Source organism: Strix uralensis, chromosome 4 (assembly GCF_047716275.1).
Source record: "Strix uralensis isolate ZFMK-TIS-50842 chromosome 4, bStrUra1, whole genome shotgun sequence".
In the NCBI taxonomy this organism is placed as follows: Eukaryota; Metazoa; Chordata; class Aves; order Strigiformes; family Strigidae; genus Strix; species Strix uralensis.
This window is the reverse complement of record NC_133975.1, coordinates 102,727,414-102,949,677: the sequence shown is the minus strand read 5'-3', so window position 1 is coordinate 102,949,677 and position 222,264 is coordinate 102,727,414. Positions and strand designations below refer to the sequence as shown.

Below are 222,264 nucleotides of genomic sequence, written 5' to 3'. Positions count from 1 at the left end.
ACAACTTTCTGTTGACTGCAACAAACTGGAATTAGTCAAAACCATGCAAAAGCATCACACAGTTGGGATGTGGTTGTTTTTAATTGGATACAAGTCTGCAGCACTTCAGCTGAATAATCAGCATTTCTAATACTATTTCTTAGCCTAGAATAAGTCTGAGACTGATCTGGTATGTTCCAAGGTCCAGGAGTCACCTTCAGGCTGAAAAGAAGCATCAGTCATATTCAATGGACTTTCAATATGGTTTTAATTTGAATGAAGTTGGATGTATCTGTGGCAATAACAATGTACAAGGGGTCACTGTGACAGTCTCCTCCAAAGCTTCATCCCTAATCTCACTGCTAGGTATAGATTTTGTCTTTTCAGCTTCCTGAAATGTAACTCTATTTTATCAGTAGGCAGCAAGTCAGAAGCTGGTTCCTAGAGGACCATATTGTTTCCTAACCAATAGTGGTCTACTAATAAACTGCTCATATTTTCTTCCAGTGAAAAACTTGGCCAATGATACTTCGAGCAAGGCAAGAAAGCAAGGGGAAAAATCCTTAGAAAATTAACACTCTTTCTTCAGTTTTTAAATAAAAGAACACACAGCAAGGTAGATAATTCTTCTACTTTTCTGCACTGTGGTGTCAAAAACCACAGGAAGAGTCACTCCCTTGTGTCTTTGAAGTAGCGCCTCTTGGTCAGCCCTGATCCTGTGGGTATTACTAGATCTGCTTTTTGCATGTGAGAAACCTATGTGACCTGATTACACAATGACAAGTAAAGTTACTCTTATAATACAGACGTAATGAAATAGTTGTTGAGTTGCAACCTCTGATGCTTAAAAATAGCCATTAAAGTTAAACTGTACTTTCGTGTAGCCAAATGTTAAACATTCAGATTTGTCCATAGCACTCTTGTCTGAGCAACATAGGAGCTGTTGCTGTAAATGACATTTCACACAGGACTCCAACTCAATTAGTTTAAGTATGTAGCAAGCAGTTCATTTTCACATATACTGCTCAAGCTATTTAATGACAGTGGTCTATAGCTTCAAAGATATAAAAATTTAACAGCGTATTTGGCCAGACATGACATGTTTTACCTGCCTCTAATGTATTTTTAAATAATGATTACTGAAAGTTGGTTATGTAGAATAAAATAAACCAGATGGATTTGATACATTATGTTGTCTGCACAAGGAAACACTGAAGATGTCAGTGCTTATGTCACCAACCTCTCCAAAATGTTCTGTGGTTCTTATTTTTGATTTTGATGTACAGTTGTAGATCTTTTTTTTTTTTTCTCCTAAAAAATCCTTCTCTGGATTCTCTGGAGAATAAATAGTTTATTACATATAACAATGAAAGGGGAAGTGACATCTAAATATAGCGAAAGTAGGGCTGAAGATTTTGTCTGAGAAACGGGTCAAAGCAAAAGCAGGCTTCTGATACCCTCTGAAGTAATCTGTGGTAGATTAACCCAAATTCACTCACTCTGTAGCCAAATAATCAATTTTGCTCTATGGTCCTAGCCCCACTTCCATAGTCCCAGTCATCTGAAGTGCAGAATCAGATTCTAGAAGGCAGAATATGGCATCAAATCCCCTTCCTCTGTGCTTGCACTCCAGCTGCTAATGGCAGTACTCTCGGGAGAAAACAAATGGGGAGGATGAGTACCAGCCACACAGCGCAGCCTGCGCTCAGCAAGCATGTTAGCCTATGTGCCAGTTTGTCTAGTTACTGTACAGAAAAATGTAGTGTTTATATGTAAAGAAGGCTGCAGTTGAGGAAAGTCTGTTTCTAAAAGTTTCTGGTAAGAAGTTAAATTTAGTAATGGCAAAGATTGATGAAATCCTATTCTAAGCTACAGCCTTATGACTTGCAATTGTCTAGCCTAAAATTGGACTTTTTAAACCAATGCTAATATTCATGTATTAAAAATCATATGAATTATCCCACTGCCAGTGACATGCAATATAGAATTGCTGAGATTCTCTGTTGCTACTAGTGGGGAATTTTTTTTTTTTATTATAACCTCTGGGGAATATTTTAATTACGGTATTTTTGTAAGCATTTTTTTTTTTTTCTGCCTAGTGCCTCAGTTCTCAGCATCCTTTTCTGCAAGAAAAGGAGGTTTTATATGAGACACATTTTCAGTGGAAGCACAGGCCTCAGGGATTCTGGAAACAATTTTGATTTATATCTAAAAATAGAAATATTATGCAATTTGAAAATACAACCTATCATTATGAAGGCAAATGCTCTTAACCTCATCTTCTGTCATGTAAGGTTCATGGCAATCACCAAGAAAAAATTGTCACAGATGTATGCATGTTTTACAGGAAACACAGGTCCAAGGATAACTGGTTCAAGCTGTTGCCACCAAATTTACCTGAAATTCAGTTAGAGGAATAAAAGAATTTGCCCAGAGGAAAAAATCGGGTTTTCTTTTATGATACTCATCAGCTATATTTATTAAATGAACAAGGATGGGATGAAGAGGGGTAATAGAGGAGACAATGCAAGGAAATGTTTTTTTACCTCCCATCTGAGGCACAACACAATCTTGTGTTTAGCTGTCAGGGAGTCAGGTGACACAGTAATGTGGTCAGGAGGAGGGCAGGAGGGTAGGTGTGGTTTTTTAGTCCATATTCCTCCTAGTTCCCTTTTGAAGCCAACAAATCTGAGAATAATTTACTTTTATAAAATGAAAATTCTCAGGCTGGTTGGAGAGAGGTACTCAAGAACAAATGGTCTTGGGTTGGAGCTGCAACCCATCTGTAGTTCTGGGCACCCTCTAAACAAGTACTTTCCTCTGTCTGAGGGTAGCTGAACCTGAGGAAGCTATGAGTGAATACCTTCTTTTCGAAGTAGGCAATTTCCTACCTTTCCTGTAGATTTCTTTAAGTACATGCCTGTTCTGGGATTCCACCAGACCATGCAGCTCAGGAACACCAAGTTGTGTGTGTGTGTGTTGTTCAGTAACTGTCAGTGGCCTGGCTGCCTGCTGAGACTGTTGGGAGTCAAATGCAACTAGACTTTGTGGATAAATCCCACTGATACATTGAAGTAACCCAAAGAGTTGTGGTGAATGGAGTTAAATCCAGTTGGCGGCCAGTCACGAGTGGTGTCCCCCAGGGCACAGTTTTGGGGCCACTCCAGTTTAACATCTTCATTGATGATCTAGACGAGGGGATCGAGTGCACCCTCAGTAAGTTTGCAGACGACACCAAGTTGGGTGGGAGTGTTGATCTGCTCGAGGGTAGGGAGGCTCTGCAGAGAGATCTGGACAGGCTGGAGCGATGGGCTAAGGCCACCTGTAGGAGTTTCAATAAGGCCAAATGCCAGGTGCTGCACTTGGGCCACAACAACCCCCAGCAGCGCTACAGGCTTGGGGAGGAGTGGCTGGAGAGCTGCCAGTCAGAGAGGGACCTGGGGGTGTTGATGGACAGGCGGCTGAACATGAGCCAGCAGTGTGCCCAGGTGGTCAAGAAGGCCAATGGTATCCTGTCTTGTATCAGAAATAGCGTGGCCAGCAGGGACAGGGAAGTGATCTTACCCCTGTACTCGGCACTGATGAGGCCGCACCTCGATTACTGTGTTCAGTTTTGGGCCCCTCACTACAAAAAGGACATTGAATTACTCGAGCGTGTCCAGAGAAGAGCAACAAAGCTGGTGAAGGGTCTGGAGCACATGTTGTACAAGGAGCGGCTGAGGGAACTGGGGTTGTTTAGTCTGGAAAAGAGGAGGCTGAGGGGAGACCTCATCGCCCTCTACAGCTACCTGAAAGGAGGTTGCAGAGAGCTGGGGATGAGTCTCTTTAACCAAGTAACAAGCGATAGGACAAGAGGGAATGGCCTCAAGTTGCACCAGGGAAGGTTTGGACTGGATATTAGGAAGTATTTCTTTACAGAACGGGTTGTTAGATGTTGGAATGGGCTGCCCAGAGCAGTGGTGGAGTCCCCATCCCTGGAGGTGTTTAAGAGTCGGGTTGACAGAGCACTGAGGGATATGGTGTAGTTGAGAATGGTCAGTGTTAGGTTAATGGTTGGATTGGATGATCTTCAAGGTCTTTTCCAACCTAGATGATTCTGTGATTCTGTGAAGTGAGCTGTTCTTCACATTGATTTGTGCCATAATGAAAACATGTTTCTCCTTGACGTCCTTCAGAGCAGCGGTTGCCGAAGCCTGTCATCACATGCATATTTATCCACGCAGTGTCCTGCTCAGCTCTGTGCGCTTGTAGCAACTTTCAGAACCATGAACTGCCGTGAGTTAGGAGAAACAGCAGACTCCTGGAGCTTTTCCGGCCAAGACAGAAGAGGAAAGGCTGTTGGATGTACTGGCTATAGAGCAGAGAGACTACAGAAGCAGATTTGGAAGATGAGACAACTACCGCAAAGCTTCTGTGAGCAGGAAAAAAGGGAAGAGGGAGCAGGGACCTACCTGGTTTGTCAAGCTTGAAGTGACCACCCTGGCTGCAACACCTCTGCATATGACAGACCACTTTTGTGTAGTTATGAGAGAATTTTTTCCATTCTGTGAAGTTTGACAAAAACTTCCAGTGGCTTTGATACATTAATGAGAGGAGACATAGCAGCTCATGAAGTACCTGCTACTGCCTGTGGAAACTGACTGTTCCAGGCTGCAACACATCTTGACTGGATCAACTAGGATTTGAAACTATATTCTTCACTGGCTTGTTCTGGACTTTAATTAAAGGAATTGATTGCAGTGCCATACTTTTCTCCTTCAGGAGGTAATGAATATATTAACCATCAGAGATTCTCTCCTGATTCTCAAGGTTTGTGAAGCTGTACCTAGACTACACAGGATGACCCCAAAACAACTGAATCTTACTTTTTTTGTATCTGTGTATTTCTAGTAAGTGTAAGAACTGAGGCAGACAAGCCAGTCTTTAAAATCCAGTTCCTGTTCATGCTAATATCCCAGAACTACATGCAACTCACTGTTAGAGATCTTTTCTGGTTGTCTTCTTTACGTTCGGGTAGCCAACACCCAGCCATGACTTGCTGAGTGACTTCTGCTGGGTTCAAGTGCCAGAGGGCAATATGCCCCAGACAGTGAACCAAGAGAGGTTGCTGTGAAGATGGGGCAGGCCAGAGGGAAAAGCAGCAGGAAAGGAGCCAATACAAAGGCTGCAGAGGAAGCAACAACATTCTTGAGGGATTGTTTTTCAAATCAAACAAGTGCTGAAGGATTAGGACAGGACAGAGCAGAAGGAAGGGGGAAGCAGGACAAGAGGCATGCGCATGGGTAGTAAGAGAAGGAAGAGAAAATAATAATTAGATCGGTTACCTAGTTGACTCATTGCTTCAAAAGGGCCTGTGTGAGATATCATAGCTTAATACTTTACTGGAATCCTATAAAATATTTTACAAATGAAACTAATTTGTAAAGTTCACACAATTTTATGATACATTAGCTTTGCTTGTTCTGTTTTGTACTGCCCATTATTTATCAGGAAAAAAAAAGAAAGACTGCCATCCATCCATGTAAATCAAAGCAAAACACTTTGTACTAGCAGCACAGGATGAGACTAGTTAATGACGTTACTATAAGAAGTAATGCAAAGTAACTTGCATGCAATACTGGAAATCTATACCTGTTAACAAAATATGCAAAGCAGCCACACCTGGATCACATTCTATACAGTCTCTAAGTAAACCATGAAACCAGTCACCACAATGACAGAAACTTCATCAGAAAGCACTGTTTGTTTTACACAAAAAGGGAAAATGATTAAATAGTATGCAAAGTAAGAAAACAAGTTTGAAATGATGTAACTCATCAACTGCAACAGCAGACACGCTGCAGTTTCCATTGCCTTGTCAGTATTGGTTAGAATACCCATGTATACACACTTTGTAGCTTTTCACTAAAAGATTTTGAAATTACTTAAAAGGAGTTACTTGAATTGCAAAATCTTCATCACTGTTCTCAGATTAGTATTTTGACCTAAACCAGGGGTTAGTCTTTGAAAATTAAGACCATTCCTCGGAGGGCAGTCAGAGGCCAGGAAGAAGGCAGAGAGAGCTGGGAAGTGTTTGTCACTGTTGAGTGTCAGCTGAGTTTTTCTAGGGCAGGTAGATGGGACCAGAGTGCGGTGGTTATTGTGATCCCAGGGAACCGCCAACTGCCTGTAATTGCTGGCAACAGCTCACTTCCTTCAGGGCAGGGAAGAGAGGGTAAATACCTTCAGCTTTAATTATAGCTTCTTCTTACTCCCCAGTTCTGAAAAAATGGAAGCTGCTGATAACACAGACTGCACAAAGTAGGGACTAAGAGGGGAACTGATTTTCAAAAGCACAAATAAATGTCCTTGTCCCCCTTTTGGGGAAGGAGGGGAAATGGAAACAAATCATGGACATGCCAGAGAAAACATTCCGTGAAGACTGAATACTGCTGTGCCCTTATACCTGTGTTCCCCCAACCCACCTGACCCTAGAGGGTCTAATTGTTCACAAAGTGACAGCTTTAGTGACCTTGACCAAAATATATTGAGGCCACGTGGACTATTGTCATGCAAATAAGATACTTGTTGCACAGGTTATCTAAAAGTTCCAGTAGTTGCTGGGTAGCAAATGCTCTCTAGAAGTCAAAGCCTCTGAATTAATTCACAGCTCCACCAATGCGGATGAACTGACCTTGATAATGGAGGTGTCCCACAGCAGAATGATGTTTACAAAGTGGTTGAGCTTTTAAACTTTTTCCCATTTATAAATCCAAGCTTATCCCATTTCCTAGCTGGAAGGTCACTGTTGACTTCTCAACAGTCACTGTTGACTTCTGTTCTACTAACTAGATCACTAGAACTAGTGAATAAATTCTCAGTAAATAACATTGTAAGAAGGAAAACAGTATTCTGAAAACAAAATCATCACTGGAAATCTCCAAAAATGTAATAACAATTTGACAACATTACTTGTCATTTTGAGAAATTTGACTGTTTATCACTATCTGGTAAAATGTTTACATAAGCTAACTGTAGGGAAGCTTTTTTTCCTGAGTTGTTTGTGGTCTAAAATCACACCACTCCGCTTCTTGTTCAAAATAGATTAGAATCAAAAAGACAGATGGGTTACTTTCATGACAGGATGGTAATGAGATTAACTTCATCTTTTTACATTTTCTCAAGTATTTGTCATATCTGATCAGTGACTGATACTCTTCAGTTTTCAAGCTGAAATTTGTGGAACTGGTTTAACTCTTGAAACAGGCAAAAATGTGTTATCCTTTTTTTTTTTCCTGTAGGTCCATGGTTTACTGCTCTCTTCAGACATCTGGTCTGATCTGAACTTTTCCATGAGACTGAACATAAGGTTATCCTACAAAGAGCATTCTGATCCAATAGCTCTGAAAGATGAAAGTGACAGCCTGAGCAACACTTAAGCATGATTTAAATAAAATACAGATATTTTGGTAGCCAAACCTTGATTTAAAATGCTGGCATTTCCTGGAATTTCAGGTTACTTTGCATGTAAACCTTAGCCTGGAGTGAAAATGGGCGAAGGGGAGGAAAAAGGATTGGACAGACTGCAAAGGAGAATTTTGAACTTACTGCAAATTGGATTTAGACATGACATCGTACCTGGTAAGAAAAAAAAAAAGTAGTAGAGGGGCTAATTTTCAGAAATGTTATATCATTGGTATTTAAGTAGTTTAGTTTTTGTGGAGAAGTGTTTGCAATGGCCTGTCAGCCAGCATACAGCCTGCATTGCTACCCCCAGGCCTGAAGATACTGTATTGAACAATTCTCCTGCTGGGAGAGGAGACAACTGAAGCTTGTGGGTCTGGTGGCAGAGGGAACCTTGTCCTTAAGTGTGTCTGTGAGATGGAGGGGGTACTGTGGTACTCCTGGCTTCTTCCTATCAGTTCTGCTATATCTTAATAAAAGAAGTTTACATGTAGGATGTGTCTGTCATTTGAAGGATGATGTGGGAGAGGTTTGTTTGAATGATGGAAAACCCAAGGAACTATTTTTTCCATGTAAGTTTTAATTTTGGAGAACTATTTAAGGCATTGGAGAGACCAAGATGTATTTCCTTAAAAATCTTTTAAACTCCTGTGAAGACTCTGTTTCAAAAAGAAAGCTGGAGTTAGTGGTACTGGGTATGTGCAGAGGCCAGGAAGCTCTTTCAAGGGGGCGGTGGGATATGTGTTGCTATAGTCCCAGAAATGGTCCATATCTGACATGAAAGGATCTGAAGAAAAAAGACACTTTATAATTCAGGACTGGTCTTAAGAGTGACTGTGCCAAATAGCTCTAGAATAGAGGCTGCCTGAAAGGAAACCCAGCAGCACTACTGTGAAGTGATACTGAAAGTATAATTTTTATTTACACAATCTCTACTAATAAAATTTATTCAAATACTAAATTTCACTTGCCAGTCTTATCTATAACTATGTCTAAGGCTATCAGACAAGAGAATCCTCAATGCCTTTCTCTAATGTAACAACATATTTCAAGATCAGTAGTCCAAGATATATTAGTTTTACATGATTTTATAGTCTGTTATTCTATGTTTTTATAAATCACAACTCGTACTGACAGGACCACTTTTAATATTAATTATAAGGTGATTTTTTTTTTAGTGATTTGTGCTTACTCTAACCACGTAAAGCATCCAGGAAGTGTCAGCGTGCACCAGCACTGTGTCAGCTTCTGCCAGTCGCAAAAAGCGGCTTAAATTTGCTACAGAAATGGGACAGGGAATGAAACAAACCTGGAGTTTGTGAACACAGAGTCAGCACCACCTTATATAGAATTCATCCATATTAACAATGTTCTAACCAAGGGTGTAATTTTTTTTTTTTTTAAAGATAAATACGTAATGTACCTCATGGTACAATTCTAATGAGCAACCTTTACATTAAAAATAATGAATGCACATGTGGGGTAATGGTGATGGTGTTTTCAGTTTCTCTTTTTGTGGAATGTCCCTACAAATAGTCAACTATGATTTACAGACTAGAGTTGATAACTACACATCTCTCTATATTCCAGATTCTGCTGCAAAACTAAAGCAGCCATGCAGGGTGTCTAAAACTGCTGTGTCAGAGCAAATCATCCTACAATAGGTATGGGTTAATACTGGAAGACAGTAACAAGTCATACATTTAGCTTATAGAACAAAGTTGTGTATCACTTTACAGCTAAGAATGTTTTGATGCTTTCATCTTCTAACCGTTTTAGGAGACATCAGCGTATCAGTCCCAGAATTCTGTTTCCTACCATAATTGTTAAGGTGAAAAAGAAAAGCAGATGGGGCTACAATCTTGAAGTCTTTCATTATCTTTATTATTCAAAACAGGATATCCTGTTGCTACAGCATAGTTCTTGCTGAAGTATACATGAGGTGCCCGACCCTTGAACACAGAAGTCTCATCTTTCTTGCCTAACACCATGGGAGGAAGTCTTTGACTTTCAAATGTGTTTTTGAGCTAATTTCCACCCACAGTTACATGCACAAACACCTACTGATTTAATCCTGAATTTCATACATCAGTGGGGTACAACACTGTGATGGAGGGCACAATTTACCTCTAAATGTCTGTCTTAAACCTGCTTCCTGAGATTACCTGCTTGAGATAGCTTGCAAGTATATTTGCATATGAGTTCTGGGGCCAGTAATCAGTTGTTTTTCTCAAAACATTGCTTATTACTTTCCCATTGAATTACTAGTAATGCTAAACATTGGGCAATCTTACTAGGCAGAGGTACCAGCCCTGCCTGTGAGACAGGACTGGATTCTGGCATTGATTTGTTATCTAAGTTTCCCAGTAGGGAAAGAATCTCTGAGTTGGTGTGGTGCTAGGAGGGCCAGCTCCCTTCTAGCTGTGCTCCCTTTCTTTCCAGCACTGGGAAAGAATCCTTTCCTCTGGGTGCATCTTCCTTGACTCGGTGGGTCACCCTTGGGCCAGGAGATACAGGCTAGCTTGCAGCCATGATCCATATGGAGCGCGGATGCAGAGCAGCTTCTGGTTTCCTCTTGGCTTTCTTTGCACATGGAAAAGAGTTACCTCAATATAGTTGGGAGGCCAATATCATGTAGAAGTGGGTTATGGGACTTCAGAGTTAAACCGCTAAGCTGCTTATCAGTATGAACTATGTACCTCTCTGATTTGCTTTGGAGCATTTGTTCGAATTTTCTGTTTACTGTAAACTCTGGGGTGGAGATGTCTTTTATCACATATCTACAGTGAGTCCTGAATCTCAGTTGGGGCCTTTCAATATTTCAATATTAAAAATTCCTACCAATGACAATGATCCTCCACTATGAAATACTTGGGAATCACGAGCATAAGGTTCAGCAGCCCCAGGCTATTCCTTCTCTCATCAGGGTCAGAGCAGGGACTGGGACATAGACTAATTGTTGTAGTCAAGGCACCGCAATTACATACAAACATAATTGTGCATGAAATGTTACTGCAAAAATGACATAGATAAATATTTCTACCAGTAATTGCTGACATCATCACACCACTTACTATGACAACACATTGTAAGCAGGTAACATTTCTCTATCAGAATAGCTCTGTCACTCCCTAAAACCTAGCAAGAGGCAATCTCAATGCTTCTTCTCATTGAAATACACGCAGAAGGTCTATAAATGCACTATCACCTCTTCGTACTCTTTAAATCTGCAACTTGCTGCTCCTTAAATGAACAGATGAGATCTGCCACTGGATCTGTTGAACTTAATTCTACAGAAGGGAAACTGTATTCTTGATTTGAGTTATCGTGTGAATGCTCTAGTGGATTAATCTTTTGTTGGAGATAGACTAGAAACAAAATGTCTAGTTCAAGTCCTTCAGTGTCTGGGTTTCACCTTAAAACGTCAAGACAGCAAAGAATCTTGTACAAAACTTTATATTTCTGGAGACTCAGTTTAGTTAAACTCTTATAATAGGTGCTAGTATTTGAGCCAAATTGCCTGCTGGCCCAAACTGGTGAGGCCTTATTGACTTCAGTAGAACGGCATTTCTTTACAAAGATAATTTGGCCTGCTGATTTTAAGGCTGGCACTGTATGAAAAAACTGGGCAGAGTACATTCTTGCTTTGATGCAGGCTCAGACACACAATACTTAGCCATTTTAATAAGTTACCTGTGTCCATTGAGATCAGTGTTTACACAGAAATGTAACAGATAGCAAAGCCCTAACGAGCTAATGTTTTACAGTATAAAAATACAACCCTGTAACACAGAACCGATAGTAAAAGCATGTACAATATGCTTGCATAAAAAAATAATGCTGCTGTCTTGCCATATATAACTAAGAGTCAACGCAAACAGGACAGCAATATTAAAAAGCTTAGCCGCAGAAACCTGAGCTGGAATTAGATTGTATCTACTTTACAGATAGCCTAATTTTTTAAGGTATTGATACCAAGTACACAAGAACTGAAATACAAAATCCTGTGCAGTAGTTGGAGTAATTTGTGACCTGTTCATGGAAATCCTGTTTTACTGGCATAAGTCAATGGGTGTCCAAAAGGTAAAATGTAGGGTCCAACAAGAAAAATGGACATGAATCATTTATCCTGTGCTACTCACTCACTCACTCACCATGTGGATCTCTGAACTCCTTTGGAGTTAAAATACAGGTGATGAAACTTCTCAAAAATGGGCCAATAACCATGCATTAGATGCCTTAAGAAGTATACTTTATCATTTTCCTTATGTTTGTGTCAGGTAGTTAACTGAAAGCTCTTAGGCAAATAATTTCATATTTATACCAATTTTCTGCCGTGGCCACTTATTCTCTTGCAAACACACAGCTCTGCCACAAAGCTTTCTACCATCAGATCAAAAAGATTTTCGTTAGTTGGTCTGGGTCACAGTTTGAAGTGTAGTGAGCAAGGGTGATGTTTTGAGCCTTCATCACTGTATATCCACTTTTTTTTCTTCTGCCAGAGGTGCTGTTTAATCCAATACAGCCTAGTATAATATTTCCAATAAAACTCTTAAGTAGCTGGGGGTTTTTAATCACAGAATATAGAAGAATCATTTGGTGATTAAGACACTTTCTTCTTATTATAAGTCTTTTCATCAGCACAGATCATTGAAATTCATTTATAATAATACACTGAAATTTTGGGAGCCACATCAGATGCTTGGTAGAATTACATGTGTTTTACTCCCTAGGAGGAACAAATCCCAAATTTTGATTAATTCTTCTGATTCAGAAAGTTATAACCTAGTCTGTGCCATAAAACCAGTAAGAAATATTGTGATCTGACTCAGTGATCTTTCCTTGCACTTGTCTTGAATTGAGATTTATTGCTGTTGCCTATGTTACCAGTGGAGGGGGTACAGCTAACAGCCTGAAATAGATAACCGTTGCCTAATTTCTGCCTCACTTACCCTTTGGCAATCAGAGGTGTAAGGGACACAAGTGAGGGCAGGCTGTGATGATGGGTTACTTTCTATTTTGTGTCTAAATAAGTGATATAGCTGAAGGTAAACTGAAGTAAACAAAGTTAAGTGACATAAATTTTACCCTTTTCTCACTCCCCAGCCTGGAACACCAGAAAAGTAACCTTACACTTTAAAAAAACAAACCAAAACAAAACACATAGGTGAGTTTGTTTAGGAAAGAGCACTACAATGTATATGATTTTGAACAATTCAGAAAGAAGAAAAGGTAATTTCGGAGTATTTTCAGTTTTCTGAAAACCATGCTCTTCTGTGCATTTTTGTGTTCATCCACTCAGCTCTGAGGATAAGAACCTGCCAGGAAGTTGACACTCTCCTGAGGAGTCTAACCAGAAGAGCAATGACTCAGCCCTGTACCTCCATAAACACCAGCCACCAGCATGTCACTCACACATTCATCACGTCAACGTTAGTCATGCACTCACCACATCAACACGTGTAATTGCGACACTTGGACTCCCAAAGAGGCGACCTCTCACACAGCGCCTGGGCCAGTACCTTGCGTAAGACTGCACATCGCAAACACGTTGTGCTATGCAGGGGGCACAGAATCCTGCGGTGATTGCCAGGGCTCCAAAACTGGCACGTACTTTTGGAAAGTCAAGACGCTGACACTGTGTTTGTGTTCCCCAGGCTTGTGCAAGAGTAAAGTGGCTAAGAAGAGACCATGATTAACGTAGGAGGATTTAAATAAAAAAAGCTTTTACCAATGGCATTTTATTTATGAAGAAAGAAGTTTTCTAGAAGAAAGAAGTAAATAAGTTTAAATAGCCAAATTCTGTAAAACTAAACCTTGCCTGATACAGCAAGGAAGTTTCTGTAATACCTGACCTCCCTGCTTTGAAATGTGTAGTCAACATTTGTTAACTTTTTCTTTAAAAGTATAACATTCATCAAGAAAATGAAACATGTATGGAATTATTCATATTTTGTTTCTGGAGGAGTAGGAACTTTCAGTGTTTTCCACTATATTATTATGTGGGTGGGAGAGAAAAAAGTGTTAAAGCAAAAGGATAAATAATCCATAAACATCCTAACCATTTTATTTGGCTGGGCACAGCACTGGCCTTTTGCATAAACTACTCAATTAAATTTGTGGAGGTGTTCAGGGTCTGTTTATGTCACCCTCTGATCTATTTATTCTAGAGTAGCGATATTTTTGGAAACATCAATTTGGCATGTGTACAGAGGTGGGCAGTACAGCTAACAAAACCATCAGTTATACTAGGTTCTGGCTTCTGCATCAATTAAAAATATACAGAGGAATCTGAGATTTCTTGTTTTGTTTGAATTGTAGGTGTATTTCAGTTTGATTTCTGGCCAGTTTTGTATTTTCTGTAACAAAAGCCCAATCATTCCTATCTGAAGCTTACAATGCTTACTATGATGCTGTGACATCAACAGTACCCATGACAGATTTCTCCTTCTGCTATCAGCTAAAAAATGTATAGAAAACACCAGCCTGAATATAATATAAAAGCAGTAATAAATGTTATTTTTCTTTGAGCTATAAGTGAAAAAACCTTGGGGTTTTGTTTTCTGTTCCAAGAGGATTTTGCAAAATTCTAGCCAAACACGATTTCTTTTCAAACAGAATCAAATCTTTCCAAGAGCACCTGCAATGTCTTCTTATCAAGTAGCTCTCTCAAGCGGGGTGTCCTCCATAACACGTCTCAGAAGCTCTCTGCATCTGCAACCCTCCAATCCCTGACCTTTGCTACCCTCCGTGGCATATTTCTCTGTGGTTCATGCGTCCCTGACATAATATTATGCCAGTAATTGTACCGATGTTTTCTCTTTTAAAGCCAAGTTTTGATTTTCAGGCAAATACACAGCAACAATGCTGGTCATTGGTTAATATCACACTCTACAAAGGTCAATCTGCGTTGACCCTGTGTGACCCAGTTTCCAAAATCATCCTCAGTCACTTACACGTGTGGTCTGCTCAAGTGTAGTCATAAAGAGGAATTCTGTTTTGTAGCATTATTTAAGACTTAATATAGTAACACGCCTCAGCAACTCACAGTTCCATAAGTGCCAAGACATTTCTGACTCCAGCATTACTATCTTGTTTTTTTTATAAAGGAGGAAACAGAGACGTGCAGTGATTAAGGGATTAGGCCAAGGTCATACATGAAGTGTGTGTCAGCTGGTGTTAGAATTTAGGTAATTTTCTAACTGAATGAATAATATGTACATCGTACAAGTGTGGAGAACTTGAGTTGTTTTTGCAAGTTTCACACCATGCTCGGTGTGATTTTCTTCAAAACAACTATGACAGTCAAGCTCCATTACTTGTCACTTCGGTATATGGCATTACTTGCCTTCCCCGTCTGGCTGCACTAATCCATGTAAAGTCCTTCCTCAGGGTGCTTAGGCCTAGCACTAGCCAAATGATAGCCACAGGCTGGAAATTTGGGGGTCTGAACAAAACTTTGTTCATGCGAAAATTCAAAGGAAAGCAAGTAATTCCGTAAAAAAAGATGGATGCAATTCTTATGTCTTTCTTATCCACTAACTGTACTCTCATTTGCTATGCTAGTGATTTGCTTCTTATTAAATATTAGAGAGCAGTCACTTTTGAAGAGGCAGTCCTAGTCTATATCAGTGCTGTACACAGAGGGAGTCTGAAACCGTAACCTCAGGGGTATCGCCTGCTACGATATATTTCAATGGAGTACTGACAACTGCTGAAAACAATTTGAATGCCCAGTAAGCATATGAAGTGGAAAAAGCATTTGTCAGACCACGAACATATATATTCTAAGAAGTATATAATAATAAAGCAGAGATTATCTAGTCAGCAGATCATTTCTTCTTTTTCAGATTCATTCTGGGGAGAAGAAATCTTGTAATGAAGAACAAAAATCACTAGAAAACTCTTAAATATTACAAACGTATCACAATGAAAAAAAATCCTGATTCATGACTAAAGCTATAATACATTACTTGATACACATCCTTTAACATAAAAAAATTTAAGAAATTATAGCATATATCAAATTGGGCAATTAATGCAACAGGACATGGAAGTATTTATGTTTATCTATTTAGAAATAAATGTGTACAGCACTGAAAGCTATTTCCAGTGTTTTTAAGTGCTGTACTCCTGCTCAGTAGTATATAAAATCCACGATTTGTATTCTTCGCATGTAAAATATTTAAACTTTTGATTTTGTTCCTAAATTGATCTGTATTTTGATAACCTCATCTTCTCCATGGATAGCCATGTATCTGTCGAAAGATACTCACCTGAACAGGAAAGTGCAGCCTATGCAAAAAGAGCGAAACATTTGTTTGATTTCAAAGTTTTTGGTCTTTACAATTGAAAATTAGCATTTGTTTTTGGTCTGCAGAAGAAATTCATAACATTGCTTTAATTGAAACTTCTCTTCACAGTAAAAAGCAAAGGAAGCTGTTCTACCATCATGCAACAGGAGTGAGGTCACTTGGCAGATGTGGTTCTCCTAAATTTGGCCTAATTCTGTTGCTGCTTCTGCACCAGTGAAAGTGAAAGAAGACCAAGCTTCTAAATATAAAGACTGCAGACTCAGTGACTACTGCCTCGTGTCCTGAACTTTAAGCATATAAGAAGTCTTGCTGACCTCTGAAGGACAAGCACAGGCAAAGGACCTACATGTAAATCTCAGCAGGGCTGAAACAAGGGGCAGTTAAGAGAGATGTAATACAGTAAGACAGAAAGGCTAAGCTGCCTTAGAAATCAGAAATAGAGACAAAGGAAGAGTATACTGTTCTTGTATTCTGAAACAAACTACAGCAATAAAGATAACACTTTCTAGAGGCATCATTACAACATCAAACAATAAAAATTTCTGCATTTGGCAAGTTTTAACCAAGCGTGACTGCTATTGCCTTTTTGCTCAGTGTGTACTTTTAGCCTCCTAAGTACAGGAAATGTCTATGAGGTAGGTAGGAGTGACATTCAAATGTACAATAATCTTATTTACTGTACTTATATTAATAGGCTTAAATTCCTTAGAAAAACGCATGTCATCCTACAGAGAAGGAAATTATTTTGAAGATCCTTCGTTTTAGTCATTCGCTTTAAATTTGTGGCCGTTTTCTTCGTTTTTTAATCATATGCAAGGTAACTGCACAGCATTCTGCAGCATGTGTGCCAGGGGACTACTCTACTGCAAAATCTGTCTCAAGCTACACCGTGCAGTTGCAGTATCTCAAATCCGCTGCAGGTTAAAGGCAAGTTAAAACTTCTGCTCTGAAAAACCCATTACTGCGAGGTTTAAAGCAGTTCACCATCGCTCCTTTAATGGGTGTGCGGGAGGTGGGTCACAGTGTTTTCAAGCGTGGGCCCAGCGAGGTGTAAGTCCCCTCTCTGTAAATATAAAGAATGCTATATTGAAGTAAATAATTAGACTATGGCTTGAAATAAAAAGACCTGTAATCATAAAAAAAAAATTCCCCATGCAGCCAGGGAAAGGCCACCCAAGCCTGGGGGAGCCGGCGGACGCGCTGGGCAGGCCTCAGCCTCCCGCTCCTGCCCTCTCCACGGCGGGCGGGCGCGCGGGGCGCTGCGGGACCCGCTCCCAAGGCCGGCGCCTGGCCCAGGAGGCCCTTGCGGGGCCCGGGCGGGGCGGCCGGGCCCGAGGCTTCCCTCAGGCAGAGGGAGGCGAGCCGGGGCCGGGCCCGGCGCGCCCGAGGGGAGTGCGGTTCCGCGGCGCTGGGGCCGGTGGTCCCGGTCCTCCGCGCCGGGGCAGGGGCGGGTGCGGCAGCGCGGGCTCCATCTCGCCCCGGGAGGCCGCGGGCCCGGGGCGGCGCCGCAGGCGCAGGCCGGGGTGCGGCGGCCCCGTCAGCGCGGCCGCGGGGGGAGGAGCAGGCCTGGCGGCTGCGCCGCGGCGGCAGCGCTTGGCCGGCGGTGCGAGGCGGGACCTCGCCGTCAGAGGGAGGCGGCCGGGCCGCTGCCGCAGCGCCCCCGGCGGCCGCTCGGCCGACGCCAGCTCCTCCCCCCGCGGCCGCGGCGCGGCTCCCTTCCCCCTCCTCCCACCCAATCCCGTGCCGGGTGAGCGCCATGGATGCCGCTGGCCGCCGCCTGCCGCGGGGTTCGGGCCGCTGCAGCCTCCTCGCCTCTGCCCCTGTCTCCCCGTGGCGCTGAGGAGGGGTCGGCTCCGGCGAAGACGCTCCGGGAGGCTGAGGTGAGCGGCGGGGGCGGTGCGGGGCCGCGTCTGCTGGCGCTGGGGAGACGGCGCCTTTCCTGAGCCGCCAGGCCGGGTCACCCTGCGAGGCCTGCGGCTCGCCAGGAACTCGAGCGTCGCTGCCCGGGCCTGGCGGGTCTGTGTCGGCAGGCCCGGCGGAGCGGGCTGGGAGGCCCGGCTGCGGCCCGGGGCCCTGGGCAGGGGGGAGGTGGCGGGTACCGGGAAATCTCCGTGTGGGGGCTGAGGGGGCAAAGCGGGGCGGCGGTGCCGGGAGCTCCTCACGCCGCCGGCCCGGCTGTGCGCGGGGGCGGCGGGGAGGCGGTGCGAGGGCTCCCCTTCCCCGGGGGGGCTGTGGGGAGGGGGCCGGTCCCCGCGCGCTGGCCTGGGCCTGGCTGATGTGCGTGTGTAGGCCTGGCGGGGGGGATGAGTCGAGGTGCGGCCTGGCCCCGTTCTGGTGCGGCTCTCCTGGGAGCCCCGGCCTCTCGCCCAGCTCTGTTTTCTGCTCGGTAGTTCGTTTCCGTCTGGTTAGAGCCCGCCTGGGGTGGAAGAGCAGCAGGTGCCTGTATTGAGTTTACCCCACTTTCACTGTCTCTCTTAATTTTCTTGTGTCGCCCCCGTCCCCCCCCCAATTGAAGTTAATGATTTAGTCGCGTTAAGGAGAGGTACTATATTTACAATACGATCCCACTTGTACTGGCTGAAAGTAGTTTTATTTAGTCTTGGAACAGGAAATAGAGTCTGTAAACAGCTCGGACGATCATAGGCATTGTTTAAAGCACAGAACATAAATGTAGTAACATTTAAATTACTTCTTACAGCAAGACTGCAGCAATAACAAAAATATCTAACTGGCAGGCAGTAATTGAGTGATCTGTGATGTCGTTATGGTCCTAAATTATAAAAAAGAATCATACGTGTCTTACTTTTGTCTCATCTTTGAGTTCAAAGCTATTGTGAAACAGCACTGCTGATTCAGTGTATGTTTCTCCATATAATACCAATTTCTGAGTCCCTTTTGTAGATGTGCCCTTGATGGAGTTATTTTTTAACTATTAATTCATTAGCAGCAAGTAAACAAGTAGGCAGACTTTGACCAGATCGAGCTTCTCCCCTCCTCGGCAACACCCCCGCCCCCTCCCTCCCCCAGTTTGTGGGGACATGTCTAGCATTTCATACTTACCTATGAGTTTGGTAAACTAATTCTTTTTTTGTAAGCTATATTTAAAAAATAGTCATTTTGTCCTCTTGTATGTTTAATTTGGAGAGATTGGTTTGTAACCTTTTAGTTTTTCTATGAAAATAGCTGTTTGCTGTGTTCTTAGGCATGGGAGGTGAACTTGACTATTTGTTAGTAAAACACAAAGTAAAAAGCAAGCACACAGGTCAAAAATATCTCTTAATGTTTTAAAGGGACTTTTTTGGTCTTCAGCTTGCATGTACAACTATGGCATTGGACCAACAAATAATGTTGTTTTCCTTATATGTACATGAATTATTTGGATTATTCACTGCATTTTTTTAAAAGCTATGAATTAGATACTTTTTTTTCTAAAATATCCCACCGAATCCCAAACTCTTGAAAATGGAAGTGACTTGTAAATTGGCTTTTTTATACTTTGACTTAAAAGCTTATTTTCTTTATGTTTGAATGCTTTTTTAAAAGGTGGAGGATTAATAAAACTTTTGCGAAGATTCTCCAAGTCTTTAGTTGTACCTCTTTTTTTCTTGTTTTGTGGATTTGTATTTAAAATGTGACATGTGATGTTTTTCTATATTTGAATACTTTAGTGAGGTGGTAATACATCTGTCAGAAAGTTGGATGCTTTATAATGAAGTGATATTAAAGGAAAGGGGATAGGCAAGACTAATAATATTGTCTTTAGCTTTGAGAATATACAAAAGAATTAAGCACTGGCCTTCTACTTAAGTTTTAATTTTGAGTTATCCTATATATAAGCGTAGGCTCTAAGTTTTGCTTGGTTGTCAGCTGGAACTAGAGATTTTTTTGCAGTGGAACAGAACAAACTCATTACTGCTTACTCATGTATAAAGCTTGGGGAAAAAAATGCTGATCAAATATGTGGAAATTTTCTTAATGTCAGCCCAAAACTGTGCTATACATTTTAGAGAGGAGCAAATCAAAGAAGTTTAAAGACAAGATTGTGATGGTAATTGTTTCTTTTTTTTTTTTTTTTTTACTTTCCAGGTGAAAACTGCAAAAGCCTGCATCTGGCTAGAGCTCAAGTTAGTCTGGCTTGAACGATTAAAGGATATTTTTGGTACTTTTTAATTTAAGTGGAGGTCGTGCTTTTTTTTTTTTAAAAAAAAAAAAATACCCAACAAACATGGCAGATGTGGACCCAGACACATTGCTGGAATGGCTGCAAATGGGGCAGGGAGATGAAAGGGATATGCAGCTAATAGCACTGGAACAGCTATGCATGCTACTTCTGATGTCAGACAACGTGGATCGCTGTTTTGAAACGTAAGTAGTTTTGGCTTTTGTTAATGGAATGTTATTTTCCTCTCTCGGTAGCTGTGTATACCATTTAACATTCCTAGAAACTTTCAGCCTCAGAAATGTTCTTACAGGCTGAACTTGAGTGTAGATCACTGAAATGAAGAGTTTCTGTTAATGTTGTGTGAAGTACTGTTGTCTGATTAAAAATGTAGCGTCCTGTGAGTGATCCACAGTGCTCATTCTGACACATGATCTGATTGTTTAATTTAAAGAAATGTATTCAGAGTAGTAATGTGGATGTGTTGGGTTCTTTGGTCTTGTTTTTAATGGTAGAAGAAAAACTTTTTTGAATTAAAACTGTAATGATCACCTAGATTTATATAAGCATCCATGCTCTTGCAACACTTTTCTCAAGAGATAAAGTAGCTTTTCCAGAGCTCTGCGAATCCAAACAAAAATCACAAATATTAACCGCTGTTTACACAAATATTTTGCCCCTTCTTTGAAGAATGTTGCTGTTCATGCCATCCTCTTTCTCAACTGCATATGCTTCATATAGGACAGTCCCTGCTCTCACTCCTTTTTATACTTCTCACAGCACAAAGTGCTGATGTAACCACTTCTGTTACTTAATAGTGTTGCTGTGCATGTATAACACTACTTCCTGTGAGGGTCCACCAGTAGTATGGAGAGGAGGCAGCAAAAGTCTAAACAATCACAACTTTAAAATCGGACATCTCTTTTTTTTTTTTTTTTTTTTGTTTGTTTCCCCAGTTCTTATTTAAACACTATTGCAATCTCTCCTCTTTTCCATTTTTTTTCATTACCCTCATTTTCCTTTCTTTTGCATCTCATGAGTACTGCCAGGGTCTGTCTGATAAATCTTGCTTCTGCAGAGTGTGGGTTCAGAAGCATTTAAGAACGTAGCTGTTTGTTACAGTGTTTAGTTTTGTAGCCCTGGAGAACAGTTTACGAGGTTATCTCTTAAAAGCTGTTCATCTTTCACAACTGCTTTTATTACAGGAAGTGTAAAATTCATACCTCTCTAAAAGTTGGGTATGTTGTAGTTAGGTAACAGTGGACACAGTTTCTTGTACACTGCTTTAAAATTTGAAATTGCCTGATCTTGGCCTTGATGAGTTTACAGGGAAAGTTTTGGCTTGGAAGAGACTTACTGTAGGGAGATGCATTTGACTTCCCTATCGGTCCCTCATAGTACTAATACTGGTGGAGCACTATCTTTTCAGCCTTAGTAAACCTGATTTACTGACTTAATTTGGTGCTGTAGAAAAGAATTTGGTAGTTAAGAGTGATTTTTTTTTTTTTTTTTTTTTTCTCCTGACAAATCTAGGTGAACTTCTTCCTTCAGTATGTTCAGTATAGAACAGAAGTTTGGGCATAAGCATTTGTAAGAATGTCTTCTGGGTATTTGAGAATTGGGAATGAAATGTCAACTTTTAAAATATAAACCCGTTACAGGTTTTATGCATTTTATTTAGAACAGACTTTCATCTCAGTATAAATTAATTACATAGTTGAAGTGCTTTTTTTTTCCTTGAAGTATAGATAATGAATGCTCTATTATTGCAGTGTTGTGGTTTTAAAATTAGTTTTTTATGCCTGAAAGAAGAAACGTTTAAAATACCATTTGGCATTTTCATTTTTGTTTTGAGCCTTGGTATAATTTAATTTTACTGGTCTTCTAAGTTGTTGATCTCTTTTGCTGTTGTAAGCTTCCCTCAAACAGAAGACAATAAAGTGTAAATTGGGAAAGAGTTGTCAAGGTTCCCTGTCTGTTGAAGTGATGTTACAGTAAAGTTAAAACTACTTTTGATTGGCACCATGAATATACTGAAGATACGGTTCTACGGTATTTGGTGATTTGACATGGTAGCTCATTACCTTCAAAAGGGAGAGCTACTTCTTCCCTTTTATCACTCACCATTTTTATTCCTCCCAACATATTCTTGCTTCATACCAGCATCGAGGCTTACTGGATTCCTCTGTCTAATTCACTAAAAGAGCAGGCTGCTCTTTAAAACACATGAAGATGGCTGCTAGTTTCTGCTGTTACAGTGAATTACAGCAGATCATAGAGGTGTCTGATGAGCACTGGGGGTAGAACTGTGTAACTGGAAGTACGGGAGAAGCAGAGAAAGGTATATATTCTTCAGTGGAGAGCTGCTCAGTGGATTGTCTTGGGAGGCTGTGGTAGCACAACCTGCATTTCAAGGTGACTTTATTTATTTTGAAACTCTCTGTAAGGAATAGATGATGTCTTGAAAAGTATTTTTAAAAACTTTCCAGGTGACAGTTCAAGTAGCCAAAACTGTCATGTGCTGAGAGACTGTAACTAAAATAATCCTTGGTAATGCTTTTCAACTGTGTTTTTAAAGGAATTACTGCTTGTCTAAATAGGAGATTTACTATGTGACAGAAGGATTGCCAAACACATTTTTCAGGAACTTATTTTGAAAATGGTTTCAGTGTATGCCTGATTTATAATGTGGACATTTTTCTGTTGGTAAGAAAACCAACCTCTAGACTTTACAACGTTTTTTTTCTTCTGTTAAGAAGAGCATTCCCAAATTTTTGTATGCTGTGCAGATGTTATTTCAAGATCTTGGAATTGTTTATTGCTGTTAATTATGTTGACTAAGAAAACTTTAAGAAAATTTTTCATCTGTGGAATTCAACAACTGTAGGGTGGAATCTTAAAACAGTCAATTTTTTGGAGAATAAAATGTGATATTTTTCAGGAATCAGTTAGGGTGACTTTAAATACTTTTACATAAGAAATTATTTGCTCTTATGACGTAAGCTAAGAAAAAGCTCATCATTTTAGTGAAGTACTCTGGTGATTAAAAGCTACATATGGTGAGGACAGGCAAAGCTATGAAACACAGACACATTAAAAATATTGAGATGAATGCTATGCATTTTCCCTAAAAGCACAACACTGTTTCTAGACTGATTTCTTAAGGGTGATACACAGTCTCACTTAGCAAAGAAAGATCATAAACTTTGGGTGGGGGGGTGGGGAAGTATTGATATGATGGATTCAAGATCTTGTACTTCATTACTGCAGTAAAGTTATAGGGTTACTTTACCATTTCATTGAAAATATGTTTGCATATTTTAAAGTTAGTAATTTGTTTCTATACAAGATTAATGGATATTAACGTAAGCATTTCAGATCAAATCAGAAAAATGGAAGTAGGCCCAAATATATGGTGGTGTGTTTCTTAGTGTTCCAGTAAAGTTCTAGCAGTATCGCAACAGATTGCAGGGTATGCAGCCAGTAATAGGTAGTGATGCCAAATAGTTGACGTTTCTTTACTTCTCCCCAGATTTACATATTACATCTGATTAAATTATTTTTAGTGTTACTCATATGTTAGCATTACAAAAATCAGCGGCATATTCATCTTCTGGTGATAATGAGTCACAGACACTGTTAGTCACTTAGCACGAAGAATGGCTAACATTTTAGCAGCAGCAAAAGCCAGTAGCTTGAACTACAGAAACTTAATGAGTGAATAGAAATGGTTCTGTTAAGTAGTTGAATTGGAGTAAAATAGCTAAACTCATTGCGATTATAAGTTAGTCTCAAATTGTAGTTAAACTGTCTGCTATTAAGTCAACTTTACCAGGAGTTTTAAGTATGCATTTTATATAAGCATAATTGAAATGATATTTTTAGTGTTTAAATTGTTACGGGTAATTTCAAAGACAACGTAGAGGCTGTTAGTTACAATGTCACATTATTAATATAGTCCTTTTCCACATAGGTGTTTCAGTTTATCTTTTTTTGCTCTGATTGTTTCAGTTTATTTTTGGTGAAATAAAATGAGAATTCCTTAGATCTGGGCTTTGTGTTGCTATTTTCTTTCCCTGTTTGCCAGAGGAAAAGTGTTTAACAAGGAAGATATTATTTAATTTCCTTAATTACAAAGAAAACTTGTAGAACAAAGTAGTAGTATAACAAGTAAGTAAAACCTGAGTAAATTTTTTCCTACACTGAACAGATGAAATGGGCCTTATTAATGCTCAGAAAGAGAAATCATATCTTCCCCTTTAGTTGTGCCCCAAGTCACCTTTGTGTATTTAGCATTAACAAGGTTGGTCGGCGAAGAATTATCAAGAGTTATCAGCTTATTTGACAAATAAAAGCAAAAATTTTACAAAGGATTGAAATTTAGGGTTTTAGTGTATAAAATAGAAATCCTTTCAGCTTATTTTTTAGATCAAGAATGTTTGTTTTAATTTACATTAAACCTTGTTCTTTCCTAAGTATGTATTCCCTAAGCAAAAGGTATAACCTTTCCCTTGTATTTGCTAACATATAATAACAAGTGTAAGAAGAAATTCCAGTGAACCAAAGACTGTGTTGATGTGAGCTAGTGAGACTGTAGTAGAATAATGTGGAACAGTTTAGCTTTACCTTCACCTGATTGCTTGAAACTACAGGCTCCTGTGTTTATCAGGATTGTATAACTCCAGTAAATCAAAATTAGATATAGAGAGAAAAACAATTTTTCTTGTAGGCATAGGGATCTGAAGTGGTGGTTTTCAGGCCCATTTTTAAAGTTTGGGCTGGCTTTAAAACCATCTTTGTAATTCAGACAGTGGTAAAGTGGCCTTTAACAGATCTAACAGTTGTGGTAAAACTAACAGGTTGAGAGGGCAGCTTTATCCATATCAAGGTGTTTTCATGTTGTGTGTCCTACAGATTTGCTCATTCTGTTATTTTAAGATGGGGGTGAAGACCATTATTACAGTCCTGTGCTGGAGTGCAGCCATGAGTAAGTTAGGATAAGTATTGCTTACAGTTTTCATTATTTTAAACCATGCAAAGCATACGTTATTTGTGAATGATCAGTTTGGACTAATACAGACATCTCGATAAATGAAATTTTGTAAGCTTTACAATAGCAAGACTTGTGTGATTCCTACTGACTTTTTTTTGCCTTTTAATGAAGTCAGAGGTGTGGCTACAGTGAAATGCCAGCACTGAAATTATTCACTCTGTGGACTCCAATATAGTGGGATCTTCAACATCTTGTAGAGTGCTTTTCTTAGATGGAAGTACGGGTGTGTGCTGTATTTTTCAAGGAGCTATCTTGTTACAGCATAATGTTTAGAACTATTTCTGATTTTTTTAAGGCTGTTCTTTGTTGTTGGGTATTTTTTTTTATTTTCTTTTTTTTTCAGTGGTGAGTGTTAACACTAACGTCTTTCTGGTTGCTCTTTGTAAAATGGGAATTATGGCTTCATTGTCACAGGTTTTATGGAGATTAATTAGCCTGTCTAGTCATTTTGGGAATCTTAATGGTTACAAAGGCCGGAAGGGAAGATTAGGTCATCTAAATTGACATCCTCTCTTTTGTCATAGGCCCCTATATTTTACCTGGCTATTACTGAATTGAGCATCTTGTTTGATACAAGCATAATGTATAGCTAATGCTTCCAGTAGGACATTCTACCTAATTTTACACCCTGTTTTGCTATTTAATCCGCTCCCTAGTTTTCTTTGTTGTTGAAATTTGCTTTTCCTTTTCCATATGAGTTGGCCAGACTGCCTCATACTGTGGCGGGCAGTCAGTCCACCTTTTCCTATTGGATTAAAAGCCAGTACTGTTCTTACTGTGAATGTACTTGCACACAAGGATCTCATCAGCTCTTGATCTTCCTTCCCTCTCCAATTCTTCAGTTTCAAAATTTTTCAGAAGTGTTTTCCAGTGTTGCCTTCATCCATGCTGTTTATAGTAGTACATTTAGTTTACTGTTACCGGTTACACATCCCAAATTTAGTTAGATGTTTCCAAAACATTGTACAGGAAGTGTGGTTTTAGTTATTTATCTTCAGAGTTGCTTTTCAGGATATGATAGCTTGCTTTTTAGTTATGGCTTGATGTATTACCCAAGACTAAGATCTGTAACTTGGCATTAGTGTGTGTTAAAACTTATTCTATTTAAATGAGCCCATGCCTCTGAGTAGTCCAGACAATTTTGTATAACTCATCCCACTGTCTTTGTCACTATTTACTAGTCTGCCATTTTTTTCATTTTTTCCAGTAGTATCATCAAGTACTCTTTGTTTTGTTCAGGGTTTTGAGTGTTGAGATGAAATTGAAGTGATTCTTGCAACTACTATGCAAAAGATGGGTGCAGGATTTTAAGGCAGCGACTTAATGACCTTTTAAAAGATTCTATCTCCTAATAGATTGGATGAGACCAATCAAACAAATTTCAAATAGTGGGCTTCCTTTCTTGAATGGCTGTACTAGTCAAATTAATTTAAATGTCGGCCTCTTACAAAGAGTCTATGTAAGAAGCATAGACAGCATAGAAGTTCAGTAGATTGGTAATGGTGAAATGGAAGTTTTCTTGTTTAAGTTGGTTCTCTTTTTGAACGCCTGGAAATCTGGCAGATGCAAGTGGGGGCATGTGCACATTTAGGCGCACTTACAAAATCATACTTAACATATACGTAGGTGGATGTTTTCTGGCCTTTATTTGTTCTGTAACAGTGTTGTAAGAAAACGGTGTACAAAATGTTTTGGAAATGGGTCCAGAAGAATACATATAGGCAGTGCAGGTGTGCGGACAGTTCTTGTGGATGATTGTGATTACTCTGCTGATGTTTTCGGTTCATATGTGGAAACAAAATGGTATTTCAGCAAAAGAAACAATGAGGAAAAGTCTGAGATCTCCTCCCATAGAAAGAACTGCAGAAAGGGAAAACTATGATTAACCAAAAATAAGTTGGAATTACTATTGCTTTAAGAGCAAATCCGTTGTGCAGGATGTATGTTCTTTGAAACTTTAAAGTTTTGTGACACATCGTTGTAAATATTTAACTGGTATGTTTTTCCTCAGAAATGGTTACTAATGAGATTTAAATTCAGTTTTTAATTTTTTGGTTATTTAAAGTTGTTATATATTAAATAATTATTAAATAGTCCAGGCACATATAATTCCTTATTTTCCCATTTTTAACTGGTCTCAGCAGATGGTATGCATTAGAGATCCAGCACAAGTGCTGGCAGGCAGCTGAGCTTGGTTTTCTGCCACATGTCACATGTCCTGGACCAGGCAGCTGTCTGAAGCCAAAGGCTTTGTCACATGGCAGGGGCTCTGGATCAACTGAATCCAGCGGTTACTCAGGAATTGAGTAACACACCCTAATGCTGGTAGTAGTTATGTTAACCATTTTGAGGATGAAGTGAGGTTCTCTTCTTTCCTTCTTTTGGGTTTCGTTTAAACACAACAGTAGTCTTTAAACTGCCATTATTGTTGCTGTTTGAGCTAAGGCTTTTAAGTGCATTAAAAATATGAAATGTAATTACAGAAATGAGTTTACACTGCTTATTTTTACTTGCTTGGTATCTTTGTACACTGGCAAGCTGTAAAATCAGCTGAGTCACTTCATTTGAGTTTAAGGGCTTAGCACTGGCAGAAGCTTCCTGCTGTAGCTGTTTAAGAATATTGCATCTCTATGGATATTCCTGTTCCTAAAGAGCGGCAGTGGGGGGAAGGAAAGATTCAGAAGTATGTCAGCATATGGAGTTATGCTGATTATAATCCTGTAGTAATATAATTACACTGATAAATTTCCCTAGCCTTTCTTGACATTTTATCAATACGATTGTGATACTTAGAAAATGTTTTTAAATCAAGTAGATTTTCAGCAGAGGAAGAAGGTATATTACAGAATTCGTGTATCGTGGTCTTTACAATGTAATAAACTCATTTGAACACTGAAAGCATGAATATGCTTTTTAATAGAAATTATATAGAATCAGCACTTTTTTATGTGGTTTAGTTCTTGATGTCGGTACAGGGAACAGTGAATGCTCTACTACCCTAATCTGAATAGATAAACATTGGTTCTGAATAGTACTTATTTCAGACTTTTTGAAAACTGTTATTTACAAACCTGTCTTCCAGCAAGATCTTTAAAACATGGTGGGTGGAAGACTTGCAAGATACTAAGTGGCAGAAGCTCTTAGCCTGGGAGTACCAGAATGAAGTTGTGTGAACATCCAGAACTGAGAGACCTAAAGTAATTAGCAAGAGTTGTAGCATTGGTCACAGAGTAACCTCATTAACTCAGTGAAATCAGTCTTTCACTAAGGAGTAACAGAGTAACCTCATTAATTCACTAAGTCCCTAATCAGTCTCCTGAAGTACTCTTTTAAAGTGCTTGAGGAAGTGCCTGATTTGATGTTAATATAGCTTCTTAGAAATGAAAATCTAAAAAGATTTTTCTTTAATTTTCATATTCATTAGAAGTGCCTAAATAGAAATCTGAACTTTGAAGTTTCCTATTAGCTCCTATTAGCCATTATTTTCTAATTTGAAAGAATAAAAAAAAATAAAAAGTAGATTTTTTTGTTGTATTAAAAGAAACTCACCACTATCTTTTTGTTTGTTCCATTGCATAGGTCATTGTGAACAGAGTGATTCCTCCCCCCCAAATATGAGGATAAAGCAACTTTTTTTTCCTGTCATAATTTCTTTTGTCTGAGATGTATTAGTACTTTTAGTTAATAGATGATCAACGTAAAAGCAACATTGTGAAAACAGTTTTGATATTGGGATGTTTTAAGTTTAGAAATTATACACTCTGCTTTTTCCCTTGGCAGAAGTTGAGGCCTGCAGTGATGAAAGGTTTTGTGTTTTTTTCTCTTGGAAATCAAAAGCATCATCTGTCAGTAGATGGAAGTGTACTAAAAGCCGAACATCGGTTTCTGTCCCGTCACATCAGTTTGTTCAGTGCTGCAGTTCTGCCCTCAGCCTCCTTGCTGTCCTGGGAAGGTTTGGCAGCCATGTTTTTCCCATGTAGATGGTTTCCTAAAGGCGAGTCCAACGTGCAGCCACTGTGGTATAGACACTCCTGAAATGCTTTGCTTCACTACCTGCCAAAGTAACATTTTAGTTCTGAGCATAGTCTTAGTTGGAACAGCATTAGGGTCTATATTACTGATGGGACCTAATCTTCTACAGTAAATATTTGAGACTATTTTAGGTCCCTTTGATCTATTTTTGCCCACCTAAGGAAGCCGGTAGGGATTTACCGTGGAGTTAAGGTGTAATAGTGACACATACACAACATGGCTTGTCTGACTTGCCGTTTGGTTCCTGCTGGTGTTGATTGTATTTGCTTACCTGGTGGTTGGTTAAAAAGAGAGGCTGGTCCTCAGAAAGTGCTGTTCTCAGGACCTGCTTGCTAGATTGGTTTCCAGGTGAGCAGTGAATTTCTTTTCCCTGTGCCGCCTTTGCTTACGTTTTAGTAACAAGGTGCCTTTACTCAAGATTGAAACAAGTGAAAGCTCAAGAACTACGTGAGAGCCCCTTTGCACAATTTTGAGGTATAACGACCATCCACTGAGTAAGGGCAAAACTTCCCCTTTTTCTTAGGAGTCAAGTGCCAGCATGCAGGAATCCCCAGTGGGGCTGTGAGACAGAAGGGAGGGGTGTGCTTTGGACACCTGCTGTATGGCTGTGACAGTGTTGCATCCATCTCCCATGGTGTGCTGGTCCCCTTCCAGTCCTTCCTCCGGCACTACTCACAGATAGATGCACGTTCTTGTCCCCGAGACGTGTGGAGCAGATGCTCATAGTTTCAACCACAGGAGACCCATGCAATAGGTTAGTGCAGATTTGGGGATTAGAGGGTGATCTCTATAAAGCTGCCCTCTGTACTTCTGTTTGTTACACAGTTATTGATAGGAAAGTTACCTACAGCATAATGACTGAAACTCTTCAAAATGACAGCTGTACAATGTAATGCTATTACTATTCTAGCCACTTGCTTGAGAAGCCTGTGACTGGAGTGCTGGGGATGTGTCAGTTCACCCTTCTTCTCTGCTATTACAGGCTCAACCACTGATCTAGACTGGGTGTGAATGACTGAACTGGTACTTTCTGTTTCCTCACTAGCAGGAGCTTTAGGGACTGCTAAGTCCTGAGTGAACTTCAGCAGGCAAAAAGAATCTGAATTTATCTGTATGGCATGTGCATGCTCATGAACATGATCTGTGTGCATCTTTTAAGGGGTCCTGTGTAACTAACCATTCTTTGTCTACTGGAACACTAGTTTGTAGTTTTCACCATGAAATAAATACAGGGATGTTTTACTAGGGAATATTGAAGTTTGTTTGGGGTTTTTTTGCTTTGTATTGAGGACGTTTCATAAGTGTGTTAATCTCTGCATAAAACTCTTAGCGGTCCACGTGGTTTATCTAGTTGTGTAGTAAATTTGCTCTCCCTTTATTCAGCTGCTGCTCTTGATTCTACCAAATTTTCCAACGCCTAGACCAAATATTTTTGCAAATAATGTATCTTTAGTTATTACAGAACCAAGGTCAAAGTTCTTTTGTGACCTTCATTAGATGTAGCACTTTGTGTGTATGCCTTGTTCCTGTTCTGAGTATTACTGCTCCCAGCAGAGCACAGTAGAGGGTCATTCTTACCTGGTCCTTTTGCATGCATGTTCAGTGGCAATTTAGACAGCAAACATGAGCATAATGACAGCAGTGCAGTTAATTCTTTTGATAGTTTTTGGAGAAGCTGGAATAAAAAATTGTCTTCCCTGGAACGTCTCTATTAAAATAGCAGAAAATGCTGGTAATGAGTTAACTGACAGTAAACTGGTGTAAGTAAGTGCTTTAAAAAGCTGTGAGGAAGTGGAATAAGGAAATCCAGTGTAATGATGTGATAGGCTAAACAATAAATTGCAGTTGTGAAAACTGCTGAGATATCAAGATAAGATGTAGTAATGTTGGGTGATTAGTTTGCATTCCCTTGTCTTTATCTGTCCTATTGTACAATTATACTTTAGGCTTTCTAGGATGGAATCTGTTGATTTGCTCTGGTAGTGCAGGGAGATCCTCATCTCTGACAAGTGCCCTCAGGTGCTACAGTATGACAAATACTAATGATGTCTATGTTGCAGGCAATAGATTAGGAGAAGAAGGTGCTAAACATTATTAGGAACTTTTTTGGATAGGAGAAGAAGATGCAGTGAGAAGTTCAGAGCTAGTAATGAGTGAAGGCTCAGTCTTAATCTAATGTGTCTAATGATCACAAGACTGCAGTAAGTTAAGGTGGGAAGAAGGCAATGTTTTAATCTTGCAGGGTGTGCATGTGTGTGTATGCATTCTTGCTTGTTTGCTTATGTGATATTAATGAAGCCCATTGCCCACCAGAAGCTCCTGCTACTGGATTGTTTCACTTAGTTCTGTACAGAAATTTACCATCTTATTCATAACAATCTGCATAATTGGAATACTGTTTAAATTCTAGGAAATAATTTCCATCTACTAATAGTTTTTTTTGTCTTGTCTCAAACTCTTGACACCCACAGAGTGAAGGACTACCTGAAGAGGTTTGGGCATAGCTTCTTGGAGATGTGTTTCATACAAATACAACTCGATAATGGCGTTTTCATAAAATTATAAAAAGTCTGTAGCTGACCAGAAGGCCTGTTACATATGAGTAGTGAAAAACCCTGTATACTTGGCTGGCATAATAAACATACTTTTTTCTGCTGATATAATTATAAGTTCAAAATGTTAAAGAGCTGTGCTGCTTATAACAAAGCATAGCAATGTATTGGCCTGAAATCATATTACCAAGCAGTGGACAAGATAGAGTAGAGGTCCTGTCTAGGCAAATTGCTGTATTGTGGACTGCACTAGCCAAATGTGTCTTTTGTGTCTGAGAATGCAACTGATGACTGGACTTTATTTTGAAAGTCAGAGTCAGTGTTGCTCTCATCCTTTGGGGCTTGAAAGAGCAAGTTTGATCTCTTGCTAGCTGTGACGTCTTCGAAAAATTAATAGCCACATATAGTAGATTGTTAAGGCAGGCCTTATAAAACAACAATAAAAATACTTTTTGACAGTCTCACTGACAAATACTCAGAGCTGATAGAGTCCAGGTCTGTCTGCTTTACTTCATAAATACTTCAGACTTCTGCATGCATTTTATTGCCTGGTATGATGCGTTACTGTACTGTGTAGAACTTGAACCAAACTGTTTGAGTTGAGAGAGACACGAGGGGGAAGAAGATAACACAGCTGTACATATTGTGTGCTAAAATAATAAGCAGCTCTCATTTGCTGTTTTGGAGACTAAGACAAAAATTCTAGTGTGTTGTTTTTTTCTTTTTTTTTTGCCATCTTCCTGATAACAATGTCTGAGAAAAATGAAGTTTACACTTCTATTACTTCTAAATTTGTATGAGCTGTAATAATGATCAAGCTTTATATTATCTTTATATGCATCATTGTATGACTAATGCTTCTTCATAAATTGTCCCAGTTTTCACCTTCTTTACTATGCATTTTTCTGTTACACATTGATTATATGATTTGCTAGATTAGTTTATAGTTGGTCCAGAGCATACAATTAGAAGGCTAGACTTTTTTCATTGTTAGGTAATGGGCAACTGTTTAAAAATATTTAATGAGTTCTGTGTTGAAATGCCATGAGTTAACTCTTAAAAAGAAAAAAATGTTAAAGCTAATATGCATCACAAATGTTTAGTTTGCAGTAAATTAGCATGTACTAAAGTGGATAGTGCATAAAACTTCATGCCGCAAGGCTGATGTGTTTTGTTCTGGTTTACTTTCAAGCCTGTGATTTTTGTGTGTGTTGCTTCTTGATTTGCTGCAGGAAAAAGGAGGGTAAAAAGAACTTAGCATTTAAATTAATGCTTCAGTATTGCTTTTTCTGCTCCTTTTCTTCTGTTCAGTCTTCATTATTATCCTTAATAAATCTTTATAAAGTGTTTCTGCTACCTCTTCTACATGGTGTAGTCTAGCTCTCAACTTCCTGGTTACTAGCAATATCCAACAAAACTAAAAAAAACCCAAAACCCACAAGCAAATGAACAAAAAATACCAAACAAAAAAACCCACCACACCATGGAAGACCCAAACCTGAACTGTTAAAAGAAACAAGCATCAAGTACATAGAGCTCAGAGTGGAAGTAGCCTGAGAGAATGTTTTGTGACAGCTCTTGTTAAAATTAGATTAGTTATTTTCAGATAAATAATTTATTTTTTCAGAATAAGTGAAATTCTTATTATTGCTGCTGTTAGAGGAATTCAGCGTGCGTTACCATAGTCTACAAAACCAGTTGAAGTCTGGGTAGCTTTTTATTTTGAGAATCAAGTAATTCCCACAGGTTAAGTATATGACAAATCTATAGTTTCTTCCTGAAACCTTGTGATACAACTTTGTTGCCTTATTGGAGGACTGGAATAGTTTCTTGAAGTCAGAAAACAAATGTCCTGACAGCAAGTGGAAGTTGTTTTTTGCCTCCTAGTTGAAAAAGTATAGTCTATGACTAATGTAGCTAGAGGTTTTGGCAAAAAGACATTTTTAAAAAACCTAAACCCTTAAGTTTTTGACAATGAGCTGTGTTCTTAGAAGAAGAGTGTTGCTAATAGAGTGCACTGGCATTTGTGTGCTGTCAAAGATTTCGGTATAAATGATAGGCTCTTAGTAACTGTATTTTTGCTGTATCTGCTGGGTAATTGGCTCTTGTGCACAAGTGTTTTAAGGACAGGAACAGATGTCTTCCAAATTTTTAAATTTCCATTTTCAAAAAATACAGCCAAGTTCCATTTGTGCTGTGTCTTTTTATAAACTGTTAAATCATAGAAAAAATGTAAATGTTAGATTTGCTAAGTACTGCATTTAACTCCCTGCAAAAATCTAGAGGTTTTTTTCTGCTGCTGTCTTTGGAAATCCAAGAAACATGGTTTACTACTGTTTGCTAGTATTACAATGGAGACAGTGGAGCTCTCCTTACTTTCCAATTGGTTATACGTGTCTGGTTTTGTTTTGCTTTGTTTTTTTTAAGATTTGTGTTTATTGGTAAATTTTTTTCTTGCAATACAATGTTTGAAGAACACTGTTCATAGCAGTGTTTTACTGGTCTGTCTGGTGGTGCATAAAAAGAAGCCCTTTTGAACACCAAAACACTTGAACAGGTAGTACTGTCTGCTTTAAATTTTTTGTACTGAAATGCTTCTTGTGTCATTGTATGGTAGTCACCTAATAATGAGTACAAATTTCAGACTGTTTTTCCAGTGGATAATGTCTTTAAAATGGAAATTTACTGTGTAACCTCTTCTTAAGAAAGATGTGGAGTTAAATAGCAAATTTCTTAAATATTTATTATCATGAACCTTGAAGCTCTGTTAAGAAAAAAAGCATTCCATTTGGTGATTCCTAAAATAATTTCCCAAGAGGACAAATTTTTCCCTATATGGTTGTAGAATTTCAAGAATACTTTTTTCTGCTGGCTTCCTCCCTAATACAGCATCTTTTCAGGTTACTGATTTGAATTTTGGGGTGTGTATCAGATGCCTGCATCTTAGTGTTGTAAATGGTCTGATCCAACTATAAAGTAATTGAGCAAATCATGCCAGCATGAAAACCATTAATCTGTTAATCTGAAAGTGTATGGAATTACTCAATGTGGAGAAATTTGCCCAATTTATTAATGTGCTGTTGTATTTTTTTTCCACGCAGATGCCCTCCTCGAACTTTTTTACCAGCGCTGTGCAAAATTTTCCTTGATGAAAGTGCTCCAGACAATGTATTAGAAGTTACAGCTCGTGCCATAACGTATTATCTGGATGTATCAGCCGAATGCACCCGTAGGATTGTGGGAGTGGATGGAGCTATTAAGGCACTTTGTAATCGTTTAGTAGTTGTTGAACTTAACAACAGAACGAGCAGAGATTTGGCTGAGCAGTGTGTGAAGGTACGTGTACTGAAGAACCTTCTGTTTTTAAGAAGGAGCTGGAAAATTTGCTGTTTCTGAAGACCTTCCTCATATTCTAATCCTATTTTTTATATTAAAATGTGAAGCAAAAACATAGAGTAGGATAAAAGTGTACATGCCAGAAATACTTCTTATCTTTACTATCAGTCTGGTACTCTTCAAAGCTGACATTTCTTTTAAAAAAAGTCTAGAAAAAGAAACAAAAAATACTAGAAGAAAGTTTTCCTGTTTATCTTGACTAGAATGCTAAGGGCTAATTTTATGCTCAAAAGGGAATGAAGAATTGATCCAGATATAGATCAATTACCTGCTGTAAAAACATTGTCTGCTGTCTCTTCGATAGCACTAGACACAGCTCCTCTGCACAACTTGGAAAGTTTTCAGAAAAATTTACAAGACCCTTAAAATCGCTTATTTAAAGCATAACTCATGGCCCTGTGATAGCATATAGTTTGAGTCCTTGATTACCATGGCATCAGACTTTATGCATGTATTTCCTATTTACTGGTTCTAGTCTACGCAAAAGTATATCACTGAAGTTCTGGAGTAACAGTACTCTTGAAAATTTCAGAGCTTTCAGTTGTGTGTTATCCAAAGACTTAATTCTCCCAGGAAAAGATACTGTTGTATAACTGTCTTTCATGAACACCTGTTATGACCATGCTATTGGGGGATGTTCTTGTACTCGCTCCTCTATTTTTGAAGAAAAGTGTAACTACTAGAGTACTGAAGGCTTTAGACCCTTCTGGGTGTTGAGGAAAGAGAGGTTTGGGTTGGGTTTTTTCCCTGTTGTTTCATTTTCTTAACCAGTGTGGAGATAGATATAAACAAATAACTGACTTTTTATGTGTACTTCATTCTAATTAAATTTAATTTTGTCACAGGTGTTAGAATTAATCTGTACCCGTGAGTCAGGAGCTGTGTTTGAAGCTGGAGGGTTGAATTGTGTTCTGACGTTTATTCGTGACAGTGGACACCTTGTTCATAAAGATACTTTGCATTCAGCTATGGCTGTGGTATCCAGACTCTGTGGCAAAATGGAGCCTCAGGATTCTTCATTAGAGATCTGTGTGGAATCACTGTCTAGTTTATTAAAACATGAAGACCATCAGGTAATGTAATAGTTGGCTCAATATGCTATGAATTTAACTTCCGTAATATTTAATAAATGAATGGCTAGGTATTTTTGCATAGCCTCCACAACTATGTTTACATAGTAGTTGTTATATTTGGATATTATTTTTTTTTTTTATGCCTGTGGTGACAAGAGGATTTTTATACTCCTTAGGGTTTGACTGCAAGCACTGTTGTGTGAATACAATCTTATTTAACCTCTGAGAACTTTATTGAAAAATATCCTGTAACTTTTTTCAATCTATTTTGAAATACTTTCTGAAGTAATGATTGTTCTATGTCTGCACCTCAGTCACTATTAAATTGAATATAAATAAGGAACAAAAATCAGTTTGGTTTGTTTTTCTTTTGCCAAACTAAGAGAAGCAATAAGAACATCCACAATCAATGCTAAAATATTACATTGGAAAGCAGTTTAAATGATACTACTATAGATGCAGCTACTACTTTATTGCAGTTTTATTAACTTGAGATAAAGCGGTCCTTGTAAAATCTAGAAAATGAATCTTAGAGGAATTATCTTCCCATTAGTAGAATCCTTTTGTGTATGACATGCCAATGCTTTGCAATAACTATTTAGCCAAATTCTTGCTGTACCCTGGTCAGGCTTCTTGTCCATACCATTCACAGTCCCCATTTCACCCACCCCCATGTCTGTCCTCATTCCTTTCTCTACATGCCCCTCACATCCCAGTCTAGTTTATTAAGCACATTATATTTGGGAGACTGAATCTTTTTGCCTGGGAGCTAACTTTTTTTAATATGTTTTTAGATCTCTTTGAAAGACCCAGTTGGCAGGGGACTGTCACACTACCCATTTTGGAACAAGCTACCATGTTTTTTAGACATTATATAACTTTATTAATGCACTGATCATCTCGGGCAAGCTAATCCTGAAATTTAGACCATAAATCTGTAGTATTTTAACTGTTTTCCAATTTATGATGTGTTTGAAAAAAGCAATTGCAGTGACTGTTGGAGATCTGAATGAGAGTTCAAATTAACTTAATCTTTTAGCAGTTAAACTTTAGGGTAGGTGTGCTTAAGCTTGGAGTAACCCAGATGATGATGATAAATCTGTACTGGTATTCTTGAGAAACGTGTTTTGTGTGAACAAGCTTCAGGATTTACAATGAATGTTGATGTGTATCACGGATTTGCCCAGTGACTTCCTTTGTAAAGTTTTGTTGTTCCGCCCCCTCATCCTTTAACATGGTTGGATTGGGTCACTTTTTGGGTAGGCTGACAGTAACATTACTTGAGGGAAGAGTTCAGACCAGATGAATGTGAGCCCAAGAACAGTTTATCTATAAATTGCTTTTTTTAACCTATCTACTAGACTTGCAATTTGTGAGAAGAAATGTAAATACCTTCCACAGTACTCTTTTGCTTTGTAAACTGATGCCACTAATGCAGTATGTTAAATAAGCTGAACGTTGCTTGTGTGTTTCTGACAGAGCTGTTCTGGTATAAATCCATAAAGTATATACAGATTATTTAAATTGGCAGATTTTTTATCCATTGTGCTATCAAAGAACTGGAGCAAAATGCCAAAATGAAAAGTGACCATTACAAGTTAAAGAACAAAATGCCTTGCAAAAGAGTACTGATAAATCAGAATGCTTGGCATGCAGGCACCATGCTGGAAGTTTATCAGGCTTTGAATTTATTTAGGAGAAACTTCGTTTTTCAAGTCCTCAAAAACTTTATGGACATTTAAGATTTTAACTTCAGGAAGTCTGGTGAACAGTTTAATCTTGTTCTGTGTGTTAATGAGCAAGCCCTTGGTATGTAATAACTGACAATAATTTTGAAAATGGGCTGCACCAGAAGTTGATAATGTTTTAGGGAGTAAGAACTGTTGTAATTTAGAGTTTGGTAAAGAGTAGCTATCACTGTTGTTTTGATTGTGGGTTTTTTGTTTTTACTATTTCTTGACACCTGTCTGGTTTGCTACTGCACATCTATGAAGGTAAATGTGCCTGAGGCAGCTCATCTTGATGTGCCTATGCAAACCTCCTGATCTGACAGATGGAGACACTTGTAGTGTATAGATGAGAGAGATGTTATAAAGGCAAAACCTCCCTTTTTTTTTTTTCAACACCAAAATGAAAAGGAGCTGGATTCTTTCCTGGGCAGTAGGCCAGCAGTAATTTTTGCCAGATTGTTAAGAGGATCATCAGAGAGCCTTGTTTCCACAGTGTCGCTGTTTTGTTGGTGTTTGGGGGGTTTTTTTGTTGTTGGTTTTTTTTTTGTGTGTGTTTTTTTTTTTTTTTTTCCCCCTGTAGTGACAAACCTAAATGTTGAAGTTTGTATTTTATTATCACAAAAATGTTTGCATATCCCTGGGTCAGGTGCTCAGTGGGCAATCTGGGTTATCTAAAGGTAAAATCTGCTTTTCCCAGTTGGTCCTATTTTTAGGCTTGGTGCAATTGAAAAATTTTGTTTCCTTAAGAGAAAGAAGTATGTAAACCTTTAAATACAACTTTAACTATCAGAATTCACTGTCGATTTAATACTTTGGGAGTTCTGAGTTGGTGGCTCAGCTGATGGCTTGTCTGATAGCATTCCTTTTAATAGAAAGCTCCAAATTAATATAATATTGTAATATTAGCATAATGTGTTATAATTTGACATTTATAATTAATATTTGTATTATATTAACAGAGAAGATAAAACTGCAAAGAAATTTGTCTCCATTGTTCTTTGAGGAACAAAGTTGAAGTTCAGTAAATGTGTGAAAGTTAAGAAATAAAACCCCATAGTGCATTTTTCTTTTTACGTTTTTTAAGTTTTATTATTAGAAGGCCTCTTTAACAGTTTCTAACATCAGAACAACCAGAAGATTAAGCACTCCATATTTCACTACCAAGACATGGGTTGTTTTCATTTTTTTCAAACTGTATTGTCAGGATGGACAATTGCTAGTGGGGATTATAAATAGTGTTTCCTGGAAGAACAACATCTATAACTAAAAACTTTTAAAATGTGCTTCCAACATCTATTAATTTGGCAATTTGATTATTAAACATGTTTTTCTGGATTGATTTGGGGTTTTGCTCATATAGTTAAGGAGATGCTTACAATGCTGAACTTTAGACAAAGAAAAATTGTTTCCTTGATTTCTATATATCATCAACAGAGAGAAAGGGGGGAAAAACCCCCCAACAATGCAGTCCTTCAGTGAGCAGTTCAGAGCACTGTTGGGTTCCAACTCTGAGTTTCTGGCTTAAAAAGCCTGTCTCATCTGTTCATTGACTTTGAAGGGAATCTGGAGAAATCAGCTTCTGTGTCCTGTATTCTTGTGAATATCCCCTTAGCATCTTCTCATCATAAGTAACAGATTTTTCATTGTTTCTCTTGCACTTCTTTCTTAGGTTTCAGATGGAGCTCTGAGATGCTTTGCTTCATTAGCTGACAGATTCACACGGCGTGGAGTTGACCCAGCCCCATTAGCTAAGCATGGATTAACTGAGGAGTTGTTATCTCGCATGGCAGCTGCTGGTGGGACAGCATCAGGACCATCTTCAGCTTGCAAACCTGGACGGAGTAGCACTGGAGCACCATCTACAGCTGCAGACTCTAAATTAAGTAATCAGGTGTCAACTATTGTAAGCCTGTTGTCAACCCTGTGTAGAGGCTCTCCAGTAGTAACACATGTAAGAAATCCTTTTATGCTACAGCTTTTTGTTCTCATAGGATTTTTCCCTTCATGTACTTTAACCTATGCAAGATCTGTGTTGCTGTTTTGTATATAGATATACAGATTTCTAGATTTTATTTGTGTATATATATGTATACACACATGCACATAGGTTATTTATAAAGAGGGGACAAAAGGAAACATTTCATATGGAAATGAAACCCAATTCTGATAGTATTTTCTAAAGCCCTGTATATTTTTTATTGTTCAGACTTTTAATTATTTCCAGGATCTCCTAAGATCTGAACTTCCAGATTCTATAGAAAGTGCGTTGCAGGGTGATGAGAGATGTGTACTGGATACCATGCGGTTAGTAGATCTTCTTTTGGTGCTACTGTTCGAAGGGAGAAAAGCCCTGCCAAAATCCAGTGCTGGATCTACAGGCAGAATCCCAGGGTTGCGGAGACTGGATAGTTCTGGGGAACGTTCTCATCGGCAGCTGATAGATTGCATCCGCAGTAAGGATACTGATGCACTAATAGATGCTATTGACACAGGAGGTAAGCAAAAATACTCTGAAAAAGAAAATGAGACAGCTAAAGTATCTTTTTATTTTTGTAATGTATGGTGTCATAACAAATGCTTAGGTAGTACCTTGAAAATCTTTATATATAAGTTCACTTATTTTGTTAAATACACAACAGATGTTGTTAGTAATAATTCCTGTGCTACTTTATTGCAATTATGGGCAGAAGTGCTTCCCCAGGATTATTGAGGATGCTTAATTTTTTTAAGATCTGCTGTTCATTTAAAGAACACTGATAAAATTTAATTTATAGTTTTGGGAGCTTTAACTATTTTATTTAATTGTATCTTTCAGCTTTTGAAGTAAACTTTATGGATGATGTAGGACAAACTCTTTTAAACTGGGCCTCAGCTTTTGGAACTCAGGAAATGGTAAATCAGTTTTATAGAATCTTAAAAACTTAGGTTATTTATGTAAAGAAAGATGAAAAAAAAACTGGTTTACTTTTTCTTGCTTAACAGGTAGAATTTCTTTGTGAAAGGGGTGCTGATGTTAACAGAGGTCAGAGGTCATCCTCATTACATTATGCAGCATGTTTTGGAAGACCTCAGGTAGCAAAGGTATGATTTAAATTGACACTCAGAAATCCTTATATACTGACTTTTTGCCTTGTTCTATACAAAATGTCTTCGATGCAGTATGTTTTAACGTGCACTGTCAAATGTTTACGTGTTCTTTACAGTGTTTATCAAAATACAAATTTTTCATTATGATAGAGCAGTAAAATAGTTTTATATTAGCTCTACAGATACAAAAAGAGCGTAACGTTCTTACTTAAAGCATGAGAAAAGTGGAAGAAGAATGTATGAAAAAAATGTTTACTACTTTGGAAGAAGGAATCTTAATGTTTTTTCCATATTTAAAAATATTTGTTCTCAGACTCTCTTACGACACGGTGCAAACCCTGATTTGAGAGATGAAGATGGGAAAACTCCTTTAGACAAAGCTCGCGAAAGGGGGCACAGTGAAGTAGTAGCTATTCTTCAGTCTCCAGGTGAGTGCAGTTTTTAATTTCATACCCTTGCTAGTAGAAATGCTTCTATATGATATGTAATTCAATTATTAGAATTTCATCCTATTAAGATTCATCTAAGAAAAAAGTTTGTGACCAACCTTCCTTAATCTGCAAAGTACATATAAAACCCTTGATATTTTAGATGTTCTTAAAGGATGAGGATTACCAAAGAAACTGCTGACTGGGCACAAGCAGTGCCAGTGGTGGTCCTGCTTGTCAGCTGTGGTATGGTGCTGGACTGGGGTTTTGCTGTGGGTTCAGAGGGTGTCAGCCCTCTGGGAGCTTCTCTGTCATCCTTTCTTTCTACATGGGAATTGCACTTTACCTGTTTGTGAGACTTTTGTAGGGCTGGAGCCACAGGTGGTTATATGTTCATATTTAGTTCGCTTTAAGGACTTTGAGCTTCTCCTATGAGCGGTCTTTGGAGGTACTTGTTATCAAACAGTTTTCCTCAAGAAGTCTTGCACATGCAAATTTTATATTTTTAGGAATGCATATTCCTGTTCAGGTACTTAAATGTTAGTAAAGAAAACTCTTAAACGTACTTGAAGTGGTTTTTTGTTTGGTTGTGCCATTGAACATTTTTGGGGAAAAAATATTTTCCAGGGGACTGGATGTGTCCTGTTAACAAAGGAGATGAGAAGAAAAAGAAAGATGCAAACAAGGATGAGGAAGAATGTAATGAACCCAAAGGAGATCCAGAAATGGCACCCATATACTTGAAAAGATTATTGCCTGTGTTTGCGCAAACATTTCAACAAACTATGTTGCCTTCAATAAGGTAATATCATCATGATAGACAATTTTCCTGCATATTTTGAATTTCTTAATTCACTGTGTTAAAACAGCCAAGGTGGATTTTTTTTTCATTAAAAATTATGACATCTAAAAGTTTAAGTAATGCAAGTGACACTTCAACATATTTGTTTGAATAGAAGTGGTGGTTTGAAGTGTTGCAAGTCTAATTTTTACTTAGTATTTTAGCTAGCATTTTTTCCTTTCTGGGGAAGTGATGTCTTGGAAAAAAACATGATTAGTGAATCAGAAGTAGGAAAGCGAAGCATACTCTTGACTATAGTAGCATGATGAAAGTATACTATGCTCATATAGTACCTTGCATAGACGGTATATACTGTGTATTAGGTTACAGCTCTCTGGAGAAGATGCCTCTTACTGAGAGAATTAAAAGAATGTAATCTAATACTTAAACAGGAATACTGTGGGTGGCATAATGGTTGTGTTAAATTGCACATAACCGCTGAGCCTTTTACACTACAAATATAGCACTTGCCTGATCTCTCATTTGTGGTCCCAGTGCTTATAGGTACTTTGAGGGGTGAAAATGCAAGATAAAAAGGAACTCTAGTGGAGAGAGACTCTACGTGAGCTCATGACAGGAAGCCTAAACTAGGTCATTTTAAATGAAGGAAATAAGAAACCATGTTAACAATCTGTGCGTGATTTGATTGTTGTTGCAGATTGTTGGAAGGAAGTAGTTGGCTCTCTGTATTTTAAAGTTTTCTTTATGAATCAGGTAAATCATGTTTTTAAAAGTTAGTCAAAAAAATTCAGCTTTAATGATACAGGATTGAATGGCTTTCAAATTAATTGTAGTTCTTAATATGGAAAGCTGCATGATCTAATATTAATTTTAGGCTTTAAAACTCTAGGGATTTTGCCAAAACATGGGATGTATGTGACAGAAATGGAGGGTTGGATACCTGGGAGGAAGATGAAGTGTCCAGAATTGCCATCTCTAAGAGTGCATAAAGACAGAATGTAGAATAGGTTTACCTAGAGAAATGTTGAGGGGAGAAAGATGTTAGACTTATGTTGTAGAATCAAAAAAGATCGGTAAATGAATTATTCTTAGAAATAATCTAGGACTTATTAACAAAAACGAATTTTTGCTCCAATAATGAGAACTGAAACTCATTTAAAAATTTTTGTTTTGAAAGCCTGTTTAAATGTAGTGAAAAAGCAGTTTTCTCTTGAACCTTTTGCTGCATTGATTACCGCTTGCGTTATCTTTGTAAGAATCTTTTTTTTTTTTCCCTATGATCTCTTTTAAAGGAAAGCAAGTCTTGCCCTCATTAGAAAAATGATACACTTTTGTTCTGAGGCGCTGCTGAAAGAGGTTTGTGACTCTGATGCTGGCCACAATCTGCCTACAATACTGGTTGAGATAACAGCTACTGTTCTTGATCAAGAGGTAGGAAGAAAGAAAATGTCCTTTTATGAAACCAGTGCAGAAAAGGGGGTTATGCTCATTGATTCCACATACTTGTTAATAATTAACCCTGAAGGGTTTATGGCATCCATCTGTGACCCTGTTTGTGAAGTTCAGCATGTAAAGGTATTTTTAAGTAAAGAGATCTCCTTTATTATCACCTTTCCATCCCAATGTATTACAGGATGATGATGATGGCCATTTGCTAGCCTTGCAAATCATAAGGGATTTGGTGGATAAAGGTGGTGATCTTTTTCTAGACCAACTGGCTAGACTTGGTGTAATTAGTAAAGTGTCAACTTTGGCGGGGCCGTCATCTGATGATGAAAATGAAGAGGAGTCTAAACCTGAGAAGGTAAGTACAGAATTGATAACAATTATTTGTTCCTGTAGAACCAACACTTTTAGTACAATTTTCACTGTTATGAAAATGTCCAGTGCAAGGTAGTTAGGTAATTAAATTAATGCCTGTTGTACACCATTTGTTTTAATTGTTTTTGTTATTGTTTTCTGTAAGTTCATTTTCTGTTAGCACGTTATTATCTGCTGAGATTTCCTAGTCATACTTAGTTGTGGTCAAGTTGATTGACACTTGTTTTTGTGTAGTGTTTGAAAATGACTGCTAAATGAAATGAATCCTTTCTGAACAAAGTGCATCTCTTCCAATGTATATGCATCAGATGATTGCAGATTTTTTAAACATTGTTATGAAATACACTAAAAATATAAAAAAGAAAATAATTTTCTACATAATGAAAACCTTAAGTGCATACTGAAGTTATTTACCAATTTCCAACAGTGGTTACTGACTACTCAAATGAACCAAATGGATAACGGACCACTTCTGTTATCCATTCAGTTAAGATTTATAGCTAAACCTTAAGTGTATAGTTAAGCTTTTTACTGTGGGTTTTGGGTGGTTTGGGGTTTTTTGAGCTTGGTTTTTTTGTGGATTGGGGGTTCGGGGTTTTTTTAGTGTTTAGGTATTAAAAAGCTGTCTGGACATGGTCCTGGGCAACTGGCTCTAGATGGCCCTGCCTGAGCAGAGGTTTTGACTAGATGGTTTCCAGAGGTCCCTTCCAACCTCAACCGTTTTGTGATTCTTTTCTCACAAGTTTTGAACAGAGGTCGATGTCCCAGTCAGTAGGCTGCTGTTATTATTGTTGAGTAGATAAATCTGTATCTGAAAGGAAACAACTTCTTAGAAGTATCTTATGCTATTAAAGAATACTTTTAAAGATACATTTTACAGACAGAGGTATAGTTCCTATACTTTGGTTTGAGTAATTCTTTTTCTCCTCAAGCCTTTTTAAAAATGTATGTGTTTTGTGTGTTGGTTTTCTATTCGTTTTGGGGATTTCAATGGGTTGGGGGTTTGAGGTTTCTTGGTGGTGATGGTTTGGTGGTAGGGGTTTTTTTTTGTTTGTGGGTTTTTTTGTTTGTTCAATACGATTTTATTACAGGAGGATGAACCACAGGAGGATGCTAAAGAACTGCAACAGGGTAAACCGTATCACTGGAGAGACTGGTCAATCATTAGGGGAAGGGACTGCCTCTATATCTGGAGTGATGCTGCAGCCCTGGAGCTATCTAATGGTAGTAATGGATGGTTCAGGTTTATCTTGGATGGAAAACTGGCCACAATGTATTCCAGTGGCAGCCCTGAAGGAGGATCTGATAGTTCAGGTAGTTTCTTTACAATTCAAGTCCAAGTTAAGTTTTGAGACTGTTATATTTGTTTATATAATTTGATTGGAGCTGTTTTGTTTTGCAGGAATTGGCTTACTAAATAGTAAAGGATGTAAACAGGTGGAAGGTGGTCAGTTAATTGTGATGCTTTTTATCAGATAGCATGTGACCATAACTTGACTTCCTTGGTGAACTGTGTTAAGTAAACATCTTGCCAGTAAAAGTGTATTAACTTCGTTTTGTTTTGATTCTTCTCCATGCATACTTAATTTTTTCACCCCAGTCATTAAAAGCACTTTGTAGTGGCCGTCCCAGGAAAAGCAGGTTGAAATGGTGATTTGTTGTTTGCTTCTAGCTAGCAGAATGAAATTGCATGTGTTTGAAGACAAAGTAATGGAAAGTTTCTCATCAGGATTGGGAAACAAATTACAGTGTCTTAATTGTTTGTCGGAGAGAGGATAAGGGAACAGACCTTATGCACTGGCAATGCATAGGTGGTTTTAATTTTATGTACAGAGTACACAACTTGTTCTGGATGCAGAAACAACCCTCCTTTATTATTTCATCTTTTTTGCAACAAAGTTCATGCATTTATGAACCTGCAGACATAAAATGCTTTGCAATACTACTATGTTTTCACAAGCCATTGAGTGAAATAACAGAACATATTATGATTCAGGATAGAAATTGAGTGCTAAAGACTTTATCTGTAGATTTTGGGCTGTGAAGACAAAATGTGATATAGTGTATATCTAGATTATAACACAGCTGGAAACCATGTCTAGATTTTTTGGTTTAGATTTATTTTTTTTTTGGTCAGAAAATGTATCATGCAATTGTAGAATACCAGGTTGGAAGGGACCTCAAGGATCAGCTGGTCCAACCTTTCTTGGCAAAAGCACAGTCTAGACAAGATGGTCCAGCACCCTGTCCAGCTGAATCTTAAGTGTCCAATGTTGGGGAATCCACCACTTCCCTGGAAGTGGCTGATTGTTCTCATTGTGAAAAATTGTCCTTCTGTGTCCAATCAGAATCTCCCCAGGAGTAACTTGCACCCGTTACCTCTCGACTTTCCCATGTGACTCCTTGTAAAAAGGGAGTCTCCATCTTCTTTGTAGCCAGCCTTCAAATACTAGAACGTGGTGATAAGGTCTCCCCTAAGCCTTCTCTTCTCAAGGCTGAACAAACCCAGTTCTCTCAGCCTTTCCTCATATGACAGGCTTCCCAGTCCCTTGATCATCTCTGTGGCCCTCCTCTGGACCCTCTCCAGCCTGTCCACATCTTTTTTGTATAGCGGGGGCCAAAACTGAGCACAGTATTCCAGGTGTGGCCTGACAAGTGATGATTAGAGTGGGATGATGACTTCTTTATCTCTGCTTGTGATGTCCTTGTTGATGCAACCCAGCATCCTGTCGGCTTTCTTTGCCGCAGCAGCATAATGTTCACTCATATTGAGCTTGGTTGTCCACCAGGACTTCCAGGTCCCTTTCCACAGAGTTGGTTTCCAGCCAGGTCGATCCCAGCCTGTGCTGCACTCCTGGATTATGTTTTCCCAGGTGCAAGACCTTACACTTGTGGTTGTTGCACTTCATAAGGTTCTTGTTAGCCCACTCTTCCAGCCTATCCAGGTCTTCCTGCAGGGTGGCTTTCCCTTCTGAAGGGTCCACTTCCCTGCTCAGTTTGGTGTCATTGGCAAACGTGATCAGGGTGCGCTTGATCCCATCATCCAAATCACTTATGAAGATATTAAACGACATTGGGCCCAATGTCAATCCCTGGGCTCCTCGCTTGTGACAGGTTGTCGGTTTGAAAAGGAGCTGTTTCCCACGACCCTCTGGGTGGGCCCTGTCAGCCAGTTCCCCCCCGCCATTGCACAGACCACTTGTCTAGACCATAACATATCAGTTTCTCTAGGAGGAGGCTGTGGGGAACTGTAACAAAAGCCTTGTAGAAATCCAGGTAGATGATGTCCACTCTCACCCCACATCAACCGAGCAGGTTACTTTGTCATAGAAGGCGATCAGGTTTGTGAAGCACGATTTGCCCTTGGTGAGTCTGTGCTGGTTTTTCCCAGTCATGTGCTTCATTTGACTTCTGACAGTCCCCAGGAGGATTTGTTCCATAACTTTCCCAGGGATTGAAGTAAGACTGATGGGCCTATAATCTCCTGGATCTTCCTTTAAGGACTTCTTGTACATGGGGGTGACATTAGCCTTCTTCCAGCCTTCTGGGACATCACCATCTCCACGCCTTCTGAGAGATCATGGAGAACAGCCTCACAACGACATGAGCAAGCTCTCTTAACGCCTTTGGGTGGATATTGTCAGGGCCCATCAATTTGTGGGGGTCAAGCTCCTGTAATATTTCACATACTAACTCCTACACTGACAGTGGGTCTGTGTTTGCATCAACCTGGATTTTTGTTCCCAAAGCCTGGAGGCCCACAGTGCTGGTAAAGACAGAGGTGAAGAAAGTGCAGAGAACCTCTGCCTTTTCAGCATTGTTGGTGACTAATTCACCTCTTCTGTTTAACAGTGGGCCAGTATTTTCCCTCTGTTTGTGCTTGTTGCTTACATAACTGAAGAACCCTTTCTTGTAGTTTTTGACATCTCTGGCCAATTTCAGTTTGAGCTGAGCTTTTGCTTTTCTAACTGCATCTCAGCACTGGCAATGCCCTTGTAGTTCTCAGTGGGTATTGGTCCGCTTTTCCATCTCTGGTACACTTCTCTTTTGTTTTTGAGAAGTCTCAGAAGCTCGAAGTCAAGCCAAGGGAGGCTTTTGCTCCACCTACTTCCTACTTCCCTTACCTTTAAAGGGAATGAACTGGTTTTGTGCTTCCAGGAGAGCATTCTTGAAAACTCCCAGCACTTGCTAGCTCCTTTATCCTCCATGGAAGCTTTCCACATAGTATCTTGCATTCTTTTTAAGAAGGCTAGTACTTAAAAGGTAAACAATCTCTGTGTTGAGATATTTGTTTATCATACAATACAATTTTAAGATGACCCATGAGGTTAATTTCTTAAATCCTCATAGCCCCTGGATGCAATTCTGCTTTCTTCCTTCCAAATGATGTGCGTGGGGATACTTTACTATTTCTGCACAAGGTGACTGGAATGGAGATGGCTCAGATGAATTTGGAGTGAAGAGAACTTAAAACAGAAGTCAGATTGAGAAATTAAGATGATGTGTCTCTTCACATCAGTCTTTTAAAAAAGATAGAAAAATTTCCAAGGATTAAATGAGGCTTCTTGCAACTTTTATCAAATAGACATCTGCTAAGAGTGCTGACATTGCAGTGTGATTTAACCGTTAGCTCTAAGAGTGCGCAGCAGCCTCTTTTACTTAAGAGATAATTAACCTAGTATTTGTTAACTAAAATTACTACAGTACAGTATTGACTCAGAATAGTATCTTTAAGTCCTGAACTATACTATATGTTCTGCTGTCCTAAATCATTACCGATTAATCTCATCGTATACTTTTTAGTAACTTCAGAGCTGGCAAGAATATAGAGGGTTGGGTAATGGAATTTGTTAGTGTTTATCGCATGATGAAAGTTGGGGTGGGAGGGGGAAATACATATATACTATGAACACTTCTGGAAGGTCTGTACTCACCCCTCTCCACATTAGCTTAATACTTGCTTTGTTTGAATTTTTAGAAAAAATAAAAATTCAATGCAAAAATTGAAATTTAATGGTAATTCTGAAGCTTTAAGTGTGTCTCAAAATTCTGTATAAGGGAACCCAAAATTATGCCCAACCATGTATAATCATTACTGTTTCAGTGCGACATTCTGTATAATAAATTTGTTAAAATGTAATTATGGAAATTTGGAGAATTTTAATTTTGCATATGAAATTTCAAAATTATTTTTTGAAACCTCTCTAGATGCTTTGAATTGTAAGCAACAAAGATTGTTATGCCTCGAGTGCATATTTATTTTTGCATAGGGATTATGTTTGTATCATACAACAATAAAAATGGTAAATTAAAAAAACCTATTGCATAAATCATTGCAGCAAAAGGAAAACAGCAATTTTACAAGTGCATGGACTACAAAAGTATTTATCAAATCAGTGTGCTGAAAGATGAGGATACTTGTTAATTTTGAAGTTGAGATGTAATCTTTACATTAATGAGGTTATTGTATTTTTATTTTATATGGAATTCTTATTTTTTAAATTATGAACTCATCAGATTTTCTGGAATCATTTTCTGGAATAATTTCAAATGTAGTGTGCAGCCTTTTAATTACTACAGTTTCAAAATATAATTTAATTATTCCAAACAACTATCTCAGTTTTAATTTCAGGTTAGATTACATATCCTAAAAGTAGGATATGTTCCTCTTGGTCACCTATTAAATATCTCCATATAAATATTAGCTTTTAATCAAGTTTCATGTGGTGCCATTAGATTTTTTTTTTTTATTTTGTGTTTTTCTCAGAGATATAGAGGTCTTCAAAATTTTTGTCATTACTAAAAAAGAAATAGGACCATCTGCATTATAACTTGAATTAACATAATGTCACTGTATGAAGTAGCATAATTGTGACTACCTTCTCTGAGGTGAATGTAGAAGTTCTACAAAAGAGATGAATAAAAGTTTTAGTATAGCTTAAAATGTTTTGGGTGCCTTTATGACACTGAATGAGCAAATAGCTATTAGCTCAAATTTGCTTGTAGCATATGTTGATTGTCAGACTCAAAGTTTTGTGGATTTTTTTTCTGATTTTTATATGGCTTCAACATCTTTTCTCCACTTGCTTTAAGCTATGAAGTTGATTGCTGTTTTCCTGTTGGAGGATTCATTTAATTTCCTACTTCTAAAAACTCACTTTTGAGAATAGTTTGTGCTGGCCATAATGAGATAAATTATTTTTGCCAGACTAAAAGTTTATCATGAATTTCTTTGATCTTCCTATTATAATTATAAAGATGAATAATACATTTTTTTCAGTAGCACCATTCAGAAAGAGTTGCATTGTCCACTTTGATGCAATCATGAAATAAATTACTGTTGAAGTACAGAAATATACTGGGAAGAAATTTAGAATGCTTTAAGACCCTTAATTTCAAACTGAATTTTGCATTGAATGTACTCAGTTGTTTTGCTCTTACAAAAAAAAAAAAATTGTTTGAGATGATTGTGGAATCAATTGTTGAAAGAAAAAAAAATAATGTTTGTTTCTTTTAAAATAGAAAGTAGGAGTGAGTTCCTTGAGAAGTTGCAAAGAGCTCGAAGCCAAGTAAAACCATCTACCACAAGCCAGCCAATTTTGTCGGCACCAGGGCCAACTAAACTTACTGTAGGAAACTGGTCACTCACCTGTTTGAAAGAAGGAGAAATTGCTATTCACAATTCCGATGGTCAGCAAGCCACAATACTGAAAGAAGATCTGCCAGGCTTTGTGTTTGAATCTAACAGAGGAACAAAGCATTCATTTACAGCTGAAACCTCTTTGGGTAAGTACGTAGGTATGTGTTATGTGCAGGTAGGAGCAAGTGTATATGAGGTAGTTTTTCTGTTTTTTGCTTTTCATACTTGTGAGAAATTGTGACTCTTCTAAAAATATGTTGCAGGGTCAGAATTTGTGACTGGCTGGACAGGCAAAAGAGGAAGAAAGCTGAAATCTAAACTGGAAAAGACAAAGCAAAAGGTTGGTGAACATCTGTGAATATTATACTTAAAATTTAGCTGAGTTTGGTTTATTTTATAACATGCTTATGGAGTTATAATTTTCTCTTAGAGGATTAAAATGTGTGATTTCAACTAGACACAATTATATGCTAAGCTTGAAGGGGAAAACTTCACTCAGAACAAAGCACTGTTGCAGGTGCTTTTATCCAACATTCTTAGTAAACTCTGTGCTCTTCTAGAGGAAGACAAATTTTCTTTTAAAAATGTAAAGAAATCCAATCCTCCTGACCTATATTTGTATGATTCCATAGGTTTTTCCTTTTCTTGTGCAAAAAGAAAAGATGTTATCATCAGTACTACAGTTCTATCAGCAGCATATGTTACTTCTATTCACTGCATTTGGATACTAATTTTAGAGGGGATATTGTGACAGATGGGGGATGGAAGTGAACAGTCTGTATTGTAAGAGTTGTGGTAGTGAAGCAAAGTGTGTAAAAGCCCTCATTTTAGACTCCTCTAAAATTTTTCTTAAACTGAGTGGAAGAAAAGAGGAGCTAAGAAATCAAGTATTAGGCTTTTTATAAAAACACAAAATAACAGTATGTTCTCTGGCCAGCTGATGCCAAGGGCTCAAGCTAATCTTCAGTCTTGACCTCTCTCGCAGTTTCTGACAGTGCAGCTGATATGTTGTGTACAAAAATCTGCAGCATGTAAGGACCCTTATATCTGAGGAAATGTGACACTAAATTGAAAATTAAAATACTGTGTGAATGAGGATAGGTGAAATGATAAAAGGAAGGCGGTATTCTTTCATACCCGAGATTGTACTGTGTAGCTCTGAAGCTTGTGAAACATGTATTATTGTAGGACACGTGTTGATAATGAGAAGGAAACATTTATGAGGAAATTTTTTGTGAGAAAAATGTTGTTTAATAAGAATTTATTTTATCAAATCTGTATCTCATGTGATCCATACTTTGTAGAAAAAGTAATTCTTAGTATAAGGTCACAAAAGGACTTTTTGTGTGTATTTGTTTAAGGAATGTGAATAGACTATTCTGAACACAGATACTGTATAAAACCCCCTTAATCTTACCTCTAAAAAGATTACCAGATCCATGATACAGTTCTAAAGAAACAGATTTACAGATTGAGAGTCCTGTCATTTCTCCTGACTTTGTACTCTAATTTTTAATATATGATGGTAACCTTAGCTTCTGTAAGTTTCAGTAAGATTCTGTGTATTTCTATTTATTTCTCCTGTACTTTTATCCTTTCACAACCTTTGCGTTTCATGATCTGTGATAGCTTTTGGTTCTTCCCTATTTGTTTGTGTCTGTCATGGACTTCTTTATTAAAGATGACCAAGTTTCTAGTATCTTGGAGAATAGTAATAGTCTCATTACACTAAGGTATAACTTCTGATTGTCAAAATCAATTTGTAGGTACGCACTATGGCAAGAGATTTATATGACGATCATTTTAAAGCTGTTGAAAGCATGCCTCGAGGAGTAGTTGTAACACTGAGGAACATAGCAACGCAGTTAGAGTCTTCATGGGAACTTCATACAAACAGACAGGTACTGTCGGTGGAAAGTGCATAATAATTTTGAGACTAGTCTGTCGTGATGGAAAGTTGCAATATGTCTGTCTAAAATGTGGTGTTTTTTAATGCATGGAATGCCTAGTTACGTACTTCACTGGGACGTTATTTTTCAAATGAAGCAAGTGGAAAAACAGTTACCTTGTGTCACCATAATTGTCTTTTTGTCTTCCAGTGTATTGAAGGAGAAAATACTTGGAGAGATTTAATGAAGACTGCTCTGGAAAACTTAATTGTACTATTGAAGGATGAGAACACTATTTCTCCATATGAAATGTGCAGTAGTGGCTTAGTTCAATCGTTGCTTACAGTTTTAAATAATGTGAGTCTATAGAACATAATTCTCTGAAGAAAAACTTACTAAAAAAATATTGTAGGCATGTGCCTTAATTTAAAAAAATCTATTATAAATGTGGTATTTTCCCATCTTGCTGAAAATCAGGCAGACTTGCTCCAGGTAGTGGTCTACCTGTTGAATATATGCAGTCACAATAGATGACTTCAGTTCAAATAAGCCATTAAAAATCTTTAAATCAACACTGGTCAGTTCTAATGGCAGATACCATTTAGCTTTTCACATACAGATTTTAAATGAGGAATTCAGTGAGACTGGACAGATATTCTTGCTAGTATAAAGAATGAATATATTTCTTTGTCTTAGAAATAACATGTTTTGTGGTTTGGTTTTTTTTTCCTTTTAGAATGTCGATTTAGATGTGAAACAAGACTGTAGTCAACTAGTAGAGAGAATAAATGTTTTCAAAACAGCATTCAGTGAAAATGAAGATGATGAAAGGTAAAACCAAAACCAAACCAAAAAAACCTTTGCATCTGTTCAAAATAAAGACCAAGGAACTGTGCTTTCCATTTCAATTTGTCTTTCTCTAAATTGGTCTTAAAAGACAGTCTGCTATACTGAAAATTTTACTGAATTACTTCTTTCTGTAAGAGTCAACTAATGTACTGAATGTACATCTGCTGATAGATATGAAGGTGACTTCTATTCATCACTGTGCAGATCAATATTTTTCTTACTGTGCTATAACCATGTGCCTAGAACTGATGATCTCAGTAGAAATAGCATGCAGAGATATTTGCTGCAGCTGGTTACTATTCTCTGAGATACTGTAGAATTTCTTTTCTCTTTGCTGTGTGTAACATAGTAACTGTTCGCTTTCACAGTCGTCCAGCAGTTGCATTAATTCGGAAATTGATAGCAGTGTTAGAATCTATTGAACGTCTACCTCTCCACTTATATGATACACCAGGATCTACGTATAATCTTCAGGTAAATGTACAGTGATAACAATATGTCACACTGACTGATGCATATCTGAATCTTATATGTGAAATTTAGGAAAAGTTAAAACATTAAGTTTGTATGAAGTGTATTCTTGTAAAAGTGGATAGAACTAGGTAAAGGACAACAAATTTTTTGGCATCTGTTTCCTCTAACACTTAACATAAATGTTTGGGTGTTCCTCTGGTGTCGTTTTTACACTATGCAGTGAAAGTAAATTTTGATTGAAGAGATAATGTGTTTGTTGTTTCTTTTCTCTTCAAGTATTGTTCTCTTTATATGGAAATATGCCCCCTAGTAAGTGTCCTTACTACTTGAATGAGCATTTTGTTGAAGGCAATTATAAGACCTGTTTATTTGTGATGACTAGGGATGGGCTATAATTGTTAAGAAGGGTCCCTTCTAGGGCTGTGTGTTCATTTGGTAATACAAGGCACCTGCAGGATCAGCAGCTTCTTATAAAGGAAAGCTGCAGTTTGGCTAGGTTTGCAGGTTTTGTCCAGTTTGTGTGGAGTCTTAATTTTTTTCTGTTTGAAAGCACACCAGGATTTTGCAGGATGTCAGTGAAGTGTGAATATTTCTGTTTTGATGGTAAATTATTAGAAAATAGTTGTAGAAAGTTGCAAAACTACTGTTGTTATTGAATATTTTGAAAAAAACATTTTCAGTTTTTATATTATAGTAGTTGCCAGTCTACAGGATTTGGAAATAAAAGCTATAAAACACATAGAAAGTGAGAAAATACTAGCTTGAATGTGTCATTGGCTTATACGTTGACTGTCATCTTAAAGAATTGTTTGGTTAATTGAAAAAATGGAGTACTAGGGGATTACTTTTTAAAGCATTAAATGAGAATGTAGTTTGCTTAAGTTGTGCAAGAAAAATACTTGATACACCACTAAAACTGTTGTAGCGAAATATATTGCTTTTCTTAAAATTACAAAACCTAAACAGAAAAGCCTATATTAATGTTTAGCTACTCTTTCAGATTTTGACAAGGCGCTTGAGGTTTCGTTTGGAACGTGCCTCAGGGGAGACATCTTTAATAGATCGAACTGGTAGGATGCTAAAGATGGAGCCGTTGGCAACTGTTGAATCTCTAGAACAGTATCTCCTGAAAATGGTGAGCAGCGTACCATACACATAGTTCACAAGGAATGGTTGCATTCTGCATCTCTAATACTTGATTTCTTTTCATTCATCTGTAGGTAGCAAAGCAATGGTACGACTTTGATAGGGCTTCATTTGTTTTTGTACGAAAACTGCGTGAAGGCCAAACATTTGTGTTCAGGCATCAACATGATTTTGATGAAAATGGAATTATTTACTGGATTGGGACAAATGCAAAGTGAGTTTCTTCAAAGCTGAATATTTTGAAGTCAGATAGAATAAACTGTGACCCATGGCCGGGGTGGGTAGAGAATTCATAATGAAATGAAATCTGTTGTAATTTCTTTAGGAGTGGGAGATACCCTTGCTTTTACTGTTGATCAATACAATTACATTTCTTTTTGCTCTATTCAAATAATAGAACAATATGAATCTCTGAACTTGTGTGGAGAAGTTGTTCGTATGCTTACCTAAGAAATGAAGAAGTGGGGAAGTTTGGATCTTTGTTTTTGTTTGCCGTGGTTTGGTTTGCTTTTGTTGTTGTTGGTTTGCTTTGGTTTTTAAACCGCTGTAGTAAAGAGATGTTTGGAACATCTCTAAAGTTATCTAATTATCTAAAATTATGTTAATAATTTTGATTTGTAATAAACTTAGCTGTAATAGACAATTTACAGTAAATGTCAAATGTTAACTGATACCTGTTTGTTTTTTTTAATATAAGCAATAATTGAACAGTACATTTTTTTCTTTTTAATATAGAACCGCGTATGAATGGGTAAATCCAGCAGCCTATGGGTTAGTAGTGGTTACCTCCTCAGAAGGAAGAAATCTGCCTTACGGCCGTTTAGAAGACATCCTAAGCCGTGACAGTTCAGCTCTCAATTGTCATACTAACGATGATAAGAATGCTTGGTTTGCCATAGATCTTGGCCTTTGGGTTATACCATCAGCTTATACATTACGCCATGCTCGAGGTTATGGACGATCTGCTCTCAGAAATTGGGTTTTCCAGGTATCTAAGGATGGACAGAACTGGACTACTTTGTATACTCATGTTGATGACTGTAGTCTCAACGAACCAGGGTATGTCAGTGTATTTGATCACTTTTTATAAAACTGAGTTTAGTTAAAAATGTACTTGACTGTAGACTGATTTAATGTGTACTGTAGGTATAATAACTCTATAAAGAAATGCTAGGTGATCTAAATTATCAAGGATGGGCTGCAATATAAGTGATTCATAAGCTCTCTGTGTGGTTCACATAACGGCATTTGTGCTCTTCCATCATTGTAAATTTTGGACTTGATATTTTTTTGAGAAAATAGTAACACCAGCACTCATTCAGAGTTTGTGCCTAGTGTTAATAGATTTTATGTATCTCGTATTCTTGGCAATTTTCTGATTTTATCCGTACATGATCACCATTATGGTTTTGTTTGCTTTGGTACTAAGGTTTTTTGGTTTTGCGTGATTTTGTTTGTGTTTTTTTTTTTTTTTTATCCCCCACCCACACCCCCTTTGAAATAACTTTAAAGGTCTACAGCAACATGGCCTTTAGATCCTCCAAAAGATGAGAAACAAGGTTGGAGACATGTTAGAATAAAACAGATGGGAAAGAATGCCAGTGGGCAAACACACTACCTCTCCCTGTCTGGATTTGAACTTTATGGCACTGTGAATGGAGTATGTGAAGATCAGCTGGGTAAGAAGAAGAATGTGTACATCCTATTTGTTCTCTTGAAATGCTAATGAACAAACAATATAAAAATCAGTGTGAAAAAGCAAGATAACTTTTGGAGTAGAACTTGCTTAGAAACAAACACAAAATTATTCTCCATTCAATGAAGAAATGGAGTCAAAAGACTTCCAAGTCTTTTCATTTCAATTTACATTTCTTGTAGGAAAAGCTGCTAAAGAAGCTGAAGCAAATCTGCGAAGGCAGCGACGTCTGGTCCGTTCTCAGGTGTTGAAATACATGGTTCCAGGAGCTCGTGTAATCAGAGGAATTGATTGGAAATGGAGAGATCAGGATGGAAGCCCACAGGGTGAAGGCACTGTTACAGGAGAATTGCATAACGGTGAGCGTGAATTGCCTGAATTTGTAAATGTTTGTAGCGTGATCAGTTCGTGTGGAATGGGTAGCATTAAAGTATTGCCATTGTAGTGTCTCGATGAAATTTTAAATATTTTGGGAAGAAGGAATTTAAGTACTACAACTGTTATGGAGTTTCACAAATGGACCACTTTAATGCATGAAAAAAATTCTTGCTGTAAATGAAACTTTTGTAGAGCTTTGCTTATTTAAAATACCTAACTGTTATTTGGGCATCTGCTGCAAAGAAGAAAAAGTATGTGAAGGTGATTGATGCAAACTGATTAACCTTTGGGCCTGCAAGATCTATAATTACCTTCTTCATTTCTTCTAGCTTAGCATTTGCAATATTTTTCTTGACTTTTTTTGTATCCTGTACCTTTCCTCCCTTGCTAGCTTCATTGGGATCAAGTTGTTATTTTAATTGAAAGCATGAAAAGTAATTAACTTATGGAGCAAAATAAAAACCTGCAACACCAGGGAAGTCAGTGCTTAGGAAGCTAATATATTGAAGAGGCTCCAGAAGAGGTGATTATCTTGTCAGCTGAACATGCTTTCCAATTTTTTCCGTCCTCTCCCCCTATTTAGGGGTATATAAAACTTGCCTTGTTTCTGAAGCATCTTCAGCCACTCTTAGGCTCATCTTAGTCAGATTTTAAATTTTCTTCTAGTTTGCTGAGTTGTCAGCTCTCAAACATGGAGAAATGTCCAAAGTACAATGTCTTAAAATGTTTTGAAACTTTGAATCTTATTTAAGTCATTCAGTATAGCTTGTAGGGAATTCTTCCGTCATCTGTATATTGTTCTTATCAGATGCAACAGTATCCATAGCCACATTCTCACTTTGAAGACTTTAGGTATTATTGGTGAGTAGTATTCTACTAAATCAGTTTTTTTATTCCTATGTTCCAGTAAAACTTGCCCATTTAAGCACAGGTTTGAGGTTCATTTATCAAATGGTGATGCCAATGTGAAATGTGTATCAGCAGACTCTTATTCCTGCCATGGTTGTCTTTCAAATAGAATTTTGGAAATAGTATCGTACTGACTTTTTTGTCATTATTGACAAGTTTAGACAAATCTTGAGTTGTCTTAGATCTGTAATGAGGGAGCAGTAAGACTCCAAGTACATAATATGTATTAAGAAGTGCAGAATTAAAACTCTTTGTTAAGGAAAAGAAACTATACAAAACAAGAACAGTTATTTAGTTACGCTTTTACAAGATACCCTGTTCAGATATTCATAAAGGGGAAAAATTACACTGTTTAGCTACAGTATGGAACTTTTTTTTTGTATTTGGTAAGAAATGAAAATAAACTGTAGAAAGAGAAAAATTCAGAATTGCTTCACAACTTTACCCTTCAAAGGTTTAGCGACATGAAGCTACTCAAATATATCTCATGAAGATGAATAAAATCATACCAGAAAAACATGATCTAAACATCCTCATGTGGGGATGAGATGTCTTCTTATTGTATCGGAAAACTTTATCATTTTTAAATACTCTTCCTCCAGAGTGATATTTCTAAATAGAAAATTGCCTGTGATCTTCTGTTTTGGTCTAGAAGTGATGACTTTTGGATAGTTATAAGGTAAAAGTGCACCTGACAGTCCTAGAAATAGTATTTTACTTCAAATTAGCTCTCTTCTATTTTTCTTTAGTAAAATAGGTGTGTATACCTAGACCTGACATCTTGTTTTGAATTTCTGTCTGAGGTTACAGAAGATGACTGAGCTTTAGAGATTTTATTTTTAAAGAAAACATGTATCAATTAAAATAGTGACAATAAGTTTTGTTACAGTTAACACACAATAAGAAATACTAGAAAGAATTTTTTTTACATGACTGAGATTGTGGTACATACTCAGACAAGCAAAATTAAATTGTTTTGCCCCTTTTTCTGTCCTAGTTAGCTAAATTTTGAATGTTATCCTCATTATTGAAGAGCTATTCTATAACTGTTAAAAAAATACTGGTACTTGAAATAATCACTTAATAAAGGAATTGAAGAGTAGCATCTCTTTTCAGTGTTGTTTTGGTCCCAGTATAAAGTTTCATTCTGTGAAATGTATTCTTCTTGCCAACCCTGAAATCTTACTTGTAGTCCTTACTGACTGCTGTGAGACTTTTCCTGTGAGTAAGAAATGTTTGAGTCTGTGTAAATTATTGAACTAAAAAGCTGAGTATCAGTAAAGTAAATCTTTCACTTTATAGGGCAGGAATACGAAATCCCAAAGTAATCAGTTTCATAAAATGTCTTCTGTCGCATACATATGCTTATCCACAAACATTTAACAAAGAAAAACACTATAGAATGTCCTTGCCAGAATTGTAACTTCTTGACAGATATTAATAAAGTTAAGATGATACATTTTAATATATGTTTCTGTTATTAGAGAATCTAATAATAAAATTTTGGGAGATCCTAGTAGGTTAGGTTCCTTCCTGAAGGAAACTGCTTTTGGCTGGATTCTGGGACCCTGGGCTGATCATGCTCGCTGCCTCAATGTTAACAACATTTTAAAATACCAAATTTTTTAGATTCAACCACTTCCTTTTTAATTGGCATTGAGTTATTTAACAATTCTATTAATTCAGACATGCAGCCCTTATGAGAAGCTGATCCCACATTGTGGAGCTACTGTCTGACACGCTCCTGTCTGCTTTCTGCTGGATCTCACAAACTCCTGTCCCTTTCCAGGCTGGATTGATGTCACCTGGGATGCTGGTGGCTCTAACTCTTACCGTATGGGCGCAGAAGGAAAGTTTGACCTCAAGCTTGCACCAGGGTACGACCCTGATTCAGCGGCATCACCCAAACCTGTTTCATCCACTGTTTCAGGCACAACGCAGTCATGGAGCAGCTTGGTGAAAAACAACTGTCCAGACAAGACGACTGCTGCTGCAGGCTCCTCAAGTAGAAAAGGAAGCAGCAGTTCTGTGTGTAGCGTGGCCAGTAGCAGCGACATCAGCTTGGGTTCGACCAAAATGGAGCGGAGATCAGAAAGTGTAATGGAGCAAAATATAGTTTCAGGCACTGACGTCCATGAACCAATTGTTGTTCTGTCTTCCGCTGATAGTGTGCCTCAGGCTGAAGTAGGGTCATCTTCCAGTGCAAGCACCAGCACCTTAACAGCGGACATGGGAAATGAAAATGCAGAGAGGAAGTTAGGTCCTGATAACTCAATACGTACTCCTGGGGAGTCCAGTGCTATATCCATGGGAATTGTTAGCGTAAGCTCTCCCGATGTGAGTTCAGTCTCCGAACTGACTAATAAAGAAGCAGCTTCCCAACGACCTCTAAGCTCTTCAGCAAGTAACAGACTCTCAGTCAGTTCTTTGTTGGCTGCTGGGGCACCAATGAGCTCCAGTGCAAGTGTTCCCAACTTATCATCTCGAGAAACTTCCAGCCTGGAGTCCTTTGTACGAAGAGTGGCAAACATAGCACGTACCAATGCCACAAACAACATGAATTTAAGTCGAAGTAGCAGTGATAACAATACTAATACTTTGGGAAGAAATGTCATGAGCAGTGCAAGTAAGTAAGCTATGTTTATTTTTAGTTGAAGCTGTTGTTGTTTCTTTGGCTTTCATTAGCCTTAAAAGTTTGGATTCTGTTGGCCTGAGAGAGAAATGAACTTAGAGCAGCCTTGACTTTGTGTGTACCTGTAGAACTCATGAAGAGGTCACAGAGTTCTTGTCAGCTGGGAAGTGTTACGTTGCCCTGTGTTCTCAGATTACACTGTGGTACCCATCAAATAGAAAATAATTTGAATTTGATGTCTATTACATGTTTAGTAAGAGAGAGTGTATGGTTTAGATTAAGAGGCTGGAAGACTAGCAACAGTAGCTCATGTGGGATATTCTTGCTTTCTGATCTGTGTAGATTTTGCGTACTCACCTGTATCTGCCTGTTTCTGTTAATTTTTTCCATTTTCCTCAGGAAAGGCAGTTTTTGCGTATTGTTAAGTCTCTGAGCTTAGGAGCTAAGAACACAGTAGAAAGAAAAAGTACACTGCAGTATGATGGAATCTACTAAAATTTCTGCATTCTATCAGGCCAAATAATTTAACGTACTCTAATATTGTGTATGTTTTCTAAAGATGGTGTGGTCATTAACGCTTAGATTTGGGGAACTGTTCAGCCATATTAAGCATAAGGAATTTTGTGGTTAACAATTATTTAAATGGCATTATATACATGCTTTAACACTTGCATGTTCTCAGATTATATGTAGAATCAAGATATTAGCAGGTAAGTTGTAAACCTGCTTCTTGTGAATTCTCTCTTCTGAGTTTTCAGCATGTTCCCATCAGAGTTGTTACTCAACCAGCCTTGTTAGGTATTTTGTTCAGTGATGGTGATAGTATTTTAACCAGAGAGCTGCATTTCATGAGGTACACAAGTTAGAAAAACTAAAATTACCCAAGCCGGAAAGAAGCACTCTGTTTCTTGTTAAGCTTTCATGCTTTTCTAGGACTTCTATGCTTCCATGTTTAAAAATGTGGTGTTTGCCTTTAGCATTTCTAAATTTTTTCTAATAGTGTTTTCTTTTTTGTTGGGGAGATTTTTTTTTTAAATTTATTCTTACATTCATATTATGATACTGGGGACACACACACACACACACACACACATATATTTGCAGCCTGCATTAAAAATGTAAATAAGAAACTCAAGGGAAGATTTCCAGTAATTGATCCCCTTTTAGGCAGATGGTGCCTCTTGGTTCTGCTGTAGTTTTGTGCTGGGGGAAAGGATCACCTTCGCAAAACATAGTAAGATGCTTCAACAACATGTTTAACAGATTTCATGAATATTTGATATTATACAGTGCTAAAATTGGAAATAAGAATGTGGCAAATTAAAAATTGGATTTAATATTAAGATATGTTCATGTTTTAAAATTATCCCTCATGTAGGAATTCTTTTGTTTTATGCATTTTATACAAATAGAAATTGTAAATGGGAACTTGTACCCCAAAAAGAGATCAGAAACTAAATTTGAGCAATCTTACCAAAATTCTATTAGACCATTGTAAAAAGCTTGTGTTTTGGGGTTTTTTAATGTTTCTTTGGGCCTGTCCAGGTTTAGAAACTCAAAAGACCCAACATGATTAGTGATGTCTTTCTGGACTTGTTGTAGTGCTTGCATTTATAAACATAAGTATTTATCAGGAGATAAGTGGTGTCTAGGGTGGCCAGTTTCAATTTGTTCTTGAAATCAGAGCAAATGAAATGCTGACGCTTAATGGCTTTTTCTGTTTATTATAACAGCAAAGAATTTACTGTTATTAATTAGAAGTAAGTGGAAGATACAAATTCTGAACAGCTTATCTTCAAGTTCTTAAACAGCAAAAGAAAAACTCTTTGGAAAATTTCCATGCTTTCATGGAGATGAGCATAGGTCTGTTAATAACCCTGAATTTAAATTTCATTCTCTCCCTCCCCATGCATAGAAATAATTTCAAGCACTATACCTGCTTGGGTAACCTTTGCTGATATTTTGCATTTTTATATTTTTATTTACGAACTGTTACTTATGTTCCTAAGAAGGGAAAAAAAAAAGTATCTGACAAACAACAAAAATAGAAACAGTAACATTTATTTTTCTCAAAAAGCTACCAAATGCGCTTAGGGGAAGAATCTTTGTTGTATTCTATCCTCCTTCAAGGGTAGTAACCTTTGCAATAATAGTCTGAAATTCAGAATTTAGATTTTATTTTTTAAGAAAGCAGTGCCTCAATTTACATAAGCTGCAATAATGAAAATGTTTACTTTAAAACTACAAAACTTGCATTTTATAAATTTTAGAAAAGATAGATCGAAAAACATAAGGTTTAAATTTAAGTATTAGGTGACCCCTCAAATTTGCATTTGCAAGCATGGGATTAATCTCCTGTTTGAAGATAAGCATTCAAGAAAATGTTTTGAAGATCAGGATGTAAATGTGTAGTTACACACAGGGATAACTTATACTCAGTTATATATACTGCTGGAAATTCTTTCAATTGAGTTTACAGTGAAATTCAGTCTTGTTTCAGTTGTTAACTAAAATGCATTTACTTTTATTTGAATGTGCAGTAGGGTAACTTCCTAGTTGTTGCTTGCTTATTCTGAAAATTACTTATATAAATCATCCAACATAAGTAAGATATGAAGTCACATGTTTTGCAGTACTGCCAACTCAGGTCTGTTGTCCATCATGAACATATGTGCTAATAGTTATGTGAAAGATAACAAGTCATAAAAATGCACAAAAATCACAAGTTTCACATTTGTCTTATTATGTTCTGTTCTCAATTCATTTATGTACAGTTAAACTGTTTTCCCTGTATAATTTTAATGGTATTGTCGTTTAGACTTTAAATTACATTTTAAGCTTAAAGACAGATGGAGTGTTGGAGTAACAGATTTCAGAAATACTTTTCGTATGTTGAAAATGAAATTAAGTAATTTCAGATTTACGTTGGAATTTGGGGATTTATTTAATAAAATTACTTGTTTTAATTGTATGCAAGGGAATACGCTCAGAAGTGGGCATCTGCATTGTACGGTGCACTTTTGCACTGGGAAACCCTTCCCCTTTAGTCTGTTATTCTTTGTTGTAAAATAACACATCTGATAATTTTTCAACCCCAATATATTTTTCAACACAGGAGTCATGCATGTAAATTGTACTCTAAGTCATCAAATCATTTATTTTATCTTACCATATCTTTATCTATAGCTTCTCCTCTTATGGGTGCCCAAAGTTTTCCTAATCTGACTACAACTGGTACCACATCAACAGTGACCATGTCTACATCCAGTGTTACTAGCAGCAGCAATGTAGCTACAGCAACTACAGTTTTATCTGTTGGTCAGTCGCTTAGTAATACTCTAACTACTAGCCTAACATCAACATCTAGTGAGAGCGATACAGGTCAGGAGGCAGAATATTCTTTATATGGTAAGTTTCATTTTTAAATGAACATAAGCAGACTTCCCATTAATGATTTTTCCTTTTCTCCATTGTTATGATTTTCTCATATAGTAGTTTATTTACTGAAACGTATTTGAAAGTTGAGCTGTTCATATGTTACTAGTTCTATAAGGCAGTAAGTAAAATAATGTTATCAGAGTAGTATTTCCTTATGTTTTCACATCTTTATTTTCAGCAATTTCTATCCCATGTTATTATTTACGGTATAGTTTATTCAGGCACTTAATCTTTTCCTTAATCAAATAAGTTTAGTATCTAATGTAGTTTGCATATGAACTGCTAAGTAAAACCAAAATGTTATTCTCATTGTGTTGTGTAGGCATGCTGCATGCTCAGTCTGAGGTCCCTTGTATTACTCAGTGACTGAAAAGCGTCTGCCGTTAGGCACACACTTAAAATAGTATGTGAGGTTCCAGGTATCTCAATACCATAATAGTAATTGCAAAAAATTGGGAAGAACACAGAAATGAAAATGACACGGAGAATGGAATTATATGATTTGAGGAACAAAATCCAGAGTTACGTGGGCACTCTATGTTAGAAACAGAAGTTATTGGGATAGAAGTTATTTGGAGGGTATGAGTACTGTGAAAGAAGATTTAGTTAACCAGGTTGATAATATCTAAGAATCAAGTTGATGAAATGATGTCAAGAAAAACCTGGGCTAGATATGGGAAAATACTTCCTAATGTAAAGTTTATTGGATTCGGAGATGTTCTCGGAAGAAAAGATACCTGATTTGTTAAAAATTTGATTGGATTAAGATTGTGTTCTATTTTGTTGCCTATTGAAATTGCTTGAAAAATATCTGGTAATTTCAGTGGATATTGGAATTGAGCTGCTTGGAGGTGGTCAATTAAGATATCGGCATATGCCATCTCCCTTTATTCTTTCAATTAAGTATCATTTGATATTTCGATTGGGTGACAAGCCTTAAAGTATATCATAAACAACTGGGCAAATAGAATTATCTTAAAATTTCTGTTGAGCCATTGGCAACAATTGAAAGGGTATTTGGTTCATATAGATAGTTTATATGTGTCTAGAAAGATGTAAAAGTTCAAAGATTCATCCCAATCCACCTTGAATTGTTGTGAACTTCCTTTCTTGTTTTGGGGGGTTGGTTTTTAAGTCTTAGTACTAGGTGAGTGAAATTGATCTTTACATCTGCCTTCAGCTTCTTGTTACAGAAATTAATTAGCAGTTGAATCTTTAAAAAATGTTGCTCTTAAATGTTTATTTTATATGTCCTTTACATGGTAGTTTGAGGTCTAAGCCACACATTCTTAGTGGACATTACATCACTAACTTGTTTTTAAAGTTAATTAGACACAGAATCAGGCAATACACATTTGTGTACCCTTGGTTTTTTGATCTTTTGTAATTTAAAATAAGTGTTTGATAAAAGCAAATGAGAAACTGATCACTTGGTGATCACTCTTAATTATACAAATGTTAAGTGCTTCTTTTGTTAACTATTGACTAGACCCCTGGACTCTTTGTCAGGTGTATGCTTTTATCACAGCTTTTACTTCTATTATGCCATAAACAATGTTCTAGTTTTCTCTTTTTTTTGTTTAAGTAAGATTTGTTTTTTCACTATTCCCAATGCTCCTGTTCTTTAATTTTCAGAATTTTGCTTTGAAAGTTATTCTTGGTTTTTGTTCTGTATGTAAATATATATATGTATTATAGATTTTCTTGATAGCTGCCGAGCTAGTACTCTGTTGGCGGAGTTGGATGATGATGAGGACCTACCTGAACCAGATGAAGAAGATGATGAAAATGAAGATGATAACCAAGAAGATCAAGAATATGAGGAAGTTATGGTACAGTATAGTTCGCATGGATATCTTAATTGACTAACAGATGCATTAAAAATCCACAGATTTTTTTGGCAATATCTATAATATTTCCATTCACTAAAACAAATGTATTTAGATTTCGGACTATTAGTTTGGAGTACTGATCCATTAAGACTCTAAATGAAATGCCAGAGTTAAAATCACATTCTACTTCTTGGGGGATGCAAATGGAATACTGCTTTACAAAGGCAGTTCATTGTCCCTTTTCCCCATACTTTATATATATTTTGAGTATTAAGAAAGCTGTTTTCATGCCTTCAAATGGATGTGATAAAATTGCAAGGCCTCAGTAGACAGGGCACCCAACAGGGCAGTCCGCTTTCTGTACAAATTTGATTGTTCCACCTTCAACATTTATTCCAGAGAAATGGAATTCAGGTGCTTTTTTTTGAACACCAGCACACCCTGGGACCTTATAGGTCAGAATTAACATCTTAAAACCAGCCTGGGAACAAGTTGACAGATAGTGGAAATGGTGGATCACTAGTTTACTGGCTGATGAAATGGTCTAACTTTGTGGGTAGACTGTTGAGTTTTGTGATGATAGAGTTGTGGGATGTGTGAAGCAAACTGTAATAATTTAAGTATGCCAGAGGAGATATCTTTTCTGAAAAAAAAGGCAAGACAAACCCCAGCTGGTTAGTCCACATGGGTCTTGTCTATATTACCGTTTTTTCATTTTGTGGTTCTTCAGCAGTATGAATAATGCTTGGTCTTCTACCACCATTGAAGTGATCAAAATGGATATTGTAAGGTCTAAGAGGAAAAATTAAGACTTCACTAATGATAATTTAATGTTTATTACATAAATTTAAATATTATTTTATGGAATTGTAGAAACTTCCTCTTATAATTAATGTGCAAACTTTTAGGCATTTGAACCAAAATACTTACCATTTTAACCTGCTGTGATTATGCTTTTAATAGAAACTCAAGCACATTACTAAATATTTCATTATTTCACCTTCTGCACAAAGATGGAATGGACAAGCCAGTACTAGTAAAGTGGATCTACAACGCAGACAATAACTTTTATTTGTAGATTGTTGATCACCTTTTCAGAAATGATTAAATGGAGTTACTATTGTTCTTCATGGAACAAAGCAGAAATAGCTAAATTAGTCTTTGCTGAAGATTGCACAGCAAGAATCAGATCTGGAAAAGAAAATTCTCCTTTCTTGGGTTCCAGTCCTGTTCCTTCTGACATACTATGTAATTCTTAATGAGGAGTTGAGCAGATAAAAGGCTTGTTGTAGAAAAGTCACTTGCTTGCTAAAGCTTATTGAAAATCAGATTTCTTCCTACCATAATAGTTCCAGTATTTTGGTATTTGATTTAATCTCTGTATAAAATATGTATACATTGTATATCAATATATGTATACACTTTCAAAAAAATACTTCTTGTTTTCAGAAAAATTAATGTGTTTATTTTGACACCTTTGATTTATTTAAATCTTTGATATTCCAAAGTTTGTGGAATACACAAAATATCTACAGCAAGTTTGCTGGCCTGCAATACTCTGTAGTTTCCTACATTCTGGTTCTTCATGGAAAGTTTCATTCTTTCCAGAAATTGTAAATACACCTGTTGTAAGGTTAGCCCTTTTACATTGAGTTCTGTATGTCTGTGGTTTTGATAATTCTCAGGATTTCTGCTTGACTAGTTAAATGGAACTAATACTGTTATGTGCCAGGTTTGATATCTTTTGTGTCAATTTTAGTGTATGTGACTGCTGTATTTCCTAAGTTGTAAATTTTTGATCAAATGATTCTTTGTAGCAGAATTTAAAAAACAATTACTTTTTTTTTTTTTTTAGGAAGAAGAGGAGTATGAAACCAAAGGAGGCCGTAGAAGAACATGGGATGACGATTATGTATTGAAACGGCAGTTTTCTGCTTTGGTTCCTGCTTTTGACCCAAGACCTGGTCGTACTAATGTTCAACAGACAACTGACCTAGAAATCCCTCCACCGGGTATGCTGATAAGACATCTGTGATACTTGATCTGGCTTTAGGGTGGAGACTCACTGTTAAGGGCCCATGGGGGATCCTCTGGCTATTAACCAGTGAAACATGCTTTTGTGGCCGTGTGGCTTTTCTCTGTTTGAATGACAGTTTCACCTATCTCTGCAGGTCCAAGCATTATTGAAGGAAAAGTAAATTAAGTACTGTGTAAAATAAGCATACTCATGAATTTAACTCGAATTAGTGATAAATTTCTTACTATGTCTAGTTCCACCTGCAGGGAATAATCTGTGTGTTGAGCTACCCAGAACAGCTTTGATTGGAGAGGGCTTGTTGAAACAGTCCAAAGCAGAGGCGAGGAGAAAGCTAATACAGTACTTGAGCAGTTTGTACGACCAGCAGCATAGCACCTGATCTTGCTCCTTAGTTCATTCTTGCTTAGCAGCATGGGTGTAGTCGGTGTTCATAACAGAAATGAATATGTAGGTTTACCTTATGTGGAAATGAGCCACTGTTGATTTTTATGAGGTGAAAGAGTCAATACAACAGAAAGATACTGTGTATGAAAGGAAGAATGCATGTGCTGTGATAACATTAAAGGGGATGTTATCAAGACGTAGGGATCAACAGAGATTTCGGAAATTCCTGTGAGCTTTACTCACATAAGGAAGTGCTGCAGTTATAGCCCTTAGATACAGTTCATAGTTACATCTCAGGATCATCTCTTTGGCATCTGTGCAGGAAGTCTTCGTATTTCCTTATTGAGCCACTTTATTAATGTTTAAGCCAACTTGTCGTGCATTATATATTTGTATTAACGGCTTCTCAAATGATTTTTCACATGCAGGTACACCTCATTCAGAACTCTTGGAAGAGGTTGAGTGCATGCCTTCGCCACGTTTAGCGCTTACCTTGAAAGTTTCAGGTCTTGGAACAACTCGAGAAGTAGAACTGCCCCTAACAAACTTTCGATCTACCATCTTTTACTATGTACAGAAATTGTTACAGCTTTCCTGTAATGGCAATGTGAAATCTGACAAACTAAGACGTATTTGGGAGCCAACATACACGTAAGCTCACACGTTTGTTATTCTGTGTAAAGAACACTGTGACTGATTAGGGAATGGGTGTGAAACAATGTTAATTTTAGAATGAGGTTTTTCTGTCTTTATGTCAGGATGTTCTTGCTGGTTTTAAAGCTAGTGCTGTGACTACAAAACAAAAGAAATCATAACCTCTAATACTCAACTGTGACTTATTCATAGTATTTCAAAAGTCAAGCAATTGACCAAGAGAGCAGAATTTGGTCTGTTTAGGGATCTGCTTGGTAGAATCTCATGGGGAGATATAGTCCTAGAGAGGAGAGGCCCAGGAGAGATGATTGATTTTTCAAGGATCACTTCCTCCAGTCACAGAACAATCCATCTCAGTGTGTGGGAAGTCAGACAGAGGCAGTAGGAGACCTGCATGGATGAACAAGAAACTCCCAACAGAACTCAAAACATAAAAAGGAAGCATGCAAGAGGTGGAAGAAGGGTCAAGTGACCCAGGAGGAATATAGAGACATTGTCCCAGTGTGAAGGTATGGGGTTAGGTAAGCCAAAGCCCATCTGGAGTTGAATCTGGTGAGGGATGTAAAGGGCAAAAGGTTAGGGAACACTTAAGGAAACAGGACATACAAGTCCATGGGACCCCGTGGGATGCTCCCACAAGAGCTGGCCACTCTTGATTATCTTTGAAAGGTCGTGGTGATTGGGAGACATTTCTGAGGACTGGAGGAAAGCAAGTGTCACTCCTATACCCCCAGAAGGGCAAGAAAGATCTAGGGAACTACAGACTGGTCACCCTCTCCTTCATCCCTGGAAAGGTGATGGAATTAGTCCTGGAAACCATTTTCAAACAGTGAAGGACAAGAAGCTGATTGCAAGTAGGTGGCATGGATTTATGAAGAGGAAATCATGGTTAACCAGCCTGTTAGTGTTCTATGATAAGATGACTAGTTCAGTGGATGAGGAAAAAGCAGAAAATGTTATTTTCCTCGACTTTAGCAAGGCTTTCAACACTGTCTTCATCCTTGACAAACTAATAAGGTATGGACTAGATAGTGTCTAAAAACGCCCTGAACTGCCAGGCTTAAATGATTGTGATAATTGGTGTGAAGTCAGGCTGGAGGGCAGCTTGTGTACCCCAAAGGTCAATACTGGGTCCAGTCCTGTTTTAACATCTCCATTAATGAACTGTATGATGGGACAGAGCAGACACTCAGTAAGCTTGCAGACAAAACAAAGCTGGGAGGAGTCATTGCTGCATCAGGTGGTTTTGCTGCCATTCTGAGAGACTTCATCAGGCTGAAGAAATCGGGAGACAGGAGCTTCATGAAGTTCCACAAAGGGAAATGCAAAGTCTAGCAGCTGGGGAAAAATACCTGCATGTGCTAGTACAGGCTGGGGGCAGCTGGCTTTAAAGCAGGTTGGCAGAAAAGACCCCGAGGGTCCTAGTAGACATAAAGTTGAACGTGAGCCAGTTATGCACCCTGGCAGCAAAGGTCAGCAGCATCCTGGGCTGCATTAGGAAGGTTGAGAGAAGTGATCTTTCCCCACTGCTTGGCACTGGTGAGGCACATCTGGATCACTATGGCCAATTCAGGGCTCCTCCGTACGAGAGAGACACGAACACTGGAGTGAGTCTAGCAAAGGATTGCTAGGATGGTGAAAGGGCTTAGAGTATCTGTCATGCAAAGAGTCTGAGATACCTGGGACTGTCTAGCATGGAGGCAAAAAGGGCTTGTGGGATCTTACTGTGTGTGTGAATACCTGATGGGAGGAAGTAGGGAAGACAGCATAGACAACTCTGTTGTGACATGTGAAAGGACAAAAAAAACCCAGCTCAAATTGAAATACATGAAATTCCATTTAAACAGAACATTTGAGCAGGGGTATTAGACTATGTCTCCAGAGGTACCTTCCGACCTCAACTATTCTCTCTACCCTAATTTGACCTTATTAGCTTTATAGTAACAGACAGAAATTGTAAGACTGTATGACTGGGTATATTTTCCATTTACTACACCAATGTAACTTCTGTCATACTAGAAAACTAACCTATATGAAAGCAAGAACTGCAGTAAGGTGGTTGCAGTTTTTTTAACTTTGTATTTCAGATTTCAGCAGTGCTCGTGTGTTGCAACTGTTTTCTGAGTTGCCTTATGTTAAAAATTGTGTGCTGTAACAAAACTGTTTTCTAGTTAGAAAGCATGAGAAATAGTTGTAAATGTGCACATCTCCTAAGTTAATACACAGCAAGCTACCCCAGGACTTCAGAATTTCAGAGTTGGTGCATGTGTAGTGAAGAACCTAAAGTTGGTTTGGGAAATTTGCACAAGGAGGGTTGTTTGATTGATCGAACCTTACTTAAGGAAACATAAATTAAATACTTTGCAAGATAAATATTGACATCATGAAAATTAAATATGAGTTTAAGAACTTTGCTGCATCAGGGTAGCCCAGATGTTCTGTGCAGCAAAGAGCAGCTGGTTTTACATCATGTTGTCTAAATGTCATAGATGTCTTAACAAGTCAATGTATAACTTCAGAATTTAGAGGATGTGCTGTAAGAAATATTAACTCATTGTTTTGATATCTAGAATCATGTACAGAGAAATGAAGGATTCTGATAAAGAGAAAGAAAGTGGAAAAATGGTAAGACTTACTTGTGTGCCTTTGTATGTTTTTATGGCTGTTTAAACAAAAGCAAAACAAATCTTGTTGCAGTTTTGGAAATGCTACATTAAAAAAACTAACAGTTTTCAATTACTTAAAGATGTGAGTGAATATATTTGTAAATGCATGCTCCTTTAAAAAAGACAGTGTGTAATGCATGTGAAATCTTTAAGACTTTACAATCAGGAAAAACCAACATTTGGTGGTTCCTGTTGTAGGGTTGCTGGTCAGTAGAGCATGTGGAGCAGTACCTTGGCACTGATGAATTACCAAAGAATGACTTGATAACCTACCTGCAGAAGAATGCAGACTCAGCTTTCCTGCGCCACTGGAAATTAACCGGCACTAATAAAAGTATTAGGAAAAACAGAAATTGCTCCCAGCTCATAGCTGCATACAAGGTATATGTCTGCATCCAAACTTTTTTATTATGAATGGCTGTGTGCTTTGTTTTGCAGCTTTAAAGATTCTTGTGGAGGAGGGATGTGACATGGATAGGAAAGTTGAATGTTCACATGCCAATATCAAGTTTAGTTTTTGCTGCTTTTCTTTTTTAATGTCTTCTGTTAAATATAGTCGTGTTAAAATGCATATGAATCATGATTTGAACCATCCACAATTTAACTAAGTGTTGAGGTTAGGCACAGTAACCATTCTGAATTTTCAGATCGTTAATTTGGAGTGCGCAGTCCTAAAAATAATAACACATGGAGTTTTCATTCTTAACAATTCTTTTTTACAGGATTTTTGTGAACATGGATCAAAATCTGGATTAAGTCAAGGGGCCATTTCTACTCTTCAAAATTCTGATATCCTTAGTTTGGCAAAGGAACAACCTCAGGCCAAAGCTGGCAGTGGGCAGAACTCCTGTGGAGTAGAAGATGTTCTGCAGTTACTTCGCATTTTGTATATAGTTGCCAGTGACCCTTACACAGCACGAACTTCTCAAGAAGGTAAGTTAGTTATCTAGCAGAGCTTCTTAAATGTTTTAGCGAAAACAAAATAAAGGAAAATTTTTCTCTTGATTATTTTCAGAAGGAGATGAGCATCCTCAGTTTAACTTTCCACCAGATGAATTCACAAGTAAAAAAATTACTACAAAGATTCTACAACAAATTGAGGTATTACATTGATGTATTATGCACAATGTATATATATTATATTGTTTTAAAAACTCCATTATAGTCTTCCTTACTTTGACTGTTTGAAATTTTTGGCTTCTTTGCCATTTTAACTTTTGAATTGTTTCATACGATATTTACTTCCTTCTATTCTGGATGAGTAAATTCTGTAAGAACAGACTAGTCTGAATGAAAACAGTATACCAAGAAAAAAGTTGTAATAGAATTGTATCTTTTGGTTATGAAGAATAAATTTTTTTCTGCATCAAACGTAGATGTTAGAATGTAGTTTATGTATGTCTGTAGCAAAGGCAATTAATTGTGTTAGGGTTCACAAACATTTTATTGTTTGTATGTTCCACATAAAGCTTTCAAAAATAGCATGTAGAAGACATATTGTTGGTACCAGGTCAGTTAGATGCATTAAAAGGAAAACTTTAAGATGTAGTTCTTCAGTAGAACTACATTTTCTTTAACAAAGACTTAAAGACGATGAAGATTCTCGACTTGTTTGGCCTTTGTATGCTTTTTGAGGTTTTTTTATTACAGTTATATTGCTCTAATTATTAATTTTAAAAAAAAATTCAGTTTTTCATGTTCTTTTAAAGGCTTTTCAGGCACCCTGCATATCTTTGTAGTAATAATTTCCGCAGTCTTCTTGTATTATACTTGTATTTTAGAAAGGACTATAGTAATATTTCAGTGGGAATCATCTTCACTACCACCAAGTTTCTTTCATGTCTTCAGGTATTGGTAGGTAGTATCTAATCCGTTTTGGGCAAAACTCAAAATTCTCTCAAGGTAATTGTATACTCAGGTCTCCCCATGGTGCTTAGAGTAGTACATACCCCAGAGATTTGCTAGAGCCTTTAGTGCATTTGTGCCAAATGCACTAGAAACTCTGTGAACTTCTCATTCATAGCATTTAAAAGGGATTTAAAAAAAAAAAAAAAGTGGAAGTTGTTGAGATGGAAGAAACTTGCTCAAGCACAGGTGAAAACACTGCTTGGGTGTACTGGGTGTCCATGTACTTCATTACAAACTTGTTAGGGCAACCTGAGTCTAATATTAGAAACACTTTATTTTTTTTTTCCCCTTGCATTAAACTAAAGGAACCCTTGGCACTAGCAAGTGGAGCTTTGCCAGACTGGTGTGAGCAGCTAACAAGCAAGTGTCCTTTCTTAATTCCATTTGAAACAAGACAGTTGTACTTCACATGCACAGCATTTGGAGCATCAAGGTAAAAATATTTTTTTAAAAAATATTAAGATGGCTTCCTCTTTTTCTTCAAAATATAATAGTTTTTTTAATTGCTAATTCACAGAAGGACCTTATCCTAACAAGATAGATTTTGCTTGCCAAATGTAAAGCATTTTGGATAGTAGAAAGAAAAGGGAAGAAGATGGAAAACTTTAGAAAGACTTTTGGACCATTGAAATGTTTCTTGTTCATTGTGTTAGAGGTTTATGATGAGTAGCCTACCTTCTGTTTGATATTCTTCAGGAAATTCCTTTGAAGAAATTTCATTTTTCAACTTTAGCTGAAGGCTTGTTTGTGTACCTCTAGCTAGGTTAGCCTATCAGGCAGTAATTCAACTGGGTTGCAGTTCATTGCATGAAGGGGTAAGAACCAAACCAAAAACCATTCTGAAAATAAATGTTAATTAAATGTTTTTAGAAAACATACACCAAAGCACGTATCTTTTATTTGTATATTTTCCACAATGGTTTGGTGATTGTTTGTTTTGGTCCATTATTTTAAATTCACTGAAGTCTTAACAAAATAGGCAAAATCTAACAAAAGGATGCTATTTTGAAAGTTAATATTAGCTGCATAATGAAACTGTAACAAAACCAGACATTAGAACACCCAAGGGTACCCTCTAAAGTGCTTTGTTACTTAGGAGTCTTTAATATTTGATTGTAGCAGTGATTACGTGAGAGTATGTAGACAGTGTAAACTTTTGCCAGCTTACTTTTATGTAATGAGAAGGAAGAATTAGTTTGGGTTTTCTTGGCTGTTTTTGTTTGTTTGTTTCTTTTCCAAAGAGGAAGAAAAGTGTAAACAGTGAGTTGCAAAAATTACTGTTGTGTCTAATATGCAGTAGAAATGCCTTATGAAGAGTGCAAAATAAGGCATTTTAAAAGAATGGAAAAGGAAGAGAAGAAAAGGTATTGTCTTGCAAGATGTCGGTTCAAATCGTCTTAATATGGAAAAACTCAATGTCTGTGGAAAAATGGTGCAGAAAACTTGACCATGTGTGTTTGTATTTTTTGTTGGGTTTTTGTTTGTTTTGAAAAAAGTTAGTGTTTTAGAAAAACTGTTTTAAAGAGATCCCTCAGGAAACATTGCATGGTACTTTTTACTTGGTAAGTAAAGAGCTTTCTTAAGCTCTTAAAATATTAGAAATAGTTCTTAAAACTCTCATAGTTTTTATATGAACTCTGTGAGTACATACACATGGGTGTGTACACTTTCTGTGTCTGTTGTGATGCTTGACCGTACTTACAAAACAATCAACAGATGATAGCTTTGTAGATAGTTTATGACTGCACACATGACAATATGTACAAGAATTTCAAACTTTGACTTCATGTAAGTACTGCTGTTAAGAGGCAGCTGTTCTTCCTTTACTGATATGGGTCTATATGTGTATGATTGGACTTCAACTTTGGTTTTGTGTTTCTCTAATAAGTGTGTAAGTAAGTAAATCTTGCTGTAAAACTTGGGTCGGTATCAATGGGGTCATGTACAACTGCCTTGCGGTATATAATGGAAGTTGTAGTAAGTGTCTGTGAACAGTTTTGAGCATCTGTGATTAAAAAGTACTACAGTAAATGCTACCTTCAGTTCATTCCACTGTAATTTAAAAACTGTAGTAATTCAGAATTGTATGTTTTCATTGGTGCCATCTGTTACATCAGAAGTTATGGCTGGCCCTTCATAGGAATTGCAATTATTTAGTTTTCTAAACTCATAAAATACAAAGGGGACATATTAGATATTTCTGCAAAAGACTTCAGTATATACCTTCAAAAAAATTAGGAGGAGGTAATTAGTACTTAACAAGGTAACTTTTTCATAGTGGCTACTTGGAAGTTTTCATGCTGGTAGACATTGAAGTTTTAAATAATGGGCTTTTGTTTTTTTCCAGAGCAATTGTATGGCTACAGAACAGACGTGAAGCCACTGTTGAACGGACAAGAACCACAAGCACAGTGCGACGTGATGATCCGGGAGAATTCAGAGTTGGACGCCTCAAACATGAAAGAGTGAAAGTTCCGCGAGGTGAATCCTTGATGGAATGGGCAGAAAATGTCATGCAGATTCATGCAGACAGAAAATCTGTTCTAGAGGTAAAGCATACCTGCCTAGCAGAGCGAGGTTAGATAGCTGTTTCTAGTGTAATGGCTGGGATATTGAATATCCTGTTTCATAACCAACACTGAACATTTCACTAGGATTTTCTGTTGTTATTAACATTTCTTATGTTGTTCTAGGTTGAGTTTTTAGGGGAGGAAGGAACAGGCCTGGGTCCTACCTTGGAATTTTATGCATTGGTGGCAGCAGAATTTCAGAGGACAGATTTGGGAGCTTGGCTTTGTGATGACGATTTTCCAGATGATGAGTCTCGCCAGGTATATTTCAATTTGCATTTTAAACTGAGTACTTGTGTAAAAGAAAAATGAGCTAGATATCCAGGAATGCTCACACATGCTCAGTGAGCAGCTACTCGTCATGGTCAAGAATGACCACTCTGCTCCACAGCTTGCTTTCTTACCTGTTCTTTTCTTAACAGAGAAGTAGAATATAAGTTAAATTGCACAGGTATATAATTAAATTAACCTTTAACAATGTCAGCTTCTTTTTGTGTCTCTTAAATTAGGTTGATATTGGTGGTGGACTGAAACCCCCTGGCTACTATGTACAGAGATCATGTGGACTCTTCACAGCACCATTCCCACAAGATAGTGATGAACTTGAAAGAATAACCAAACTCTTTCATTTCCTTGGAATTTTCTTGGCTAAATGCATTCAGGACAATAGACTTGTGGATTTACCCATTTCTAAGCCTTTTTTTAAACTCATGTGTATGGGAGACATTAAAAGTAACATGAGTAAGTTGATATATGAGTCACGAGGTGACAGAGACTTGCACTGTACTGAAAGTCAGTCAGAGGCTTCTACAGAAGAAGGGCATGATTCTTTGTCAGTAGGAAGTCTGGAAGAAGACTCCAAATCGGAATTTATTCTTGATCCACCAAAACCTAAACCTCCTGCCTGGTTTAATGGAATTTTAACATGGGAAGACTTTGAATTAGTAAATCCACATAGAGCCAGGTTTCTAAAAGAAATTAAGGACCTTGCAATTAAAAGGCGTCAAATTTTAAGCAACAAAAGTCTATCAGAAGATGAAAAGAACACAAAACTACAGGAATTAATGCTGAAGAATCCATCAGGTTCGGGGCCTCCACTTAGCATAGAGGATTTGGGGTAAGAGTTTTCATATTTGTTTATAAATATGCAAACAGTGTTGTGTTAGAACTGTCAATACATATAATTAAAAATTAAGTTTTCTTCATTTGAAATATTATTGCTGCAAGGGGGAATCGTTAGAGATGCAAGATCCAGTTTGCCATCTATAGCTATGTTCTTGTTCCTTAGTTTGAGGATTTCCTCTTCTCCCTTGCTCAGTTTCCTAATTTTTAAACTTAAGTGTGACTGCACTGCAGTGCTGTATGACTCTAGAAACACAAAAATACTTGTAAAAACCTTTAGAAAAGTGTGAATCAGTAATTTCTTTGCTATGATAACTATTGAAATTTATCAAATTTTTTTGAGAGCTTTTAAAGAGGACAGATTGACATTTCGGAGTGTGTTAATAGACACGTAGTCCAGTGTTTGAATCCAGGAAACAGAACGCGTGCTAACTTTTAGCAAATGTTGAGGGCACAGAGGTGCTCATATCTCTGTAAACTTGTGTCAGGACGTTATCTTTTGTAGTTTTAAATTATTTCTTTTGAAACAACAGTAGTTTTTCTACCATTAACATTATGGGTTATTTGTTAAAATGACCTTGTGCCACAAGGATTGCATGGTCAGAGTTCAGTAATTGCTTGTGGCCTTGCAGACTTCAGCATGGCTTGTTACAGGAGAAAACACGTAGCACCGTTGAAGGGCCTAAATGCCTAATATGTGAAGTGGCTCTATAACTGTTAGTGCTGGAAATTAATGTGAAGGATTTTTTGAATTTGCGAACTGAAGTAAACAGTTTGAGTAGTTTTGAAGCTGATAACTTGAAGGTATTAAACTCTATGAAATTTTCAGTGGTTATCAAATCCAAATAAATAGTGGATGAGTACACACATGTGGCATACCATCGATCTGAAACACATATTGCCTGTGTAGTCCACTACTAATCGTAGTTCTGTACTGTGGTACCACTGTTCGTGTATATACAAAATGTTCCATAAACATGGAACATTTGAAACGTTTGAAATGTAGTGAGATGCTTTTGGATGTGTGGGGTGCAGTTTATAAATCTGGTGTATTTGCAAAAGCAGCAGCAGAGTTGTTTGCAATTAGTAACTATCTGTGTATTTTGAAGTCTAAATTTTCAGTTTTGCCCTTCGTCCAAAGTATATGGGTTTACAGCTGTGGATCTCAAGCCAGGTGGTGATGATGAGGTAAGGAAACAACCTACCTTTACGATTTAAACAGCAGTTAAATGTTTACTGTCTCAGCAGTAACTCTAATGCAGAGTGAATCCTTACAGTATTTATCTATTGTCTTTGTAGACTGTAACCATGGATAATGCAGAGGAATACGTAGATCTCATGTTTGACTTCTGCATGCATACTGGTATACAGAAACAGATGGAGGCATTCAGAGGTAATTTTAAATACGGCAGAATATACATGCAGTTAGGTGGCCTAATTGGTGTTCAGGGTGTGCTGGTCTAAAGTGGTGGCATAGAGTGGCTTTCAAGACAAACTTTTAAATTACGAAGGCAGTAGATAAGATAGTAATTTCATAACACCTTTGCATTAGTTGTGCCATTTTTAATCATGAAGAGGTTCTGTTCACCTTTATTAATAAACTGTTGATTGATTTTTTTGGTTTGATTAGAATATAATTGAAATGCTGACATCATTTTATAAACATTCTTTTGACATGTTTATAACTGTATCTTCTGTAAATTACAGATGGCTTCAATAGAGTCTTTCCAATGGAGAAGCTGAGTTCCTTCAGCCATGAAGAAGTTCAGATGATTCTTTGTGGAAATCAATCGCCTTCCTGGGCAGCTGAGGATATCATCAATTATACTGAACCTAAACTGGGATATACACGAGATAGGTACTTATATTTTGAGTGATTGTAAAATAGTAGCTAAAAAGTTCCGTTAAGTGACAAAATGTCCAGAACACTTATTAGATTTAGATGCCAAATTGGATGGAATTGGTGGTCACCAAAGAGGAAGTGATGTTCTAAAACTGCATGAAATAACCATGTATGTTACACAGATAGGTTAGAAAGTACTTGGTGTTTTTGTGATGAGAGAGGATAAAAAAATCTAGAATGTTAGAATATGAACAAATAGTGGAAATGTAATGGCAGCTAACTAATACAGGCTATTAAAAATAGCATTTTAGTTTTTACTTTCATCTTTGGTGGTGGTTATAATTTCTGTTCAGCTGGGTATAGTTGTTACTTGTTCCTTGTTTCTTACTTCTTTGTCTTCGAGCGTAGTTAAAAAACAAAATGTGCTATGCAGATGTTGTGGTTTGAACTCAGCCGGTAGCCAATTGCCATGTGGCCAGTTGTTTACTTTCCCCACACCCCCACCCCCCCACCCCCCCCCAGTGAAACAGGGGAGGGACAAAAGAAGAAATTCATAGGTTGAATAAAAAAAAAAGTAGTAATAAAAACAACAGTAACAATAGTAGGTCCAAAATGGGTAAAATGCAGCAGTGGCTCACCGAGCAGCGACTGGTACAGAGCCCGACCACACCAGAAAATCCCGCCGCGCTGACCTATAAAACCAAAAATGGGGGCATTGGGAGAGCCCGCGCCCGCCTATACACTGAGCGTGACGTCACATGACACGGAATGCTCCGACGATTGATCTGGGCCTGGCCCTCCAGCCGTGCTCCCTCTCAGCCCAAGGAAAGCTAACTCTATCCTGGCCAAAACCAGGACAGATGGGAACAAATATTGGTCAGTGGCTATCAGGAGGTGGTCTCGATGTTTTGGGGTTTGTTGGGTTTGGGGTGTTTTTGCTGCTTCTCATGTTTGGTAGCAATAACATACAAATTTTGGAACTGTGCTAGTATAAGCATGCTGAAGGATCCTAATCAGTCTGAGATGCTGTGTGGGACGATTCTTGTCTTGACCCTGCCCTGCATGCAGAGATGGAGCTGAGATTACAGTGCCTGATACCCGAGGGTGTGTGTCAGCAGGCTGTGCTTTCTCCATGCCTTCTCCTCCCCCTCACGCCCTGGGCTGGTGTGGATGAAAGCAGTGGTGTCTGGAGGATTCCTTGAAGGTCTACTGTAGTCTGTTACATTTTTCCCATTTTTTTCGCATGCGGATAGAAATGAAATCATATAGAAATTGAAGTGGCTTTTTACTACAGAAGTGGTACAGAAAAAAATCTTAAGATTATAGTTAGTTGGATTCTTCTCAGAGAATAGGTTTGAGCTCTTATCTACTTCTCTACCCATTCATACGCAAGATCCCCGAATAACACTCGAAGATAAATATGGAGAAAAGTTCTTATTTACCTACGTTTTTCTGTGTAATACTCAGCAAGAAGATTAAAGAAGCATTTGTATGGGTTTGATGATGTTTTATTCTTAACTCAGTACTGAACAGGCACTAGAATCTTACAATGACTGCTTAGACATGACTAAAGATCGTAATTGTACTGTCTCAAGTTAAGGGAAATTTAAAAAACACTCTCTTGTAATGTTATCATAACTAATTATTTTAATTTATTTAAAGCCCTGGATTTCTTCGATTTGTGAGAGTCTTGTGTGGTATGTCTTCAGATGAAAGGAAGGCTTTTCTCCAGTTCACCACAGGTTGTTCAACTCTCCCACCAGGAGGACTGGCAAACCTACATCCCCGGCTCACTGTTGTACGCAAGGTACGGCTTCTTCCTGTTGCCCTTCAAACCAGCTGTTTTGGCTTTTGAATGTAATCGTTGCTGCATTAAGAAATGATACTGGGTTTTTTGTTTGTTTTTAATTTATGACACTATGCTAAGCTTTCAGTACTGTCCTCTGTTTCAGGTTTGTTTTCTGACTTCATATTTGAATATAAAAGAATTAACATACATGCAAATATAAGTTGGTCTGTAGCTTTCCTGATGCGAGTGTTTCTTGACGACTGGTGTCATGTGTGCGGTAAATGCCATGAATTAGAGGGCCTTACAATTTTTAACCTCCATATCTAGTAGTGTGGACAACAGTAAAAACTGTTCTTTTTCTCAGGTTGATGCTACAGATGCAAGTTACCCATCTGTGAATACATGTGTGCATTACCTAAAGTTGCCTGAGTATTCTTCTGAGGAGATTATGAGAGAGCGCCTGCTAGCTGCTACGATGGAGAAAGGCTTCCACCTCAACTGAGCCACGGACTGCAATACAGGACATGAGAAAGTGTTTTTTGATACTAGCGAAGCCTCTTGTGTTTGTGTGCAAAAAAATATGATCTCCACGCTGTGCTCTGATGAGACTTGCCTTTTTTTTCACCTGTGAGGCTTTAGGAACATGTGGAATAAGTTTGTTAGCTGCTAATGACAAAATAAATCCTTGTAACTTCACAGCCAGCAAGAAATTGGCACAGAACACTGTGTGATGCTTCAAGGGCTTGCACAACTGGAAATTAAGGTGGTTCTGTTTGACTGTTCCAAAGAACAGATCATCAGATTTTCAGTGTTCACTGACACAAATTTCTAACAGTGTATTTGTGTAAAGTTTGTCATTTAATACCTTGTACACTACAGTTGCCATCACTGATCCCTGTTTTGCTGGCTTTAGGCTAACTGGTCAGAAACTTGCTTCCTTAAAACTTAGAGTTAATGGGCATCTCCAGCTTTTTTTTTAATGGTGCCTGCACTATTGGAGTATTTTAGTGGGTTTTTGCATATAATCATGCACAACCTTTTTTTTCTTTTTTCTTTCAAGTGGGAATATATTTTGATTTCTTAAATGCCCTGCTATAAAGATCAAATCCTTAAGTGTGTTTGTGCAGCTCAACAATAAAGCTATTAAAAAACACTGGTTCCTAGTGCAAGGCACACTTAAAGCAAGTTTTACTTTTGGTTGTATTTTCTTTGTATATTATAAACATTTATTTAACTTGTTGCAGTTTGAAGTTTAAAAAAAACACCCAATGTGTAAGCTCAAAAGTAATCATTAAAATGTTTGCAACATATAAAACTGTCTCCTGAATACTTCTTTAATACTTACGTTGATTAAATCTGTACGTGTTCTGAACGATGTGCCATACTTTTTTCCAAGGTTTAAAAGAACTAGATGGCAATAACTGATCTCACAAACTCATTTCTGTGCTCAGATCTTTTCAGAATCACACAGTGCAACTTTTTAAGAACTAGTCTGGCAGTGATAACACTGTATGTGGCAGCTTTTGGTGCTCTTCAGTGGGCCCATGTGACCTGAGGTTAATAGTTCTACCTTGCACTGGCACAAAAACTGGGTCAGATGATGCAGCTGATTCAGCTGTACTTGACACAGAGTGCCTGCCTTGGTTTCAGCATGTGGTGAGGTATTTATAAAAAGTGGCTTACAGTAAGATAAAGCGAGATGCTAATATGTCTTTAAAGATATTTAAGCCCTTGGGATCGGAAAAGAAAAAATATTTTAGTTGAATCTGTGTGTTAACTTTTGTTCTGTGCCAGTTCTCTTTGGTAACAGTCTTTTCTTGGATCACTTCTGAGGGAGATCTTGCCAAGATTCTGCCTCACACATACAAATCAGGCTGATGCCAGATCTCTTTCTGTAGCATTATTCATAGGACCTCACAGGCATTGTCTTTGCAACTTTTCCCAATTCAAAATGGAAGGGGAATCTCCACCCCCCCACACACTCCTGTGATTATTGTGCTTCAACAACAGTTGCATAAACCTTGTGTACAAGTGTCTGCTCCAGATTCAATGTCAACTTGTTTTGCTGAATGTGTTGTTATTTTAAAGCGATGTGGACTGTTCTCCCACACCACACTTCACTCCCTGCTCCTTAGACCCTGGTTCTAGAAACAATTCAGATGTGACTGTTCTGTGCTTTCACACAGAGCTCATGCAGGATGTGCTCTGTCAGTATCACGTTATGCCTAGTGTTGGTGTGGAGGTTATGAGGGAGCCAGATACTATAATTTTAGAAAGCTAAGTGAAAGTAAGCTCAGATGGCGAACTCGTCAGTGACTTAGCGCAGTACATGGGTATGAGTCAGCCTGTTGTATGCCTGTGAATGCAAGTTAGCCTAGCTACATCCTCCTACTCAAGGAGGGAGACTTGATTTGGTACCTAGCTAGTACTAAGAAACTTGCATATCTCGTTACTCATTTTTGTAAACGTTTTAATTATAATGCATGAATACACTGGTGTGCCACAATAGAAGAGGTTTTGTGTAAGTTATGAAGCCAACATGATAAAATGTCACCAAACTTTTAATTATCTTTTATTAAGTGCCAAATAGTTTTAGTTACAACTTGCACAGTATGCAGGAATATTAAATACATTTATGCATCTGTTACTTACATTTTGTAACCATGACTTGCATGGAGAAGGGCTTGAAATGAGGTTTTTGTTGAAGGATGAATCTAGTTTAAAAGTGGTCATAAAAGTTACAGAACTTTAATTTACTGTACATTTGTATGAAAATTAAAAAATCCAGTTGGTGCTTAAAGGAAGCACTGAAACTCGGTTTGAATTTATATTTCCATATTTTCTCTCTTCTCTTAGGTCTGGCACAGTGCTACGTAATTCAAAGTGATACCTAGATGGTCATGTGTAAGTTTCCATTACATTATCCTCAGTCAGTTTTAAAAAACGTTGACTGTTCTAGAAAGACTTCTCCTTGGTCACTAAAGCTGCATCTGAAATTGAAGGTTCTTTGAAACTGAAGCTAAACTTCATGTTTAGCTGTACCTTTCCATTAGGTATGTAGGGTATAGGAGAAACAGGAAATATTTTCCAACTAATTTGAATATTGTATGAGTTGCTCTTACAACATCAGAAAACTGCTGTCGGTATGGCTCTTGATGTTTTGTAAAATGCTGTAGTCAGTCTTGCATCTTCCTAGCTTTCTGCCACTTTGTCAAGCACAAACAGAGGGGCAAGAATTCTGTTCCTGTTTGTTTCCACAATGCAACCATTTAGCACCATTTCATCCAGAATGATGTGCACTCTGTCCAAATTGAACATGATCTAGAAAAATTTCAAGTTAAGTATACTTTGAACATGAAGATAATTCAGAGGAAATCTTAGGCACCTTAGTCTTTAATCAAAGTTTACAAAATTAGGTATTTCTTCATTTATTCTAGTTTATTGGGCTGTTTATTTTAATAGACATAGGGAAACAGTTCAACTGACACTTTTTTTCTGACCACAGAGATGTCAAAAGTTTGTAGTAGAGAAGCTGAAGTCCCAGCATTATCCCATCCTGGAAGATTACCACATAGTAGTAAAAGCAAGGTAAACTTGAACTTAGATGTAGGTGATTAATTTTACTGTCTGGCTGAGTACCACATATTGCTTAAATATAAAATGTTATCAAGGGATGACAGCTTTGAATGTGAAGATGTAAATATTTTGTGTTCTTAGAAAAGTAATTGTCAGTCAAATTCTTAAAATCTGATTCTCAAATTTTCCTTAGCCTGTTACTATTTGATCTGCTTGAAAAAAGCTTAAGAGGAAATGGAGATGGGCATAGCAAAAAAGCCGGCTGGGTCCATCTGTTTGGCCTAACTAACATGCATATACGTACTCAGAGGCACAAATAACCCGTCCTCTGCCTCGCTCTCCACCTGCTGCTGCTCTTTAATAGTACTCTTCACTGCACTCAGCAGATCTGCTTTGCCTTCATTTTGCTCCTAGTTCTTGCCTGCGTATTGAGGACAGCTGCTGTGGAGCTTGCAAGATACTTTACAGTAACTTCTAAATCTTTCAATACTTTTTTCCAACTTTGATATGAGTCTCTTGAGTGCTGTCTCTGCCCGCTACGCTATTTTTGATGCTGTGGTTTGAGCTCAGGAAGGACAGCCTGGTTTTGCTCTAGTCCTTGTATTGATGTTAGCGGACTTCCGTTCTGATCAGCGGAGTTGCAAGAACCAGGTTTTTGAAGGCTTCAATGTTTTCCTCTGCTTCGCGTAATAAAGCTTAAGTCTCATGTTTGAACATGACTTAGGCAGTTAAGAGGACTGCTCTGCCTCATGAGCTCTAGTGGACCTCACTACAGCTGTCTGCCCTGCTGCTCTGCTGAAGAGCAGGAACAGTGCGAGTACTGAACTGTGTGTGACAACAGCTGAGGAGCCACACCACCTTAAACCACCAGAGCTGCGACAACACAAGCTCATGAAAGTGAACAGTCTTAGGTCTGAGTTCAAGAAATGGATTTAAGTTAAGTAACATTGAACATCTCTATGCCTAGTTGTTTAGCACCTGGCTTTGAGAAGGGAATGCCTTAATCTGAGTTAGCAATGAGTGGTGAAAGCCAGACCCATCAAACAGTTCACGGGTTCTAGAGACCGAGGGCCGAAGGCCATACTTGGGAATGCAGAGAGGGATTTTTCCATGATCCTTTCTCTCGGATTCAGAAGCCCAAGTCATTACTTCAGGCAGGTAATGATGACGGCCTTGGCCTCTTCTAAAATGTCACAGTAGAGGTGTTGCCTGCCTGAAACCTGTAGAGGATGGAGGCTGAGCCTGTCCTCAGCCTGGGGAATTCCAAGCCACCCTTCTCTGGGCGTTAGCATAGCTGAGTTGGGAGCAGCTGCACCTGCTGCCTTCTACTTAAGGTTTTCCTGCTGTCTGTAAATGTTCCTCAGTATGGCAGTCTAGCCCAGCGATGAGAGAAGCTTAAGTTTTTCTCCCTGTCTTCTGCATATGTTAAAGCAAAAAGAGGGGCACAGAGTATCTCATGTCAGCCTCGTGTGTGACCACTCTTCTAGAGGTGAGAAGTAGAAGCTTGAACTTGTTCAGGCTGAACCATAGGCTGAACCTGTGTGGTCAAGTTGACAAGAATACAGCTAGCAGGCTGTCACCTTCCGCTGCCATTTCGAATTGCCGTGAGTGCTCTGGGCTCAACTCAGTACTACCGTGTATTTGTGCAGAAGGGTGAGCAATTGTATTGCTGCTCCAGCAAATATGTTCTGGTTGACTGAGAGCACAGCGTGTCTACGTACGTGTAGGAGCAGAATTCAGGCCCCCAAATAACTTTACTACTAGTTACTGTTATGTGAGGAAGAGAAACTATAGCTGTCAACAGGATCTTGGGTATGTCCTTGGTTCATCAGGTAGCTTCTAATTTGCTGGCCTAAACTTAACACCTAATTTAATTCTAAGCTGTATTTTAAATACCAGGCTTCTTCCTGAGTCTGACCGTAGGCCTAAATTGCTTCTAAAAATCAGACTCATGCCTTTCAATACGGGGGAGCCATACTGTCCTTAGAACTTCAACAGTCTGTCTCTGTGGTTCCAGAGACAAAGATGGTTGTTTTACTTTACTTGGCAGATTAAAGTCTTGAGACAAATTTCCTATGGTGAACTTTTCAAGTATTTTAATCTGAGAAGTTAGGATTTCTGTATTCCAGTAATGTGACAATTTTTAGGAAGACAGCTCTTCTGCTGCTGCTTAGTTCACCTCTGGCACTGCTCTACACAGGGCAAGAGGATCTGTTAGTGAAGTTAGATCGTGCCATTCAGGTTTCAACAAGTGATAAAGCCAGCTCCTCCTGGCTTTTAATTTTTACATTCTACCACCGATTCACAGTGCTCCAGTTTCCACAGCAGAGCAAGAGCTCCTGTTTCTTTGAGGAGTCCCAAGGATCTAAAACCCAGAAAACTGGATCAACCAGGATCAGATGCAGCAACTTGCCACTCCCACTTTATTTTTCTGTATCACCTTGTTTAAGAAAAATTTAAAACACTGCTTTAGCACTGCTTGTTCCCCTGCTGCATTTCCTACAGAGTTGACACCGTGTCAAAGGAAAACTGCACCCACACCAATCACCATCTTGTAGCTGTTCCACTCAAACCCAATATGGTTAAATGAGACATCAAATTCCCCTGCAGGGCTATTCCAGGTTATTTCAAAACTGGCCTGCTCCGTTACAGAAAACCGTGCTATGATTTTTGTCCATCTGTAACCTGTTCATCTCACAGTTGTCATTCTAGAACCAGAGCTTTCACCTGCAGTTTAAATGGGGATACTAATGTCATTCTGGAGAGACCTATCATCTTGATTTTGGAAAGACCCAAAGCATTCTTTACCCTCTACCCTCAACCTAACCTCCTGGCTTCCTTTTTCTGTTCCTTTCCCACCTCCCTTTACCATGCTGTTCTTGGCAAACAGGCCGACCGCACAGGGAGCAACCTTGTTTTTTCTCCCGTTCCTATAAGTCTCATGACTGTGCTCTTCAGTTACATTTTGTCATACCCACACTGCTGAGTAATTCATGTCTGAATGCCCTGCCCACTGAGGGATATGTATCTCCGATCCTCAGCAAGGCTCATCCTCCCCACCTGTCACTTGTTGGGCAAGTGACCCCAAATTTCAGGGTCTAAAGCCCTGAGGTCATAAATCCACACCCAGCTGAAAAGCAACAGAGCAAACCAGTTTGGGCAACTGGCAACAGGAAAAAGCTACATTGGGTGTGTGCGCTGCCATGTGCTCCACCCAGAGCTGTCATTTAAGGTCCTGCTTCCAGTAAGAATCCTGCCTACCCACAAAAGAGGATTAAGGGACTTTCACTAGATCCGTGCAGAGGCTCACAGGAATTTTTAAACAAGTATGCAGAAGAGAACACGTATTAATGTCTGCATCTGTAGATAAAAGTCTGTAATAAAAGTTTTCAGAACACCCAGCTAGGAAATATTCTAACCAGTCTGTCAGCCTAGGCAGAATGTGAGCCCTTACTGTCTTTGGTTTACAGATTTCAGTCAATGCTGTTGTGGCTGTGTGCCTAGCAGGAGAAGTAAATGGCACCTCCTATAGCTGGTATTTAAAAGTTATGCTGGCTTTTGGTAATTTTAAGAGCTGCCCTTATTAAGGGCATTAATGGCACCTTCCACTATCACAAAGAGTTGTTATGGCACATACATGCTAAGAGGAGGTAAATGTGACACAGTCTTGTGTCTCCTTCCCCAGAACATTATATAGGCAGATAGTTAAGCAGGGGAGAAGGGAAGGAGGAAAGGAAAAAGGCACATTTAGGACTTGCATGTGATAAGTAGCTTCTTCATATAGAGGCATATTAAGATATCTCAGGATTTTCCAGGCAAGTCATTAAGGGTGTGTCCAGTGAAAGGGAGTGAAAGGGCTCAAATAAATGAATTTCTAACAATTATTAAGACTAAACTGTGATGTATGAAAGCTTTGCTTATGTTTTGCTTTGTTTGTTTCTCAAGGACTCCTGACTCCTCAACTGTTTCCTTAGGTCCCTTTGTCTGTTTAGGTAAGATTGAAATGCTCGTTAGGCTCCCTACAGAAATCACTGATGGCAGACTCAAGGCCTTCAGTGGACACTTGGGCAACTCCTAGAATGAGATAAGGGGGCTCTAACAAAGAGACACAGGAACCCTATTATAGGGAAACTGATTTTGCTGACTTAGGAGACGCCTGGACTTTACTTCACAGCGCATGCGCTGGAAAGAGGGTCAACTAGCGAACACTGTGAAGAAGACTACTTACTCCCTCCCCCAACCACTGAAGGCCCTCACTCTGTTTTCACTTGGATTATGCAAATAAGTTCTAGGAACTCATTATCATAAGACACCCCTTTCCAGGAAATCTAATGAATATGTATGATTTGTTTGTATGTAAACTGATGTCCCTTGCTAGCTCTTAGGAGCCCTTATGGTGGAGAATCCCCAGGGCAACTCCAGCGCTGCCAATAAAAGAATAACTGCTTAACAGTTATACTGGATTCTGACTGTTGAGTTAATTTCTTTGTTTCACCAGGCTTAAGAGATGATAAAGTGCAGCCAACACCTTGTGATCAGGTAACACACCCAGGAGCACAAACAAAAGCTCTGTAGATTACGGCACAGGTACTTACAGAGCAGATGGTTTGCTACTTGAATATACAGCATTACAGAACTTTGATTTCCATCCTGGACATTCATCTTCAACTAAAGATTAGTTGGGAGTTGCTTCTTTTTTTTAACCTAGACTCACACATTCTAGCTTTATCTTCGCTAACATTTGCTTTAAGTAACTTTTAGCCTATCTACTGGCAGGCAAATTTTAGGCACCGAAACCTATTTAATGCTTTCTAACCATTTCTTCCTCAAATGACTATGCTGACATTAAATAGGAGACAAATGGTCCCTTCAAATTCTGTGATATTCTAGAATGAGTTTTAAGCGATTCCTTATAGGCTTCCATTTCATCCACTTATTTTACAGTACAACCTGAAGTGTATCCTTATAAATTCTCAGAATAAATTCATCATTCAGTTTTCTTACTACTTCAAGGTGCTGTGTTCTGGAAGTGTTACTCCACAGAGGACTGAAGAATACAGTTGATTCACAGGAAGCATTCCCTGTATCAAAGCTTTTTATCTATCCTAGCAGCAGCAGCAGCTAGTTGCAATGGAATGGAATGTTTTTTTTGGATCAAGACAACATTCTTCAAGTGCTTGGTCCTAGAGCACCCTGTCTTCCCCCTCCCCTCCCACAACAGGAACGTAAGTATCTGTTTCTTCCGTAAGTTAATAACGTGTCTACAAGTAAGCTTTGCTTCACCAGTTCAAGCAATAGAAAAGTCACTTTTTGTAATTTTAGAAACTCTCATGCTTACCAGCATATCGTTTCCTAGAAAGCTGCTGCAGTAACACTTGTGTTTTTATAGCATCTTTGTTATGATCACACCAAGGAAGTAGCTCCTACACCATCCAAGCTGGAGTTCTAGAGCTACAGAAAATCCCACCCACTTACTTCATACACGGAAGTGCGGCTCATGTAGCACTATTAACACATGAGGAACCAACACCCTTATGACAATTTCAGTACTTGTTCATCCAAGTGACCCAACCACACTACTTACAGACACTTTAAAACCAAACCAAACAACTTTAGAAATGTTATGTCATTCCGTCATAGGTACACTTAAGTATGTGACTGGCTCTCGGAATGAAAGTGGACATCATACAATGGTAAATGCTTTACAATGCACACATAAAAGCTTCTGCAAAATCCATGGCTACTCTGAAGTAGTTAATTGGCTAGTAGCTAATCAGTATTCATTTTTGCAGTATGCATGAAATGAGGTAACTTTGCAATTGTTCGTGCCTTGTCTAGCACCACACCCCCCCTATATCACACATACATATGAATACTGTGTATGAATCCTGCTGGGCAGGGCTGGACCTAGTCTCTGCCTTGTGCCCAAGGTGCCCTTCCCAGCAGCTGACTCCAGACTCGAGCCTTGCCACCAGCTACGATGCAAGTGCCCAGGGTGAATTCGGGTGTTTGGATCTAAATGAAAGCTGGAGTCCTGCATTAGCAGGACCTGCGTTGCCGGGAATACCGGGGTAACGCGCTGCAGCTGGGGAAACTTTAAGTATTGGTGCGTGTGCTGCAGGCTTAGTGTGGGCTCCAGAATATTTCCACTTTGTGATGGTCTCAGCCTTTAGTTTTAGTTGGGGTTTGATCTGTGCATGGGTGAATAGCCTTCAATGATTATCATCTGTTTTTCACAGGTTTTGATTTCGTGGAATTTCCTACTGCTTTTTTCATGTTAGTAAACAGCCTACGTAGAATAGCTACTATAATTTTTGAAATAAACTTCCTATGGATCTGTACACAAAAATAATAGTGCAGAGACAAGAAATCATGAGAGTCTTCTGCCAGATACTCTGTCGACAAAGATTGTGTAAATACTACTTGGTGTTCACTGTTACAGACCTTCTGACTGTACTTCCTCCGTTAGATATTTTGCATCCAAGCTAACTGTACTGAATATAAGAGTTAGCATAAGACTACTTGGTGAAAGAAAGGGTTTAATCCCAGGTGGGGATATTATCCTACACACATTGAAAGGCATATTGATGGATTATTGCTTGCACTGCATTAACAGCAAAGGCACTTGTAGTCCAGATCTGATATTGTCTGGGCCTGCTGTTCAAGCTATTGTCAAAAATAAACACAATTGTGAACAGCCCACTTCATCATTATAGCTCTGCTTTATATTTAATCATTGAGCATATCTCACTTCATTTCAACTATTTTAGGTATCGTCTTAACTTATGAAAAACTCTTCTTCCTAAATGGCAGAATTATTTTATTTTAAAATTGTTTTATTTTAAAATTGTTCCTGAAATATATGACATAGAAAAGTGCATTTCTGAATAGAAAAATTATGTACGTCATTCATATGTTATACATGCTGAGACATGAGCTTTTCCAATATTATTTCCAGTACTATCAAATACGATAGTAATGCACACTCCTATTTTCCAAACATTTATATTCACACCCTCAAGCAGACGAGACCCATGTAGAAGGAATTTCTACAGGAACCATTCAGACACCGTATTGCACCTGTTGCAAGCATTACTGTTGACAAATAATGCAACAACTGCTCTAAGCAATGCAGACTAGCACTGTATGCAGAAGCTTGCTGGGTATGTATCAGCCTTCCTCAGCTATTAAATGGGCTACTGGTGGTAACCGTATGTGTGTAACTACAGGAGATTCCTCTCAGTATGAAAACGATGACCAGAGGCAGGCAGAATTTAGAATCAATCTAAGATAAAAAGAATCAGGTAATTGCAGACTCAAAGTACACCATATGGAAACGCAGGGGACTATTTTTATGTATAATTACTGAATAGGTCAGGTTGGTCTCTAATTCAGCAAAGCTCAAACACAAGTACACATAGTTCTAGTCCTTAACTAGAATAACTGAATACAAAAAAATGTGGTTATACAATTGCTCAGAGACCTTAAGGGTCCCTTCATGCTGGAATTTCATTATTGCTCTTTTAAGTGAATTTAGGAGTGTTATATTCATACCACAGCATTTTGGGAATTTCAGGAAGGAAATACAGACAGTATATATACACATACATATCCATACATCTATATTGAAGTTCAGTAAATGAGACAGATTTCCAGCATGTAGCAAGCATTAAAATATTTACAAAACTGAATTTTTTTTTCATTCAGTAAAGAAGTAAGAACAGTTACAAGAAAAATTACAGCATTTTTCTACATTATTCATATGTACTAATTCTTAAATAAGGTAAATAAACTAAATTACAGTACTTGTTTCCAGGGTGGCAACTGTATTTTGGGTGTATAATTGAAACTCTTTGTACCAGTAGATCTGCATTTAACCAATACCAAACCTAGGCATAAGGATTGCTGGAGTAGTGAGCAGGCAGTGGAACTGGAAGAACTGAGGAAGACTGCTGTGCTACATTCTACTAGTTTAATTTTCTTTGAATTCAGTATGGTATTTTATTTACTTGCTATTTGTGTTTAATTGTTCAGACTATATTTTAGTATTTGTTTGTATTTTGTTTTAGTTCAGTTTTTAAATTATATTCTAGTTAATACCCTGCAAATCATACACATGAAAATACAGCTGTGTAAGGGGAGGGGCGGGAAAAGAAAAAGGTGTCTGTGGCAATGCTTGGTTTCCCAAATTTCCTCATCCCAGGCTTTTCTCTCAATTGATACAGAAAATAGAACTCAGACTTTCATGAAGCAAGATCAAAGCACAAACCTAATCTTACAATGATGCTATTGCTATTTGGCTCAAGACACAGCTGTAACATTCAGTTCTTATTACTGCGGTCATTTCGATATCTATTTTATTGTAAACTTAAAGAAAAAAGTAAAACCCTGACATAACAGTTAAGCCTGAAAGTTCCCCCATGAATATAACTTTTCATGGCTAGGTGTTAATGGTACTTAGTTCTCTCTAAGCAAGCTCTCCCTGTCTTACCTTAAATGGTACCAGGCTTATCTTAATGACTGAGGATTTAAATAGGTGACCTTCATGAACATCAGCCATGCTTTCAGAAAGGTGCCAAAATGGTGCTACTTACTGTAAGTGCAAAATTTGTGAAACCTCTGCAATTGTCTTGACTGTTTGACAGTCAGTGCTATGAAGACAGCATGAACTAGAACATACACCAAAAAGAGATAGACAAATGCATTTCTGATACTGAAAAGGATACATCTAATTCACTCTGCAAGGAAAAGAGATAGACAACCATTAGTTACAGTTTGATCTCTCATAGTCATTAAACATTGCACATCCCTTTAGAAGATAGTCTTCAAAATAATGATACAAAATTTCAGGGTGATTCAGATTTCTGTTCTGGACTGGACAATTGCATGTTCTTTCCTGCAACACTGCCTTTGATGTGTTACCTGCCTCCGTAACAAAAGCTAATGTTCTGAATTTTTTACTTAGAAAAGCCCACTGAGGTCACCCACAAGTAACAATTTAAATATACACAGTGCCATCTGAGTGAGTGGGTGGAAAACCAGCATCTCTAATCATGGCAACTCCAGCCCTATATTCTCTCTTCCCCTTCTGCAAAAACAGGATGTTAACGCCAAGTTTACACTTTATATAAAAACAGTGTTAAAAATGTTGCTGCAGATCATTTCAAAAGCAAAATCTAGACATTGTATGTACCCATGACTGTGGTAGCCATGGCTGGATATATTAGGAGGGGGAAGGCAACTCCAAGGTTTGGATCCTTAGCACTTCTAACTATTCTCCAGCCCCAGCAACACAACTCTTTACATAATCATAGTTTCCCTTCTAGTCTTGGCCTGGATTTACCCCAAGTAGTTTTATTCATTTAACCGAAATGTCTGAGTTAGAAGCCCTTGTGGTCTCTCTGCAGTCAACAGAAGAGATGGGTATCTTCAACAGTTGACTTGGCACACTTGAGGCATGACTCACTTTCTCGAGATACTAATTGGTCTCCACTGCTGGTAATGGGATCTTAGGATGACCAAACTTCTAACTTAGGTGCCTCAGTTCAATCTCTAAATTTAGAAACAATTAATCACAGCCTCAGCAGTTAAGATCTTGCACAGTTGGGGTGGAGCTTCCCCAGTCTCTGCTGAAAGAGGGAATCTTTATCTGCTACCAAGGGAATTTAGTTTGCTAACATGGTTTCCGTTCACAGTCTAACCCTGGTTTTAGGCAGAGTCCCCACTGGTAAAATTGCTACTACTTTTATGGTCTACAGATGCTCTAAACTGGAGAATTACGAGTCTAGAGGTCTCTGCTGAGTGACTCTGCCATTCTTCAATTAGAAATTTTTTTATACATCACAAAAATTTTAAGAGCCTGATCAGTTTAAATTTCCTCAGCATTAAAAAGTAGTTGAAAACACTGGGATACGTATTCTGAACAGTACGCAGTTTTCCCTGGGTAGCCACATAAAAGTGAAGGGGACTCAGAATTACATCTCACAAGTAACTTTGAAAGCTTTTCCCCTAATTCTGTTAATGTTTGTTCTGACATCTGAATTCAAGCTCTGTAAACTCCATTAGATAAAAATAGAGTATGTGAGAATGTTTAAAGCTCACAAGCCTAAAAATAATAGATGACAAAATGTCCTTCTAGAGCAGGACAGATGTTCGTTCCTTTCCCAGAGTTCTGTCTCCATTGTCATCATCATAATTTTGGATTCTGCTAAAATTCTGCAAATCCTAAACATTAATCCATAATAGTACAGACTCACAGACTTCTGGCTCTGTGGTTCCTGCCAGAAACCCCAGCTAGAATTATAGCCCTCTTCTTCAGTGCTCTGCCATTTATCATGCTATATGTTATTAAAAATAGAACCACAGACTGGCATGAGATTTTTTTAACCACCCCCTTTTTGGTTCCCCTAGTTGTAAACCTGAAATACTATGGAAAATACAAAAAACTCTGGTATGATGAATTCAGCAAATTTCTAACAACTATCAGTGGTTGGGTTATATATGTGGTCAAGGAATTATATATACTACATTTATATGTATAAAAACTACATCTATTTTTGCTCTGCCTCAAGTGAAGAAAATAAAACTTGAGAAGTGGTTGGCAACTATTAGCTCAATTAGATAAGTAAGATGTGACTGAATTTTATTGTGCGTTTCTGTGCTGCTGGGATCAAATTGCATTCCTGGTTATCACTGCTTAGGCTAGGACTGAAATCATAACAGTTTTAAGAGACAAATTCTGAACTTAGTACAGTCAGAAAGTGATATACTTGATACCAGCAGTTTCAACAGGCTGGTGTGGCGTTAGCTGAGATAATAGCCTAAAACATTAGCCTAAAACATCTAAACAGTGAAGGGTGAAGATGACTTTTTCAAGCATGTCCTTGAAATCACAGAGGGAGCTCTGCCCTGTCGGCTGTGATACTAGGACTGGAAAACCAGTTCCAGACCCTGCATACTGTTCTCTTGTACGTATAACTACCAACGTAATACCCTCAAGCACATGGACTATGGAGGAAAGTCTATACAGTCCTTTTTTCTGAGAGGGATATCCAATATATTTCAGCATAGATAAACTGAAATTGTGCCAAAGTATGATGTCGGGAAAATTGTTTATAACAAGATTATTACAAACTCTATATTAAATAGCACATGTTCTAACCAGAATTATAATGCTGCATTTTCAAACTTCGTAAAAACAAGCAAACAAAAAAATCTCCCACCAAAAGGAGCAGTGTCATTTTAATTGGAGCCATGTCTGATGTTGAATCCTTAATGAAATGACTCTATATAATAGCTGTTTATCAGATACTCGCTCTTGCAAGACAACAATATGGGGAGCACAAGTACGGACTGGTTTTTGAGGTTTCCTTTGCTCCATCCCTCTGATCTTGTTCAGCGAGAGTGATGTCAGCTCCCTGATTAATGCTTATACCGTCTTTATCATGAATGAAGTTCATTTGGGGGATGTAATGCTAAGAATGGCAAAAAAGATCTGTAAAGAAAAACCTCTCTATTTCTTCAAAATGTACAAAATGCCAGTGGCTAATTTAAGAGTAGATGACCCAAAGAAACCCCTGAATATAATCATATGAAAACATGCTTTTCTAACATAAATATTTCTGGTGTTCCTTGTCTGATGATTTATAACCCACGTATGCTTTTACTTCTCTGAAAAATCAACTAATACTGTTTTTTTTCCCCCTTCTTTTCTTTCTTTTAATGCTAAAGTATTCCAAATTCTAAATGTATATGGCAAAAAAAGATTTCTCTGATTTATTCCCTGGAATGACATATTCACTAAAGCTTTGAAAGAGAAGAAATATTTCATAATGATTCAATGTCTCACCACTCTGCTGAAGTATTTGTCCAAAACTTCCACAAAATTATGAATTAGTTCATATACTGCCATCTCATTCTGAAATTAAATTAAAAACAAGTGAATATTGAAAGAATAGCTAGAAAATGTAGTATTATTCTTAGCGTTATTTCAGTTTGTGGTGTATGGAAAGCAACTAGAAAATATAAGACCTATAATAAAATGCACCAGCTCAGGCCACCACAACGAGCAGAGGTGTGGTTACCCAGCAGAGGCACAGTGAGCAGGGGAGCGTGCCGGCGCAGAGGCTTCAAGCCAGCCACACAGGTAAGCACTGCAATACCCAGCGGATTTGTCTCACCTGGGCTGCTGCCATCTCATTGCATCCTTTGTTCCACCATCACCCAGGTTAGGTACTGAGATAGATGCAGCTAACCAGGCTATGCCTACCTGTGCTGAAGTCACACCGGCCAGCTGCAGCACAGAGTCAGGCTGTGCCGCAGCAGTACAGATGGGTGATCTTTGTAGCAAAGCCAAAAGAATTTGCCCCAAATCGCATGCCATTATAACCCTGACTTGAAGACGCTGTGGCAGTCAGCAGCTACCTTCCACACCACCCTGTTAAGGTCTCCAATAGTAAGCTTTGAATTAATCTCTGAGAACTGGGAATCAATGTAAACAGTAAAGCCATGCAGGCTCAGCCTGAATGCATGAAATAACAGTACTTACCAATTTTCAGATACAATAAAATTCAGAATTTTTTTCCCCCTTTTTTAAAAAATACAATAAATTGGCATCTTTCTAGCTGATAGTATGGAATTTTTTTCTTTGACCAAGGAGGTTAAAAACAGTGGGCAGTTGGGAAGTCACCACAGATAAGACAGTTGATGTGGCTGTAATGCTAACATTTGTTGAGAAACCCCACTTCATGTAAATTCCTGTTTAATCAAATAAATTAGCAAAGTTTAATCAAACATAAATTTAGAAAGCAGAATCTGTGTAAGGCTCAGGAAGACTGCCTCATGATAACAGTTCAGTCTACTGCTACATAGACTAAAGTCAAACATACCACATTTTCCTTTATACCTCTTTTTATTTCACAGAAATAAAAATGGGGATTTTTTTGCAATGATTCCTTGAAATTCTCTAATTGCTACTGCAAAATTCCATACTGGAAGACTTGAGCTCTTGCCTGTGATAATCACTACAAGCTTTCCTTTCAAGAGGATATATAGTTACTTACCTCCGTCTCATTGATTCCAACGACTATGAAAAGGGCTGCATACTGTCGGTAAACCAGCTTAAAGTCCTTATATTCAATGAAAGAGCACTAGACAGAAGCAAAACAAGTCATATATAGTAGTTGCCATTTAAGCATATGACAGTATTAAGCACGGAGTGCTCAAAGAGCCTAAGCTTTCATGTTCATAAGGCCCACACAAAACAATGGATTTCCCAAGATCCACCAAACAATTTTGATTTGAAAGAAATTTGGTAGGGTAACTATTACACAAAACTTTTCATCTACTGGCAGAAAACCTGCTACCACTTTTTAAATTGAAAAACTGGAACATACAGAACTGAAGCGACTTGTTCGGGGTTATAAAGCAGTCAATACTTCCCCTAAATTTTCATTTGGCAGCACTTCGAAAAGAGACAACCTGAACGTCATTTTCATATTTAAAAAATGATCGATATTTTTACATAAAAATTAAGAGTGTTAGACTTCCAGACCCAGGGGGGAAATTCACGTCTTTCACAGTGCTGAATCCAGCAGATGGTGCTGTTATACACTGCTTTAGGAGATGCCTAGTCCTTTTTTTTAAGAATCATTTTGCTCAGTCCTTGAAATGGCAGCATACTGTCAGTTCTTTTGGTGAAGCTTCTCTTTGGAGATGCTTTGCAAAAGCATTATGGAAAAGGTTAATTTCTTTAGCCACTGTCAAGTCTGTGAACTAAGGTACTTTATAGGAACTACTATTTTTTCTGAGGTCTTCTAGAATGAAATATGTGAGGACCACTGTTCAATGACATACATAATTAATGAAAAATAAAGAAGCTGACTTCAGAACACAACCCAAAAAACTCCACTCATAGTCCAAGTCACAGATTTCTCCTTCAATGCAAGTCAATTTGCTCAAAAGTTTTCCTATGTTTGGTACTTTTCTTAAAAAACCAATGGCTCAATTGAGCAAGTCACGAAAGGCTCAACTTTCATCTAAGAAATTGTCCAACTTCTGAGTTTTCTGACTTTCTTGCAGAAAGTGTGAACACTTTTTTGAATAAAAATGCCTAATACAGAGACCTAAAAATTTGTGTTTCTAAAAACCCCTCTGTTTTAGACAGTATTTTCATGATTTGGAATCCTCTCTCCTAAGTTTTTTGTTTAAACTTGGAGATGTCAGTACTATCCCTGCTACCTTCCAGCAAAGCAGCAGTAATCTCTCTCTGTCAAGTTCTACCAGATAATCAATAGCAAGATAAAATAAATTCTTCCCAGACTTCTGAGCTTCTTCAAACAAACAGGAGGAATCTTCATGACAGTGATACACAAAGCTCCAAAATCTCTGAAAGCCTCAGAAAAACATATTTATTCAATGCAGAGTAACAGGTCAACTGGCTGAATCTATAATCTAGAAACACGGTCTTTTTCCTCATGGGTACATACAAAATAATGACCTGCAATGAAAACTGATGTGTTTTCAGAATTACCGACATGAAAGCTATGAGATGTTGATAAAATAAAATGGCTGGGGGGAAAGCTACAAAACTTACCTGATCCTTTGAACGAGAGAGACAGTTTTTGATTACTTCAGCTTCCAGCATTGTCCGTTTATTAATTTCTACATGTTCATAATACCTAGAGAGCCTTGTTTGACCTTGTTTGTTTACCATAAGAAAAAATTTTATCATTTCTTTTTTGTTGATCTCAGCAGTAGATTTGAATATGGAGTGCAGGAATCAAGAAGAGTATTTCTGTGAAGAAAAAAAAAAATAGTAGTATGCCCAGGAGTTATAAAAGACTTCCTAAAAGCTAGCCAACCCAGATTCACACATATTTAAGACTGAGTTTACTGCCAAAACATAGAATATAGGAAAAAAATCTATAATCTTTTGCATGCATCCCATGAGTAAAACTCCACTTTTTTCCCACACAAATAATCACAAACTATCTAATACATAATAGCTTTAACATTATCAGGCAATTTAATTTTTTTGTAGGACTTGGGGATTTGGAGGAGTAAAAAATTACTTCTTTAAAACCATAAATCTACTCACTATTTTCTTCCCACATGCTAACTGGTTTGAGAACATTATCAGAAATTTGCCCAATACCAAAACATAAGACCAACACAGCTCATAAGAGCAAAATTGGCCTATGAGCACTTTTTTTTTTTTTCCTTTTCTGACTTGTATTTAACAATTTCATTCATACCATCCTGACATTAGATTGGAGGGAGAGAGGACAAAGAGAAATGCATGGGCCACAACATATGACCATTTCTTTAATGCAGAATGAGAGCCTCCTAAATATTTGGGTATCAGCAGTATCAGCACACATTTTAAGCTGGACCGGGAGCCACTGAAATCTATTTTCTCCCGTCTTAATTTCCTACACTAATGCAAAAGGTAGATTCTGCACTTAATGAAAACTAAGAGTGAGTCTTTGACAGCTAAGGAGAAACCTGTTCATGTTAATTACTCAAAACAGCTTAATCTCAATCTAAATATTAATCCACACAACACCACTGAAATACAGTTGTAGAATGTAAATATGCCACATGCAATGTACAATGAAAAAGGCTATTAAAAAGAGCACAGCATATATCAGAATCTGCTTGCTAAACAAATGAAATCTTTCATGTTTTGAAAAGCATGCAAAAAAAGGTAAACTGCAGATATAATTTTTTGAAATAGAAGTTCTGGGTTATTTTCTTTAATGCCAGAAAACAGTCACTGTAATGTTTTCCATCTGACTCTATTTGGATCACAGATTTATTTGCCCAAATGCTCTTGAGGTTTATACACTGGAAATACAGCAACTACCACAAAAGCTATTTCTTTATTCCAGCTCTGAAGAACTGCTCCTTGCCTGGTGCAAATATTCTCTCCTAAGGTCTCACAGCTCCTGTGAGAAAGTCCAAGCTCAAAAAAACATCAGGAATTCACAGAACAATACAGTGTAGCTCTTTGCATAAAACCAGTATATCGTGATGCAGAAAAGCAGAAGGGGAAAAAATACAAAAACCAAAATAGATCTTTGAGGCAGCAACCTCATTGGCATTTAAACATATGCTGATTTTTCACAACAAGGCAAGCTGCATAGGTGCTGCCTCCTATTATTAGCAACTTGAATAAACTGGCTATATACCACTCATGAGTGATAAAATCTAAATCTTTTGTGACAGTGACACAGAAAATCCCAATATATTGTGCTGACATTAATTATTGCTTACTTCTGATTCATATTGGTCACCTAATTATTTTCTGAAAGAAAAGCCAACTCTATTAGCATCACTTGGATCTCAAGAAAGCAATCCCATTTTCCTCACTGTACTGTAGTTTACACCATATACAAAGAAGTTTAGAGTTCTATACTAAATGTATCTTCTCTAATTAGACTGGATACTGAGAATTCATTTCGTAACTAAAGTGACACCTCCAGGGAATAGGAGTCCAGGATCAATCCTCAGGACAAGAGAATCTGTGTGGAATGGTGACAGTCTCAGAGCTTCCTCAGCTCTGCCTGGCATGGTAAAGTTTTGTCATGTCCAGAACAGGAACGCACTTTTGTTGATTCTCTCCGACAGAAGAGTCATGGATGCGGGTCAGCGGGCTGTGGTGGTGCATGCAGCTTGTCCACTGTACCCCAGGCTTCTAACTAGCACAAGTTGGTCTCTGAGAAAGAATGAACCAGGTAATTAAGACAAAAAAGGGCCTGGATGGAAATCTATGACAGGATCTTCACTGTCAGATGGCAGCTTAGGTTGACATTTATGACTAAATGGGAGAGTACCATCTATACAATCTTTTCTGTGTTTAATACATGGCTCTTTTTTTTCCTTGCTCTCTTTTGTATTGCTGCTTGAAGTTAAGAGTTGCAATAAGAAGAGATGTCTTAGTATTTTGAGGCACAAAGAAAGGTAAAACAGTGAGATGACTTAGTCATTTTTTGATACAAACCTTCCAAGAAGTAAGGATAAGAATGAAGAACTCGTTCCAGCTCAGAATGAGGCACTCTAGCAAGGGCCAACCTCAGGAGCAAAAGAAATCTGAAGCTTTAAAGCTACTTTAAAAAGGTTGAGGTCTGAAAGAGGAACAACCTAAGAAATGCTGCCCATTGTTTTAATGAAAAAAATATCTAGCTCATACAGAGGAGAGCAAAAGCTACGCACGTTGTTCCTACTGACTGCAAAATATGCCTGTCCAAGCTAAACAGGTAATGACAGTGACATAGACAGCTTTTCTTTTTTCTTCTTAGTTTTATGCTTCATCTTTGTGTTTGGTACTGCTGAAGCATGAATTGATAGTCCTCTGTTTTGAACAAGTTGTTTCCAAGTTATTTTAATAATTTAGTCACAAATGGTACCTAGCAGCATAAGTCCTGTTCTCAGAAATCAGCAAGTTGCACAAATCCATCCTAGAAGAGTAAAAACCTCAGGCTTAACATGTCTGCAGATATTCAATGGAGACCTGAGAACGGGAGGACAGTAAAACTACCCCAGGAGCACTGACAGAGCTGTTGTACTTTGAGTTACTGTTAAGCAATATGTAACAGAAAAAATATATGAAGAATTGATACGTATGGATCCTATTGCAGGATTGGCGCCTAATCCTAATTATTCCTTTATTAACCTTATTTTTCTACATGGTTAATCCCTTTCTGATGTTATGACTATTTTATCTGCGCGTATTCTTATGAATGGCCTGCGTTGTTTCACATATGAAAATACTTTAGACCAGACTTTTTTTTTTTAATCCTCACAAATGCTCTTATCCAGAATAGATATTAAAAAAATGAATCACGTTGTAATGGAGGTAGAACCATAGTAGTACTCAAAAGTGTTATCGGTAATTTATGAGACAATCATTATTCACAGTGTTAGAACAGGTGATTAACACCTGCAGGAAAGAGGTCCACTAGTATTACTAGTCATTTCTGTATTTTCCTGCCAGCCCCAAAGATACCTTCCAAAATTTTAGCCAGAAATTTTGCTCATTTAAATGGCAGCACAAGTTTTGTGCAGAAACACTGGAATAAATTTACATGTACAAATAATAAATTTTTAAAAATTTACAAAAAGCATGCAAGCACAGCAGTAGAATCTGACTTTGAGAATAACACCAGTGTTAAAAGTATCTTAAGGGTTTTTTTATTCCCTCTAAAAATAATTCTGAAAAAAATCACTTGTAGAAATAAAAACATTTGCTTGCACAGTTTAGGCAAAAAAAAGGAAATGACTGAGTTTTGTTTCTAGCAAACAAAATTTATTTCTTCTCCTATCATCTTGGCTTTCAGCTACAGACAACATGTTAAAATTAGTTTTGCATATATAAGATGTAAAGAAATCTGTGAAGTATAATAAACAAACAAAAAGCATATCTGTGCATGTTGATGGATGGAGAAACTCCCCATTCCTTCATCAAGCTCTACGTATTTGAGAAGCTACCTTTTATGATCAATAAATGGCACTCTACTTTATGAAGATAAGCAACTCTTAGTGCTTTTCTGTGCATTCTCATGCACACGCCTGCATGTATCCATGCACATCCACACAAAATTACAGTGCTTTTATGCACATGGAATCAAATGGTACAAGGGAATAGGTGACAAGATGCAAGCCTTTCATATCCCTGCCATTATTTTGCTCATTTTGGTAATGAAAAGACATTACTATCTGAAGGCTGTTTGTTAGAAATGAATAGGCTGTCTCATTCCAGGTCACTGGACAACTATCTGCATCACAAATACACTTAGGAACAGAGGACTGGAAGGGACTATTGAGATCCTGATGGACTGTCAATTCCAGCTCTCCCCATCGCAGCCAACCATGCATTAGGAATTTTGTCCAGAATAACCTACAGTATATGCTTTGTGCATACCTGATCTACAAAACACCTACAAAACTCTATGACAGAATGAAGACTTCCTAGAAACAAAAACCTCAGAAGCTATCACTTGGGGAAGATGGAAAAAGTCTTGAAATTGCAAGCTTTCCTTCAAAAGAAATTACCTTCTGGAGTGACTGAGTAGCACTCTATTTCCTTTACAAAATATTTCTTCTGTAAGGATAAATTGGCACACACACTAATGACATACAGTTTAACTACTGTGATTTAAATATGCGCTGTTACACTGCATTAGATCTCACCCTCATTAAAGTATCTCTTGCAGATAAACATCTATGCAAAAACTGGTATCGCGATTGGCTTGTATGACTCATGCTGGTAGACTGACGGAGTATGTGGTCATTGATGACTTACAATATGATGGCTTTAACTCCTTCTAAACCAGCACATATGCAGAAGAGTAAGGACCCCGGCTCATGAAGAGAGATGCTTCTTGATTTTACTGCCCCCAAGCAGGCTCATCCCCCTCTGCCTGTACAGGTAACTCCAGCCTTGTATTTCAAGACAAACTGAGACCTGCCTGGTTTGTTCTGCTGAAACAGAAACTGTGATGGTTCAGGAACTGCTTCCAGGACATGCCAGCTCTGTAGGCTGCATAACCGCATGAGACACCTCAAAGTAAGTTGTCCCTGTTTGTGAGTCACACCCCCTAAATGCTGTCTTTTCAGATACTGCTTGAGACCTCTTACAGAGGCAAAGCCTGCAATACCTGTTCTGCGGATAAAAAGGTCTTAAGCCTCCATAATGGCCAACCCAGCAGATATAAAACATATTTTAAATACAATTTTAACTACTCCTCTAGTGGATAGAAGCACTCGATGTTAAAATTATTTTGTCAAAGATTTCACCAATATTTATACATACTCCGACACAGAAATTATAAAAAAAGAAACACAACCCGAGTGTGACACTTCTTGTGGTACAATTATCATTCAGATTAGATGTGTGTCTCAAACTAAAACCACTCTAGTCAATGTCCACAGATTTAGAATCATTTTAATTATTGCGCTGTCACATTGTTGTGCAACTTTCTAGGGCACTCAGCTAAAATGTAAACAAAAGATCAAATCTAGCAAACAAGAAATGCATGACTACGTTTTTACAGAACTGATTCACCAAGAATTAAAAATAAGTGTTAGACTATAAGCAAATAATTTACTGCACTGTCCAACTCTAAACAAGTTGATTTTCTGGATGCAGAGGTCTAATCACACTTTATGTGTGTGCTACATGTAGAACAAAATGGGTTGAACTGGAATTAAAGCATTAATGAAAATGAAAAAATGGCTAAATGGTAGAGGCACAAGCAGGTGACAGCATGGGAACAATTATTTTTGATACAGATATTTGTCTGTTGAGCTTCCTGGCTATGAATTTATTGTACAGGCACATGTAGCCTCTGAAGACCTCTCACATAATCAATACCCTTGCTCATCCTAGTTTTGTTCTGACCACAGGCAAGGCTTTAATAAAAATCACGTGCAGTGTTAATATTTATCAGTAATATTAATTTTTGTACTCTAGGTCTTATTATTGTGCACTTTATATTCATCCAAAGATGAAACAACTGTGTCAAAATGGCTTTAAAATAAAATACTGTGTTCAACTTCAGGATCAGAGATTTTAAAAATGCAACCTTATTAATCTAGGGAAGTCAGGGAGGAAGGAAAGAGCAAGAGGTTTTCCTTTGCTGTTGAGTTGTCAAAATGCTGGCTGAATATAGTAATGTAAATTGCAATAACTCCCATATACTCAGGAATGATGAATGTCCTGTAAGTTTGGAGCTAAACAAAAGGCTAAACTGCTTATGAGGTAAGTCTTAATTTTTAGTAATGATTTCATACTGTCAGTAGACAATGAAAAAATTCAGCTGAGGTGGAAGAGAGTTGGATTTAGATTGGCTGAGCTGTATGGAATCAGGAAGAGTGCAGGATGAAATTTTAGTAGGAAATGATTTAATGAAGAAAGGAAGGACTGGATAAACCAACTGAAATATCAATACACACCCGAGGAGAGATTAGTAGAGAAAGGAAACACCAGTATTGAGACAAGCGGTATTTATTTTTTCAGTAATTAATGGAATTGCAGCTCTATCAAGAATGAGCCCCGTTTAGGTAACTATCCATTTTTCTACTGAATGAGTACAGCATGTAAATATTTTGAAGACAGGGAAAACCAAACTCCTACCTTACTTACAATGGGTGACCTACACATCATTTCAAATAGGATGGGATGATAATTTGTAAAAAGTGCATTTCAGAGCAGTATTTTGCAACTGAGACAATTTCACTGTATCCAAACTACGGCATCAAACAGCAGTGCTATCACAGATAAAACTGAGCCAGACAAAATAAACCAGTAACTTCTTGCAAAACCTCCCTCACGTGGAAAAGACTTTTGAACAGCAAACACTGTGCGCTTTCCCTTCTCATCAAACGTTACACACATGCCTTACAATTGAGATAACGTGATGATCCTTCATTTGAAAAAAGATGAGCCAACTTCCAAAGACATGCGATAAATTTAAGAGATCTATTCTAAAACCACCTCCTTGCGGGGTAAACTCAACGCACCATTAGACCGCGCTGAGTATTAGAGACTTAAATGTTTTAACACCCAACGCGCTGCTTGCACGCCGGGTTAGGCGGAAGCAGGCCCAGGCCCAGGCCCAGGCCGAGGCCCGGCCGGCCCGGCCGCATTCCCGCGGGCTCTTCCGAGACCGTCTGACCCTCCCAAGGCGCGGAGCTGCCGCGGCGCCGGCGAACCCAACCTCCGCCGCCCCGGCGCGCCGCCGCCGCTTCCGCTTTTCACTTCAGAACGGACGGAAACCGCCCATCCGCGCTCCCCCGCGGCGGCCGGGCCCGGGGCCGCCAGCCCCGACACCTACCCACCTGAGGCGGGGCCGGGCCGCGGGCGGGGCGGGGCCTCCCCGCGCCTCACGGCGGCGACCGCCGACAGCAGGTTGCCTCAAGGCGGGCAGGGGCAGCGCGACAGAGACGGAGAGAGACAGCGGCAGGGCCAGGGTGGCTGCCCCGCGGCGGTCCCCTGGGTGCTGTGCCGCCGCTGCGGCCTCGGGAGGGGACTCGCGGCCCCGGGCCCGGCGCGCTCCCCGCCCGCTCCCCCGCCCCCGGCGCTCACCTCCCCTCCTGCGCATGCGCACTGCGCCGCCTTGCCCGCCCGGGAGGAGGAAGCCGGCGAACGGTGGGGCGGTTTCCCGGCGTGCGCCGCGCCGCGCCGCTCCCCCCTCCCCTCCCCTCCCCTCCCCGCCCGGCCGCGGGTGGGTGGGCCGACGGCTCGGCGGCTGTAATGGCGGCTGGCGGCGGCTCGGCGCTGCTCTGACACCCGGATACTGCTCGGCGCAGCCCCCCTCCCTCCCCGCGCCCGGCCCGCCCCTCTCCTCCCCGCCCCAGCCAGCTCCGCTCACCCCCTCCCTGGCCCCTGCTCCAGGCCCCCGCCGCGGGACGAGGAGGAGGGCTCCCCGCAGACAATGGACGAGCACCCCGGAGCCGGAGGAGGCGGTGGGATGGCGGCCGCCCCGAGACCGCAGCAGCCACCGCCGCAGGCGGGTGGGAACATGAACCTGCAGTCGGGTGGGGGCTGCGTGGGGGCTGGAGCCGGCGGAGGAGGAGGAGGAGGGCAGCAGCAGCAGCCCCAGGGCCCCGCGGCCCCGGCCGGTCAGGAGGCGGCGGGCCCCGCCGAGCTGTCCCGGCCCCAGCACTACACCATCCCGGGGATCCTGCACTACATCCAGCACGAGTGGGCTCGCTTCGAGATGGAGAGGGCACACTGGGAGGTGGAGCGGGCCGAGCTTCAGGTACGGGGGGCGAGGGCAGGCTCCGTGCGGAGCGAGGCGCGGGCTGGGACCGGCTAGGTGGGCTCCGGGGACCGGGCCGCGCTCGGCGTGCGGGGGCAGAGCTGCCCGGGCGAGCGGAGCCTGTGGGCCCCTGAGGCCGAGCCGGTCGCTGCGGCTCAGGGACGGTACCTGGGCGAGGTCCGGCGGCTAAGCGGCGTCTCCGGCCGGCGGGGCCGGCGGAGGCGCAGCCCCTCACGGCCTGAGCTGGGCTCCTTTCCCTGGGGCAGCCATTTTGGTTTTTAGCATGGCGCCCGCCTGGGCTCCTGGCTCCGGAGGCAGCCCCTGCTCCGCAGGCCTCTCGCCCGTACTCGCGTTGCGGGACCCGGCGGACGGCTGGGGAAGGGCGGGCGCTGCCACGGCGCGGGGCCGCTGACCCTCCTCCCCACCCGCCCGCCCGCGGCAGGGCCAGCGGCGCCTTGACAGCTGCCATCGGCTCCCTCAGCACAATGACTCCGGGGCTCTCCGGGCCGGCGGCCTCCTCAGCCCTAGGTGCGGGTTATGGGGAGCAAGAGCCTCCGGGCCTGGGAGGGCTGGCGCCCCCCGCGAAGCTCAGCGAGCGGCTGCTTGGGGGGGAGAAGAGAGAGTTGGGGTGCCTGCCTCCCGAGCAGGGAGAGAGGACGAGGAAAGGGTGCTCAGGTAGATCGCACCTAAAGGACCTGGCCAGGCCCCCTGGTTTGAGACAGGTCGAGTGTGTGCTCACTCTCTTTCTGTCTCGTTTCTTTGGAGGTCTTGTATGGGAGAAATAACCGCTGAAGAATAGTGAGGAGTTGCTGGGTCTGCAGCATGGTCAAATTAATCTACATAGAAGTATGAACTCTGTCTCTGGAACCAAAATTTAGTAACTCCTCACGGTAGAGGGCAAGTGTTGGAGTTCCAGTATAGTTCCCTTGCCATTAATGTTTGCTTTTAGTAGTAGAAGGGATATCTCCTCTAATTACTTTTGCACGTGAAAATAAAACCATGCATAGACTATTACAAGTTTATGTACAGATTATAAAATCCACTGAATGTTAGGTGTCCATATAGGAGTTATAGGACAGAAATTTAGACAATAATATTACAAACTTTATTGCTTCTGAAGAATCTTTGGTGATTTTTGTATTGAGTGAATGTTTACTGTCTTGAAGCGGCATTCCATCAAATTGTACTGTAATTAGAGTTTTTAATAGCATGCTGTAACAGCAGCCAACGTTTGTGAGGTATTTCAGCTTTCAGAACCAAGAACTATACCTGAGCCCGGGCAGTTCTTTCAGGACTTCTCAGCTCTCTAATAAGCATGTAATCTGCACCATTTTTGTTACAACTATAATTAAAAAAGAATTTTAAAAAAACACCAAGGGAGACAAATGAAGAAGTTTCACTATTTCCTTCGCTTACTGCCTGTCTTACTATTTTAAGCCTTGTGGAACTGGCTGGTTTTAAAACCAGTTTGGTGGGCATTTTTAGCAGAGAACAATTGACTGTTTCTCTTGTTTTCTCTAGTGTCTTAGTAATACAGCACTGTGTTTATAAATAAGTTGCTTAGTGCCATTCATTAGCAGACAAAACCATCCTGAAATATTTGTTTTATGTATAGGCTTGTTACTTTAAAATTAAATACCGCATTCTGTACCCTAATGTAAAGCTCAGTTCGGAAACTTTGAAAGCTGTCTCTGATTGAAAAAGTGTTGCTATGGACTCATGTGGCCTCTAGACACTGAGATGTGTTCTTGCCAAGTCTGCTGCTTTTGTTTGTAATTGCTCTTTGCCATCCATGGCCGTACTGTTTCAGTTGCTTATTTCTGAAGGTGCCGTAGTATCTGACCCTGGCTGTATACTTGTTGATTCACTCTACCTCATGTGTGCATCAGGTCATGGGACAGAGGCAGCATAGTCACTGCACAGTGCGTATGCATGAGGGTGGGGTTTTTTATAACTTTGGAAGCCCAGGATAGAAGCGGGGGAGGGCATTACCTTTGGATTTTAAATGTCAACCTGTACAGTGGTGAAGACTGATACAGGAATGTGTTGAGAATATTTTTGGAAGAGGTATGTTTACAAGGCCTGCGTGGGTTGTTTTTTTTTTTTTTTTTTGTTCTACAACTTAAGTTGTGAAGTCCCAGTATATTTTGTGACTAATAAAGCCTGAATGGTTTGGACCCCAAACAACAGTTTTGTCCATTGGAACTGCTGAGAATGTTATTCGTCTGTGCGATACTATGTACAAGTGTGAGTTTTTTGATGATTTAGGCCTCCTGTGTTGAAAGGAAAAAAAGTAATGCCATAGCATGACAATTGATAATTAATATGGAAGTGAGAGAGTTGGATGGTTTAGCTGCAACTCTCCTCATGCAGCTAATTTCTTCCTTCTTTCAACTTAACAGTAAACTCTCTAAACGTTGTTTCTTAGTGCTGGCAATTACAAGTTCTTTCTAAGTTAACTCAGTAGCTTTGCAACGATGCTTTTTAAAAAGTCCATGGAAAAACAAATGACTTGGCAATATGTGTGATTTTATTTACCTGTTCTGAATTTATGACTTTTATTCTTCCAAATATATACTACTTATCTGCAGTATGAAATTAGTGGGAATCCTGAGTGATTTCCCCAGCCGCCCCCTTGTTTTTTCCTGTAGAGCTCAAGTGTCTGGAAGAATTGCCCACCCCTAATAAGAGTGCTCTTTGTGTATGGGGGTGATGGTGCAGGGAGAGATGATCTGCAGTAACAGTTAATTCTTTCTTGAATCTTGGAATTAGCTTCTTGTTCTGCCTGTTTATGGGGCACATTTTTAAAATTAATAATATAAGTACATGTTACTTCATCATCTTGGGATTTATACCGCAGCCATAATGACTGACAAAGAGTCTCAACCCTTTGGATCTGAAGAAGGTCTCTACCAGTAGGCTTAAGTCTACATTCACATCAGACTTTGAACCTTAAATGCAAGTAATTTACACCATCTTTTCCAACCACTCAGGTGCATGGCTGTTCTGCATGCACAAGTGAAGCAGCATAATTATGAATCTGTGTGTGCAAATCAGTATCAGGTACAGAAATGTCAAATATCAGGAGTGCAGTACTTGGACCATAATACACTTTTTCCCTTTCACTTGTAATACTGGCTGCCACAGTAACTTTTTTAGCATTTACTCACTGCTGTGTTGAAAGGAAATAGTCTGGCCTTCCATAGTGTGTTGATTGCTTGAAGCAACAGGCTGGATCTGTTCTCTGTTCTGTGAACTGAAAGAATGATTTTCACTGTAACAGTGTTGTGCAATTGCAACTGTAACTTTGGTCTGTCAATGTAATGACCTTGATGCAGGTAGCTGTTATACTGAGATAAATTCAGTCTGTTTTCTAAGACACTTAGGCACTTTAGAAGAGTTATAGCAAGTCCATATTGTTGGACATTATGTATTTGTTAAAAATAATTGTTTCCTTTAAGAGGTAAGTGGCTCCGTGGTCTCATAAATGTGGATGGGAAAACACTTTAGAAATACACTACAGAAACTCTCAGAGAAGAAAGATGTCAGAAATGAGTATCATAGGAAAATGTGCAACTTTTGGGGAAAATCAATAAAGTTCCACTTCCTTTTGGGGCTTACAGGCTAGTAGTGCTTGGCTGGAATAATGATCTCAATTGTGCAGTTTCTTCACGTTTTGTGAACTAGATAAAAATGAGATTTAGTACTCTGATACTTCAGAATCACACAAGAATGTGTTGAGAGAGAATTAAGAGTAGATGCTACTTCCAAATGTTTTAATGACTAGGAAGGATAATGAAGAAATACTCAGAACAAAGTGTACACAATTTCAGTATAAACAGTATGCATCCTTCTAAGTAACTCAAATGTGCATAAAGATTAATATAATTAATACATTTTCTATCATATAAAATGACAGCTTTAGTGACATACAGCTGAAGTTTCTAGTTTACCTAATTTTACAAATACTCTTTTTCCCAACTATTCAGTGACATTATGGGAGCATTTTGTTATCTAACGTTTTGTGTTCTTTACGTAAGTGTTTTAAAAAAACTCCTGAAAACCAACAACCCACAGATTTCAGGTTTTACTTGCATGCTTTTTTTTCCCCTCCTTTTTTTCTTTCTCCTGGGGCCTGGAAAGCAGGTAATTAAAAGAATTTTGTGAACTTTGTAAGTGTTGCAGAATTACATCCCAATAGTATGTTCTTTTTTTTAAAAAAAAAAAAAAAAAAAGTCTTATCTTCCTGGGAATCTTTCAGATTTGAGGTGATTATCTAAATTAGGTACTTTACATGTAATTGTAAATATGTAAACATATGTGAATGTGTTAATATCATGAACTACATGAGACCATGTTCAGAGTGTAGATACACTCCTGCAGTGTTTCAGAGTTTTTCAAAGCTTCAGTGGTTACAAAGTGTAGCAAGACTTATTTGATGAAATATTTGGCTACATGTAGCTTGTTTTACTATGTTGCAGGTTTGAAGGGGGAATAATGTTGGGAATGTTTCTCTCTGGAAGTTGGAGGAGTAATTAATTCTCCTGATAGTGTAGACTTCACCTTGCTTATAGCAAGCAAATAATTTGTTTTGATGACTGGAAGTGAAAGTGGTTTTGAAGGTTGTAGAACGGTTGTTAGCATGTTAAGGAAAGAATCAGTGTGTTTCAGTCAGCAGCTAGGAATCATGAAGTTAAATTTAAGTAATTTTGAAAAACCCCTAGCTTTTTGAGAATTAGTGAAATTTTGTGCAGGGGGACTGTTGTAGATGCTAAAATGTTCTTGGGCCAAAAAGTGTTTGGATGAATTAATGGAAGAAACATCCTTGGGAGTGTCTCAGTTCAAAGATACTACCTCATACTACTTTTCATTTACAAGTTTTTTGAGATTTGGAATGTTTTCTGAGGTTTATTCTTCTGTTTGTATGCTATTCCCATTTGCCTGTGGTTAGAAGTGGCATACGGACGTTGGTGGTCTGTTGATCTGACGAGACATAGCAATTTTTATACTCTCGTGACCAGTGAGGTAGCTTTGAAATTGTTTGATTGTTTGACAATGCACTTGGTGCTGTTTTGATACTGTTTTGCTTAAATAACAAACCCTGATTCATATCAGGGGCATTAATTGTGATAGAACAGGCAAAGGTTCCAGGCAGGAAATGCAGGTGCTGCTGTTGTGAAATGCACATGGATTGTACTTTAACCACATGCATTGTTTATCGATTGCTTTCTAGATGGTTGAAGTTGGAAAATATGCATAATTGATAAACTGATATTTTGTTGGGTCTTACAGGTGTATCTCAGTATTTAGTATGAAATTAACTGTAACTAACTACTAAAGCAGTCCTTAAAAAAACCCTAAAAGCTACTTAAGTAACACAGAAAATAAAATGAAGTATGTTGTAAAAAATTGATCAACATTCTTATTTGTGATACTTGTAAATGCCATAGGGTGTGTGGGTAACATATGCATCTGAAATGACTAACTTCTGGTTGTACAAGGTGATAAGGTGCTTGCTGTAGCAGGGATGCAGAAGTACCTCTTTGTACAAATAAATAATGTTTATTCACATAATAAAGTATTTTAGTATTTAATACCTTTGGTTTATAATGAAAATTTTTTCAGTATAATGTAGCATGTGTATAGAAGTTAAAAACCAGAAACTTCTGTTCATTAATTATTTTCCTAAGCTAATGTTGAAAACAGCTACATATTTTGTAGAATTAAGTCCTTTTTGCAATTTAAAGCACAGAATTGAGAGTTCTGTGTATTTTGGGTAGTGGGCAATTAGATATAATCAAGGGTTTCCCTACTGTGGCTTTCCGTAAGCTGTTTAGTCAACTGCGTTAGAGGCAGATAGCCTGTGGTAGAACTTTAGGTGCCTGTTTACTGAAGGTTGAAAGTCTGTTCTTCTGTGTATGTATAGGTAAATCCTACCTTCATCATAGGCTTCTTGGCAAGACTTCCAAATTGAAAATGTGCAGAGCTGCTTTCTTTTTGTGGATGAATAACCTACACAGAGAAGACCTGATTGTAAATTAAAAGATGGATGCTATATAGCAGAGCTTATCCTAAAAGATATGCACACAGATTTCAAGTAAGGAGATTTCTTGACATAGGTCAAAATAAATAGGAATAAGTAGATTTTCTCCTGTGAAAAACAGGTAGGTACATAGTTAATATTTCTTTCACTATAAAATTGAGATACTGCTTGTGGCTTTAAAGGGTTAGAGTGTTTATAATAAAAAATCCCCATGTTTTCACTTTTCTGTTTGTCCCGTTCGTCCAATTTTATTTTTTAAACAGTTGATTTAGATCTTTAACATTTCTATATGATATTCTTGCAGTATTCACCTCAGAGACAAAACATAGTAAAAGAATGCAGGATGTTGAGTTACATCAAGATCCATGTAGAAATTGAACAGGAAATACCTGGAGAATTATGAGGTTTATGCTGATCAGTATAGCGGTTGTGTAATTTTTTTCTGGAGTACTATTCCCAAATAACTCCCTTGTATCAACACTTGGGATAAAAGTGTTTTTGTTGTGTAATAATTGCTCTTTCATAAACTAATTATTTCAAATAAAGTCACTCTTACTTAGAAGTAGTACACAGAACTGTTATTTCATGACAGTTACTCTGTTACGTGTGAGGTTTTCTTTTAGACACAGACTAAAAGTATGTGGCAGATAAGTTATATAATACTTCTTGGTGAAGAATTGGGGTTTTTTAAACTCTGGACATGTATTCTATTTCTTAGTTTCATTGCAATCACGCCTATGCGTATTTAATGGCTCTTTGAGAAATCTCACTTTGGGAAATTTTTTTGGGGGCGGGGTGTGTGTGTGTGAAGTATCTGATGGTATAATAATTTCTTTCACACCTAAAGTAGGTTTTGAAATAGTGGTGGGTGTTCTTCATCCTTTTGTCATTTTAAGAAGTTGGGAGAAAGTGATGTCTCTTCCCTAGCTCCTCTCTTCATCAGTTAGGAAAGTGGGATCTTCCACTGATTTAAGAAATCTTTAGGACAAATGTATGACCTGCAAGAGCTTTGTTTGCATATCTATTATTTTTTGTCACTCAGACTGTTCTGGAATTATCCTAAGCAATGGCTCAGCAGGATATAGAGTTTAATGACATCTCCTGCCTTCATCTGAGCAACTCCAACAGGTATTAAGAGCTAATTATGAAGTTGGCTGTTCTTCAGGACCAGTTCTGAACCTACAGCGTGAATTCAAGCTTTCTGTATTTCTTCTGCCTCCATATGATTTCTATAAAAATGGCTGATTAGAGGTAACCTGCTGTTAGCAATTAAGGGTAAAAATACATTTTTCTGGGTTCAGGATAAATTCCACTTAATGTTACTGAGAGATGGAGCCTTTTTGAAGGTATTGTGCATGTTTATGTATATATTTGTGTTGAAAAATCCTGCATATGTTGACTGTAACATTCTGAAAAACTGTGCTGCTCTGAATGCTGATTGAAATCATCCTGAAATAGGCAACGAACTTCAGAAATTCCAGATGCTTGAAGTTCTTGCTGATTATATTTTTTATTTTTTTTTTTTGAAACGGGTCGCTTGCTGTAAAGTTTCTTCCATTTGCTCACCTTGGTTTCTCTTCACCCAAAATATGGTCACTCCTTAACTGCTACCAAATTTCAGGTTGATGATCCTGTAATACTCCTAGAAGAAAAAAAACAAAAACACCCCTTAGCTTTATACCAGTGACCACTATAAGAAGCTGGAGAATGCTTGATGCTGGTATTTAACTCAAAACTGTGGTCTGTTTCTATGTAAAATAACTTTTATATCAAAATACAATTTTCCAGGTGAACAGTGTGGTATTTTGCTCGATACTAAGTTTACCATCAGACAGCTTTAGTACATTTGCTTGTATTTCAGATATCACAGTATATCAAAGTAGAGAATAAGAAGTGGTAACAAGCCAAATGAGTTTAACACTTCAAAACACTTGGAAATTCAAGAGCTGTGAAAGTAAAATTGTTTGCTTGCTTTGAGAATAAGGAGCTTTAATCCTGGACCTCGGGGTGCAGGAACAGAATCCAGGGATACACCTTGAGACCCTGGGAAAGAAAAAGATCCTGCTTGGACAAACAGAACTCTCAGAAGTATTCAAGGAGAACACGTAAACATGTTTACAAGTTTTGTATGACCTGTTCTGTTTCATACTTTAGCAAGGTTTGTACAGTTGAATTGGTAGGAGGCAGGACTACTGGCTGAGTTAACTCTCTGATAAAGTGGAGTAATTTAGAGCGCGCTGGCACTGTTCTGTGCCAGGAGACTAGATTAACATTTAGGAGGTTGACAATACCCATTCTTTGTCAACTTTCTGTCATACCTCCTTTAAAAGACTTTACATTATACATGTCTATTTTAGCTGTCTGACTCTTCTTTTTTTCATAACTTTTATTTCCATGAACTTGATTGTATTCAATTTTGTTATTGTGAACATTGCCATTGCCTTAATGATGCAAAGCTCTTTAAGCTCTGTAATATTGTGTTCTTTCATGTATATATAGATGTCTTCTTACATTCTGGTTCTAACATTTCAGTAGTTTTTGCTTTCTTTGGTCTGTTCTTGGCAATGTGTGTTACTGACCTGCAACTGATGAACATTGACTTGGGTGTTCATCACTAGAACAGTCGAGGTCAGTTCAGGTCACTGTGTTCACAGTCTGCTGCTGATTATACTTTCCCCTTCTATATTCCTAAATAATAAATAGATGTTCCTTTCCTGGTTTTGGAAAGGAAATGTACGTTCTTGAGGATGTTTTCCATGCTGCGATTTCTCCACACTCTAATAATTGTAAGGACCCACCACACTACAAGGTGTACAACTTCACTCTGATTTCTGTGCTCTTGTACTACAACTACTAGTAGTAATAAAGAGAATGAGCTAACAGTCTTAGTTCTATTTAGTATTAAGTGTCTAATGAAGCTCTAACTGTGGCACTTCATTATTAGCTGTATGACTTAACAAGGTAGCTTCATCTTAATGGAATAATGTGCCAGTATAGTGATGCTGACAGTAAAGATATTTTTAATCTTATCAAATTCAAATACTGTGTTTTGGTGTTACCAGCAGTGTATAATTAGTATTACTGGTTGTAGTGGTGACTTTCTTGGAAAGAAAACTTCTTTACTAGCTTAGATGTATTGAAAAAAATGTCCAGCAGTTTCAAAGACTGTACATGAATCTTTTTAGGTAGAGATGGGCTGAGGTGTGTAACTATTGGCATTTAAAAGATTACTTGCAAGATTCATGTGTTTAGGACAAACGTAGAAAACATAGATGATTGTGACAGAATGAGAAACTGCATTTGAGGATGAACTTGTGCTGAAACAAACATGCTGAGTTGCTTTCCTCCACTCACTGCTGTGAGTTTCCTGCTAAAAGAAATTCATAAAACCCCTGAATGATCTGTGGCTTTGTAAGTGGGAGATATAAATATAGAAATTGGGAAGTGATTTCTGTCTTGTGATCTGTGCAGAACTGGCAAGGTCAACATTGCAATATAATGTCCCATTCTTTAGGAGTAACGTCGAAAAGAGTGCTGAAAATTTGACATAAAAACAATTTGAGGGCTGGAAATAACATCTTGAGGAATGATCTGTTTAGAATTCAGACTTGCTGGCTAATCAAAAGGAAGTCTGAGAGGTAGCCTTATATTAGGTGTGTCCCTACATTTCAGACATATTCAGATGCTTTTTAATTTAAAATAGAAGATTCTTCAGTTTAAGGGGTATGACACAACAGACTGGAACTTCACCTTAAAAAAAGGAAATTATCCAAATGAGGGGGTGTAGATAGTGTGACAAATATATGTGTGAAGTTGGGTGACTGCCTTCTTTTTTGGTGGTTTGGGTTTTTTTTTTTGTAGAACAGCCAAAGTAATAATCAGGCACCAAGTGTAAAACATACTGAAATAATTTTTGTACAATGAAAAATTATGAATCCTTTCTACATGGAGACACAGAAGAAATCGAAATGGATTCAAAATAAGCCATCTCTTGCTCTGTAGTCTAATCTACTGTTCTTTCTGTGCTTTTTCTTGAAGTATCATACTTAAATGAAGAACTGGACCCTTGGAATAAGCTACTGAGGGAAGTAGGGGATTTCTTTTTCTGTTTTGTTGGGATGGTTTTTTATTTTTGTTTTTAAAATCTTAAGCATTTGATTCAGTACGAATGTAACTGAATGAAATACGTTCTATCTAAAAGTCAGACTGCTTTAATTGATCTTGTGTCCTTTAAATCAATTTTATTTGCATAGCTGTTAGTTTGAAAACATGCTTTCCTAAGTTCCCCTATTACAATTACCTGTTAGAGAAGCTAGGAGACTATTTTCCTTCTGGAAAATAGAGTTTATAGATGTATTTTTAGTTGACCGCACTTCTCTTTTGCAAAACTAAGTCTCCAGCACCTTGACTTTGAGTCACAGAAGGAATCTCTAATTAATTAAATGATTGAAAATAAGAAGTGCTATATATTACCTACTTTGGGTAAAAAAAGGGTCTTCTCTAAATTAAGTTCTAGTAAAATATGTGTGTGTATGTAAGTACATACAGCCACACAGATGCATAGTTTGCTTATTTTCAGTATAACTCCTTTGACTTTGTGTTTTCTAATCCAATTACAGAGACAACTGCAGTAGTAAGGAGGAATTTGATTATAAGGGTACTGTAGATTAATCTTGCATCTTCACAGTATTGAATGGCTGCCTTAAATGAAAGGGAAGCTGGCACTATCTGTACTGTAATAGGTGAAATGTACTCAACATAACTAGTTTCTGGTAGGAAAGGCAATGACTTTTTTGTTTCTTAACTAAAATCATGTTACTGATAGTCCATATCAAAGTACAGTAATTTAGTAGTTTGTTGGTGGGTTGTTGAACATGCCTGTCCAGGGCTAGAAGCTGTTCTTGAAAAATTAAAATCAGAAGAAAATGTACAAGAACACTTGCAGTGTAAATTCTAAGACCCCCAGCTGCAAAATAATCCTGACCTTTATTTAAGAAGTTCTCTTACAATTGCTGTGGTTGCACTGCACTTTAGTCTGTTTTACAATCAGTTTGTGCTGTAATTTAGAACAATTATATAATGTTGTGTGTAAATGGCAGACCTGTCTATAGCACCCTTCTATCTGTGTTTCAGTAATGTATAGAGGAGATACAAGCACATTCAACAGTTTACTTTGAATCTCTGATTATTGTGGTATGAGTAAATATATATGAGAGTTTGGATCTGGGCAGAAAAGTACTTCAGAGACTTCAAAGTAGAGTGAAAATTTTTTTTTAGGCATTATTTTAGCATAAGTTTATACAGAACATTTAATGAATAAACTGACATCTATGATGATGCTAAATGTCTTCAAAATACTCGCTGTACTGTGGTGTAGTAGCTGTGATGGTCAGAAGTATTTTGCAAGTGGCTAAAACACAATCTAATCTGTGGTTACAGTGTATTTTGCTGTTGCTTATTGAACCTGGTGATTGGACTCTGGCTTGTCCACAAGCTTGTCTGTGTCTGTTTTCGTTAGTTTGTCCGTAGAGAGGATAACTGCTCACAAGCTTTGCTTCCTGTAAATATTTCATACTGGAATAATGTACAAAATGTTACCTAGAAAATACTACATACAGTCTTGTTAATTGAGGGAGGGAGCACTTACAGTTGATAGCTGATATTTTGGCAAGAGTTCAACTTTTGGCATTGGTGTTGCAGTTTTGTTGTGTTTTTTCCAGCACAGACATTTGGAAAATACCATGACTTAATTGATTTTTAAAATGCAAAACTTCAATAATTTCTTACCAAATTGTAGTCTAATAAGAACTTCTTTTCATTTATGGAAAAGGAAATAATTTTGGCTGTATGTGGCAAAGAATGTAGCATTGAGTCTGCAAAAACACAGGACATTTATTATGTCCTCTATTCCCAATATTTTGTGAAAGATTGTGTGACTTTATAAAAACTATTGAGACAGTGAAGGTACTAGGCCCATGAAAGACATGTTAAGGAAACCTGTTGGTTTAGTTAGATGCTCTCAAGCTCTGCTGTGATAAATAATAAAGAAATTTGTGAGGGTTTTCTTTGCATTTGGGGGCTGGATACTCCTCTTGCTCCATTTGGTAATGTGTGAGAAAGGCTTTCAGCAACAATCCATTTTGGACATTAACAAAAGCTGACTTTGGTTCTATTGTGAATATCGTGGCAGACACCTGCCAGGTGGTTTGATAAAGAAACACTGATGAGATTAATGTAGGATGTATTTTGTGTTAAATTTGGCATTGACCAAACTACATATTGGCAGATTAAACTGTGTAACTCAGGTTCTTGCAGTTTTCTGTAGTCTCATTGAAAGTGGCCATGTGTTGATACTTAAAACTATTTCAAGTCCTGTATTAACTTTTTTCTGTAAAAGGCATGTGAACACTAATATTCTTCCTTTGTTTATTGGAAAAACTGATGTGAAATGAATTAAAGTCCCATAGCAAGTCAATTAAGAAAATAGATGTAGGATTCTTAGTTTTATTTTGCATGACTTGATCTTCAGTAAGTACATACTTTCTTGAGGAAGGATACTTGTTTTCAAACAGTCCTAATTGTGAAGAGAACTTAGTTTAATGTTTGTTTTCAGAGCTTTCTTAAATGATTATTAGAAGCATGACTGCCTCAGTCTTGGGAGTTTGTGTTCAAACATGTTTCATAGATTATTCAACCTGCTAAAGGAATGCAGTTGAAATATTCTAACCAAACGCTTCATAGAATAGTGTTTATAAGTAGTAAGAAATACTTTTGCTGCTTATGTTTTACTTGGCTATTTAATTGACTTGAGTAATGGCATTCAATTTGATGTTTGAATGGAAAGACTAATTTCTCAGGAGAATTATATTGATGTTGGGAAAGATAGAATAACTTGGAGGTAAAAATGAGTGGGTGTTTTTTGAGGTCACAGTGAGCATTTGTGTCAAGTACCTCCAAGCATTCCTGTTAACTGTCAATTGAATAAGGAAATAATTATGGCTGTAATTATGGCTGTTTAACAGCTCCACTAAAATTTGCTGGATCTTGGGTCTGCTTAGATTGCTGATGTTCTTGATTTGCATGTGAAGGTGCAAAGGAAAATGCAGAATTGCTAGTGGAGGAGTCTTTAGTGATGCGGAAATAAAATGCCTGCAGAAATTGTCAGGTGTGTGGGGAGGAGAGGTGACGTAGGGACAGTGGCTGATAATTCTGACACTGGCATGGAGCATTTTAGTAGTTCTCTTGTATGTTGATGATAATGACCAGATTAACTTCACTTTTCCTGAAGTTAATGTAATCATTCAGTCTTATACAATAGAATCTTCTTCCAGGAAGATGACAGTTCCTGTCTAGAAATTTTTAAAAGAACTTACTTTTCTGAAGGATTGTCTCTGGGACTGGAATTGAAAAGAACTTACTTATAAATTAAACTGTGTTCAGTGTTTTGTAAGTTTTTAACTGAAAAAATTTTTAGAAGCCTGTTGTTCTATAAAGAACACTTGAGTACACGAATGGTCAATGAATGATAAACTTCTAAGGCACTTATATCCATTATTCCAAAAATATTGTTTTATTTAGTTTTCAATTCTTGGAATGTATGTTTTAGTCTCTGAGGAGAATGCTCTTTGTTATAGAGTTTGAATCTATAGTTTTTACTGGCTTCTAGCTTTTTTTGGACTTGTAGTCTCAACCGACTTTTTCCTGCTGCTGGCTTCTGTGTACTTGATAAAAGTCTATAGACAAATTGGTTTACTTAGTTTCTAGACCATGAAATTTAGAGGGGTGCTAGTCTTAAACACATCCGTGAGTTGTATGAGTTTTGTTACTCTAGTATTCCTAAATATCATATTGGTTAGGAGAGTGGCCATAAAATCCTAGCACAAGAAAAATGATTCCATGAAAAAATTCTAGTAAGAAATAGTGACAGAATGAAGAGACAATCTTATACTGAGTTGAAGGTGTGACTTAGAAGTTTGGCGCTCTCATAGAAGAGGAGGAATGGAATTTTCTCTAAGTTGTTCAGAAAAGCTGATGAAACTTGACAGTACTTGGCCCTGTAGTGAAAAGAAGCAGACTTCTGAATCTGAATGACTGAGAGTGGTGGTGGTGGTAAAGAGGAAGGACAGATCTGGGGAAAGAGTTTCGCAAGCCTGGTCTTTAGCATACCCATTGCAGGACTGAAGGGGACTTATGGATCAGTAAATTCTCTTGTATCTGTCAGTTGTGTGATTAACCTGCCAGATTGCTCCTTAGAACTAGCTGGGTTTCTTGTGTCTACCACTTTTGTGGGACAGTTGCTCAAGGATGTCACTTTTCTAGCGGTTAGGAATCGCTTTTGAAAAGTGATCAGAACGTGATCAGATGAGTCTTTGGAAAAAGTATCGGTTGAGGAGCAAGAGATGATCATCAGCTCAAATGGAAAAGAGCTACAAAAAGGGAACCTTCAGCAAACATCTTCATACCGTTGCTACTTTAAGTGCAGTAGTTACTGACCTGATCTTTAACTGACTGTTCATAAGGTTCTGCAGATGTTGTTCAAATGTACACTAGTATTACCTAGTTGTTGAAATCTTTTTTCCCACATCTTTAACCTGGACTTATGAAGTAAAGGTTTTCTGTTAACATATGAGAGCTGATGTTTATAATTTTTTTAAGTCTTCCAATTATTTTTTTATTTTACAGGATCTTTAAAAGTGGTGTATCTTTGAAACATGCAAGATCCTGGTATGACCAGTGACACCCATCTCACTTCACAGCTTACTAGAGAGAGAATCTTGCTTGAGACTTTAATTTCTAAAATAAAGATTGATTTTTATTTTTATATATATATATATATTTATTTAAAGCAGTCACGGTATCTTTCAGTCCTCAGTTGACAGTTTAAGGTTTAATTGCAATTGTAATGTATAGGCATAATCAGGTCTGTCAGGATACGCTAAAACTCTTCTAGATGCTTAATGCTTTTACATACGTGATGGCTTAGATGTTTGTAATGAGATGAAATTCCATACTGTTTGTTGAAAACTGAAGGTGAAGGCTTCTCCTTATGTTCAGTTTCTCTTTTGTGAATAGGAACTAGAACATTAGTAGCTCTGCAGGTGTGTCTACTCTTAAATTAATGTTGTGAGTCAAATCTTCCACCTCCCCAGTATTTTTTAGTTTTCCAAAACAGTGTTCTGCTTCGTCTTTGGCATAATAATCATCTAACAATGAACATTAGGTTAGTCTTTTTGTATGATAATAATCTTGTGATTAAAACAAAATGTTAAAAAAAAAAAAATCTTACTAATTGTTTTGAGTTTTGTGACATGCCCTAGTAGAATAAGCATATGCTATGGGTGCACTGGGTATGTATATTCCAGCTGCTTCAGTGTATTGCATTTCTTTCAAAAATACTGCAGGCCTTTTCCTTCCTTCCTTCTAGAAGTCTAAATGGACTTTAGAAAAACAAAACACAAGCATTGCATTGCAGCTGTCATTGCTTTGCATACAGTTGAATTTTTTCAAAATACACTTCTAGAGTCTGAGAGTTAACGTTTGCAACTGAAATGAGAAGAGAGTATTCTTGCTTACTGAGTGTGTTCCTGTATTGCTAAATCCGTTAGAATTTGATTGTTTGAGTTGTACAGGAAAGTGTTAGTGTTTCAACAGCGTAAGTCCTTTAATTAGTCTTACATCCTTTACCATTCAGGTTTCGTGCCTCTTTTTCCCTTTGATATGTTTTGCTAGGTTTGAGATGTTGGACAAATATTTCCAATACTGCATATCAGGATTGATTAATAAAGGAAATCCTGTATGTGGTTACTATATAACCTTTAGGTTGCATATGCAATTTTACCTGCCCAAAATGCTGTAATAGCTTCCCTCCTTTGTCGTCCATGTCTAAGAGAAATATGTTTGATCCCTGTCTTTGTCTTCAAGTCGGGCTTTTCTGTGCAGTTGAGGCAATAAAATGCAGTTTTAATATGAATGCTGCTATTATGGGTAGTGCTATATGAAATGTAGAGCAATAATTCTTAAATTTTAGGACCTTTCAAGCTTCTTAAAAGAAGGGGGGGAAAAAAATCCTTATTTTCTTCCCAGAAAATATTTTTTCTTTAAATTTTATTAATTTCTGTGTGAAATACAGTATTTTTAATAATTTGAAGTTGTGTGGAAGTTCTCTAGTAAACCATGTTTTAAAACTTCTGTTACACTTTGATTGCACACTAGGGATGGGGAGTGTCAGTCTAATCAGTGATTTACTTATTCCTACTGTTCAAGAAAAAGTTCAGTTTCTTATTTGAGATCTTGGAGTTTGTTGGGTGAGACTGTTGCCTGGTTTGCATGTGGTCAGACTTCCTATTTAAAAGATAAAACCCTTCCAATTACAAAATGTAGTGCATGTATTTCTGAAATGCAATGTCATTAAAACAATATTAAGTTTACAAAATCTAGAATATTAGGTGTTAGAATTTTTATTTGTTCCCTTCTATATGTGCCTTCTGTAGTTATTTAACCTCAAACAATTCTTTTTCGTGGGATCCATAGTATTCAAGTAGCTGTTCAGTAATTCTTTTTATCCTTGTATTCTATCTTGCCCAGTTTCAGGCATTATTTCATGCATCCTTGCACAAATACAAAGTATCTGTCACTAACTGCTTCTCAGAGCTCCCTGGATTGACTTCCATAATAAAACTGGCCAAGTTCATGTGGTGGTACTCTTTATTTACAGCTGAGGGCCAAGGTGTAGAGGGAGCCAAGAGTTACCAAGTATCACTGAATTTTGTAGAAAGATAGTGGATGTCAGAGATTCTGTTGAAGTACTGTAAATATCAAATGTCCAGACTGGTTGAAGAGGAGGATTCTGCCATGAAAAAGAGGCTCCTGGTTGAGCTTGTCTGAAGAATCTGAAGCATAGCCCTATCTGTGGGGAAAAATATTCTAACAGAATCTGCACACAACTAAATTCATCTGGATTTTTTTTTTAAAGCTATGGGAGGCCATATTTTTGCTTACACAACTAGTGTTTTATACACATTCTGTAAAATAACATGTTTTCTCTCCCTTAAGAAATGGTCTTGCTAATACACTTTTAAAAATACGTTTTGATTTAATTTGTAATTCAGAAGAGTTAAGACTCATCTTGTATTTGACTTTCCTAGTCTCTCTACTCTTGTTTTGCAACTCTTGTGCCCTGGACATACAGGTTATCATATCATGGTCAGTTTAGCCTGATCTAAGACCATGTTGTCACTGAAAGGAGCTGTTAGTTCAGTATCCTGTTTGCATCCCTTGTGCCAGCCTAAGTACTCCCATGGCTATACACAGTAGGATCAGGAAACTGATGTAATTCAGAACGGAGTGAAAAATAAATAGAATGGTTTCCTCAGTAGACTTAATGTGTGGCAGCAGAGACAGCTAAGTCAGCACAGTAGAGGGAACAGAAATACGAGGTGGAGGAGGATTGCTCCTCTTAGTATCAGCCTGGGGATTTACAAATTGGTTTAAGACAATGGAAAGAATTCTGTCGTAACTGGGAGGGAGGGAGGAAAGGTGAGTACTGAATTGTTCTGTGCCATTTTGTTTCCCAATTTTAGCACTAGTCAATCTTTAGTCATCAGTATAGTTATAAATCATATCAAACCTAGCTCTCCTGAGAATTGTTTCAAAGGAAAGGAATATCTAAGGATTGAGAAAGTTATATTATGTAGAGATCATTCTTAAGCGTTTGTCTTTGTGTGTAGAACCTAAGCTAATACAATAACCCTGAGGGAAACTGATCTGTTTATCTGTTTTTATCAAACTTGAGATATACTGCTTTTCAAAAAAGTCGGTGTTGGGAAATGGTGTGTTAAGTCTTAGGGCTCATAGTCATGCAATATGTCAAGTGATAGTTTTGACGCCCCTCACTTCTCAGTTCAGGACTTAAGGAAACAAGTTGATTAATGTATCTTATATAGCAAATCCGCAGTGATCTTATTCTCGGTTTTGTATTGAGGGTCTTGATGACTAAGTGTTCCTAAAGTCTAAATTGATTTTCCATATTCCTAAAGATCAAGCTCTTAACTTCTGCATAGATAACGTCTGTTACGTTTTAGCCATGTGATGGTTACAATTGAGAAAAAAGGAAAAAAAAATAAAATCTCTAAAATCAGTCAGATGTGTATACAAGCAATTACAGAAAGTGGATGCTAAAGAAGTTTGCTAATATTGACAAAAATGTCAAAAACCCAACTACAAAGTGCATTCTTGTGTGGCAGTTGTTCTGTTCAACCTTTTGGACCCTGTGAAGAGTGTTATAAATGGTGTTGTATATAAAAAAAAAAATTTTGAGGGCTTTTTTGTAGGGTGGATTTTTGGGGTTTTTTAAAATAACATTATTTCTGTAGCATACTGATTCTCAAGATCACTTAGCTCATTAACCTGGCTTGTTGAGAAGTATTAGATCTAGGCAATACCTAGTAAATATGGAGACTTGATTCTGCTTGGCCAAGTACTCCAGGAGTATTTCCAGAAGAAGGAAGTAGTTTGACTGTGAGCATTTAGGAGGCAGATGCCTCCCTCTGTGTACGATCGCAGCTGTATTATTTTCCTCTCCGTTATCAGCAAACTGAGGCCGAAATAAGGCCCAACAGTTGCAGCAGTCAACTAAGATTTGACAAATAGTTATAAAAGGGTGCTTGGCCAATGAAAGAAGACCAGTAGAAGGAGAGAAGACCTGAGTTTTGGAAAGAGTTGAGAACTGCATTCGAGTCAAAGAGCATAAGAGCTTTCATAACCTTCCTTAGATGATAATTATCAAAGTATTTAGTTTTATTTTTGTAAAAAGAGTCTGTGTGCATGCAGTAACTTCCAAATGTTTGAAGTATGGTATTGCGCATATGTGCATGTAACATTACTTTTATTAAAAAACTACTTTTGTAACTATTTTATGTGTACCTTTTTATTTATGTGTAAGGACACTGTTTACTTTTTGTTGTCTTATCCTTGACTAGTGAAAATTGGGATAACAGGTTGGGCTTGTGAAATTGTCTGCTCATTTGCTGCCTTAGAGGAGTGCAAATTATGTATAATTGTAGTTTTCTCCAGAAGGCTGTTAACTTTCTATTGGATTAGAGTCAGTATTATATTATTTTTTAGAATCTAAGTAACATAATTGCAGTTGAGTATAGTTGTTGGATTTGCTCAGCTCCCTTCATCCTCTTCCACTGGGAGCTCGCTGTCTAAAATAGCTGATTCTGGATCTTGGTTTCCACCTTTTATCTTGAAATAGCTGTGCAATCATTACAAAGTCTGTATTTTTTTATTTTTTCTTCATTACCATGTACTCTTTGATGCATTACTCATTCTCACCAAATGGCAGAGGTTCAGAGCGCTTTCATGACAGACTTTTAACTGAAATAGTTGTAACTGCCTTGTTCTCAGTAAGATTTTAAATGTTAATTGTGTAAACCATTAGTTAGCTAATGCAAGGTAAAAGAACACATTTGAATTTGGTTTACCATTGAGCACAAGGCCAGAGGGGCTAAAATCAGGGCTGATGGGTGAAGTTTTATATAATGATATCACTTAGTCTTGAGGAGGGAGCAATGCAAGAATGCTACCGTCCTGGTTAGACTGTTTCGGGCTCTAACCACTGAGAGTAATGAAAAGGTACAACCACTCCCTTTAAAAAAATCTTCAAGGATAGATTAGGTGCTGGTTATAGCTCTGCTTTTTTTTTATTGTGCCTCTTTTAATAATGAAATTATGTTGTTGATCTTAAGCTCTGTAGAGCAATGTGGACTCGACTCTACTCTCCTTATTCTATTTTTTTTAATCCCTTTTCCAAGAAAATTTTATGTTGAATCTTGTCTTGAATTAGCTACCCAATGACTTCAGTCAATTTAAAGTCATAATCAGGACAAATGAGTTTGTGGTTTCCTGTAATGATGGCCAATCCAGTAATACCATTAACTGTTTAAATTTTGTATTCACATCTGCAAATTCCCTTGTCCTCCCTAGGGTTTTGGCTTGCAAAAGACAAAATATAAGTCCTTTTGCTTCCTAGTGAAGAGACGACTTTTTTCTCAACAAACTTACTAACTATTTTTCAGCTACTTAAAATATTCCACTAGACCTTTTGCACTAGTTGAGATAACAATAAATTCAGTGGAACATAGAAGCTATCTACTAGGTTAGCAGGCAAGTAGGAAGCTTCATTGCTGTGTAAGTTGGGTGGGTAATATGATTGATGCTTTGAAAAAAAAAAAAGGCATTTTTTTCTCCGTACAGAACAGCACACTAAAACCAATTCTTCCTTGATATTCTAACCTTCAGCTGACTTCAGTAGTAAAATGTGAATCCATAAAATATAGTTGTTTCCTGTGTAATGGATTTGTAAATTCTTAATCTGTTCAATATACTGGCATTAAAAACTAAATTGCTTAAAAGTATGCTGTTTATCTATTTTAATACAGCTTTGAGTTTGGAAGAAAATTAGAATAGAATTTATGTTAACAATGCCATAAGGACAAAAATGTATACATATATTAAAATGTTTGATACAATTGCTGTTTGTGCCTTCTTTTAGAGTTACTATAATAACTTTAATACCTTTATTTCAAGGCAAAAACCCCAACATTTATGAACAGAAATAATCCTTGGTCTTTAGGGCAGAAATATTTTTGTTGTTAATGACTGACTGAAGTGATTAATGCAAAACAGTTTTGGTGGTGGTTTTTTTTTTTCCTTCTGAGGCAGACTTCACTGCATTGTTTTGGGAACAAAATGGAATAAAATCCGTTATCTTTTTTTTGTGTGTTTTCAGGCTCGGATAGCGTTTTTACAAGGGGAAAGAAAGGGTCAAGAAAACTTGAAGAAAGATTTAGTGAGAAGAATAAAAATGTTAGAATATGCATTAAAACAAGAAAGGTAGGTATGCAAATCGTTCAGCTTTTATCTGTCCTGAAAGACTTTACAGACTAAAAGGAGTTCTATCACATCATGTAAAATATCTTTACTAGATCATTCTACATTAGTTTATGTAAGCCAGTTTATGGCTGGTCGTCTTTATGTGTTCTGTTAAACTTCAGTGTCTGTTATAATAAAAACTTGCATAATTTTCAAATTGTTTGGACTCATGTCTTAAACACAGAAAGTTCGAATTGGACAGTTTCCCTTTTCTGAGTTTGAGTAATGGTATACTAAGTAAGAGTAAATGTTCCAAAACATTTATACTTTATTACTACACCTTTACCTGCTCTTCAGTGGTATTAAAACTTGAAAGAATTCTCTTGATCCCCTGCAACTATTTTGTATATGTTGCATGATGGAAACTATATTTTGTGGCAGAATGGAATCCTATAAAAGTTATTATATTTTGAAGTATTGTTTTTTCATGTGGTAGATGATAGAATTTCTAGTCTCAGAAGGTGCATTTTCTGTAGCATTAATGCTTTAAAAATTAAAATTCCATTCAGTCCATGCAGGCTAATGTCCTTCAAACCTACATGCTCTTCTGTTGCCTGGTTATTTCATTTGACCAAAATTAGTAGTTAATTTTTCAAAAACATGAGGAAAATAATCATGTTATATGTGTATACTTTCAGTAGTGGACTAAATTCTTATATTTAATTTTATCTTGCTCTTAAAAAGTAGCTGAATCCAACAGTGTCTTGAGGATCAGGCAGAAAAATAGGTAATTGTTTATTTTGGTTTTGGGGAGAACATTCCTGCCAGAGTACACTTAAAATTTTGTAACAAAGTATAGTGAGGCTTCACCTGAACATTTTTAAGTTAGTTGTCCAAGAGTAAGTATGTCTGAATATATTTTACATTAAGAATTAGTACTATGAGTAAGTGACTAGTACAGAAGTAACTTTGATTAGTTAGTTCATATTAAAAATGAATGTTTTGGCAAGGATGGCTACAAAGAATCATAGAATGGTTTGGGTTGGAAGGGACCTTAAAGATCATCTAGTTCCAACCCCCCTGCTATGGCCAGGGACACCTTCCACTAGACCAGGTTGCTGAAAGCCCTGTCCAACCTGGCCTTGAATACTTCCAGGGAGGGGGCAGCCACAGCTTCTCTGGGCAACCTGTTCCAGTGCCTCACCACCCTCATAGTGAAGAATTTCTTCCTTACATCTAATCTAAATCCTACCTTCTTACATCTAATCTTAATCTACATACCTGTGTGTGAAGTGTCCAGAGTAAAGGTGCTTCACAAAACAGTGTATGTTCATACAGAAAGCCATATCGACACATCATGTGTTTTCTGGTGAAGTAATAGGCAGAAAGGATCTATTTCTTCATTCAACCTTGTCCTCAAAATGGAAGGTAACTCAAGGTTTCCAGCCAGTGTAAGACTAAAAGTTACATTGTTGTACTATACAGGTAATGTGCAAGTCACTCCGGATTCAAGCCAGAAGAACAGTATGCAAAGTCTTGGGGTGGGTGTACTCTTCCTTTAAAGAACATTGAACGTATCAAAGGAATAATGTGCTGTTATCTAGGGCAGACCCAAATGTCTTGAGTATAAGTAACTTTCTGTTGAAGGAAAACATTTTAATTATTTTGGCAATAAAAACTGTGCGATGCACAGAGAGACTTCCATAGAATCATGGAATACCAGGTTGGAAGGGACCTCAAGTATCATCTGGTCCAACCTTTCTTGGCAACAACAGTCTAGACAAGATGGTCCAGCACCCTGTCCAGCTGAATCTTAAGTGTTCGATGTTGGGGAATCCACCACTTCCCTGGGGAGATTATTCCAGTGGCTGATTGTTCTCACCGTGAAAAGTTTTCCTCTTGTGTCCAGTCACAATCTCCCCAGGAGTAACTTGCACCCGTTACCTCTCGACTTTCCCATGTGACTCCTTGTAAAAAGGGAGTCTCCATCTTCTTTGTAGCCAGCCTTTAAATACTAGAACGTGGTGATAAGGTCTCCCCTAAGCCTTCTCTTCTCAAGGCTGAACAAACCCAGTTCTCTCAGCCTTTCCTCATATGACAGGCTTCCCAGTCCCTTGATCATCTCTGTGGCCCTCCTCTGGACCCTCTCCAGCCTGTCCACATCTTTTTTGTATAGCGGGAGCCAAAACTGAGCACAGTATTCCAGGTGTGGCCTGACAAGTGATGATTAGAGTGGGATGATGACTTCTTTATCTCTGCTTGTTGATGTCCTTGTTGATGCAACCCAGCACCCTGTTGGCTTTCTTTCCACCAGGACCCCCAGGTCCCTTTCCACAGAGTTGGTTTCCAGCCAGGTCGATCCCAGCCTGTGCTGCACTCCTGGATTATGTTTTCCCAGGTGCAAGACCTTACACTTGTGGTTGTTGCACTTCATAAGGTTCTTGTTAGCCCACTCTTCCAGCCTATCCAGGTCTTCCTGCAGGGTGGCTCTCCCTTCTGAAGAGTCCACTTCCCTGCTCAGTTTGGTGTCATTGGCAAACGTGATCAGGGTGCGCTTGATCCCATCATCCAAATCACTTATGAAGATATTAAACAACATTGGGCCCAATGTCAATCCCTGGGCTCCTCGCTTGTGACAGGTTGTCGGTTTGAAAAGGAGCTGTTTCCCACGACCCTCTGGGTGGGCCCTGTCAGCCAGTTCCCCCCCCCCATTGCACAGACCACTTGTCTAGACCATAACATATCAGTTTCTCTAGGAGGAGGCTGTGGGGAACTGTAACAAAAGCCTTGTAGAAATCCAGGTAGATGATGTCCACTCTCACCCCACATCAACTGAGCAGGTTACTTTGTCATAGAAGGCGATCAGGTTTGTGAAGCACGATTTGCCCTTGGTGAGTCTGTGCTGGTTTTTCCCAGTCATGTGCTTCATTTGACTTGTGACAGTCCCCAGGAGGATTTGTTCCATAACTTTCCCAGGGATTGAAGTAAGACTGATGGGCCCATAATTTCCTGGATCTTCTTTTAAGGGCTTCTTGTAGATGGGGGTTACTTTCTGCAAATGCACACCATAAAGTTGTGAGCGTTGCCTACCTATTGAGATAAATTGGAGGCAGTTAATTACAGCTGAAGTAGGAAGACATCATACAATAAAATAATCTGAAGATGAATGACATTGGTGAAACCGCATTCCTGCTTTCTCCTGAAGTGCAGCTGCCTTTATAGTTTGACTTCGCATGAAATTCCAGAATTCATCTGATGGACGAGAAACTTGTAAACATATGTACAACAGAAGCACAACAGCAGAGACATACAGTTTGGTTTAGTTCTTGTGGCTAGTGGGTACAAGCCAACACTGCATACTTTTCAAGAGGAAAATCCTTGCTAAGTCCCAGCCAGAATTCTCATGAAGATTACTAAAAACAGGAACTGAAACTCTGGGGTTGATTGGTGAATGTGTGGGAGGCAACGAGGAAGCTTTCTGTAATTTTTTGCTACAAATGCCCAGTGGTTTGAGGGGTTCTAATTGCGAAAGTATGATGGATTGAGTAAAGAAAGCAAGCAGGTACTGACTTGTCGGTAAATCATCCAGGAATGCTAGTATGTTAGTTTCTTGTTTATGACACTGAATGAAGAGTTTGGGATATAATAGGTGTTATTTTTTTGCCATTGTTCCTCTGAGTGAAGAATAACAACTAATGAAGAGGAACCAGCCCCAAAGCAAAATAAATTCTGAGAATTTCAGATCTGAAAATTGTTGACAGCAATTTTCAGTGTTGCACCTGATTCCCCTCTGTCCCCTTTCTCCTCCTCTTGTTGCAAACTGATGCAGTCAAAAAGTTTCTTGCAGTGAAATATTAGACTATAGGAAGTCATAAACAAGCTCATTCAGACAATGATGACTCATGGTTTCTCAGAAAAAAAGTATGAAACAGGGCATCAGTGTGTAAGGTTAAATAAAATGCATTAGTAGTTACAAAGTAGTTTGATATTTCTAGTATTTATCTCTAAGTGTGTGTGCAACAGGTGTGATAATGTTTTAGAGAAGTAAAATGTTACTATTTTAATGTTCTTAAATATTTTGGAAGTTCTGTATCAATTTTTGTAATAAAGTTAGGCCTTAAGTAGTTATATGTATGGCATTATTTTTTTTTTTTAGCTAGTGTATATTCCTTTATGATGCTTTGCAGAACCAACAAGACTTCTGTTGTATAGTCTAAGCCACTCTACTCTAAGCTTCATTAGCATAGTGCTGTGCTTAAATTAATAGGACTTGCTGAGATCATAAAACTGGGGCTATATTTTGACTTTATGGGGTTCGGCTTATATCCTTGCAACTGAGTGATAGGATTCAACAGTTAAATAGCAGCAGGCATTTAAGTCTACTTAGGGCATTGTTTCTCCTCCTCTTACTTTTTCACTCATGGAAACCTAGCCTTAGAAGAATAGCAAGTTATACTCAAAGGATTGAAAAGATGCCTCTTGTAGAATTCAGTTACTGAGTGGTGTGGGGGAGTAATGTCACTGACTTGTCAACAGCACTGTAGCTTGTTAGTGATTTTTAATATGTGTAATAATTACCCTTGTTTGACAATATGGAGAGGAATATGTGTGTGAATACATAGTTTGTTGGAATTTAGTAAGATTAATTTCTTACTGTAAAACTGAAGTTGAGCATCAGATGTGATGTGAAAGACATAACTGATCTCATTACGTGCAGCAATATTTTGGCTTACTTGTAGTGGCTAGTCATTGGTATAATTTTAGATCAGATACATCATTATCTCCTCTAATGAACAGTTAAAGCAGAATTTTAATTAATGTTTTGAAATTGTAGCTCCAAAATGGAACAACTGCTCCTGAATAGTATTTGTCACAGCTTGAAATTGAACAAATTTAGGTTGGCTTTTCAATTACAGTGCTTTATTGGCTTCATTTATGAATTGTGCAAAAAAACTTCACCAGCTTTATTTAACTTCGCAATTTCTTAATTATTTACATTTTTGTTTGTTGTTTGTGGTTTTTTTTCCCCCAATGTACAGTACTTTATAGGGCATATAGATCATAATATGCACACTTTATCTGAAAAGTTTGGTAGAATAGTGCCCTATTACAATATGGAACAAAGCTTTGTCTCAGTTTAAAGAGAGCACCTAGGGTAGACGGTCTTACTAGTGCATGGATGGAATAAGAACATATTTACAAATAATTAAAAAAAATTATTCTCTTTAATTGGCAGTCAGATTCAGGTCACACAAACGCCTAATCTTCAGGAGCTTTACAGTTTTTCAGTTACAATGTAATTGCTATGAAATGCAGGATTTTATCTTACTATAAAGGATCAATAGTGCCATCTACTGACAGTTTGTTAATGAGATTGTTCCTATTTGCAATGTTAGCAGAAACTTCTGTAATTTAGAAGAAAATCTTCTATACCATCAGATATATCGGGCAGGATTTGAGATAAACTTTTACCTTCAATTTGGAAAAACTTGCTGCACTGGCTTGGCCATTTGAGAAGATTTGTTGGAAATCTTTGATTTTGTCCAGCACATGTTCCATTATGTACCTTTGCAAGAAGTTTCATATTTGAGAGTAGTCTTTAAAATTGGTGGGAGCTAGATATGGTTCAGTTATTCTTAAAACTTTGGTTGAATGTTTAATTTAGAATTATGAAGACCGCTGTATTTTATAGAGACTTCTTTAAAATGTGGCTCCTAACGTTTTTACAGAGATCTTTCACCTTGGCTCTGCTGCAGAACATCTAGAGTTCTTTTCTCTGAGATTTGGAGTATTTTTGCAAAGGATCTATGAAGCAAAAGTCAAATTGTGAAGGTCTGGGATAAAGTTAGAGAATTCGAGGATATAGGTGTAGGTTGTTCATGTGATATTCCTGGAGTGAGGACATTTTGATAGGCAACTTGGGTAGAGAATAAGATTTGGAAGGTTCATGCATACGTGCATGGAAATAGTATGACAAAGACCAACTTTTTTTAAAAAGTGATGGTGAAGGAGAGATTAGGGGTTCAAAGCTTAGGGGATGGGAAGGAGTGTGGCATGTTTGTATAGGTGGACTGAGCAGGAATTCAAACTAAGCCTCCAGTCAATGAGAAAGAGAAAGATCAGTAAGAAAATATATGTCACAAGGGAAACTAGCACTCTTAATAAGATCTCTATCATAAGCAAAGACAGAGCAGGAGAGAAGTTGAAGTGGAAATTGGAGATAGCAAATAAGCAGGAGTCCCAAATATGAGGTATATTGTAGTGCAGCTGGCTAGCTAGGACAGTGCTATAGCTGAAAAAATAGTTAAAATAGTCTGTTAAATAGTTGAACCTATGGGTTTTTGAAAGGTTCTCTTAGTAGCTGACACATGAAAAAACCACATTCTTGGAGAACATACTAAACTCTCATCTGTAAGTTATTTGATAATTGTGAATAATTGTAAAAAGGTTATCTCAAAACTGTTCTTGAAAAACTAGAAATAACTGTATGATGCAGTAATTATCACAGCAGTTTTATTTGGATAAATTGTGTTGGTATGGTTATTCTAAATGGGAATAGAAGTGGTTTGAGTTGATAAAAGCATTGTATGCTAATTTGTTACACACTTGCATTCTTTTTCAGGGCAAAATATCATAAATTAAAATATGGCACAGAATTGAACCAAGGTGACTTGAAAATGCCAACTTTTGAATCAGGTAACTTTTTCACAATAGCCTGTTTTAGTGTAGTTTGTTTATACACTGGTCTAGATTTCCTCAGTGCAATTTATTGAAGCTTTCCATTCCCACCCCCCCCACCCCCCTGCCTTAGGTGTGTTATAGAGAAGATGTCTAGGAAAGGTTTGGTATTGGGAAAATATTGTTTAATCTGAAAATCAAAATTAATTGATCTTTTTGCAAGAGCTCTGAATGTCAAAGGAAGCTTTAAATAAGGTTACACAGTTCCTTATTTAGCTGCTGCTTCTCATTATTTCTTACAATACCCCCCATCTTGAAGGATTTAGTATCTTTTTGCCATTGTGCCGTCTATCCAGAAGGAAAATGTAAGTGCAGAATAAACAGAAGAAATACTGATGGTTTTTTGATGTTTTTATAGGATGCTAGTTTTTAAAGAATGAGGAAAAAAAATTACTGCATTGGCCTGGAAAAAATGTTGTTGAGCTTCTGTTTTTATCCTAAATCAAGGAAGAAAGCCCTAAGAGAAAAATCCTTATTGGTACTCTGCAGTGCATCTGATTTTGCAATGTAGATATAAAGTTGATCATAACAGTTTTGCTCTTCACAATATTGCAGATAGAGGAAAGCATTTTTCGGAACAACATTGGACTATTTAATAAGCAGAATTACATGTGGCTTCTCTTGAAATGTAGGTCTTTGGGAAGTCACACAATGTTGGCCTGTACTTGTGTAATGTACCTTAAAATTGTGGTCTACATATTTTTATCCCACTCCCCCCCCTTTTTTTTTTGTGTTGTTTGTTTTCTTTTGCTTTAGAAATGCCACATTTTGGGTACTTTTATACCTGGTTGAAACTAGAGATCATGATTCATATTTCTTGCTTGATGGGATTTTTTGTATGTGTTTAAAAGCAATATAAGTTAGGTGTTAAAATCCTTAAACTGTTAGTTTGTACCGTATTTTATAGTCTCTGCCATAGTAAAAGTGCAATGGGTCTGGATTTTAAGTGTTGATAGTAAACCCATGGAATTTGTGTTAAATTTGACATATTTGTTTTCTCCAAATGCTGAAACATGCCACTGCTTCTCTTGACTGTATTTTCCATGTTGCTTTCTAAGCACCTCTGTTTTGTGAAAGATATATAGCCTGTTTTCTTAGCAGTAACGCTTATCAGGGCAACGTTTTGGTTTGTACAAATTAAATGTTTTTCTAGTTCCTTTTCTGCGTGTAAGGGGTCAGGATTGTTCAACTGATTCAGTTCTGTGAAATTATTTGCTTGATGCTTCAGCAAAGCATTAGGAAAAAATATTTTTTTAAATAAAAAACATTGCATAAGACTGTATCTAATTTAAAGGGGGTTTTTAAGATTTGTTTTCAGTTTCGTTGGTGTCTTGTAAAAAGTAAATTGATCTTTAGTAAAATTATCAAAAGGAAAAAAACCTAACCAAAAAAACCCAAACCTGAACAAAAACCCTACTGAACTATGACACTGTATCTTTCAGAAGAAACCAAAGATACGGAGGTTCCTGCAGTACCTCAGAATAGCCAATTGACCTGGAAGCAAGGCAGACAGTTACTGAGACAGTAAGTAACATTGTTGAATATTGGTGTACTCGAACTTTTCCCTGAAGTATGAGGAGCTGTATATATGCTTACTCTATGAAACAGAGTAACTGAGGTGGACAAATAGTGGTTTATTTTTCAGGACTTTGTAGTCTTGAGCTTTAAGCAGTATAGAGTAAGGTCTTCCATATGAGATGGATAGTGATGAAACTTGTTTTTTTTTCCATAAATGATATAATAGTGGCATTGATTTTTAACAATCAATATTAACTTACTTCCTTTTCCCTCAAATATGCTTTCTTCTTTCTTTCTTCTCTTAATGCATCTAGGTATCTTCAGGAAGTAGGTTATACAGATACAATATTGGATGTACGTTCCCAGCGGGTAAGGTCTTTGCTTGGGCTCTCCAATTCGGAACCGAATGGTTCAGTAGAGACAAAGAACTTAGAACAGATCCTCAATGGGGGTGAATCTCCTTCATCAAAACAAAAGGGACAGGAAATCAAAAGGTAAGTGAAGAGATAAGAAATGCATAAAGTTTGTTTCACTTAGTCATTGATATGTATTGGTTAGTTCACATTGAACTTTCAAATCTAGAGTCTCTGAACACTTGTAAGTGTAGTTGACCTAACTGAAATTGGTTATACATTGGAACAGATGTGTCTGTATTACATATGTATATATGTATATTATGCATATATAGAGGAAAATACATAGTTTATTGAAGTTGAATTTATGTCCTATAACAACTTCAGTGTTGTTACTTTAAGGAAAGATTCTGTTGAGTGGTGCTTTTATAATAAGGAATTAGGCAGCTGTAGAAACTTCTTCATACAACCATTTCTTGTTATTTTGCTAGTTTTAAAGCTAATTTTTCCAAGCTGTTATGCAGCAATTACATTTAATCTGATTTATCTTCTAAAATCTCTTCAGCAAGTAAAAAGGATTCTCTGTTAATGTTTTTATTTATGTAGGAATTCTGGTGATGTTCTTGAAACATTTAACTTCTTAGAAAATGCAGATGATAGTGATGAAGAAGAGGAGAGTGACATGATAGAAGATATTGCAGAAGGAAAAGACAAGCACCGGATAAATAAGAAACACAAAGTAAAAGATTTTTTAAATTTTTTTATATAGATCTGAAATCCCCTTTAAAAAGGGAAATTTGTTTTTCCAGATGATTTTCCAGATGTCATGTTAAAATGCTTGTTGTTATACTTTTGTTATCAGAATGGTTTGTAAGCAGATGCATTATGGGTAAATTTGGTGGTTTAGTTAATATATTACCTTTAAAACTTAAAAACAACCAATGAACCTGTTTGCAAATGTAAATTAATTGCTGAAAGAGATAACTGATTTGGCCATCTCAGCTTCTCTGCATACTTTTGAGTCCCTTTATGAGGCAAATTTAGCACAATGCAATGTGCATAAGGTAGGAACAATTCATTAGAAGAAACTAAATTATGTAATGGGGGAAAAAAATCAGTTCCATACTGAAACATGTTACATTCTTCCTTTTATGCAACTTTTTACTAAATATGTTAAGAGCCTACCAGAGACTTGTCTCCAGTAACCTTCTGTTTAAGATTCAATTAAGTTTTGTTCTTTTATTTTCCTCTTCAGTTTTCCACTGTGTGAGCAGCTTTCTAGGTAGGATAGACTGTATTACCTGTCCCTTTTTAGTTCTTTTTCTCTGGTACTAGAAGAGTCTCCTCCCTATCACTGGGGTTTCTGTATGTAAAGAGGTTGATTAATGAACATTATACTGACAGTTTTATTACTTTTTGCTCAGTAGAGTAGTCTGTAGTGTGATGACCCTTCTGGCTGCACTGAATTTTCTTAAATAACTAGCAGCATTAGCTCAGCTTGATGCAAGTCTTAATCTCCCCTTTACTTGTCAGGAAGGGTTTTCCACTATACCTTTGGTATTAACTTGTACTTCTGGTAAATAGATTAATCAAGCAATCAGTAGAATGTTTTTTGGTCTAAGGCAGTAGACAGTCTGATAAATTATCTTATAAGTAGATCTCCAAGCACCTATGAAGACATTACACTCATTTCTTGAGTCTTGACAAAAATTGTTTTTTATAGAAAGTAGAAGGATCATTTATAGTTGTCTCTGTAAAAATTGTCTCTTTCTGCAAAAGTGGAAGAATACTGTGCAAGTCACAGAAACATAATGCCTTGCAGAAATTTTCTTCACCTGCAGAATGAAAGAAAACTTTTCACTGATATCTTGGTAGAGGGGGGTATTTTTGTTTAAGATGAAGGTGTGGTAGAACTAGTAAAAAGACACTTTTCTGAAAACACCATATTTTCCAAGCTTATGCTTAGTACTGAAATAGAACTGGAAAACAAAAAGGAAAAGAGGCTTCTGGACCAGTAGAAAACACAGTTTTTTTGTAAAGCTTCTCTGCAGAGCTATTGATGTTGCAAGAAAATCAACAGAATTTTCCAATTGTTATGTTTTAAATAAAAAATGAAGACTGGGATGTATGGGATTGTTTTTGTTGCTAAACTTAGTGTCAGTATTTTTTTCATTTCCTAATGATCACTAGACTGCACTGCGTGCTCTTTTTTTTATAAGCAGCTCTAGATCTGATAATATTTAGGTGTCTTTTTCTGCATTTCATGTTGAAAAATGTTTTCCCCTGTAACCAAGGACTCAAAGTAATCTGTATCACTTCTAACCTAAATATTTGAGTAAAGAATCTGTTCATGATTCAAATGCAGAAAAATTTTTTATCTGCTTGCAGATTGGTAATGAAGGTTTAGCTGCTGACCTTACAGATGACCCTGATACTGAAGAAGCTTTGAAAGAATTTGATTTTTTAGTGACAGCTGAAGATGGTGAGGGAGCTGGAGAAGCTCGAAGTTCAGGAGATGGAACAGAGTGGGGTAAGATGCTTAAAAAAGCATTTAGAAATAAAGGAATACTTGTTCACGATAGTACATAAGATTGCAATATCTACTAAGATGGTGTGGATGTGTGGATGATTGTGATGATCAAATGCTGATGCTTAGATAATAGTGTATTGGATGCTGAAACTTTCATATATATATGCTGTTGTAGTTGCCACAAATACAATTATAGTTGCATTTGTTTCAAGTTTTGGTTTTGATTACAAAAAACTAAGAGGATAATATTTTCTTTCTTGAATAAGAAAGGCTAGGTTTCTGAATGTTTTTATACCTGACTTAAATTTGTTTTCACAACTAGATTTACTCTTTTTTCCCCCTCCTATTTGTTTATGATCAGGAGCTTTAAACTTTTTGTGATCAAGTTAAATGAATTTCTTTGGTGTACTTGTAAAAATGGCAATTAGTATATTTAGTTTTTCTGGCTGAGTGTTTTAGGTGTTATTGCTCATGTGGCTTGCATTAGTAGAATGAAACAAATACTTTTGTACTGGCCCAATTATTTAATGATTTATTTTAAATTTAGAGTAGATAATAAAGTTAAGTAGCTTACTAATTTGATATGAAACAAAATATGCTAAGTCAGAAACTCCTGGAGCCTACATGTTTCAAAATAAGAAATTGAAACAGGGAGAGAATTTGGGTAGGAAAAAGAATAATGAACCAAGTAATTCCCATCTGCCTTGATATGGGAAATTGACCATCTTCATTTCTAAACTGTGGTGCAAGCAGTTTTGTGGTTGCATAAGCCTTTCATTGTGTGGCCAAAAGTCTGTCTTTCATTGTAAGGCCAAAAAGTGCCACTAGATCATCTTCTTCGGCCATTTTATGTCACTGAGACAATTAATTTGTCATACTTAAATAATCACCTTGGTGAGCAAAGAGAATATAAACACCTACAGAAATCAAAATACTGGCACATCTTCCAGCAAAATCTTCCAGTCTTGATTTTGAAGGTACCAAGGATTAGAAAGCATTCCTTCCTGGAAGTTAGTATCAAAGGGTTAGTCACCTTTATTTTTAAAACTCAGTCTTATTTCTAGTTGGAAGACAAAACTGGACAAACTGTTACCTTTAGTTTTGGTAAGACCTATGTATTTTTAGAAGCATTTTAGTTGCTTGGTGTTCCCCTTTGAAGGTGATATTATTTGATTAGTTTCTTTGTCATCTTTTTATTTAGCCAAACAGGGAAATCTCTTGGTATAAGATGTCTCACAGGCCCTGAAGCCAAGGTTTTGACTTTCAGTTTGCAACATCCCTTCAAATGTATAGTGATGCAGAAAGTTCTGGTTCTAGCATCAGTCTTACCACTGTTGTATATAGAAGGAAAGACAGCTCGATGCTGTAATTCATGCAGTCAAAGATTTATCTGTTATTTCAGAGCAGACTGCTGAAATTTACTGATCTAGCTTGTCCATTGAAATTCCAAGTCATTGCTTTCTAAGACTACTTTCCAGCATGTTACATCTCTGTTGTCTTCTCAGGTAGTTACCCAGAATGGAGGGATTCTGATTTATTTGCAATGCTGACTTTACAAGTTAAATTTTTTCAAACTTGTTTTTGAGCTGTCCCACACTTAAAAATAAAATATAATTTAAAAATCTATTTTAAAAATCAAATTGATCCACCACACTTTTTAGAGAGCAGTTTGAATGTCTTTTATTACAGTTTAAGTGAACCCATAGCAAAAGTGAGGCAGAGCATTTGAAGAGTTTGCACACGCTTGTGACAGCTTTTTTGCTACAACTGGTTTAACTGCAGTAATTCCCTTCTTACCAAAACACTCATGTGTGAGGCAAGGAAGTGGGGAGGAGGAAACAAACATAAACCTATTTTCATTTTAAAAAATGTGTGTTCCAAATTTTGCTGTATGAAGAAAATATCTGTTTGTTGTGTATTTTGTACTAACTTACTATTTAAATGAGTCAGAAGACATATTTCCAACTGTAGTAGCAATGCTTTTTTCCTAGTATGTCATTAATTTCAGCATTGATTTTAGTTCTTTGCTTAAATGGACGCTTAAGGATACAGTCTATCAGGTCTTGGAGTTATGTGTCACTTTTTTAAAGATCAGGGGGTAAATTTGAAATATTTGAAGACAATGCTTCTTTATTACTTACTTATCAAAAATAACATTTCAAATATCATCCCACTTAAATGACTTATAAAATAATACATTGCCTAAAGCAATTTATTTTAGCCTGTCACATTATTTTGAATTCTGTGAAACTATTACTTGAAATCTCCAGATTCATCCACTTATTTAGTTTTGAGGGGGAACTTCATTTCAAAGAATACTTTCCATTACTTTCTAAACAATTGCATCAACCATCAACTTTAGTATTTAAGTTAAAGTTCATATTTTTCTTCATAATGTAAATAGTTGCTCTGTTCTGTTTTCTTCTCAGCTTTTTTTCTTCCTGTTTTAATTTTCCTGTCATTGACATCCTTCTATCACTTCTTACTCTTGCAAGGATTTAGGCTCTGAAAAAATGTAAATGTTTACATCTGTATTTCTTTATAATGCTTTTTATTATCTGGAAACCAAACTTCTGATGTTTAGGCTCTAAACCTATTGCCTAGTCTTGCTTTATTATTAATTTCAATACTTAATCATCAAAGTATTGTTTGTAGGTCTAACTTCAGATACACTAAAATATTTCATTGCCAGATTTGATAGTTAAATTTTTGCTATTGGAGACTTCTGCAAACCAGCTACCGACTGTGGAAGTTTGGGTTGGTTTTTTTTTCCTTCCTATAATACAGCTTTTTATGAACGCATTCTTTTTTTGTAAGTACTTCATTTAATATATTTTGAGTCTTAAATTATTTTCAAACATTGTGATTTAAAGTCACGTGACATGTTTTACTTGAATCTTCAAAATTTTGAAAGATGAGGAAATTCAAACAGTGTTAAATAAAGATGCAGCACATTAAAAAATTAATGTACATTTTTAGATTAAAAAATTTATAAATGGCTTGTGGTGATATAGTATGATCAAGAAAAAGATGCATATAGAACTTCTGTTTGCTTACACAAACAGTAATAAATACACATTGTTATGTATTATGTTACATATTACAGATGTTACATATTATGTAGTCTTTTTATTCTGCTTATGATTTCGGTGACTTAACTATGTGTTCATCACTGAATTTCTCCTCTCCATGAAACAGAAGTTCTGTTTACAGATGAACCATGACTCAGAGAATGACTGACTGTGCCCAGAATTCTGGGTGGCAGACTGTGACTGGAATTCAGAGTCTCTTGGGTCATCTTTTAAATAAAAACTTTAAAATAAAATTTAATCCTTTCTTCACTAAATGGTATTGGCTAGTGCACATCCTGAATCCTCCGCAGTGTCCTGATGTCAGTTTAATGTGGGTTATAAACACTGAAGGTAGTTTGATGAAGTCCACTGCTAGGGGGGAATTACAGAGGTCTTGCTGTTACATGGCTCTGTTCTGAAATAGCTAAGTGTATCTAGGCATACCTGAGAGAAACACTGCTGGGTTTTCCTTAAAATCTTCATTGAAATTATTTTCACAGCCTCTCTGGTTAATCAGAGTTAGTGTCTTACCTAGTTTTCTATTTACAACCTACATTTCAGTAGCCGATAGCATTGTTTTTGACTGTTTGCAGGCTTAGTTTTTCCTGTTTTCTGTTTTCTGAATGAGCGCAGTTCCTTCAAATTCTTTGTATTGCTATTTAATTCCCTGTTTGTTTTGCAATCTACAGACATTTTCTAAACTTCTGGTGTAGAGCACAGACTGGACATATTATTTCAATTTTGTCATTACCATCACTGAATTATGTGGACCACTTCTGGTTTAACACACCACACCTTGTAAAACATACCAGAATGATGGTTTTGTTGTGGCTTTTTTTGTTTTGTTTTTTTACAACAGCATTACATTGCTGTTATGTATAGTCAGTTTCTGGTTCAGTTTAATTCCTGAATCCTTCTCTGCAATGTTGCAACCTAGCTGATTATTTTCCTTTTATTAATGGTGCTTTGGATATATTTATTTTAATTTGTTCTTAACTGAATTTCTTTTCATTGGGTTTTACAGGGGTTTTTTTGTTGTTTTTCCCAATTTCCTTCCTCTTTTGGTTGGGCATATCCTCTGACTTATCTTTCTGTGCCTCTTGTATTTCACAACTAATCACTGTTCTTTGTCAATGTTTTGGCCCTGTGATCATAAAGAGTGAGGTCTTTGTTTGCAGTTGGGTAGTTGTAGCTGTAGTTTGGTGTAGGATGTCATTGTTCCGTTCCCCTCTCCACAGCTCTTTTTGGACAGCTCAGGGGACTTTGCCGTTACGCTGACTGTTTCATGCTTTCCACTCCTGCTTTTTCTATATTCTACCTCTTTGGTCAAGATTGTTTCTCTTTGTCATTGATCAGCCCTATTTGAATGATGGTAGATGCATCAACATCCTAGGATATCTTCTCATTCGTTGTCATGTTCTGTCATGAAACATATATGTAGGAATAACTCCTACTGGTTTGCATCCTATATGCATGTTTCTTTGTTTCTGCTGTGTATGGCTCCTCTTGTGCACTTTTATGACTGTAATGATTATATTCAAAAATTGCTGTTTTATGGAAACACTGATATCATAGGTATGATTGGAAGTTGGGAACTGAGAAATCTAGTTTTATTATTTTATGCCTAAAGAATTTGTAAGCATAAGCTTAACTGGCACACAAACCAAGTTTGATTGCTGCCTAGTTGGCTACTAGCAAAAGTGCTTCTGCCAACGTTACATTTACCTTGTCTTAGAAACAAGTTTATCCTTTTATTAATTCTGTGTTTCCAGAAATGTTTGGGTAGTTTAGAAAAGTGGACACTTGACTTTTCTTGGAGAATAATTAATTCTGCAATATTTGTCAAACAGAAAAAGACATGAAACTGCTGTGGAATGTTGTCTTTCTGTTAATTAAAATTTAATTGCTGAAATGCAGTGGGATGTCAATTTATTCACCTATGTGAATTACTTTATGTAAAAAGCTGTATTTATAGACTTTGTTTCTCTGGTTATATGTTGGATCAAGGTTTCTTGTGCATGTAGAATGAGTGCGAGAGGATGCATGGTGGTCTTCGTGAATAAACTGGCTCTGACTTACTCAGCTTGCATTTTCATGAGAGATATAGCATGACTACTTTTATTTGCTTATTCAACACTGGCTGAATAATTTCTTAACACTGTCTTTCTAAAGATGCAGTAATCGTTTCTGAACACCAATGAATTTTTGTGTATTTTGAAGTATCTAACATAAACAGTTACTTATGAAGCTTAATTTGTTTACTCCTTAGTAACAAATTAACGTACAATTTTCAAATATGTAACTGGTATTACACAGTGCCTTGGAAAACTGTATGAAATGAGACTTAGTATTTTGTAAACTTAAAACTGAGACTGCACCTTTAAAGTAAAGATTTATTAAGAACTTTTATTAATGCTTTTATACAGCTATGATAGTAAATCGCCAACAGCTTGCATTGCCAATTGCTGATTTTTTTTCTTTTAATAATATGCTGCATGTAGACAAAGATGACCTGTCCCCAACTGCTGAGGTTTGGGATGTAGACCAGGGACTAATAAGTAAACTGAAGGAACAGTACAAGAAGGAACGAAAGGGGAAGAAAGGGGTAAAGAGTAAGTGCAGATTCTGAATCTTGTAATGCAACGTTTTTTTGCCTATCTATATAGAAGACATTTTTTTTCTCACAAGTTCTGTTTTTGTTTTTTTCATTAAGCATCATTTTCTGTAACGGGGGCAACCAACTTTAACTTTCTTCTTGCTGAATGGGAATATGTCAAAACCTTTGACAGACGTTTCCTAGATTAGAAATGTTGAAAACACATACAAATTTAAGGTTAAATAGTTAGAGAGAGCTAAATGCTTTGAAATGTGAGTGTAAAAATAATGAACAACTTCCATTTTGAGGATATTCCTACTCTGAGAAGTTTTCTGAAAGATTTAAACTTTATCTGCTTCTTAAAATATAATACTGTAGTACTGTTGGGGGGCGTTGTTGAGGTGGTTTTGATTTGAACATGAGCTTGAGTCAAGCTATAATTGCTATTTACGGGCTTGTAATTATTTTTACAGTCTAAGGCAATAAGAATAAAAAAATGCCTGTAATGTAAATGCAAACTTTTTTGTGTCTTTATTTAGAAAATAATCTTTATTTTATGGTGCCCTTCACTTTTCTGTGCAGTTACCACATTTTGATTGACACCTCTTTACTCTTTAAGAGTTTGCAGACCAGTTGACCTATTTGAACTATGTAAGTTAAACCAAATTTCAATATTGAAGTACCTGGTAAAAATGGTTTTGTAACTTACGTCATCAACTATGCAAAGCTCTTAGTGGACAAATTGTTATGAAATCTATGTCACTCTAGAGAAGCTCCCTTGATTGCACTTTTTTTTATTTTTAAAGTATATTACAACAGTGTCTGGCAATATTTAGTAAAAAATATATTTTTCCTTGATTTGAAAAATTATGTGAATATGTACTAACTAAATTAAGTGATAATTAAAATATAACACTTCCTGCAGAATTCTGTAATTATTAAGATTTGAATTTACTTTGTAACATCTAACAAAATTAAGTTAATGCATGTTGATTGTTTTTTCAGCAATTCTGCATGACTTGCACGTACACACACTCATACAAATGTAAAATCTTTGAAGTAAAGATTTTTACCTAGTCCTTGGTTTGATTAGAACTTACAGGAATAATTGGAGTGCTGATGGGTATCCTCATTTAACATGTGAATCAGCAGTTGACACCAAATCCGCATGAAGTATTTTGTAGGGTTAGGAACTTCCTTTTAATACTAGAATGGACTTCTTTTATTTGAAATTTCCTTAATAAACTCTGCATTTTGGAAGCACAGTGGCTACAAAATAAAAGCAAATGTTTTGAATTCAGGGAAAAAATAAAGTAATTAGGGGATTTTTATATTTATCTCTCAAAAATTGTGACTTTACCACATACAGGAAGTTCTTAAAACCATACTTTTGTTCTGGTTCTAATCTTTTCACAGTCATCACACCAGTTAGTTTCTACTTTCTGGCTTGTGCAGGGTGCACAGCTGTAAACCAGAGACAAAGTAGTGTTGTTCTAGGATTATAAATGTTATGGAAAAACTCTTCTCGGGCCTCCAAATTTGTTTTAGTGCCATTATTTTGGCTTGTCTAGAAAGGATTTCTCTTTCCTGTACCTGTCGCTTCCTTGGCTGCTATGCAATCAAGAATTTCTGTCATCTTTTTGTTTTTTGAAATGTAAACCTTAAAATTTCCAGAAGAGGAGCATAATTCTCACCCATCAAAAATAACTCTTTGTCAAAAATTGGCATTTTAGTGGTCTTCATTGCCAATTAAATTGGTTGTGACCGTCATTTAAAATAAATAGTAATTATTCTATCTGAAATGTCTCATTGCAAACCTTAAGACTTTGCAATATTATTATCAAAACTTTTCCTGTCCATTTTCCTGCAGTTGCTGCAAATGGTATAACATTAAGTTTTGTACCATGAATGACATGACATGTTGGCCATCAATTATTATTTGATGTATATTGTCTTTTGCCAAGGTGTGTTCCACTATCAAAACTTAAGGAGTATTTTCTTCATCTAAAGTAATTTGGAAACCTGCTTATGTTCACATAAGAGAATTTTAGGAGACAGCTGTATGTCACAATGCTGTGAGGTCATGTAAGTCACTGTTTAGTGTTTTGGGTTTTAAGTTTAAATTCTCCTTTGGGAAACCCTAAGCTCACATAGTCAGTCTCACAGGGTGGTTTGTGGGTTTCTGCACTTGAGTCATGTTCATGATAGTAGTTTCTGATTAAAAAATTGGCCCCTAAATCACTGAGCTAATTGAATGAGAACTCCACACACAGTAAAGGTATGTGTTTAAGGCTGGGCAGGTTTATTTAAATCTGTTTGATTCGTAGACTTTTTTCTCAGCTTTTTTAACATTCTGAGGCTGAAAATAATGTCAAAGGCCTTCTTTATTCCTGCTTCTCGTGTCTGATCGTTCATGAACTTCAGTCTGAATATTCATCTCTTATTTTGCTTGTCAGTGTATTGTCAGACTTTCATCCGAATTTATTTCAAGCAATATCAGAATTTATCAGCATGGCAGTATATCATCATAAAGATCAAATAAACATACATTGACTATCACCTCTTGCAGTGCTTTGAGAACAGCGTAATAGGGCAGATATTGTAACGGGTTCTTTTGTTGGATATGCATCTGTAATTACCATAATCTGCATTTAGACTGTTGTCTTCATAATAGGATCCTCATAGTCCTGGCCCAGGTATGGTAATTTTCATTCCAAATGTAGAGATAAATAAGTGAACAGAAGTAGGTTTGATTCTATTTTGATACTTCTGTAGTCTGCATTCATCTGTTTTCTTTTGGGTAGAACACCTTAATTGAGGTTATCTTCTGTCAGCACATATGTTTTCATAATGTAATACGGGTTCTTTTGGTTTTTTGGGGGTTTGGGTTTTTTTTGTCACGATAATCACCATGTTATGTGGAAATACTACTTCCTTACGAAAGGATCTTTAAAACCAAAACAAAACCTAAAAACCAAAACAAACCAAAAACTACCCCACACTTAAATTGCCTTTGTAGTATCAGCTGTAAGATAACCCAAAACCTGTTTGTTGAAGAGTTCTTATATTAACAAAAAACAACCAAACAAAAGACAACACAAAAAACCCCATCATAAAGCAGCTACAACCTATTCTTGACTTCATTGTGATAAATAGATGAGTTAAGTTTGATTTCTACAGAACAAGACTTACCTTTTACAGTAATATGCTGAATTTAAGGCCAGTTTCTTGCCCAAGTTTGGTAAGATCATTTTTGGCAGGTAAATCAGGGGATGACTGGTTTTCAAATATAGTCTGTCAAATTTCAGAATGTAATAGTGGAAATGATGCATATCTCATTTCATACTATCAGGTCAGTGTAATGTGTTCTCAGCAATTTGAAAAAGAGTTTTCACATCTTAAATTGTGTACATCACTGTTAATATGAAGATATTTTTGCTGATTTTCCTTAGTTTCCTTGAAATTTCTCTCATTTTTTTATTTTCCTGGTCTTTTCCCTCAGTCTAATCATTCTATATTTATGAAACAGTATCTGTCCTGTTCACTTTGCTAGCCTTGATTTCTGGAAATACAGTGTAATAGTTGATAGGCATGAAGACAGGTTTGGATTTTACCATCTTCATTACCATCAGCTATTGATATAGAAGGATCCCTGTGTTATAGTCAGGCTTGGGCTATTACATCTTGAAGCTAATAGAAATCTGCTTATGTCTTCAGACTACAAACTTTCAGCACTGAATATTCAATTACTTTTTTCACTTGATCTCTGAAGGAGGATACACTGAGATGGGATTGTACATGTTTTGTGTTTGTTCATAACAGGTTCATGTTTACTGATTTTTTTTTTTTTTTTTTTTTGTTCCAGTCCTTTCTTGAGAATAAAACAGAGTAATCCAGTTTGTGCCTTGAACATAGCTGCTTATGCAGAGGCAGCACATTCTTATCCTTAAAAATCTTTGTAACATTTAAAATACTTCAACAACTATGTATGAAGATACACTTGTATCTTCAGAAATCTGCACAGTCTGTGGGGGTGGCACAATCTTGAATCTTGACATTTTTCAGCATGAAATATGGAGAAGTTGTTGGGAACAGCAGCTGCTCTTTTATAAACTTCAGAAAGAAATTTCTCTCTGCACTGTGTGATTGAGGGCTGTTCTGAGGTTATGCCTGAAGGACAAGAAGTGACTAAACATACTGAGAAACATTAAAAGGCAAGGCTGACAGTCCCCTAACCAGTGACATACTAAATGACTGGCTGGTTCAGGGTAGCAGAGCAGGGACTCTATTTCTAGTTACTTCAGAGTGTGCTCTGAGACAAACTTCTCGTGCCCATACATTTGGTGTGAAAGCATCTCCAAAAGATGCTTCAAGTTTGGATGTGAATAAGAGTTTATAAGCCATTTTTGGCATTTTCCATCTGTGTGTTGAACACTTCATGCATGTCGACATCGAGAAGACAAAGTTTTTTCTGGAAAGCAAAGGGTATATTAAAGTAGACAGTTTAGGGTACCCGTCATGACTTTTATCATGTCGTTTATTGATTGCAAGAATGTTTCTGCTGCTGGTCATGGTAGGTGTCTAGCTGATGGCCAACTGGAATAAGGACAAAAGCAGGCTTTGTGGTCTGTATTGTAGAGACCTGGCCATTTTAAGAATGAGTTTTGAAATGAGATCTCACCTGCTGACTGCAATTAAGTATTGTACCTTTGAAATTAAATCCTGTCAGTCTAGTGGCTATTAGAAAAAAGTGTTGGTGCAAAAGAGACATTTCTCTTTTTTATTATTTTACACTCATTTCATTAGCTGAGATCACAGGTTTCTAGAAGTCACCTCTACATGAGAGTGAAATGAAAATTAGCCACTCAAAATCTGTTCTGCTGCATAAGGGAAATGTTTGGAAGCCATTTTTATTCTCAAACAACTTCTGGGTAGCAGCATTCATAGATTTAATTGGAATATTGTGTTCCATAAGAAAAATATCAAAAGCACATACACAAAAAAGTATAGGGAATTCTATATTTGGCAAAATGAAAATGTTTTGTAAATATTAATGAGAATGAGTTATACAGCATACCTCTTGGGGTATGCATGATATACTTTCACTATAATTCTACTTCCAGAAATACTTTTTCATTATCATCCCTCTCTCCAGAGAATTCTCCATTTTCTCCAGAGAATTAAATTATTGATAGATACTTATTTTTGAACACATCAATTTTAATCATTTTTTGTCGGTGAGATCTAAAAATTGAAATTATTAGATATTATTTGAAAGAGTGTGTTTTAGTGTTTAACTGTTTAAATGAACAGTTCTGCTTTTGATAAGTCATCTGTAATTAGTGTTTACCTTTTACTTTTTTGAAAATAAAGGCTTTGTTTTAGTTTCAGTTTCCTTTTTAGTAAAAGTGGTACATGTCACCCCAGAGTATAAGAAATTGTTTCCTAATGCTTCATTTACTAAAAAATTGACATATTTGAAAATTATTTAAGTTCTAATATGCCCTTTTAAAGATAGTAAACATTTTTATTTTAACAAGTTTAAAAGCATAGTTTTTGGTGGTGGGGTGGTGGGTTTTTTGTTTTAAATGTGCCACAGTATAACTGCGTGCAGTCCCAGGAAGGACTCATTTAAAAGCTGATTATGTTTTGCATCATTGTGGATTGTTTTCTTTAAAAAGAGTCTGTCAATGAAATTTCACTTTATGATTAAAGCTTGACTTTTTGACGTGCAATCTGTAAGGTGGAAGCAGGATTGAATTTATTAATTAAAAAAAAAATTATACTATTCTCGTTTGCTAGTGTCTACATCATGAATTTAATGCACATAATTCAGTATGCTTTGTTTCTAGAGGCATGCTTGTATAATAAGGGTAATATACATCTGCAGTTTCATACAGTGGTGGAAGCATTGTTGCTCTTGTGTTTAATAAACACTTTATACAATTTAAATACCATTCAAAAGCAGGGAAAGTTAATTGTTCGTTGCACCCCCATTATGAGTTGTCTGTACTTTTTCCCTCATCTTTAACCTTATTTTTTATTTGCACTGTTTTTCAGTGTTAAATTGTTTAGTATAGTTAAAGTTGTGTAATATTATTAGCAAATGTTTAATTCATATGTATTTTGTATAATAGTTAATGTTCTTTCAATATTTGGTTTGACTTCCCATTAGGGCCGTAAGATTATTTTTTCTCTCCTACAGGAAATTGTAGAATAGATCTACAGAACACAAAGGATTTATTCTATGATTGAGTGAATTAAAACTGTTTGCATGTAGTTTTCAGATTTGATGTATTAACTCCTTTTGATTTCCAAAAGATCAATTTTATTAATATACAGAGACAAAAGAAAAACATTGTATTTATTTTAAGGAGGTCCCGTCAGTAATTATTCTTGTTTAATTAGTTTATTGGATTTTTAGACTTCAGTCAAGTCAAGCGGTAGCAATCAAATGAATCTTTGCTGCTGACGTTAATTTACAGGAGTCAACAGGACAAAACTTCACGACATGATAGCTGATCTGGGCGATGATGAGATACCCCACATCCCTTCAGGAATCATTAATCAATCTAGGTCACCCTCTTCTAGAATGACTGATCATGAAGGTGCAAGAGCAGAGGAAGGTACAAAACATTCAGCTACTTATTGTATTTCAGGAGATTTCTTACAGAAAGCACACGCTGTAATTTACTGTCCCCTCTATAAAGCTTAATGCAATTGCAGATTGCCACATTATTATTTTATTTGTAATTCTTCCCAACTGGTTTTATAAGAATATGGCTTGACTTTCTGTGGCTTATTGTAACTTACCATTATTTCCTAAGTATTTTAAAACAACTTTATGTACAGCAGTGTGTTCTGATACTATTCACTATTAAATCCCTGTTTGCAGACTCCCCCTGTTAGCAAAAACCTTTTACAAATAGGGTGTTGTTGATTGAGGGGAAAAAAGGTGAGTATTAACATTTGATACACAGTTTGCATTTTAAAGTGAAATTTAAAGGGGTTTATTTAAGTTATGAGACTAATTTGTCTCTTTTCCTGAAGTTTAATGTTCTCTTTTTTAAAAATTCTCTTCCTTTATATACGCAGGTGTACAAAGACACTATTTCTTTAGAGTATTGGTTTCAATTTCAAGATTTCCTTAGGCAATGAAAGTTAGTGGCAATCTATTATCTAAATAGTCCAAAAATCTTATATTCAGCTTTAAGTTTATTTTTTTAAAGGAATGATTTTCCTTGTGTTAATTTTGATATTAGAATACAATGATGTAAATTCGGTCCTCTGCTCAGAACATATTCAGAATACTCAGCTGAATTCAGATTTGGCTCCTTTATGATGATCTTTGACCCATAAGCCCTGGCATGGTATCAGCTATACAAGAAGTGGAAAGAATTTGCATTATTACTGATCCTAATAATCTGTTGGTTCTCCTACTCTTCCTTCACCCCTGACCCCACAAATGGCTGTCACCAGGCAAGCAGAAAAATAGAAATTTTGCAGGGAGGTTTCTTTGTTGCTCTCCCAAACTATTATTTTACAAGTATTTGTCTTCCCATGTTCTCTTTTACTGCTTTCCTTTTCCTTTTTGTTTTTATTTATGACTTAAAGATGAACCACTATCAAATCTACCTGTGGAGTGCAATTGAAAAACCTACTGGTGAAGTTCCACTTGTTAAAACTTGTGGACATACATTTAGGTTGTACTTAGGTTTATTATTTACATGCTTTAGGTTGACTTTTAGCCTTCTTAAGGTATTAAGGGCATGTGACCCTATAGTTGCAGTTCTTGCAGTCTGTCTTAGGCTATTTTTCTTAAGCCATACATGTTGTGCAAAGGAACACAGATGTTCATTGTTAAGGACAGGCCATATAGCTCTTGTCTCTTCTAGAGACTTTAAATCTAAAATAATGTTGGACAAAACAGTCTTTCTGAAGAAATAGATGCTAAATTTGACTTTGATAAGGACTCTCTTTTATTGCCTGGTTCCTGTAGCATAAACACTGTGCTACATTTCAAATAAAGATTGTCCACACTATTTTCAAATTTCAGGATTATATTTTCATGCCATTCAATGTGTTCATATGTTTTCATCTTATCAGTGTAATTTGGACTTGATTCATTAAGAACAGTAGTATGAATATCTCTACCATTGTATCTGCTAATTGTGGTTTCTGCATAACTTTTAGACTTGAATGTTAGAGTGTAAATTCTGCTGATTTTGATCAGAAATTCCATCCTGAATACTATGTGGCTTTTTGAGTTTTTGTCTGTAGTGTATGGTGCAAAGCTGCAAGCAAACAAGGTTAATGCTGCTTTGAATTCCTTCTAGGTCTGTCTTTTGTTAACAAGACCAAATACTTCCTTATCATAAAATGCAGATTTCACTCATTTATTCAGCTGTGTTTTAAAAGCAAAGTTTTTTGCAGACAACTTTAGGCTTTCTTGGCGGGACAGACTAGCCTATACTAATGAATTTTACCAAGCCATAATGTTCTTGGGACTGTATGTAAGGTTTATCCTACACTCTGAAGTGTTACAGTTCTGAGATAGTGGGTGATAATTTTGTTTTGTATAGAGAAGATAGTGTTATTAAGTTCACTTTTTTTTCTGGAGGGGAGGAGGGGGTTCAGGAAGGAAAATATGGTTCTAATTGGCTGGGAATATATCTTCTATATCTCTAAAGGTATGGGGTTTGGTTGTGGGGTTTTTTTCCCCACTCTGAAGTGCCTGATTAAATATGATAAGAAAATTGTTATGTTGTAATTACACTTTATAGTTTTGGCCATGAGAAATTGGAGTTTCCATTTCACCATATTGCATGACTTTCAGAAAGAGAATCAACTGCATCATGATTCTCCATCCAAAGTATTGTACAGAGAATTATTATTTTCATGGTTGTTTTTCTTTTTTAATATCTAGATATTGTGGCGGTGTCAATATATAGATTGACATAAAAATAGCAGTAACAGCTAATTGCTTGGGCATTAATTACTGCTTTTGGTGTACCATACATTAACTTTCTGGAAAACAAGATTAAGATGTCTCTTTTGTATAGTAGACAACAACAGCATATATGAACATACATATCCGATTAGAGATTAAAGTAGTTTCAGACTGTACAAACATTACTGCTTGATTTTGACTTAATTATGTATGATGTCAAGAACTTGAGGGTAAGAAGTGCTGGTTAGGATTGGCCAAGAAAATATTTAATTATTGCATTTTTTCACCTAGTTTCACCTAGAAAGAAACTTGTACTATCGCATTTTTACTTCATATTTATTGATTGCAAACTCAGGTAAACATATATATTATGCTATGAGGATAGTATTGTACTCTGCGTGTTAGAAAAATACTTAGATTTTTATTTAAAGATGAAAAGCATTCAGTAAGTAACTTATTTAACTGTCATTTGCATCTATGGATGCATTGATTTTAATATGCAGAGTTGTGGGTCTTTATTTTTAGTAGCTATAACATCATGCATCTTTCATTATGTTACTTTTCTGTCCTTTTTATAAAAACAGCTTGCAAGCATTTTTTTAAACTTCTTTGAATATGTCTTATTTTAAACAATAAAATGTGCAAATATAGTTATACAACATATTATACATGCATATTAGCAACTTTAATATTGATAAATAGGCTCCTAAGTTTCAGTTAGCATTAATTTTGAAGCTTTAGATAAAGGGATATTCACCTCTGATGCAAGTAAAGCTTGATAAATTTATAATATAGATGCTTAAGTGGTAGTGTTTTTCTGTGGCAGTGCTTCATTTTTAGTATAAAGCATATGAAAATTGATCTGTTAAGGACAGATAACATTAATTTCACAAAGAATTAGTATGACAAGTTCAGGGGTTACTTAAGACTTGTGGGCCTGTCCTAAACATCAGATAGGAGTCACAGAATCACAACAGGGATGGAAAGTGTCCTAAAGTTCAAAATCAGCATATTGCCTCCTTTCTGTAGTGATCAGCAGCTCTGTTCTATAATGACTTGGGAGGTTTATCTTGTAAACAGATACTTGTATTTGGGAGGCTGAGACCTTGTCAAGACTGTAGAGGCGAGCCAGTTCTGGAAATTCCAAATAAAAGTATTGGAGTCTCTCTGTGGGAATCAAAAGGAAAAGGAAGAGGAAAAAACCCACAAAACCAACCAAACAATGATAATAACAACAACATGCACACACACCCAAAAAAGCCCCCACCTCTCCATCTGTTTCTTTTGTAGCCTTTATTGTGGTGGTTTTTTTTTTTTCTCCCACTCTTTTTCTGTCAGAAGCGAACCAGGAAAAACTTGGTCTCTGAAGTAACCAAAGGGCTAATTGTTAATCATTTGAGGATTTCACAATTTAGGCTCACCCAGAGAATGTTTGTGATGCTATTTTGTTTCTTGCTTAATATAAAGTGTTGTCTGTATCTCCTTTTATATTCAGCTCAGACACTTTCACTAAGAAATCAATCTGTAGAAATTCTTATCTCATTTAATAAGCATGGATGACCGGGTACCCCCTTGTTGCTGCTGCTGCCTGCACCCCCAACCCCCCCCCCCCCAACCCCCCAAAACCACCAAAAAAACCAAAACAAAACCCAATAGTAAGGGAAATAGGTGGGAACATGGAAAATAATTGGGTGTTTTCTAGGAATATGGCTTTCTGAAATATGAGTGGTTTGGAATAGGGTGTAAAATTGAGAGTTTTAGTAAAATATTAATGGAAATGAAAGGATTATTCATATAAGGACATGGTAAGCTATTTTGGGCTGTTAATTTAATGTAGCATTCTGATGAGTCAAGACTTTTGTATGGATTGTAATTGTGCCTGATTAGAATACTATTTGCTCTTTTTATTCAGGTGTAGGAACAGCAGTGTTTATTCTTACATAGATAATATTCTCAGATTTTCACTTGCAGTTGTATTGCCTGTGCTAATAAGTTTTTTTAATAATACAGTTGTTTTCCAGCATTAGAACTTGTTTTAATCTTGAAGTGATTTTTTTTTTTTTTTTAAAAAATCTGCCTGGGCTGGCTCCTCTTTGCATAGCCATAGCAGTGATTACAGACATCTAGAACTTTACACCTGGTTTTAGTTACTTTTCTTCAGCTGGAGTGGAACATAACTAGGTTACCATTCAGATGGGATGATACAGAATAATAAAGATGCATGTTCAAAATAAGAATTGTTGACTTATTAGTCCTCTTGTTTGGAACTATATTTTTAAGACAAAAAACAGGATATAGATGTTTTTCAGATTTGGAAACTTTTTTTTTTCCTCCGAGTTTCAAGGTTTTTCTGAGAGCATTAGAAACAATGGGTGGCATTAAGGTGAGACCACAACTCTCTCTGCCAAATCAGTGAAATCCAAAATTCAAGCAAGTATAATTTTTCAGGATGTCAAATACAATTTAACATATTTTGCAGATGTTTGCACTTAACTGAAGTTCACACATAGCTAAAGTACTCAGGTATACCTAACAAGTGTTCCAGTTTTTGCACAGAAAGGAATACTGATATAAGTAAAAGCAGCTTCTAAAATATGCTAAGGTATTACAATGTTTAAGCCTTTATTCCTGTTCCTTACTGCTAAATTGATATTTGTGGGTAGAAGATATACAGAATTGCTGAAGAGTGTAAAGAATATGGATGAATATTTGAAACTTTATTATTCAGATGTGAATTGAGAATGAATGGTTATATGTAATTTGTATTCATTCTAAATGATGATTAACAGAAATGTAAAATTTTAATTTGGGGAGGGCACAGCTAGCAAAGATAAATATCAGTAGAGTGTATTTTAAATTAGAATGCAAAATCATGCTGAGAAAGTGAGAGGGAATTCATGAATAACAGATGTTTTAATTTTTTTAATCATCCAAAAAAAACAAAGTAGAAGATATGTTTTGCAGGAGGCCTTTAGCCTGAGACACGAAAAAAATATTTATACATGTAAATAGAGATATTTGACTAGTATAAAGCACAGAGACTTATTTGCAAATGGATAGAAGGCAGATATTGTGAATGAAGTATTTAGCTGAGAATTTGGAGACCTGGGATATACATTCGATATTGCAATGTAAAGTCAGTCAAGTCCTTTGTCAGTAGTATTGAACACCTCTGTAAAGTTGAAATCAATTGACAAAGCATGATACAAGAATTGTGTATTTAATATATGTGTGTGTGTTTGCACATGTGTGCGTGTCTTCATGCTCTCTTGTTTTTTAGTTGGGGCAGTATGTAGTACATACAAGTTCAGTTTTAAACTCTGCTTTGCTTTTAAGTGATGAATAATGCATTTTTTGATCAGTTTGAATTATTACGTTGAGACTTAAAGAAACTGTTTTGTTCTTTGTAGCTGAGCCAATAACGTTTCCACCTGGAGGAGGCAAGTCATTTATTATGGGTTCTGATGATGTGTTGTTAAGTGTACTGGGCCTTGGAGACCTTGCAGACTTGACAGTAACAAATGATGCAGACTATAGTTATGATGTAAGTGCAACTTTATTTTAAAATTCTTTGTGGTTTAATTTAATCAATAATAATTGGGTCCCCTCTCCCCATCTCTGAATATTACAGATACAGAGAACAGAGGCTTCATTAGCATAAACTATTACTTGGGAGGAGGAGGGAGCACCTTGTGAATGGGCTAAGTAATTTGGGTAATCAGAATTAAGTGAGATTACTTGTTTGTTTTCTACTTAAATAATTTAATTCAGATTTTGTCTCTGGGAGAATGTGTTATGACATAAAATAACTGACATCTTAATGTGAATTTGTTTGAACAAAAATGGCAATTGTACCTTGATATGGAGTATTGAGAAGACATGGCATAAACCTCAAATATTGATATTAACTTATTTCTTTGCTCTTCCCTTTGTGTTTATGTAGTGTTAACAACATAGATTCTATATAGTAGTATATTTCAGATATAAGATTTGGGGTGTATTTTTATTATAATCCAGAGTGTTCTGACATTCCTTTGACCATATTCAGAAGGCTACTACCAATAGTGTTATATGAATTTTTCACTGGCTAGTAACATTTGATAGCTGGTTAGGGAAATGTTCAGGTAAGTCTTAGGTATTGTACTGTATTTAAAGTGTCTTGTGGTTTTAAGCTGTGGTTGTTTGGGGTTTTTTTATTGTTGTTGCTAAGGTATAGGGTCTGAAAATACTTGTGTGTGACCACACCTTTTTTAATCATGGTCATTCTTCAGTATTGATAACTGGTAGGATTATTAATTGCTGTAATGAAGTAAGAGCTAATACTTAAATTTCTTTGTTACTGAAAGGTTTTACTACTTGAATAACAAATTAAAATGTTAATTATCCATCCTTCTATTACTGCACTGAATAAAAACAAATGAAAGAGCTTTTTTTAAATTATTTGGAGTACTTTCTAAATTTGTATAATACATCATCCTGTTCACAGTAAAGATTAATTTTCAGGTTGTCTGTTTCATTTCAAATGACATAACATTTATGGGAAATCAGATAACTTAATATCAGAGTTCAGTTTCAGGTCTTTGCATCTTCACTTTCTCAGGATTTTGCCTTCTGTCTGGCTAAATATCTTGTGTAATCATGTGTAAAATGTATTTGACTTGTGGATCATGTACAATTGTTTAGAAAATTACCACTTTTAAAAAGAAGTTTCAATGAAATCTATGAACAAGTGGACTTTAAAGAAAAGCTTTTCAACCAAAAGCTTCAATTGTAAATGCTTTAAGGCAGCTTAAATTTGAAACATCCAGAACTGGATGTTCCTAACCACTACTCCCAACTAGTAGTAAATTCCCCTGGGAATTATGAAGCTGAATCGTTTGGGGATTTGTTTTACATAGTGCTGTATTTACTTGGTTAAATAATCTGTAAATGCTCCTGTCTGTATCTTTCTTGAAGAATTAAGAAAAGTTTGGTTTAATGCTAACTTGTTTGAGGAAAATACTTATTTTAAAGCAGTTTAGATTCTCAAATCAAGCTTCTGAACTTGTCAATTGATTATTTTGTTTCAGTGTTATTCCTGTTTTACTGACAGTAAATGAGGCATCAAAAAAACTAAATGGTATACTTTCAGTAGTGAGGCAGCTACAGTTGTGAGATTAGATCACAAATTGTTTTTGCAGTTGCACTGCCCTATTCCTGAGTTCAGAACTTCAGAGTATCAAGGTCTAGTGGGTCACACATGCCCTTCATTAAATTTGTAAAGGTGACATGACAACATTTGACTCTTAAGGCACATGTTTGTAACCACAGAATTTTCTGGTTATTTTTGCTTTTAAAAATCTAAAATATTTGTTAAGCACCCTTCTTTCCTCTTCTGCTGACCAAAATCCCAAGTAAGTCAATCTGTATGCTGGACAATTAATTCATGGACTAACTAGTATGGTGACCCTTAGGGTTGTTCTGTAATATTGTATTTTGCATGGCTTCATTCTTGGTTGGCTATTTTTAATGTCATGAGAATGATTATCAATCGCAATTAATAGCATAAATTCCAGTATCTGTACAACTCCAGTATTAGCTGAATACTTTGGCTCCATTATAGATCATTATTATCTGTTGTTCTCCAATTAGCTCTCCATTGAGAATTACTTATATACACAGAAGGAACAAGAAGTTCCTGGGCTGAAATGACAGTCTGGAAGAACAGTGAGAAGCAGTATCGCTATTCTTGTACTTTTTCTTATGCATTTTTTGTTGTTTTTAGCTACTGTCAGAGCCCAATACTGAGCTAGAATCATCTTAGATCAAAATAATGCAATCATTAATATATTCTGATGCCATAATGGCAAATATATGCCGTACTTCTGTCTATGCTAAAGAGATTGCAAGAGTGTCTTTGAAGTAAAAGAAGGAATTTGTGATACCTACTTCAAGAGCTGTAGTACTGTAGGGAAAGGTGGTCTGTAGAGGATGGCCTGCGAGAGACTTCCAGAAGCACGACTGGTTTTGAGGAAAATGTCGTGCTTGACTGCAACATTGCAGCTTTGCAATATGTTATTCTCTTTTGTAAAGTACAGCTTCCTCATAAAACAGTGTGTAGCTGTTTTGCTTATTCCAAAAAGGAGGAGTATTTACAGATGAGACAAGACAAACTCGTGAAGCATTACAGTGAATAATGTGATTGACAGCAGCTGATCAAACTGTTTCAGGTGAATCTGTGGTACTTGTGACAAACCTGACAATACAGTTTTTATTGTGCAAAGAGTGATGCAGAATATAACTTGGAGTTGCCTTTACTCTTGGGAAACTTAAAGCAGAGAATAGTGGTGATAAATACGCAAGTATGGAATACTGCCTGAACTAATAAGGAATTTGCAGCAGAAGACAGAACCTCATAACTTTGTTGAAGGTTTGAAGGTGTCAGTGGTCCTGTTGATGAAGATGATCTTAGTGCTTCAGTGTAGTTGGATTTTCAAAATTTTCTCATCGAGACCCTTCATTAAGAGGCTCTTTAATTACAGCTTGGTTTGGGAGGTATGTAGGGAGAGGTTATCTCATGCTTTAATATCTGGCTGATACAGGAGACAAAGATAGAAGTAAGTTTTTGCTTTCTTTACTGGATCATTCACCAAATAGAAATGAGAAGTCACTATAATTGTCACTTGGTTTCCCTGCTTCCTATCCAATCTTCCTTTTCCAGTCATCTTAGAGTATCTGCTATCTCTTAAAGCATATCTCAGAAATGCAGGGTGGCTTCTGACTTTTTTGTCTGTCAGAAAAGATAGACTTGAAGGATCAAATAACACAGATGGAAATAATTCTTTTTGGATATTTTTATTTAAGAAGAGAATCTCTGTTCTGTCGTGGATCTGAAGAGACTGAAATTCAGATGCTATTAGTTCTCCATCACAGTGTTTCTTCAGGTTAAAAATTCCATGATAATTCTTAATTTCTGAAGTTGTTTCCATATAACTGTGGAGCTGCAATGTAGTAAGACTATGTCTTACCTTGTACTGTAATACAGTACTTGCAGGACATGTTAATCTCATGCCCCTGTGAGCTTAGCTGAAGACACATTCTTTTCTAGTAAATCTCCAGATAAGCAGATAATGTTAAGCTAAGTTAATATTTAAGTAAAACAACAAACTCCCCAAACACTTAATATTCTCACTTCTTGCATTTTGGTCCTAATAAGTCCATGCTCTTCAGATAACTTGTGTGAGTCATTATAGTGCATGAATAAAGTCACAAAAGGGTTCCACTAGCTTTCATGTATCATTCCTTGATGAGTGTTGTATTTTGAAAAGGAGAGGATATGTGGACAGAATGGGGATTAAGTTTTAAATCTTAAGAATTTCAACCATAGCTGAAAATTTTTCTGTATGTGAATGATATTTACCTCAGTGCCTTGTAGTTGTTTGTATGCTGAGGGAGTAATATTGTTACCAAATCAAAGGTTCCCATTTGTATGCTGTAGGATTGGCTGTGAAATGGAAAGTTCTCATTTATCAGAGCATTTAAATTTGGAAATCTCCAATCAGTCACAACATTGTCAAGAAAAAAAAAAAAACATTAAAAGACACTGACTAAAGTCACTAATTATTACTTTGTAATTCCTCTGTTTGCTGTAGGTGAGTAGTTTATTGAGATAGGGAAATACAGGTCCCCTTACTATGCTGTAAGAATTCTGTTGCCTGCAGGGGCAGGAAGAGCTTCCTTCCCTGGTGTCTTATTTCTTTACTTTTTGTTTTGTTTGTTTAGTTCAGGTGTAATATTTTTCAGTCTGGTTTGCTGGCAATTTGCAAGGCAGAATGAATAGATTGCTTGCCTGTGTTCCCATACAGATGAACAAAATGAAGGCCAAAAGGGATTTTTATTAAGTTAGATTGAGCAAGTATTATAAAGCAGGCATTTCCAATTCTGATTGCTCCTCTAATCTGTTTTGCAATTTCTTGTGGTGTATGGTTTGTATGATTTTTATTTTGCTTGAAGTTTAAGGAGATTTTGTGGTAAAGGTTTTTTAGGACATGTAAAGTGTTTTGTGTCTCCTGATCTAGATGGGTTGGTTTGGGTGTTGGTGGGTGGTTTTGGGTGGGGGAACAACTCGTCTTTGTTTTTGGTAGATGCTGCTATTCTAAGCATCTACTCTGTGGCTGTTTGTGGTCAGGGGACTAGGATCAAGGCTTCAGCTGATCCCTCTTAGTCCTGTTTAGTGAAGTACCCCAAAGTTCAGGGAAAAAGGGAGGAGCTAGTGAAGTCATATGGTTCCATAGACTGTCTTCTTGTGACTTTATCTTTTGACATTTACAATAGAACATTAAGACTCAACGGGTTAGTAGTGTCCACGCCTTCTGTTTTGAGAGGCTTTTGAGATGTCACACTTTAGAATATACAGTGATATAATGATATACAGTGTCACATTTTACTAATTTTCCATTATACCTCATGCCCATTTTGTATCTTATGTTTATCCTTTGTAATCAGCAAATCCTTTTTCCAAGTCCTTGACTGTGTTTTTCTGAGGTGTATTTTTTTTCTTAGCAGTTGCAAGGATCTCAAAGATGTGCCAGTTGTTCTCTTACTCTTGCAGTAAGGATGTCAAGATTCATTGAAAACATGGATGGGGGAAATGTCAGTTTACATACATACATATATATATATAAAAAACTAGATTTCTAGGAAGGTGTACGTGGTGTCTTCTAAAAGAACCAAGATGTTTGAGTCTGTTTTAAAAAATTAAGGCTTTAAAGGTATGCTTAAGATAGGAAATGTACCTTGCTTTTTGTAACTTTGTAAATTGTGCTTTGCGTTTTAACGGATTCTTCTGAACTGCTGAGAATGAAATTACCATTGCAACAGCCATTTTAACAGAAAAGATTTAATGAATTCTTCTCCTTTTTTTTTAAAAAAAAAAATAAAGACCACTGTATTCAGTCCTGGTTTTGTTGAATGACTCTTCAAACAACTGTAGTAGAAATCAGTGTGGTGTGGATGCACATCACACCCAAAGAATCAAGGTCTTCTGTCTAATCTGGGACATAACAACATATGCTAAAATTAGCCATTGCTTTTTCAAATGTTTGGCTTTAATTTCTCTAAGCCCCAGATCACAAGTGCATGAGACAACATGAGTTAGCCAGGTGGATGAATACATTACATGAGGATTAAAATTATCGAGGGAGTCTGCTGGAAAAATAACATTTTTTTATTTTCTTTTTTTTTTTTTCCTTCTCTTACCTACTTTAGATTCAGGGAGGTGAATAAATATGCAGTTTGGGGTGAAATCTATCAAGTTCAGTGGAGAACTCCAGAATTCCACTCTGTTCCCTGAAACAAAAGATTATTCTTTTTATGTAACTTGTATATAATATGCAGTGTAGTGGTAAATAATTTAAAAAACCTCTGCAGTATTCAGTATACTTCAAAGTAGGAACATTGGAAACAAAATATTTTGTTATGAAATGTAATTATGAATTGTATTTGTTGGATGGTATTAAAAAAAATAAAATCCAGGTTACATGTCTAGTATAACAAGTTTCTGTTGGTTGATCTGAATTTGGCATAGTTTGCACTTATGCCAGAAATTTGCATTAATATAAGGGGACAGCAAATGTCTGTATGTCTGTAACTCAGAACAGTAAATTTTATTGTCTGAGCCTTTCTATTTATTTTGATTGGATACCATCAAATTTAGTTTGAGTGAGTAGTGGTAATTCAGTCCAGGATACAGATTTGGTCCAAGAATACTTATTACAGTATATGTTATGATCTGATTTTTATTTTCAGTCCTGACAGATATACTAAGATTTTATTAGCTATGGGAGATTTTAATCTCTTAACAGTGTTGCTGAAAGTATCTTGGGATACTGAGAGATTCTGGCCTACAGTTGAGAAACATGCTTTAACAATTACATGGTGAATAGATAGTGTGTAAGGCAGAGGATAGGATTAGTTTCCATTCGTTCTTAGTTTGCTAATTTTGGTCATCTAAGTAAAGTCGATTTTCTAAACTCCCTTTATAATTACTTGAGGGGAAGAGAGAAGTATTTGCATATGTATTTCTCCTTATGATGGAGGCTTAGGACAAATGGGATGTAGTCTTTTAAGGGTCTGTTCTCTGCATAATATAAGTTGTATTCAAAGTTCTAATTTAATCTCTTGCAGTCACTAAAAGAGTTTAGGGTTTTCTGGTAGGTCTTCTGAGTTACCTATAACTAATATTATAAGCAGCTGTAATTTTTAGATTTTAGCCAAACAGTCTATACGTTAAGGGTATGAATTGGATGTTTACAATATATAAATGTAAAGTTTGTATATATTGCTTCACATAGAAGCTAAGTTATTGTCTCACTAATATATTTAAAACTCATTAAAGACTTTAAAAAATATTTATATGTAATGTTATGTTTAAAATCATGACAAATGTGTATTGGAATTTGGATTACTTATTCCTGTGTACATACCTTCATGTGTAGAAGTATTCGGGAATTACATGTTTCCTGTCATTCTCAGTCAAGTTACTCATCTGAGGAAGATCACTCACTGGGAACCCGAAGCTCATTTTTATTGCGTTTAAGTGATAAATGGGCTGTTGACAGTTGTAATCTCTTCCTTGGATGCAGACAACATAAGCGATGAAAACTTTTATCTTTCTTCAAGGAAGAAGAATTAAAGTATCATTGCACAAAAGGATTAAAACCAGTTTTTGAAAATCAAGGCTTCTTGTCTGTGTATTCAGCATTGTACTCCATTCCACTCTGGGATGAAAGAAACTATTAGAATAGGAAAAGTTGCAGACTACCTTGCATGCCAGAGAGGGAGTTATGGATGCATAGAGACAGATTAATAGATAAATGTAAATTTAAGATTGAACATGTATTAGCTGAATAAAAAATAGCATGTTTTCCTAAAATATGGGGAGATATACATATTTTTAAACCCAAGATAAAATTATTCCTTTCCTTTTTTTTTTTTTTAAGCTGCCAGCTAATAAAGATGCCTTCCGAAAGACATGGAACCCTAAGTATACGCTACGCAGTCATTTTGATGGAGTGCGGGCATTAGCTTTTCATCCTGTAGAGCCTGTGCTGGTTACAGCCTCTGAGGACCATACTCTAAAACTTTGGAATCTGCAGAAAACAGTTCCTGCCAAAAAGCAAGTATATGGGTTTTTATAAAACATCAATTGTGTTTTAAATGTTTTTGAATAACTCTTAAATGTTTTCAGAGTTTTTCAGTAGAGATTTCATGTAATAACTCTTCCTTTCTCTTTCAGGAGTGCCTCTTTAGATGTAGAACCCATCTACACATTTAGGGCCCACATGTAAGTGACAATAATGCTTGATAAACGTGTTGTTGTTATCTCCTGGATTCATAAGACACTTCAGTGTAAAAGCCACGAATGTATTCTGTTTTTACATCATATAGACAAGGTCTGTTACACTCTGTAAAACAGGCAAAATAATGAGTCCCTGTCATGAACTGTACAGTCCATGATAACACAAGAAGAACAGGAAGTGGCAAATGTGGTTAGTTGCAAGGGAAAGAAGTGACTGTAGAAGATAATAATGAAATCACCTGAGTGATGCCCATGTCTTGGACTGTGGATTTTATATATAATATGTGAAGAAGATAAATAAGGTAGAATTTGTTAGTCTTACTTAGTATCTTCAGGTACAGGACTGAGAAATTAAAAGTACAGATGCAATCATCAGGTCAAAAAAACCTAACCCACTGAATGTAGATTCTATGAATGAGAAATCAGGAGATCAATCTAGGAGGGTTCTGAATCTTTCAGGGGCTTGAGCAAGAATAACAGATAACATTTAATTGCCAGGATAGGCCAAAGTATACACCCATAGGTCATGCATATTAATTCATACATATGCCCCTCAGGGCTGGGGGAACTTGGAAATTACTGAGATGTTTGTTGTAATCACAAAGTTGATTAATACCTGAGTAAAGTTCTGATAGCTACAGTCAGTTCTCTTGCAGTGTCAACCCAGGCTTCCTCCTTTCCCACCTCAAGTTTGTTTGCTTTGTGTGGCAATGGTGGTTCATTACACACCATAACAAATATTCTCATTTCTGATTGCAGTCTAGCCCAAGATGTTGGGAAAGCAGATTGCACAAACTAGTCTGAAACAAGGAAAGATCTTTGTTGTGGTAGATGGTGACAGTGAGCTAACCTGAATTAAACAATGTTAGTAACACTTGCAAGTTGAGCTGGGACTTGCAAAACTCTTAGTGATTTTTCAACTCGCATTAACTGCTCAGTTACTAATTTTGAATTTTGCTTCTTTCCAATAAGAAGGCAAGACAGAAATGTGCAGTTCATAGCCAGTCATGGTAGTTTGAGTGTACTTTGCTTATATAACTAAAGATCCAGTCTCCAAACCAGTTAGCAGGTAAGCTTCACGACAGCTCTTTGATAAGCATGGAAGTAGATAATACTTCCTGTGCTGACCTTGACCAAAAAAAAAAAAAAAAAGGAATTAGTAGTTTGTATTAGGAAATCTACACATAGTGTCATCACCCTTCTCCTCTTAAGCTGCTTACTCAATAGAACTTAATGTCTTATTTTTGTGCGTATTAGCTGAAGCATAAAACACTCTTCCCTAGGACCAGGTGACTAATTTGTCCTCATGTTTAAATACAGGTGTTCTTTTGAGTGATAGAGGGTCACTGACCAATTAAATTCTCCTTCAGATTTCTTTGTCTATATGGGCTATTATTTGGGCTGTTGTTACTGAATACCAAAAGGTAAGGTTTGGGGACATTTTGATACAGAACTAATCCTCACCCTGTGACTTCCAATGAGACTGGTAACAAAGTAATTTTACTATTTTTCCCCTCAGGCAGGCTTTGAGAAACATTCCCTTTCAGCCCAGCTTCATTCCTCACTTTGCCAAATACGTAGGTGGATTCAACCAACAGACTTTCTTTTCACCATCTTCAAATACGTAGTTCTAGTTTGCTCATCTGCACTTAAGCAACCAGTAAACTCCTTACGTCCCAAGCATGGCCCATCAAATGAGTCAGGCATCTAATTTTGGGGATATGGATTTACAATACAGTTAAACCTGTCTTAGTAGTGTGTCTAAAGTAGACCTGCTTCTTCCTTTGGGCTACAGCTTGTGTGTGTGTGTCCAATATCGCAGCAAACAGGTTGAAGAAGTTAAACCAGTAAAAGTCTAACCTTGGCCAAAAGGTACTCTTCCTAGGTTCATTTTTCTGAACGACTTTACTGGGGCATAAGTTGCTCTCAGTTCCTAAAATAGGATGAGAAAATAGTAGGGGTGTATGGGGCTACAACCACCCCTTTCAGCACAGCTAGCTATTTGATTGTCATAGACGCACTGTGTAAAAACTCACCGTTTGTAGGTGTAGTTATTGGTGCTTCTGAGAAATAAAGGGGGTATTCTCTGAATTGCTTGCATTTGGTTTTAGTTAATCTGTTACGAATATTTTAACTGAGGTTAGTATTGCTTGTTGAGACTTAAAACAGGTTTTAACAGAATTGTTTGTTGGAGTTTGAATTTTTTTTTAACTACTTAATCCGATTTTTTTTAAGTACATAGTAAAATTTTCACTTCTGTCTTGTGGGTGGTATCAATAAACTTCTTTTTCTCTGTCTCCCAATAGTGGACCTGTATTGTCACTGGCAATTAGTTCCAATGGAGAACAGTGTTTCAGCGGTGGTATTGATGCAACCATCCAGTGGTGGAACATGCCTAGCCCTAACGTGGATCCATATGATACCTATGGTAAGTACCTTTTGAAAGATGAACAACTCATGACCATTGTCTTCAATGTTAATTTTCTGCTTGATGATAATATGTTTTGTACAGCTTTTGTGAAATGTAACTACCATTTATCAACTAAATTGTGTGTATTCAAATTTCTCTGCGTGGGAAACATTATTTATTCCCACTTGCATTGGTGATGTACTTTGTATAGAACTGTAATAGGAAGACTGGCAATTTCTCAGGTTTAAACAGTAAAGAAAAAATTAATCATAGCTCTTATTTTTTTTAAGAAGCATGCTTAGTACTTTGAACTGAAATTCCAGATTTTTGAATGATTATTTCTTCTGATAAGAATTTCTCAGAAAACTAAGATTGGTGTACTCAAATTCTATGTCCCGTGTTTGATTTGCATTTCGGTTCCCACAACCAGTGTCTCTGAAATTGAAGAGCCGATAACTGCTTGGAAAACTGTGCATCACTCTCCTGCCATTGATAGTGATCAGCATTTTGTGTTTAATGTAACTCTAAGGGTGCAGTTCCATCACTTACTGAAGTTTGAATGGGACAGAGTCAAGAATTCTTCCTCTCTCCCTTGTGCTAATGTAATGAATGAGATAATACAACACCCAGGCTGCATAATCTGTGGCAGTGAGATGGGGAGGGATGGGAAGCAGTGCTATCTTGCACCAATTTAGGAAGACCACTGCACCCTGTCCCTTAAAACCAGTATAGCTCAAATGGTGCCTCTCTGCTAAAATTTTATTCAATATAGTCTAATCATTAAAAATGGACTGATCTGTTTGTGCAGGTAGGACTGTTGACATAAACTTTATGGGCCTCAGACAGAACTGTCTCTACTGCAGTGACAAAGTTATGTTTAAAAGAGAGCTCTAATAGAATGTTTTTCCTCCCTAAAGTTTGTTAGCAGGGCTTTGGTTTGCAAGAACAACTTGGTTTTAATTTTCTTCAAAACTAAATTTTAGTGATTTATCTGGCTTTATTCCTTTCCTTTTATCCTTTTTTCTCACTTCTCAAAGTCTGGTAGAGAATAGATTAAAAACCCCTGTATAAAGTATCAGGGAGAAGAAAATAAGAATGAGTTTCCCTGTTCCACAACAGAAGTAGTCTTGTTTTAATTATTAGCGTGCTTGAGAGTTTTAGAGCATGCCCCTGCGTCAGCAGAGTACGCTGAGTAAAAAAAGCATTAAGCATCAGTGTTTAAGTGGAAAGCTGATTTTTGTGCCTTGTACAGAGAAGCGTCTTTAAAGGGTGAATTTGGGTGGAAGTGCCTCAGAGAGGAGGTGGTAGCAAGCGTGTATCATTCTGGAAAAACGGACATAGTTGTTTGTGGGGGTTGGTTGGTTTGGTGTGGTGGGGTTTTTTGTTTGGTTGGTTTTTTTTTTTGCGGGGGCGGGGTGAGAAAGATGGCATGGTTGTACAAAATTACCTCCTGTGTAATATTGTAGCTGTTGCTTAAACAGGAAGGGCTGGGGAGATATCTGAAAGTTTTAGGTGGAATTTGATTCATATTGAGGTACAAGAAATACTTAATGTTTCTTTACTAAAAAAGTTTAATTTCTGAACTTTTTGTCTCTTTCCAGAGCCAAACGTTCTAGCTGGCACATTAATTGCTCACACAGATGCAGTCTGGGGTCTTGCTTACAGCGGTGTAAAGAATCACTTACTATCTTGTTCAGCAGATGGCACTATTAGATTATGGAACCCACCAGAGAAAATGCCCTGTATTTGCACTTACAATGGAGAGAAAGGTAAGCTTTTGCAGTGATTTTGACAATCTGTTAATGAGGCAGCTGATGGTGTGTCCAAGCTCATTATCTCTGTTTATCAAAACTAGGTAACAGGACCAAAGGGAAAAGACCTTTTAATGAAGTAATCCTGGTGCTGTAGCATTACTTTAAAGAAGGGAACAAACTTCTTCTTTAAAGTATGACTATAAAACAAACTAAATGTTTGACCTTGCAGGAATTTGAAGTGTTTCATTCTTTCTAAAGACATTTTCGTCTCTTTCTAGAGCATGGAATACCTACATCAGTTGACTTTATAGGTTGTGACCCTGCTCATATGGTGGCATCTTTTAATGCTGGCAGTACAGTCATCTATGATTTAGAAACATCCCAGTCAGTGGTAATGCTTTCATCACAAATAGAATCTGGTAAGTAAAGCTCTTTTGTATTATATATCCATCTTGGATGAGGTACCTTTATCTGAGTTTTATTATATGGTGAAGTAAATGACAAAGTTTTGCTCCTCTCCTGCATCATGCAATTTGGAAGTTGCTTAAATATTTAAAAGTGCTTGGAACAGACACAATGGAAAAGGTTGTGGATTAACAGGATTTGAAAGCAAAGATAGTGAAAGCAACAGTTTTTGTTCTCTAAGCTAAGTTTTCTCAAGATTTAGTTGTCTGAATTGCGTATTAAAACACAGTTTTTATTATATAGCCTTGACATGGAGGATCTTAAGTAAATAAGTGAATTAAGCAGAATATTAGTTCAGTGTAGAATTCTGCACAGCTTGTGATTAAACACTGTCTCCTGTGGAACTTTTGATATTAGAAATTCTGTTGCTACAAATAAGGTGCTACAAAGGTGTAGCTCTAAGAATTTTATGTATCTGTGAAACTCTAGACAAAAGAGCCTTCTTTTCTTGAACCTGTGAAAGCGTTCTATAAGGAAAACCTCCAGTTTCTGGTCATTCCTTTCTATGAAGTGAGACCTAAAGAATAATGCAAGGGGAGAATTTGCTTCTCCCATCCAAGTAGTCTAGTTTACTTAGTGATTATACTTACAGTATTAAATAGGTTATATAAAGACTTCAACACAGGTTACAAAACTGTAAAAGCTTTATTCTGGGTAGCTTGTGCAAAAACTGGCATTGACAGTGAGAAAGAACATCACAGATTGGAGAAACACCTTTCCTAGTTTGAAGAGAGAATCTTAAATGGAATCAACAAAAATTAAGCACAGAAATGAAGGGAACAGGCCTTAAAACGCTGGCATATCAAGATAAAGTGTTTTTTAAGGAGCATTCTAAAAACTTCTAAAGAGATTCTAAACCATGCATTCTTCCTTTAAGTTGAAATAAGACATAAATATATCTGACAGAATCCAATGTTAGGTTGACTTCAGTTATTTGGATTCTATCCTTTTTTTTTTTTCCCAAGCTAAACATTTTTTGATGTGGAGGTAGAAGAGGTGTGGGCTAAACGTGTAGATGCCACAGTTTATTTCTACTTGGTTAGTGCTGCCCTGCAGTACTTGCTTGCTTTGTTTGTCTCTCTTGAATCTTTCATGTGCATAAGCCACTTGTACAGCTTTAACCTTACAGTACCTTGGCTAGAGCCTACCTGGCTTAGCCCCATCCTGTAAAGCAAGAAGCTATTATTTATGTCTTAGATTCATTGATGCTGCTCCTAAAATGTTGCTTATAGATAATATTAGCTAATATAATAAGCTAAAATGTAGTGGTAAAATATTCTCATTTTAACTTTAACCCTTTCTTTAAGGCAGCTGAATATTTTTTTATTTTGTATTATTTTTAGGTGGACAATCAAATAATCATATTAACAAAGTAGTAAGTCATCCCACACTTCCTGTAACTATTACAGCACATGAAGATAGACACATCAAATTTTTTGACAACAAAACGGGTAAGGATAAAGAGAACGTAATTTGTATGTGTGAATATGTTTAAAGTAAATCTGGATGGACATAGAGAAGATCCATTTGTAGAAAACTTACTAGTGATGCAATTTTACACAAAAGAGAACTTCTGGTATTTGTAAGATTAAACTTCTTCAGTACCTTTTCTATGAAATAGTGGTATCTGTTGCAATTGTGACTTCAACAGTCAGAAAATACTCTCTCAAAACAGGCAGAGATAGTTGTGAGGGACGAGAAGGTCCTCTTAAGTTAGTGCTTTACTAATTTATAGAATATGTCTGCCATTTTCTTCCTGCCTTCATCATTTCCGTGCCTTTAACTCTAAGCATGTATCAGTTACGTTTTTCAACTCTCAGTAGTAAATAACACTGCTTAGTACCCCTTGGGGCAAGAAATAAACCTAAATTCATTGTAGCAAAGGAATCCTGTGTTATACTTAAGTTGCTGGTTAAGTTTATAAAACAGAAAGGATCTGGAAAAGAGAGGAACGAAGGATATAGGGAAAAACTGCATGCGCTGTCATGACAAAAAGATTGGAATAAATGTAAGAAGGAACATAAACTTCCCATTTGTTAAATTATTAATCACTTCCTGCATGTTATCCCACCAAAGTTGGAAGAAAAAAAATAATCAGCATAAAATGACTTGTAAGTAAAGCATATGTGCAACCCCCTGTTTTAAGTGTGTTTGGTTTGGTATGGGCGGAGTGGGGATGGTGTTCTTGGGGTTTTTGTTTTTAAAGGCAAAAAGCTAGACTTTTTTTTTTCCTTTTCACCTGCCATGAATGTATGTATTTGAATTGTGGTCATTAAATACATTGCAGTGATGGTCCTGAAATTAAAATGTATTACTTTAAAGAAACAAAGATGTAGAATAAGGAGAAAAATATCGCATGAACAAATAATCAGGTTAAAGACAGGAAACAGAAGGTAGAAGTAAATGGTCATTTTGTGGGGGAAAAAAAATAAATAAATTAGCAGGTCCTGGAGTGATCAGCAATAGTTCAACATAATATGAATCATCTGGATAGGGAACAGTATGTTAACAGTTTACTGATATTCATTAATTCAGGGTATTAAAGATAAAGGCTGGTGAGGAAGAACTGAAGATTTTAATAAACTTAAGAGCGGGCAAATTAAATTCTGTGTGGATAAATGTGAAACAGTGCATGTAAGGAAAAACAAACTTTATAATATAAAATAATAATCACTAGGCTGACTGTTCTTACTGGAGGTAAAACCTCAGAGTTAAGAGATTGGATGAAAATGTCAGTTCGTTGTTTAGCAGTCAGAACAAAAAAATGCATGTTAGAAGGAAGAAAGGAATAAACAATGAAAAGAATCATTGTTAATACCTTTGTATGAATTCTTGGTGTTATCCACATGCGTACTTTGTGTTACTCCAGTCTCCCTTAACTTAAAAGGGATATAGCCAAATTAAAATGTTTCAGAGAATGGTTAAAAAGTTGATCAGAGATCTTCAGTAGTTTTTAGCTTCTTCAGGAAGAATCTTAGAAACGAAATGGGCTGAGATTTGTCAGGAAGACAGCCAACTGGGCAAAGATGATATGCTTTCCTCATGTTGGTCATGGTCTTACAGGGATTTATTTGCTCTCTTTTCCAATACATGAACTAAGGTTCAGTTGATAACCCCCAACAGGTTACAACGTTCAAAACAGAAAGAGGTGGTTATTCTTATGTGCAGTTAAACATTTTGGAACTCCTTCCAAAAAGCATTGTGACATGCTAAAAGATGATGTAAGAGTCCAGGAATGGAGGTCACTGAAAAGAAATGCATTAAGAGTAGTTAAATGCAGAGATAACATCTCTGGTTGGTGACATAACTGAACAGTTAATTATTAGAAGCTGGAGAGTATTCTGGGCAAGTATCACTTATAGTTGCCTTGGTATTATTTTCTTCCCTGGTTTATCATCAATACCCTCCTAGCAACGACAGAGATAGATGGATCTTTAGTATGACTCAGTAAGTCCCTTTCTAAAAAGCTTTGTCAAGACTTTGTCCTACTGGGGTAGGTATTAGGACATTTAAGAGACTAAAAATTGAGGTTCTCACCCAGTTGTTTTAGGATTGGTCTTCATAGTCATTGCTACCGGTAAAGATGCCAGATGGATAAAAAGAGTGCTTATAATGGGAATGCCTTTTTGAGAGTTGCGTCATTTATCCATATGCTTATACAAGAGTCTGCAGTTGAAACTTAATTTCTAATATCATTCAGATATTATTGGAATCTAAACAAGCATGTTATTCTATATTGCGTTTAATGGGAATGTTATTTTTAAAAGAAACAGCACTTCACAGGAAATTCACTGTTTATTTTGCTTTTAGGTAAAATGATCCATTCTATGGTTGCTCACTTGGATGCTGTCACAAGTCTAGCTGTAGATCCTAATGGAATCTATTTAATGTCTGGAAGTAAGGGCTTTTTCTTATTCTGTATCTCTATAAATTTTACATTTATGATGCACTTAAGTGTCTGACAAATCTAACTTTGTCTTTTGTCCTTTTTTTTTCCCTAAACAGGCCATGATTGTTCCATTAGGTTATGGAATTTGGACAGCAAGACATGTGTGCAAGAAATAACCGCTCATAGGAAAAAGCTGGATGAATCAATATATGATGTAGCATTTCATCCATCAAAAGCATATATTGCCAGTGCAGGAGCTGATGCCCTTGCCAAAGTATTTGTGTGACATAGCGGAATAAACCTGCATCATAACAGCAGGTCTGTTTGGACAAAAAAGAGGGAATGCGTCACTGCCATCAATGATAAGGTTACCAATAAGACACTACATCTGATCTGCCTGGTTGAAGGCTCTTATGTGGGGCAGGTGTAAGTTGGTGAAAAGTCACCACATCTTGAACAATGTCAGGCTCATTCATTTAACTGTAATTACTGTATTTGGGGGGGTGGGGAGAAATACAAAAAAGAAAACCAGTATTTGTAGCCTTGACTGGATATGAACTGAGCGTATGTCTGTTCTTTAGGTGTCTTTAAGCAAACGTGGAGTCTGATCTTACAAAAGACTTTTATTTTGGACTCTGTGTGCTGCCTTAGGGTTAGGAATGTGGTGCTCTTGTGGGGGGAAGTGAGCTCCAAGAGTAGCTTTCTTTTCATCTCTTAGTAATCTTCTGTTTATCAGTTGAATGCCACAGATTCCCCTTTTAAACTTTTATTTTGCTTTAAAGAAAAGGAAATTTAACTTAAAATATTTTAGCATTAGTTGCACAAAATGTTTGGATAAAATTCTAGTTTTTATAAGTCTTTTTATATATTTAGCCTGTCACAACAGTGCTCAAGATTGTATTGATAATGTTTTTCTGCATTATAGAACCCTAAAACACAGAGATCTCACTGACCCGCTGCCGTGTAACCACACTCTTCCCTTCTTTTGCCTAATACAGCTCAGCTAAGTCCTTGCATAAGGATGCTAATTCATCATCATCGCATAACTGTCTTCATAAATAAAGGACTGTAAAATGTGTTCAAATGAAACACAGAGGGGTTAACACCCCCGAATGAACTCTTTAAAAAAAAAAAATTAATCTTGGCATCCTATCACTATGTGATATTTTGTACATCTTACTGTATTTACGAGTTTATTTATCAAGGATTACCCATCTTGCTAATGGCCTATTGTTATTTATTTCACTTTTTGTTGGTCTTTATATCCTTTTATGTAGTGTGTTAAAGGGCCCTGTATATCTGTTATGGCACTCTTTGAACAGTCTAAAATAGATGAGAAAAATGGGACATTTGATAATTCTAAAGTTGCAAACCAAGAAATTCTTTTTCCTCTGCTTAAGTACCTGGAGTGGAGTTGATTCCAAAAAACAATCTTGTTTCAGAACTTTTGGAGTGAAAATTATTTTTATTTGCGTTTCAAATAGAATACAAAAGTAGTTGATTCAAGATTCATAAATCTGCTGTGTTTTGACTAGTTATTCCCTGCTTTTATTTTATTTTCAGATGTGCTTCAGTTTATGGTGTAACTAAAGATTTTGTTTGTGTAATGCATGATTAATACAATAAAGTATTTTTTCTAGTCTTCCACAAAACTTTTCTGATCAGTTTGCGAGTTTTGATGAGTTTTGTAAGGTTTCTGTTTTACAAACTATGAATCAGCAAATTTTTAAGATTGTACCACATAGCAAAAGTACAGCTGTTGAAAAATAATGTATATAAAATGCATATAATAAATATTAAATGGTGTACCTGTATGTTACTGTTGGCTACATTATTTTGTGTTGCACAGTTTGAAAGTGTCATTCTACAAATTACTAAATGAGGTCTAAATTTTAGTAAAATGACCATTTGTTTATTATGCTTATAAGCTGCTTTGCTTTTGGAAAATTGTAATAGTTGTCTGGACATCAACCAACTGTTCAATTTCAAGCAGGAGTACCCACATATAAGAACATGTTTCCACAATATTTTTAAAGATTTTTACAAAACAAATTGAAAATTGCTAGTGTATTCTTAGAGCCTTTATAAGATGATAATCACAATGTTTTTCACTATGTCCATATATGAAGTGATTCTCAAGTGATTTAGGAGCCAGAAGGATATGTTTTTATTTCAAACTGCCACTGAATCATTGTGCTGCATTTTAAAAAAAAATAAATTAATTTCTAAATGCTTAAAATTTGCCCATATGTCAAATGTTATCTATTAACCTTTGTCCATTTCTTTACAAGTCCTCCGAGATGATGCTCAAAAAGCTAAGCTGCAGGTCAACATTTAGCTACTCTGTGATGAGTCACTTTCCTGAAAGTGTATCAGCAGAAACAGAATGCCACAATATGAATCTTAGATTTTCATGTAAAAGTAGTATGTTTAGGTATAAATTACCTTAAGCTAGAACATGTTCCTATAAGTGGTTGTAACTGTATTGTTCCATGTAAGTTTGCGGTTTTGCAGTGAGAATGTATCTCATGCCATCTCATGTCAAGCAAATTAGATTAAAAAAAAAAAAAAGGAAACAAAGGTGCTCATGGTAGGCAGAATACTATACTGCAGTTATATTCTGAAATTTTTTTTTTTAGTAATAATATTACATTGTTTGAAATGTTACAGTAAATTATAATTATATAGAAATTGGAGAATTTTGTCCTTTATCATGAAGATTGAAGTGAGGCCTTTCAGTAACTGCTTGTAGGACACTAAGACTTTACTTTTGAAAGTAACGTTCAGCTGATTTGCACTTTTTGTTCCTTCCAGTCTAAAGCATTCAACTAATCAACAGACAAGAGAGTATTTGAATTTTATTGGAAGTGATTTCATAATTGCCTTTTCTGAAGCCAAACATTGTTTCTGGCAGCTTTTCCAGACTGCTGCATTTTAATGCTTAAAATGAAATGTGATTGTTTAATAAACATTGCCATGCATAACATTTACCTTTTTCTAATTATATTAAAATTGAAATGGTAAAACCAAAAATATTTGCTTATTTTCATTAATTGAAATCTTAATGGTCATCTTAGTTCAATAATGCATAGTGGATCCGATGCTGTAGTGAGGCTTCATTTATTGAATATTGACAACAATCTCTAATACACTCTTAGTTTATTGTGGGGTATAACATGCTAAAACCTTTATTTGGTTTCTGTTTTTTAGAACAGAAGAGCTGTAGTACTGGTGATGGGAAGATGATGATAGTGCTGAAATAAATGTTTTCATTTAGCAAAAACACCTCAACTTATGAAAGGACTGATTTAATTCTGTTGTGTAAGATCCAAAGGACTTGCACTCAGAACCTGAATGGAAAGATACCTGAATGTGTTTAATAGTACATTTACCATTTACGGTATGATTGATGTTAACAGACTTACTCCCCATCTTGCTTTTTGTTGTAGGAACAGGTTTAAGCAGATGAGTGGTTGTCTACATAAGTATCAAATACATCTGAAAAAAGGTGTAACAAGCTCTGATCAAGAACCTTCCCTAATTTAGAAATCCTAAGGAAGAATTCATGTGCCAGGAGATAGTTGGTAGGTTTTCCTAGTGGAAAAACTCCATGGGCTTGAGGATACATTGTCAGAGGCTGTCCGTTTCTCCTATTTTGTGTTAACTGATTTATTTCAAAACTGATAGCACTCTCTGTCCTAGCATACTTAATATTATGTGCTTCTCTAGCACTTCCCATCTCAAATCAGTGGAAAGCTTCTTGGTCACACAGTGCTGACTGCTATTTTTTCTAGCTACCTTATCACATAAAAGGTGTCTCAAACAATGCATCCCAGTTGAGCAACTGGTATTTTTGCAGGGAGCCTAAACACGTAGATAAGGTGGTCTACATAAATCCTGATGGGAAAATGAGTGTAACTTTTTCCTCCCAGATAAGGTATGTGGTATGACAATATGACTGACTTTACCTTTCAGTTGTGTTTGGTTTCACTACAGTGCATGTGTGTATATGTATGTATTTATGTTCTTTTTAAAGAACTTTTAAAAAAGAAATTAACAAAACCAGAAGGTTCCAGAATTGTTTTTAAATGCTACATCTGAGGTGAGCATGAATGAAGATTTAAGTTCCATGTTTAATACTTGTTCTTTTGATACTTGGAGAATACACATCCTTGAGTCCTATGCAGACTAAATGGCTTATATTAATAGATTTTTAAAAATAAATAGTTCAAGCTACAAAACATTATAAATGTCATCAAAATGAATTGCTTTTTTTCTAAATTTAACATAGAACCAAATTTTGACTGACTTGAATGGGCTGCCCAGGGAGGTGGTGGAGTCCCCATCCCTGGAGGTGTTTAGGGTCAACATAGCGCTGAGGGAAATGGTGTAGTTGGGAACTGTCAGTGCTAGGTTAACGGTTGGACTAGATGATCTTCAAGGTCCTTTCCAACCTAGGTGATTCTGTGATTCTTTTTAGTCTTCCCTCTTACCTGATTATCTTAACGGCCCCCCCATAAGAGAGGTCATTCAGACTTTCTGAAAGTGCATGTATAGCAACAAAATACTTCTATCTGTGAATATTTACTGAGTTTAGGAAAGTTAAATTATTTCTGGTGAGATCCCTAGTAATGAAAAGGAGGCAATGTAGGGTAGTCTAGGTTGTAAGCTTCTTTTTTTCAAGAATCACTGAACCTCTGACTTCAGTGCTGTAAAACTCTCTTCTGAAGACAGTAAACTGAAAGTTGTTGTGTTCTTTAACAGTAGCTGTGGTGTAATTTCTGTAGATGCACATGAAACTGATGTCAGTAAGGCCTGGGGTTTTTTTGTGATCTAGAACCTTGTTAGGAGATCTTCAATTTTCTAATTATTATTTCCCATACATTTTGCATTTGGTATTGGTAATATTTCCTCCTGGAATGTCACGCCCAGTGTTCCAGCTGATTTGGTCTGGTTTTCCTGAAGCAAAATAACTGGGGAGGCCAACCATTGGTCAACCCTTAACCATCCTAGCGCACAACAGAGTCTAGGAGCAGTGCTAGGGCATTTTATCTGGCAGTAGAAGAATTCTTGCTTTGGTTGTATGTAGTGCTATAACAACATTGTCCAGAGTAACACTAAATCTCTAGCATGCTGTTTTAACTGGAGGAGAGAGAAGAACTGATTTGTATAAGCATATGGCTCTACTTTATGTTCTGTGTTGGGAATCTAAGCTATTGATAGTTGTTAGCTATTCACCTCTAACAGCTAGCAAATAGCAACTTTAACCATTTAAAAATCTTCATATGCAAACAACATACACAGTTGTCTTCAGTTACATGGAGAATATAGTGTTCTGTTACTTAAATCTTATGAGTACTGTGAGACTTTTGATGCTCTCATTTTAAATTAATTCAAATTAATGGATTTATTACAGAATTTAAAACTTTATAAATTAAAACATCACTGCTGTGAATTTATAAATATACTTGTGAAATTGAGACTACAGGTAGGAATTTAATTGTGATCTTGTTGTGTGGGTTAAAGGCTGCCTCTTTTAAAGAGATTGTTACTGGGACCTGTATCTTTTAGCGAAGTACAGAAGTATTGATACTGCCCCATTCTTTACAAATGGCATTAAGCCTTTGAAAAGTGTGGTCTTGCAAATAAAACTAAAAATAAACAAAAGTTACGAGGCGAGATTTATAACCTCTTAAGGTGAAACACTCTATTCTACTTCAGATAGTAGTGGACACCTTAGAATAAGTATTTCACTTGGTGATCAAGGAGCATTTGCTTTTGGGGTATCTTTGACTTGGATGTATTGGAGACCTTTTAACCTGAAGGGACAATACCACCAAAAGAGAAAGATTTGCAGCTCTATCCTCAGGTTTTCTGACAATAAATAGGATCGGCTATGCGACCAATTTTTTTTAAGCAGTTTTCAGTGTAACTTGAAGAGCAGCTTTTTTGCAGCTGAACATTTTTGATAACATTATAAAGGTTTTTAATTCTATTCGGTTTTAAGCATTCATTAGTGCTAGCTGACTTGCTAACTTCCTTCTTCCATCTGCTTTTGTCTCAACTTTCAGGTTTACTTGAAAGCTCTAGAGGCTTTGAGAAACCTGTAGGAGGAAAGAGTAGCTCTTACAAATGTTAGGTCATGAATCCATGTGTGACCTACAGAAATACGTGTCCATTTTAACTATTGAGAGGATGACCTTATAAGCTGGGTGCACAGAGGCTTATGGCCCACCTGCCATGGGTGGGGCAGAGCTGATGAGGCTCACCTGGCAGTGCCACCTGGAGAAGGCGGGAATGGCTGAATCTGGGCTGGGGGTGGGGCGGAGCCACAGGAGTCCAGCAGAAAGCTGTGAGTAGGCAGGGCAGGACACATGCCCTCCCTGCCCACCTGTGGCCATTTTGGTGTTGGTGGAGGGGGGGAGCTGCTTAAGTTGTCCACTGTTGGTCACTCTCACATCCCTGAGGTGTTTCCCAAGGCTTCTCCCTTGCCTTCACCTGCAGCTTGACTTGCCATGTGACTGTTGAGGGCTATGGCTTCTTCTCTGGCTGCCAGCCTGGAGCAACCCTGGTGAGTCTGGAGGCTGGGCATGGGGAGCAACCAATTGCACCTGGGCACTCCACAGACCAAGCCTGAGAGCTGCTGTGTTTTTGCTTTTGAACGGTGTCTGGCAAGGGGACATGTTTTTCCCTCACAAAAGGACTGGCCAAGGGGGTCATAGGCTATTGGTGACTCTGGTGATTGGCCTGGTTGGGTTTTTTTAAGCCTATTTTTTCCTATTGTTCCAGGTGTATTTCCTCTCCAGCTGCTCTTTTGTACCTTGAAATGGGTGGATTTCATGTTGTTGAGTTGTTTTTTAATTAATATGTGGGGGTTTTCTTTCCAAGAGAGAGCTTTTCTGAGGAAAAAGCTTCCCATTTGATGAGAGGCATCTTGCATCTAAATTCTTATAATTCAGTGGGAATAAAGAGCTGCTGCTTCATGCTGAAGTGATGTCTTCCTTCCCTGAAATCTCAACAATGGCTGGGAGCAAAAAAAACCCAAACCCTTCAGTTCTCTTAGAAAAATATCCTATGTGCAGCACGCAGGGAGGCACAGAGGAGGGTGTGGGGCCGTTGCCGCTGCCCTGTGCATAGGCAGACTGCAGTGGCTCTGTCGGTGAGGAGCATCAGGCCTCTGGGGGAAGCAGCAGTTGGCAGCTGCTAGTGCTGATGGCAGGAGCTCGAAAGCAGAAGCTCCTTGCACAGTCCTGCAGACACTCTGTGTGCGGTGGCAGTACGTTGAAGTCTGAGTCATAGCTCCCTTTTATGTGCCTGGTGCTTTTGGTGGTCTGGACAGTAGCCAGAGGTTTTCCCTGGATTACATTACCTGGATTTTTTCTGTGCTACTTAGAAATACCATCATGTCTTAATGACAGCAAATCTTTTAAAGTGGTTTTCAATACCACCTTGTTACTAGGGTAGTTGTTACTAAAGCAGGTGCTATATTTTAGCTTCCTGAATTAGTGCTTTGACTCTTTTCCTTTAGTAACTCAGATGACTGATTCTGCCAGTCTTACTAAGTGTAGTTTTCTGTTAAGATGATTTAGCTAACAGAGGCTGGAAATACTTTCCCCAGTTTGAGTGACCAAATACCTGACAGTTTCCATGGTGCATATGCATTACATTCTGTCAGAAACTTTTTTTTTTTGGCAGATATTTGGGCTTATAGAGGCAACTGATCGTGGTCACTTTCTCTTAATTGTGTGTGTTAGTCTAGTCTGTGTTTAGACTTGAGCAAATCAGACCATTGGCAAGTAAAGTCCTTGTTGATGTATTTGCTACCAGCATGCTGTGCCAGACAGTTCTGTTTTGTTTCTAAACTGGCTCCTAGTCCTCACCAGAATTAGTTCAACAGGACAACGTTGTGTACCTTGCCTGGTTTAGAATGTTTAGATGGTAGAAAGCTGTTGTCTCCCCATCTTCCTCTTCTGAACAAGTAGTATATTATTAAAATACCCAAGGGGTAAGTGTCAGAGAATTCCAGAAACTGTGAATTTGGTTTTGATTTAAAAAAGACTATTCTAATAGTATAGTTTGTTTGATTTGAAACTTAACAAAAATTTAAAAGTAGTGCTAAGTTAATAAGTAATTTTTGTTTTCCCATCTAATTCAAACTATTTTCCTGAACCTTGCCAGTCTTTTGACTTGTTGTTGTCTCTCACTTGTATTCTTTGGCAGATAATTGTTTATCATATTTGTAATCTGATCGCATACACCAGGGCAGAAAAATAGTTCTTATCCCTTTGCTTACATTCTACCATACGCTGATTGCTGTTAAGTAGTAAAGGCCGTATCTGACCTCAGCAAAGTCTGGAAAAGTTTAGTTAGCATTTGTTAGCAAAAACAGCTATGCAGAGTTCTCATGGTGGTGTCTTAGGAACTGGTCCAGTATGAAGTTCAGCTGTAGGTTCAGTTATACCCTGAGGCTGAGGGTATATTCAAACTGAGAGTGCCTGGCTTCCAGAAAGTGCCCTCAGCATGGGGTTAGGCCTCTTGGCAGCCAGGAAGCGATGCTACCTGCTTCTTCCAGCTGCAGTAAACAAACTGGCCAAAGCAGTACTGTTTCCCTTCATTATCCTGGGATGGCTAGAGTTCAGCTGACCCTGCTAGTGTTTACAGACAACTGCTTTGGTTGTGGAATGTAATGAAAAATAGTAAGGATACAGTATTCATTTGTATGTAGGCACAGATGAATGTAAATAAATTTTAGAGTAATAAGACAATAAGTACTCTTCAGGTAATGAAAGTGGCTTATGATCAAGGATACTTCACTAACCAAACTTGATTGTTTGAAAAGAAAGGAAATTTTGATCCTAATGAGATTAAATTTAAAGTGGGCATTTGCTTCAAAGCAGAGATTAAGACCTTGGATTTAATTATAGACAGCAAATTTTCAGGACGTGTTCTTCCTTCAGCTAAAGCCAGAGGCAAAATTCCTGTTGAAGGCAAAAAGGGCAAAATAATGTGTGCTCCAGTTGCTAGACATATATAACTGGAAAGTTATTAATATTCAAATTATAAACTGTTCAGTGGAGGTTTCCATATGTTTGATGTCTATATCTGGATGACAATTGGTCATAAGCTACTCAAACACATTCTGCTTCAGCTTCTCAAGAAAACCATTTATGTTTACTGTCTCAAGTCCAAACCAAAGCCAGTCAGTAAGATTTTTTTTTTTGATTGATTTTATTAGGGGGATCTAAGCCTCCAGTTTCCAGGCAGTTTGTTTAAGATGCAAGTTGATCTTCTTTGACAATGCACTCAGGCCTTCTTGTGGCACTTGCGTGCAACAAAGAAATTTTCTGTGATTTTTGTGGCTTTGATGCTTTCTGGAGCTGGCTTACCCTTCAGCCTAATGAAAGGAAGGAAAGTGACAAAACTGATGGAGCTAGGCAGAGATATTGAGAGTTGCCCCATTAGAAATATGGCTTAAAAGCAAGGTATAAGAAGTTGTCACCACTTTTCTTCTTCAGAACAGGGGAGATAAAAATATAATATCTGTATTGCATGGGGCCATACTTGGTAGAAGAGAAGGCTTATGTGACAACACTAATATGAAATGCAAATAAAAGTAATTAAGAACATTTTTAGGAGAAACTACTGCTCTAATGGAACTATACTACTTTGTAGGTGCCCCAAAAAAGCCCCCCTTCTTCCTCCTCTCTTCCCACCTCAAAATTACTTAAGTTATTGGAAGAAATTATTGGAGAAGTATAGTTACTGGCTTTTGATGCAAACGTGTTTTGGCTGGTTATTATATAGCTCTTCTTTATTGGCATTGATTTAGAAAGGCAAAAAAACCCCCAACTTTAAAAGGGATTGTTTTCTCTTAAGAATATTAGGATGGTCTTACTTTTGGATCTTTCTTTTTCCTTGCTGGTTCAATATTAATTTTCTCAAACAGTAATAAAGATCATCTTCTGAGACCTGTTGTTCTTGCACTCTGATTGAAGATGCAATATAAAAGACTTTTGCTACCAGGTCACAGGTGTGGCAGTATGAAGACTTCTCTGCAGTTTACTGACCTTGAGTCCTGGCCTGTATACCTGCTTTTCCTACATACTGCACTTGTCAGACAAGTGTATAGCTGGAAAGAGTCACACTATCAAAATATTTATACTAGGTAATTCATGGTCAGAGAGGATCTAAATGCCTAAGTTTTGTGTGAGGTGTAAAATTTGAGGTGCCCCGGAGGCAGAATCATAGACCCCGGCCTGCAGTTCCTTCCAGGACTGAGAAAGGCATACTGCCACTGTCAGAGGAAGTTGCACACTTCTTTTAGATATAAACTAACCTATGAGTAAAGAATTCACCCAGGAAATGTAAGAAACAAATTTGGTGTCTTCCTTGGTCTTCTGGCAGTGAATGATTCCAGTGCTCAGGTGTGTCCTAACCAATGCATGGCTGTAGGTTGCAGCCCTTACTGGAAGTTAACATAGTACAAAAAGTAATTTCAATTTATTTAGGACATCAAATTAATACAACTTTGTAAATTTAGGTTGTTCTGGGAGCTCCACTGGGAAGGATGAGTTTTGGACTGTGTTAACTACTATTTAATGTAAAATTCAGAAACAGCTCTGGGAGTTGCAGTAAGTACCTCAACCACTAAACTCGGAATCTTCCACTCTTTTCTAAGTGAAGGAATCTTAATTTTTTTTTTTTTTATGTGCAGTGGTATGTTGTCAGCAGTGGGCTTGCAAATTTGAGGTCCCCTGAGCCATGCGAGTACTATTCGGGGAAATAGGACATAGTGAATCACAGAATAGTTTGCGTTGGATGGGACCTATTGAAGACCATCTAGTCCTGCCCCCTTGCCATGGTTTTCATCATACAGGTTTCCATCAGTCTCACTAGAGACCAGAATCCCCTGCAGGCCATATTCTTGACTGACAGTCCTAATACCTGCAGCAATGTTCCTAAATGGAGTTTGCACAAGTGATAGTAGCTGCAGCTCTGTTCACATTCTTTGTATGGCTTGGTCCAGCAGCATAAAACAGAACCCTTGTACTGTGGCTTTACCTGCCTTCTTACCCAAAACAGCTTCAAATCATGACTGCTACCCTCTACCATGCTGCTCTTCCTCCAAACTTACCTTCTACTTACAGCACAGTACACATCCTTTCCACCCTGGCTTTGTATCTCACCAGGTCTCAATCCTGTTATCTGTATTCCACTACTGTCTTTTCCAGATCAAAACTGTGCTCACAAAAAAGTATTTTCTGTACCCACTTCCTACCTCAGCATAAATCGGGCTGTATGAAGGGTGCAAGTAATATGGCATCACCATTCCTGTGAAATGGAAATATTTGCATCTTTAGCTCCGCAGGTTTCTGTGTACCAGAGATCCAGACCTGCTTTTTCCTTGATGAATGAATGACATGAGTAAAGCTGCTGCCTCCTTTGCAATAGCGAAAACAAAGTGGGAGAGGAAAATGTGATTTTACTAGCTGGCATGCAATTTACGTTCAAAAGATTCAACTAGCATCATACCTAGTATGAACAATAACTAAAACTTTGATATTGACTCATTCAAATTAAAACATTTGTATGAATAGTATCCTTGCTATTTTAGGATGATTTAGGATTTTTTTTTTCTTTTGCAAAATGGGATTTAAGATAATACAGTTAGGAAGCATCACATGCAACTTACTCAAGCTATACTACATGAGGTTCATCATAAACAGACTTTATATTACAGGATATTAAAGCAGCAGCAGTCCCAGTTTTCTTGCAATATATATTTCTATAAAAAGTTTATAAACTAAATGAATTAAACTTTTGCACAAAGTTGATACTGCATATGAATTTATACAGCAATAGCTGAATACTCTTATCTATAAACATGTAACAAAATTAAGGGTAACAATTAATAGAAAAATACAAGGCATCTTTGCCATTCATGTTTAGTGTAATATATAGCCAGTCATAAGTTATTAAAAAATGCACAACAAAAGCCTGATTAATACAATCCCTTCTGTGCCACTCCATAACTACTATGAATTTTACAATCAATGGAGGGTGTGAACAGAAATCCTAGATTGATAGAGAAAGTGCTGGTTTGTTCTCTACTATATATTTGCAAAAAACTTTTTTTTCCTAAAAAATACTTGAAGTATGTTATTCATACCAGGAATCTGGAATATCTCAGTGAATATTGCATCATTTTAACCTCACACATCTTTAAAGATGTTTTTACTAGCATTAGAAAGTTGTTATTATGTGAGCTACTGAATCCCACTTATGTCTCTGCCTACTCTCTTCTTTTCTGACCATGTAATCTGATATAAATCAGTTAGGTTCTGATGTTTAAGATACCTTTGGATCTGAATTTGAATGCTTTCAGTTCCCAGTGTGGGGTCTAATTTAATCTCTTTGTCTAAAACTCCTGCCTCTGTCTAGCCAATAACAACTTTGTGAAATGAATACAGTACAAGGCAGTAGACAGGAAAAAATACTGTTATCAGATACACTATGAATATCACTGTTGACTTCAGTGGTGTAGGAAGCAGTAGTATCAGCTAATGTGTTAGGATCCAGATCCTTGAAAAGAACTACTGTACTTTAAATACCTTTCAAAATCTGTGCCAAAAGAACTGAACAACACAGATCCACAAAAATCTGTGGGTAGAAGTTAAATGTCTTTTGATGTAAACTTTTCCAACCAGATGGCAGTATCGTTCACAATAGCAAAACCTCAACTAACAAAAATAGACTTTTTAGCTACAATGTCATATCTTTTCTTAAACTGCCTGGCAATAATGGATGTTGCACAACTGAAGCACTGAAAGTACTTCATGCTATCATCAGAACTCCTTGAAAAGCCAGAATTGTAAGCTACAGAAGCCTTATAGAAGATTGTACCATGTGTTTAAAATTATATTTAACTTGTAAGAAGACATCTAGCAAGTGACAGCAAAAATGTCAGAGCTGTATTGTTTCCTCTGCTGATATTTGATAGCCTTAAGTGCATGATATGCATAGCTTTAAACTTGGGGATACTATATAAGTATTGAAAACAATAGCTGTTGGCCAAATTCTGCATTCCAGTATTAAGTACAACTTGTAACAAGCTCACAAGAATCCTTGACTGACTACAGAAACAAAAAGTAGCCCTTTTTCCCTTGCATTATAATAGTACATATAAGAATAAAACATCTGTACTTTAGAGGAACCATTCAGTTTCATGATTTTTAGTTTCAAAGTAGTAATATCCAACAGCAGATTTTTCTTTATTGTTTAGAGTCCAAAAAATCTTTACAGATGGCTCTAATAAGATCAGGAACCATCTGCTCCAATCCTGTGAACTCCCTAGTGAAGAAAGTATGAGATTCTCTTGGTTCAGAAGCCATGTCTTTCAGATCATCCAGAGGTGCCCAGGCAATGCCGACAGAGAAGACAGTTATTCCTACAATAAGAAAAAGAAAGTTAAGACCATTTTGCCTATGGATATAAGAAAAGCAGCCATTTTTACATCCATTAATTAATATGTATTGGAAAAGTGTGCTTCAATACTTGCAGTCTGTCAAAGATTATTAGATTTTGCCACTAAATATCAAGAATTAGATTTGTCTCCATAAAAATCCTGAAGGAAATATGGGGTATCTTAAGAGCTAGTGTCTTAGTTGGTTTTGTAGTGACACATATGAATGTCACTGTTACTATATCAGTCTTGAAGCACAAGTAACACGGTTTAAAATTATTTTGAAAATAACTTTGTATCCTTTGTGTACGTTTAGCGCTTTTAAGAGTCAGCATCCCAATAGGCTTTTTGGCAAAACTGCTTACTTCCTTCCTAGAGGATGACAGAGAACAGGACTCATGCTGTATTGGATGGCATCACTGATTAGAGCTTTACTACTTGCCACTTTATTTTTAATCTAGCAATTTCTCTCCTGTTGAGGAAGATAAAACTGGATGTATGTTTTTCACAAAGCTGCCATGAGTGAGTCTACTCATACCTGGCTCGATAGCACTGGTTTTTTTGCATCCTAATGGAGAACAGCTTTTAAAGATACATCATTTACCTGCTTTTTGTGCAGCAGCAGCAGGTCCTCTAACATCGTCGTAAGACTGACCATCAGTCAAAACAAGGAGGAAATTTTTGTTAGGTCCATCTTTCATTGGCCCAAAGACATTTCTGGTTGTGAAAGAAATGGCATCACCAGTGGCAGTGCCACCGCTCATGTAGCGAATGTTCCGGATAGCCGAGAGGACCTTCTCTTTTGTGGTGTAGTCTGTGAAGCTGAACTCGGTACGCTGATCATACGTGAACTGCACAGCCGCAATCTTGGAACCAATGTCAGAGATCTCAAAAGCCTTTGCAACATTGCTGATGAATTCAAGCATAAGGCGGAAGTTGCTCTCTCCAACACTGCTGGAACCATCTATCAAGAAACCGATGTTGACGGAGTTGTAGCATGTCTTGCTACACAACATCTGCTCATGTGAACACAATTTTTGGACAAGAGGTTTTACGTATTTGGTAGTACCAAACCAGGTGGGCATTTGGTAAGAGAAGAAGCCATTGTTTCGACAGACAGCCTGTTTGAAAACAAAAAGTCACCAGGTGAATACTGACACAGCAACTGAATGGATAATAATCAGACACCTCTGTGATAGCTTATTTTATCCAATAATAAAGTCAACCATGCCCCCTGACCTCTGGAAGTGTCAAATAATTAAACTTTATTCACAAGAACTGTTAACACCTGGAAATGACAATTATGAGGGTTTTTTAAAATTAACTAAATCATGCTACTGAATATCCAAAGGATTGAAAGTTCTGTATTTTTGCTTATCTACTGAAAATTAGTCTCTGTGTTTTTCCTTTGAACTTGGTAAGCCTTTTATTTTTTTGATCTATAGTGTGTCATAAACACAGACACACAGTTGAGTAGAAATATAGCTGCAGGTCATTCAAAGTAAAATTTCTTTTTCCTCTAGTTTCTGGGAGATGCATGTAAATTAAAAGGTAATTGAGAAAGGGGTTAAATTTAAAATCAGTTCTCCAAGGTGATAACTAATGTGGCTAAGATCAAAATGCAGAAAGGGAGGGCAGACCTCAGTGTCATAGTTTAAACCCAGCCGGCAGCCAAACACCACACAGCCACTTGCTCACCCTCCCCCACGCAGCAGATGGGGGAAGAGAATTGAAAGGGTAAAGGTAAGGAGACTCATACATTGACATAAGAACAATTTAATAATTGAAATAATAAAATTAAAATAATAATGATGATAGTAATAATAGAATATACAAATAAGTGATGCACAATGCAATTGCTCACCACCTGATGCCCAGCCTATTCCTGGCTAGAGATCTTGGAGGAGAGAAAAATCACAAAAGAAAGAGCAAGAGCTTCCTGGCCAACCCTCATCTATATGCAGAGCATGATGTTACATGATATGGAATATTCCATTGGCCAATTTGGGTCCAGAGCTCTGACTGTGCTCCCTCCCAGCTTCTTGTACCCTTGCACACTAGCAAGACATGGGAAATTGAAAAGTCCTAGATTTCTTAGTAACAACTGAAAACATTGGTGTATTATTAACATTCTCATACCAAATCCCATACTGAATACAAAACACAGCACTAGTCTAGCTACTAAGAAGAAAAATTAGCTCTATCCCAGCTGAAAGCAGGGCATCCAGTCACCTAAGGTCATGTCTTTGCCTGCAATACCACTAGGATCAGCCAGAAACTATCCTTATGCCTAGAAGCAGCAGACCTATAGTGTTTCATTCTATTCATGTCCCGAGCTATGAAATTTCTGCTGAAATGAGACACCTAAAACCTCCCTGTGGAAAATGAGAGGTTTTCTCACTAAAGTGTAAATAAAGACCTAGTGATCAAAAGGTCACATGACAGTAGGTGATCTTTGCTTGAATTCCTACTCTAACTCATACAGAACAGGATCCAAAACTCTTCATCCAAGATGAATGTCTTGCATATGAATTTGCTAGGATATGTTTTGCTATGTTTCCTGTCCTCAGTGTATTAAAAGTAAGCAAATAATTATTCATAGAGCAGATAGGGAAAGATATGTCTCCTTGTCTGCCATTTTAGGACAGGAGATACCATATCTGCAGTTCATTGTTTTGACACATTTAACCATACCTGAGATAGGGGAATCTCCTACACTGAAAATCTTCATGTAATTACAAAATTCAGGAGCTACAACTTGGCCAAGACTCTGAACTGGGAGGACAGTGGTACCTTTGTGTAGTCCCTTTAGCAGGAAAAAAACCCCAGCGTTTCCTTAGCCCTCCTAGTGCTATTCTTTTAAATCACTTATTAGCAGGGATAATTTCATTGGCTGTTTTGAGAATATTCTTATACATATAAAAAAAATAAAAATTCTTGTGTGTGTATATATATAAATTAGTTCGTTAGAATTTTAGCATGAAATAAATTCTCTGGAATTATACCCATGACTGAAAAACAAATAATGATATTTTCTTACTTTGTCAACAAAACCAATGTCTTGTACCATTCCCAGCTCCTCTGTTGTGGGTTTTGCTACAGACACAATGAATACGTTCACTCCAAATTCTCTGGCCACTATGCCGGCTTCTTCTATGTCATCTGAGGGCCAGCCATCTAGAAACACTACAATGATCTTGGGAATTCCTTTGCGTGCACCATTTTCCAAAGAGAAGAATTTCTGAGCTGTATGCTTCAAAGCTTTCCCTAGTTTTGAACAGAAAAAGAATAGGAAGAAATAATGCATACCATAATGGTACATTTTCGTACCAGCTTCCTATACAAAATTGTGTGGGATTTCTGCTATGATTACAGGTCTAACCCAGTGTAAAAGTGAAATATTGTCCCAGGAAATTTGATAATAATGAAGCTTGAGCAACCTATAAGTGAAAAACAAATTAAGAAAACCCCCAAAACCAAGCCACCCACAAAAAAAACCCACAAATAAAGCTGAGGAAGAAATCACTGACATTTTTTTGCTCACAGGTCTAGTTTTGTACTAGGAAGTAGGTATATTAGTGCCTGCCAAATGGATTGGAAGGAAGAAAGTTGAGGAGCTACCTAAACTTAGCTTGTGAAGTACAACATATTTGGAGTTCTCAGTTTCCTTATTTGGCAAACATCTCTTCACAACCACTGACTACTTATTCCAGGTTTATTCTGACTCTTTAATTAGCCACTCAATGAGAAAGAAGTGCTAAGCCTTTTAGATACGAACTTGTCTCAAGAAATCCCTCTGTTTCTAGTGAAAAGTTAATTACTGTTTCAATGCAGGAAGTGATATTTGCATTTCTACTCTAATAAAATGTGTAATAAGCAAACCCTAACTTCTGGAAATTAAATGTAAAATGTGGCACTGTCCTAGTAGAAAAATGTTGAACCTAAGATGAGTGTGGCATTTAAAACAGTTTCTTACCTCACTTAATTACAAGAACTTCAGTATGTATGTATATATATACACACACACACGTATATATAAAAATATGTAAAGTAGTAATTTCTATTTGTGTGAAGTATGAACTCACCTGTATTAGAATTGCCTCCTCTGAACCCCAATTCCTTTATGGCAAACAAAACTTCTTTTGCAGCAGTGAAGTTTTTCAGATAGAATTCAATTTTTGGATGTTCACTGTGGAAAAAAACCCCAGTAATAAAGCATGTAGTTCACATTTCATACTGCTATGTCATTAGCAAGCTAAAACACACTTTGAATAATTTTGTTCTTAGTAATATATATTCTTCTCTATATTTTTAATTATTGAAATAGAAGTATGCTCCTAACTTAATAATTCTCACAATTCTTAGCAAGAGGAATTATTTACATGGGTGGGTAAATTAAGAACAGTCTTATTCTTAGGCTTATCAAACAGCTGAAAACATTAGGTTGAAAATATGTATATGTAAAAAAATTGAATATGCCAGATGTTAAACTAAATGCATTTGTGTAATTGAAAATTGTCAGGTTTTCTACTATTTGTATGAGAAACACCTTCTTTATAAAAAATTCCTGTGAAATGCAGTTTGAGTTTTTTAATTTGAGAAATTTTAAGGTACGCTATCTACTGACTCTGTGTAAGAAATGAAAGCTTTTAGCTATGCTAAGTTTCCAGATTTCACTTTTGATTTACAGTAGAAAACAAAAAGAAATGAAGTTACTTTTGCAATGCAAAGAGTAGAAAGATAAACACCTGCAGGTCAAAGAGCTGCTGCTCTGAATAAATGGCCTGATCCTGCATCAGTATCACTAGAATAAGCCCCTATGAGCCCCTGTGTAAGAAGAGCTGGTCTGCAGTGCTGAATTCCATGGCAGAATAACTGTTAAAATGGTACATTTTGAGATCTAAAGATTATTGTAAAGATGATGAAGAGAAGTTGAGTGTTCAAGGTGCTAAACTGACTAGTCAGTTTCTCCACCAATTATTCCTCACCTTATTGTATTTAAAGACAGGACAGCAAGAGTGGGGTTTATTTCCCCTAGCTTTTGATGTCTACACCGGACAGAAACTGGATTTTCCAGGATGGAATTCATCACATCCTAAAAGAGGCATCCAAAGTGGTTCAGATGCTTTTGTGCCATGAATGTGGTCTTTTCTTTCTAGTGACTATAAAAGCAAGCCTAGGTCATTAAGGTAGACATCTACTCCACAGTTTTCTAAAGGCAGGGGAGAGGAACAGACTGTAACAATGAAAGATGTGATAGAGAAACCCTGTGTTAATCTAGCAGGTGTTTCATCTTGGGCTAAGTGAGTTAAAGGCTACTTTGCTCTTCCTTTATTCCAGAAGCCAATAGCCAAAGTCATTAAGCCTTGGAAAACTGTTATTGCTGAGCACTAGCAAACTAAGCTGTGGCTCAAAATAAATTTCTACCAATGTGTTGGATGTTGCAGCGGCTTTTAGACTGTTTTGCTGTCTGTGAACATACACAGTAGTATGAATAGTTGGACTCCATGATCTTAAGGGACTTTTCCAACCTAAATGATTCTACAATTCTATGACTAGTCTTAAAATAAAAGTGTCCATTCATAATTCAAAAGTATTAGCTGTAGTAACCTATAGGTGGGCAAGAGCGGTTTTCTGGTTTGTACATATACATAGCCATTTGTGACAATTCTCCCTCTACAGTTTTTAAAGAGCCATCTCTCCTTTGCACAGTACTTTCTGCTGTTTCACTAAGATGAGCTATGAAACTGTTAGCAGCAGAGGGGCTGTAAAAAGTCCAGCTGCTCTCTCTATCCAAATATCAAGTATCACAGAGGCAGAAGATCATCAGATTTGTCATGTCCTCTCACATGGACATCTCAGTGTAGCATAGAGCAAACAGTGCTACAGCTGGAAAGAGTTTGCTTTCTCGTGCTATTCATCAGCCATTATTGAGTGAATACTGTTCTCCAAAATAGGGATTGGTATATTAATTGATTTCTCTTATTAATCACTCAGTCATATTTTGTGTAGATTTGTTCTTACCTGGCCTGTACAACTCCAACATGAGGCCCTTCAGTTCCAATTCCCAACATCACAGCTACTTTTCCAACAAAATTTTTCTGCAAATTAAATCTACGTTGGCCAATGTTGTAACTTCCGTCAATGAGAAATGCAATATCAGCTTTACAGTCTGCGAACATCCAAAATCAGACATACTTAATAACAATAAGTATTAGGATTTTGTTTTGCAAAAGTTAAATCTGTGGGTTCTTACCTTTATTTCCAGCCTTTTTATCAAGTGGCTTCTTAGGTCTTTTACCTTCAGTGAAGGAAACAGCACGGATCATTTAAGAACACGATGATGAATGGCCGAAAGTGAACCAGAAAAAGCTCAGACTCCAAGAATTACATTGCAGTCTAACTGTCTATTGGTTTAATTATTAAACTTGCACTACTACTGCTTTACTCCTTGAAGAATATTCTTTTTCAAATGAAACAGTTTAACCTTCCTTTCTATACCTGCCTAGCTGATTACTGAAACATAGAAAGCTGGGTGGATTGCTGTAGCTCACCATCCCAAGTGATACCATTTCTCAGTTAGCAATCCTCTTGCATAGTGCACAGTTTTAACAGTTTGGAAGCAAACCATGGCTTAAACTGTAAAGCAAATGGTCTATTCACAAGCAACATCCAAGTCCAGTATTTATATACCACTAACCTTCATAAAAACTGATCTAGCATTTTAATGCAGCACTTTCTGTGGAAAAATTCACATAACATCTACATTTCTGCTACACAAGTCCTGACAGCACTCGGCTGTTGAGTAGTTCTGTAAGAAGGAATGCATTATCTCCATCTTCTCTGTCACTTAATAGGAATGAATATCCCATGAGCTCATGAACTCTTTCCTTCCTTTATGTTATCTGTATTACTTTTCCAAATTCATTTAAGATTTTTTTAATTTACATGAGCACTGCTGAAATCAGAATCAATCTCCCCAATTACAAATTATTCCTCTTTTTGCTGATGAAAGCTATACTGCAAGAATAGATATTGTATATGTTTCCTTCTTTAAAAAGAAATGAATCATATGAAACATGTCATTTTAGCCAGGGAGTCACACACTGCAGCACATATCGCAAGAGGCTTCCCTTGTTGCAGAGATCTTGTACCTGTAGAAGGACGTGCTGTTGATACCGATCGTCCAACTGCTTCAAGCACTGTGTTCTTGGAACCTGTCACAATATTGGAAGAATAAATTTACTGTATTTTAGTGCATTTAGATGAAATTACAAGTGCTTGAAGAATAGTACAGTTCCAGTAACCTTTCTCCTTCATCTGCCATTAGCTACTATGGGAGTAAAACAGAGGCCTAGTGCAATCCAGTATTACACTCCTTGTTTTACAGGTAATGAACTTCTATGAGGTTCTGCATTTGAAACAACAGCAGCTGGTGAGAAATTACAGCATATCTAATTGATGAGAGGTTTTGAGCTGTTGTAGACATTATTTCTAGCAGATAAATTCAGGACTTCATCTGAAGAAGTGGATTTCACTTACACCCTCACCAAAAGCACCTATAATTCCAAGTTCTTAGCTATTACTTTGCAAGGGACACTACACAAGGATTACTAGTATCTTAGAGATAAATAAGCTGAATTTTAGCTGTGTAAACAATAAGAATGCATTAGAGAGATCTGTTTCCCAAACTTTGAAAGAATATACCAGAAAACACATACACTTTAATATTTTTGAAACCACAACAACCTATATAACTAGTAGGCTTCTTTATACAATTTTATGAGGGTGGTTCAACCTCACCCAAGAGGGAGGGCATGACAACTGATTTGCAATCGGGCATGGTATCTCAACTACATGGACAAAACTTCTGAAAAAAACACTATGTCACACTGTAGCTTAATGACAACATCACATCTAAAATTGACATTATTTTTATTTTTGGAAGGTTGGTGTTTGCAGGGAATGTTGCACAAGATCTTTGAAGGGCCCAACAAGTACTACTGCCTGCACAAAGGCAGGCAGGGAGAGAGAAGGGATAAAAGTCTATGGGTGGAAGTGGTGGAAGGGCAGGACTGCAATAGCAGGATCAAAGCACTGCCTTAGATCAGCTTAAACTGTCATGGAACTGCACTGTCAACTGCCTGCTATTGTGTCATTATATTCTAAATAACTATGATCCATTTTTATGTATCAGCTTCTGCTACAGACTAGCTAGTCTAGCTGGAATAGTATTTTAAGGAAACCATGGAAAAATGAAGATAAAACAATGAATTAGAAGTGAAAACTTTTGTTACTACACTTCAGATAGCAATCACATTTCTTTATGCATGCAGGATCATTGAAGAAGTTTCCTACAGTTCTGTTAATATTTCAAATATACTTTGCAAAATAATAAGTGTGATCCACCTACGAGTCACTGAGAAAGACGAAGCCCATCTAGTGAGCACCTGAGACTGGATCCCATTGGCATTTACAGCAGGGTAGTTTTCCTGTCCTGGGAGAGTCTGTACCCTTACAGCTCCTCCTGCATTGGTGATCACACCCCTGAGATACAAAAAGAGTTGTTACAAATCAGACATTTTAATCACAAGAAAATGCAATACAATTATACCATCATTAGTATATTAGATGCTAGCCTCCTGAAAAAGATGCAATATAGGCAGGCAGTTGTGTTGAGGCTAAAACAAGCTATAAATTGCTAAAAAGGCTTTTAAAAGAAACTATTCTGCAGAGCACCACATAGACAAAAAAAAAAGTCAGGAAATTCTAGAATTCTGGCAGTGTTCAGACTGACACAGAAGAGCGATGTTTCAAGGACATATCAATTCCTAAAGGAAAGAGCTCCAGCAAGACGTATTTGAGCTCATTATGCTTCATGAATATTTGTGACTGAAATAAAATTTGGTACACTTAACTATAAAATGACCAAAGTAAGAAAACTGGGAAGAAAAATTGCTGTTTACAGTAGTAATGGATATGTAGGATATCTTGTTATGCAACTATAGACTGAAGTCAGAAATAGTAGACATTATTGATAGCAGCCATCAGATTACTGATAATTATAAGAACAGAGCCTAGCATCTTATTCTTCTTACTCACCTGTAGTAAACATTAAATGTGAAATCCGAAGTGAATTAAATAAATAATAACTCAATAATAACTCAATCCATGTAAGATTCTGGATTGCTTTCATTCTAGACTTGGAAATAGTATATCAACAGTAGATGCAATTCAACTGGGTAATTTTCACTGACAAAGATGTAGAGTAACATACCAAATTGCAACTTCAGAATTTAGAATACTTAGGTAATAGTTAACAAGCCATAGCTATCTTAATTAGTTTAAGCATACTGTAATGCATCCTTAATCTACAGTTATAATATTAATTTTTTAAAAATCAGAATATCAAGAAGCTTACTGATTAAAATACCTTATAAAGCCACATTCAGTATTATAAGACTATTATACTCCTTCATGCCTTACTAGAAGGATCAGTTCAGAAACATAGAAGTGACAAGAAAACCTGTAGCAAAATCTGTGGAGGAAGTTTTCCAAACTGAGAAGAGACTCAAACCTAAAACACCCACACTCTAGACAAGTTTTCAGAGGTCATAGTCTAGTTCTTAGAGAGGGCCACTGTAATTTTTTCCTTGTTGAATTTCAATTCATGATTCAACAAACAGGTCTTGAGATTGCCTACCAGATCTGTCCTGCCATGAGACAAATGAAGGAATAGCTAGTTTGAAAATCTTGATGATGCTTATAGACTGAGGATCATATGGGTACCCAGCAGGACAATAGATTTATGCATTTAGGAAACTTCAGGGTTAAAAGCCCAGGGAAATGTTGCTGTTTTTACAGGCAGAGAAGCTGTTGTGTTTGGTTGTATTTGGATATCTTAAGTGACAATAATAGGCATCAGAAGTGGTTAGATCTCTTTTTATGTGCTACTGAAAGAACAGTTATTTTTAGAGGCCAAAATTCAATGTTGAGCTTCTCTAAGAGGGAGTAAAATTTTGATGCTTTGTAGCACTTGGGCAGGTACAGTACTGTGGGAGACAAACAACCATTTCAAGACTATTTAAACACAGCAATATGTGCCTTTGTGTTTATTTTTCTTATCTGTTTGTCTTCCTGCTTGAAAAGAGGTCCCAGTCTAATCTGATTTAAAACATTGTGAAAGTAGAATAATCAAGACCAGAGTTTAGAAAATCTTGCATATATTTCTGGTAACATGAGCTCTGGGTATCTGTGCAAATGCAGCTTCCACATAAATCTCCTTGTGGACTGCTGTTAAAATACATTCCTCATTCATGGACGTGATTTGCATTTCTAAATTGAACTGTAGTTTTATATATTTAATTCTTGTAGCTTGGAAAATATTCAAAATATACAGATATTTTCTCATCTAGGAATACTGTATACAGTATATAGACAGAGGAGCTTTAGTAAAGTTACCCTGAATGAGTTTAAAATCAAATTATAAATTTGACAAATACTAACAGCACTTTACAGTTCTTTAAAAAACAGTGAAAGAAAAATCAGACCAGAGACTCTAACTGGTTATTTTTAAGTGACAGGAAAATTCAGTAAATCAAAATTATCTTGGGAAAAATAACACATTAATGTATTTAGAATATTTCTGTCTAATGAGAATATAATTTTCTTCTCCAGTACCTGGTTTTCTTTGGCTTTCAAGCCTTCACTTAGTGTCTCAGTCTTAATGGATAATGAAATATGTGTCAGAAATAGAACATTAACATTTAATTGGAACAGTTTCTAGTTTAAGTTTATACCTGCAATTTTAGTGAAGCTACTTTGGGCTTACATCAGCGAACCTGATCTATGCCCAAGTTAGCTCCCAAGAAGAACTTAGTTTCTCTTCCCACTTCTTTTGTGGTGAAGTTTTACTTGGGATGTTTCTTCCAGCAAGTTTACTCAGACTGCATGCTCATATATGCTGAAGTGAAATAAGCCATACTGTCAGTCTGCCTTTGTATTCTGAATCAGATTGGCAAATTCCTTTCTGCAATCATTTATGATTGACCTCAGAAGTGAGATTCATCCTGTGTAGAACTGCAGTGGTATTTAAACAGTGAAGAAGCATCTATGCATTTCTTCAGAATGATTTATGTCATTAAAATCAGCTTTGATTTTCACCGCTGTTCTTTGCTTCTGTGTGATTGACTTGCATGCCATGGCTGTTTTGATTAAACTGGAACTCTGCAGCTTTTCCAGGAACAGCTTTCACTTCCTTACTCACTATGTTTCATGCTACTGCCAGCACTGCTTGACAGCAACTTTATATAAAAAACTGTCAGTCCATTCTCTTGTCTAGCTTCACTGTTAATACCAAATCATAATTTATATGTAAATGATATTTTTCACTCAAAAATGCCCACAAATTTAACAGAAAAACAGATACATGAGGAAGCAATCCAGTGCCTCACTGCACAATAGCTCATGGAAGAAAGTATAGTGGCCAAGGGCAGCAGAAGATATGGGAAGGTCTTATGAAATACAGAAATATAATCTAAACCATACTTTTGTCTGAATCGAGGTAAACAAGCAGATGGGATTTAAGTTTTTTAGAGCCTCATGCACCTCCTCAACGTAAAGTGCAAGAACTGTTTATCTACACTCTCAGAGAAAGAGACACAGGGCTGGCTTGCCTTTGCTGAATTTTGAATGTGTTTTTGAAGGAACCTGCACATCAAAACTGATGCCTAGACCACAAAGAGACCCTTACAGCCATGGGAGATGACCCTTATAGATATAACTGCAGTCATTAATCTCAGACACAGCAGCAGACAGCTGAAATACCATCTCCTGTTAAAAGAAAGAGGAAACACAAGGTTTTCACTTGGTGAAAATCTTTTTCCTCTGGGTAAATTTTCCATTGTTTCTTAGAATTTGTAAGAGTGGTGACAGATTTGGCTGATGGAGAGCACATTTTTTGCAGCATGCTTATAGGCTATTGATTTATTTTAAAATGTTGGAGATGAAGCCAAGAGGCTATTCCCTTAAATGGGCTTAGGTCTAAGTGTAAGGTAAGGATCAGCTAGATAGAATTGTCTAAAGATAAAACATTGTCAGCAAAATAGACAAAGATTGTTTTTCCCCTTGTATGATAGTGTCAAAGAGTGAAGAAAAAGAGATTTGAACATAGATTAAATGTTCTATGCCAAGGAAAGGTCCCAAGCCCAAGGGCAGCAGTGTTAAACTGGGCTGTTAAAAGTAGTACATACTGAGCTGATTTAGTCTTGCAGTCCAGAAAAAAAGTTTGCTCAGAAACTCACAAGGCTTGTTTTTATTATAATCATTATGCTCATCATATATGTCTATAAGTAGGCTATCTGCTTTTTCAGCAGAAGGGAGAGACCAGAAAGATAGTGCATGCCATACTACTCAAGAGCATAATTTTGACCTGAAAGTTCCCGCTCCCATTGCTAACAGAGTGCTGGCTGTGATAGCAGCTGGCATTTCCTGCAGGGTCCTTGAATGAAAACAGTTATCCTCAGGTACTTAAAACAAGACAGCTTAATTACCTGAATTCCCATCTTTCCTTCCTACTATCAGCAGCTGCATCAAACTCCTTCCACAATATCCAACTTTATTGCTCCAAGAAGCATCTTCCTCTTCTCCAAAGTGCAGTCTCCTACTGCTGCCTGATTGCCTTCAACCACCAATACGGATCTGCTCAGGGTTTCATGCCAGCATCCTCTGGCCCCTCTAGGTTGTGCTCTTTCTATCTCCTCTGCACCCCTATTGCTTTTGGCAGGAAAGAAGGCCCAGTAGAAGTAGGCACTATACCAAAGTTTCCCAGGGAAACTACAGCTGCTCAGAAATCCCTCTGGCCAGACAACGTTTTTTGTCAGTATTCTTCTAGCAAACACTAGGGCAAGCTCAGGCGCCATTCATGTTTGTAGTCACTTTGTGGCCAGCTTAGTAATACCATGATATGCTTTTGTTACACCCGAGTTCTGGGACCCCAATGTTTAGTTAGACATGGTTCCACCCTGTGGCTAGTTAGAAAGGTTATGAAAAAGTTTACATGCCTATTTAGCATCTAAAAACTACTACATTGGCTTAGGTCTACATTTAGTGGAACTGGCACTAGAACAGAACTGCACAAGCTGAGAACCTAGTCCTTCATCTGACCTTCTTATTATTAATCCAATTAATCACTCAGTGGTAGATTTAACTCAGTTCTTCATGCCTACATAGTATCACCCTGGTAGGAGGTTCTCCATTCTTCCCCCAACAAATCTTTTATTCTTCTGCCCAGAAAAAGAACAATATTAAATAAATATTCTGTTTCCTGAGAGTAATTGCACATAAAATAAGAGAAAAAATGAGAGAAAAAGCCAAATATAACAAACTAAAGCAGGCAGAAAGCTTATTCATCTGTAGTATACAGAATTATTCATAGCTGAATTCTGCTAAATTCTGTACATGCATTACATAGCATTTTCTTGTGTTAATGATTGCCTCACAGTAATGGAACTACTCATAGGAATAAGCATTATTCAGTTTATATAAAGTTAAGGAATCAGCTCTCAATTTGAACCTGGCACACAAACTGGAGTGTATGTGGAAGGGGGAACTGACTCGTGCTCACACAATCATTTTCGGTTTAAAAAAATAAGCACTGCTCCCAAGACTGATGCCTCTTGAAATGGTGGATAGTTGCTTCTCTGTGCTTCCTCTAAGATAACAGCAACAGTCACTGTAGTGGCACAGGCCTGGTACTCAACAGTGCTTAAGGTATAGAGCTATGTTGCACTCACCATGTAACATAATGTAGGGCATACCTAGTTTTAAACTAGTTTATTTGGAAATTTATTAAATTCTCAAAGCACATCTCTAATTACATCACAATAACAGTAAATTATGGTGATTACCTATTGGTAATATCTTCTTGGAGTTGCTTTAACACCAATATAGAGTTTAGCCATTGCAACAGAGTGAGGAGTGAGTATTTTGTATGTTTTTGTTGGATTTTGCAGCCTGCACTGAAATTAGTGGAGAACTAAATAGCTGTTGCCTCTCTTCCATTCATCAATCCTGTTTTACCAGGACTAATATTTATGGCTGCTAATAGTTGCAGCAAAACCAACAAAACATTCTCCTATAGCAAATCCTGTTTCCAAAATCTCAGTTTTCCTCTATCACCCTTTTTTTTTTTTAAAAAAAAAAAACAAACCAACATCTGATCCAGATATTCTTTCACTAATTTTTTGTATACACCTAAACTAGGAAAAGAACTGAAGTTTATCTTTTTTTTTTTTAAACACTCATGAAGACACTTAAAGCATACTGGAGTCATTCATTCTTTTGACAGAATGATCAAAAGGAAGCCTGTTCTAGCAATACAACACACATGGAGAGATGTAATTATCTTTAAAACTAACTCTTAAGCTTTAAAAAAAATACACACAGACCCCCACCATATCTCCCAAGTTCTTTCTAGCTGCCCCTCTAGTACCTTAGCTTAGTCTCCCTTACAGTATTTGAGAAATTCTAGACAGAGTGTCTACTCAAAACCTCTCCTTAAATCCAATTTTTTAAAGAAATAGTCTGGGTTTACTTTGGAGTTTAAATACTATAAAAATAGCCTGAATTTTGGAAGTATTGTTAAAAGTTACAGGATTTCAAGTGACACTTTAAATAAGTTTCTGGATAACAATGACAGCCCCCTTAATATTGTTTGAAATGCTTAGTATGTATTTAACGGCATTCAAAGTATCAAGCAATGAATGTTAACTAAAAAACCCTCTATTTTCCTCCTTTGTCTTCTAGTTATTTATTTCTCCATAAAATTTGTTTTTTTAAAAAAAAATTAAAAATACAGTGATTGCAGAGTTCAGCATCACATCAGTATATTCTGAATGAGTTTCTGTTGCTTGGGGATAAAAAAAGAGATTGAAACTATTCCCCCATTTTTTTTTTAAACACTTTGTTTCACTTAAGCTTTTAAGAATAGTTTAAGCTTTTCTGCAAAGGCAGCAGTAGTCTTATCTGGAACACACAAATATAAGATGGTGTGAATTTGTTTGTTTGTTTTAACTGTAGTTTATGTATATGTTAACATGAATGTACCTAGAAGTTAAATAAAACTAGTTTTAAGAAGTTCAGTGGTGCTCAAAGGGATTTTGGATAACTTATGTTGTAATCCACAAATGCTAATGAAATCTCATTCATAGGAATAGGACATTAAGAAAGGTCTCTAAAATAGTATGATACCCCAATATAATGATTTGTGTCAAGAGTACCTCTTAAAACCTAAGTAATTTAGATTATATGCATGATGAAATCTTACTTTTAAATATATTAATAGTATTTAATTATATAATTCTCAGAAATTAGGAAAAGTTTGGGCATGATGATCTAGTCTATACTTTTGCTTCAAGATAGGATCAATTATAGTCATTCTAGAGAGAGGGAGGTCTGTTTTTGGAAATGCACTGTCTTTTGCAGTTCCTATAATATCGCAGGCCGTCTAGTCTCTGTCCTTATTGTTAGACTTTTCTTCATGTCTAATCCAAATTTCTGTTCGTGAAATGTCAGTCCTATCTTAAGAGTCATAACACCTTACAAAGTTTTCAATCTGCTTTGTGGTGGAAAGCATACTGTGAAAGGTCTAAGTGAACAAGTATCATGTTGTACAGCCAGTTAATAGATGAAGCTAAAAATCCTCCTTTATTAACAAAAAGCTTTCTCGAAGTATTAAAATCAAAGTCTGAAACTCCCTGTAGACTGACAGTCACAAATCAGTCTGGCTTCCACAGGCATCTGAAATAGATATCTTACTGTCTCCAGCTGGTTTTGTCCAACATTTCCTTATTAAAAATTGATCCAAGAGAGAATTTACCTTGCAAATAAGTGATTAAATCTTTGTCCTTCCTCAAAAAAACCCAACCCCCAAAAAACCCAGATAACTTCAATATCTGCCAGCCTGTTTTCCTTCCCCTGTGGAATTATTGCTTTTCTAATGACATGTATTTGACATGGGTTATCTGGATATTTATATTAGTCTTTAGTTTTCTATTTGATACAGAAGTGATTTCAGCTAGATACTAGTCTAATTAAGAGATCATTAAGTAGACTAACACCCAGCAAGCAACTGTCAGAGGAGAACTACCATTACAAAAAAAACATAACACTGATTAAAAGTAATAGCTATGGACCACATTCAGCCAAATCATTGGTAGCTCTGTTTGCACAGGAGCTTAAACTGATTTCATCAATTTCAGAAAAATGTCATGTCACTGAAAGTCAGAAAGTCAATCTGCTTTTATTCTCCAATTAGTTACTATTCACACTGTATTCTTCAGTGTCTACGAGTGACATGAGTAATCTTACAGTGAAAGTCTGTCTGCTGCTGTGCCATTTCAGAGAAAGTTAATCAAGTGCTTTTCAGGAACACCTAAACACAACTCAGATAACCAGCAAGCTGCCCAGCCATTCTTTTTGTCCTTGTTCTCTCTTCTCCTAATGACATTCCTATTGAGTTAATAGTACTCCTGAAGTCCAGAAAGATCCTTATTATGATGGTGTCAAAAGGTTAAGATTTAAAAGTGTGGCAAAACTATATAAAATTTGCTTATCACATCGATTAGCAACCATCTGACTTACCTGTGTATGGCAGCTCCACAGATACTGGAAAGAGAGGCATAAATTCCATCCCCAAAGACATAAAATTGCCATAGAGGACAGTTTGCTGGGCAAAGGACGTCTTCTGTCTCCTTTCTAAGGTCAAGTCCTCTCGTAAAGCACGTGATAGCAGTGGAAGCTAAAGAAAAAAGAAGAACCTGTGACCTGAAAATCATAAGGGTGGTTGGTTTTGTTGTGGTTTTTTGATTGTTTGCTTTTAATCTCTCTACCATTTCCAGGTTTAAAGCAATGTTTAAATTTGAAATTATGTACAGTGTCTCATCTTATGCTCCAGTATGTCTGTAAGGATATTTTTGGAGCTTACAGGTGTACAGCTATGAAAAGGAAGAACACACTTCTTTACTTATGGGAAAGAAATGGCAGAATGTGGAAAAAGCTTTAAAAAAATTAAAAGAGAAAACAACACTAAAATAACATTAAAATAACACCCAAGGAATATCACAGAGGGGAAAAGCACCAACAATTCACATCTGTAAGTTTACTGTAGAGACAGAAGGGCAAGGACTTTTGAGGGCTGGTGGAACACAGGAGTAGGCAGCACTCTCCAAGAGAGAAATTAAATGACTCTGACATCCCCACAGTAATCTCCAGCCATAAAACATCTATGAATCACTTGGGAAACTCTGAACCTTCTCTCCAGTGGCATTCACAAAGCACGTTGACAGCAGAATTTCCCTTAGCCTCTTAAATAAATCCTACTGAGGTCAGTGTAAAAAAAATATTGCAATGAAGTTAACATCATTATCATTGTGCAAGGGACTGTCAGATTCACTCAGTGAGACAGAAGTTATTTATTCAGCTGAGGAACATGCATTTTTCTCATAGAACTCTGCCTTTTTTTTTTTCCTTAAAAGTTGCTCCTCAGATTATCTTCATTAAGATTTCACTGTTCTTGCATGTGTGCAATGTAGATGTGCAGACACAGTTTTACACCAGTATACAACTTTGCTTGGCAAATTGATGATTTTTCTTTTGAAAACTTAGGGATCATTATTTTGGATACTTCTTCTACACAGGACAGCACATTCAGGTAGTCTGACAGCACAGCAAATTAGAGCTTTGTCTTAGATCAACATCAGTTCAGCATCATATATTCAACCTGTGACTGGATATTTATTCTGAACTTCCTAAGAGTATGTCTTGCCCCTGGTGAAAAGCAGAACAGTTACAGCTGGAGGTGCACAAAAAAGTGCACCTGTTCATTCTGACTGCGTAAATCTAACACATATGTTAATAGACCATGCATGTAGTTCTACTCTTAAGTATATGTAATCCTCATTAATGCTATACTGAAATTATGTTAAACTAATTATACCTTCCTGAAAAATCTTTGCTGCTATTTGTCAGCACAAAGCTGTGACTTAAATATGCCTACACAGCCCAGAGTAAGAAAAAAAAAAAAAAGGCAGAAAAATACTTCATTTTTCCCTTCTCAAGATAATAAAGGCTGTCTACCTAGCAAGACACTGACACTGTAAAGTGAATTAATCTGATTGTCAAGTATCCTAAGAAATAGAGAAGTTTCTTTTAGGACTTACAGTCTTACCTACTCACATCCTCTCCATGTTTAGTCCTATATATTTGTCTGAAAAACCAAACAGAATCACCATGCTTATACCTAGAAGCATATTTTCACTGTTAAAGTGCTGTATTATTGGTGTTATGCTAGAAGAAATTGATTTGCTTCGCTGTTCAAGTCCCCTAATCCTTTCATGAAAGTTCTACAAATGTGTTAGCCAATTACTGGGCACTAATCAAGTAATATCCACCAAATGACAACTAGCAAGACTATCAGAATCAAACAACAGCTGGAAGGCTGGCTGACCTTGGAGGAATCACTGCAATGAGATTGCTGGTAATCTCTGCTCTCACGGTACTGCTTGTACCATGCACCCTGCAACATTTTTCCAGCCTCTAAAAGTGCAAGACACTACAGGAATTTTTACTACCTGTCATTTCTAGTGTACTGTACTTGACTGTATGTGCAGTCTGCCAAGGAATTCAAAGACAATAATTAGACATGTCTAGTTAACGAACCCTTTATCACTTGGAGATCTGTATTTCCCTCACTACCAGCTACTTACCAATTGCAGTCATATGTCAGGCTAGTATTTTACATATCACAGAAGACTAGAAAAAAATAATCTTGCTGTGTTTTCCCCGGCTATGAAAACAGAAATCCATTGTAGCCCAGTCATGGTATTTTTTATGTACTGGCAGCCTCAATACTGTCAGGATCCTTGCCTACACCATGAGATGGAAGGGAGCAAGTTGCTGCTCTGTGAAGAGCTGACCTACTGTAGCTTAGGGGCTTCAGCAGTTCATACCTCAGTTGGATCAGCACAGAGGTAATAACACACACTTTGATGTACATGATGCTGCTAATTAAATAGCAAGAATTTCGTTTTGGTTTTCTATGTAGGAAGATACAGTTTTCTATAAGCAATAATTCTGTAATTGAGACTAACATTAGGCATGTTAGGTGCAGTATCAAAATGAGAAATACTGGGTACCAAAATTAAGACTCATGATATCAGCTCTGCAATGGATTTTGTTCTTCCCTGTTAGTTCATCATCATGTTAGTATCATCAGCTATCCAACCCATAAAACTGCAAAGTCTGTTGCAAACAGAATAATCTATTAAAATCAGGTCTGAATACTAGATAATATAGAATAGTTCTTTGCCATCTTACACAGTAATCATTCTCCCAATTTTTACGTGATACTACAATTAAAATTGAAAGTAGATGTTTTTGTTAGTGTATCCAAGATACTTCATCACAGCAGAAACCGCCGGAGAGCTATATATGTATAAAGTAACCAAGATAAACCCCATATGTTTTAATCACTGCAATTTAAGAATGCAAGAGCAGTAGCAGTGGAGGTATTTCTCTCTATACTTATGTGATCCAATACTCTAAATCCATGTAGTTTTGGAAGAAGGAAAGATAAGCTTATAATTTACAGGAAAGGACTCAGTCCTAGACTCCTATCCATTCTGGACTCTGATGAAGACTAGAGACCTATGTTATGTGATATAAAATTAGGCCTCCAGAACTGTGATAAAATGACCATTATCCCATTCTGTCAAGACACACACTCTTTAAGCCTCACAGAAACACACTGCATGAGGGTACACCATGAAAACAAAGCACAAGAAAAGAATCTGTATTTCTTCCTGATTTAAGCCATATTTAAAGGTAGGGATGAATGTCTTCCATCACTGTTGACCTAAAAAAGAAAAAAAAGCAAAGGCTCACTTCTTTCCTAAAACATCCATTCAATAACCATGCTTTCAATCATTCCATCAGTTTCCATCTTTTTGGTACCTCACCCCATGTACTCTGATTTGCCCTGAATAGCTGTTTCTTATAGCCACCTATAAAAACTCACTTAATTTGACAGGAGTCAGTAATTTAAAAGACTTTAGAAAAATAAAATCCATAGCCAAAATCTGAGCTTTTCTGATCTTGAAGTTTCCATGCATAGCCTTGGGAAAGCAGAGTCTGTTTATATAAAGGGAAAATAAAAATCCCTATATATTTTATTACAAAACCCATAGGGATTCCTAAGAGTAAGATAGCTTTACGAGTCATAAAATAGAGAAGTAAATCCCTGTTATGTTTCTTATTCCTTCCAGTGTTTAGTCTTGTTTCTTTGCAAAACAGGAAGATTTGAAGTCCTTTCTAATCTTGAGGATTCAAACAAGCCTGCTTTTTGTCTTATGAAAGGAATACTCATGCAAACCTTATCCATCCTAGAAAGAGAGACATACTAGTAGAACTACACCTGTTTAAATTTTAGAAAACATGTTCATAGATTGCATGTAATTCAATGTAATTCATGTAATCTTAAATACCTATCCTGATCTGGACGAGGGCAATGGGATATAAAAGTCTGGTCAGAGCTGTATCATTCGTTTCAGTCTGAGACTTGCCCTTTTCTGATCACCTTAAGGTGGCTACCATCACATGCCGATGTTCAACCACCCCTACAGTCTCATGTATGGTAACCAGAACTGCAGTATTTGTATACATTTCAGGGGGAGTATAAGGAAAGGTATAAGATCCTTTAAGATCTTCCCAAGTAGTTATGAGCCTAAACACAGCAGATTTTTAGGAAAACTAATGTTCTTTCATTACTTTTGTAAGAGTGTTTAAATACTGTTGTTCAAAGTTCCTGCAAGCTTCTAGTTCAATAACCAAATGCTGTTGAATTTAGGCTCAGAATAATGGTAAGAGACTATATCTTACAGCAGCTGTTCACGTTTTATATTACAAACACATTCCGGTACCAATATTCCTTTAATGTTATTTCAGTGGGTTCCAGATACCTTCAGATTACAGTGGCTTCTTCTCCAACCCTGGGAGGAAGCATTACAGAAACTTTTCACTTGTTTCCTGACAGATTGTCAGCACTTCATCTGTAATGCACCTGTAAAATAAGAAGGAAAGGAATTGGGGTTGGAGTAGGTTTTCTATTGCTGCGCATTTTTTTTTCTTTTTTAGCCATAGCACTCCTGTGACATACAGTTATTATCTGTCTGGCACAAAAGAATTTTCCAAATGCTTGAATGAACACCAAATGAGGAGCAAATCCTGATTTCGCATCACTGTGAAATCCTGAAGAACCGTTTGGAAAAGCTTGAGGTCACTCACCTTCTGCAGGCCAGGCCTGCGTCTGGGAGCGCATCCTTCTGGAGGCTCCTGCCCTCCCTCGGCGAAAGGCTCCGCTGGAAGGGGCGGACAAACCGCTCGCGTCCTTCTGGCGCGTTCTTTCTTCAACTGCTTCCTATGGCTCCTGGTTCCCGGGGAGCGGCTCTGGTTGCAGGAGGGCCGGCTCTCCGGCAGCCGGGATGCGGTCCAAGTGGGCACGGGGCGAGGTGGGGCCCTGCCCTGCCCGGCACCTTAAGTACGTTCTTTTGCTTTCCGCGTCAAAATAACGGCAGGGCAGGTTTAAGAAGTTTTTAATCGATTCCACGGTCAAAAATACGTCGGAGATCTTCAAGTTGCCAAGCACTCCGCGAGTGCCTTCACAGCACACACACACTCCCACTCACCCTTGCCATCGCCCCCCCGCGATGGGGCCGCGCGGTGCCCGGGCCAGGAGCGGGTCTCACCCCCGCTGGAAGCGCTCCCGGGCATCCTCCGCGCCCCGCCGCGGCTCGCCCGGGGCCACCTCCCCAGGAGCCCGACTCGCCGGGGCGGGGTCCGCTCGGCCCCGGGGCAGCGCTGCCAGCCCGGCCCCGCGGGGCTGCGGGCGGGGGTGCCCGCCAGGGACGCCCAGCGCACCCCGGCGAGAGGCGGCCGCAGCCGGGGAAGAAGCGCCGAGCCGGTACCCGCGGCCAGGCGCCCCCCTGCTCCCATCGGGGAGGGGCGGGCAGAGGCGCTCCGAGGGGGAAGCCCCCCGGGGTCGGCAGAGGGAGGAGGGCGGCCTACTCACCCGAGGCGTCGCTCCCGCGCACGGGGCTGGAGAGCAGGAAGGCGCCTGCGAAGAGACAGGGAGCGGGTCGGGTCGGGGCGATGCTCCGCGCCCGCCCCGCGCCGTTCCCCGCGGTACCCACCGAGGAGGAGGGGGGCGAGCCACATGGCGCCGGGGCGCGCCCGCACCCGCGGGAGCCGGGAGCAGAGGCGAGGCGAGCTGCGCAGCACAACGCGGGGTACCCGCCGGACCGCCCCAGCCCGTTCCACCGAAGGCTGCCGGCCCCTCCGCGCTGCCCCAGCGCCTCCGCGGAGCTGCACACCGGCAGCAGCGCCGCGCCCGCTTTAAACCTCTCCCGGGGCGCATGAGCACAGGGGCGGGCGGGAAGGGGGGAGCGGGCCCGGGGCTGGGCGGCCCCGCCGCTGGGCCCGGCCCGGCCCGGCCCGGCCCGGCTCGGCCCGGCCCGGTCCGGCAGGTGCTGCTGCCCCTCCCCCGCCGCGCCCCCCGCCGGCTCCTTCCACCGGGGCGCAGCCCGGCTCCTCCGGGAACGGCGGCCCAGAGCAATCGGGACAAGCAACCCGCCTCCCGCACCGGTACCGCACCGGCCCCGGGCAGCCAGGGGAGGCAGAGGGACCTTCCCGTGCCCGGCGGGGACGCCTTTGCCCGTTGCCTTTCACATCTGCCCGCACACTCCTCTTATTTCCCTTCCACCTACGGCTATTGAATACCTTGTTTCAGATACGTTATTATTATTGTTGTTATTATTACTATTATCATCACCGAATACCTTACTGCAGATACCTTTATTCCAGCTATCTTAAGAAACGCGAGTGAGCTCTCAGTTACTTCGTCACCACACCTGGCCCTTCTCCGAAAACGAGTGAAGGGCCCAGGCTGTGACCGTGCGCGCCCCGGGCCCGGTGCCCGCGGGGGAGCCGCTGCCGGGGCCGCGCACCCCCCGCCCCGGGGCCGCCTGGCGAAGCCGCAGCCGTGCTGTGGCGTTAACTCCTCCCGCCGGGCGCTGCAGAAGAGAGACCTGGGGAATTTAAGCCTAATTGAATCTTTCGAAGAGAAGGAAACACCCTAACCAGCATTATTGTATCGTTTGTACTTGGTCTAAAATGTTCGCGTAAATACTACAGGTACCTGCTTTTCACTTAAGCAAAACTTTGCTTGAATTAAACAGAAAGAACCCAAACCCAAAACCACCACCCCCCCCCCCCTCAAAAAAAGACAAACAAAACCACGAAAGCAAATCAAACCAACGCAACAAAAAACTCCACTTTGGAGTCTGCTTCGTCTCCCAGCTCAGTGCCTCCGTGCATAGGTGGGGTACAGCGTTAGCTGGCTGGGTGTGAAATGGTCAGATTGCTCATGAATGGGTGGGAACAGGGTTGCGTTTATTTCAACGAATGCCTTAAAATCGTAGTCTTTGCCGGCTGCCGGCATCCGCTGTTTAACTTCTGCTGGGACGGCTCTTCCCAGAAATAAACTTTCAAATAAAAATAAACTTTCAGATTTCATAGGAATTAGCATGTTAGCGGAATTGTCGGGGCAGAAAATTAAGTGCAGGCACTGCAGTCGGCTCCGGGGGCAGGGCAGCAGCCTTCTTGTGGGAGGCAGCCGACCACTGCAATTCGCTTTCGAACTTTTTTTTTTTTTTTTTTTTTTTTTTAACTGGTCGCATTAAAATGCGCATTGTGAAATATCTCTTCGTATAATTGAAAATGTATTTGAGAACTCTGCGATCCGTTCAGAGATATAGAGCAAAATAGGAAGCATGACCGGGTAAATTATTCGCTGGGTTTTTTTTTGGTTTTTTTTTTTTTTTTTTTGTGTTGGGTTTTTTTTTCGGAGTTTAATTCAAGGAAAACACGATTCCCCCTTCCTTCCCCCCCCCCCCCCCCCCCCTACCCCGCCCCCGGCCCCCTTTGATCGTCCCAGAAACACATTTTTCTGCTTCCCACACAGGATTAAGGTGGCGAAGCTTCCCTCATGACATGATCTTCTCCTACGGGAGTATCTCAAATGCAAAATGATTCAAGGCATTTGGTGCAGATGTCAGGAACTTCTGCTGGCGTTTATCTCAGCTCCTTCAGATCCCGAGCGCTTGACAAGGAATTACGGATGGCCAGCGGCCCCCCCCTCAACTGGGGGCTCACCCGAGTGGGTCGGACACCTCTCGCCTTCGGGGATCAATTAACGAGTTGGCAACGGCCGCTAAAAACTGCCCCTGAGCTCACCTCTCCCGGAGGTGTCTCCCACAGATGCAGAGGGTGCTCGGTACTATTCAGAAACGGTTCACACTTTCTGTTGCAGCCCTCGGTTCACGGTAATTAAGAGAGAAGGGGGCTTGCTTAATTTTTATTCTTAAAAGAAAAAATTCCGGGAAAGCCAAACGCCGTGTTAGGAAGGTGCCTGCCTTGCGGCTAGCAGCGCCGGCGGCGTCTCTTCCCCGCGTCTTCCAGCCGATGGTGGGAAATCGATGGCGGCCCCGCTCCCGCCCCCCTGTCCCCATGTCCCCATGTCCCCATGCCCTGGTCCCACCGCCGCTCGGGGAAAAGGGGGCCGAGGGCTTCCCGCCGCCGGCACCTTGCCACTTCCCTGCCAGCCGGGCTTAAGTAGGCGGCAGAAAAGCGGAGCTCAAGCCCAGCCCGGGGAGCGGGCGTTGGCTTGTCCTGGGCTTGTGTCGCGTCTTTTCTGGTGGCGAGAGCAAACTACGCGCCAAAGGAACTGCTTTCACACGGGTTAGCGTGTTTCGGCGCAGTGAAATGTCCCGGGAACTCTTCCTCCGGAGGCTGAGGGGAGGGCAGGAGGAGCAGGGAGAGGCATCCCATTTATCCCGGGGAACACGGGAACTGCCGGAACCGAGGGACACTGGCTGCCATACCATACCGCCCCACAGAAACCCCTCTGTCTTTTGCGTGAAGAAGGGCTTTGTGCAAAGATCAAACAGGACAGAAGAAAGTACTAATTAAACTTTCAGCCCTACGTACCGCTTGGTGAGTGCTCCGCGCCTTGCAGTTCACTCACTGGGGAAATACACTTGCCCCTCCTCATTGCAGTCCTCCTTTCCCTCCTCTTGACATTTTTCTTTTCTCTGATTCCCTTCATCTTCTGAGGTTTTGTGTTTGTGGCTTGTCCCTGCATTCCTTTCGGACCTACGATGCTTTTCTATACACTTTATTTCCAAAGGCTACTTAATTCACCCTCCAAACTCTTTTCGCTTGACTTTTGCATGTCACCTTCAGTTTTATGTTTAAGAGGTACTGAGCTGTGCTTGAATCTTTCGGTTCAAATCTGTGCTGTCTTGGGAAGGGCGTTAAGGTGTTGCCAGGAATGCCAGTACGAGACAGGCAAACTGGTGCCAGGCTGGAGCGTACGTGTGTGCCTGGCTCTGGGCAGCCGCCTGTAGCGAGGCTGTTCCGTGCCTTAGCAGAGACGGGCGGTTTGAAGGGACCTTAGAGGGGTCGTGGCAAATGTTCCAGTGCCTGTGGGCACAGCCCTTTTTCTGACACCCTTGGGCTTGATCTGTTAATTCACACTATCACCTTAGTCAGGCTACCTTTATGAAACAATATATTTGTTTTGTTCTCAAATTATTAATTAGCTTGTTAGTAAATCAAACAGAAACATATCCACCTAGGAAAAACACATAGAATAAATAAAAACGTTTAAGCCAGAAGAAGGAAACAAATGAATGGTGGAAGCAGCACCTAAAGCAAAGACTCTGTAACACCGGACTTTCTGATACTCTGAGCTGGGCGGCTACAGCCTTGCCACAGTGTCTGGCAGGGGAAATGCTTGTTTATGTATATGTACATACCTGCATACATATACACAGTATTAAGCAGCACCATAGTGCAGGCTGAAGCACTGGAGCTCTGGCACCATTCCTGTCCCCCTGTTGAAATGCTCCTTGGCAGCCCCTTGGCCCCCATCACTCACCAGGCTCCCAGCCAGGGCTCAGCGCAGGGGTTACGCCAGCCTGGGAACTATGTTGCCTCCTTCTTTAGGAGACAGAGTGTGCTCACAGGTACGGACATGTGCCAGGCTGCGGGAGTCGGCCAAGGCCCACTGGGGCACCTCAGCAGGGGCTGCAGGGGCAGCAGGCACCTCACCTGGCTTTGCACTGCCCAGCGTCCTCTGCAGGAAGGCTCTTCTGCAGCAGGCTTCTAACCACGGCCAGAGGCAGCACAGCACCATCCTCCAACGCACTAGCCTGGTAGCTCAAGCACTGAGGAAGACAGGTAGCTGCATGCAGGTCTCTCCTTTTAAGCAAACAGTTCCTGGTGGGCAGCAGACCCCCATCTACCTGCAGTTTATACATTTTAGATTAGCAATTTATTTTATACAACTACTGCAGAGTTTTGTGACGAGGGACTGGATGAGAGTCTGTCTCCTCTCCTGTCAGGGCTTTCCCCATGAAGGGGCAGAGGACCAGCCGCCTCTCACCTGTGATCAGTACTGAGCAAACTTCTGCCCCATCCTGTTGTATGCTCTCCAGACTAACCTGAAGGCAGGTTCTTATGATGATGTCTGAAAAAACTATGTTTCTTAAGATAAAATTTAAAGTATGTTTGCTATTGTGGATTCTATTACTGTATTAATTTAAATAATTATCTTACATGTTTCACTGACATAAGGGTAAAAATGAAGCCCAGGAACAAAATAATAAAGATGGTAGCAAACAGATTAAATTTACTTCACATATGAATTTTAAAAACACATATAAAACTGTAACGATTATTTCAGAAGTGCTTAATGACTCTGGATTCATTCTTGGATGCTTAGTTTGGGATATCACAAAGGCCTTGGTTAGCCCAGAGGTGTATTTTTATCAGCATTCTGAAAACGTTTTTCTACGTGCAAACATTGAGGACTCTTAAATAATTAATAAAGACAAGGATGGGGCTCCACTTCCTTCTGCTGCCCATTCGCTCTTCTGTCTTACTTTGGGCAGCAGTGACATCGTGCACAGGAGCACACTGCCAGTCAGAACATCTTTTTTTTTACGTTGAGAACTGGGGGTGCTGATCTTTGGGATGAAACCCAAGGCACGCTTTCTGGAAACAGATGATGACTTCCAATCATTTCAAATCCTGTTTCTGCAGCTAGCACTTGTAGTCTGAGGGCTCACGCGTCTGTTCAGTCAAGAGGCCAGAGGTACTGTTTCCTATTTCTGGTGCACTTATTTCTTAGAGAAACATGTAGCTTTGGGTAAGCGAGGTGCATTTTTCTGCTTCGTATAAACATTATGTTAATCCTGAATGGGAAGTGCCCAGTCAGAGCCTGCCTGTAGTCATATGGCTGTTGTTGAATGTGTGGCTTCTGTTATTCCTGGCTCTGCAGCTGGTGAACATGCTGTTCCTTCCACTTCCTCTGGTAATGGTCATCTGCAAATTTTGAGGGTAATCCAGGGCACCAAACACACACACAACACTGTAGCCATTCTTAAAAACATGAATTCTTTGTCTTTCCTTCATGCATACTTACATTTGCACACAATATTTCCAGAGTTTCATAAATGGAAAAGACATTTTCTGATTAACTTTATAAAGTGAAGGTACAGTGAATTCAGTTTACTCACTTTAACTCCTTGTATTTGGAGCAGAATGGCACAAAGAGTATCCCTGGGTTAGAATTTGATTTGGTAACTTTTCTCTTGATTGCAAAAGAAATGAATGAGAAATATTTGTAAAGGTACATGACATGCAAAGACCCCCTGTAACATACATTAGCAATACATACAATATTGCATACACAGCAATACTAGTCCAGAAAAGTACATGTTGCCAAAACTAGCCAGTGCCTGGCCATTTTGACAAGCAGAAATGTGTCACTGATGGATTGCCCCAAACCAGAATAACGCAAACCCATTTTTAATTCTTTTGCATTTCATTGGAATTTTTAATATCATAAACTAATGAAAATCTACCCTAGCTATAGTTTATTCATTGAAAGAAAAAAACCATGGATTTGTTGGGTAGTTTTTAATCATCTATACAGCTGGTTGAAGAGAGCCACTTCTCAATTTATAGAAAGAACAGTCATTAAAACACCTTGTATTAGAATCTTTTGTTTAGAATATTTTTAGCAGAATTTTAATGACAGCTGATTAAACAGATTTATGATATTGATTTATGTACCATTATATCTTTATTTAATACTGAGATTCTGATACCACCCAGAGGTTTCAGAAAGAATTGGGTTCCTGTTATGTTCAGTGCAGTATAGACTTGCAGAAGAATAATAGTTGATACAGGGAAGCTTATAGTCTCTAGAGATTAAATGTCTCTTTTTCTGAATCTAGGACACTGTTGTCAATTGCGTATAGTGATGAAATTTCAGTTCAGCTTTCACTTCAGCATTTATTGTAAACAGTTTTGTGGTTTTTAAATATTTTATACATACATATATGTTTATATGTTGCTGATTTTAAAAAATCTAACCATTTGTGTTGTCGAATCACTATTTTTTACACTTGGAATTTGATTTATACTCCAAAATTCAGCTCCTTTGGCATCTCAGCTAGAACTCATACCAGCTGGTGGTAGGCTTGGCTGCTGCCTTTTTTTGTAGTTGAATTACTATCCATCTCCAGCAGAAGTTCTTATTATCTTCTCCTTATTAGTCCTTTATTGTTCCTTTTTTCCCCTTCAGTAGTTATTTGAATACATTTTCTTACCCTGGGAAATATCTACCACAACACTAATTTACCATAACTCCAAGCTATGTACTGCTAAAACCACAACCACTTGTTTAACTGCATCTAGAGTATGGAAAGGGTGGGCAAGGTGCAGAATTGAAAGTAAATTGCTTACATTTTTCCTTCTCTGAAGGCAATGGTGAGTGCCAGCCTTTATCCCCCCTGCAGAGGGAATGACAGCTGAGGAAGCCTGGGTTTGTCTCATGTCTGGTTTTGTGTAGGTGTGATGCAGTGCTTGGTAAAACTGCTTAACTATTCTTGAATCAGCCAAAAGCAAGGCTTTACCATTGCATATCCTTTGCAACAAAAAGGATTGTTTAAAACTAGAATTATTCAGAAACCCATGCTTATCTGGGTTCATCCCTCAGCTCTGCTAGGACAGATGACTGGAGGATAGCCATGGATAAGGTGGCAAATGCAAAGATGCCAACTACACAGGGATGTGTAAAGCGATGGGTTCCTTGAAGTGCAATGGTCTTAGTCTGGATAGCCACAGACCACTTCTGTTGGTGAAATACATGGTTACCTTTGGTGGTGAAACATTGCTTTTCAGAGGAATATTTAATCCTCAGGGTAGATGTTTTTAAGATCCTCTAAGAAGGTACAGTAGGCTTTTCATATTTTATGCTCTATGACGAGCCTTTCTCATGGCATATTAACAGCATGCTGGGTTTGCCTTTCGTGAGGCTGCTTTTTGCCTGAGCCATTTCAGAGTATGCATTGGTATAAGGAGAGACAAGTCTGGTTTCTTTTGAAAGAACACAAGTTCAAGAGGAAAAAGCAAACAGTATATTGGCCTCTAGCCCTACCAGTTCCAGTCAATTCAGAGAGACGATTTATTATAAGAAGAGTATTCAGCACGGTGTTGGAGTGAATAATTAATTTCTTTAAAACTTGTTTGAGTGAATCGTAGTTCTGATCCACCAGAGATTTCTGGATTTGTTCCTTATGTTTTTATAGATTTTATTTCTTTCTTTTAACACTGTATTCTGTCTTGGTAAATGGGTCTTAAAAACTTATTCAATCATGAAATCAAAAGAGAGGAAATATTTTCCCCTCCAAAACAGCAGAGACTAAAAGATAGACAGAACAATGCTTCTTTTATTTTAAAAAGTCATGCTGAATGATGAATACAGATTTTATCTTTGGGGCAAACTTTTTTTTTTTCCTGTCAGCTATCAATAGTTTGAAAGAGATATAAAATATTTTTAAATAAGAAACAGTGCAGAAATTAGTGGCCACGCATTTTTTTCCCATGGAAAGAATTTTTAAAAACAGGTGTTGCTGTAACCCTTTGCAATAGAAATTTAAGATACTTTATTCGTATATAGATGGTGTATTTTTGTAGGACTGGGATCTCTCTGAACTGCTAAGTTCAGAACTCTTTGGAGAAATATTAAGAGTAATGTGGGTCATGATAGAATTGTTGGAACTGTTTAGGATGACAGTGTTTACCTTGATGTCTCTGAGACTCACGCCCTGTAAAGGATTTAAAGGCCTTAAACTCGTACGCTTTGTTCTCAGATTTTTGTTTTAATTCCCTCTGGTTTTACTGATGTTTATTTCCCTTCTTTTGACACTGTTGTCTATGTTGGCTCTTAAAATCTTACTCAGATCATGATATCAAAAGAGAGGAAGTATTTTCTTGTATCTTCCAGCTTGGCAGGGGGATTGGTTAATTCTTAAAATGTGAGTGTGGCATGGGATTTGAAGTTCTTATTTTGTTACCTCAAGTATTATAAGCATTCACTATCTCTGATTTGCACATTTATTTGTATGTATCATGACTTTTGCTTCTGTGATGTAAGTAATTTCTTTTTGTAATAGCAGTTATGACACAAACCAATTATTGTTAGAAGAGTAAATAATAGATTTTTTATTTATATCTGAACCAAAAATTAAAGCATTTTATTCCAATTTGATCCCAAATTATTTTGTTTTATTGTTTTTTCCCCATAAAATTTTTAATTAAAATATAAATGGAATTTTGAGTTTTAAATGTGGCCAGTTTTATTTTTAAAGCATCCATAAACCCCTCTGTTTTTCTGAAATGAAACATGATTTTGACATATTCTAATATAAAGATAGAAAATCTGAATCTGTTCACCAGATTTAATCTTACTTTGTATAACATCTTCCTGAAGTTTTGTTTTCTGAATAACTCACTATTGATAAAAAATAAAGTTCCTTAGTTGTTTTTGCAGTTTTATGCATTTGCTTATGTCTATGAAATAAGTTCAGTAAGAATTGTTTACATATATCACTTGATATAGTAGGTGATTTGAAGGCACAAAATAAAACAGACATGCTGAATTTTTAAACTTGTTGCATATGAAGCAGTCAGTATCTGCCCTGATGGAAAAATTAAATTATTAAGGAAAATTTTGTTTTTCAAAACTGTGGAGAAGTAATTAACAGGAACATAAAAATTATCAAAAGTTTTATTTATGTCTTAAGGGTCTCGTGGCCATGTAGATAAAAGGAGAAAAAAAATGTGATAGACAGGAAAACATGGATGAAATATGAAAGACATTGGGCTAAAACAATAAAAGGAAGGTGCCAGTCACCAACAAAGACTTAAGGTTCCCTGGGGGGCGCCCCTTCTCTTTTCCTTTCCAAACAAGCTCAGGCCCCATGCAAGGGGTGGGCATTCGCTGGGGTAACTGTGCATCCCGCAGAGGGTTGCCCACCCCCAGACACCTGACAGCCCTACCCCAATGGGCAGCTCAGGCGCTGGGGGGGATGGGGACTTTTGGGAGTGCGTTTGATCAGTCAGGGAGACTATCACTACACCTTTGTTGGAGGAACCACTTTGCTTCTCCATTGGAAAGTGGGCCTAGAAAGAAAAATTTTTGGTAGGCCATGTTTGAAAAGGTAACTAGAGAGCATTGTTTTCTAGGCAGGTATTAGGGTAACAGTTCCCTGATACCCTAGTTACTTAACAAAGCCAGACCTGAAGCCAAGGGGACCTTTGACTAAGGTTGGATCCTTACTTAGCAGGCAAATCAATGATAAGTAGAAATAAATTCATCTGTAGTTAACACTTGTGGGACTCAAGTGTCCACAAAGCCAAGTACTTTTTGTTTTTCAGCTGTCAGTGGCAGGCGTGGCAGTCTCACATTTTTTTCCATGGATTTGGCTCTCCAAGATATCTGCTTTTATTAGCAGCAGTTGATCTTTCTGTAATGAGGTGACCACATTACAGCTTTGTCAAATTTCTTCCCAAGAATGGTACTTCATGTTCAGATTTTCTGTTTATGTCACACAATATCACACAAAGAGCTGCTACAAGCTTCGGAAGTTGATCTATTGCAAGTGCTTCTTGCTGAGAAAGATTATTTTTATTTTTTGTGAATATGCATCTTTTAAACTTTTACAGGGGAAGATTACATTTTTGACTTTTTTTGTTGTTTGTACTGCAGCTATTTAATTAACATTAATTTGTTAAATTAAAATTAAGAATATCTTCCAGGAAATTATGCTAAAAGAATATTTAAACGTACTTTTTTAATGTTTCTGATCCAAATGCCCACAATTTCTTAGAAGACCATTAGTAGGAGGTCCATTCTTCAGTTTTATAAACATTTTTTTGCCTTACTAAGTCCCACAAGAGCTGGGATGAAGCCAATGTAGACCAAAACCAAGTTGGCTGATACATGTGCAGAACTTAAGGCCAATATAAATGCATCTATGAGACGTATGTGTATGAAAAATCTAGGGACAACAGTTTGAAGAAGACCACCAACAAATAGATCACACATGAACATTTCTTTCATGTGCCTGAAAGAGAATCATTGCAGAGATGTTTAGACAGTTTTATTTGTAGACTGTAATTTACTATATAGCAGGAGAGAAACCAGTGTTTTACAGACATCTCCAATCTGAGAGATGTAAAACCAACCTATTATGACACATGGAGAGAAACGTATCAATTTTTTAAAGAAGTTTTCAGAAGTGAAGCAATTGTTAGAGGACGAAAAGTATATATCTAAATTTATGATGCTACTGTGTAGTATGTCTCTTAAGAAATGTTTAATCATTTAGCAAAGGCTATAAACATTTGCTATGAGCATTTAAACTGATTAAATATACTATGAATGCTGTACTTCATCAGAAGATTTTAATAATGCATTAGGTGCTTGAAAGATATCCCAAATATAAGGAAAAACCCACTTCCATAAGGTAGGTAGAAAATGAAAGTGTTGTCAGTAAAAGACCCCGGGGGCTGTAACCCATAGTCGTGTTCACGTGAGTCATTCTGAAGTCTGTGACAGTAAGCGCTGTTTTGCCTTAGCAAGGGTTGCAGATTTGCACTGGTTATTAGGATTAATTCTGTACTCCAGCTTTCAAAGGGAAATGTCACACTAATGCCAGCATTTATTGGTATCCAGCAAAATTTAGAGACAATGAGTCCTTGCTCTGTCAAAATCAAACACTCTGTGAAGCAATTCTTTCCCCAGAAAGGGATTTGATATCATTGTCGCATCTGGCATATGCAGAGCCACATCTAACCATTTTTTTCCTTGCTTCCAGGAGAAAAAAGCCCAAACGCAAAAACCCCAAACAAACAACCTCCCCTCACAACCCTGGCTACAAAAAATACATTGTGCTGCATCTGTCCCTCCCTTGTTGAGTTTCCCTGTTCTGTCCTTTGTTGTTGGAGATAATGACATCTTTTTATTCTGAATAATTATTAGATGACCAACTATTAGTCTATTTGAAATTCTCTATTCAAGTTAAATGACATTTAAGTTTTTCCTTTGCAACTCTGCAATTTTACTGTCAGTAAAAATTCAAAATCCAAACTGGATAATTTCATGGGGACATATTAATACTGAGTTATCTCGGTCAATCTTCTCATTAGGAAACAGTGATAAGATATAATTTTGCAGGTTTTTGAACACAGTATAATGTAGATAGTGTATGTCATAGTACATGTTTTGCCACATACTTCAAATACAAGATGACCCCCTAATGATGTCAAGCCATGATGTGATGCACATGCACGCCATTGACAGGTAGAAACTGTAATGATTAAAATAGGAATGTTGGCTGTTATTCCGGGGGGAATATTCATTACCACCTCATTTTGGCCTGCAAACTTATCTGATAATTTAGAAGTTAATCACCTTTGGCTTTCTCTGCAGGTAATACAGAAGGCAAAGGAGTAATCTCATTCAGAAGTGCTTCACTGAAAACAGAGGGAACCAAGGGACCCTAGCTTTCTCTTAACTTGGGAACCCCTCGTTAGTGCAGCTGATATCTGACAGAGGGAAGAAGATGATTTGGGAGATGATAGTCCTCTCTTCCATAAGTAAGTGCCTTTACTGGTCTTGTGCCTGTGACCCCATTTGCCATTTCCTGCCATGTCGGGGTGAGCCAGGGATTCTGGCCGGTCACAAATATCCTGCCTCCACAACTGGTAGGAAGCAAAGCACGGATTTCCATTGTGTGTGTGAGTTATGGAAAAGGCAGCTGAATGTGTGAGATGATTTTGCATTCAAAACTGAAATCAGGGTGGTGGTATAGCATTAGCCAGATGACAGTTTTCACGTGCTGGGGAGAGTGGGTACTCAAGCAGTCAGGAAAACTAGAGATGACTCTACAGGTGTTATACATGTAACGGCAGATTGGAGGAAGTAGTCTGTAGGTGTCAGTGCATACACCTGCATTGGCTTTTTTGTAGGGGTGTTTAAAAACCTGGTATATGTACTTATATAAATACACATAACTACACATTATATATAGACATGTATTTATAAAGTCTGGAACCTACAAGGGTAAATATGATGGCTTAGCAGAAGGGTTTCAGCATGTTTAGGATAACAGAGCAAATAGCATGCAGTGACAATGTTAGCACTGAAGATTTTAGGGGCAAATTCAAAAATATTAGCATTGTAGATGAGGCCTATTGCTACAAATGTTAGCTGGAACAGCAGTTGGTTGCAGATGTAATTTTTTATGTCTGAGATTGCGGTGGCAACAAGATGTCACCTGGAGTTTGGAAAGAGAAGCAGTGAACTGTTGGCAATGAGGGTGAGACCAAGCGAGGAAAGCATAGAAAAAGGAAGAGGCAGAGAATGAGGTGTTGAAAAAAGATGACAAGTGGGATACAGAAGGAGAGAAAAGGCAGGGAAAAGAGAACTGGCTGGATAGGCTGTATTTGTTGTTTCTTTTCCCTGCTTATTATTTGAAGCATTGATCTTATTCTACTCTCCTCAAATGCTTTGAGGTTTTTGTCCAACCAGGAGTTACACGGAGTAGGCAGACATGGTGAATATTTATTGACTTAACTGGAGTATAATATTTTTAACAAGGCAAAAGCCTTTTAGCTACATGGCAAAGAATCAGAATTAAATAAAACCCCAAATCCTCTCTGGCTACAATATCAATCCC

General features: G+C 37.6%; 4 protein-coding genes across 26 annotated transcripts; 2 read left to right on the top strand and 2 right to left on the bottom strand.

Moving 5' to 3' along the window:
• Window positions 1-17,455: 17,455 nt before the first annotated feature.
• Window positions 17,456-82,042, top strand: HECTD1 (HECT domain E3 ubiquitin protein ligase 1). Of its 14 annotated transcripts, none has more exons than XM_074868225.1 (43): window positions 17,457-17,617; window positions 19,824-20,102; window positions 34,635-34,869; window positions 35,775-36,002; window positions 39,402-39,683; window positions 39,957-40,227; window positions 40,548-40,624; window positions 40,715-40,813; window positions 41,133-41,247; window positions 41,875-42,049; window positions 43,342-43,480; window positions 43,683-43,853; window positions 44,962-45,184; window positions 45,273-45,317; window positions 50,393-50,668; window positions 50,774-50,850; window positions 52,277-52,411; window positions 52,610-52,756; window positions 53,136-53,230; window positions 53,617-53,722; window positions 54,723-54,857; window positions 54,943-55,082; window positions 55,604-55,927; window positions 56,381-56,547; window positions 56,747-56,923; window positions 59,641-60,477; window positions 63,670-63,891; window positions 65,620-65,753; window positions 67,609-67,765; window positions 68,604-68,826; window positions 71,400-71,454; window positions 71,694-71,876; window positions 72,218-72,428; window positions 72,511-72,596; window positions 73,709-73,836; window positions 75,751-75,952; window positions 76,097-76,234; window positions 76,483-77,090; window positions 78,205-78,283; window positions 78,395-78,488; window positions 78,803-78,953; window positions 80,601-80,745; window positions 81,092-82,042. In XM_074868225.1, the coding sequence occupies exons 2-43, from the start codon at window positions 19,963-19,965 to the stop codon at window positions 81,227-81,229; spliced, it is 7,770 nt and encodes a 2,589-aa protein (XP_074724326.1). In that variant the 5' UTR covers window positions 17,457-17,617; window positions 19,824-19,962; the 3' UTR covers window positions 81,230-82,042. The 14 variants fall into 14 exon arrangements, with proteins under 14 accessions (XP_074724336.1, XP_074724326.1, XP_074724325.1 ...); XM_074868224.1 differs by having other exon boundaries at window positions 39,939-40,227; window positions 50,393-50,656; XM_074868229.1 differs by having other exon boundaries at window positions 39,939-40,227; window positions 59,782-60,477.
• A 1,241-nt stretch (window positions 82,043-83,283) lies between these two features.
• Window positions 83,284-107,331, bottom strand: AP4S1 (adaptor related protein complex 4 subunit sigma 1). Of its 6 annotated transcripts, none has more exons than XM_074868244.1 (6): window positions 107,235-107,331; window positions 98,897-99,097; window positions 97,365-97,451; window positions 96,152-96,220; window positions 93,018-93,041; window positions 83,284-84,048 (listed from the first exon to the last, which is right to left on the bottom strand). In XM_074868244.1, the coding sequence occupies exons 2-6, from the start codon at window positions 99,032-99,034 to the stop codon at window positions 83,920-83,922; spliced, it is 447 nt and encodes a 148-aa protein (XP_074724345.1). In that variant the 5' UTR covers window positions 99,035-99,097; window positions 107,235-107,331; the 3' UTR covers window positions 83,284-83,919. The 6 variants fall into 6 exon arrangements, with proteins under 6 accessions (XP_074724345.1, XP_074724348.1, XP_074724344.1 ...); XM_074868247.1 differs by lacking the exon at window positions 107,235-107,331 and adding an exon at window positions 106,391-106,444; XM_074868243.1 differs by lacking the exon at window positions 107,235-107,331 and adding an exon at window positions 106,144-106,373.
• STRN3 (striatin 3) lies at window positions 106,548-175,409 on the top strand. Of its 5 annotated transcripts, XM_074868239.1 has the most exons (19): window positions 106,548-107,066; window positions 127,901-128,004; window positions 134,606-134,679; window positions 136,164-136,245; window positions 136,554-136,733; window positions 137,199-137,331; window positions 138,981-139,122; window positions 144,695-144,805; window positions 151,275-151,415; window positions 157,150-157,283; window positions 164,719-164,894; window positions 165,015-165,062; window positions 167,384-167,505; window positions 169,089-169,256; window positions 169,520-169,660; window positions 171,050-171,157; window positions 173,517-173,603; window positions 173,712-173,913; window positions 174,521-175,409. In XM_074868239.1, the coding sequence occupies exons 1-18, from the start codon at window positions 106,740-106,742 to the stop codon at window positions 173,879-173,881; spliced, it is 2,448 nt and encodes an 815-aa protein (XP_074724340.1). In that variant the 5' UTR covers window positions 106,548-106,739; the 3' UTR covers window positions 173,882-173,913; window positions 174,521-175,409. The 5 variants fall into 5 exon arrangements, with proteins under 5 accessions (XP_074724340.1, XP_074724341.1, XP_074724339.1 ...); XM_074868240.1 differs by having other exon boundaries at window positions 136,167-136,245; window positions 173,712-175,409; XM_074868238.1 differs by having other exon boundaries at window positions 173,712-175,409.
• A 9,898-nt stretch (window positions 175,410-185,307) lies between these two features.
• COCH (cochlin) lies at window positions 185,308-209,525 on the bottom strand. Its single transcript, XM_074865208.1, is given in 12 exon segments — window positions 185,308-187,042; window positions 187,662-188,178; window positions 190,098-190,324; window positions 191,143-191,246; window positions 193,082-193,229; window positions 193,314-193,358; window positions 194,212-194,274; window positions 195,471-195,604; window positions 203,699-203,855; window positions 209,181-209,225; window positions 209,302-209,480; window positions 209,482-209,525. Coding segments are annotated over 12 exon segments (1,839 nt in total). The 3' UTR covers window positions 185,308-186,866.
• Window positions 209,526-222,264: the final 12,739 nt, after the last annotated feature.

Coding starts and splice junctions, on each gene's coding strand:
- HECTD1 (XM_074868222.1), top strand. CDS start 19,963: ATGGCAGATGTGGACCCAGACACATTGCTGGAATGGCTGCAAATGGGG. Junction 20,103..34,634: donor GTGGATCGCTGTTTTGAAAC/GTAAGTAGTTTT, acceptor TTTTCCACGCAG/ATGCCCTCCTCGAACTTTTT. Junction 71,455..71,693: donor AGAAAGAAAGTGGAAAAATG/GTAAGACTTACT, acceptor TTCCTGTTGTAG/GGTTGCTGGTCAGTAGAGCA.
- AP4S1 (XM_074868244.1), bottom strand. CDS start 99,034: ATGATAAAATTTTTTCTTATGGTAAACAAACAAGGTCAAACAAGGCTC. Junction 97,452..98,896: donor TCTCTCGTTCAAAGGATCAG/GTAAGTTTTGTA, acceptor GCTTCTGTCTAG/TGCTCTTTCATTGAATATAA. Junction 84,049..93,017: donor AATTAGATGTATCCTTTTCA/GTATCAGAAATG, acceptor AAATTTTTCTAG/ATCATGTTCAATTTGGACAG.
- STRN3 (XM_074868239.1), top strand. CDS start 106,740: ATGGACGAGCACCCCGGAGCCGGAGGAGGCGGTGGGATGGCGGCCGCC. Junction 151,416..157,149: donor AGGTGCAAGAGCAGAGGAAG/GTACAAAACATT, acceptor TGTTCTTTGTAG/CTGAGCCAATAACGTTTCCA. Junction 169,257..169,519: donor CACTTACAATGGAGAGAAAG/GTAAGCTTTTGC, acceptor GTCTCTTTCTAG/AGCATGGAATACCTACATCA.